This window comes from Manis javanica, chromosome 4 (genome assembly GCF_040802235.1).
Source record: "Manis javanica isolate MJ-LG chromosome 4, MJ_LKY, whole genome shotgun sequence".
In the NCBI taxonomy this organism is placed as follows: Eukaryota; Metazoa; Chordata; class Mammalia; order Pholidota; family Manidae; genus Manis; species Manis javanica.
Window position 1 is genome coordinate 85,013,070 of NC_133159.1, and position 235,872 is coordinate 85,248,941.

A 235,872-nucleotide genomic window follows, 5' to 3' on the forward strand; every position below is an offset into this window, starting at 1 on the left:
CTTTAAGATAAGAGCCCTTGGAAGATTCTGAGAAGAGGAAGGACAAGACCTGACTCACGTAAGCTCACTTGGGCTATTGTGTCATAAACACTGAAGGATGAGGGCAGAAGCCCAATGACAATCAGGAAGCTATTCTAGTAATCCAAGTGAGTGATGGTGGTTTAGACCAAAGGGAGGCAGGGAAGGTGGGGATGTGGTCGCATTCTGGGCATGGTTTGAAGTTGACAGGAGGGAGGAGAGAAAGAGATGAGTCACCAAAGACACCAAGTTCTCAACTGAGCATCTAAAAGAACAAAGAAGCCATTAACCAGGTGAGGACGTTTCAGGAGGAACAAGGTTGGAAGGAAGTACAAGGAGCCCTGCTTTGGACAGGGTAAATGTGAGGTACTGATTAGACATCTAAGTGAAGCTGCTAGGTCGGCAGCTGGGTATAACAAGCCCCTGTTTCCAGGAAAAATTGCACCTGCAAATATAAACTGGGTGTCAGTTACATAGACAGTATTTAAAGCCATTGATCTGGATGACACTGCCTCTTGGAAGAGAGAGTATGTTGAGAAGAAAAGAGGACTCAGCCCTGGGGCTCCTCCGTTGTTTAGAGATTGAGGAGACAAAACGGGACTAAGAACAAGTATCCAGTAAAGGAGAAACAGCTGGCAAGGGTGGCGTCCTGGGGGTGACGTGCTTCAAGGAAGAGTGATAACTCGCCATATAATGCTGATTTGTCCAATAAGACAAAGACAAAGGAATGGGATGACAAGTGGGTTTAGCCAATGCACATCACTGGTGAGGATGATGCATTTACTTTTATGTGAGGACATTTTTGCAACTTCATTCATTGTCTTTCAAAGCCAATAAAATAACGATCTATTTTGAGCTCCCCACAATGACATCAGGGAGCAGTGTTATGACCCCATACTGACAGGTGGGCTCAAGATCACAGTTCTGAAGAGGCTACACCAGACTCACAACTCCATGAGTCATGAGGGTCTTTCCACTTTGCCCAAGCACTCTGTGGACATTGAATCATAGCGGATGTTTCCTGAGTTGTCTTTCATCCTTCAAAAATGCACTATTTATCTCACAAGAATATATTTATCTAAGCCTTTCCACATTGCTAATTTGTCTTATATGACTTCAGATAGCAAACGCTGTTAATGTTTTGTCCACTTTGCCCTACGATGTGCCCTCTGTCTACCCCTTCCCAACTCTGAGGGTTGCCTCCAGTACAGACCTCGAGGATTGTTCAACAAGGAATTATACAGTCATCACATTCTTATTTGCTCCAATTACCATTGCTGTTAATCATGTCCCCTTTTTGACAGCTTTGATCCTGACTTTTGCCCATCTCTTAAGGAATCTGTTTTCCTAGTTTCTAAAATATGCACTTCTCTCAGTAGGTGCCAGACTCAGACAGTGACAGTGCTTCTTCTGGTGAAGATGCATAATTATTTTGTACATGCTATGATGTTCTCTGTGTTCTTTCTTCAGGGTGCAAGACTCTTCGGGGCTTCTTATATACAGGAAATACTCCAATACAAGAAATTTTAAAATTCATAATCTAGATTGTTTTGCCCTGAGTGCATTAAAAAATTAATGCAGTTTATGGACCATCTGAAGAAAATTGTTTGTAAGTAAAAAATGATCTTACCCCAAATTTAGATTTTACTCCCCACCCTCCATCCCCAGCTGATCTCCTCCCTTGGAAGTGTTCCCCGAAACTTTTTTCAGTTGTAAGTGTCAGAAACTAATCCAAACTTGCTAAAGCAAAAAAAAAAAAGATAATTTCTTGTCTCCTATGATGAAAATTCCAGGGCATGCAGAGAGTTTAGCTTTGGAATGCTGAATTTAGGAGCTTTAATAAAGTCATTGAAACCCCTACCTTGGCTCTACTTCTTCTATGGATTTCATGATCAGGCTCCTCAGGCAGAATAATCTCTCTTGGGCCCACACCATCCCTTCTGCTAACAGCTTTGGCCAAAAGACCAAATCCAGTCACCTGAACCAAATGCTGTGGCCAGAGGAACTAAGTATGGGATGCTCTTGGGCCTGGATCCATCACACGTGATAACAACAGGTGTGGGTTTACTTCCCCAAGGGAAAGTACAGTAACTGGAACCATAAATAGAGTAGAGCACTGTTCTAAAAAAAGAGACACAAGGGGGAAAATAGGAGTCAACTCCATTTGGCCACCAAATCAACAAAGAATTTCATTTATGAGTGGGTTTTTTGATAAAGGATGGTATATTTAGCTGACTGATGAGGGTAGCAGGAGGTAGCATTAGGCACAGCACTCCTGCCACTGAAAGAGGTAATTGAAGAAGGGTGATATTGGATGCAGCCAACATTAGATGCCCAACACAGGAAAGGTAGAAAGCTGGTTGTGAGAAGGAAGCAGCTGTACTGTCCTCAATTTCTTGCACACCATAAACCATGTTACACCCAGGAGACTGGGCCAAAAGACAAAAAATAAAACCATTCCCTTACCAAATTGAATGGAAGACCCTTTCATAATTGAAGGAGTTCACAGGAAATGGTATTATGTTTGGATATTTTTGTGTCACAAAAATATATGTCTGAAAAATAAAGTATTTCTGTCCATATCAACTCATGTTAGAATCATGTATGTAAAGGATACTATGGGTAAAATTGTAACATTTCCAGAATATCTTCCCTGGATTTGGTACATCTGCATATCAACAGGCATTCAGAGATGGAAAGAAGTATGGCTTTAGTGCATTTGCATCATTCCTCAGGGGTGGAGAGAAGTTCATCTCCAGATCAATGGGTAATTACCCAGGCAATGGAGGGCTTATCTGTACCTGAGAGTTGAGGGGAAGGGCCAGTTTTGCTGCTGCTGGAGCAGGAGAGAGAGATGGGCTGGACTGCAGTTTTGTAAGCAATAAACAGATTTTAAACTTTATTTCTCCCTTTGACTGATTTCTGTTTTTAGAGGTATTTTTGCCCCAGGATTTCCTCTCCCAGGACTAACACCTGGTGCAGTCAGCAGGATTCCTATGAACCCAAAATCTGTCATAAATGGGTGTGACCTTTGGGAGGGCTGCCCCAAGAAATGACAGGGAGAAGTGGCACTGGTGCTGAGGGACATGTGTCTACACTCGTGTGGTCATGGAGGCACCACCACTGCTGCTGGCTGCACCAACCCCAGCCCGTGGCCTGAGCCTAAGACTACTGCTTCTGCCACTGCTGCCGCTTCTGCTGCTGGCCAGAGCCTGGCCACAACTATGGAAGTTGTGTAGAGGTCCAGGTCACCTTGATAGAAAAGCAACTGGCTGCTGTGTACCATGCCTTGCTGGCTACAGAGTCCATCGCCAGAACAGCTCTGACCAAGGCAATAACCACCTATTCCATTGGGGGGTGAGTGCAAGACTGGACCCAAAGGCCATGTAGTGGTGTGGCACAGACACCTACTGTATATCATGTGACTGGCCATTTGCCTTTGGCATCCCAGGGAATGATGAAGCAGACACATTGGCCCAGGTGCACTGGCTAGAAGAAAAGCCTGCCTCTGATGTGGTCCAATGGCTACATCAGCATTTGTTGCATGTAGGGCAAAAGACAATGTGAGCTGTAGCCCATCAGTGGGGCTTGCTATTGACCATTGAAGAAGTCAGCCAAGCCCAGAAGTAGTTCCCTCCATGTTGTGCAGATCAGCAACCCACTAAGAGATGCCTAGAGTCTAGAGTGTCTCTTTGCAGCCTATGGCCAGTTGCCAGTGATTGAGAGCAATCAAGGCACCCACTTTATTGGACATGCATTGCAAGGATGGGTGCTGCAATTAGGAAGAAAATAGATGTGGCCCTGGACATTTCAACACATGGACTGGCAATGGCTAGCTCTTCTGGCACCTTGGGGAAAAGGCCTGGAAGCTGGCCTCCTGTGTATTCCTGGAATAACAGCAAATTGGCCCCACACAATCATGGTTATTTGCTTCTACAGTCCTTGTGGCCTGGATGCGCTCCCTGGCTGCAGCTGCCGCATGATGGCTGGAATGGATGAGCTTTGGACTTAATCTGCATGGGACGTTGAACCTAGCTGAATCCTCTGGCTTAAGAATTATGATTATGTTGCTGTTGTCAAGAAAAAAATGCTTAAAGAGAGGCTTGACTTTGTCTAATATTTGGTAAAAGTTTTGTGAGCAATCTAGCATGGTTGTTAGGAATGAGTAAACAAGTGTAGAAACATATTTTGTGCTTAGTGAGAGATTGTGCTGTAAAGCATATTTACTTAATCTGCATGGACTGAATCCTCTGATTTGAGGATTATCAAGATTTTATTGCTGTTGCTATTTATGTTATTAGATTGGTCGGAAGATGGGGAATGAGTAAATTGTAAGGTGAGATTTCTAGAGGAATGGCCTGTGGGTAAAATTGTAACATTTCAAGAATATCTCGCCTGGCTTTGGTACATCTGCATATCAATAGGCATTCGGAGGTGGAAAGAAGTATGGCTTCAGTGCATTTGCATCTTTCCTCAGGGGTGGAGAGAGGTTCATCTCCATATCAATGGGTAATTTCCTGGGCAAGGAGGGATTATGTGTACCTGAGAGGTGAGGGGCAGGGCCAGTTTTGCTGCTGCTGGAGCAGGAGAGAGAGAGAGGTGGGCCAGACTGCAGTTTTGTAAACAATAAACAGATTTTAAACTTTATTTCTTCCTTTGCCTGATTTCGGTTTTTAGAGGTATTTTTGCCCCAGGATTTCCTCTCTCTGGACTAACATATACAAAAGAGGGTGACAACTTAAAATTGAAATAATCATGTTGTTTTATGTCCTCCACCAGCTTCCTGGAAGTGTGCGTGCAGATGTGCACATGCGATAAAACAAGTCATAAGAAATACACATTTGGTAATTCAGATGACCTAATATTTGTTTCCCAGGTATATTTGGTCTTCATCCACAGTTCCTGAAAACACTACAGAGTCTTATAGATGAAATGGGTGTCTTGTCATGTGAATGAGAGACTTTTGGACCCACCCAAGGACAGGAACTGGAGGCTGAATCAGCCAATGGCCAATCACTTAGTCAATCATGACTATGCAATGAAGCCCTCACAAACAGTCCTGAGAAGAATTTATGGCTTTCTTAGATCCTGCTTCTTGGAGAAAGCTTCTGCTCTTGGGGAACCAGAAAGCTCCCACGTGCTACCAAGCCAGGCCCCAAGCTATATAAGGATAGAAGCTCCTTTATTTGGGACTTGCCCTATGTATCTCTTCATCCAGCTGTTAATTTGAATCCTTTATTAAACTGGTACACTTGTTTTCCTGAGTTCTGGGAGCCCCTCTAGCAAATTCATTGAACCTAAGGGGGAGGTCGTGGGAACCTCCAATCTGCAGCTGGGAGGTCAGAAGCACAGGTAACAGTCTTGGGCTTGTGACTGGCATCTGGGGTTGGGGGTGAAGGGCAGTCTTGGAGGACAGAGCTTTTAATCTGGGAATCTGGTGCTGTCTCCAGGCAGATAGCATCACATTGAATTCAGTTCTCAGACACCCTGCTGGTGTTTGAGAATTGCTTGGTGTTATGCATGGCAAGACCCCTCCCACACATACACACACATTGAGCTGGCTCTGGAAACCTAAATGGCATTATACTATTATTGTATTGTATAATATTATTACTGTTTTCATATATGAAAAAACATAACAGATTTGGTGTCAAAGGCATGGATTTTGGTAGGCCAGCCCAGGCTCCAAAAATATGTGGTTTTTGAAGAGAAAGCATGAAAGGGGAGGGGATGACATGCCTTTGATTCCTGGCTCACTACCCAGTCACCTATGATATGAAACAGCAGCTGCCATGCAATCAGGTACTAAAGGTAAAAGTTAGCAGTGGAATTTAGAAATGGCAGTGGACCCAGCTTCTGAGAAGTTGTTTTATTGAATGTGTAAGGAAATGCAAAGTAGTAAGAAGCAGGCTAAATATACCCTTCCCTTGTTATTGTTACCTGTAATAGCCAAATTGAAAATAAAAGAAAGACCTCTTGTCACTAAGAAGATAGTCAATGTAGGGGGAGGCAAAAAACCAGGAAGTGACTGAAACCAGGGCATATAATGTGAAGGAACTTGTTCTAATGTGTGGATCGGTATCACCGGCTTCCTGAAGAACCTTTACTAAAGTGGATTGTGAGAGTAACCAGTTTGGGGGCTGTGTCTTTGGTTTTGAAGGCTTCAGAGTGGAAGAGCACATTTGGGCTGATGCAAGACCCACAGCTCACTATTGAACAATAACAGATGGCTGTATGTGATCCACGCAAACAGATGTTATTTCTGAGGAATCAGCCAGCCTGGTGGACTTGCTAAAAGCCACTGTGAGGTCTGTTTATCCTAAGAAGGGGGACTCCCAAACTTCCCCTATACATGCCAAATGGAATACCCCAGATAAAGCAGCTGATACGCTTTGTAGGCAAGCTATGTGGAGCTGGTTTTATGATGACTGAGGTATTCACCCACTGAATATTCCTGTCAGATCGTAAAGGAATGCAGAACATCAAGAATCAGGATACAATTTAACTGCACCTTAGAACAAAACCACCCGGTTTACGTAGAAACTGCCTGAGGCTAACATTCCTGGACCCTGCCCCAAGTTAGATAACTAGGAGTGGGCAACCCCCTAGGGCCGAAACTCGTGATAAGTCACAAAGGAATAGGCAATCAGTGTGTTCCCCTTTCAATTTTATTGACTAAAGTATAGAATGTGTTCCAAATTCATTGGTTGTGGTAACGTGGGGGCTTCGGTGCAACAGCTGTGAAAACCCTATATAATCCATACCTAAAGTTGCTTGGGGGTCGGCAGCTCGGACTCTACCTGCGAGTCAGGAGAGGTGCTGTCGGCCCCAGCTAGCTGGCTGATTAAAGACTTTGCTTGAATTACATCTCCACATCTGTGTGGTTTGTTCTCTGGAGGAACCTTGGAGTCTCGGACCCTAACATTTTGGGGGCTCGTCTGGGATCCGAGCGACTTCCCTGAGAACAAGGGATGGCTGGAGGCAAGGTCTAATTGTCCGGATGGGGCAGTGTAATTCGAGGGTCGCCCTCTCGTGTCTGCATAAATCCAGTATAAAGTGGGAGTCGCCATCCCGTGTCTGGTCTCGGGTTAGTGATCCTGAGTAAGGAAGTCTGGGTTGGTAATCCCGGCCCCCAGGTTAGTGACCCTGGGTGAAGCCCAGGTAACCAATCCTGGCCCTAAGGTCTGAGTGACTCGGCCTTAGGAAGGCAAGTCTGATCGGCAGGAATCTGGCACCTGAGGAGGAAAAGGTCGAGCTTGTCACCCTGCGGCAGTCCGAGTGGACGCCTTTCGGGAGAGTTGCGAGAGTCTTTGAGGATCCTGAAAGTGGTGAGTGTGGTGCGCACCAGAGTGAGAGAAGGACCGGTCCAAGCGGGTGCAATCAAATGTGGTGTGTGTGTTTGGTGATATTGTTGATTGTTTTATTGTGTTTGGGTTTATATTTCTTTTTGCGCTTTTCGCTTTAAGTTTCTCTTACTCTGAGGCTCTCCTGTTCTTTCCATCCCTCCTTTCTGCCACTAAATCATTCCCCTGCAGGCACGGGTTGGGCAATTAAGAGCCATTAGGGCGCCCGCCACTAGAAGACTCCCGTGACAGGATAAGGGGGTCACAGCCACGAATCCCAGATAAATTCGCGTCCCCCGTAGAAGAAAAACTGTGCAACGATAGGCACCTGTTCACAAGCACATACACCAGTCATCTTGTTTGAAGTGGCACTTCTACATTTTGTCTTTGTCTTCCTTGTATTATTCACCATGGGCCAGACTCAGGCTAGCCAGACTCAGGCTACTCCTAAAGGTCTGATCCTTTCCCACTTTCTGAAGGTCAAGGAAAAGGCCCTAAACATGAGTCTTAGTATCAAGAAAAGTAAGCTTGATACCTTTTGCTCAGTCCAGTGGCCCTCCTTTGGAATAGGCTGGCCGACCCAGGGGTCTCTTTCCCTGGAACTTATTGACAAGGTCAAAGCCGTCATTTCTCGGCCAGACCCTGAGGGCCACCCTGACCAACTTCCCTACATTCTTGTCTGGGAGAATTTGGCCAAGAATCCCCCTTCCTGGCTGAGGCCCTTTTTGATGGGGAAATCTTACGCGGAACCACTTAAAACCTCCGTCTTAGTTGCCCAGGAAGAGTTAAAACCCTCTGATCACAGGGCCAAGAACCCTGTGCGCCCGAGTGCGCCACCTGTTCTCCCTGACAGTTCCCCCCTTACCCCTCTCTGCCAATTGAGCAGCCACCCCCATATGCAGGAGAAGGGGGTGAAGCTGCCAGAGGGGTAGAAAATGAGGTTGGGGAGCCCAGCAGGGACCAGGCAGCCACAGCTTCCCCAGACTCTTCAGCAGGAGAAGGCAGGAGGCCGGAAAGAGCTTCCTCATGCTCCCCCACCCTGGCCCCACGCTGGGCGCCAGGTAGAGCGGGAGGAATGCAGTTGAGGCCTCGAGGGGCAAGGGAGCAAGAAGGGGAGGCTCCCTCCTCCACCTCAGAGGAAGCAGTGCCGGTTCTGCCCGTACATGCCATCGGTGCAGGTGGTCCGGGCGGGGCCCAGAAATATCAGTATTGGCCCTTTTCATCTAGTGACCTTTATAATTGGAGGACTCAGAATCCTCCCTTCTCGGAGGACCCCAAGTGCCTTATAGGTTTGGTAGAGTCCATTATGTTCACCCATTGTCCCACTTGGGACGACTGCCAGCAGTTGCTCCGTACCCTCTTCACAACAGAAAAGCGAGAGCGCATCCTCAATGAAGCCAGAAAAAATGTCCTCAGAGAAAATGGAAGACCTACTACCCTCCAGCCCATCATCAATGATGCGTTTCCACTTACATGCCCAAACTGGGACTTTGGGACGGCAGAAGGTAGGGAGCATCTCCGGGTCTACCACCAGACTCTAATGACCGGTCTCCAGGCAGCCGCCAGATGGCCCACTAACCTGGCTAAGGTAAAAACTATTGTTCAGGGTGAAAAGGAAAGCCCGGCCGCGTATCTGGAGAGGCTTTTTGATGCTTACAGGCAATATACCCCCATAAATCCAGAGGCAGAGGAACATAGATCAGCTGTAGTCCTCTCATTTATCAACCAGGCAGCCCCCAATATCCAGAGGAAACTCCACAAGCGGGATGACTTAGGAGAGATCTCTATTAGAGAAATGCTGCAGCAGGCGGAGAAAGTCTTCAATGTTAGAGAGACTCCGGAGGATAGGGAAGAAAGGCTGAAGAAAGAGAAATGGGAAGTGCAGGAGAAAAATAGGAAAGAAGACAGAGAGTTTCAGAAGAGGGAGAACAAGAAGCAGAGAGAAGAAATGGCTAGGATATTCTTAGCCGGGGTAAAAGGGAGCCCTAGATCACCTCGAAAAAAGGGACCCCACCCATCTCAGCTAGGGCGAGATCAGTGCGCCCTGTATAAGGGATATGGGCACTGGAAGAGAGAGTGCCCCAAAAGGAAGGAACAAGGAGGAGGGAACCCCGTTGAGACCCTCCACTTAGGAGAGGAGAATTGACGGGGATGGGGCTCGGCACCCCTCCCCGAGTCCTGGGTAACCCTGTGCGTGGAGGGGACTCCCATTGGGTTCATGGTAGATACTGGGGCACAGTATTCAGTTCTCAACCAAGCCCACAGCCCCCTAAACCCAGGACACACAAGTATAGTCCAGGGAGCGACAGGGTCCAAGAAATGTGCCTGGACTACTAACAGAAGAGTGGACCTAGGAAAGCATCAGGTCTCCCACTCATTCCTGGTCGTACCTGAGAGCCCCTCACCGTTGCTGGGCAGAGACTTATTAACCAAAGTCGGGGCACGCATCCATTTTGAACCCGAAGGGATAAAGATCATGGACAAAGAAGGCAGCTCCTACAACCAGTGCATGTGCTAACCCTATCCCTAGCCGATGAGCATCGCCTGTTTCAGGCAGATCAAGAAAAGGGGGGCCAGGGAGAAATGGACTCTTGGTTGCAGAAGTTCCCTTCTGCATGGGCCAAAACTTGAGGAATTGGTCTCGCCAAACATCTGCCCCCAGTTGTTGCTCAGCTCAAAGCCGCAGCCCTGCCCATCCGAGTCCGGCAGTATCCAATACCAGAAGAGGCTAGGAAAGGGATAGCACCCCATATCCACTGACTGTTAGAAGCAGGAGTCCTTAAATCCTGCCAATCTGCATGGAATACGCCCCTGCTTCCAGTAAGGAAGCCTGGTGGCAGAGAATACTGACCGGTGCAAGACTTGCAAAAGGTTAATGAAAGGATCGAGGATATCCACCCCACAGTGCCCAACCCTTACACCCTGCTCAGCCACCTGCCACCCTCACATGTGTGGTATACTACTCTGGACCTGAAAGATGCCTTCTTCAGCATCCCCCTTTCCGAGGTTAGTCAGCCTTTGTTTGCCTTTGAGTGGCAAGAACCAGGGGGAGGAAGAAAAGGACAGCTTATCTGGACTAGGCTACCACAGGGTTTCAAGAATTTTCCCACCTTATTCAATGAAGCCCTAAGCCAGGACCTGGAGCCCTTTCACAGGAGCCACCCCCGTGTGACACTGCTGCAGTATGTGGATGACTTGTTGCTGGCCACTGAGACCTGTGAGGAGTGCGAAGAAGCCACAGGGAACTTGCTGGCTGAACTAGGCAAACTGGGATATCGAGCCAGTGCCAAGAAAGCCCACATCTGTCAAAGGTCAGTGATCTACCTGGGGTACAAAATATCTAATGGAGCCAGGTGGCTAACACAGGCCATGAAACGAACTATTCTGACTATCCCCATCCCTTCCTCACCCCGGGGAGTGAGGGAATTTCTTGGCTCAGCGGGGTTCTGCAGGCTCTGGATTCCAGGATACGCAGAAATAGCCCAACCGCTATACGAGGTGACCAAAGAAGGGCCGGGCTGGCAATGGACTCAGGAACAATAAGAGGCTTTTGACAGACTAAAAGAAGCTCTCCTCCGGGCCCCCGCCCTATCTTTACCAGACCCAGAAAAACTCTTCATCCTGTTTGTAGATGAAAAAAAGGAGTGGCTAAAGGAGTCTTGGCTCAGCAGCTAGGCCCATGGAAAAGACCTGTGGCCTATTTGTCCAAGCGACTAGACCCAGTGGCCTCCGGATGGCCACCTTGTCTGCGTATCCTAGCAGCTATTGCTCTACTGGTAAAAGAGGCAGACAAGCTCACCTTTGGCCAGAACCTGAGGGTAACAGCCCCACATACTGTAGAGGGGATCCTCAGGCATCCTCCAGGAAAATGGATGACAAATGCAAGACTCACCCACTACCAAGGGCTCCTACTAGATTCTCCACGAATTGCCTTCTCTGACCTGGTGATCCTAAATCCTGCCACCCTTCTGCCAGACCCATATCTGTCGACACCCATCCACGACTGTAGAGATATTCTTTCCGGAATTGTCCAGGTGAGAGCAGACTTAAAAGACGTGCCGTTACTGAACTGTGAACTAAATTGGTACACAGATGGGAGCAGCTTTGTGCAGGAGGGAGTCAGGAGAGCAGGGGCAGCAGTGGTGACCCATGAGGGAGAAGTAGTCTGGAGCACAGCCCTGCCCCCTGGCACCTCAGCACAGAAGGCGGAACTTATTGCTTTTGCTGAGGCCCTGGAGAGAGCAGAAGGCAAGTGGGCCAACATCTACACAGATAGCAGGTATGCCTTTGGCACTGTCCATGTCCATGGTGCCATCTACCGGGAAAGTGGATTCCGCTCCACGGAAGGAAAGGAACTGAGGAATCTACAAGAAGTCCAAAGATTACTAGCTGCCATCGAAAAACCGAAGGCGGTAGCAGTTATACATGTACCAGGCCACCAATCAAAGAAGACGCCTGAGTCCACCAGCAACAAACATGCTGATGCGGAAGCTAGGAAGGCGGCCCTCTCAGACTCCCTTGTGCTTGCAGCCCTAGAAATACCTATACCTGAACTGCCCGCCCTGCCACCCAAACCTGAGTATTCCCCTCAGGATCTTGAGTGGATTAGGAAACAAGTCTCGGGGAAAGTAGTTGGGGAGGGAAATTGGAGTAGGGACAAAGAAGGTAGATTGGTCCTGCCAGAAGCATTGGGACAGTACATGCTTGTTAATCTGCATAGTCCACCTATCTAGGCTGGAAAAAGCTGCTCAGCCTTTTCCAGTCTGCGCAGTTGGTGTTTCCCCACCAGAATGAGGCAGCTCGTCAGATCACGAGAGAATGCAGCAGCTGTACCATGCTAAAACCAGCCCCAAGAGGGCTGCACCCAGCAGGTACTTGGGAAAGGGGGAGGGCTCCAGGGAGGAGCTGGGAAATAGACTTTACCGAAGTAAAACCAGGGAGGTATGGGTATAAGTATTTGCTAGTTATAGTGGATAACTTCTCAGGGTGGGTGGAGGCTTTTCCAACCAAGTATGAGACCAGCCAGGTAGTAGCAAAAAGATTAATTGAAGAAATTATCACCCGATATGGGATCCCTGAGGCCATAGGCTCCGATAATGGCCCGGCTTTCATTAGCAAGATCCTGCAGGGACTGGCCCAGGCTTTGGGGGTAGATTGGAAGTTACATTGTGCATACAACCCACAAAGCTCTGGGCAGGTAGAGAGGATGAATCGGACCCTGAAGGAGACCCTTTCTAAATTGGTAGTGGAGACTGGCGGAGACTGGGTGACCCTCCTTCCCTTAGCCATCTTCCACGCTCGGAACTCCCCCTGTGTACATGGTTTAACTCCATTTGAGATAATGTATGGGGCCCCTCCACCCATAACTCAGCAAGTGCAGCTTCCCTGGGCAAAGGACCCGGCCCCTGACTATCTGAATGTGTTGCAAGCTCTCGTCAAAGTGCAGCAGGAAATCTGGCCCATAATTAGAGCATATTATGAGGGCGGGAAGATTCCAAGCCCAGAACATGGCATAGTCCCAGGAGATATGGTATGGGTCAAGAGACACCAAGTAAAGACTCTCGAACCCAGGTGGAAGGGACCTTATGTTGTGTTGTTTACCACCCCCACTGCTCACAAGGTTGATGGTATCGCTCCCTGGGTGCATCACACCCATGTTTGGAAGGCCCTGCCTCATAAAGATCCAGAAGCCCGAGGAGAAGAGTGGAAGGTGCGGCGACATCCTGTGAATCCCCTAAAACTACACTTAAGCTGAAGATGAAGGGGATTATGCTGATAAGTGCCTTAGTCACCATCCCCCAGCTCGAAGGCACCAACCCCCCTCAGCCATGGGACCTGACCTGGATGTTGGTAAATGGCGCAACTGGGGAGGTCATCGGTACCACGGAACACAGGGCGCCACTCAGAACCTGGTGGCCTGACCTGTTTTTCTGCCTTCAACGGATCAACCAAGGTTACCGGACCCTTTGGGGGCTGGGGCCCTACACCCCTCCGGATAGCGCCCAGGGATTTTATGCTTGCCCAAAAACAGGCAAAAGCAATGCATGTGGGTAGGATCCCTTCTGGTGTGCTAGCTTGGACTGTGTAACCTCGAACGATGGGGGTCAGAAATGGCCGGTTAAAAAAAGGGATGTTGTCAAATTTTCTTATGTCAATCAGGACGTCCCACGGCACGTGCCCAGGGACAAAGCTTGTGACCGGGACTGGGATTGGGTACGAATTCAATTCACCAAGATGAGCAAAAATACTGAGGTGTCGCATTGGATAAATGGGCTAACATGGGGGATAAAGTATTATAAATCTTGGGGACATGAGGAAGAAGGCTCAACCCTAACCATTAAATTAACTGTGTCAGCTCCCACACCGGCTCCCAACGCCGCCGTAGGTCCTATGCAGGTTACAACTCCCCAGATCCTTGTTCTGGGCCAAAAAGATAAGAAAATGTTGACTGAAACGCCGGCCCCAGAACCCGTAAGAGAACCGGGCCCATTGACCTCTGAGTTAGGAGCCCAGCACGCCCCCTCTGGGTTAGATAATCCCTTGTGGGAAATGGTACAGACAGCAGCAGAGACTTTGAACCGCACCACTCCCTCCCTCTCCAATCCCTGTTGGTTGTGCTACCTAGGTTCACCCCCCTTTTATGAGGTGATTGGGATAAATGGCTCCTACACTATCACTGATTCCTATCCCACTTATTGGGACAATGGACCACCAGGATCTCGATCACTCAGGTTTCAGCTGCTGGTACATGCGTAAGCACAGTCCCGATGATCCAGAGCCAGTTATGCTCTTCTTACACCTACACTACATGGGAGGAGCATAAGTGGATTATGCCCTCCTCGGGTTGGTGGCTTTGTTCAAAGACAGGCCTCGGTCTAGCCCTACCTACCTCTGTGCTCAACGCTAACAGTGAGTTTTGTGTGATGGTGGCCATTCTACCTCACCTAATATATCACTCTCATGAGTCTTTCCTTTCTGATTGGGAAGAAAGGCCAAGCCCCCACCGGAGCAAGAGGGAGGTTGTTACCACCCTGACCATTGGGACCTTCTTCTCCCTAGGGATAGCAGGGGCAGGCACTGGGGTCGCAGCCCTTGTAACTCGAGAAAAAGGGTGCACAGCCCTGAGGCTGGTTATCGACAGGGACCTAGAACAACTTCGACAGACAATATCAGACCTGGAGCAATCCCTCACCTCCTTGTCAGAGGTGGTCCTACAGAATCGAAGGGGCCTGGACCTCTTGTTCTTAAGAGAAGGTGGACTGTGTGCAGCCTTAAAGGAAGAATGTTGTTTCTATGTAGACAAGACAGGTGCAGTAAGAAATTCCCTAGCCAAACTAAAGAAAGATCTAGAGAAGAGGTGTAAAGAATATGAAAGTGGCGAGGGATGGTTTGAGTCTTGGTTCAAATACAAACCTTGGTTCGTTACCCTCCTCTCGGCCATTGCAGGGCCACTGGTCATCCTGCTGTTGTTGCTTATGATTGGCCCGTGCATAATTAACAGGCTTGTTAGGTTTGTGCGAGAAAGAATTGACACTCTCCAACTTTTGGTCCTTCGTCAAAGGTATCAGGCCCTAAATGCCGCTGTGTAAAATTCCTCAGTCCTATCAAGAAAAGGGGGGAAATGCAAAGGAATGCAGAACATCAAGAATCAGGATAAAATTTATCGACAGGGACCTAGAACAACTTCGACAGACAATATCAGACCTGGAGCAATCCCTTAGAATAAAACCACCCGGTTTACGTAGAAACTGCCTGAGGCTAACATTCCTGGACCCTGCCCCAAGTTAGATAACTAGGAGTGGGTGACCCCCTAGGGCCGAAACTCGTGATAAGTCACAAAGGAATAGGCAACCGGTGTGTTCTCCTTTCAGTTTTATTGGCTAAAGTATAGAATGTGTTCCAAATTCATTGGTTGTGGTAACGTGGGGGCTTCGGTGCAACAGCTGTGAAAACCCTATATAATCCATACCTCAAGTTGCTTGGGGGTCGGCAGCTCGGACTCTACCCGCGAGTCAGGAGAGGTGCTGTCGGCCCCAGCTAGCTGGCTGATTAAAGACTTTGCTTGAATTTACATCTTCGCATCCATGTGGTTTGTTCTCTGGAGGAACCTCAGAGTCTCGGACCCTAACAAGATTATGGTGAATGCTGTGATTAAGAGACCCACATTACATAGGCACTCCATGTAACACTACTGCTATGAAATCAACAACAGTTTGAGAGACCTTATCAGATTTGTTTTCTCAGCTTCCCTGCACAGGTCTTACTGATACCAATAGCATTAAAATAATTAAGAAAATGGGGAGGGACAAAGGAGAGAGTCAACGGACTTGACCCAACAGACTGGAAGTCTTCAGATGGTTATTGAGAAATGGAGTAAATAAAGTGAACATCGATAGGTTGAAATGAAAGTGTTAATGCAGAACTACCAGAGACTGGGTGGGCCAATGGGACCCCTTGTTATTCCCCCAACATTACAGAGGCCCAAACAAGTCCACTCTATTTACCCCAGTTTGGAGGAATTTAAAAAGCCTGAAGGTCAAGATTAAAATGAGAAACCTAACCAGGAGTCCCCTGGGGCTTTGGTGAGGTGGGTTAATCCAATTGAAGTGGACAAAAGGGCCAGGGTGTTCTGGCCATCCCCCTGCCAGGACCTGAGGCCATTTGCACATATCCTGGTATAAAATGGCAGGGGGAGAAGAAACCTTCCTGGAACTCATTGAAATGGGAGCCCAATGCACTGATTCCAAAACCTGCTGAAGTCTTATCAGGAGCTCAGGTTACATTGGGAGGATATGGAGATCAACATTTGATGGGATTAAGGTGAAAGTCTGAATGAAAATTGGGGTGTTTGAGCAGATTTTGTGTGAGGTAGTTGCATCTCCTTTACCTGAATGTGCTACTGGGATGGATGTTATGTCTGACTGGGGATTGCTTCCCCTACCTAATACCATAAAACAGAAGGCATGGAAGCCCCCCCTTCAGGCCAGTTTTAGTGGTGCATGCTAAATGGGAACCACTAGAACTTCCCAAGCCCACATAGGTGGTTAACTTGAGCAATATAGACTACCTGGTGGACAAAAAGAGATCACCACTTTAATTAGTGACATGCTAGAAGCTGAAGTGCTGGTGTCCTGTAGCTCTGAGATGGAGGGGCTTCCCAGCTCCAGGCAAGTTCACTCTGGATTTGGTGAGGCTGAGAAATGATAATGGAATGTTGGAGGTTAAAAGGGCTTGTACCAAGCTTTATTCTAGTGATGGCAAATTGAGCCCTAGAATCACGTCTGCCTCCAGCAAGCCTGCATGCGGCAAGCCTGTCTTCCTCTCTGCCTCTGCTCCATGTTCTGCCTATGCTCAGGCTCTGTCTCTGCTCCAGGGTCTGCCTTATCCTCCAGCCTGTTCTGCTCCAGGCTCTCTGCCATGCACTGTGTGGAGCTCTTTATATAGCAACACAGACAATAATAGCTTATTGCCAATGGGTGTATAAGCATTAGCATACTCAGCCAATTACATCATCAAATAGATTAGGGTCAGGTGAGGATCCTGGCCATAGAAACTTCCATTTTCCCTATATGCCCACAAATTCCCTGTACAATAGTCCTGTGTGATCTGCACAAAAGACAGATGGTGTGTGGAGACTATCCAAGGTTAAATAAAGTTGTATTGCCCATAGCCTCAGCAGTTCCAGACATGGTCTCAAACATACAGAAAATACAGTAATCTGAGGGAGGCTGGTACTCAGTGACTGACCTTACCAGTGCTTTCCTCTCTATCTTGATCTCTGAAAAGAGTCAACTACAGTTTGCCTCCTCATGGGAAGGATCCCAGTTTACTTTCACTGTGCTCACACAGGGTTATTTGAACTCACCAGCTTATTATTACAACTTGGTCAGATGAGATTTGGACTTGTTGCAGATCTTGAATGTAATCATACACTATATTGCTGACATTATTGAGGCAGGAGGTAACTGGTGGGGTAGGTAGAACAGGACACGTTGCTCTGGTGGAGATCAGCCAAGCAGGACGCTGACATCAGGCATTGCTGGCCAAGTGAGACGCATAAGAAACCACTCCCTGATATAGCCAGCCTAAGAAACAAGGGGGTTTTCTGATCTCCCAGTCGAGCCTTAGCAACAAGTCCTAGGCAAGCAGGTGGACCTCCTCATTTCCAGTGCTTATAATCCCCTAGACACTGCAGCCAAAACAGTCTCCTCCCTTGGAGTTCCTCCTGATTAGTAGGAGTCATTTTCTTTTCACTCCTCATTAAAACCTTTGCTGGTTGTTCGTTACTCTTGCCTATTGACTTCATTCTTTGTTGCCTCTGAGACATGATACTGGGAGAAACAGCATCTCAGCCAGTAACATTATGATAATATCAGAAACAGAAGAGCAGGCCAGGACTGATTTGAATGCACTAGTGACATACATGACCAACTAGGGCTGGTTAATAAATCCAGCAAAGGTCCAATGGCCTGCTCACACAGTGGGATTCTTAGGAATAATGTGAGCAGGAGCCACCTGGGACGTTCCATGAGCGACTAAGGATAAACTGCAGTCACTACCCACCCCTACTTTATCAAGGGTCTATTTGTTTACATTACAAACAAAAAGCCCAGTGTTTGGTTGATTTATTTTGATTTTGGAGGACACATATTCCACACCTTGGAATATTGCTAGCTTCCATCTGTAACACTACACAAAAATAAAGTCATATTTGAGTGGGGCCTGAACAAAAGTGAATTAAAAAAGGCGGTCATGCTCTCAGCACCTTTGGGCCCTCTTGACCTCCACTCAGATATGACTTTGAAAGTGTCCATGCAGACCGAAGCTTGTGACAAAAGCCCATGAACACCTCCCAGCAGCCACTGTTGGGATTTTTGGACCAGAAAATTCCAGTGCTACTGCCCATTTGAGAGACAGTGTGTTATTGGGCATTAATTGGGACTGCCTCAATGACTGAAGGATGTAAAATCTCGAAACCTGAGATACCCACAATGTCTTGGGTAAAGTCAGAGAAACACTCTAATGTCAGAGAACACCAAATCTGTTCTAATGTCAGAGAAACACTCTGCCTACAAGAATTCCAAAGTAAAATGAAAATGGTTCATACAGGAGCAGGCTGCCGGGGGAATGCACTGAGGCCCACACTGTATCCATGAGCAGGTAAACTCTTTTTCTCTAGGACCAACCCTGAAGCCCCCAGATGAGCTGCCAGAACTGATTGCTACATGTGCCCTGTGAGCAGCTCTCAGCTGAACAGCAAAGACCTACTTGGTCTACAGATAACTTTTACAAAATAAATGTACAATACCCTGTTTGTAAAGCTACTGTCTTAAGACCAGAGGATGGCAATACTCTCGTTGAGGAAAGTAAGAATAGATCATCTCAGTGGACTGAACTGCATGCTGTGTTCCTGGCAGTGATGGAAGAATTGAACAATAATAGAAGCTTCTCTGGATCTTTACTGACTGGTGTATTGTAGGCAATGGCATGGCTGTATGGTCAGGTAGATAGGCAATGGAAAACTGGGCTCTTAAAGGTATGCTTGTGTGGATGCAGCCCTATGGAAATCACTCTGAGAATTTAAGGGGTGCTTTAAAGTAGGACAGGTTGATGCCCAGGGAAAAAACCCCTTACAGGATCAGAAGGTGAGTAGAACCACTGAGTGGGCCTGTTGGTGTGTTCCCTTGAGGCGGCCACCGCCTCCATGAAATGAGTGGACACAGGGGAGCTGCAGCAGTGCAGACCTGGGCTGAATCTAGACATGTTCCTCTTACACCCTGTGAGGCATTGAAAACCAACAAGAACTGTTCCATCTGTCAACAGTGAAACGAAGAATGAAGCTGGTTATTCCCTTGGGGAAAGGCCCCACACATAGCTGTCAAGTGGATTACATTGGACCAATGCCAGTAGCCCCTGGGGGTTATAAAATGGGGCCCTACTGGAATAGACACTTATTCTGGACTATGCTTTGCATACCCAGTGGTAGATGAAAATGCTCAAAAAATGCCATTAAAGGATTAGAACAGAAGATACTTTACCAATTTGGACCACCAAGAGACATCCCAGCAGATGGACATACCATGCTACATATCATCCTCAGAGCAATGGGTTAATATAAAAACGGAATGGGCAGTTGAAACATTTGCTGTATAAAACAGGAGGATATAAAGGCATGAGGGGCTGGCTGGCTTACACACCTTCAAGAACATGTGCTCACACTTAACATGAAGGGAGCTAAGCGAGGGTTCCCACTGCATAGAGCCCTCCACTTTTCTGGAGGATCTGGGGAAAAGGTGCTGAGGGAAGATGACAATGTAACTATACAGTTCTTCCCCACATCACCACAACTTACTTTTTGCCTACCTGATGGAGTGGTCCCAGGACTGGGGCTGCAACTGTGGGTGCCAGAAGCAGGGAAGATTACCTGCAACTGTGGGTGCCAGAAGCAGGGAAGATTACCAAGTAAGAAACTTAAACCTTACCCTTAAACCTTAATGTCAGAACTCCCAATGGCCTGATTGAGTGGATTGGGCCAAGTTGGAGCTGACAGTGAGCTCAGCTGTGCTGCCTAGTAGCCTCTGCACCTGTGTAACCCTACCTTACGTGAGCAGGAGTGGACTGTGGCAGAGGCACTTACTAGACTAGTCTGGGCCACCACAGAAGCCAAACCTAATGTCCCTTCCACAGGGGAAAAAGTATGGGTAAAGATAAATGATAAATGAAGAGAAGGAGAAATTATAGTTGAGGGTAAAGGGATGAAAAAGTGGGATATGCAGTGAGTGAAATCCAACATTTTATTAAGCATACCAGTTTCCCTGAAGGGTGAAGCTACATGTTTGCCAAGACCACCTCTGTTTTTGGAACCTGACAAGGCTGAATGACAACCTGCAACCCAGAGTTACATCACTCCGGGAGGAACCCTGGTCATAAGATACACTGATGAACTAGACCAATATGAAAATGTTTGTGATGACTTTATAGGACACATGAGTTGTCTCTTTGAATCAGTCCCCACCCCACAGTGGCTCCCCCAAATGTTAGGCCTATTTACATTGGTACTATTCTTCTATCTGCCATACCAGATGTAAGTGCTGTGATAGGTATGATCCTTTCGCTGTGAGGAATCTGTTTGAAGACCAAGGGGGTGGCCTGTGATATAATGAGTCATAAGAAATATATATTTGGCCATTCAGTGTGTAACACAAAATGTTGTTCTATTCAAAGACACAGATCCTTCTTGCTTTGCTTCTCGGCTTAGGTGCTCAGAAAATACAGTCTCCCTCCATACTTTGAACTCCTTCTCAGTATTAAATAATTTCCAGGGGAACTGGGGCTAAAGAGAACATCTTAGATCTCATTAAGTATTATGCCACTTAGAGAAGATTTTTAATTTGTCTTTTTCTCCTTTTTGTTAGATAATCAATAACTGCTAACATATTTCTTCATGATGTAAGTCTTGGACAAGCCTAGAAAATAATGCTTGATTAACCCACCTTTGTGGGTTACATAGAATGTAGCATCTATGTTTACCAAGAGATGCTTTGCATCTCAGAGGAAGCAGAAAAGGAATACAAATATTTCCAAAGTAGCTCAGCCTTTTTAGCCACAGAAGGAAAATCCTGTGCCTAAATTCCAGAATTTTTTTCCTTGTCTTGATAATTTTCCAGCATATGTTTTTACTCTTCCAAATGCCACATCAGAGTCACAGATGGCAGCATGATCTGAGCAGGTTTGAGCTTCTCTGTTCTTTAATCCAAATCCTAAATTAGATAGAAGTTGGTATTAACCTTTCAGCCTTCCCCACCCGTCTTACCCTTCCTGCTTCTCGTTCTCATCTCAGTAAGCTTTCAGTTGTTTGATCCTTTTAATATTTTTATTAGCACAATTAAAGCACCAGTAATGTCAATACCATTTCCCAGCCCTTTGGGCACTTCTTTGTCTCAATTTATAATCTCAAATTTAAATTAATTGAGGTATCAGAAGAATGCTTCTGGGTGGCTAGTTTTGCCCATTTATAAAGGTTGATGTAATATTGATAGTAGGTTTTGACTTGGAGTTTAAAAATTAAAATATATATTCAGCTGTTTCTTTTAGTACAAAATAGTCTTCCAATATCCCAACATTTGACTTAGAATTTATCCATTTTTCACTTTTTACCCAGATGCTTGATATGGTTTAAATATGACCCTAAGTCTTAAAACTACAAATTGCATATACATTTCTTCTATTAAGATCTAAGCTAATGCAGCACATTTCAATGACAATGGAAATATTAATTCCCGCTCAAAGATATGAGGGTCATAGATGATTTTTAACTTTTCACTTCTTTTTAGAATTCAGTGAAAATGTATTAAATATCTACTATGAGAAAGACATTGACCTGGGAATTGGAAAGGCATTGGACTGAGATACAATGATAAGTATAAAAGGGTCTGCCCTCAGGTCAGTGTATGTAACTGACTCTTATTTAACTGCTTGACCCCAACATATTATAGTACACATTACTTTACCATAAAAAAATATCTCTGCTTACAGATGCTATTGATTCTACTTGTATTTTGCTACCTGTATCCATACATTTGTGTGCTATAACATGAAATTCTGGGCTTGGTTTAATGAATTAATTCATTTAACAAATACATGAGCACCTACTATGTTCTAAGCAATGTACATGGTACAAGAGATAGAAAGTTATCTCCCTACTCAAGGGATATGCACAATCCAGTTGACCAGGCCAGCCAGGTAGTACACAAGGATACTACAGTATGGAAGGGGCCACAGAGGTATGCATCTGGTGTTCTGAGAGCATGAATAGAGGCCTCTGTGCTCACATTTTTATGTTTCTCTCCACCAAGGTCCTTGATAACCCACCTCAATCTAACACAGGTCTCCTAATCTCTAAAAGACAGCCCCCTGGAAGAAGCACGTAGTTAGATAGACTTTTTAATCTGGCTCCACCACTGACAAGCTATGTGTCCTTGGACAAACTATTTTAACTTCTCTGAGTCTGAATTTATCCCTCTGTCACATGAAGATGTTAATACTTCTGCATATATTTGGTGTGAGAGTGGAGAGTGACAACTTATGTAAGGTGCTAGCAAAGCCCCTGAGCATAATAACTGTGAGTACTCTCACCCTCACAGCCACAGTTTAAATGACCTTATTGGTCATATCCCTTGTTAACTAGTCTAACTCAAACATCTAACATGCACGGAGTATGTTCAATGGATCAAGGCTCCTCAGTGTATTATTTCAGTTCATCCACACGCCACTCAGTGAGGAGGTGCAGCCCAGCCAAGTGACCTAACTTAGCTCCTGTGGTGAGTAGCACACTCTTCGTCCCAGACATCCCCATTCCTCCCTATGAAGAGCCTAGTGTCCCTGTTAGTCCCTAGCTTGAACAAGCTGTTGCATATTTGCAGTCTGACATACCCACGGTGCCTTGTCTGACTGTGCCTTACTACCCAGTATCCCCAGTTTGAAGCCTTTTGCTCTACGAGCCTTGTATGGGAAGGAAGTTTCCCAGTAGAAAGCCACAGGGAAGACCATATTTCTGGGAATAAAGATCTTCCTTCTCCATAGTCTTTTCCTGTTCCATTTTCAATATGTTCCCCAACCAAGTGCTTCCCAACTGTTGCAACCAGCCTTGTAATTAAATTTTGCTGCTGGCTGGGATAAACTATTAGAAACCTTTTAACTCATTCCTGTCTGCTATTTTCAGTTTACACTTATCATCTAGAAGGTAGAAAACTTGTCCTTTAACTATACTATAAGGTAGAGCACAATAAGTGTCATTAAGAAACATACAAGGTGTTTTAAGACAACAGACCTCACAGAATCTTAAGGCACCCATGCCTGGTTTCTCACAGTGTCTTTCCATGACCACTTGACAAAGAGATCCTGATAGCCTGCCAATAATCTCTTATTGATTATCCACTGCTTTGCTTCCTGGAAAATCTATTCTATTTTCCTTTCCTTCATGAAAAAGCTATGGTTCTGTGAACATGCAGTCTCCACCGTGATCTCCCACACAACAGAAAGGAAAGATGGTCTGGATTCTTCCATCTGTGGCAAGCTTTATGATGAAGTTATGCCAGAAGCCAAATGGCTGGCTTTGTAATGCCAGCCCTTAAAAGGCAGAGGGCACAGAGGGAGCAAACTTAGCAAGCACCACTTTCATTTCAATTCAAAGATGCAAAAACCTTTTTGACCAAAAACCACACATTCATTCAGTTCATCACTCCTGGAGGTGACACACTTGAAGGGGTCAGACTTGTGGAGATGTGCAGACTGAGCTGTCTTCATGATATGTAATGAAATGTCCACTGTTAATGATTTACAAGCCCAAGACATCTGAAATCAAGGGAGAACTTCATATCTTATGAGTTGATGTCCTTTAGTTTCAAGGTGTTGTGTTTGGCAGTTCAGAATGTGTCTTCCACCGGCCTCTTGTTGTCATTTGAAAATCTGAGGAAATTTTATTCATGCCACCATCTATCTTCGGTCTGTTTCTTGGTCAAGGTTGTTAACTTTGTCAGTAATTGCTCACATGTAGTTTAATTCCCTCTTAAATTTTATATTTTATGTGTCCAACAAAATGAAATCATCTACTTTTAATTTATCATCACTCATTACAATCACCTTTAATCTAATAATGAATTATTCTTATTAGTTTCAATAATGTAGTTGCTACAACATGCATATAAAAGCTTAGGTGTCTGCAAATCAGGTCAAACTTGTGCTAAGAATGAACCCTAAAATGTGTTTTTTAACTGGTGCTTCTTAATTCCATAATTTCACATCCTTTGTTTTGTTGCTCAGACCAGAAATGTAGGAAATTTTCTAACTCTTTACTCGTGTACTCATGCCCCTCACCTCAACATTAAATCATCAGGGTCTATTGACTAAATTTCCTAAAAATCTTTCTTATCAACTTTTCACCATCCTTCCTGCACCAAGCTAGTCCAACCAACTGTAATCATATATTAGTCCTCAAGATCCTCTTTGTCACTTTAATTTATTCTCCAACCTGTGGTCAAAGTTAATCTTAGAAAATTTCAAATCTTTTCTTTCACTCCCCTACTTAAAATCTTTCAGTGGATCTTCACTCTCTGATTATCATTGTTCAATACGGTCTGTCAGGCCCCACACAACCTGAGGCGCATGCCTCCTTTGTCCTCTGCACTGTCCATTCTGTCCTTTGCTCTCATGCATTGGCCACACTGGGGTATCCAAGCTCTGTTCCACCTCAGGATATTTCTGTATATTGTTCATTGCCTGCCACACCCTACAACCTTCAGCATCGCCTTAACCAAGCTAAATATTATTTATCCTAGAGATAACAGCTAAAATGTTCATGCAGAGATTACTTTCCTTCCCCACCCACCTTCCCCGGCACACTCCTAACTGAGCCCTCAGTTCCGTGTTTCCAAAGTACCCTGCATTCTTCCTTCACTGATCAGTTGATTCACAACAGTAATCGCTTGCTTAAATTTGTGTTCCCTGTTAGCATGATAACAGGTAAAAAGGCCTTAATCTATGAATCCAGATGTGCAAGAAATAGAGCATCGGTTTGTTTTATTTAAATCAACTTAAATCCAACCCTGTTTAATCAAATGAATTCCAAATCCCACCAATCTGTAGATAATTTAAATTCTATTACTTATTACTAGGGCTTGCCATCCTTTCCTTAACATCACACACAAATCTGAGTGGGGTGTGTTATTCTGTCCCAGGGCATTTCAGAGGCCCGTCCTGGTTTTAGTACACACTAGTTACTTACTGGGGAAAACCCCATTTTCCCTTCTCACATTGTCTCACATGGCCCCCGTCTGCTCTGTGCCATGCTTGACGCCTGAGAATCTTTCCTGGGAGTTTTTACTCAGGGACCATTCTTTCTTGGTGACACTGCAAGTCTTTCTCTCTCCCCCACTGTCCACTATTTGTGAGCATAATCTTTCAGAAAATCTTTAGAAGAGGTTGCTTTACCTCCTGCTATGTAAAGAGAAACCCTTGAAGAAACAAAAACCATCTACTTAAAAGAAGAAAGAAGAGAATAACAGAGGAGGAAAGAACACACACAGCAATGTGTGGAGACAATTCATAAGGGTGTTTCTTGCCATAGGATGTGCTCAGTATACATATTGATTGAAAGATGAATGGATTTTAATTATTAATTCATAATCCTACCATGTTTTAAATGTTTTAAGATTGTTGACAGACATGTTTCCATGTTTAGAGAGAGGGAAATGTGAGCTAATTTTTACGAGCAGGATGTAAGGCAGCCTTTCTGTCCACCATACTCCCCGTCATAGCATTACATCCGACTCCAGGTCCATGGCCAGCTGTGTACTTGCGGGCACCACCACAGTCACCTCGGTAAAATAAGAGAAAAGTGAATTAAATCAAGCAGCGCTAACCAGTCACATACTACAGTACTTAGATAACCTTCCTCTCAAATGGACAAAACATTTCCACTTCTCTCTCCCACAGCTGAGATAAATTTGAAAGGAGATTTATTACCCTCCTTTATAAAGGTTGCACACACAAACGCACATACACAGGCAGAATGAGAGAGAGATTGATTCTGACATAGGTCAGCAGGATTTCTTATTTTTCCAGAAGACATTAGGCAACTGGGCTATGCTAGCAGAAATTTCATTCAATTTCTAAGGTTACATATTGTCTAATACATGGTTGATGCTTAAGAATATCAAATAAAGAACCGGCATTTCCTGGGAATTGAGCTTTCCCTTAGCTATGAACATTTGGAGTTTGCAAAATGTGTTTGTTCCTCCAGTACTGAAGCCGATCTGGACTTTAACAAGGCACCTGTCCTACAGAACTAAATCTTTTAAGAACAAGCCCCTAGCTCCCAGAAGCACATTTGCTCAAATGTTAAGTAGGCTGCAGTTCAAGTAATTTGCTGCCTAACCACCTCGTGACAATCTTATTTCTGCGTATGTGTTCCTTCTCCAGCTCCCCTCCTGCTCGATACACCATTTCCTCTGCACTATCAGGAATCTAGCTTCATTTCCCGTTTCTGGCTTGCATTTCAGCGGCCCTTCTCATCCGCTACTTCCATAGACTGATAATCTTACTAAGACTCAACCATCTTGCAACAGATTTCATTATTTGGACCTCAAAAATAGCCACAACCAGTCAGTCTCATTTGAGGAGCCCCAGCTTCAACCCTAAACAGGCTGTCAGACTACCCTGTCTGAATCTTTATCAAAGAATTCTAATATTGATTTCTAGTTTTAAAAGAATCCCAGGATTTCAAGATACAGAAATACAAAATATGCATACCCTGGCCATCATTCATATCCAATTCATTTCAATTATTGGGAAAGCCAGCTTCTGAAACCAAGATACTCAGCTTCTTTAAGCAGACTCCTTCATAATCAAGCTAGTGCAGAATCTTTTGCAGCACACACTCTGAAGACCAGACAGGGAAAATGCTATTATCCTTTTAATCTAAGGACACAGGACACACTTCTCCACAGAGTGTTAGGAATTTAGTAAAACATATGAACCCAGAAGCACTGAATCCAGTGATAGTCAACAAGCAGAGGCACATGCCCATCCTCCTCACATAAGAAAGCACACTTTCTGATGTTTCGGAAGCTATTTCTTGACACAATTATGAAAGAGAAATGTACCATTTCACATTTACCAGGTGAATATCACATCACATATGTCATATGACAGATGAGGATAAAATCAAGTCACAGAGCATTACTGGAGAGAAATCACATCAAAGTATCCAACCATAAAATATAGCCCAGGCTGCCTCATAGGTCAGTGCCTCTAATGGAATAGTAAGTCTAGCGATTGTTGCTCATGTACCCGAGGGCCAGTATTCTATGAGACTCATGTTCACCCAGAAATGCTTTCTGTCAGTGCCTGCCTGATCCTCAGCCTCACCGTCCTTCTAGCCAACCCAGACCATCTGACCCACTCTTAACTTCAGCCCTGTTACATCATAAGCAACCAATCCAAGCCTTAACAATTTAAGAAATGCTAAGCCAATGTTTGAATATGACACTCACTCCAACCCTGACCTTGCTTCATGGAACACACATGCACAGTCATGTATAGGTACTTTTCTCCTGCTCTCTCAAATTCTACAAAAGCATGGTTTTTAAAACTAGATGGATATAAATTTTAATCCTATTTCCACTGAGAACATCTCAGTATCTGACTTCTTACCTAAAGAATGACAATAAATTATTTACTTACGGAATTGTTAAAAGCATTCACTGAGATGATAAACATAACATTGCCTAGCAAAGAATCTAGCACATGGTAGATGCTTAAGTAGTTGCTTTTTAAAATTGTTATACTACATTTCTTGTGTGTTTCCCTAGTTTTAGTCTGATATCTCATTTGTTGAAATTTTCAATATCTATTCTCAAAAATTTCAGTACTCTAATTAGGCATTTATTCTTCCAGGTCTAAACTGTCCAAATAAAGTAGCACTAGTCATAGGTGGCTATTTAAATAGAAATTTTAATTATTTATTTTAAATAAAATTAAATATACAGTTCCTCAGTTGTGCTAGCCACATTTCAAGTTCTCAATGGCCACATATAGCTAGGGACTATTGTTTTGGCCCCCAGAAATAGAAAACATCGCCATTATGGCAAAAAATTCTATTGGACAGCACTGGCATAGATAATAACTGAAGGATTTATTTATCTATTCCATTACTTAGCCTGAAGCATTTCATGACCTCTTCCTTTATGTGTCAACAAATAACAGATGGCCCAGAGGCCATCTGCTTCTATGATACTAGTTATTAAACTTGAAAATTATTCATGCTTAATTGTGGTCACATGAATACTAAAATTTTCAGTTTTGAGTCTTCTATTCCTAGTTCAGTATACCAGTGTACAGAAGAAATTAACCTGGAATTTAATTTACTTTTAGAAATGGAAACCACATTAAATATCCTTGAAAGATTTTGAAAGATTTTTCCTCAAAAATTTAAGAGCTGGATATTCACAAAAATTGAGTCACAGAGGAGTACTAATGTCTAATATTTTATGTCTGATTTAATAGCATCCATATTGACTCATGAGGAATCTCCATTCCAAATCCTTTAAATTATCTGATTCCTTGACAATTTGAAATGAAACAGACTAAACAAAGCACTCACAGAAGGACTCCCAGGCTTTACTGTTGGTATCTTTCTGCTGCTACTTTCTAAAAGGCCATAGATTACCCTTCAAGAAAAATCTCCCTTTTATTTCTCTGGGACCTCTTCCCCAAAGCAGTCACAGCTTAGAGTGAAAAACTACCTCATTTAATGGAGAAGATCATGTAGCATAAAATACAGTATGTGCCATTATTTACTATTCATTCATTCAGTCAGTAAATATTGTGTACCTGGTATATGTCAGATTGTTGAAATCCACTGTTGGAGATACAGTGATGAACAAAATAAATATGTCCCTTCTTCTATGGTGCTTATAGATGAATATTCTAATTCAGCCTGACTTGGAGTAATAAAATTATAAGAATTTTTAGTTGGTTTATTTTCTCACCTCAGACTAAATGATTGATTTTTCTGTCACCATCTGTACAGAGGAAGGACATTCTGTTCCACTAACATCTTTATATCATAGTCAAGTCAAAATCATATTCTCCAAAGCCACCAGCCCTGGTCTGACTTAACCAGCCCCCAATTTTGGTTAAGTGACCAAGATGTCAATATGTTTCACCTCATAAACAAACTGTAATTAGTGGGCATTGGTTTCTGATCTATTCTGAGGAGCTGTTCTGAGAAGGATACTGATAGATTTAGCGGTACTGAGGGAAATATTGTGGTCTACTAGCAATATCTTCCTTGGGTTCAAGAGATAAGAAAATATTAGATATGCCCAGTTATTTGCACCACCTGGGGAAAAAATGAGGGTGCTGGTTGGAGGAGGTGCTATTCCAGAGCAAGAAGCCAAGGAGAGCAGATCTAGAGGCATAGAAAGCATTGAGTCTAGCTGACTTGCCTCCCAACTGCCCATAGGTTCTCTGGTGGCTCCCAGTCTGAATTAAAGTCTCATTCTCTGTTACTAGTTTTTCTAAAAAAGTTCTCTCTCTTTTCCAAACTTCTCCCTAACCAATGCATCTGTTCACATATAAGTCATGTTGTTTTCACTGTCATTAAAGTTAACATTCTTAAAATTCAACTCTAAATTTGATGTGTTTTTCATTTACAGCAAACCAAATTTCAGAACAACAAATAAAAGTTAGTCATGTAATTAAATCATTAACATAAAATCCTACCCAACTGTTTAGGAGAACTATGTCAAGCTGGCTACATAGAGCTCATGATGTGTATTTGTTAATCAAAGTAAAGAAGATGAATATGTATTTAGTGCATGAAAGATAGAACAATAAAGCAAAGTATACTGTGAAATTCTGTTAGCAAAAAATGCTCAATTTCTTATTTCTGTGCCACTAATACATAAATATTCCCTAAATGATTTTTTTTTTAATTTATAAAATCTCCTCTTCCTCCAATCAGTATATATACATATGTGGGTATATGTGTATGGGGGGTGGGGTTTGGGGGTAAATATAAAACAGAAGAATAGAAACTAGCTATAAAATTACCAATGAACAATTTACTGCAATGTCTGGCATCTCATTCTTATCACTCTATAAAATTACTTAATGTACTGAAGAAACAAGTTATTTCATGCCTGCAATTTGTATAATGGAGGTCTGTTCATCTTTTAAAACATATACATTGTATGAAAGGGTAATAGTACATATAGATTTTTAAACTGAATGGCAAATGGAAAAAAAATCTCATACAAAAAATAATGGCCCAAATTTATTCTGTCAAAGAATAACATTCTCGTGATACAGAGTTTAGTCAAAAGAACTGAATATTTGTCTGTCTCTGCCCCCTTGTGGTGGTGATTACCTCTCAGGTAAGATAAGCACATTTTTACAGGCTTGAAACCCTCAGTTTTTAAAAACAGGGAGGAATGAAAGCAGAAAGGAATTATTATATTTAATAGATAATAGAATAATTTTATTTCCAACAACTATACTTAGAGTAATATCTGCTTAATTTTTAAGGGCTACTGTACAATAATAATTTTAAATGCAAAATCTAAATTAGTTTGAGACAGAAACAAATAGCAAAATTACAAGTTACTTTTTATTTTATGTTTTCAAATTCCTTTAATGGTAATTACACAGAGCTGCATATTACCCAGAAACTAAATAGGATTATATGATGTATATCATTCAACCACAATGGAGAATGATTGAAGATCTGCTACGTACCAGGTGCAGGATCTTATCTTGGGAAGTAAATGAGAAGCAATTATAAGCACAGTCTGCCCTCATGGAGTTTATGCCTTGTTAAGAAAAAAACAAGCAACAAATAATAATAATACCAAAGCATTACAGTCTCAGAGGAGTGTTTGGAGAACAGAATATGGTTCTGTGAGAGCCAAGAAAAAAAGAAATGTATCTAGTGAAAGGAGGCTAAAAAGAGTTTGAAAAAGGCAGCGGAGGCTGTGCCTTGAAGCAAGGACAAGGAGTTGATGAGAACACTGTACCTCCACTCAGTTTTACTGTGAACCTAAATCTAAAAAATAAAGTCTACTAAACAAAAAAAAAGGAAGAAATGTTTCATAGCAAAGGGCATTGGGGTAGGTGTTAGGAGGCAGGCACAAGAGGGTAGGCAAAGGTTCTGGCCTGGACAATGGCATGGAACATTCCAGGGTCTGGACAGGGCAGTGGCTGGAGCCCAAAGAAGGAGAGAGGTCTTTGGAAAGGTGTTCAGGGTCCAAAACTTGCATAGTCATGTGGGCCATGTTAGGAATTCTGGTCTTTAAGAGTAATAGGGAGCTATTAAAAAGTTTTAAACAGGAGAGTAATATAATCTGATTTTTATGTTAGCAATATATTTAAATCTTTTTTTAATCTTAAGAAAGCAGGATGAGAAACAAAAAAAATACACTACTTTTATTGAATTGTCACGTAGTGAGTGTTTAGTAGGTGTCAGACTCTGTTCTAAGCCTTTAAGAGTAAAAATGTAATCCTTACAACCCATAAGATAGGTAATAAATGATTATAGTAGTTTCAACAAGAGATGATGGAAGTTTGAACTAGAATGGTGACAACAGAAAGGACTGGTGAGAATACATATGGAAAATAAATGGACGAACCAGTGATAAGCCGAATTCAGAGACTGAGGAAGAAGAAGTAACGTCAATGACTCCTTGGCTTATGGCTTGTACCATCAGAGGGAAAGTGGGTGCCTAAACAGAGAACTCCAAGAAAGATCAAATTTGTAGAGTTGGTGTGGTGGAGAGGAGAGGAATATATATATTTACCTGTGATCTTGGCAACACTGAATCTGAGGAGTTTCTGAGACATCTAAGTGCACGTGTTGGGTATGCCCCAGAGACAGGGTTGAGTCCAGAGCCACAGACTGGCAAATTATCTCCTCACAGATCGTGCTGACGGTCAGGGAGAAGATGAAATTGCCTGGGGAAAGAACAGAGAAAAGAAAGGGTGCAGAGCTAAGCCTGGAGGAGGACAAATATCTATTGGCCAGATAGGAGAGGATGAGACTGGAAAAGAGGGTAAAACAAGACAAATCCTCTGACCAGAGGAGCTTGAGTTAGTTGTAAAAGAATTAACAGACGTCACTTAAGAAAGATGCCAGAAAACCGCAGGAGGAAGAGTCACTGAATTAGCACAAGAAAGGTGTGGAAATTGGAGAATGGGTTGTGAATGCAGCAAGTTCCACGCAACCAAGGAGGGACAAAATCACTTCGAATCTGTTCACTGAATGGCTGACTCCCTGACCCCCAACCCATCAAATGGACTGATTTGACAAAAGATATGCTTTTTAACATATGTTTTTATGTTTTAAAAGGACTATTCAATTTGATGACTGAATATGAAATAGTTGATATGCAGTAAGTAAACTTTTAGTTTTCTTAGAGGAATTCTCAATTTATACTGCATTTTACACTTCTTTTAAAACATCATTTTGTACTCAGCCACCCTTTTAGCATTTACCTGTTATAATTTACAGTATTTTTAATCAGTCTATTTTGTGCCATTCTTTAACACCTTGTAGCCATTTCTTTTCACTGTTTTTTGTGTTTCAGGAGTCATATTACAAATTGCTACCAACCAAGTCAAGATTCCCTAATTGTTCCTTGGCAGAAATTGCATTTTGATTTGCATGGAGATGTGATATTTTTACCCAATTCTGATTCTTTGGGATGAATTTACATTTTAATTCTAAATTTAAATTAATTTCAACCTTACATCTAATTAATTTTTAATGTAACTTAAAATTCTGACTTATTTTAGTGTCTGTCAGCTTCAATTTATAGTTTAGTCTTCACAAAAGTTTAATTTAAACTTTAATGCTAGATATATAAAAGGAAAGCTGGTATGCCATTTGAGGAAACGGCAAAAAAATTTTAAATGTTTAAGTTTACTGAGATAGAGAATGACATTCAAAGATAACTGAAAATATTTCAGAGGTAGGTAAGTGATCCTGTAACATATAAAATGGGGAAAAAAGAAGGTTAGTAAAGAGCTTTTCCTTTGAGAGTTTTTTAAAACTTAACACTGATACTTTTTTGCTAACCTTTAGCATGTATGGATTTTTTGCCCGGTTCTCAGGTGATATATCAACCTTAAAATGTTCATTTCCAGGAAGTCCTGTTTCATCATTGTTCCCAGCTTAAACATTCAAATAGCTTCAATTACTAAAACTGTTTGGAATTAACTGATAAATTTGGTGAAGCCAATCACTTGGCAAATGGCCATTCAGTGAACTCGTCTTTTAGCAAAGTATTTTAAAATTAGGAAATGTAACAAAATTTCCAATTCATGTAATGAAAACAAGTTTCCTCTTCTCAAGGATCTCACAATTTAGCAGGAGAGATAAATACTCTAATAGTTACAAAGTTTCTAATAAATATTTAGAAAAGAGAGGGGTGCAAAGTTCTGTGGTCGTACAGGAGGGAGGGTAGGTAAACAGCAGCCAACTTTGCCTCAGGAAAAAATTCACAGGGCTCACAAGAGTAATGACAAGACAGCTGATGACTGACAGATTTTTCCAAGTATAAAAGGGAGAAAAAGGTAAGTGCCTTTACAAAGTATGAAGGGCATGCTATCTTCTGAGAATGGCAAATAAAGTAGCTTCAGCATTCATTACTCAGGAGGCCTGGATAATGGAAAATCGTCAGAAATGATGAATGAAAAACACCAGTCAAGTTGATTTATATTTAGGAAATAGAATTTCTTGTTTATTGATAAGACTCAAACTTGATTGGGCATGGGGGATGACTGGAGGAGCAGATCCAAAAATGATCGGCAATTTCCGACTTGGACAAATGGGCAAGTGGTTGAGACAGGGAGGTTTAGAGGGAGAAATATTAAAAGGAAAGATATTTAGAGAGAGAGATTGTGAATTCAGTTTTAGAAATGCTGAGTTTTAGTTTCAGAAATGTGCAGTATCTGAATTGAGAAAGTCACATAGAAACTGATGAAATGTTTAGAGAATTCAAGAGTAGTATGTGTATTAGATAAAAGATACAAATGAGAGGCATATATTTTGTAACTGGAGCCATAGGAGTGAATGATATTCAGCAGAATATTTAGAGTTTGAAAAAAAAAAGAATTTTCTGGGGTAAACCCTGAGGAACACAAGTATCTAAGGAATAGTCACAGAAAAGAGAATCACCAAAGCTGGACTGAGAAAGAGTGCCTACAAAAGTAGTGTGGAGTGAAAAGGATACAACAGAAAGAGGAGTATGTTTCAGCAAAGGGAGACTAGTTAACAGAACTAAATATTTCAGGAAGGTTGAGTGATATAAGAACTAGGCAGTTTCCACTGGACGTGTTACTGGAAAATAGGCAAATCATGAGAGTGGTGAGGACACAAGCCAGGTGCTTGGAGAATAAGAGGTGAGGAAGTAGAGGAAACAAATAGAGATAATGAAGGAGAAGAATTCAGGCAGTGGTTTTTCTCAAGATCATAGGGATATGGGATATGAGCATGCTTAATAGAAAGCGAAAATAGAGTGAGAGAGTTTAATGATTATGGTGGTTCTACCACACTTGCTTTGTGGACAAGCTGCTCAATTTTTCTTATCCCAATTCTTTCATTTGCAAGATGGAGGTATAAAATAGCGCTTCTTGATGAGATCTAACAGTATCATTCATGCAGGGCTTCATATATTGTCTGGCACATACTAATCACTTAATAAATATGAGCCAATATTAAAAAGCAGAAGGAATAGGATGGAGACAGAAGGAAAGATGAGAAATGAGTATTTATATCCATGACCACGTGTAGATTTGGCAACAGAAAATTAACACATTCCAGTTTCGTAATCACTGTTTTCTTTGCCCAGTAGAAAGTAGAAAAAATGGTAAAGGAATCAAAGTTTTTAGAAGCGAGAAAAAGGATTGTATTCTTCCTACTTATGGAAGGATGGAATGAAGAGAAGAAACTAAAAATTGTCAGGTGTCTTCTATGAATCATGTATTAAAATAAATGCTTTGTTTATATTATCTCATTTAGTTCTCAAAATAAAGTACAGTTGACCCCTGAATAACACAGATTTGAGCTGCACAGGTCCACTTAGATGTGAATTTTTTCAGTACATACATTGGAAAACTTTTTGGAGATTTGCAACAATTTGAAAAAATTTTTCTTTTCTCTAGCTTACTTTATTGTAAGAATACAGGATATAATACACATAATATACAAAATGTGTGCCAATCCACTGTATGGATTTTGGTAAAGTTCGGCCAACAGTAAGCTATTAGCAGTTAAGTTTGGGGGGAGTCAAAATTAGACACAGATTTTCAACTGTGCAAGTGTTGATTGCACTCCTAAACTCCACATTGTTCAAGGGTCAACTATGGTTATTTGCATTTCCTAGGGGAGTAAACTGAAGTTTCTGTAATAGAGTATGCTGTGGTAACAATAGTCTCAACCAATGACTCAACATGGAATACATTCATTTCTTGTTTTCAAAACAGTCCAGGAGGGTGAAAGCGCTCTTTCCTCAGTCATTTAAGAATTCAGGCTGATAAAAGCTTTCGACAATATGGCTTTTAAGTTTTGCACAGTCATCTCCAGCCAAGTGGAAACTAGGAAGGAGGGGTTTTTGTCTGTTGTTGATTTGTTAGTTTGTTGGGGCCAAGAAGCTGGTATGGACCAAACTTAGGAGAGAAGGATACGTATAACTTCTGCTCACTTCCATCGACTAGAAATCAGCCACATGCCACAACCAGGAGCCTCTGTCACTTTCAGCTGTTTGAGGAGGCTTGAGAGAAGGGGAAAAGCTCATGAGTTTATTTTAGAAACACTGCATTTAAGATTAGTTTTTGTGTTCAAATAGAGGTTCACAAGTAGAGGTAGAGCTTAAGAGGGAATCTCAATGGAGTTTTGAGGAGAACTCTTTGAGATGTAAAGTAAGTGAAATCACCAAGCTTTGAAGCAATTAAGATTGCCCCCCCAAAAGATAATATGGTAGCCATAGAATCTTAATATTCTCATAGATAAAATAGCACTGAGAGATCCCTACCTACTAATTAAAAAGTTAGTAAAGATAAAATGAGAAAACAGGTCTCAAATTGCTAAGAATTCACTATTCCAGAATATATATATATAGAATTACTGCTCCAGAAACTACAGTAAAGAACTAAAAACATAACATTAGTTGATAATTTATAATACTGTGGTTCACTTTTTAACCTTCTCTTTTTTCTGTCAATAAAACATTTGCTATGCAGTTAAAAATTATGTAGCAAAGGTACAGTACTGGTCAAACATATGTGGGCTATTTAGGAACCAGAAATAGTTACTGTTGCTGCCTGGCAACTTGCTGATAAGCTATTTTTAGTGTTTTCTACTGTATTTGATTTGTTTTCCTGATATATTTCATGCTACATCCCTGGTAACTGTGTAAGCCAAGATTTAAACAAGCAAGTAAACAAACAAAAACTCACAATCTTAATGGGATTAATGCTCAACCTAGCAAAATCATATAACTTCCAGAGCAAATTCCTCCATGAACAGCAAGTATAGAAAAAGAGCAATAGACTTGGATTCTTGTTCTATTCAGTAATATCTACTTAAGTAATGTGGGAAAAGTCACTTTCATTTGCAGTGGAGGGGGTGCTCATCTTTTCCATCTGCAAAATGACACGTTAGAACTATATTAGATGCAGTTTAAGAAACATTTGTTGGTGTTCATTGTCAAAATCTATGTCAAGTACTGTGGCTATAAAAATGATTACAGTACAGTTGCTGTGCTAAACTATTCACCAGGTGTTCCTCTTTCTTTCCTGGGTTCACGAAAGACAAAGCTTCCTAGTCCCACTGTCCACAGACAGAACCCTATGGTTGGTCATGACCAATGGAAGATGAACAGCTCAAACCTTGATTAGCAGGCCTCTACTAAATTTCTAATCTTTCTCTTCTGCCATGCAAGTCAGAGAAAATCTCTTCTATTGAGGAAATGGAGCCTCACTGACTGGAATAGCAGACAGGTGCCTTTGGGAGTTGCCAAAATCTGCCGTATACACATGTATGAGTGAGACGTAAACTTTGTCTGATAAGCTAACAGAGCCTCATTTCCTCACAAAAAAAGACTATTTAGAAGGTAGACATAATGCAACATGCTAAGCATTTTACTGCCCTGGGCAGAGAAAGGGGAGAATTAGTTGCTTTTAAAGGAGTCTGGGAAGATTCATAAAGTAAGAATGAATGTGGCAGTCTAAAGAAATAACTGGAAATACAGCATTGAGACAGAAGAGATGACAGTAGAGGACGGGACTGTAGGGAACACTAACATTTAAGACTTAAAGACAAGTTAATAAAGAAAACCAAGAAGAGAAGATGGAAGAGAAAAAAGAAAACCAGAGGGGAGTGGTGAACTAGAAACCCAAAAAGGAGAATGTTCCAAGGCAATTCCGAAATTGTCAATAAAGTCACTTACTGGGAAGTCATGAAATATGATCTGAGAAGAAGCCATTGGATTTGAAATTCTAGAAGTCTTATTAAAGAAAAAATCCAGACTATAATCATTGGAGAGATGAAAAGGAAATTTTAAAAAAATGTTTATAATAAATATAGAACAGCATTTATCAACAGTTTTTGGAAACACTGCACAAAACGCTTCCCAAAAAGATGGACAGGTTTGTGATCAAATACATTTGAGACACACTGCATGCTCTGTACCTACAAGGAAATTATCTAAAGATCTGTTTGTGATTTTCTCAAGTTGGAAGATGAGAAAGGGGGTGAAAGAGAGTATAATTTGCTTACAAACTGACAATACCAGAGTAAGAAAGCAAAAATAACATCTTTGGACTGGGCCATAAGTATCAGCCAATAACATTTAGCTTCTGCTGTCACTAAATTTTGTGTCACTAAGCAAAACAGAACACTTGACTAGTGAAGAATTAGGAAAAATTTGTAAATGGATGTGTTTTGAAAGTAAAAAAACAGATAAAACATGTTTCACTTCTAATGTAATGAATCTGTAGAGAAGTCACATTGCCAGGGTGATCACAATTATGAGATGTGTGACTTTGGCCAATTTTCATAATTTCCCTTTTTCTGATCTGTAAAGTGGAAGTAAAAATAATACCTATTCCGTAGGGTTTTTTGAGGAGCCAGTGAGACAACACATGGATGTTAGAATATTGCCTGGCATACAAACAATGCTCAGTAAATATTAATACTGCTATTAACATATATTAATACTATGAAACTTTTCCTATCTCCTTCCACATCAAGCTGGCATATTGTAGAACTCAGATAATCTGGGCTCCTGGATGTAGTGATATTATTAACTCTGGAAAGTCAATTTAGCATTAAAGCATAATTATAGACTAATAATCAACAGTCAACAGAGGAACCATTATGTTTGATTTCTTCGATTTCAGGTAGGGGAATCTGTACTTGAAAAGGAACTGTCAATATAGCCATGATCCTTACAAGAGAGCTATACTTGTGGGATTTTCTCCTTTAATCCATCTGATTGCATGAAAATAGAATAATTTAATGCATATTCGTATCTGGCAGTCACACTTAAACACGCACATGTTCCTATCTGTGTGCATAGCGAGTCCCTCCTTTCCTGTCATGACTTTAACCATTGGATTCAATCATTGCTCAAAGAATCTGTTTTCTGAAAGGATAGTATAGGAAAATGTTTAGCCATTTTCATAATTAGAGAGCAATTCTTTACATCTCAATGTGAAAAACTTGAACATAAATTCTTACGCTCTGAGGAAAATGTGATTATATAGGTCGCTGCTGCCAAAGAATTCCCTCCCTGAGAATTTACACCTTTTGATCGTGTGGGTTGTGAACACGGTAAGAGCTTTCCTCTCAAATCTTCCGGACTAAGCTGCTGCCTCCCACACAGATATTTTTTTTAACATGGGATTTTAACTAATTTTTACTTTTAATTTCATACTTATTCAGAGGTGATTTAACAGAATCCAGCTTTAAGCTCAAAAAAAGTTGGTAAGTCACCTCTCCCCATATTACGATAAAAATAAATACCTGAAATTATCAGCGGCACTGTAGTCTTAGGTTGTGTAGATTTAAAATCCTTTCTCTGAGAGCAACACTGAATTCCCCTTAGGATGTCTTTGAAGACGGATTTTTTTTATATCTGCCATCTGGGTCTTTTGTATCTAGCAATCTTAGAAGTCGCGTCACGCATTCCCGGTCTGTCCAGAGGGAGGTCCCCGTTTGCCCATTATAATGGCGCCACCGTGAGGAGCGCAGTCTAAAAGTTCCCAGTTGCTGTCTTCTACCTCCGCTGAATCCATGCATTCGGCCTTCCCTCTTCGGGCACCTTCATAGCCAAAAAAAAAGGCAACCTATCCAACCACACATCTGTAATTCTACCTCACACCTCTGCTGATGGGCTTTGTCATATGGCAATCCAGTGCCCTATTTTATTGTGTGATGTTTCCAATTTCTATTACATTCCCTCCAGTCAGTCACACAAGAAATAGTCAGCTGCTGACTAACTCTGAAATTGCAAAACACTTGTAATGTAAAGACTAGAGTAAGATCAGTCGCACATACCCCGACTCTTCCCACCCTACCTTCACTTGGCCAAGTCCCACCTGTTCTTCAAGTCTCTTCATGTGTAAACTATGCGGTGGCACTTTCCCTCAGCCCTCCATTCCCTCCCAACATACACAGCAGTCTGGACTAGGTCCTTCTATACAATGTTCTGAAAAACAGCATAACTGTTCTTTGTGGCATTCAACATAATTATAATTACGGTATGATCCCTAATTCTGTTTTAGGGTTTCTCTCCCCCACTAGACTATTTCCTGCATGGTTACTGCTCAATGAATGTTTATTGGAGGGATGGGTCACTGAGGCTGACCCCTTTTTTTAAAGAAATAAGGCTGATGAGATTACAGCAGTGCTCAGATTTCAGTTATCAAACAGGCCTGATGAGGAAAAGAATAGGGACAAGCCACTGGGTCACTTTGAAATTTAGAAAAACGTCATTTTACCAGCTCAGCCCTTTAAATTTTAAATGCTGCAAATAAACACACATTGTTACTATCATATCCTTGGGAATTCTATTTCTCCCCCATTATTGTTTGCTATAGCTGACCCAGAACATAAAATGTGGTGTCTGCTCTTGTAGCCAATCATTTAGAGTACAAAGTACCGTTGCAAAATAGCCCTTTGAGGAGAATAAAAATTTACTGCCATCTTCTATTTGTTTCCCTGATCAATTGCCTCTAAAAGCCACTCTGTTCTCTGCTGTTGATGTCTTTCCTGCTGCCTCTTTCTCTGCTTGGCATCCTCTCTGTACTTTACCACAGGCATGTAATTCACTGGAGGGTTTTCCTGTGCAGATTTTCCACTGTGTGGAAGATTCAGAGCACACCATTAACCCCAGACTGGCCTACTGACATTTAAAGAACTGCCTGGTTGTGCCCCTCCCTTATCATCTGGTGTGTGCTCAGAAAATGCAAGCAATTATAATATCGTCCTGAGGTAAACATAATTAGGAAATCAAATATTTGGAGAAAAGATATCCACAATAATGCTTTCCAAAGCCAAATATAAGTGATTTATTAAAAATTGTCTATATTCATTTGTCAGGCTGATTTCCAGAATTTAAAATCTCATTTAACATTTCTTTCCTTACTATGGTGGTACTTAAAAGGTTATTGGAAATGCTGTTCATAAGTGTATACTCTCATGGAATTGCAGAAATCAAAATACCAAGAACAAATATATGCAAGGGAAGCAAAGCAGTTATAAATGTTTTTCTTCTAAATAGATTATCAAAATTTCTTTTTACTGAATAAACTCAACTATGTAGGTGGGTTCCTCTAGAAAATATTAATAAACCTACAAGAAAATCAATTCAATAAATACTTATTAGGTGCCTGGTGTGTATCTGGCATTGGTAAAATATAAGAATGAATAAATCATTAACTATCTCCATTCCTCAATATCTTCATCTGCAAAATGGTAGCAATAATAGTACTGAAAACAAGTATTTATTGCCATTACATGAATTAGAACATACGGCTTGTGTTCTAGAAAGGGCTTACGGCAGGGCCTGGCATCCAGGAAATGCTCAAGAATGATACTTATAATTATTTTTATTTACAATTATGAAAAGGATTCAGCCTAGTAGTCAAAACTTAAAGATAAGCACATACATGTCAACTTCACAATGGTGGTTCTGGCTGTTTCTAGTGTTTTCTTAAACCTAATTTGTCTTGTGGATACACCTATAGGAGTAACAAGTCTAGTAGTGTTCTGACCCCGTATTGGACACCTCAGAGACTTTAAACTAAACCAATAAAATAAGGTCTTATCTGACCTCTTTCTTCTCTCCCCTCAAATACTTCTTTCTGGAGGAGGCCCAGGTTTCCAGCTCAATCTATACTGGATCACTTTTTGACTGTCCTAAAGTGAACATAAATCGCAGGTTAACCCTGAATACAATTTGTTTATTTGTTCCTTTTTTTTTTTACAGTTGTAAAATGGGGATAATTATAAAAATAATGAACATCTATATAATCTTATGAGCCAGACACTGCTGTATGAACTTTCCATATATTCACTTATTTAATTCTCACAACAACATTATCTCCAATTTACTGAGGAAATTGAGGCCCAGAGAAGTTAAGCAACTTGCCCAAGGGCACAGAGTTAATTAGCCAGATTTAAAACTAGTCGATGCTGTTAACTACAATACTATACGGGTCCTTATCCCTCTGCATCCCCACCTAGATAATAAAGTCCACCTAGGCCAAAACTGGTGTTTCAAGACGGGAAGCCCCAGGAGCTCCTTAGAGAACAAAAAGCATTTGTTTAGTCCTGTTTGACAAGTTTAACTGTGCAGTTCCCATGACTAAAGTCACGGTACAGTTTGCCCAGGAAAACCCACATTTGCATCTGTTGCCCTGGTGACAGTTATTAATAGCACTCCCTTTCATTTTCAATGGCATCCTTCTGGATAATTTAAATTATATTTCTGATCTTCAACTTAATATGTTTGAAAATTGGCAATGATTCTGTCTTGAATTTGTCTTGCACATATTTCTGTCTTTAAAGCTAAATCAGAATATTCATCTGAGTCAGTCGCCCCCTGGCTAAAGGTCTTAAGGGGTATGAAGGAGTAAAGGGCCATTACACCTCTGACACAAAGTGTTGACAATAATTCCAATTAGAACTCAGTTCTTCTCCCTTGTTTTTTGTCTAGTCCATGAATTGTTGTTGAAGTTGTTTCGTAAAAGGTATTTGAATGTATCCCTGACCAAACACTCTTAGTCGGTTTGAATTTGTTTTTTAATCTCTAGGTTGACATATTCGCTTACCTGATCATTAAGTAAAAGAAGAGCTTCCTCTTCTGATTCATGAAGTTTCTGGGGTGGCCTTAAAGCTTTCAAGCATTTTTTCAGGTATATATAAAGTAACAGATTCCTGTTTCCCACACTGAATTTTCATTTCTCCTAGTTCTTGTTCAGTTGTCCTTGATACTGCTTTCTTTTATGACTTTCACTTGTCTTCTCTTAACCCCAAAATTAATAAAACTCACAATTATACGTCTTTTATAGTCCTACTGGATATCTTCCTGCCACTTACCATTGTTTTAAAAATGAACTGACTCTCCTGTTACAGATTAGAAGTAGATACCTGACTAGAACGCCCTTCTTGTCTTCTCCCTCTGGTGAAATGCTACCTATCCTCCTGAGCCCACATGGAATATCGTCTCTTCTGTGAACCCTCTAGACATAATTAATTGCTGCCCCATCTGTGATGCTGTAGTTTCGTTTCTCTTGTATGGTAAGTGTGCCCTCATCGGTCACCTCCCTTAGATGTCAGCTCGATCAGAGCAAGGACTACTACATCTTACTCACTTTTATAACCTCCCTTGGGCCTGGCACAAGGTCTGGAATATATGTACTTAAAAAAGTTTTGATAAATCATAAATGGCACTTTATAGTATACAAAGTTATTTCAAATATATGATCTCAGCTTAGGTCTATAATAGTCTTACATGGTATAAGTTATAAGTGTCTTCACTTAATAGATAAGATAACTGAGAAATACTGGAAGGTAAAAGGTATGGAGAGAGACTACAAGCCAGTCTATAGGTTTCCAACTAAATGTATACAAATTATACATGACAGTTTTCCAGGGCAATAAAGATCATTTTGATTTAAGAAGACCTATTTGTTTGGCTTTTTTTTCAATATCCGGAAAAGTCTTCTGAAATTTCTTTTGTTTTTTCTTTGTAAGAGCTGAGTTATCAGAGGTGCTATGATAACTTCACCCAACACAAAGTTTGCAATCACAACTATACTTCCAAAATGACACAAGTCAAGGAAGACAGGCCTATAGGGAAGGCCCTATATAAATATATATATATATATAAGGAAGACCTGTACTTCCCAAGGAGGTTCTCCATTACTTTTAGAATGGCCTCTAGAGTTGACAGGCCTCCCCAGAGCAGACCACAGCCAGTCTTCATGATGCCACACCCCAGAAAAATGTCCATGCAGCTAAAGACCACAGCTGAGGCAACATGGGTAAGACTGCTCTCAGACTGCTGGAAGTCTCTCCAAGCTCCCCGTGTATGTACTCACTTACTTTTTTTTTCTAAGGAGGTTAAGATACAAGAAAAACATAACATAAAATGTCATTTACAGCTGACCTCTTCACAAGAAGCAAAGTAAATTTACTAAATTTACTAAATTTCATTCAATAAATTTACCAGATATATAATAATAATATGTAAAATAATGTGACATATAGATTACATATAATTTTATACTATATATTATTATATATAATTATAATTAAGTATATGATCATATAATGTTAATACTATAAAATTAATTATATTATTATATATAAATAAATAAATATATTTGCCTTCTCCCTATATTACTAAAATCATTTTTAGTCCATGAACACAAAATAAATTAAATGTATAAGCAAAAGAAACAAGATCAGCAAATTCAGTCTAATTTGCAGTGTGCCATAAGGAGAAGAGTTGTAAAATCAGACAAGTCAGGGTGTTTGTTCTCTCAACTGGCATTTACTGAGCACCTGTTACATACTGGGCACTATGGTGTATGTTAGGTATTCAGAACTAGGTGAAAGAAAATGACCCTAACCTTACAAGAAAGACAGACTTTGAACATTTAAAGACAATAAAGTCTAAGTGCTAATGTTCAGAGGAGTCAAGAGAGATCTGATGAAGGGATATTTAAGCTCAGACAAACGTACAAACATGTTAGTTAGACAAAGGAGGGGAAGGAAGGCAGGAAAATTAAGAAAGTTGTCAAGTAGAGAGAGACAAGCAAACCAGTTAGAGAGACTAAGTATAATAACGAGAATATAATAACTAGAGAGTCAAAGTCCACAGAGGTAGAACACAAATCCTGAAGTACCTTATAAGTCACTTTAAGGAGTTAGGACTTTAGACCTTCAGCACGATAGTATGCCAGTGAAGTTTTAAGAGGAATATTGGCACGACAGACCATTCATTCACTGTTATATAAAAATGGAATTGGAGAGAGCAAGTGTGGTGGTAAGGAAACCATTAAGACACTACTATAGGATCTGTGGCATCTTGCTACATTGCTGGTCAGTGACTGCATTGGGGTATGTATGGCTGGGGACTTGATAATATGGGTACATGTAGTAACCACATTGTTTTTTCATGTGAAACCTTCATAAGAGTGTATGTCAATAATGCCTTAATAAAAAAAAAATTTTTTTAAAGACACTACTGTAAAGTTCCAGTGTGATAGATTGCAGAAATGGCTAAAAAATATTCCTCTCCCTCTATGCACAATCTTTGTTGTGGCAGTGTATTAACAGTGACTCAATGGCTGTGGATAACATTAATGAATATAATGGAAACAAAAGCCTGTAAAATACTTGTTTGACAGAGCTTGTTCTCTTTTATTGCACTTAGAATCCTGAAACTACCATGTGGATGAGCCCAAGCTAGCCTGCTGAAGAAAAAGGCCACATGTGGAAAAGAACCTCAACATCCTAGCCTACAGCCATCCAGCCATCAGCTGACAACCTGCCCACCACTAGACATGTGAGTTAGGCCATGGTAGATCATTAAGCCACCAGCCCACTCACCAGCAAATCACAGACACAAGAGAAAGCCCAGTAGAGATTGGCTAAACTTGTCAAGACCCAAAGCACTGCCAGGGTACCCACATAATTGTGAGTTAAGTAAAATTATTTCTATGTTAAGCCACTAGGTTATGGGGAAATTTGTGTTGTGCAGCAAATACTGATACAGCTGACAAGAGATGATGAACTAGCAGATTAGAAAGAAGGAGTAGCAGAAGGGCAGAGAATCAGGAGATATTTAGGTATTTCAATCAAAAGAACTCCATGACTTCTTGGCTTGGACCAATAAGTGGATGGTGGGGCCTACTGGTGGAGCTTGAGGATAGTAGAAGAGAAAAGGATAAGGGAAGAAGATGGCAAGTACTATTGAGAATATGTAGAACTTGAGGTGGCTGGGAAACATCTAGGCAAAGATGTCAAACAGGCCAATGGGCAGATGGCTGGAGAGCACCCAGGAGAGATGCTGGCTGCAGACACACATTTGAGGTTTGCTTATGCAGCAGGGTGATAGAAGTCATAGTAGATAAATTTCCCTAAGCATACTGGAGAGAGTGAGAGGTTAAAAGGCCCTGATAATTATTATATATGTCATTTTGGTAAGTTACTCAACATCTCTGCACCTGTTTTATTACCTTTAAAATAATGTAATATTAACTTGACTTACTGAGCTGTAATAAAGATTAAATAAAATTTATTTTGTTTCAATCATCTGACACATATTAAGGAATAAACAAACGTTAATTACATTCTCCACCACTTATAATCAAATTCCACAATAATATATTAAAGTAAGTTTTGCCCCTTGTTTTTTATTCTTGAATATTTGTGGGTTAGTAATGAGTTTTAATCATGGGCAATAAGAACCCTAGATTCTTCACTTTCCTTTTGAAATCTTAAACAGTGCTCTTAAATTACATACATCAAAATTGCCTATGGTGATTATTTAAAATGCAAATTCCTTAGCTCTACCCTTGACCTTCTGAGCCAGATAAGTCTAGAGGATGCAAACAGGATTCTGCATTTTTAATAAGACCTCAAGGTGATTCAATACACATATTCCAAATGTACAAAACACAAACCTTTGCCTCTGGCTTCTTAATAATAATATAAAAACAAGAAGAAGTTGTGGAATGTATTTGATAAATTCACATACTGCGAAATTCACAAACAAATGGCTACCTCTTAGTCCTCTCCCTCAGCTCCCTGTTGCACTGACTCCACAACCCCCTTCCCCCACAACCATCGCCAGGTAAAACTCTACACATATTCCTCCTGCCTGTGAATTTGACTGACCCTCCTGGAAATGGAAATTTTTGGTCTCCTTCCCAATCCTGGTTCACATTTTGTTATATTTCCAGAATAGAGTTTGAGCCATTCTATGACCTCAAAGCATCCCTCTCAGAACATCCTTGTTCTCCTCCTGTTGAAGTTCTGCCTCATCACTTAGACAGTTCTGCATGGCCTAATACCCAGTCTCATACATAACATGGCATTAGACTCATGAAATCAGTTGCTGATTAAGAATAAATATTGTCTCGCAGCTGTTAGGAAGGATCAAACACTTTAAACTGATTGCAGAAAGAAAATAGTCCAATCTGTCTGTTCTTCAAAATGTCAATCGAGACTATTAAGCACAAATTACAGGGTACAATAGAAACCAGGATGGCATGAATAGAAAGTCATATTTCAGGAGAATAAAGGCAGTGGCAAATCAGTGACCTGAACGTGCAGGTAGCTGCTTATCGTGGGCTTCTAAAGCTAAGTTCATGTGAAGACAGAGGGCTTCTCCTTATTCCAGACAGAGCTCTCTAAGCAAAGGGGCACTGTTCTAGGCTCATGTCTTTGTGAATTTGCTTGTTCAGAGCACTTAGGATAAAAATGCAAGATTCATAAATACACTGTATTCTTCTTTCCTAGAGCAATTTACCTATTTCTCAGCAGCTGGAGCAGAAAGGAGGCGATAAACCAGGGAGCCACACACATGTTCTAAAATAGCACTAAAGGCCTATGATTAAAATACCTTTAAATCTGTTCAATAATACCACATGCCAGCTCAAAGTGCCTCTCCCTCCCACCTCTCTCTGTTTCAACCCCCTCCTTCAGGGAGCCTGCACATTTGCTGAATCACCACTGTTGAATACAAAGCAAAGATAATCCTTCTCTGAATAAAATCATTGAGAGCATGAAAAAAATTCTCTATGCTCCTATTATAAAGTTGGGCTTTATGTTCCCACTGATGCATTGTGAAATATTTATTTTCAAATAGAACGTTAGCAGCAGGTTGTTGATGTATCCCTGTTTGAATACTATAGCTCCCTAAACCCACACTAAAACACATCCCGTGTCCTTTACATATTTCATTCCAAGTAATAATCACAAGTGAGAGGTGGTGCTCACCCCAAGAGCATTGTATGCCACTCTATTTCCACCTGGTGTGTAGAAAAATCTTTGATCTTTAAAGTATAATTTTTGGTAGAAGAAACCAGTGTACATGCATATTTTTCTCAATCAGGAAGGGACTGCTTAAAAAGAAAACATAGCACACACCTTACAGACAGATGGCTGTCCGTAAGATCTAATGTCATTGTCCCTAATGGCAAGTCCCTTTGTGCACAACTGCTGGCATCAGCTGACACTGGGCAGCCCAAAGAATCTATTGAGGGCCACAGTTCCAATCTCAAGAGACCTTTTGTAGATTGGGTGAGAAAAGGGGATGGCTTATGTAACTACTTTTGATAATTCCCTCCTCCCTCATGCCTAACTGACTCTAGCTGAAATTAGTTTTCAGGAGTCTCTGAAAGCTAAGGAGTTCATGATCTTAGGATTAAGAAAAAAATCATTCTTCAATCACTGCAAACTAAATTAAATTCAAAGCGGTTAAATTCAATTAACCCCCTCTCTGTTCAAGACACAGCTTGATGATGATGCAAATACAATATACATTCCAAGCCTTTTTTTATAAAAGTTTACTAGTAGTTGCTTTACCACAAAATGAAAATTATCAACCCATTTGAAATAACATAGAAATCTGAGGCTCAGAAAATTTAAGTAAAATTACATGCAATAAAGAAGCTAATAATATAAAATGATTCTGAGCCCAATATTTTTATTACTGTAAATATACCATGTTGCAGGAAAGACTAGTTCCAGGGCAAGGTCTTAGTCTACCTGGGCAACCATTATAAAATGCCACAGACTGGGTGGCTTAGAAGCAATGGAAATTTGTTTCTCAAAGTTCTGGAGGTTGGGACGTGCAAGATCATGGGACCAACAGATTCAGAGCCTGAATGCAATTTCTGATTCATTTCTGGTTTGTAGCACCTTTTAACCATAACTTCACAAGGAGGAAGGGCAAGGGATCTCTCTGGAGTTTCCTTTATAGCAGCACTAATACCATTCTTCGGGCTGTGGTCCCATAACCTAATCACCTCCTGAAGTCCCTGCCTTCTAATGTCATCATCTTGGAGGGTGAGGATTTTAAAAAGGGATTTTGAGGGCCATAAACATTCAGTCATTTCAGGCAAGATCTATAGATTAAATGAGATGCTTGACATTACAGCTAGAGGTGAATGTCCACTTGATTCTTATAAGGTAATGGGTATACTTAGAAATAATCTAAATGGAAAATTTCTAAGCCTTTGAACAACCATGATCTCTTTTTTCAACTGGAAGTTGAAACGATACCATTTCTTGACAACCTGAATTTTAATGATTTTAGTGCAAACTTATACTTGTCATTTCTATATTTTATACCTATTACACTAAGTACAGCAAATACATTTCATACCTATTACAGTACACACATGTGACCTGTCTACACGGGTCACAACCAGTTGAACCAGGATTCCCAGAACAAGAATTCACAGGTGCCCATTTCTGAGTGGACAGCAAAATAGCCAGGTCACAAGAAATGCTCTTGTGTCCTAGAACCATTGTTGGATTTTGGAAAATGTTCCAGTTTTCTATAGACCTGACTTCATTGTGAAATTTGGAAAAGAGTTTTCTGTGCCTCGTCATTTCTCCATGAATACTCCAAGTAAATCCCTGTCCTGAAGGGGACAATTCACCAGAGCCAAACAAGCAATATATTCATCAACATTACCATAATTTTTAATCACTAATAAGGAGAACTTTTTATTTGAATTTAAAGCCATGGCAGACACATGAAAAGATGCTCAACATCACTAATCATCAAAGAAGTGAGAATAAGAACAACAAGATACCACCTCACTCCTGTCAGAATGGCTGTTATCAAGAAGACAAGACTTAACAAGTGCCGACAAGGATGTGGAGAAAAAGCAGCCCCCCTACACCGTTGGTGGGAACGCAAAGTGGAAAGCCACTGTGAAAAACGGTGTAAATTTCCTCAAAAAACTAAAAATAGAATTAAAATACATTCCAACAAGTCTACTTCTGACTATTCCATGAAACCAAAAACATTAATCCAAAAAGACATATGTTTCCTTATGTTTATCACAGCATTATTTATAATAGCGAAGATATGGAAGCAACCTAAGTGTCCTTGGATAGATGAATGGATAAAGAAGATATAGATAGATAGATGATACAGATAGATAGATGATACAGATAGATAGATAGATAGATAGATTGATAGATAGATAGATAGATAGATGATAGATAGACAGATAGATAAATAGATAGACAGATATATAGATAGAATATTATCCAACCATAGAAAATAATGAAATCTTACCATTTGTGACAAGGTGGTGGGCCTAGAGGGTGTTACTCTAAGTCAAATAAGTCAGACAGAAAAACAAAATCTGTATGATTTTATTTGTGGAACCTAAAAAACAAAACAAAAGAGAAACAGACTTATAAATTCAGAGAACAAACTGACAGTTGCCAGAGGGGAGGGGGTTTGAGGCTATTTGAAACAGGTGAAGAGGATTAAGAAGTACAAACTTCCAATTATAAAATAACTAAGTCACAGGTATGAAAGTACAGCATAGGGTCAATAATATTGTTAATAACTTTGTGTGGCAGCAGAGGGTAACTAGACTTATTGAGGTAATCACTTCATAGTATATTTTGATTAAAAAAATGAAATTAAAGGAAGCTTTTTAAAAAAAATTTCTTAAAAATAGCTTAGCAACTTTATATGGTCTGTAAGTCTGCAATAAGTGATTAATAAATTAAATTTTTCCATAATATTGTAAAGTCCTCAGAGCAAGTGGGCTTTCACTCCGCTCACTGTGGTCTGAAACAGACACATCTAAGTTTAATTCTTGTTCTGCTCTTACTAGACATGTTCCCTCAGACAAGCTCCTTCATCAGTGTGATCCGATATGCTTTCACCCATAAAATAGGCATAAAATTGGTTCTTATCTCAGAGAATTATTGTGGAGTGAAAAGAGATAATACCTGTTAGGCACCAAAAACAATTCTTAGGACATAATTAATATGTTTTTTCTTCTCTTGTCCTTTTTAGTCTCTAGTCCTGACTGCTTTACCAACTACAACCATCATCATGACAAAGGTTCGCTGACTTATCTCACTGGAGTTTTCATTTTCAAGCACAAAAAAATTGGCCCTCTTTCCCTGAATTCTTCAATTTCACACCGAGGTCTCCACATTTCTAACATGCACTGCAGGACCAGCATCTGGGGAAGCATGAATGTAAAAGGTACAGTCTTAAGGGAAGGCCCTTCCTACCTCCACCAGATAGTGGCAAGGATTTATTTAGCCAACAAGTAAGACAACAAGAAGCAAGATTAGAATCAGCCCATTTCATCACAGGATCATTCAGGCAATTTCTGGATTAGGTGTCCTGGTCTCTACATGTACTCTATTTCCAGATCCACAACCACGATTCCTTTTAAAAGTGCACAAAGTGCCATAATAATAATTAAAAACTCAGCTTCTCCGGGCTGCCATTTCTACATAAGGGACATGGTCAGACATAGGTAATAAAACTCTGGCTGACAGGTTGTCAAAGGATCATTTATTTTCATTTTCTGCACATAAAAAAAAAGTTTATGAACCTATAAAACATGCCAATATCCCAATAGCTACATTAAAATAAAATCTTCTCTATTAGAAGTTTGACTTTCAAAGCAATGAAAAGAGCAGGTATCAAAATTAAGCAGGTGCAAAGAATCTCAAGACATCAACAGCTTATTTCTAGAAACTTCAAATGATTCAATAAAATAAAATATCCATATTTTATTCACTAAATGAAAAATATTCTTGACTTACCACATTCTTGATGACTGACAAGCCAGCTAACAGGTTAAGCCTGAGACTTTCAGAGGCAACTAAAATTACCTTGAGTTATAAGTGACATGAAATGAAAAAACACAATTTAGTCCTAAGAAGCACATAGGGGAAAACATTCAGCCAGTTCCTCAATGTACTGGAAACATCTTGGTTATGCATAAATAAGGAGCAGAGTGAGGAAATCTGTTGGGTAAATATTCTTTGGCCTATTAAATCATGATATAGTGATTTTGAAAAAGATTATCAATCTCATATCAGAGGAATGAAAGAATTCCCCACACATCCCCTCCCCTTAAAGAAAGCCTATTAGACCTTTTTGTTTATGGCTAAGGAGATAGTTAAACAGTTTTTTTTTTTTGGTTCTTAAAGGCCAAAAAATGTTGGTAGGAGATGGTTAGGGTAGAACTACTTTGAAGAGAGCACCTATGAAGGCGTTTATGTTAAAAGACCCAGTCCATTGATGTCATTCAAATGCCTATAAAAGCCAGGTCACTAATAATAAAACAATAATAATAGAAAATAATAACCCCTACAGGAACTTATTATGAGCTAGGTATGATTCTAAGTGCCATGCATACATTAACTCAGTAAATAGGTAAGTCTTTTGTTTAATTGCAATTTAAAGAGGGGGAAACAATTACAAAAAGGTTACATAACTTGACCACGCTGCACAGTTAGGGAGTAGTGGAGCTTAGATTCAGACTTGGACCATCTTGTTTTAGAGGTCGTGTTCTTAATTGCAAAAGTAAGAAAAATACCTGTGAAAGAACAATGACACAGATGCTCAGTTTTATTGCTGGGAACAAAAGGGAGTGGTACAGACTGTAGCAACTGGAGAACAAACCCATCTGTGACTCATATTCAATCCTTGCATCACTGGGTTGCCCTTTACACCTGGAGAAGATGATAAGGACTATGTTGTCCAAAGCAGGACAAGGTGGAATCTCTAGACTCGAGAACTGAGCAGGATAGTTGTTCAAAGCCTCAGAGTAGCTTGATTCCTAAAGGCTGGGAAGGTGGATGAAGGTGGGCTTTTGTGGAGTGGTGTACACTGGCCTATTTGTTCACAGCACCATAAAAGAGACAGGATCTAAGATATTGACAGATACTGAGCTTCTGTGGAAAAGGAGGCAGATAGAGTCTTGGCAAAGGTTCCTAGAGTAACATTTGGTTCTTGAGAAGAGATACTATCTGCAAAGCCACACAATCAAAAACTATCTTGCAGAAGCAGACAAAAAGCAATGGCAATGATGATGGCCATAGAGAGAGAGCCAGGGATTGCTCTTCTTTTTCCTGAGCGCTGTAAATCACAAGGTTAGAATAATCCAGAAGATAGGGCAAGACCTGTGAAAAATGAGTGGTGTTGGACTTCATCCTTGGAAAATGAGAGCTAAAAAAAGTTCTAAGAATGTAAGATTTTATTTGCCTTCTTTCCTGAGAATATCCCCAGCATTGAGTTTCTGTCTAGCATATAATAGTCATATAATGATTATTTATGGAATAAATAAACAAGATTTAATTTCATTTAGAAAAAAGGCTGCATGATATTCTTTCATCTCAGGTTTTGGAGCAATTCTTACTCTCTTGATTGCTGATTTATAAATTATTTTTAAAGTGAAAGGGACTCCTGCAATTATCCCTATACTTTATGGATGAGAAAATTGGGTGATCCAAGAATACAGCCTGTTCTTGGGAAAACTAAACTAAAGACTCACCCAATCTATCTCACTTTAGCAATATTACTACATATTTTCCTTCTCAGAAATTCTTATAGGATCAAAATAAAACTTCTAGTCTCAACATTTGAGACAATCACTATCCTTGTGCATTAGGGCATTTGAGATTTTCCACTCATGCATGCTATTGTATCATGTAAAAGTAACTTTACATCCTTTACATGTCCACTGTAGTCTCAACTGTAATGTTCACACTTGCCATCTACTTCTACGCAGAATGCTTTCCCATGCTACCCCTTTGTTGGAACAAGTCCAACTTGGAGATCAAACTTTTCTCCCAACAGACTCTTCCTTAACTAAAGCAATTTCTTCATTGAAAGTTTATCCATTTACCACTAGAAGCCACTATGTGGCCAATGGGACCTTCCACATTCAATGAGGCAATTAAGGCCATTTGCTTTAAATTGGGTTAAGTGAAAAAATGACTTTGTGTTTGATAATTTACTTGGTTGCCTTTATTTGTCCCTGATTCATTAAAGTGAATGTTTCAAAGCACAAGTCTCTTACCAATAATTTCTAGTGAGTCAGTGTTTTATTTTTAGCTCAACTTGGAGGGGCTAGAGTTTCCTTTCTTTATTACAGTTGTAAGATTTTATCCTTCTCTTTCTTGTATGAAAATATTTCCCCTCCAGTTGGTTCTGAAGGAAACTGCTGGAGACAGGAAGAAAACCACAGAAACAGGGGTGCTGGAATACAATATTATAGTCAGAAGTGACATCAACATCATGGCAGCACAAGATGTCCCTTGTTTTTTGTCCTCCACCTCCAACAACACATATTCAGTCTCCACCCATGGACAAAAGTTCTTTTGAGGGAGCTGTGGTATCCAGAACTATATGCCAAGGGCCCCAGAAGGAGACTCACCACCCACACATGCATGATGTGATCAGAGAGAATTTGATGCCAACCATGGACCTACTCCAGCCACTCGGGGACTGACATCAGGGAGCCCCTGGAGAACACTGACTCAGACAGTCATTCATGGATGAAAAGACATTTGCAAAAGCCCAGACTTTCAGAAGAGAAATTTCAGAACTCTGAACAAAAAAAAATACAGTTTGGGTACAGTGGGCTAAGAGCAATAGTTTGACTTTACCTGTGTCACTCATCTCCCAGGGTGATACAGCTTAGCATCAAGATAGATTTTCTGGCCCAGGATTTCTCAAGATGGTGGCATGAGTACGGTGGCATAAATCTCCTCCCAAAACCTTACATATTTTGAAAATACAGCAAATACAACTATTCCTGAAAGAGAGACCAGGTGATACACTACAACAGCCAGGCTACATCTACATCTGCAAGAACTCAGCATCTCACAAAAAGGGTAAGATACAAAGCCATGACCTGGCAGGACCCGAACACTCCCCCCAACCCCAGCTCACTGGCAGGAGGATAAGAATCAGAGTGGGGAGGAAGTGGAAGCCCAAGACTGCTAAATAACCAGCCCTAGTAATCTGCACCGGGAGCACAGACACACATTGCATGGTGTACTGGATATTAGAGAAATGGAAAAGTAAAATCCGAGACTGAGACTGTGAACAGCTCTCCATAGCCATCTCCCCTAGGACAAAAGAAAAGCAGGCACTTCAAAAGACTTAAAGGGAAAATGGCTTAACAGGTGGACAAAATTGTCCTGGGACACTCAGCCCAGCAGGCTGGGAATTTAAGGAACTTCAGGCACCGTAACTCCCTGGATAGCAACACAGCTCTGAAGTCCCTCACAGTGATAAGCAGCTTGCTGTTCATTCCCCCTCCGCTCCCCCCATTGGCACAGCAAGCAAACCAGCAGACCCACCATTGCTGCAGACAAGCTGGGGAGTAGCCCTGCCACAGCAACTATACAGAGTCTTCTTCCAGCACACAGCTAACTGGGCCAGACCTAGAGGCTTCCCCCTGCATGCAGCTACCCAACATAGGCAGAGAAAGCTGGCACAAAGTCCAGAGGCATGAAGGGGCACCATTCTCACAAGAAAACACACGCCACTGGTCTGCGACCCCTGCCAGTGCCCTACCCTATCCCAAAGACAGCCCTGCTGATGGCAGCTCAAGGGATTAACCCAGAGATTGCTCCCTGTGTCCAGTTAACCAGCATAGGCAGCAGAGAAGGGCAAGGTGACCAACAAGCAGGAAGGGACTGCTTCTCCCAGGTGACACATGCACCACTCAACCAGTAATCACTTAAATCACCATGAAAAGGCAGAAGAACCTGGTCCAGTCCAAATCACTCAAATGCCAGAGAGAGGACCTGGTGAGACAGATATAACCAATCTTCCTGAAAAAGAATTCAAAATAAAAGTCATAACCATGCTGATGGACCTGCAGAGAAATATGCAAGAGCTAAGGGACAAAGTCCAGAGGGAGATAAAAGAAATGAAACAAGCAATGGAAGGACTTAGGAGCAGACTGGATGAGGTGCAAGAGATTGTTAATGGAATAGAAATCAGAGAACAGGAATACAGAGAAGCTGAGGCAGAGAGATATAAAAGAATCTCTAGGAATAAGAGAATATTAAGAGAACTGTGTGACCAATCCAAAGGCAACAATATTGGCATAATGGGGTACCAAAAGAAGAAGAGAGAGAAAAAGGGATAGAAAGTGTCTTCGAAGAAATAATTCTTCCCCAAGCTGGGGAAGGAAACAGTCTCTTAGACTATGGAAGCCCACAGATTTCCCAACACAAGGGACCCAAGGAAGATAACACCAAGACATATAATAATTAAAATGGCAAAGACCAAAGACAAGGACAGAGTATTATAGGCAGCCAGGGAGAGAAAAAAGGTCACTTACAAAGGAAAACCCATCAGGCTATCATCAGACTTCTCAGCAGAAAACTTAAAGGCCAGAAGAGAATGGCATGATATATTTAATGCAATGAAACAGAAGGGCCTTGAACCAAGAATAGGGTATCCAGCAAGATTACCATTTAAATTTGAAGGAGGGATTAAACAACTTCCAGATAAGCAAAAGCTGAGAGAATTTACCTCCCACAAACCACCTCTACAGGGTATTTTAAAGGGAATGTTCAAGATGGAAGTACTCCTAAGGCTAAATAGATGTCACCAGAGAAAATAAAATCACAGCAAAGAAACCAGATCAATGAAACACTAACTAAAGGCAAAAAATAAAATCAGCTGTCCACAAAAGCAGTCAAGGGAAAGACAAAAGAGCACAGAATTAAACACCTAACATATAAAGAGTGGAGGAGGAAGAAGAAGAAGGAAGAGAAATAAAGGATTATCAGAATGTGTTTATCATAGCATAATAAGTGAGTTAAAGATAGACGGTTAGATAGTAAAAAAGCTACCCTTTGATAACCTTTGATAACCATGAATCCAAAGCCTGCAATGGCAATAAGCACATATCTATCGATAATAAACCTAAATGTAAATGGACTGAATGCACCAATCAAAAGACACAGAGTAATAGATTGGATAAAAGAGCAAGTCCCATCTATATGTTGCTTACAACAGACTCACCTCAAACCCAAAGACATACCCAGACTAAAAGTGAAGGGATGGAAAAAGATATTTCATGCAAACAGTTGGGAGAAAAAAGCAGGAGTTGCAGTACTTGTATCAGACAAAATAGACTTCAAAACAAAGACAATAACAAGAGATAAAGAAGGACATTACATAATGATAAAGGGATCAGTCCAATAAGAGGATATAACTATTATAAGAATATATGCACCCAACACAGGAGCACTGACATATCTGAAACAAATAGTAACAGAATTAAATGTAATGCATTCATTTTAGGAGACTTCAACACACCACTCACTCCAAAGGACAGATCCACAAGACAGAAAATAAGTTAAGGACACAGAGGCATTGAACAACACACTAGAACAGATGGATCTAACAGACATCTACAGAACTCTACACCCAAAAGCAGCAGGATTCACATTCTTCTCAAGTGCACATGGAACATCTTCAAGAATATACCACATACCAGGCCACAAAAAGAGCCTCAGTAAATTAAAAAAGATTGAAATTCTACCAACCAACTTCTCAGATCAAAGGTACAAAACTAGAAATAAATTGTACAAAGAAAACAAAAAGGCTCACAAACACATGGAGGCTTAACAACATGCCCTAAGTAATCAATGGGCCAATGACCAAATTAAATGAGATCAAGCAATATATGGAGACAAATGACAACAACAGCACAAAGCCCCAACTTCTGTGGGACACAGAGAAGACAGTTCTCAGAGTAAAGCATATAGCAATTCAGGCCTATTTAAAGAAGAAAGAACAATCCCAAATGAATAGTCTAAAGTTACAATGATTGAACCTGGAAAAAAAAGAACAGATGAGGCCCAAAGTCAGCAGAAGGAGAGACATAATAAAGATCAGAGAAGAAATAAATAAAATTGGGAAGAATAAAACAATTGAAAAATCAATGAAACCAAGAGCTGGTTCTTTGAGGAAATAAACAAAATAGAGAAACCCCTAGTCAGACTTATTAAGAAAAATAAGAATCTATACACATAAACAGAATCAGAAATGAGAAAGGAAAAATCACTATGGACACCACAGAAATATACAAAGAATTATTAGAGAATACTATGAAAATCTATATGCTGGCCAACTGGTAACCCAGAAGAAATGAACAACCTTCTAGAAAAATACAACCTTCCAAGACCAACCAAGGAAGAAACAGAAAATCTAAACAGACCAATTACCAGAAACAAAATTGAATCAGTAATCAAAAAACTAACCAAACAAAACTCCCGGGCCAGATGGATTCACCACTGAATTTTATCAGACATTTAGAGAGGACATAATACCCATTCTCCTTAAAGTTTTCCAAAAAATAGAAGAGGAGGGAATACATTCAAACTCATTCTATGAAGTCAGCATCACTCTGATACCAAAACCAGGCAAAGACCCCACATAAAACAAAATTACAGACCAATATCCCTAATGATCCCTGATAGATGCAAAAATACTCAACAAAATATTAGCAAACTGAACTCAAAAATACATCAAGAGGATCATACACCATGACCAAGTGGGATTCATCTCAGGGATGCAAGGATGGTACAACATTCGAAAATCCATCAACATCACCCACTACATCAACAAAAAGAAGGATAGATGCTGAAAAAGCATTTGACAAAATTCAACATCCATTCATGATAAAAATTCTCAACAAAATGGGTATAGAGGGCAAGTACCTCAACATAATAAAGGCCACATATGACAAACCCACAGCCAACATCATACATAACAGCGAGAAGCGATAGCTTTTCACCTAAGATCGTGAACAAGACAGGGATGCCCACTCCCCGATTGCTATTCAACATAGTACTGGAGGTCATAGCCATGGCATTCAGAAAAAACAAAGAAATAAAAGGCATCCAGATTGGTAAGGAAGAAGTCAAACTGTCCCTGTTTGCAGGTGACATGATATTGTACATAAAAAACCCTAATACATAAACCTAACTCTACAATGACTAGAACTAATATCTGAATTCAGCAAAGTTGCAGGATATAAAATTAATACACAGAAATCTGTTGCATTCCTATACACTAATGATGAACTAGCAGAAAGAGAAATCAGGAAAACAATTCCATTCACAATTGCATCAAAAAGAATAAAACACCTAGGAATAAACCTAAGGAAGTGAAAGACATATACCCTGAAAACTGCAAGACACTCATAAGAGAAATTAAAGAGGACACTAATAAATGGAAATTCATCACATGCTCTTGGGTAGGAAGAATTAATATTGTCAAAATGGCCATCCTGCCTAAAGCAATCTACAGATTCAATGCAATCCCTATCAAAATACTGACATTATTCTTCAACAAACTGCAACAAATAGTTGTAAAATTCATATGGAACTACAAAAGACCCCGAATAGCCAAAGGAATCCTGAGTAGGAAGAATAAAGCAGGGCGGATCTTGCTTCCCTACTTCAAGTTCTACTACAAAACCACAGTAATCAAGACAATGTAGTATCAGCACAAGAACAGACCTACAGACCAGTGGAACAGAATAGAGAGTCTAGATATTAATCCAAACATATATAGTCAATTAATATATGATAAAGGAGCCATAGATACACAGTGGGGAAATGACAGCCTCTTCAACAACTGGTGTTGGCAAAACTGGACAGCTATATGCAAGAGAATGAAACTGGATCATTGTCTAACCCCATACACAAAAGTAAACTCAAAATGGATCAAAGACCTGAATGTAAGTCATGAAACCATAAAACTCTTAGAAAAAAACATAGGCAAAAATCTCTTGGACATAAACATGAGTGACTTCTTCATAAACATATCTCCCTGGTCAAAGGTAACAAAAGCAAAAATGAACAAGTGGGACTACATCAAACTAAAAAGCTTCTGTACAGCAAAGGACACCATCAGTAGAACAAAAAGACATCCTACAGTATGGGAGAATATATTCATAAATGAGATATCTGATAAGGGGTTGACATCCAAATTATATAAAGAGCTTATGCACCTCAACAAACAAAAAACAAATAAGCCAATTAAAAAATGGGCAGAAGATCTGAATGAAGATTTCTCCAAAGAAGAAATTCAGATGGACAACAGGCACATGAAAAGATGCTCCACATCCCTAATCATTAGAGCAATGCAAATTAAAACCACAATGAGATATCACCTCACACCAGTTAGGATCGCCAACATCCAAAAGACAAACAACAACAAATGTTGGCGAGGATGTGGAGAAAGGGGAACCCTCTTACACTGCTGGTGGGAATGTAAATTAGTTCAAACATTGTGGAAGGCAGTATGGAGGTTCCTCAAAAAACTCAAAATAGAAATACCATTTGACCCAGGAATTCCATTCCTAGGAATTTACCCTAAGAATGCAGCATCCCAGTTTGAAAAAGACATATACACCCTCATGTTTATTGTAGTATTATTTACAATAGCCAAGAAATGGAAGCAACCTGTGTCCATCAGTAGATGAGTGGATAAAGAAGATGTGGTACATAATACCTAATGGAATATTATTCAGCTGTAAGAAGAAAACAAATCCTACCATTTGCAACAACATGGATGGAGTTAGAGGGTATTATGCTCAGTGAAATAAGCCAGGCAGAGAAAGACAAGTATCAGATGATTTCACTCATGTGTGGAGTATAAAATCAAGGAAAAACTGAAGGAACAAAACAGCAGCATACTGATAGAACCCAAGAATAGACTAACAGTTACCAAGGGGAAAGGGACTGGGGAGGATGGATGGGAAGGGAGGGATAAGGGTGAAAGGGGGCATTACGATTAGCACACATAATGTGGAAGGAGGGGGGCACGGGGAAGGCAGTATAACACAGAGAAGACAAGTAGTGATTGTATAGAGTCTTACTACGCTGATGGACAGTGACTGTAATGGAGTATGTGGTGGGGCCTTGATGATGGGGGGAATCTAGTAACCATAATGTTGCTCATGTGATTGTACATTAATGATACCAAAAGAAAAAAGGAAAAAGGGAAAATTTTCCTCAGTCTGTGATTTATCCTTCAAGGGAAGCGGAGTGTGTGGTGAGTGAGCACCCAACTTGCCAAGCTGTGCAGTAAGCAGTCAAAGGGGCTCATTTCTCTCTCACCCCATCTGCAGTACTCTGACTGAGGGGCTAAAAACTCTCTGCGAAACAGGCAGACAGGAGCTCAGGAGAGAAGTCCGTTATTATTCAGAGTGAAACTGAGAAGCTTTGGGCAGACTTTAAGCCTAGAAATGACATGACTCCTAAGAAGAAAACTAAGAGTGGGCAAGAGAACAATAACAGAGGACAGTTATGGAGCTATTACAATAATCCCCAGGCAACAGCTGTGTGTGGTTTGGTTTATAATGATAACAGTAGAGAGGGTAGAGGAGCCATAGAAAAATGGTCAGACTCTAGATATTTTCTGAAGTTTATGCTAAGAGGTAATGCTGAATGGCATATAACAGAAAGCAGTTTTAAATATGACTCCAAGGCTTTGGACTGTAGCAACGGGAATAATGGAGATATGAAGATAGCATTAATTGAGATCAGAAGACTATGGAAGAAGTCTTGGGCGCTCAAAAATCAGGTGCTCAGCTTCAGATATGTTACATTTAAAATCATTATTAGATCTTTAAATTAAAAGGTCAAGTAGGCAGTTAGAAATATTAGCCTGAATTTAGGGGAAATACCCAGGTTATACCTCTAAACTGTATAGTCATCACTGTATAGATATTATTTGTAAAACCATGAGACTTGTTAAGACCACCAGGGCAGATAGACAGGAAAGTTCAAGCGTGAGGTTCAGGGCCCTTCTATGTTAAGCATTCGGTAAGATGAGGAAGAAACAGCAAAGGAAACTGAGAAGGAAATGACACTGAGACAAGAAAGAAACCAGAAGAGCACAGTGGCCTGCAGGCCCAGAGAAAATAGAGCTTCAGGAAGGAGGGAGTGATCAACGGAACCAATGCTGCAGATATATTTATAAGATGAGAAGTGACTATTGTATTTATAAACCTAGAAATCGTTGACAGACTTTGAGCGGAATGATGGAGGCAAAAATCTAATTGGAGTGGTTTCGAGAAAGAATGGGAAGAGAGTAATCGAAGACATAATATACAGAATACTATTTTAAACTTTTTCCATAAAGGGAAAGCAGGACTTGGATAGTAGTTTGAGAGTGAAGGGGGTCAGGAGAAACCTTTTTCTAATCTGAGGAGTGAACTGCATGTGTATTAGTGAAAAGCATTGTATTAAGTTTATATAGAAATTAAAATTTTCCTTGAAAATTGAGTTGATTTTTATGTGATTCCTCTTGAATAGCTATGTTTAAAGTTGTCATATACTTTGTTAATAAGAAGCCAAAGTTGTAAAATCATACGATTCATTTTGTTGATGCAGAATAATATCAATATGATTCTAGTTGGATACAGTCCTCAATTCAATAGTTCCTTCAATATTTTGAGTGTGAAAACATTCTTATCAATGCTTTTGTTACAAATTACTGGATTTTTTTTAAACTCTTAGTACTGGAGTGGATGTAAACACCACCACTAAAATTGGGAAGACAAGCATAGAACAGAAGGTTAATTACATCTAACAGCATAAACATATACACTGAAACCGTTACAGAATTTACTAAGACCTGTTTATGTATTGCTTTCAGTAACTTCAATGTCTTTCATGTTAACTTTTATGAGGAATGATTCTGGGCTTGTATTAAAATGACTATGAGTTCATTTTAATTATATTGAGAAATATATTGAGGTGTGAAAATACAATGGCATGCAAAACCACTGTGGCGTGCAGGCTGCCCCAGGACATGAATGGTGTGCAACTCCATTTCTGAATTACCTTAGTAGAATAACTGGGATTCTCAATTTCAAATTTGACTGACTTCTGTGATTGTTTCTTATAAATGTGCATATCAGTGTGGTATGTGACAGCAAGAATGGTTGTTTGCTAAAATCACCCTCCCTTTTCCTTTTAGTGCTGGAAGACCCAAATTTTAGCTGGGCACACAGCAGCTCGGAGTGTAGATAATACACCTCCTTGCCCCTAAGTGTGATCATGTGACTGAGAGCAGGCCTATGAATGTGAAAGTGGTATAAGGAATTTTCCAGGAACTATTCTTGAGGAGAGGGTGCTTGCTCTGACCTATTCCTTTCTACTTTCTGACTAGAATGTAGCTTTTTTGGATCTTCTAGTAAACTTGGGAATGGACTATGCACAAGAAAAGTAGCAAGGAGATAAAAGCCTAGATTTTTCTCTGACATTGTGGAATACCATTTCAGCTTTATGTTGTTTCCTCCAAACTTCTCAAATGCAGGAGGGGAAAAAAATGTCTATATTGTTTAAATCATTATTAGTCGATGCTTCGCTCTTGACCCTGTTACATGGGATACTTACTATATGAAGGCCCAGAAAGTAAGAGCTTTGAATGGTATAAAGGAAAAATAGAAGTCAGAACTCCCAGGAAAAATGCTACTAGGCAATGACAGCTATTAGGAAGACCCTATAATAGAAGTATTCAAATGCACTAAAGAATATGCATAATGGTAACTATAATAACAACAAAAGCCAAAGCCAACTCAATTTCTGACTAGACTGACTCAATCTCCATGCAAAAAGTTGAGCAAGGTAAGAGATGCAACCATTTCCAGGCATCTATTCCCAGATTCTATTTACCTTTGTCTCCATGTTCTTACACAAAATTAAAGTCAAACACACCAAACCTATAAACATGAAAAAATAATTTAGAGAAAAAAACACTATCAAGTGTCCAAGCATGCAACCAAATCAGATTCAGGTATGCCCCATATATCTAAGTATCAGGGAATTTAAAGTAAATATACTGAAAATGCTAAAGGCTCTAATGGGAAAGGACAAAAACATGCATTAACACATTGTAATTTCAGCAGAGATAAAAATTATACAAAAATATTAAAGGAAATGCTGTAAATGAAAAATACAATAACAGATGAGGCATTCCTTCAGTAGGTTCATTGATAGATTCAACATGGCTGAGACAACAAGCAGTGAAGTTTAAGGTCAATAGAAATCTGCCAAACTGAATGAGGAGAAAAGGTGAATGAATAAAAGGTGAACAGAACATCCAAGAGCAGTGGGACAGAATTAATCTGACATACATGTAATTAGAATCCCAGAAAGAAGAGAAAATGAAGACAGGAGAAAAGGACTATTTGAAAAGATGAAGTTTGTGAATTTTCTAAAACAAATGAAATATCCACACAGAGACAGAGAGAGAAAGAAATATTATATTAAAACTACCAAAAACCAATTTTAAAGAGAAAATTTTGAGAAAATACAAAGAAGATATATCATATACAGAAAAATAAGAATTATGACAGACTTCATGTCCAAAGCAATGCAAGACAGAAAGCAATGGAATGGTTATGTTCAGTATTGAAAGAAGGAAAGAAAGATACCTGTCAACCTGGGACTCTATACCTAATTAAAATATGTTTCAAAGCTGAAGAAGAAATAAAGTCATTTTCAGAAAGAAAAGACATAAATCATTGATAGCAGACTAGTAGGCTATAATGAAATGTTAAAGAATGTTCTTCAGGAAAAATGAGTATGATGCCACACAAAAATAAGAAATTACACAAAGAAATGAAGAATACTGGAAATGGGATAAATTATGGTGAATATAAAATTGGTTTTTTATTCTTAATTTTTTAGCTCTAAAAGATAATTGGGTGCCTAAAGCAAAAGTAGTCACTGTGAATTGTGTGTTTACTGTATATATAAAATAAAATGTATGTCAACAATAGCAAAAACAATGACAGAAAGGACATGGAAATATATTGTTGCTATGTCCTTACACTGTTAAGCTATGTAATACAATTTGAAGGTATATATTGACTAAATATATTTAACTAAATATATATAGTAAACTGTATAATTGACTAAATATATATAGTAAACTCTATAATGAGCATTTTTTTAATGTTTAAAGAGCATGAATAATCTAACATTGGTGATAAAATAAAGTCAAAATATCTCCAAAGAAAAAAGTTGGTTAAAAGAAAGAACAGAAAAAAGAAATAGAAAACAATTAGCAAGATGACAAATTTAAATATAAGCATGCCGATAATTATATTAATTGCAAACAATCTAAATACACAAATTAAAGAAATTGTTTGATTGCATAAAGGAAGCAAGACCCATTTTACCTATAACATATGTATAGATAGGTTGAAAGTAAAAGAATGGAAAAGCTATACCTTGAAAACATTAATCAAAGGAAAGCTGGAGTGGCTATTATAGACAAGATAGATTTCATTTAGGAGACATTTTACCAGAAATAAAGAGGGAGATTATATAATAAATCATGGCTAATCCACCTAGAAGATATAAAAATATCAAATTTTTATACACCTAACAACAGAGCTTCAAAATAGATTAAGCAAAAACTCATGGAAATGGAGCGATCAACAGTTATAGTTGGAGAATTCAATACTCCTCTCTCAGTAACAAATTTTTAAAATACACAGAAAGTCAGTAAGTACAGAAAACCTAAACAAAACTATCAACCAACTTGATGTAACTGACAATATATAATATGTAATCTAACAAAAGCATAATTCTTATCCTTTTCAAAGATCAAAGCATATTCACCAATATAGACAACATTCTGGGCTATGAAACAAACCCAAAAAGACTAAAACAATTAAAATCTTGCAAAATATATTCTCTGACCATAATTAAGCTGGTAATCAATGAAAGATATCTGAAAAAAATCTTTATATACTTATCAAGAAATAACACACTCCTAAACCCATGATTGAAAGAGAAAGTCACAAAGGAAATTAAAGAAGATTTTAAATTGAATGGAAATTAAAATTGTACATATCAAAATTTGTGGGATGAACCTACAGTAGTACTTGAGGGAAATTCATAGCACTAAGCACTCGTATTAGAAAAGAAGAGAAATTTGAATCAGTGATCCAAACTTCCAATTTAAAAAACTAGAAAGGGAAAATAATCCCAAATCAAGTAAAGGAAAAGAAGAGAAATCAAAGAATCAACAACAGCAACAAAAGTAATAAATGAAACCAAAAGCAGTCAGCAGGATTCAAGAGCCAGCAGCTTTCCCTGACGCCTCCTTCTGTGGTTTTGTAGCAAAGTACCTGCAGTGAGACACCTTCTCATAAACAGCTCTCCCTTGAACCCTAGGTTCAGATTTCCAGGAAGTTCCACCTGTGCAGCCCCCCAGTAAGTTCTTTGCCATCTATTGACCCATAACTGTGTCGTCTCTAAAATCGCAGCATTGGGGTAAGGGCAGGAAGAGAAGGAGGGAACTCCTTGGTGCTCTGTCTCAGCCCCAGAGGTAGTGCTTCTCCTCACATCTGCTATTCTTATATTTTTTACAGTGCCCTTTACTTTATATTAATTGATCTCGTATTACTCCAATTCCCTGTTACAGTCAATAATTCTTTATATTTAACTTTCCCTGTTCAAATTACCACAAGCAAACCCTGTTTCATTGTGCTTAGCTTTATTTCACTTTGCAGATACTATGTTTTTTTACAAATTGAAGGTTTGTGGCAACTCTGCATTGGGCAGGTATATTGGCACTATTTTTCCAACAGCATTTGCTCAGCTCATGTCTCTTATCACATTTTGGTGGTTCTCACAATATTTCAAAATTCTTCATTGTTATATTTTTTATGGTGATCTGTGATCAGTAATTACAACTCACTGAAAGCTCTGCTGGTGGTTAGCATACTTTAGCAATAAAGTATATTTTAATTAAGTACATTGACTTTGAAAGGCATAATCCTAGTATACATATGCTTAATAGACTACAATATAGTACAAACCTAACTTATTATGTGCACTAGGAAAACAGAAAATTCATTTGATTCACTTTATTTCAGTGGTCTGGAACCAAACCCACAATAACTCCAAAGTATGCTTATAATATTATGTGGGTTCTGTTTCCTGGTTGGACACAGGCTGATACAATTTCATATCATTCTACCTCAGACTCAGTGGTTTGAATAATGTACAGAATGATTTGTAGTACCTTTCCTCTCAGGATCTTCAAGCCACCTCACTGCAGAGCCTACACACAACCACACTCTAAAAATGGAGAGGGGAGACTATTCCCTTTTTCTTGTCATAACAGAAATTGCCGACATGGCACCGACATATAATATATGAATCAGATACCCAAAGAAGCTTGCAATTTTCTTTTTACCCCTTGAATAGAAGACAGAGTAGACAGAGCACTTGTACCTCCCACAAAGCTCTTCATTAAATCCCTCTGCTGGTACCACCCACACTAGGGCAAAGAATTGTTTGATATATGAATAAATTTCCCATTGATAGGAAGACACAACAGGAGAGCCAATTATCTGAATCCTCATTTCACATGCCACCTAAGAATTCATTACAGGACTGCATCTCTATCTAAGCTTTAAAAAAAGAAAGTTAAATTCTGTGCATAGTTTTCCAAAATTTCATGTGATTTTTATATGCCTAATATTTAAATACCATATACTTTCCTACTTGGAGGCTTATTACTTCCATGTCCTTAACTAGCATAAGTTAAAAGGCAAGACCAGAGTCCACAATAATAATGAGAGTTGAAAAGAGAGAAAAAAATTTGCTTTTTGTATGTTGATTTATTTGAATTTAACATGTTTGAAAGTTCTGGCTAGCTAATCAACAAATGTAGGAAATGAAGTGGCAGAATCACAAAACTATAGATTACAGATAGGAAGAAGAACTCAAATTAATTTACTCACAATCATTCACTGACATTGAACACCCCATGGAATTCCCACTTATATGAATATCTCAGATCATGGGAGGCTCATTATCAACACAGCAGTCCATTGTATACATGGAAAACTGATTGTTAGAAAGTCCTCCTATTTATTTTGAGCTGAAGTCTATTACCATTGTTCCTACTCTTATAACTTGGGTTTATAGAGGGAAAGTTTCAGTTCTTTTTCACACAACAGTCTTTCAAATAACTACAGACTTGTGCCAAGTTCTCCCTTACCATACTTTCTTTATACCTTTGGTAATGATGAACTTTGGCTTTCTTCCAGAACAAGGTTCCGGAAACAACTAAGATTATAGTTCTGATCAATGAGGGAAAAAGACAAAGTTCTTCTCACCCTACCGCCGCAAACAATGAGACATCCAGCACCCAGGTCCAACATAACTAGAGTCTGAGAGAGGTGAAACCATGCCACCTGTCCAGAATTCCTCATGAGCAGGAACCACCTCAGCCCAGAAATGCTGCCTTTTTCCCAGAGCACCTCTGGGAGTCCCACAGTCTTTGAGATCCCTGCACTTTTGGAGGCAGAGCCTCTGATCCTATGATCCAGCTGAGCTTTTCACAAAGGACCTCACGGCATACAGCTATCTTGTTGAAAATGGGGATGTGAAGAGAGATATTTTATATTGACATTTTATGTTTTTTTAAAATGATCTTCTCAATTCATTTTAAGTAGCCTGTTATCTGATAGGTCCTGGTAAAAAAATTCCTGTATTGGAATGTTAAGGTAAACATTGACAGTATACTGTTTACAAAAGCTGATTAGGATATGGATGCAAGGTTAAGGCTCAAGTTCAAAGACCCAGTATTTTTTCATGCAATCCACACTGGGAGTGGACATCACATGTTAAAACTTGCATTAGTTTTTGTACCAGCAAAGACAAGATGAGAGGATTCCTCATATCACAGAAAATGACTGAAAAATAGCTTCAGTGGGATCTGGAATTTAGTGCTCATACACAGGATTTCCAAACTAATCTAGGTTCTAAGAAATAGGCCCCAATCACTTGCAGGTGGCATGGTTTCACATCACAATATAATCATATTTCTTCTTTCTTAATGTCAATGTCGACTGATATTACATTACATGCACTGTTTAAGGTAACACATACAGATGTCAGAGGAAGTTCAACACAAAAGATATCCATCAGCTATGTTTACTCTGTGCAGTAGAATAGCTGGAATTCTAAGCACAATTGTAAGCACCAAGTGTACAGATAATGTGAAAACCTGAAGCTAGTATAGATTATGGAAATAACTACAGATCCATGAATGAGCTCCTCCTTTACCCTGAGAGGGATGGGCAATATATTTCACCATAAGACAGCAGATGCTACATGCCAAAAGAGCTATATATACACCAGAAGGGAGAGATCCTCATGAGTGAGATCCAGCAGTTGGAGAAGGTTTCCCAGAAAATGTAGCCCTTATTCTGAACCCTTAAAGGAAAAGTAAGATCGAGATAAATGAAAGGGAGTGAACAAGGCATTTCAGGTGATGGGAACTAACTATATCATCAAAATGTGGAGGCAGGAGTTTCTCCGTTGAACAATTAGGCCAGTTGGACTGGAAAGAAGGATTCAGTGAGAGAAGTATAAAAGTATAAAAGGCAGACAGATTGAGGCCAAAGGGTAAAGGGTCTTAAAATGCTTGATTGATAATGAAAGCATCAATTTGTTAGGGACAAAGGAGTTTGCACAAAGGAAGAGTATTTTAGCCCTGGCACGATTAAGAATTGCTGCTGCATCATGATTGTTTAAAAGCAGACTGATTTTACCTGGTATTGGTGTTGTTTTTAAACTCTTGACAGACAACGCATCTCCTTTTTGCCTGTGTCTAGGAGTAAACTGCTCCAGTTGCCCCATGGTTGCTCACTGGGTTACAGTAAAGTACAGACACTTTCTTGTTATATTTGACATAATTCTCCCTCTCTCACTCCTTCTTTTTCTCTGCAAGTACTTAGAAATTTTACATACATTATCTCTTTTAATTGCCAAACAACCTTGTAACAATTACTACCCCTATTTTACAAATGAGAAACAAGATTAGCGAAGTTAATTGGCTTATTTTAATTGTCATCAATAATTAGCAGTTTTGCAACTATTTACAATATATTCGTATCATATGTTTATACCACTGTTGCGCTGCAAGAATTTTTCTCACACATTCTCTGCTGCCACCATCTGGCCTCTTGTAAAACTGTCAAGCTTTTCTTCTCATTTTCAACCTTATCAGTTTTTCCTTCCCTTGAAAAGGGGCTGAAATTTACGTAGACTGGATTTATAATACTTAAAAACTCCTAATCTTATCAATAAGCCCTCCCTTATTTCATTGCAATGTTAGGGTCATAAAGAGATTTAAATGGGTTTTAATTGGCCAATAAATACTACTGGCAGAGGAATTCATAGCAAATCAGCTACTGTGCCAAATGCTGCTAAGGGGAAACGTCAGTTTTGCACTCAAAGAGAAAAGTGTGTTTGAGGCCTTTTTCTGTTGGTTGACTGGGAGCCCTCAGTAAGTGAGGGAAGGTAGGCAAATGCCAGCAAATCAATAAGGCCATGAGAAGAGGTTCAAAGGGCAGGGAAAGAAGCAGCAGAGATTTAGTGCTCAAGTCATTGATTTATAAAAAGCTAATGGCCATGATCCTCTGATAAAAAAAACATGTTCACACTTATAAAGTGGGAAAAACAATAAAACCATTGCCAAGTCCTTAAAATTATCTGGTTTCTTCTGCCAATCCCTACCTGTACAAGACACTGATTGTATTAAATGCTGTTCTCCCTCAAATGGGAGGGAGGGGAGAGAAACGAAGGGTGTGTGATAGGACAACACGCTGATATGGAAAGAGTCCTCCCTTCCGTCTGGCCCCACCATCCTCGACCTGTTACTGAGCAGTTCAGTCGGCTGCCTCCACGTGCCTCCCTAGTTCTTCAGAACTTGATTCCTTCTGTCAGTGTATAACCTGAATGCCATTGTTGAAATTACAGGAATATTGAGGGTGGGAGAGAAGGCAATGGATGGTTAGTGCCTACCACTTTCCAGGCACTATCAGAGGTTCCTCAATCCCATTGCTTTATGTCATTAACTGTCACAACAACCCTCTGAAGGTTCTTACCCTCATTTTGCAGTTGAGGAAACTAAAGCTTCTGAGCTCAGAGGTCAGATAAGCTATCCAAAACCTTGCAAGCTGGTGGCTGAAGGAACGAGGATTCTGTTCAAGATTTATTTAAATGTACGAATGAATAAATGAATGAAGTCAAGAAAGGAGTGCATCTTCTCTTTTTTAGCAAAATAGATATTTTAACTTGTTATATATTTCATTTCTCAACAATCACTGGGACTAAAATTTTATTCCATTGGAAGCCACTTGTCAGTCAAATGCAAAAATACATAAAATAATATTTAATGTTTACCCAGCACTTACTGTGTGCCAGGCACTATTCTAAATACTCTAACCAATTAATTATCACAAAGACTTTCTGAGGTAGGCATGTCACTGAACTCATTTAACAGATAAGAGATCTGAAGACTTGAGAAGTTAGATAACTTGCCCAAAATCTCAGTTATTAAATGTGGAGCAGACACCATCAGGTTCGAGAGTCTGTGCTCTTCACCGGTACAATATAATACCTCTTCAGTACATATATGCATATACACACAGCCCTCACATACATGTACACACACACACATGTACACACAGTCTGACTTTTTTCTGACAAACACATGGAGCTATAGAGAGAAAAGATTTGGTGTTCAGATGCTCTGGGGCATATCAAATTCTCACCATCCATTGTAATGTCCCATCTCTATCTACCTGACAAGGAGTTAGAAGAAATAGAGAAACTAACCAATAAAGTTAACAACCACCAGGGCTGGAATTCATGAAACCTCTCAGAAAAGTAAAGATGGGTCTTAGAATTGCCATAGCAATAGCTTCATTATAGTAATTTACTAGGACTGCCCTAACAAAGTACCATAGGCCAGGTGGGTTAAACAACAGAAACATAAGGATATCACAGTTCTGGAAGCTAGACACAGCTTTCCCGACCTCTGGTGTCTTCTGAGGCCTCTCTCCTTGGCTTGTAGGTGTCTGTCTTCTCCCTCTGTCTTCACATGGTCTTTTCTCTGTGTATATTTGTGTCCTCATTTCTTCTTATAAGGACACCAGTCATACTGGATTAGGGCTCACCCTAAAGACCCCATTTTAATTTAATTATATCTTTAAAGACCCTATTTCCAAATACAGTCACATGATGAGGTACTGGGGGTTAAGACTTCAACATATGAATTTGCGGTGGGAAGGAGAGACACAAGTCAGCCCATAATATATACTAAATAAGGAACAACATTATAACAGTTCAGAAATTATTATGTTCAGAGGTAGATGCTTAACCCTCAGTGATGTCAATGTAAAGTGTCTAGGTCAAGCAAATATTGCTACCTCTCTTATTTAAAATTGTCCCTTTATCTATTATCTCTATAATAAAATTAAAGATAAATAACTGTAATACTTGAATAAACTAAGATACAGGAATTCTTAAATTTTAATTATGAGAAATCAATTTTTATTGAGAAGTTAAATAGTAATTTTGAGAACATTTCTCAGCTGGCTTACAGAAAAAAAAGCACAATATCTGATATGCACAGAAATAAAGTTCTGCTTCCTTCTATTATCATTCTCATCATAATTAATATCTAAAGTTTAAATTTTGCAATGAAAAACTTGCACTCAGTGACTTACAATTTAATATTAGTTCGATTGTGGAAGACATTACAATACAAGCTGATTCTAAATATTTTATTTCTTCTGGTAATCATGTTTGATTGTCCCCATAGTAAGAACAAGATATTTCAAGTAAAAACAGTATTATTATGTCTGGAATATCCTAGCAACAGACTGAGGAGATTCATGTTTCAGCATATATAAATGCTTGAAATAAATTCCTATATTTCAAAATAAATAGGAAACCTTCAGTATCTGTTTTTTAATTAATTAAATATCCATGTATATAATAATCAATTTTATACATTTAGTACAAATGAAATTATCTCAATATGAGAGAAATTGCTAGTAGGTAGTAATTTTAAGCCTACTCTACTGAGATTTTAAGTTTTCTTGACTAATACTAAAAGAATAATAAATAGACCCTCAAAAAGTAGATTTTACTGTAAGCATTGAAATAAAACAACATAAATATTTTCTTATTCCAGAGATGTACACAGGGCTGGTTGTGAATTTTAGAGTTTGTTTCATTTCATTTCATTACATGAAATCATAAAAATAATAACCACCTGAAAAAACTGCTGGGTGATTTGCTGGCTTGTATAGTCAAGCCCAACATCACTATGCAAAGTAGTTAAATACTTAAGTGCAACTGATAAGTAGCAAAGAAATCTTGGTTGTCTACAAAATTATGTCAAACCAGATTTAACTTGAAAACAAATGAAGTGAAAGCCAGAAAAAAAAAAGACTATTAAAAAGAATATAAACTGAAAAACATTTACAAGATACCTACTAAGTGTGTGGTGGGCACTGTGTCAGACACTGCATACTAAGCCAATGTGTCCTAAAGCCAAAAGTCTTAAGCCACCATCAGGCTAAGAATGACTTGTGGGGGAAATCAGGAGACTCAGTCAGGTAACATTTGAATCTGCTCTGATAAATAACTTAGTCTGCATCTCTAAGAGAAAGTAACTATTAATGCTCAGAGTTAACACTAGAACTAGTTAAAGGTCTTTTGAATTCAGAACTGAATAAATGTTGTGAAGATAAACAGGAGAAGAGTAATCAATAATTATACTCCAATTCTTCCATAACCAACTAAGTATTACTTACAACAAAATTGTAAAAAGGTTTTTTAATTCCTTTTAAAGATCAATTCATAGAGAAATAAATACAAGAAAAATTATAATTAAAAAAAAGCATTGTATCTCAAATACCAAAAATGTACAGTATCACCAATGTGTTCACTAAATCATAGAATTACATTACATATTATTTTAACCAAGCCTCATTTACACCATTTAGTGAATGAATTATTCAAATATTTTGTCCCACTAACTTGGCTTCCACTAACAATTCTTTGAGCAGGTCACAAACCACCATTATCAAAATTATAAGATAAATTTTTAATATGTCAAATGAAATCAGTTAGCAATTTACTAACCACGCTGATAAAATGTTTGCTTTTACTGGAAATTGAATCTTGTATAATGATAAGGCTTGAGGCTGATTATCGGTGGATGCTCATTATTAATTACATCACTATGATTAATACATTGAATTCATAGTTTCCTCTGTTTTTGAAGTACTATTTTTAAGCATCTACAAATGCCATAGGAGATCTTTGACCTCCACTCAAGTTTCCTTACTGGATCGCCCAAGACATTTATATATTTAATCTTAAAGTGTTCCACTCCATTATAATGCTTTTAAAATACTAAATGAGATTTTTGTTGTTGTTAAATTCTGTGGAATGAATCATCATAGCAAACTGTAGTGAAAACAATGGTTCAATCTAAAGTTTTTTGCAAAAGAAAAGCATCCCAATTCTCTTCCAAGTCAGCACCAGGTCCCAACTTAGCCCCCATTAGATGGTTATAGATAGAAAAACAGTTTGCAACTTCAGTCAGTGATACTTTCCTAGTTTAAGGATTGACATGAATACACTGTCTTATTTTTCTGGCCCACAGAGATATTCCTCTTTAGCAGCAGAAAAAGAGCTTTAAACCCTGATAAAATCAATACATATCTCCTACTTTATGAGAAAAGCAAAATCAACAAAATTCTGCTTGCTACTCCAGTACTATGTAGGTTTTCAGGAGTAGCAGTTGCTCCAATATTTCTTAGATCTGAATGACACAGTCAACTGACTTCCCAACAAGCTGGCTTCTTAATTTCATCTTGCTCTGAAAGTAGAAGAAAAATGAGCTCAGTGATGCTGAAGCCATCGTCCCAACCACCAAGAAGGAAACTTCAACACCCGTTCTGTCACTCACTGACTGACTTCAGGCCTAATGAATTTCTGCTACACAAAGCATTTGCTCCTATAGAGGAATAAGTAACTTGTGGCAACCTTGCCGAGAGAACAGATCCTTAGCAGCAGAACAATCAATTTATGAAAGAACATGTGTATCTTAGCTGTTTTTTCTTTTAAACTCTCCATGTAGAGAAAATGAAAAGATTGGGAGAGATGAAGTAACCATCCCATTGCTCTCCACTGTACTACCAATTTTCTAAAAGAACATTTACTTTTCTTTATTATTATTCTTGTAATCTGGCTTCTGGTCCTGACAACCAGGGTCTGAGAGTAATCAGACACTTTCTAATTTTCAAATCCAATGGTTTCTTCCTAGTTCTCATCTGCCTCAGCCTCTGACATGTCTGAGAGTGAAGACGCCCCCCTTTAAAACCCTTCTTTTCCATGGCTACCATCTCCGTGTTTGTTTGTTTGTTTCCCTTTTCCCTCATTCCTGCTCTCCTCTCATTCCCCAACTAGGTGTTAGCACACATGCTAACAATTTGGGATACAAAAATATTCTACTTTATGTAAAGCAGTAGACAGCATGGTATTTAAGAATCAGATTCTCAGGCAGACACACCGAACTTAATTCTCAACTGTACCACTTACTGTAGATACATACAATAATTTCCTAATTCTTTCTCTGAGCTTAGGTTTCCCACATCTGTAAATGCAGATCATAATAATAGTACCATTTTGTAGGCTTGAGAGGATTCAATTAAATAATGTTTGAAAAATATTTGTCAAATTCATAGTACGTGAGTTTTTCGATAAACAGTATTTCCTAATTTCAATAGTTTATGACAAATCAGGAATGGATTGGCACTAGAGTTCTTGATCAGAGGGTAAGTAAGTAACAGTTGGATTTTAATTTGCTTGACTAGACTTATAAAATTAGAGAGCTAGAAAAGATCACTGAGTCCAGGAGTCAGCAAGCTATTGCCCACAGGACAAATACAGCTCACCACCTGTTCTTGGAAATCAAGCGCTACAGGAACAAAGCCATGCTCATTCATTTATGTTTTGTCTATGGCTGCTTTGGGGCTTCAACAGCACCATTGAGTTATCGTGAAAGAGACTAGGGCCCACAAAGCCTAAAATACTTTACAGAAAAAGTTTGCTGACCCCCCAAATCTGTCCTAACCCCCATCATTTTCCTTAAAAGAAAATTAAATGCAATCAAATAATTCCAAAATTGTTGAGAAATGTCCTAATGTATCATGTTTGTTCGTTTAAAGGGCACCTTTATGTGTGCAAACTGTTTGCTGGTAGAAATAAAACCTGCTTCATTAGCATCTTTTGTGTTTCTGTGACACAATTATCGTTCCTGGGAGCCCCACAGAACAAGGGATTTTATTGTGATGCTTTATATCAAGCCTTTCACTGTGAAAAGGAAAGAAAAATCCCCATTAGACTGGAAAAACCTGAGGTTAAAAAAAAAGACAGCATAAGCCCATGCCAAAAAACTGAATTTTATTTAATATTAAGAAAGGTGGCAGCTTCCAACTTCAGCATAAAGTAGGAGAGTCAAATTGCTGCAGAAACTGTGGTCCTCCAGAGACTGGTGACCAGAATGACCCCAGAAGCAATTTTGTATTCCCATGAGAGAGCTTGCTTAGGTATTTCTGGGAAGGAACCGTGGGTGTTCAGAAAGGTCGTTATGTTGTCTATTTCCTGGTAACTGTTTGCAGAAGTAAGTAGGAGTTAATGAGACCAGATACAAAGCAGGATGGGGCCCTGGCATTTAATCAGTGAATGCAGAGGGTATCAGTGGACTGTCCAGGAAAAAAAGCACATTTCATCATCTAAGTTTTGATTTGTTTCCATTATGTTCATTATCACTCCATAACACAGTATGAATACCACACATAGGAGCCACTCCTGGGGGTCCCAATGGTAAAGCTTATCTTCAACCTAAAACTTTCAAGTGTTAAATACACACCTCTTCTAACGGTGGCATCAGGAAGGGAGAGGAAAAGAAAATAGCATTTCTTTTCTAGGGAAACCAACTCTATAGTTTTCTATGCCACCGGAAGTGGCATTAACCCTAAATTGCACGTGATGTTTAAGGGATGCAAAAATAACCTGTGCCTTTTGCTACCGGAAGCCTTTATATATGATCCCTATGGTTGCCCTACAATCACTTCCTTCAGAATTAACCATGTGTAGTTATTAAAAGTGCAGTTTTCTGATCCCTGTACCTGACATTGTAGATCAGCACATCTGTGTGTCACACCCAGATGTGTGCATTTTCAGCAAGATTCCCACATGATTTTACTGCAAATTAGAGTTTGGGGACCACTGTTTAAGAGGGAACTAGCACTAAATCTTTTAGCTCCACCACTGTCAAGCCTGTGACTTTAAGCAATTTACTTAAAATTAGTATAATATAATCTACTCTGCCAGCCAACAAGATTTATTAATTTTGAGAACTGAGAGGAAAGAGCCCACGGTGCCATGCCCATGCCAGGTATAAATTGCCTGGAAGAGCTTAGCACACTGAGCTAAAATGGCTAAAACGCTTGAAGGCAGGAGGTGCAGAACGTCCCATGTTGGACAACAGGGCTTTTTATTTTTAGTGTACTCAAGGGAAAGCATTCTAATTTGATAAGACGTTCACTTAGCTTTCCATATTTTGTCTCTTCTTTTTATCCCATAAATTGAATAGGGTAGACTACTATCTAAGATGTATTTTCATGAGAGTGAAGAAAATTTCAGAAATAAGCAATTTAGCAAAGATTTGTGTAGCCCTGCCTGTTCACTATATTCTGCACAATTAAAATGTCTGGGGGCAGAGCTTGAGCAACTCCAAATGAGAAACCATTTAAACATCTGAATGTTGTTACACACTAAACTAATGAATATTTTATTCCCACCAGCTGCTTCAGAATCCTTCTCCTGTCTAAAAGCCATGAGATTACAAAATTCAATTTCACCTTCTCTGGAGCTTTGTACCCCTGTATATACAATGGCCAAATCTCTCTGATGTTTTACTGACAAAACAAAAGGCAGCAAAAGCAGCTGTAATTGAATTCACTGGTACTAAATAAATCCTAAACCTGTTCATTGGCTCTTTTCTGCCACGATATGCAGTTGAAAACTGAGCCTGAACTACTGTCCTCTTGATGCCATAATAGCTCCTTGTACCAAAGGGCAAAGTAACCACTAAAATTAATGTAAGTATGCTGGGAAGTAACATCCCTCATGACCAGCTTTTTAAAAATGGTTCATTAAAAGGTACAACTGAACCCAAATAAAAATAATAATAACAATCATAAGTAATACATATTAATTACTCTATCAGATTGATCTTTCAATGCATCATCCCATTTAATCTTCACAACAAGTCTATGATGAAATAGATATTATCTCCATTTTACAGATGAGAAAAGAGAGCTAACAACTGTAATGAATACCACAGTATGTATACTAAAAATCTCATGAGGTAGTCAGCCCAGGTTTACTTGGCTCCAAATATCAAGATTATAACCATCACAACATGATAGAACTGATGGCTCTGATGTATCTATCTCTGTTAGCAAATTAATACTTGCTTGGATTGAATCGGAATTCTCTGCTAGTCATTATTATCAATTTTCCTTAAAATTAAGAAGTATCTCAATTTAAGAAACTGCCTCTTTAAGGCATACAGTAAGGTGCTCAGCAAATATTTGTTGAATGAATGTACCTCAGGATCTGCCTGGCATTTTAAAAACACCAAAGCCTTGGATTAAAGATGGCAGCATGAGAGGTGAGACAGAGGCCTCCTCTTAAAACTGCATATAATACAAAAATATAATGAATACAACCAATCCTGAAAGACCAACAGAAAAGAGGGCTGTGATAGACTGCATATACTTGGAGAAAAGTACAGACCTCACAGAACAGGGTAACATACCAAAGCCATGACCCGGCAGAACCCAAGCCCTTCCCCCACCCCACTTCACCAGCAGGAGGAAGAGAAACAGAGCAGAGAGGAAGTGGAGGCCTGGGACTGCTGAACACCTAGCTTCAGAGATCTGTTCTGGGAGCACAAACCTATATTTCATGGTGCTTGCATGGTACTCTCATGATTAGGGGGTTGAAAAGCTAAGACAGGCAGAATATCTGGAGAGACTGAGATTCCAGCTGCTTGTGGAAAACAGGGATCCATATCCAGCTACTCTGGGGCAAAAGAAAGGTGGGCAGTCTGAAAGAATTCCTAGCAGCAAGAGGACTGCAAAAGGGGCAAGGATTGCACAGAGCTTACTGCTCAGGAGAAAGAACAGATAGACAAAATTGTCCAGGCACACTCTGCCCAGCAGGTTGGGAACATTCACGATCTTCAGACACCCCAGCCCCCTGGCTGGCTACACAGCTCCAAGGTCCCCCTTTATGATATGCAGCCTGCTGTGCCTTCTTCCTAACCAGCCTGCACCTGGCTCACAAACCAGCAAATCCTGCTCTGACATGAGGCCAGCCAGAGGGAAGCCCCACCTACAGCAGCTGCAAACACAAAGCTTAGGGACTTATATCTGTGTGCTCGACCCACTGGTTCTGGCATTGGAGGCAGGCATAGCAGCCAGAAAGCAAGAAACAGCTCTTTCCTCCCCCCAGGCATCAACACTGCTCCCCTGAGACCACTGACATTGTTCTAGGGGTGGAGCAGCTCTAGAGAGTAGACCTTCTGGGAACTAGGGGGAATGTCACAGGAACCTGGTTCAAAGCAAAATCATACATACACCAGAGAAAGAGTCAAATAAAACTGATCTCATGAATCTTCCTGAAAGACATTTCAAAATAAAAACAATAATATGCTCATGGAGGTACAGAAAAATATTCAAGAATTCAGGGATGAATTTTGGTAGAACATTCAATCATTACAGAAGACAGTATCAAAAATGAAACATACAATGGAAGGTTTTAAAAGCAGATTAGATATGGTAGAGGAGACAATAAATAAAATAGAAATTAGAGAAGAGGAATACAAATAAGCTGAGGCACAGAGAGAAAAATGGATCTCTAAGAATGAAAGAATATTGAGAGAACTGTGTGACCAATCCAAACAGAACAATATTTGTATTATATGGGTACCAGAAGAAGAAGAAGAGAGAGTAAAAGGGATAGAAAGTGTTATTGAGGAGGTAATTGCTGGAAACTTCCCCTATCTAGGGAAAGAGATAGTCTCTCAAGCCATGGAGGTGCACAGATCTCCTAACACAAGGAAACCAAGGAAGACAATACTAAGACACATATTAATTAAAATGGCAAAGATCAAGGATAAAGACAGACTATTAAAAGCAGCCAGAGTGATAAATAAGATCACATACAAAGGAAATCCCATCAGGCTAACATCAGACTTCTCAGCAGAAACCTTACAGGCCAGAAGGGAGTGGCATGATATATTTAATGCAATGAACAGAAGGGCCTCAAACCAAGAATACTCTAACCAGCAAGATTATCATTTAAATTTGAAGGAGGGATCAAACAATTTCCAGACAAGCAAAAGCTGAGATAATTTACACCCCCATAAACCATCTCTACAGTGTATTTTAGAGGGACTGCTATAGATGGAAGTATTCCTAAGATTTAATAGCTGTCACCAGAGGTAATAAAAGCACAGTAAAGAAAATAGAACAGTTAATTACTAAGAAAATGCAAAACTAAATCAACTGCCCCAAAGTCAATCAAGGGATACACAAAGAGTACAGAATATGATACCTAATATATAAAGAATGAAGGAGAAAAAAAAAGGAGGAGAAAAAAAGAACCTTTAGATTGTGTTCTAATAGCATACTAAGTGAGGTAAACTAGACTCTTAGATAGTAAAGAAGTTACCCAAAATGTTTGGTAACCATGAATCTAAAGCCTGCAATGTCAATAAGTACATACCTGTCAATAATCACCCTAAATGTAAATGAACTGAATGCACCAATCAAAAGACACAGAGTCACTGAATGGATAAAAAGACAAGACCCAACTATACTGCCTACAAGAGACTCACTTTAAACCCAAAGACATATACAGACTAAAAGTGAAGGGATGAAAAAAGATATTTCATGCAACTAATAAGGAGAAAAAAGCAGGGGTTGCAATACTTGTATAAGACAAAATAGACTTCAAAACAAAGAAAGTCACAAGAGATAAAGAAGGACATTACATAATGATAAAGGGGTCAATCCAACAAGAGGATATAACTATTATAAATATCTATGAACCCAACACAGGAGCACCTACATATGTGAAACAAATACTAACAATTTAAAGGGGAAATAGAATGCAATGCATTCACTCTAGGAGACTTCAACACCCCACTCACCCCAAAAGACAGATCAACCAGACAGAAAATAAGTAAGGACACAGAGGCACTGAACAACACATTAAAACAGATGGACCTAACAGACATCTACAGAACTCCACACCAAAAAAGCAGCAGAATACACATTCTTCTTAAGTGCACATTGAACATTTTCAAGATTAGATCATATACTAGGCCACAAAAAGAGCCTCAGTAAATTCAAAAACACTGAAATTGTACCAACCAACTTCTCAGACCACAAAGGTATGAAACTAGAAATAAATTATGCAAAGAAAATGAAAAATCCCACAAACACATGGAGGCTTCATAACATGCTCCTAAATAACCAATGGATCAATGACCAAATAAAAAAAGAGATCAAGCAATATATGGAGACAAATGAGAATAATAATTCAACACCACAAAATCTGTGGGACACAGTGAAGGCCGTGCTAAGAGGAAAATATATTGTGATACACACCTCCCTCAGGCAAGAAGAATAATCCCATATGAAGAGTCTAAACTCACAATTAATGAAACTAGAAAAAAAAGAACAAATGAGGCTCAAAGTCAGTAGAAGGAGGGACATAATAAAGATTAGAGCAGAAATAAATAAAATCAAGAAGAATAAAACAATAGAAAGAATTGGTGAAAGCAGGAGCCAGTTCTTTGAGAAAATAAACAAAATAGATAAACCCCTAGCTAGACTTATCAAGAAAAAAAGAGAGTCTACACACATAAACAGAATCAGAAACGAGAAAGGAAAAATCACCATGGGCCATACAGAAATACAAAGAATTATTAGAGAATACTATGAAAAATTATATGCTAACAAAATGGACAACTTTCTAGAAAAATACAACCTTCCAAGGCTAACCCAGAAAGAAACAGAAAATCTGAACAGACCAATTACCAGCAAGGAAATTGAACTGGTAATCAAAAAACTACCTAAGAACAAAACCCCTGCACCAGATGGCTTCACCACTGAATTTTATCAAACATTTTATGAAGACCTAATACCCATCCTCCTTAAAGTTTTCCACAAAGTAGAAGAGGAGGGAATACTTCCAAACTCATTCTATGAAGCCAGCATCACTCTAATACCAAAACCAGGCAAAGACACCACAAAAATATAAAATTACAGACCAACATTCCTGAAGAACATAGATGCAAAAATCCTCAACAAAATATTAGTAAACTGAATTCAAAATATATATCAAAAAGATCATCTACCATGATTGAGTAAGATTTATTCCAGGGATGCAGGGATGGTACAGTATTAATAAATCCATCAACATCATCCACTACATCAACAAAAAGAAGGACAAAAACCACATGATCATCACCATAGATGCCAAAAAAGCATTTGACAAAATTCAACATCCATTCATGATAAAAACTCTCAACAAAATGGGTATAGAGGGCAAGTACCTCAACATAATAAAGGCCACATATGACAAACACAAAGCCAACATTATACTTAACAGTGAGAAGCTGAAAGTTTTTCCTCTAAGATCGGGAACAGGACAAGGATGCCCACTCTCTCCATTTTTATTCAACATAGTTCTGGAGTCCCTCATCATAGCAATTAGGCAACACACAAAGAAATAAAGGGCATGCAGATTGGTAAGGAAGAAGTTAAACTGACCCTGTTTGCAGGTGACATGATATTGTACATAAAAAACCCTAAAGAATCCACTCCAAAACTACTAGATCTATTATCTGAATTCAGCAAAGTTGCAGGATACAAAATTAATACACGGAAATCTGTTGCATTCCTATACAATAATGATGAACTAGCAGAAAGAGAAATCAGGAAAACAATTTCATTCACAATTGTATCAAAAGAATAAAATACTTAGGAATAACCCTAAAAAAGGAAGTCAAAGACCTATACTCTGAAAATGACAAGACACTCAGGAGAGAAATTAAGGAAGATACCAATAAATGGAAACACATCTCATGCTCATGGATAGGAAGAATTAATATTGTCAAAATAGCCATCCTGCCTAAAGCAATCTACAGATTCAATGCAATTCCTATCAAAATACCAACAGCATTCAACAAACTAGAGAAAATGTTCTAAAATTCATATGGAAACACAAAAGACCCCGAATAGCCAAAGCAATCCGAGAGGGAGGAATAAAGCTGGGGGGATTATGCTCACCAACTGTAAGCTCTACTACAAAGCCACAGTAGTCAAGACAATTTGGTTCTGGCACAAGAACAGAATAATAGACCAATGGAACAGACTAGAGAGCCCAGATATAAACCCGACTATATATGGTCAATTAATATACAATACAGGAGCTATGGACATACAGTGGGGAAATGACAGCCTCTTCAACAACTGGTGTTGGCAAAACTGGACAGCTACATGCAAGAAAATGAAACTGGATTATTGTTTAACACCACACACACAAAAGTAAACTCGAAATGGGTCAAAGATGAGAATGTAAGTCAGGAAACCATTAAACTCTTAGAAGACAACATAGGCAAAATTCTCATGAATACAGACATGAGCAACTTCATCCTGAACACATCTCTTCTAGCAAGGGAAACAAAAGCAAATATGAACACATGGGACAACATCAAACTAAAAAGCTTCTGTATGGCAAAGGACACCATCAACAGAATAAAAAGGCATCCTACAGTATGGGAGAATATATTTGTAAATGACATATCTGACAAGGAGCTAACATACAAAATATATAAAGAACTCACATGCCTCAACACCCAAAAAGCAAATAACCTGATTAAAAAATGGACGGAGTATATGAAGAGACAGTTCTCTAAAGAAGAAATTCAGATGGCCAACAGACACATGAAAAGATGCTCCACATCACTAATCATCAGGGAAATGCAAATTAAAACCACAGTGAGATATCACCTCACACCAGTAAGGATGGCCAGCATTGAAAAGACTAAGAACAACAAATGTTGGCAAGGATGCGGAGAAAGGGGAATCCTCCTACACTGGTGGTGGGAATGTGAGCTAGTTCAATCATTGTGGAAAGCAATATGGAGGTTCCTCAAAAGACTAAAAATAGAAATACCATTTGACCTGGGAAACCCGCTCCTTGGAATTTACCCAAAGAATACAACTTCTCAGATTCAAAAAGACATATGCACCCTGTGTTTATCACAGCACTATTTACAATAGCCAAGATATGGAAGCAACCTAAGTGTCCATCAGTAGATGAATGGGTTAAGAAATGGTGGCACATATACACAGTGGAATACTATTCAGCCATAAGAAAGAAACAAATCCTACCATTTGCAACAATAATGATGGAGCTGGAGAATATTATGCTAGTGAAGTAAGCCAGGCAGAGAAAGACAACTGCTAAATGACTTCCCTCATTTGTAGACTCTAACAATGAAGCAAAACTGAAAGAACAAAACAGCAGCAGACTCACAGACTCCAAGAAGGGATTAGCAGTTACGAAAGGGGAGGGGTGTGGGAGGGCAGATGGGGAGGGAGAGAAGAGGAGATTGAGGGGTATTATGTTTAGTACACATGGTGTGAGGGGTCATGGGGAATACAGTGTAGCACAGAGAAGGCAAATAGTGACTCTGTGACATCTTATTACACTGATGGACAGTGACTGCAATGCGGTTATAGGTGGGGAATTGATAACATAGGTAAATGTAGGAACCACATTGTTTTTTCATATGAAACCTTCATAAGAGTGTATATCAATAATACCTTAATAAAAAATAAAAACACCAAAGCCTCTTACTTATAATGAACAACCATTTTTCTCATGCCAATTTTCAAACTGGCAGTTCATCACAGGTCATGTGTCATTCATTATTAGTAATTATAGAAACAGTTTCTAAGTTATTCACATTTTTTATGAGTGAGAAGTTAGAGGGCAGTCCACCAGACCACCTCCATTCTGACACCAATTGCAAGTTCAAGACCACACTTGGTTTCAATAATTCACTAGAAAGACTCCCAGAACTCACTGGAAGCACTCATATTCACAATTACGATGTAAGATTACAGATCAGGTTAGGTTACAAGATACAGATTTAAAGTAGCCAAGAGAAGAGGCACATAGGGCAGCGTCCAGGAGAGCTCCAAGCACAGAGCTTCCATCTGCCCTCTCCCCGTGGAGCCACAGGCAGCACTCTTTTCCCAGCAGCAGTGCGTGACGGCACACATGGAGTACCGCCTACCGGGGAAGCTCGCGCAAGCCTTGATGTCCAGAGTCTTTATTCAGGCTCCATATTGACAGCCACCATGGCTGACCTCAATTTCCAGACACTCTGGAGGTCAAGCTAGTAATCATGTGACTTTAATTTGTATCACAAATAACATTGTTAGACTATATGTCATGGCTCATAGTCCCTTGTCAAACAAAGACACTCCTATCAGGCATGACATTGCAAGAGCTTAGAGATTATTTTCCAGAAGCTGAGGGCAGAGGGCAAACCTCTCTTGGGGTTTAATTCTTCACTACACAAAGGTTTTAAAGAAAATCCAAGGCTTTCTTTCAAGAATACTATTTTCACTTGCATTCTGTTTTATTTTCTGGTGTGAGAGATCTAGAGGCCCAGTTATAGCCATGGGGCCAGGATGGGAATGTGAACGTCATCCTCCAGCCATGTTGTTACTTCAGAAAGTATGGTTTAAAAAGAAAATAGGGCTGACTTAGAAAGCAGCCAAGAACTACAAGTGTAAGAATTTATTAGCATCAAACCACAATAAACAACTTTTAGCTATTTTATATGAGCAAATAAAGAATCTAAATATGGAAGCAGATTTTAGAGGGTATTTAGTTTAGGATCCAGTCCAATAACTAGACTCTGAAGTCAGGCCTCTCCTCCATGTTCTTTCCAAAAATCAGTCTTCCTTTTAATTCCACCATCTTTTCCTCCAGCCCATTCCAGACTCTTTGCTCTTCATCCTTTTGACTGCCAAGTTAACAGGTGGTTTGTCCATCTGGAACTCCAAGATCTGCTTCATACTGATCATTTCCAAATATGCTGAAGTCTCAAGGGCTTACTTCTTGTTCCAATTATTTCAATTATTAGGTCTTTGGGTTAAAAGCAACAGCAACTTAATTCCAATCAATTTGGGCAAACATTTTGGACACAGACACCACAGGGAGAGTGCCATGTGATTTCTATTGCTTAAACCACCCAGCATATATTACTTGGTTACAGATGCCCTAGAAAACTAATACAGTGACTAAATATGTATTTATGGTCATTTGAATGTCATGTTTTACAGTTATCTCATCTGACTGGCCAAAGTCCAGTACACTGCAAAAAAAGAAAAAAAGAATTTTTCTCTGTTGCATATTAAACTCTAGTTTCTTATATTGCATTGTCATTCATCAGCCTAACCTATTGGTTTCTCTATTCACATTACAGTTTTGCAGCAGATAAATGCAACGCCCATGAGAATCTAGACTAATTAGTTATATGTCCAGCATAAAGACCTTAACTTCAAATATACTTTGCAGACCCAAATCCCTATTGGATTATTTTAATGGATTCCAGTTTTCTGTTGAAATACTCCATCTTTTTATTCATTTTGACTGTCATTTCCTTTAACATATTAATAATGGCTGTTTTGAACTCCTTATTTACAATATTCCACATTTCTATCATCTTTAGTTCCTTCGCTTTCTCTGTTTTATTTCTTTGTTATTAGTCACTTTTCCTATTTATTTGCATGCCTAATGTTTTTTTATTATATGCTGGATGTTATAAGTGATACATAGTAATTGTTCTGGAATATGTTACCTTCTTCTAAAGAGTGTTAAGTTTTTATCTGGCAGGCAATTAAACTAACTAGAATATTACCCCAATCCTGCCACAACTTGATTTTAGTCTTTGTTAGGGTGGGAGAAAAAAACTGACTTAAATTCTCTTAGTTTCTTCTCTCTCTGTAAAAACAAAACATCAGTTTGCTGATCCCCGAGCATCCTTCCAGTCCAAGTTGAATACTGCGTCAGTGAGATGTACAATACCACTTGTGCTAATGAACTAATTTGCTCTTAATAAAATAGGTCAATACAACACCCAGGTGTGTCCAAACTGCTACGTCTGAAGCTTTGTCTTCAAGCCTTCAAACTTCTATCTGCATATGTCTCTGTTCATCTTCCTATTTGCAATCCTTTCAAGGCCATGGCACTTAGTCCCCTGTCTCTAAACTAGCAAAACAAGTTATCAGAAAAGGAGTCAATAAAGATGTCATTCTGAGAGGTAGCTGGCTAATTTGTGATACCTCTCCTAGATGTATTTTTATTTTAAGCAGAAACAAAGGTCCTTCTAGAAAAGGCCTTCATGATAACCATGAAAGAATAACACACCTGCAGTTACTCACTGTCTGTGGATAGACGAGCAAAGACTAGGATTCTTTCTACTGAGTTTGGATCTTTCCTCCACAATCCTAACCCTTCTGTAAATAAGAGGACCTGAAATCAGAGTATTTTCCCAGAAGAAAATTGAAGAACATCTGGTTGTGCCTGGCCAAAGTGTGCCTCTTTACGGGATATGAAAATGTGGAAAACAACATGTATTCTACTAGTCCCATACCTGTAACTTAACCTAAGAAATCTGCCTTGTGCCTCTGCTATGTGCTGTTTGAGGTATTTGTCTTTACCTCTTCCCTGGCTCTGTCTTTCCGTAAGATAGCATTTAAGGAAATAGGCAATTATGAAAACCATTTATAATACACATTTCTTCCATAAAGCCTCACAGAAGGTAAGAAGTCTAGATTGGCATTCCTACCGTTATGGTATTGTAGATTTTCTTCTCTATAGAAAGACTCAAAGCTCTTCTTGTAAACACAAGGAACACCTGTTTATGGTCACCTTGCTATTGCAGAAATTATGTGTAAAGCTTTTCATAATTACCAATCCATATTCCATATATGTAAACCAAAACCAAAATGAGTTTGCATGACTCATTTTCAGAAGACTTTGAAGCCTCTTGCTTAAGTCCTGACTGCTTGCTTCTCTTCCTTTCCCTCCCAGAGCAGATGTGTAATGAGAAGCGCCATGAGTCGCCACATGGGTTATTACAGGGACACTCTGAGAAGGAAACCTGGAGCCCAGCCCATCTCCACAGCACAGTCACCTGCTCTGAGCCACTCAGTCCGTGTCAGGCATTTTTATCCACAGCTCTTCCTGCCTCACAGATGTGTTATAAAAGAACTATACAATATGTAAGACACTCCAAGGGACTGTGAAGCAAGAAACTAAATGAATAAAGGAGGTTTATCTTGCCAAAAGGCAGCATCTCAAAAGCATCCAAAAGGAAGATGGCCAGCCACCTGCTAAGGTCAAGTAGTTTGTGATCTGGAGCAGACTGCCTCTATTCAGGACAAATGGTATAACATCCTCAGCTCCCCCAAAATCTTTAGTGTGGCCCATTTACATTCACCTGAAACATGTCTGCATATGTAAGCCTTCTCACCCTTGTTCATGTCTTTGCTCCACCAGCAAGATCTTCTACCTTTATTCTTCTGCCTTCATTTTTCTGTCCTATCTCTCCTGCTCCCTCCATTTCCCAATTCCCACCATGGAAATACAATCCATTATTCAAGCCCCAATTTAATTAACAGCAACTCCCATTGTTCAGCATTTACTGTGTACCAGCTGATTGCTTTACATGTGTTATTATTTTACCTAATTCTTCCAAAGCACCTACAAAGGAAGTTTTCTTAAGCCAGTTTAATAGAAAATAACCGAAGTTCAAAGAGGTAAAACAACTTGCTCATGATCACAAAACCAGAATTCAAACCCAGGCCTGCCTCTGTCTAGAGTTGATCACTATATTGTACTGTGTCTCTTACCAATGCTCCATGAAATTTCCTTAATGATGCCACACTCCAGCAGTTTCTCCCAATCTTAACTAAGCTTCCCTCCCGAATATACTGCTTTATACTGTCTTGATTACAGTTTGTTTTCTATTGTTATTTAATTTTGGATGATTATATTTTGTTTTTTCCCCAAGTATACTAAAGCTGTTAAAGCCACAAAACTGTTCAAAATGCCTAAATTAATGCACCTACATTCTCACTGGTCTTACTTTATAGTCATGAGTATATGTTTTTGTTACCCTTTTGTCACTTAGCATATTTTCAGACATTGCAGTCTAACTTACCCAATAAATTGTTCCCATGTGTTAAATGTGGGGGATTTAAATGACAAGGCATGTGGTTGAGAGGACCAGCAAAGGTGAATGCCTACTTCTGGGGCATTGGGTTATGACTTAAAGTTGATAAGAGCTACCATCAGAACTTAGTAAAGCATTCCTTTTTTGTAACATAGAGAATATTCTAAATATGCATGCCATCATATTTCCCAACCAGCGAATTGTTACTAGTGTCTTCTTTGTACAGACTGTTTTTCAATATGCTGTAGCAGAAAGGTGGAATTAAGCACAGACTAAACCAACATAGTATTTTGTATTTCAGGAATAATAAACACTAGCTCTATCCATACAAAGAAATTTGATGGGTTAAGAAAAATATTTAGAAAATTCAGAAGGAAAAATCACTCTAGGCAACAAACTTAGAAAACTGAGGGGAAACTTGTAAGAATTGAATGGAGTAAATAATCCTGTAAGAGGAAAGAGCAAATTATATAAATGAGTACTTGCTGATGAAATAAAACATGATACGGAGAGATAATAATAATTGGCACCCAGGAGATAGCTACCCACAGGGACTTCCTGTTCTAGCCACAGTACAGTTGTATTTTCCAAATGCAAGAGGAGTAAAGGTTACATGCTGTGGCTTCCTGATCAGGATGAAATTTCTCCAATGCTCATTTTTCTAATTCCAAAACTGTTGGCTAAGAATGCTCAAGTGCCTATTTGGGAACACAAAATGGCATATGAAAAGAAATAAGATAAAGTAGAGAAGAATGAATCTCAGTGAGCAGTGTATTTACTTACTTGACACAGTGTATTTGCAAAGAAGCCCTGAGAAACTCCTCAGTAACACACCTTGTCCACTCAATGTGTGTGAGGGTAAAGGGTCTTCTTCCTTATTTATAAGTTTGTTTCCCTTTGTGTAGACTGAGATAATATCCCTCAAGTCTCAGGGATGACTTGTGAAAAAAGTTCTTCAATTTAGCCAGTGTGTTACAATGTTTTGAACAATAATTTCCTTAAACCTACAAAAACTTTTATCTGCGTATACTACCTAGAACTCAGTTCACTTTTCCTATTTATTAACACCTGTGACACATTGAAAAATTAAAACTGTAGATTCCCACCATTTCCTGGCCTCACTACAGCTATAGATTTTCTTGCCACATGATCTTACAGGCAACTTAGTTTAATGAAAGTAACTCCAGAAATGGAATCAAATGACCCGTTCAAATTTCAGCTTTGCCTTTTGTTAGCCTTATGACCTTGATTAAACCAGCATCTTTCTGAGCCTCAGCACCTTCATTTATAAAAAGGGGAAATAATACCTTCCTGCCCTGACCCACAGGATTGTGGTGAGGTTCAAATTGAAATATATGCAAGAATGATGTGAAAATCACATCTCTGCAGGAGGATTGTAAGAGTTTTGTTATGTCTGTCATCCCTACCAACCAGCCAGCAATAACATACTGTTAAGATTTTCATTTATTTTCTTCCAGTTTTTTTCTAGAGTATGTGTATTTGTGTTTGTGTCTATGGGTAGATTTACTTTTTTAAATGTAGGTATTTTGTTAGGATACCATCTTGTATTATGATACTTGCATCTATTATGACATACATATGTATGTACCCCTGGGTTAATATGTTCTTCCAAAACATGGTTAATAACAGCTTGATATAATGTCTATCATATATAATATATACAATGAAGTATGATACATACATGTAAGCATTCTCATGTTATTTGTGTGTTATTAAAAATTATTTCTAAACATGGCTAATAATGGCTCATTAAAAATATGGTGTCTATTAATTAATTCTACCATATGAGTGAACCATAATTTATTTGACCATCTTTATTTTTAACTAATTAAGGATACTCATTTCCTATGTGTTTTTTTTGGGTTTTTTTGTTGTTGTTGATGTAACTGGATTACAGGTAACGTTGTGTAAGTTTAATTCAAGGTATACAACATATTAATTTGATATACCTTATATGTTGTAAAATGATCGCCACCATAGCATTAGCTAACACCTCCATCTTCTCACATAATCATCATTTCTTTTTTTGTGGTGAGAAGCTTTTTAGTTTGTTAAAATCACATTTACTACCTGGTTTCTTCCATTGCTTTCCTTTTTTATATACAGCAGGGAGAATCCCTACTATATCCATATGTCAATTGATTCTTTTAATTAAAACCAGCCCCAGTGTTCAAAGACTTAGCAATCTACAATAAAGTCAAGGTGTAATGATAGTGATTATTACTGTTCTGCTAGGAAACCAGTTTGAAATATATCAGCAAGGAGATTATTAAGTATTTCTGGTGCAGGAGGAATTGGCAACCACCCAGATGCAGCTCTATTTATAGACCACTCAGATGCCTCCTGAGCAGTGGCATTTAGCCAATGGTGAACATCCAGAAATTCTGACACTTGGAAAGCAGAAGGTCAGTTTTGGCACATCTGTAAGTCGGAGAGGTTCAGGCTCAGGGCTATGGACACCAGGGAGAGGATGGGATCAGGGAATAGACAATGCCAGAACCAGCTCTGCTAGACAAGAGTAGTGTGCAAGTGCCTGAGATGAGAAAGCCATAATTAAAAAGGTGACTAAAAGGTGTTCAATTTACCTCCCACATCTATGATGGTGTTGCACTGTTCTCTATTTGACTTTGTGCTGAGTAAGGGCAAGCCTCTTCCTTGCCTTCATTAACTTCTACACTTCTGTCTTTAGAAAGACCCCTGAGGAGGCACACTTGCCTTCTCAGAAGCATAAATATTAATCATGGCTAATAAAATTAATCATAATCAACATTAATTAGGCTCTTACTATGATCCAGACCCTGTTTTAAGCTGTTTATATTCATGGAACCCTTCAAAACACTTTGAACTGGTAGGAATATAATTTTCTCCATTTTGTAGTTGAAGAAACTGAGGCACAGAGAAGTTAAAAGACTTCTCCAAGGTCACACAGCCAGCATTAATAGGAGCCAGGACTGAAAAACAGACAGCCTGGTTCTAGAGTTGGCACCTTATGGTATTCTATGATGTTCTGTATTTATTAATGCAAGTTTTGAGAACAAATATTAATTTTAATTTGTATATGTAGAAATATGTATGCAGATATATGTATACATAGGGAAAGATATATTAATATTATTTCCTTGGATATCTATTCTTACTTACTATGGGAGGATTAGAAATTAAAGAATTCTTGGATGATCTAGGCTCTGATTTTCTCACTTTCCTGTGGTTCTCCAAGGAATAGAACAAAGGAAATACCCAAACATGATGATTTTCCTGTAGTTTGATGTTAGTTCTGCTGGGAATTGGCTTAAAAGGGAAACCAGGTGGAATAGAATGATGAAAATAAGATGAAGTTTATATAACCATCATCACTGGTGCTTCCCCAGGTACCGGTTTGTAGCAGGAGAGAGAATGGTGCAGGGTGTGTCTGGGTGAATCCCCAGTCACAGCACAAGTTTCCTGATCCTGAATGACAGCTGAGGGACTCTAATCCCTCACTTCCCACCGGGGCACCCACACAGACCCAGAGTCTTTCATGGCTGCTATCTCAGGATGACTCACGGCCGAAGACTGCATGAAGCCCCACACAGTAACTAGGAGAGGCCACCCACCATCATGGATTCTGTCTCTCCTCTCATTTCCTCACTCCATCCTCCACAGCACTGCTAGAGTGATAGTTTTAGTGTGAAAATTTAGTCAAATCCATCTCCTTAAAATCATTTTGTAGCAACCTCCTCCTATTGGATAAAACCTAACCTCCTCAACACCGTGTGCAGCCCATGACATCACTGCTGCCCCACCTGTTGGTCCCGCTGCTGCCTTCAACACCCCCAAGTTTGCATTGACCTATTTGAAAGTCTGCCAGTATGCTTTACTCTCTCACACGTACATCTTTGTATGTTCTATTTCTTCACCTGAAATATCCCCCATCTACCCCCCCAACCCACATCAACGTACACTTCCCTAATTATCATCCTTGGGTGTCATTTGATGTGCTGCCCCATATGTGAAGCCTCCCTGACTACTTCAGCCTCCCTGAAGTGGTTCATTGTATCAACTAATTGTGTTCCAACCTGCCTCCCATGTACTTTCATCCTTGCACATCTGTCTCCCATGCAGTCTATGAGCTCCTAACAGAAAGGGAGCTCATCTCTTCACCTCTGTGACGGGCATTCAATAAATACTGAATGGATGAATGAACTGGTTGATGAATGGATGGCTTGGTGAAAGAATGGGTGGCTCTATAACACATTCCTGCTGCAACCATTATGGGTTCTATTTTTCCAGAATAGATTCTATTTTAATGTATACAATCTTTATCATGCTTCCTGTCTATTTCTGTGTGAATCCTGATTAATTTTGTGAAGTTGGGTACTGAACATAGTATTATTGTCCCAAAGAAGACACACATTAGAAGGCCAAGGGTTTTGAGGTTTGTTTTTTTTTTTTGTTTTGCCCCATGGGGCCTGGAACTTATAATAATAGTTAAACCTTGTGTTTTCATAAATACGTCCTAATAAAATGACTAAAATAAACCAAGAGCATCCCCTAGAACAAAAAGAATGGCTTTCCATCCTAGTTGTACCACCAAACTGTTCTGAAATATTAAAAGGGCAGGTCCACGCCTTTGGATTTAGAAAGGGATAATGTCACTGTTAATGGAATTGGTGAGATTGGAGAGTGTTCATTATTTAATGACTGTAATGGAATCTAAAAGAACCACAAAATCCATGGGCTTTATAATGCCAAGATACCAAAATCATGGGGAAGGAAAAAATTTCTTTGGAAGTCATTCTTTCCATTAGTCGGCAAAAAAACAACTTTTGCATAATTGACCTCACATATATAGTTTCCAAAATTACATTAACTAATTTGAGTTTGTAGAGGTTTGTTAACCAAATCGCCTAGACTCACTTCAACTCAGTACCCTGTCTCCATGAAATAGACCAGAACCAGAACTGAGGTAAGGGAAATTACTCTCTTCAGAGGGCTTCATAAAATCCATCATTTTGCCAAAATCCATCTATAATAGTGTTTCTCAACCCATTTTTCATTGTCATCCCCTTAAAGAGCCTTTTTAGATCATTTTTTCTAATTACCCACACACATTTTTAATACCACAGATATGCTATATATCTGATAATTTATGGTATGTATATCTGTGCTTTATACATTAAAAAGAAGGAACTATTTTTTGCTCCCTTGGGAATAATATTGCCCCGTTGAGAACAAATGATCTTTAGGATGGGTATTTTCCTCTCCTATGTGCATCTACCTATTTTACACTGACACCATAATTTTCTGTTCTTTTCCTTCAACCATGCTCTTTTGCATTTTTTCATCTCTGAATCTTTGCTCACACTATGCCTTTTTTCTGGGGTAACCTTTCTAATTTTGTTGAGTCCAACAACTTTTCAAACCCTACTTGCTACAAGTAGAATTATTTTCCAAACACTAAATCAACCTTCTTCCCTTTAGAACATTTAAATTTAATAGAAGACATTTTCTTCACCATAATAAAATCTCAGTCTACTTTAGACTAAAGTCCTTTAAGTACAAGACCCCTCCCTCATAGATTATAAGCTGTTAGATGTAAAGAATATTAATCTTTGGATCTCCCACTGTTCAGAGAGAATGCTCAATAAATATTTGTTGTATTGAATTTATTCATTTGTGGCTCAATTTATTCCTGCTAGCACTTCATATTAAAAATAGACTTCAACTGCCAAAGCACACATGTTGTCATTTAGATGAATACATAGACATACACACACACACATACACATGTGCCACATAGCTGGGAGTGTGGGGGTGAATTCCTTCAGCCCTACATCCTCCATGCATCAAAAGTGGGGTTCCTTCTTGCAAAGTTCCCTGGATCAACAGTACCACTATTCTCCATATTGCACTTACTCAACATTTTAGAGGCTCTTTCATGCCTCTCTCTCCTTCATGTCCCATATCTACATAGTTGGTAGTTGCTTATACATACTGATTCCTCATTTTTCTTGAATCTTTGATTTTTGTTTTTCTTTGTGATCCCACTTGCATGTCCTCTTCTAACTCTGTAATACCTCATCTACAGTCAACTCTTCCATCTGTAGCTCATGTCTTTGTCTTTCTTATCACTAGTCATAACCATTCTTCAATCATTCTTACTCAGGTTTATCTTCTTGAAACATAGACTGTGATATTCTGTTGCTCAGCTGCTTAAGAAACTGCAGACACTTCAGAATAAATCCAACCAACTCAACATGACTGTGTGAACTGAATTGTTCCCCCAAAATGCATGTTTTGAAGCCTTAACCTGGAACTCCTGGGGGCTATTTAGGTTTTGATGAGGTTACGAGGATGGGTCTCCCATGGCAGAATCGATGCCCTCATGAGAGACCCCAGCGAACTTGCTGCCTCTCTCTTGTTCTGCTGTGAGGATAAAGCAAGGACGCATCATCTGTAAACCAGGAAGAGAGCTCTCACCAGAATCCACCCAGCTGGAACCCTGATCTTGGCCTTCCAGCCTGCAGAACTGTGATAAAATAAATTTCTGTTGTTTAAGTCACCCAGTCTATGATATCTTGTTATGGCATCCTTAACAGACTAATAACCTTCAGGATTCTCCTTCAGATGGCCTTACTAATCAACCCCAGCAACTAAGAATCCCCACAGGAATATTCAGATCTAAATGGGCAACATCCTTTCACACACACATGCTAGGATGAAATGATCTCTATTTAAATTTGTTAAAATGCTTCTCAAAATAATTGGTTACAACAAGGATATTTCTGTTTAGATACCTTTCCAAGGAATGATCTTGCTAAAGTGATCTACAAGGCTCAACAATTAGACAATGTATACATTGCATGTATACATTTATAGTCCTATCCGAACATTAAAGGCTATAGAATGTATAGTCTGCCCTGATGCTATGAGAAAAGTGCTTTTATTTTAATTCAAAATACCTCACTTCTTATACCAAAAATAATATTAAAAAGGAGAAATGTGACCACTGATATTCATGCATTTAACAAATACTGGTTTTCACTTATTTTAAGCCAAGCCATAAGTTAAATGTTATGATTATAACAGTCAAACTGGACAGTTCCTATCCTACTGGAACCTGCCATCTAGTTTGGTGAATGAATCCAGATCTTTTCTATAAATAAGCATGGAAAATCACTTCATTTTCCTGAGAATAGATCTTCATGCAGTTTCATACTGGAGACAGAGAGAAGCTGTCAAGTGGCTTGCTTGTTATGCCTCCTTTATTTCCATCTCTAACGCTGCCTTTCTCTCTCTTTTTTTCTCTTTCTCTCTTTCCCCCACTACCTTCTTATGTGTAGATGAATGGAAAGAGAGTTCTCCCCCTTTTTCCTGTTCAGCTACAGAAGGGATTGAAGAGACCACTCTCCGCTGTACCTTAAGAATCAGTGGGCTTCCGGGGAAACTCAGCAGGAAGCCATGACATGAGGCTATAGGAGATTTTATAGGCTACAGGAGATTCTCCTTTACTCCCCAGGAGCCTTTCAAAAAACTAAGTTAAATAGTAGAGATCTAAGAAATTAAGCATTGTCCCATGTTTTGGATAATTTTTCTCTTTGTAAAGTTAAAACCTGTGCCCTACAAAAGATTTTAATTTACAGAAATAGTTTTAAATTCAAATCTGTGGATTCCTTTACAGAGTTCCTATGACTCCGAACATATGTAATTGTACTTTATTTCCTTTTGTGAGAATGCTTTTGTATATTTTATGTGTCCTCCAATGTCACAAAGCATCATTCTATTCATTTTGATGATGTAATCTTCTACTTAGCCAATTTCTATCCAAAGATTAAAGGCTAAACTATGAGAAGCCTGCAGACAAACACAATTCCAAATAGACCTCAGTCCCTAAAACAGGCTCTTATTCATAGCTAACACAGGATTGCTTCATTCACTACCTTAGGATCTTCTAGGAGCTTAATTAAGGTCTGCCCCTGTGAGGCCCCCTCTCACATCCCATGCGGGCCGTGCCCAGTCTTTGTGGAGGCAATTATCCTTCATCTACATGCCTGTGGTTCCCCACAAGGAAGATACTTCACTTTGCAGCAACCCTGCCATTTTTAAGTCACAAACTAACTGTCAAGTACATGGATTTCACAGGTCTTTGGTGTTACGGAATTTCAGGTAAAAGAAAAAAAAAACTTCTGGGAGAAAAAAAAAATGCAAATGCTGAAAATTTGCTTTCTGTTGAGTATGCACCACAGCAAAGAGAACAAAGGGAAAAGAAATCTTGTTTATAAGTTATAATTTCTAAAATCTAAATTCTTAGGAAAACTTAATCAAGTCTTTGGAAGTTTTTTTCTTATTTCCTCTTCCTTAAAATAGAAATAATTAAAGTTTCTCATTCATAGATGTTTTACTAAGAGCAAAGCCTTGGACTTTTTTCAAAAGAAGATCAAGCTGCTTGATTATTTTCAATATATTGTACCTTAAAATATATCTTTATTTCAAAAAGTAATAGCAATAAATTATTGAATACTTGCTGAGCCCACACAGTTAGTTAAATTCTGTTTCCTCCTTCCTATGACCCTATTAGTGGATATTGCCATTATTCTTATTTTACAGGTTAAAAAATTAAAGCATAAAGAGGACACAAAGCTACTTATTATTGAAGCCATGATTTTAAGCAATGCTCTTCATGACTACACAATATTGCAATTCCACAATTTTCATTAGGAGCTTCATTACCATCACCAACCCTAGTTCTAGCCCCATCAACAACCCACTAGCTCTACCCTAGAAGCAGACAGAAGTTATTCAATACAAAAGGCAGAACCGAATAGATGAAGTTGTGTAGAATGTTGGTTAAGAATTAGACAGCCAGCTCCATCTACTCCTGTAGGATCCTGGGAAATTTATGTAGCTTTCTTGTGCTATGTTTTCTCCTCCATAAAATGTAAATGATGATGATATCTACTTGCAAGACTATTGTAAGTATTAAGTCAGATAATCCCCATAAAACAGTGTCTGTCACTTACATCAGTCATTTGTGTTAACACATGAAGACTTTATCTTTGTATTTAAGCTTTGTATTCTCACTCCTTACTTAATGTTTGACTTACGGCAGATTCTCAATAATTGTTCGATAAATTAATAAAAATAAGGTAGGCCAGGGTTCATCATTAAAGGAGTGTAAGCCTACCCTAAAACCATACTTTGTGGCAAATATAAAGTCAGAGTGATGACCTAAGTCAGATACTCAGTTACCCAAGGAGAGAGAGCAGATGTAAAAAGACTAAATATGACCACTGAATCTAAGAGCAAAGTTAAGGTTAAAGCTGACAGCAGCTAAAGGGAGAGAAGCAGGCATTGGAATATGGGTTTACTCATCAGATTATGAAAGGTGATTTGTCAACCTTTCTTCCTCCTTTCCTTTTGTAAACAAACATTTCCTAGGTACTGTTGATATATTTAGAATTGTACTAGGCTCTAAGATTATAATTAATAAAACCACTAGAATTTCTTATTTTGCTTCATACTTATTTGAACTGCAAAGAAAGTTGCTACTCAAGTATTAGAGGGGAATTTCTCCTGCCTTCATTTCAATGAAGGCACCAATATAATCTATATGAGATGCCAAACTGAGTGGGAGACAGATTGCCATATGCAAAATGTGTCCCTACCAAAAAGTCAGAGAAATGGTTTCCTAAGTCATGGATCCACCTCAGTCACTTTGACAATATAAAAAAATATAAATATATAAAAATGGAAAAGGAAAACAAAGATCAAAGGGGAGAAGGATTTGAGAAGATATTTCCTTGGAGAGAATTACACTTGAGTTTCTTCCCACTTCCCAGGACAGATGAGTGCTGGTATTGCTTCATTTCTCCCCAGCATAATGAATAGACTTTGACGGCACCATTTGAAGAACTAGGTTTTCCCTTGTGGTTGATGGACACAGAGGACTCAAGCCTGACTCAAGCCTGAGCTAGCCAGTGATCTGTGGTAGGCTGTTCAGGGGGGTGGCCCTGTTCATTTGAGCTGCCTTCCCAAATTTTTATTGGAACAATGATTTTATGAAAGTTCCTGGTGGATGAGATGCTAGTGCCTTAATAGGAGGAGTCAGAGCAAGCCCTGTGAGGTACGGCCGCCTGGAGGAGCAGAGGAATCTCAGAAACAGGAAGCTAGAAGGTACTTCACTCCTGAAGACTGCGAAAGGGAATCAAAGAGACCAGGAAGACTAAGAACGGATCTGACGGGGTCTACAACCCTTAAAGTGAGAGTGCCCAAGGGTGAGATCTCAAAAGAGCCCACGAGCCACCAGCGAGAGAATTCCCTTAGAGATGCAGCCCAGAAAAAACAATTTATGATCTTTCCTATCTCCTTACTTCTGCCCTTCCAAACCTTCACAGGGCCAGGAACAAGCTCAAAACTTGGATGAGGAGATCGCTAAGGAGGGAGAATGCACAAAGCATAGAAAGACAGAAGCTAACTGCACCACTCCCGTCATGTCCATCCACTAAAAGAAGGCCTGAGTTGGAAACAGGGAAAAGACCTTATATTGAATCAAATTCAATTTGTATTAACAAATTCAGTTTGTATTAACATCTTAAACTTGGCAACTCTAATTTATACACTGAAACTAGGTTTGTTTCTTAAAAGAGACAGTTGAATATGCCAATACCTAAGTGTGATTAGAAAAGTTATGGAACCTACCCAAGTTCTCATTCAGCGGCAATAGGTAATTACTGTCATTGAATGTCTGAAATAGGGCTGAGAGAGACAATATAGTTATGTTTTTATTATTTGTCATGAGTTGTTTTTCCTCAAAGTCCTGAATCTCATAACTAATCTGTCTTAATCTCTGTCTTTTCTCTCTCTCTCCCTCTCTGGCTCTCTCTCTCTGGTCTCTGTGTCTATCTGTCTCTATCTCTTTCTCAAAGATCTTTTGAATTATCATTTAGAGGAATTGAAAAGGACTGATACTATAACATAACAACATAGTCAATAACATTCTCAACAGAATCCAATTTACCCCTCTGTTAGTCAGTGCAGAGAGCAGAACTCATACATAAAGCACTTAATCCAAAAAGAGCCTTACACACAGTGAGGGCTCAATGAATAAAAGGTACTATTATTTTAAACATTACCTCTTGGGAATGACTGCAGGACAAATCATCTTGAGAATCACTCTTTTCCTTCTTAGATGAGTTTCTGCTCACTACTTACAAAGAAACATATTGTTATGCATTCTCTTTCAACTCATACCTTTTGTTTGCAGATATTAAACCTCTTTCCAGTCATTAGAAATAATAAATCACACTTGCACATTCCGAACTCTGAAGAAAGTAAAATATTTACAGAGTTCTGCATGGCAAATAAAGAGCAATTCATTGAAACAGGAACCTATAAGAATGATTCTTTATACATTTCTGGAAAACTCTATCATAAATTTGGCTTGAACTTTAAAGTAATAATTCATCTTACCTTTAATGGTATCATGGCTTTTAACTTCCTCAGAACCATGAAATAATAAAATGCACAAGATAAGCACAAACTGCTAGTAGACTAGTATCGTTCTATAGTATAAACTTTGGGGAGTGCCAATTGTAATCACCTAGAAGACACAGCAGGGTGAAGCAGAAATTTTTTCCATTTTCCTTCTGCCTTTCCCTGCTCCAAAGCCAAATTGTCAAGTGTTCAACTTTCCATCCACCCAATATTACCAGAAAGTTCTAAATTTTCTGGATTTTATGAAAACATATATCGACAAAAACAAACACCCAAATAATAATTTAAAATTTTATGAATTGTTGTGGTCTATGGAACACTTCCAGTATTCATCACTTTTGCAATGCTCTCCCTCGCTCATGAGTGATGCTTTATTATTACTAACCTATAGATTGGGAAACTAAAGTGCAAGACCAACTCAACTTGGTTGAGTTGCAACTCAACTATTAGAAAGTGCTGGGTTACAACTCACCTATTAGACTTCTGACCCCAAACTCCTTGTTCATTTCAGTATTTAATGCTTTCTCAGCCTCTTCAAAGAAAATACTTTCTGCTCTTTACTGGAAGTTGGTCATCTATAAAGAAGCAGGTGACACAACACTTAGAAGACATGAGGACAGAAGAAACCCAGATTCTTCTTTTACAGTGCGTGGATGACCTGGAGATGCAACAAATACTGTCTGGGTCTTGGTTTCCCGGTGAAGGAAACATCTTCACCCACCTTCCAGGGAAGGTAGTGAGAGTGGGAAGGGAGCAGATGAGGATGGGAAGTCATATCACATGGTAGCTGATAGTGAAAGAAAGTAGAGCTGGCTTCAGCTTTTGCAAGCATGTGGTTTAGCATAGACCTTGGCCTAAGGCATGAGCAAGTTCAGAGAGGCTATGAAGAAATGCTTAGGAGGGGCAAATCAGAACTTCTGAAAGCATCTCTTACTAGCTACAAACCCAGCATTAGGCAGGCTGGGCAGCTTCATATACTGAGTCTATCAGTCAACAACTCATTGAACTCCCACTGGTGGCCTGGTAGGTACAGATGCAATATGAAGATGTGGGCTTATATGGGAAGGTAAGGAATCAAAAGAAACAGATCATATGTCTAGAATGGGCTTTGGGCTCTTTAAAGGTAAACACTGCTATTCTGAGGTGCCATCAGCAGAGGCTGTTGTGGTACTAGAAGGGAGATGTTAACTGTGTATCATAAGTAAACTTATTTTGCTTACACCTACAAGAAAAATGACTGATAAACCTGATTCACCAGTGTATATTTCTCTGACACCCAAAGGAAATGGTTTTACCTATTAGCATTGTTTGTTCTCTTCTACACCACACCTTAAAGATTTGCTCACATGCATCAGCTAACTTGCAGATTTGTTTTTCCTTTTTTTCCAAATGCCTGAAATAAAGAGTTCTGCTTCCAGATACGGTCTTCCCTTTTTCTCCTATTACCTACCTCCTCACCTTTCTTTTACCTACTATCCCCTTCCCATTCACACTCACATCATTAAACACATAAGTCCAAAATTAAGAAAGTTTAAGAAATAGAAAACCATTGAACTTAAAAATATTGTAATCACAAGTCATGTCTCAAACATTTCTTTAATTTACAAAAGATTAACATACAGTCTTGTAAATTAATATTTCCCAAAGTGCATTCAAAATGCATCTAATGTGTTTTGAAAGCATATTACTAAGTATTTTTTCAATTGCATAAAATGAGGTTCATTTATATTATGTCCTTTTAGAAAACCATTGGATAAGTAAATAAATAGAATCAGAATTGATCCTCAATATTGTATTTGTCATGATCTTATATCGTGTTGCCTTCAGCAGTGCCATGAAATGGATACTACTCTATTAGCCAGAGGATTTCATGAAAGTTGTAGCTAAATTTTAATTTAAGCTTTACTACAAAATCATTTCAGGCCCAAATTACTTCTTGGCATGGGAAAATGAGCCTGGTAATCTATAAAATGGAGGGATTGGATCATTTGAATACTTCATAGTCTACACAAAGGCTATTCAACTCTGGTTATCCTCAAAATTATAAGCAAATCTTTGTAAAAAATATACTGGGAGAAAAACATACTTTGAACAGTTATTTCCTAAATCTTTTCACAGTATAGTGTCTTGCTTTTAGAACTCTTTCAACAGACAGACTAAAAGCTAATTTTAAATTTGTTGAAATCGCCTAAGCATGCCTCTTTTCCAAGCTCCATGCAGCCAATACAATAAATTGCTATTCTTGTACCACCAGTTTTAAAATTCCATCCATAGGAACAATGTAGGTAAGATCTATTTAAAAAGAGAATTAAATGCACGTTAGCTAATTTCTCTATTAAGTTAGAAAAGTATTTTTCTTCCTTACAAAACAAAAGCAAGAAAAAACTATTCATAATGCAGCCAGCTATAAAACCTCATTTTTCTTTCCTTAAAAGACTTTTAACAATCAAGGGTCCTCAAATAAATTGAGTGCCAGGCAAAGGTGAGGTCACTGTCTGTCAGGAAGGAGACACTGTGTAGCACTAGCATCAGTGAATCACCTTGTTAGGAAACTTATAAGGAAAAACCATGCCTTCTTCCAGGCTCCAGAGCTAATAGGTTTGTGGGATGACAAAGGTAAATAGATAGATAGAGATGATAGGTGATAGATAGATACATGATTGATAGATAGATAGATAGATAGATAGATAGATAGATAGATAGATAGATAGATATAGATGATAGATAGATGGATAGATAGATTAGATAGATAGATAGATAGATAGATAGATAGATAGATAGATAGATAGATAGATAGATAGATAAATGTAATGAACAAATCCCTTTTATCCTGCTGAAAAGCCACAAAATTGCATGTACATTCACAGAGCCCTAGCTGTACCCACATCATACATAAAGTTTACTTCCTTAACTTAAGAGAAAAGTGTACACTTTTTTGTAAGTCTATCAGAATACACTTTTTCCACTTCTACCTACTTCTACCCCAGTATTTGAACAGCATAAATTTATAATCATTTTTTTATTTGCTATTCCCAGACCTCTCCAAGGTGATTAAATATCAATGATACTCAATCTGTCTCCTTCAGATAGTCCAGAAAAAGCTTATTTGGAAGAAATCAAACGTCTTCTGTTTTGATCTTCTAAAATCTACCCAGTTAAAGGAAACTGTTACTACCAGCAGCTCACAGGTATGATGACTATCACCCTCTATAGTTGCAATCACAATATTTACTTCTTTTTGTCCACCCACTAATTCAACACAGCCTAACAAATACTTAGACTTAGGTCAAAATAACCTATATGCAAGAAAAATCTAATATTTCCACTTGTCTCTACTGCTCACATTTATCAACCTTTTATTTTTCTTCCATGACTTCCTTTAATGTTCAGATAACAATATACAAGACTTTCTGCAAGTGTGTTTCCTATTAGACTCCTATTCATCCTTTAGTAGTAAACGGGGTAATTGCTAGCATGAGGATGGTCAAGGGCAAGCAGGCAAACACAACTGTGTGCTGCCTGTTGGATCTGCTCTGCAATGATTTTCTTATGATGTGCCTTCTGGAAATACATGACAAGCCTCATGTCATTAAGATAGTTGGTCCTGAATTAGAAGAAAGACATGTATTTAAATTATTTTGGGGGAAATGCATCTCAGAAAATATCCTTCATTGAATCCTCATTCCTGTTGCAATGAAAACATGAAAAGGTTAATGAAAAGATCACTTAAAGATATTTCTTTCCAAGGAATGCTCTGAAAGGAATACCTTCAGTCCCTTCAGTCTTACCAATGTCCTGAGAAACACATAGCCTTAGTCCTGGACAGTGCTCTGCAGACATAAGACCGATGCTTTCATGACTGACTCCACAGAGTCTTGGAGGTTGCCCAGAGGTGCCTTGGTGTCATACAAAGGCAAAGGTGGGGCAAATCTAGCAGGGCACCTGCTCTAACACATCACATGCACACACATACACCCCTACAAACAATGTATTTATTTATTTATTTATTTATTTATTTTAAATTTGAATTTCTATGCAAAATCTCCTGTAAAAAAGGATTACACAGTTAGGAAAAATATATCATTTCCAGTTCAATCTCCCTATTTTATAAATCAGAAAACTAAGGTCTAAAGAGATTGGAAGACTTTCCAAAGCCACAAAAACAATAATTAACCAAGTAAGGACTTGAATCCAGGGCCTCTGAATCTATTAGCCTCTTTTTAGTACTTCTTTATTTTTCTTCATGCCAACCCATCAAAAGTTTACCAAATTTGAGAGAGATTAAAGATGGTAGCGTTAGAGGAGAGACAGAGGCTTCCTCCTAAAACTGGATACAATTAGAAAATATAGTTGGCCAACTAATCCTGAGAAAGCAACAGGGAAGAGGACGGCACCAGACTGCACACACCTGGAGAAAAGAACAGACCTCACCGCATGGGGTAACGTACCAGAGTTGTGGCTCCGTGGGACCTGAGCCCCTCCCCCACCCCAGCTCACTGGCAAGAGGAAGAGAAATGGAGCAGGGAGGGAGTGGAAGGCTTGGGACTGCTGAATACCTAGCTCCAGAGATCTGCTCTGGGAGCACAAACCTACATTTCATGCTGCTTTCATGAGACTCGCATGACTACCGGGTTGGTAAGTTAATACAGGCAGAGTTCCTGGGGAGACTGGGATTCCGGCTGCTTGTGGAAAGCAGGGATCCATATCCGGCTGCTCTGGGACAAAAACATACCTGTGTGACTGGCCCACTGGCTCATGCAGCGGAGAGAGGCACAGCAGCCAGGAGGGGGGGAACAGCTCTTTCCTACCCCCAGGCACCAGTACCGCTCCCCTGTGACCCCCAACATTGCTTCAGGGCTGAGCAGCTCCAGAATAGAGCTTCTGGACACTAGAGGGCGCCATATACAAACAGGAAACACCAAAGGGACCTTGTCCAGAGTAAAATTATTAATACAACTCCCAAGAAAGACTTAAATGATGTGGACCTCGGGACTCTTCCTGAAAGGGAGTTCAAAATAAAAATCATCAACATCCAAATGGAGGTACGGAAAGACATCCAAGAACTCAGAAACAAATTCAGGTCAGAGATCCAATCGTCAAAGAGCATGATGGAGGGTATTAAAAGCAGGTTGGACACGGTGGAGGAGACAATAAATGAAATAGAAACTAGAGAAGAGGAATATGAAGAAGCTGAGGCACAGAGAGAAAAAAGGATCTCTAAGAATGAAAGAATATTGAGAGAACTGTGTGATCAATCCAAGCGGAACAATATTCGCATTATAGGGATACCAGAAGAAGAAGAGAGAGAGGAAGGAATAGAAAGTGTCTTTGAGGAGGTAGTTGCACTTCCCAATCTGGGGAAGGACATAGTCTCTCAGGCCATGGAGATCCACAGATCTCCCAACACAAGGGACCCAAGGAAGACAACACCAAGACACATAGTAATTAAAATGGGAAAGATCAAGGATAAGGACAGACTGTTAAGAGCAGCTAGAGACAGAAATAAGATCACATACAAAGGAAAGCACATCAGGCTAACATCAGACTTCTCAGCAGAAACCTTACAGGCCAGAAGGAAGTGGCATGATGTATTTAATGCCATGAAGCAGAAGGGCCTGGAACCAAGATTACTTTATCTGGCAAGATTATCATTTAAATTTGAAGGAGTGATTGAACAATTTCGAGATAAGCAAAACCTGAGAGAATTTACCTCCCACAAACCATCTCTACAGTCTATTTTGGAGGGACGGCTATAGATGGAAGTGTTTCTAAGGTTGAATAGCTGTCACCAGAGGTAATAAAACCACAGAAAAGAAAGTAGAACAGCTAATTATGAAGCAAATGCAAAATTAAATTCACTATCCCCAAAGTCAACCAAGGGATAGACAAAAAGGACAGAATTTGATACCTAATACATAAAGAATGAAGGAGGAAGAAAAAGGAGGAGAAATAGAAAAGAACCTTTAGATTGTGTTTGTAACAGCATACTAAGTGAGTTAAGTTAGACTCTTAGATAGTAAGGAAAGTAACCTGGAACCTTTGGTAACCACGAATCTAAAGCCTGAAATGGCAATAAGTACATACCTATCGATAACCACCCTAAATGTAAATGGACTGAATGCACCAATCAAAAGACACAGAGTAATAGAATGGATAAAAAAATAAGACCCATCTATATGCTGCTTATAAGAGACTCATCTCAAACCCAAAGACATGCACAGACTAAAAGTCAAGGGATGGAAAAAGATATTTCATGCAAACAATAGGGAGAAAAAAGCAGGTGTTGCAGTACTAATATCAGATAAAATAAAGTTCAAAACAAAGAAAGTAACAAGAGATAAAGAAGGACATTACATAATGATAAAGGGCTCAGTCCAACAAGAGGATATAACCATTATAAATATATATGCACCCAATACAGGAGCACCAGCATATGATAAACAAATACTAACAGAACTAAAGGAGGAAATAGAATGCAATACATTCATTTTAGGAGATTTCAACACACCATTCACTCCAAAGGACAGATCCACCAGACAGAAAATAAGTAAGGACACAGAGGTACTGAACAACACACTAGAAGAGATGGACCTAATAGACATCGATAGAACTCTACACCTAAAAGCAACAGGATACACATTCTTCTCAAGTGCACATGGAACATTCTCCAGAATAGACCACATACTAGGCCACAAAAAGAGCCTCAGTAAATTCAAAAAGATTGAAATCCTACCAACCAACTTTTCAGACCACAAAGGTATAAAACTAGAAATAAATTGTACAAAGAAAGCAAAAAGGCTCACAAACACATGAGGCTTAACAACATGCTCCTAAATAGTCAATGGATCAATGACCAAATTAAAATGGAGATCCAGCAATATATGGAAATAAATGACAACAACAACACAAAGCCCCAACTTCAGTGGGACGCAGCGAAAGCAGTCTTAAGAGGAAAGTATATACCAATTCAGGCATATTTAAAGAAGAAAGAACAAACCCAAATGAATAGTCTAATGTCTCAATTATCAAAATTGGAAAAAGAAGAACAAATGAGACCTAAAATCAGCAGAAGGAGGGACATAATAAAGATCAGAGAAGAAATAAACAAAATTGAGAAAAATAAAACAATAGAAAAAATCAATGAAACCAAGAGCTGGTTCTTTGAGAAAATAAGCAAAATAGATAAGCCTCCAGTCAGACTTATTAAGAGAAAAAGAGAATCAACACACATCAACAGAATCAGAAATGAGAAAGGAAACGTCACGACGGACCCAACAGAAATACAAAGAATTATTAGAGACTACTATGAAAACCTATATGCTAAGAAGCTGGAAAACCTAGAAGAAATGGACAACTTCCTAGAAAAATACAACCTTCCTAGACTGACCAAGGAAGAAACACAAAATCTAAACAAACCAATTACCAGCTAAGAAATTGAAGCAGTAATCAAAAAACTACACAAGAACAAAACCCCCAGGCCAGATAGATTTACCTCGGAATTTTATCAGACATACGGAGAAGATATAATACCCATTCTCCTTAAAGTTTTCCAAAAAATAGAAGAGGAGGGAATACTCCCAAACTCATTCTATGAAGCCAACATCACCCTAATACCAAAACCAGGCAAAGACCCCACCAAAAAAGAAAACTACAGACCAATATCCCTGATGAACATAGATGGAAAAATACTCAACAAAATATTAGCAAACCAAATTCAAAAATACATCAAAAGGATCATACACCATGACCAAGTGGGATTCATCCCAGGGATGCAAGGGTGGTACAACATTCAAAAATCCATCAACATCATCCACCACATCAACAAAAAGAAGGACAAAAACCACATGATCATCTCCATAGATGCTGAAAAAGCATTCGACAAAATTCAACATCCATTCACGATAAAAACTCTCAACAAAATGGGTATAGAGGACAGGTATCTCAACATAATAAAGGCCATATATGATAAACCCACAGCCAACATCATACTGAACAGTGAGAAGCTGAAAGCTTTTCCTCTGCGATTGGGAACAAGACAGGGATGCCCACTCTCCCCACTGTTATTCAACATAGTACTGGAGGTCCTAGCCACGGCAATTAGACAAAACAAAGAAATACAAGGCATCCAAAATGGTAAAGAAGAAGTTAAACTGTCACTATTTGCAGATGACATGATATTGTACATAAAAAACCCCAAGGACTCCACTCCAAAACTACTAGAACTGATATCGAAATACAGCAAAGTTGCAGGATACAAAATTAACATACAGAAATCTGTGGCTTTCCTATACACTAACAATGAACTAATAGAAACAGAAATTAGGAAAACAACTCCATTCACAATTGCATCAAAAAGAATAAAATACTTAGGAATAAACCTTACCAAGGAAGTGAAAGACCTATACCCTGAAAACTATAAGACACTCTTAAGAGAAATTAAAGAGGACACTAACAAATGGAAACTCATCCCATGCTCCTGGCTAGGAAGAATTAATATCATCAAAATAGCTATCCTGCCCAAAGCAATATACAGATTTGATGCAATCCCTATCAAATTACCAAAAACATTCTTCAGTGAACTAGAACAAATAGTTCAAAAATTCATATGGAAACACCAAAGACCCAGAATACCTAAAGCAATCCTGAGAAGGAAGAATAAAGTAGGGGGGATCTCACTCCCCAACTTCAAGCTCTACTAAAAAGCCACAGTAATCAAGACAGTTTGGTACTGGCACAAGAACAGAACCACAGACCAGTGGAACAGAATAGAGATCCCAGATATTAACCCGAACATATACAGTCAATTGATATATGATAAAGGAGCCATGAACATACAATGAGGAAATGACAGTCTCTTCAACAGATGGTGCTGGCAAAACTGGACAGCTACATGTAAGAGAATGGAACTGGATCACTGTCTAACCCCATACACAAAAGTAAATTCAAAATGGATCAAAGACCTGAATGTAAGTCATGAAACCATAAAACTCTTAGAAAAAAACATAGGCAAAAATCTCTTGGACATAAACATGAGTGACTTCTTCATGAACACATCTCCCCGGGCAAGGAAAACAAAAGCAAAAATGAACAAGTGGGACTATATCAAGGTGAAAAGCTTCTGTACAGCAAAGGACACCATCAATAAAACAAAAAGGTATCCTACAGTATGGGAGAATATATTCATAAATGACAGATCTGGTAAAGGGTTGACATCCAAAATATATAAACAACTCATGTACTTCAACAAACAAAAAGCAAATAATCCAATTAAAAAATGGGCAGAGGAGCTGAACAGACACTTCTCCAAAGAAGAAATTCAGATGGCCAACAGACACATGAAAAGATGCTCCCCATCGCTTGTCATCAGAGAAATGCAAATTAGAACCACAATGAGATATCACCTCACACCAGTAAGGATCGCCACCATCCAAAAGACGAACAACAACAAATGTTGGTGAGGTTGGGGAGAAAGGGGAACCCTCCTACACTGCTGGTGGGAATGCAAATTAGTTCAACCATTGTGAAAAGCAGTATGGAGGCTCCTAAAAATGCTCAAAATAGAAATACCATTTGACCCAGGAATTCCACTTCTAGGAATATACCCTAAGAATGCAGCAGCCCAGTTTGAAAAAGACAGATGCACCCCTATGTTTATCACAGCACTATTTACAATAGCCAAGAAATGGAAGCAACCTAAGTGTCCATTAATAGATGAATGGATAAAGAAGATGTGGTACATATACACAATGGAATATTATTCAGCCATAAGAAGAAAACAAACCCTACCATTTGCAACAACATGGATGGAGCTAGAGGGTATTATGCTCAGTGAAATAAGCCAGGTGGAGAAAGACAAGTACGAAATGATTTCACTCATATGTGGAGTATAAGGACAAAGAAAAACTGAGGGAACAAAACAGCAGCAGAATCACAGAACCCAAGAATGGACTAACAGTTACCAAAGGGAAAGGGACTGGACAGGAGGGGTGGGAAGGGAGGGATAAGGGCAGGGAAAAAGAAAGGGGGCCTTACAATTAGCATGTATAATGTGGCACAGTGCACAGGGAGGGATGTGCAACACAGAGAAGACAAGCAGTGAGTCTACAGCATCTTACTACACTGATGGACAGTGACTGTAATGAGGCTTGTGGGGAGGGACTTGGTGAAGGGGGGAGTCTAGTAACCATAATGTTCTTCATGTAATTGTAGATTAATGATAATAAAATAAATTTTTAAAAATGGGCATAATCATTGAGACAGAAAAAATAAATAAATAAATAAATAAATAAATAAATAAATAAATAAATAAATAAAATCAGCTGATCGTTAAAAAAAAATGTTTACCAAATTTGTCCACTCTATGACCTACATCAGTTTATACTAATGAGTAAATTGACTATCAAGCTATTAATTTCACCAATCATAGACTGAATAAATAAAAATCAATAAAACTAAGCTTTCTTCTCTAACAATTTTTTTTAAATCCTTAGGCAAAATCTTCAAATCTTTATTCTGATAAATGTCAATAAGACAATGAAAAAGCCCTTGTAAAGGTTATATGGCTGCTGTGCATCTGTCAAGGCAATGCAATTATATGACCAAAGAATGACCCAGATCCAGAATGCATTTCAAAGTTTCATCAATACATTTCTGAAGAGTAAGTTCCTGAAGAGGCAGGTGGGGAAATGATATGACTAGTTCATCAACATTGTCTATAAATACAAACTAATCATGGAAAGAAAGGACAAATATACACACACACACACACACACACACACACACATTCACACACCCCTAGAGAGGTAGTACTGAATTCAGGGCCACTTTTTTTCTGAGACGTTTGCTTTTTTAAAAAAGAGGCTGAGATCCTGAGCAAAAGTTTTGAAAGCCTTGCAGGCTAGAGAAACAAACCTTTTCTGGTAAAATACCCATATTTTGAGCTATGACCCTAAAGGGCTGAGCCCTCAGAATAAGGATAAGCTAGAAATAGTTCAGCCTTTGCAGGAACTGAAGCACAGTTTCATATCATATTAATTTCTATAATTAGAATGAGATAATCTGGGATTGCTAATGTCCCTGGGCTCTTACTGAAAGAAAACATACAATTAATAAGGCCTGGAGGAACACCATCACATGCTTCAAGTTGATAGTTTTTCATTTTACATTGTTTAGCACAAACAAGTAACTAGACAATATACTTAAAAACCAAGGGAAGTAAGAGAAAATAGATTTAGAACTGCAGGAGATCCAGATGATGAAGGTTTTATACACAAACTTTAAGTCTTCATTAATACATCCAAAAGGACAAAAAACAACATTAAGAATTTTGCCCCAAAAAAAAGTGGAAACTCTAAAATAAAACCAAAGAGAAATTTTGGACATGAAAATATAACTGATATTAAAATCTCAGTGAAGTCTAAAATTAGATTATCCACAGCTGAGACAGAATTAGTGACCTAGAAGCAAAACTGGAATAAAATCATCAAAATGAATCATGGAGAGATAAAAGTGTGGAAAATGCAGAAAAGAGGATAAGAGATAAAGCGATACAGTGACAAAGTCTAACTAGTTGTAATCAAAGTCCCAGAAGGAGAACAGAGTGAACAGGGCAGAAAGAAGGAATTCCAAAGTTGCTGAGCAAGTCCCTTTCAAAACAGTTAAAATTAGCTAGCTTTAGCAGTATCTTCTGCAGCAAGCAGTGCTAGGGCAAAATGAAATGAGATAGTTCTCAGTCATGGCCCAAGAATTTTATAACCAGCCGAATTACCATTTGTCTAAATTCAGACACGAACTGTGGAAACTATTCTCCTTACTATACTATTTCAACTAAAAGAAGTGAGTGTATTTCTATTAATATTTTACTTTTTTAGTGATAAAAAGGTTTGAATGTATTTTCTATTTTTTGCTTTATTGCTTATAAACATGATGCTTGTTAGCCCTGAAAAATCCAAAGCAAAGCCTATCCTACAATTGCTTTAGATAAGCCTTCATATATAAGTTAAGTTTCAAGGAACAAGTATTTGGTACACTTCTCAGCTAAATGTTCTTATCAAACTAAATGTTACCACGAGGTAGCTGAACCCTTGGGAGTTTTTGCCCAGGGATGTGGTGCTGAGTAATCAATTAGGAATGACGTCCATCCTCTGGGGAAATTTGTAGTTGTAAAAGTGGAACTTCAATATTAAAATGTGATCAGATTTCACAAAGATTCTCTCTCAAAAGCTGCTGATAAAAATTTTGCAATTCAGTGGCACTAAAGAGTGAAGTCTCCTGTAAAAACCAATTAACCTAAGGCTAACTTGGATTCTATTTGACATCGCATAAAGTGAGCTTGGCTGGTTTCTAGCAGCATGTGCTTTTCATATTGAAAGAAATCTGATCATAAATTGCTTAACTCACTTAACAATGAATGTCTCTGGCATACCACTTGGTGCCAAAGTTACATGGAAGGAATTATTTCCTTCTAAAAGGTGAGCCATTCATAACCTACTCACTAGTCAGATGAGGTCAATATTAGTAAAACTTTTCCAGTTTTTTCTTAGTAACTTTCATTCCCCAGACCAAGAGGAAGGAAAACTGACTTGAGGAAGGAAAATCTACAACATTTCTGGATATTTGTGATTTATTTTAACAAGCTTGATGAATTAAGCTAAACAAAATAATACACAAATAAATTTCTTCACAATTCCAACACAGTGTAAAAGGTCACGGGATTCCACAGCTCTGTGGACTTAACCTGATGGCTATAAAGAGGGGGTCCTTTTATATCATGTGATAATGCCATTGTTGTACAGAAGATGAAATTTAATGCTGACATAATTACAGAGGCAACTCCATGATAACAGCGATTTCGAAAAGTATTCTGTTTGGGAAGTTGAAAAGTTTCTTAAAGGTCTGTCAGAGATCAAAGAGGAAAGAAAATATCTTTCTGAACAGAGAAAAAGCAAATATTAAACCTAGCGACCGAGCATGGGCCACGTCAGGGCCAGCAGACAGGAGGTCAATAACATTAGAACTAGAATCCAAAACAGGGTTCACAAGTCAGAACAAAAGTCAAGCTAAGAAAGGTAAGCAGCCCAGTTCAAATTCTTTCCACACACAAGCATGAAACTATTAGATGAACAAGGATATTGGGCAATCTGTTTCCCCTAGGAAAGGAGAACAGACCGCTGGCCTTGGCCTTTGGATGATGCCAATGTGAGTCAATAGGTCACTCTGCTCCCGTCAATCAAGGGGCCATATCAGGCGCTTACACATCAGCAGGACAAGGTTTCAGTGTTAGGTCTCTGATTCTAGGCGCAGAGGAATCTCTCCTTTAATTGCAAAGCCCTCTTAGTTGACAAAGGTAATCTAGTCAACATAAAAAACAGAAAATGCATGCCATTTGAAGCAGTGTTTCTTGGATTTCACTAAACAAACAGACTCACTAAGCATGTACCTAATGTATATTTCCTGCATAAAGGCTGGAAGAATAAAAAGTCCACTCACATTTCAGGTAATCACAACACAGAGACATTCAAGGCCAACAAATCGACCTCTCACCCATGGAAGGAATATTTTTCTACAATGTCCATGATTAATGGGCATGTGCCCTTGACCCAAACACTTCCAGGGAAGGAAACAGATAAATCCTTAAGATTGACAATTTTACTTTTTTTTTTTTTGTCTTTTAAAAAAATTTGGGTAAGTAATATACATTCACAGGAATCAAATATTTAGAATTATAAAATGATACTAGTAAAAAGCCCCCACAACCCATCTACCCAATTCTCCAGCCACACCATCAGCATCACTGTACCATGACACAAAAAAACATTGTTATAGATTTTCTGTTTATTTTTCCAGGGATATTGTACATGTAAAAGTAAATACAAATATATTTTTTCCATTCCCACTTTTAAAATGTTCCTATGATTCTAATTTGGCTTCCTTTTATTGAACAGAAAGTTACAGCAATCATGTACCTCGTGTATATGTCCAGAAACATTAAATAGTATTCAATCTGAATGTATATGAGTGTTTGTACACTACCCAAAATGCTCTACAGATGTTATGCTACATTGTCCTTACAAAAGTCCTGTCACGTAAGTATTATTATCACTGTAAAAGTAATAAACCCTTGACACAAAAAAATCAGCAAATGGTAATACAAGTTAGCAAAAATATCCTCTGGTGTCTTTTCTTCTTCATCACCCTGATGTTCACATCTACACTCACATGTTTTTCCTCTAAATTCTGCCATGACCACCTTAAGTGGGCTACCTGTCCAACACCTGCCCTCACAGTCCTTTAACCTAGCAGAGACTTTAGCACAGACTTTGGACACAGAGAGATTTGAATCAACATCACCATCACTAACTACGTGAACCTGGATTCTCTTATTGCTTCTGTGAAAGTAAGAAACTGGCAATGGAGAGATGTGAGTGTGAGGGAGCACAAAAGGGAAGAAAAGCTGGAGATGTTTGCAGACCAAGAACTGAAGACCCTCAGCCATAAGTGCACCTTCAGCTTTCTTTTATTTTGTCCCTGTTTTCATGTATTCCACAGTGATTAATCCAAACCATTGTCATTTTCTTTTTTTTCCTCATCTTTCATGTCTATCACCCTCATTATCAGCATACTAACTTCAAATAAAATCACATAAGCAAGTGTGACGTAAGAGGAAATGTATACTTGGTCTCTGCCTCTCGTTCCTGACACAGATTTCCTAAAATCCTTAATTTCCTGACAGATACAGATGCTAGGAGCATCTTCTCTTCTAATATTTGGGTTTTTGCTCCAGTTCGTGACACAAAGTTCGCCGCGCCTAGATCGTTTGAAATTTCCTGGGTGATAAGAGAATGGTGATAGCCATTATTTTAAAGTACGTCTGTTAATGACAATTTCGCCTGGTTTTCATTTATCTAAGAATGTCTTGATATTCCCTTCATTTCTTTTGTTCTAATGAGGCAACTCTCAGATGACTTCTGGACAGTTTCAGGAAGGGGTATAAGGCAAGCCATGATTAGGTCAGAAATTTCAGACCCTTCCCCTCATCCTCCAGAAAGGGGAAAGGGTTTGTAGATTGAGTTAATAATTGATCACATCTACTTAATGAAGCATCCACAAAAATCCCTAAACTACAGTATTCAGAGGGCATCCAGATTGTTGAATCCTTCCACATGCTGAGTGGGTGGTGCACCCCACCCTCAACGGGACAGAAGTTCTTGTGCTCAGGACCCTCCCAGTGCCCTTTGTGCCTTTTCATCTGGTTGTTAATTTGTGTAAAATAAATAAATGTTTCCCTGAGTTTTCTGAGCCATTCCAGCAAATTATCAAATACGAGGGGGGGTTGTGTGAAACTCCAATCATATCCAAGTTGGACAGAAGTATGGATACCCTGGAGACCTATTACTTGCCACTGGTGTCTGAAGTGAGGACCCACTGCGGGACTGAGCCCTTGAACCACTGAGAATGGAATTAAATTATAGGACATCCACCTGGTGTCTAGAAAGTTGGAAAATTTGGTGGTGGAGGGTAAAAAAATTCACACATTTGGTGTCAGATGGGCCAAAGGAAATTCCAACACATTTACAAGAACTGAAATCATAGACAGTATAGTCTCCAACTACATCAGATTATAAATTAATAAGAGAAATATAACAAGAAGATATCCAAACTTGGAAACTACACAATAATCCATAAATGAAACGTATATGAGTCCTGTCACATAGGTATTATTATCAAGGGAAATTTTTAAAAAATACATTGAACTGAGCTGAAAATGAAAATACAACATATCAAAATGTGTGAGATAGAGCTAAAGCAGTCCTAAGGGGAACTTTATAGCATGAAAAGCATACATTAGAAAAAAAGAAAAATTTTCTATCAAAAGAACCTAGAAAAAGAGAACAAACTGAAGCCAAAGCAAGCAAAAAGAAAGAAATAATACAGATAGCGGACATCATTGAAATTAAAAACAGAAAAGCAATACAAAAAAATCAATGAAACAAAGAGCTATTTTTTCCAAGTTCAATAAAATTGACAAACCCCTAGCAAGACCAACAAAGTAAAAAGAGAAAAGAAACAAATTACCAATACAGGTAATGAAACAGAGGCTACACTACAGACCCTGCAGACACCAAAAGAGAAAAAAGGGAATACTATGAACAATTCTACATACATAAATTTGGCAAACTAGATGAAATGGACCAATTCCTCAAGATACCACAACTAAATTAATATGAAATAGTTTAAATAACCCTATAACTATTAAGAAAATTGAATTCACAATTTTAAAACTCCCCAAAAAAGAAATCTCAAGGTCCATATCCTTTCAATGGAGATGTCTACCAACTTAATAAAATACCACCAATTCTGCACAATCTCATTCAAAAAATAGGAAGGAAGCTAATATTTTGTAAAGTTAATATTATCTCACACAGATATGAGAAAAAAAGAAAACTATCAATAACCCCCATGAACACAGATACACAAATCCTTAGCAAAATACTACCCAATTGAATTCAATAACATATAAAAAGAATTATACACTATGACCAAGTGAGATTCATTCTAGGGATGCAGGGCTGGTGCAATATTAAAAAATCAATCAATATAGACTACCGCATTAACAAGGTAATGTAAAGACATCATTTGATCATATCAATTGATGCAGAAAAAATGTTTGAAAAAAACAATATCCATTCATAATAAAAACTCTCAGAAAACTAGGAATGGAGGAGGAGAACTTCCTCAATTTGATAAAGAACATCTACAAAAAACCTACAGCCAATGATGAAAGACTGAATACACCCCTACCCCGCCCCCCACCACCACCACCTACATTTAAATGGAAAGGCAAGGAAACTGCAATAGTTAAACAACTTAGAAAAAATAAAATAACAAAGTGGAATGAATCAGTCTACCTGAATTCAAGACTTAAAGAATATCTATAGGAAGCAAGATTGTGTAGTTGTTGGAGGAATAAGCACATAGGTCAGTGCATCAGAATAGAGAACACAAAGTAGACACTCACAGAATACCTGACAGATTTCTCACAAAAGTACAAAAACAATTCAATAGAGGAAAGATCACCTTTTCAATAAATTATGCTGGAGCAACTGAACATGCATTAGCAAAAAAAAGAAAAGATAAAGTCCTAAACCTCACTTTATACAAAAACTAATATAAAATGGATCACTGACTTAAGTGGAAAACATAAATAAAACATATTTTCTTGTTCATATGAGAAAACCTTCAGAACCTAGGACTAGGCACAGTTCTTAGACTTGATACCAAATGATAAATTGATAAATTAGAGTTTATCAAAATTAAAACTTTCACTATGTGAAAGACCTTGTTAAGGACAAGCTACAGATAGGAGAAAATATTTGCAAACAAAATGTCTAACAAAGGACTGCTATCTAGAAACTAGTATATAAAAAGAATTCTCAAAATTCAACAGGAAAAATACATGAAGAGATGTTTCACCAAAGAGAATATACAGATAGCAAATAAGCACATGAAAAGATGCTGCACATCACCAGCCATTAGAGAAATGCAAACTAAAACCACAAAGACATACGACTACACACCTATCAGGATGACTAAAGCAAAAAATTGTGACAACATCAAATGCTGGTGAGGATACAGAGACACTAGGGGATGACTCACACTTTCTAACTAGGACTGCAAAACGATACAATGACTCTAGGAAACACTCTACCAGTTTTTTCAAAAACTAAACACAACTACTACACAACCAGACAGCAGTTGCACTCAGGCATTTATCCCAGAGAAACAAAGACATGTTCATGCAAAAACTTGTGTTTGAATGTTTATAGCAGTTTTATTCATCAGAGCCTAAAACTAGAAATAACACAGAGCATGCTGTGTACACTTGGAACATTTTAGTTATGTGCTTCTGTGTCCTCCTCAACTGAAAAGTGACATGTTTGAGGTCAGAGGTTTTATCTACCTGTAAGATGTAGTACAGAATGTTAAAGGATGACAACTCTGGCACCAGGCATAGGTCAGGCCCTGTGTGGTAGCTGTCTGGACTTCAACAAGTTGATTTCTCTGTGTTTTCATTTCTTCATCTATAATCATGATAATAATAAGGCACCTACTAGGAACAGTTCCTTGCACATAGAAAGCTCAGACCACATGCACCTGGATTCTGGCACTGAGCCCAGAGTGTGGCAAAGAGTAAGTGCTTTAATAAGTATTTGCTGAATGAATGAATAAGTGAGTGAATGAATGAACAAAGGTTCTGAAATATTTTCCCTACAACTGTTTAAACTGCTGCTGCTCTCCAACCCTATAACTATAAATCTAATCAAGTCCCTTATCACATATCTTGTTATACTAGCATTATAAACTCTGACCTAATAAATGAGATAATGTTTAACATACTTAGCCCAATACCCAACACAAAATAAATACTGAACAGTTATAGCTATGGTTAGATTACTACAGTCTTGTGAAATCCTTCACAGTTTTATCACAGGAAATCATTCACCACTTGCCCTAATAATAAAAGATAAAGTATAAATCTCTAAGCATAACATTTAAGGCATTGCAATCTGACATTAGCCTAGTTTTATGTATAAAGTGCTCAATAAATAATAACTATTTATATTTACTGCCATTCTCACTAAATCCTTTACTATATCCTATGTTCAAACCCACCAAATTACTTACTATTTCCTGAAGAAGTAATGGCTCTACCTGAAATGTTCATCTCTTCTTCACTGACAAATATTTTCTCTTTAATAAAGCCTCCATGCCATCACCTATCTCTCCCCAACTGTCCACCTCTCCATCTAAAGCATTCTTCAGCATTCATTTATTATCTTTTTAACCCACACTCCACCCATCCATCTCTTCATCCAAGTCATTCCTTTTATTATCTATCTTTTTATCCCCAGGGGCCAGCACAGTGTCTGTCCACCATTAATGTTTGTTAATTAGTAAAGCTACCAGTTTTCAAAACTCTTGAAACCTGTACTGGTTTCTTCAAATTGCAATTATTCTACTTGAGTGCCATATGCAATAATTGGTGATGTGTTTGAGTTTCTAAGAAGTAGGACACTTACTTTTAAGATGTTATAAAAAGTTGCCACATGCATCTCCCAGGAAATCCTGGGTGTGTCTCTAAAGCGTGTATCTAAGCTGGGTGTTGAGGGAGGCCCTCCCACTCTGGCCCCCTCTCCCTCATTCTCGGCCCCCCAGGCACTCCTTCCAGTCGCCTCAGCTTCGTGCTGCCCGAAGCTCCCAAGCACGCCTCAGGGTCCACATTCCCACTATGTCCCTTCCGTCTCCTTCAGCAAACTCCATTCTCCTTCCCATCAAAACTTCCAGTTCCCGGCATCTACTTTAAATGATACTCTCTAAATGATAGCAGTACTTGATGACTGACACAACCAACGGTTTTCCTTCTGCACATATCCCTGTCACATCACTTGAGCACTTGAGCAGTTTGGAGTCATTCTTGGTCGGGCTTCATAAATCCCAGCCTGGAATTTTACTTCATCCTTCAAATTACTGCTACCAGAAAGAGAGTGCCAATGATGAGAATACAGGCTTTACGGAACACTGAACCCAACTTTATAAACCTTACTGTTTGAAAATTTTAAACATCTACTTTTAAAAAAGAATAAGTTTATATGTATTATATAATTGAATCAAATAATTCATAAGCAAAGATACTACTATCAAGGTACATGAATCTACTCAACACTTTAATTAATTTTCTGTGTGGCAAAGAGTTCTTGACAGATTTTTCTAAATAGATTTTTCTATCGGAACTTTTCCCACCTATGTAATGAGCCAGTTCTTTTTCATTATTAATTTATTCCCTGACCAAACTGATCTACACAGGATAGGATATCCTTTCCTTGGCTGGTTTTAACTTTTAATTACTGTTTCACATTAACCCCCTGATTCAGTAAATCTTCATCTCTCCACCACTCAGGGAATAGAAATAGAATAAAATTTAAAAATCTATGCCCTTGTGTTCTCTTTCTTTATATATGTGATATCAAGTCTAGTCATATAAACACATTTTCCAACTATAATCTGAGCAGATTTCACAGGTCTCCCACCTCTTAACATAGACCTCCCGGCCTCAGACAAATCCCACACTCCTAAAATCCTGCCCAGCCAAGGCCAGTGAGCTATAGATAGCCAGGGCCTCTGAGGCGATCTGTGGAGTGACAGGGATAAGGCGTCTCTCCCACTGGAGTGAATCTCTAGTTAGGAATCCTCAGAGGTACTTCTCAAACTTCACTGTTTATATTTTTAATGAAATGATTTTTCTCTTTTCATTTATTCTCTTTCCTGGTCAAAAGATAAACACTATACTTCCATATTCCAAATCATTTTTCCTCACAATGTCTCAAGTTTCATGGCTCAGCAGTGCATGGGATCTGGCTATTTTTGCTTCTCAGATGAAGTTTCCACAGAGAGTGCTCAGCCTCTACAAACAGTCCCATGAGCTGCCTCAGCATCACACCAGAGACACCCAGTGTGCCTCAGCCCACTAATTCAATATAACAAAAATTAGTTATATTAAAGCCTCTTGCAGATTCTTCCATGTCAAAAGAGAACACTTGCAAATGGAAATACCTTAACCCAAAGAAATAATTGCCTAGGAACAAAACTTCCAAGGAGGGTGAGGAAATATTTTTAGAGATTTTCTAACAAATCATTCAAAACAGGATCACAGAGGTGGCCTCCTCAAAAAAAATCCAGGCCTTTCCAACTCACACACAGAATAGTTCTTGATGAGCATTACGAGCCAATCAGACAACCTCAAGGGCTGGGTCCAAAGCACCCCAGGAGGTATCATTTCCTCTCTTAGGACACTTAAATCTCTATACTCAGGGGCTGGCCAGCAGCCACCCACAGAGAGAACCTTCACATAAGTTTATTGTGGTAATTTTAGGATCCAAAAACAACCTGACATTTCAGTTTTGCCACTAATTACTCAAACAATCAAACCACTGTTTTTCAGTACCACCTCGAGTTCCTTTCATTTCCATCCAAGCATTCTTTTTGAAATGAAAGTCATTTCCCACCTGACAGCTTTTGTTTTCTATCTGTGCAGATTGGTAAAATATTTCCTCCAGATTTATTTTATTTTTAAGGCCAACTAAGGCTGCTTTCTATTCTTTCTTTAGAAGGCTTATTTTTGAAGTATACAGATAGTGGTTGATCATGCAGTTGTGATCACTCTACATTCTGGGGAAAGGAGAAGTGGGATCATTGACTAGAGAGCATTATTCTGGGCTCTTTACACAGATGTGAAAGCCTCACAACTTCCTGCAAGGATGAATAGCATTGCCTTCATTTCACAGATGGAAGAACAGAGAAACCAAGAGGTGAAATAATATGCTCAAGGCCATACAGCTGTTAAGGCACAGAAACTGAGTTTGAGCCCAGGTCTCTCAAACTCCAAGTCTCATTCCCTTTCCATGTACCAAAAGCCTTCCATCAGTCAGAGAGTCCCAGAGATAGTTCTCACCACACCAAGCAGGGCCCTGATTTTAAGTCTAGCAATTCATTTCCCAACATACCTCTTCATGGATATTCCCGTATTCACTGTGTTAGAAGAATATTCAGCTTGTCTCCACATAGATGTCACCACTATTTCATCTCATGTGTGTATTTTTTGTAACGCAGAGGTGCACAGTTTTAAAATTAATCCATACTTTCTTAAAAAGACCTAGCCTATAAACATACTTTCTCTCTCCTGGTCATTACTCCTTTGGATAAAATTGTTTGGGAATGTTTAGCCAAATTACAGCTAATATTGAGGTATGAAATCGGGCAGATAGATTTAAATCTGCAATCTCAAAAGACCTTGCTTCTGTATGGTAGGGTTAATTGTTTCTTTCTTCAGATAATTGGAAAAGGTCCTTGATAAGATGGTTTGGGTACAATTTATTGAGAAAAAAAATAAGCCTTAAGGCTTATAACATGTTGATAAGCTGCAATGAAGCAGAAAATTAATGTTAACATAAATTGATAAATACCATTCAGACATATTAGGTGAAAATTACATAGAGTCAAATATTTGTAAAGAACATGTCTGGGATTCCAGGTATTTTAACTTTACTATGTAAACTTTCCTGATTTTGATTTGTGTGGGCAGCTTTGCTGAAGAATTCTACAAAGGAATAATTAACTAATGAGGTCAGCTTAGCTAAGTATCTGTGAACAAAAAATGAAATGTGTATATAAGAATATAAATCATTGAGTCAACACCACCTAGAGAAAACACAGAGGTCTGTACAAATGCAACCACAGAATTTCAAAATTCTAATTTGCAGAACATATTATCTGGAAACAATATCCTATAATAGCATCTTGCATATAAAGGAAAAAGTGGCTGAGGTCTTGATTTGGGCAAAATTTATGTCACCTGCTTTAAGTTGATCCCCATTTAAACAATGAGTTCCATAGCAAATAAAATGACTTTTACTTAATTTTTAAAATATTTTCTCTCGTTTCCTTATGTTGGGAGCAGGTCTGTGGTACATCATCATACCCATTCTCAGTAAAAACACTCCCCAATTTTCTCAAAGTTCCCTTTGTCTAGAAAATGTTCTATCATTGTCATGGCACAAAATACCATCTCCTCCTCCACTTCTTACATCTCATGTTGTATTATTATTTTTCATAACTGATTATTTATTTCTTATATGTATGCAATTTGTACACTTATACTAGATCGTATAGTCCTAGAAACAGAAGTTGACTATCAATTTCTATAGTGTCCCCAATGTATAACATGAAGCTGTATATGTAGTGTATAATTTGCCTAGCACTGGCTTTTTGAATTTTAAAAATCAAAAAAAAATCAATCAACATGAAATATTTTCACTAAAATATTCCAATCATGTGGAAAGTTGAGTCAAATCAGAATTTTTTTAGTCCAAATACAGATATCTTTATTGAAACTGAAATGGATGTATGTCTGGTGCTGGGACAATCACTAATGAATATTACACAAACTCTAAACATAATATACAAGAATTCTAAAAGTAAAATGCCAGGCCTTGAGAGACTGTCAAGTGATCATTCTGCCTCAGCATTCAATGATCCTTTAACTGCTTGTTTCAAAAATAATATAAATGCTATAAAATGTCTGAAATTACTTTTTTACCATGATTTTAATGTATTATATATGTTATTCATTAATAATTTCAGTATATTACTTCAACTGGAATGTTTTAGTACATATTTACTACTTTATTGTTGCCAGATAATACTACAGTATAAATCTTTTTAAAGCTTGAATAGTCTGGGCACTGGTTCATTTGCTGCCTTGGTAGATCTAACAGACTTTCTCTAATTTTATTGTTTCATTTTCTTTTCAATGATCCAATGCCTTTTATATTCTTCATTTTGATGTTTTGATAGAGAAATTCAACTGACATTCAGCATGTACTTAATTCTAACCTTGAATAACCCATAGGGCAAGTACATGATGAGATTGACAAGAATCTCTGGTCTCTAACATGAATTCTGACTTTCTTCAGAAGGCAGAGAAGAAGTATATATATCTTAACAGTACAAGAAAACCATGACAAGAGAACTGGTGAAAAAAACAATTTTTGAAATTTTTTAATGTATTAACATTTAACAACCTAAGATTATAATAAACTTTGAGTAATAACTGAAAGCCTTCCTATACCTGTGTCCATTATAAACTCAGACTATATCTAATCCATGGGCCGTCACCCTATGTTAACTAAAACCTAATTAGCCAATTGTAGCACTAACGTGGCAGACTTGTAATTATAAACAAGAAATCTGCCATTCAACCTGGTGTTCAAACCCGTGCCCTATTCTCTAATATTCATTAATCTTGAGTCCATACGCCATTACTGAGAGAAACTTATGAAACTTCTGCCTCACTGGAACATTTTGAGGTAAGCCAGAACTGGGAAGAACTTGATCATTTGTGATAGAACTTCACAGACAATTCTGAAGAAGGAAATCTGATTTCACAATTGAGCTCTCAAACCCTGGAGGAACTGAGACAAGTGACAGCTGTAACAGAGAAAATATCCCAAGAGAAAGTCCCACTGAGGAGAGGAGGGTAGCAGGGAAAGGGAAGCAGGAAGAAAGTGTAAAAGGGAAAGGAACTAGAGAAGAGAAAAGAGAGGAGACCAAGCCAAATCTGAGAAGTCCGTAGGAGTTATGGGGCCAGGTAATCCTGTTCTCCTGCTTTCTGAAATCCACCTCCCGCTCTAACTCTCACACACACACATGCACACAAACACACACCGCACACTCTAAGGTTAGATTTCAATAACCCACATTGAGACGCTCAGGTAAGGAAAAGACAAGAGGCAAGAGAATAGTCCTTGGACTGCCCAGTAAGGCGGGAGGGCTGGTGAAGGTGGGGAGAGCGGGACCAAAGAGCTGAGTCTGAAGGGAGCTGGAAACAGACCAGAACGCCTGCCCTTCAGCGTCTTCTGACCTAGCGTCTGCCTCCCTGACACATCAGAATGGTCCCAGGGCACAGTGTGTTTGCTTAGTAGTGACTCACCGCGAGCGTGGGAGGGAAAGCTGTTCCCTGGCTGAAGACATCTCCTTGAGGGGCTGCCCCCGTCCCACCCAGACTTAGCTTAAGAGAGGTAGACTCAGACTTTTCTTTTGGACAAATCTACCAAAGACTTTATTGTTGCTACTTACTGTAACATAAAATCTAGAACTCAGATATTCCCTGTTCAACTTAAATGATTAAATTTTTATATTTTAGCACCCTTCTCTCTGAGGAAAAAAATGATGGCTAAGTTATAGTGGTATTAACCACCACCACCACCCCCAAAAAAATTCAGATTTTTATTTGAATTAGGGGAAAACTTTAGAGAACAAGATCAAATAGAAAATAGATCGCCATTAGTGAGACGGAGGTTTTCAGAGGCAGAATCTGGACCCTACCCGATGATTAAAGGTGATTCATGAATCACACAGTTCAGTGAAATCAAATGTGTGTGTGTGTATGTGTGTGCGTGTGTGTGTGTGTACAAAAAGAGAAATAAGCATAGCAAAGAGTTCAACATTATTGGACCAAGGTGGAAAAATACATGGGTGTTTATTATTCTTTCATCTTTTCTGTATGTTTGCAAAATGTTATAATAAAATGTTGACGATTAAAAAAACCTCTGCAAACTTATTATGTGCATAACCTGAGCATTCCCAGTCAAATTATTACATTAAATTGTTTTGTGCTCCTTTTCACCAAATGCATCAGGGATACTTCTCCATATGAATAAATTTATGCTTACCTTATCGCATTAAAAATAGTCCATTGTATGACTTTGCTTTAACTTTTTAAAACTAATTCTTGTTAGTGTGTGAGATACTTAGGTAGTTTCGATTTGAATTGTACCAAAAAAGCAGCAATGAGCATCTCACATACATTTCTTTGCTTGTGTGTGATTATATCCTTAATCCCTAAAAGTAGCAAAACAGGATCAAAGTGTGCGCATATTGTATATTTGGAAATAATGGTTGCAGGGTCATTTTTCCTACAATTTGTACTCCTGCATATTCACTCCTGCAGTGTATGAGGGCCCGATTTCTCACAGCCTTGCTGACCATTGGTTATTATCAATTTTCAAAATATTTTCCATAGGTAAGTTTCCTTTCATTTGAATCTATTTCATCATTGGTGAGTTCCAACTTTATTTCATATGTTAATTGGCCATTAAATTTTTTCTTTTGTTTCTTTCCTGGAGTGTCCACTCTTTCTTATTGATTTTGTATAGCTCTTTTATAATACCTCTCATAGAATAAGGCTTTGTACTTTTTGTTTGTCTTTCAAATTTGCTGATAGTGTTTTCTACCATGGAAATATGCAACTAACGTGAATTTTTCTTTGGATTTTAGCTTTAGATGTCATTTTTAGGAAGTCCTTCTCTATCCCTAGATTATGAAAATCTTTAGTTTTCTTTCACTATCCTTAATGCTTTTCTTTTTTACAATAAAATTGTCATCTATTTGGAATGTAACATAAATGGCCAGAACTTTTGTTTTGTTCTGGTTTTCTTCAGACCCAGTAGAATATGTCTTTTTCTTTCATGGTTCCCTGTCTTTCCCAAATGTCATGCAGGATTAATTCCACATCCTAATTCAGTTTGCTCTCTACTCCCAAACTGACTTAACTCTCTAGTCCTGAATTGCTGGCTAATATGGGCATTTTAATTCAGAACTACTCCTGACACAAATATTCATTCAGTGATATTTCAGGACACTCATATACATTTCTGAAGTTCTGAAAAATCATTTCAAAACCACCCAAGTGCCTCTGAAGTATCAGCTCTCCTGACACCCCACTGGCAGGAAATGGGCTAAATGCCTCTGCTTATTTAAGAAATGAGTTAAGTAAAAGGTAACATGTCTAGCAGTCTGAGAGTTTATCAAAGTCTCCTGCTCACAGAAATGGACTGAATTTTCTCCCATGCCGCTGTCGCTTCCCTTCATCTACACGTGTGACAAGTCAGGCATAGCATTTTCCTTAAAAAGACTTTTCAGGTGTCCCCTGATCAGAGACCTGACATTAGAAAGACAGGGCAACCTAAGCCAATGGTAAAGAAAAAGAGCCTGTCCCACTGTACTATCAAAAACTGGTCTCCCTTTTTCATTCAGGTTTATCTATAGAGATTTCCTCATCACTCAGTGGTGGCTGAGTCTGGAGTCTCTGTGTATGTTTGGCAGAACTAAGTTGAGAGAAAGCTTATTTTTGTTCCTACAGAATAATAAAGGTTATGGCCCTTTCCATTTTTTTTTCACAAGATGGTTAATAAAGTACTGTGAAAAATAGATATTCATGAATCAGGCAGACTAAACATGTTCATTATTTTCAAATCACAACAGCTCCATTTTCTCTCCCATCTGAAAGCCAATAATCTCAGTGTTTCACATCAATGAATTTGTTTTCTTTTGAGCCAGCTCCTTGAGGCCTGAGGTTAAAATTGCTTTGCAAGTGTTAATCACTATTTTATTTCATATCTTCCAACTAGGTCATAACCTGTTCCTTCAACAATACCAATCCCACCCCTTCCCCACCAAGTCCTTCAGGGAAACAGGCGTCATTCTTGCATTTGTTAGTCTTTTGTTGTATTTTTTCTCCCAGTCACTGGAAGAAGGATGAAGTCATCTGGTTAAACAAGTTTATATCTTCCCCATCAAGAAAAACAGACCAGCCCCTTCCACAGAATAGCCTCTGTAAGCTGTCGTCACTTACAGATCCATTCGTGAGTATGTGACCTATGAAACTGGCCCAGATGCACTGGAGGTGTTACCAATTTCTGCTCACTTGTGCAGTGATGTAAGCAAATATGAAGAGTAGGAAATTTAAGTGCTTAACTTTGAAGTCTAGTTGCATTCTTGGAGATCACCATTTGAACTAGGATCCACTGATAGGAGAGAGAGCCGAAAGTAGGATACCTTATGATATGTTTGTTGAAGTGTCAGCTATAAGCCAAACCACTACTCTCTGTGCACCTGACCTGTTTCTCCCACTTTGGTCTCTGCCTAAACAGTATCAGTCCAGGTTGCACTGAAAGATTGGCAGTGATGCAAAAGATAGAAGGTACTACACCTTTTGAAAAGCTCTGCTTTAGCCATGTAGAATCCACGGTCTCTCAGATAGGGAGCTTGCAAGCTTTGGCACATCTTCTTGTGCTGGTCTGCCAGCCTCCACACATTATGTTTTGAAAGCACTTCCTGCAACTGACGCTGAATTGGCAGGGTGGACCTCCTGTTGATCAGTTTTTCCATTCTCTCAGCCCTGCTTAAGCACGGTGTTCTGCTGTCTGTCAACTTTCTATTCTAGACCAGGCCCTGTCCTTGGCCTGCTGAGAAACCTGGAAGCTGTTGGAAAGGAGAGAATCCATTAACAGTGTGTATTATACAGTCAGGCATCTGAGCCACCCTGCCTCTCCAGCCACTGGCTTTGCACCAGCAATAAGCAGTGGCAGAGCAGAGAGTATATGATAATTTGGTTTATTTAAAGCAGACTCTTCCACTGAATGTTAACTGATCTCACATATCCTGTGCACATGCGATGCATAGCCAGAATCCCTTTTGGTCCTCATGAAGCACAGGGATCTTCTCCGTAGACCCAGCCCAGAGCTATCAGTGACATCTCATGAGCTGTCCTTTTAATCCATTCCAGGGGAGGAATAACACCATCTCCTTGCCCAGGACCATCTAGAATACTCAAGATGGTATGAATGAACCTTGTCCTCAAGGTAGTTAAAATTCTAAGGAGGCACAACCACACCTAGAGCCATGTGAGAAAAACAAGTAGTGATAAATTAAATAGTGTGGTGTAGGTCTTAGTAATATGACTGATAGGAATGTCAAGAAAGAAAAGATATGGATGAGGTGGAAATGTCAGGGAACACTTCATGAAAAAGGTTGAACTCAAATGATGAATTGATAATATTTTGTTTTGTAGACAAAGTCAGGAAGTAGGAAAACTGAATGCATCACAATGAAAGGCTTTGATATTTTCAAGGGACAATTGAATAGGAAGTGTCTTTTGCCAAAGAATACATTTATAATAATAGTAAGAGTTACCATTTAATAAGAGCTTACCATGTGTCAGGTACATAGTATAATGACATTTAATCTACACAATAAACCCAGATACTATTATTAGCCTCACTTAGAAGATAACGAAAATAAGGTTTAGAATGCCTAAGTGGTTTGCTCAACATCAAAGTAAGCTGCAAGGCTAAGATTCAAACACAGGCTTATTGGACCCCAGAACCAAGACCATGACCAGCTTCATCCAGACCCCAAGCTGTGTGATCACTCACACAAGGACAATGCTTGCCCTCCTGTTGGTTGCAAAATTCCAGTGAGGACTCATGTTGCTCCAAATGCCTACAACTCCATCCATAAATGATGTCAGCTGGAGAACCAAAGCCTGTCTGAGGAAAGCACAGACCCATCTAGTCATGTGATTTTCATGGTAAACAGACTGTAGTACCCGTCGGCAAAGAATGTGGATGATGCTGGGGCCTGTAGGGGTAGAGTGCTTCTCAGCATAGTCCAGAGTAGTCCTAGAGTTTATGTTATTGGCTATCAAGAAAATACCTTCAGTGGTTTAGGAACAAAACCTATGTAAGTCCCCACCAAGACCTTACAAATGCCTCGGTGGGCCTTAGAACAGATGCAGGAACTGCAGGACCACCTCCTTGTAATCAGGCCGTCTAGATCCCTCACACTTCTACCGTGGGAAGAGCTCCTGGACCACCACCACTTAGTCCATCTTTGACAGAAACCTAGGCAAAGCCCACCATGGATCCATGTGAGTCTGCTTAATGCTCTGGCCACAGTCAGTGATTTATTCATTTATTCAACAAATACTTTCTGAGTGCCCACTATGCACTAGTTCCAGTACTGCCACACAAGCAGAATCAGGAAAATATTCTTTATTCTTTCTTTCCCCTGTGTTTCTCCCATATCCAACCCTACTGGGGAGCGGGATACATTGCATAACTGAATAACATTAAAGTCATGCTAGGAAAGGGGATCCGGATCACTCAGAGAGGATTGTTGGCTGGAGGAAAGTGCAGTCTAGTGACTAGAAGGCCATTCTTGGTTTTCCTAGAAGAGAACCAAAAATGATCCCACTGACCTTGGATATATCTTGATGGGGGCAGAAGGAGCCAGGAATGATGTCAGAGGGGTCAAAGGATGCCTCTAGTTAGCTATTATTTTTGTTATCCATTGTTTTAGTTATCACCTGTTTTGTTATCTATTGCTACATAAAAATTTATCCCCAAAACTTTGTCCTTACACCAACAATAGCCATTTATTATCTCTCAGTGTTTCTGTGGATAAGGAAGCCACAGGGCACAGTGCGGAATGGCTTGTCTCTGCTCACTGTGTCTGGGATTCAGCTGGGAAGCTGAAAGGTAAGAGAGGAGAGAGAGAGAGAGAGAGAAGGGTAGGCATCTGCTCCTCTCCTTGGGAGTGGGTTGTCCCTACTTGCCTTTCCACATGCTGTAGGATACATTATTGTGCTGGATCATTCTGTTATCAGCATCACTAAGCTATAAACCGAGGTCCCCAGAATCCTCCCCCATATACGATCCCAGGCTAAAGTTGGCCAAAAGAGAACCTTGTGTGAGATTTGGTAGGCACTACCCTCTGGAAGTCATTGTAGTGAGATGTGATGAGGAACAGTTGCCCAGCAGGTCTTTGCTCTCCCCCACGATGTGTCCAGCTCTTCTTCCTCTGAGTACGCTGCTGAGCGATGGAGGCCTCATGCCCACCACCAGGTGCTTGGCTGTGGACCTGCAGAGGCAGTCATGGTACAAATCAGCAGCACTCCATAGACATTAGACAAGTTCCTGTTCCCATGCCTGTTTCCATGGCTGGGTGTGCCTAGCTTCTCAGTTTTTCCCTACAACGTGTGTAAGTGCCTTAAGAGGAAGAATTACTCTTTTCTCATCTTCTAACTCCTCCTTTTTGAAATGCACTCTCTAAGTTCCTCTCACGGTTTTATATAGTGATTCCTATATAAATCCCTGACTCTCTAACACTCACAGTGGCTCTGCTTCTCTGGCTAGACCCTGACTATTAGAGTTCCATAGGCAAAATTCTTGGGAGCATGTGGATCAGTGATACCGGCAGATATATTTCCTGCCTGTTAAGACAATGTGAACAGTGGGGCACTGAAAGGGCTTTTTTGTACAACTGTGTGTGTCTATATTATATAAAGGTCTGTGGAAGTATCTGCTGTTTGTCTTAGCCTTGAAGATAAGCCATAGGAGGAAAGTATTTAAGCACAAAGGTTGCAAATAAGGATGTATTAAAACTATGTTTCTTATGTGTTTTTGCCCCCCTAAGTTAAGTACTTATATTAACATCATAAAATGGGAAAATGATGGAGAGATTGAGAAGACTTGTATGCATGATTCCTCCTTTTCTTTTTAACAATAAATTAATTCAACCAATATCTACTAGAAGCCTCTTTGCCCAGCTCTGGCTAAACCTTATCACAGTGGGGCAAGTGGGATGCAGGATAGAACCCTGTTCTTAAGATTTCATAATCTGGTAAACAAGATTCTAAAATACAAACAACCCTGATGAAAGATGGAAAATTTTTTAAATGCTATGAGAGAAGTTCAAATGTAGTAAACAAGCATTAGAACAAAAGATTGCTTCTGATATTTTACTGGGATCAAGGAGTGCTTTCCTTACTATTTGAGTGAAACCATGGAAATTTGGTAATATTTCATTTATTCAGCAAGCTTTACTTTTTAAATGTTTTATTTAAAGTCCTTTAACACCAATACATAATTATATTTTCTATAAATGCATAAACATTATTATAGTGCCACACCTGAAGCTGTGACTTGGAAATCAGGACCTTTATTTTGAGGAAAAGATATTAGAAAACTGGATAAGTGAAAGCAAGGTGACATTGAGCCTAATACATAATCCTCCTGAGAGGCCATTAAGGTGCAACCCCTCCAAGCTTCATGACAGCCACAGGTGGAGAGAGGTAATTCTCTCTCTCTCTCTCTCTCTCTCTCTTTTGTTTAAAATGCCTACAGTGTCCAGCTTAAGACCCTATAAAGCTAAAAAAACAGAGGATCATGAGCAGAGGAAGTCTTTCTTGGCAACAGACCCCTCTACAACACCACTACTCATCATAAGGTCACAGAGCCACACCTTAGCTCACACAGGGACTAATACCCAAGAGGAACAACACACTCCAGGCCTTGAGGGAAGGACTCGCCTAACAAAACAAGGGCAACACTGAGTGTCTGTCCAAGCTTCCTCTTTAAGACCAAGAGAACAGAAACAGAGAGGCTTCTGTTCCAAGGCCAGACCCCGCAGTGAGAGGACACGCTCACCTTTGTTTGCCTTCCTTTCCGATCTGGCTCTGCATCTTCTGGCTGAACCTCTTTGATCCCTGCCAGCAGGCATCAGCAAGAGCCACAGCTTTCCAGGCATCCCCTGAGCACTCTGTATCATGGTCCCCGTCTGTGGTGACACAGCAAGTGCCTGCCACTCCCTCAGACCTCTGACCAGGACCCTGGGACCCAATGCCTTAGTCCTATTCCCATAGGAGCAGAACTGCTCTTTGGGCAAAGAAAATTCTCAACATGTCAAAATCAAGCTTCAGTCTTAGATCTCCTCAAGGAACAAGTGGAGTCCCCAGGAAAGGGCAAGATTAGTGATAACCGAGTTATTTTTCTAGTCTCCCCAGAGCTGTCAGGGGAAGCAAGGAGCCTTCTACACAACAAACAACCTCAGCCTCCATTCCTTTTCCCCCAAAGCCCTAGCTTGACAGCATTGTCCTATCAACAATGGGCTGGGTGGCATTTATTAAATGAAACTATTCTTGAAAGTGATATTATAACTTAGAGGAAGTCCTGTCAATGGGATTAGAACAAGAAAAGGTCAAGGACAAATCACAAGTGCCCAAGTCCCCTATAGTTTATGTGTTTTGATGCCCTCCAGAACATTCTTCTACATTATATATGCTCTGAAGCAACTAACATCCAATCAGACAGTATCATCTAGACAGCCTTGTTAACTGAATGTATTGGAAATCCAGTGCTGTAACAACATATACTCTAAAAAAATAAATGAAAAATCAGTGTAAATTTTCCTTATGTATGTAAAGAATCAAATACTGATGTCAGCAGTTCTCAACTGGGGACAATTTGTCCCCAGGGTGTCTTTGGCAGAAATCTTAAGGAATTTTGGTCACTGCAACTAGTGGGCTGAAGAGATTGCTACAGGCATCTGTGTAATAGAAGCTGAGAATGCCGCTAAACATCCTACAGAGCACAAGACGGGCCCCAGCCCCCTAACAATTACGTGGCCCCAAATGCCTGTAGCTCTCAGTTGGACAAATCCTGGGCTAGAGCCACCAAAAATTAACTTATATTCTTTTCAGTAACCATGAATTTTAAAATATAGTTTAACCATTCTCATTTAAGTTCATACCTTGAGACTCCCCCACACCAAACTCTATCCACCCTATGCCCTTTTTCTAACCACAGTGTTGATAGATAATACATGGAAAGAGAACATCAAAAACACAAAACTATGCTTACAAACAAGATAAATATCTTTGTGAAACAGAAACAGACAGCAATGTGAAATTGGAGAGCTTTCCAGACTCTGTGAACAGGTGTGGGCAGTGACAGCCAGGACTTTGGTCCCTGTACACAATGTAGAAGGTGAGGAATGGAGCAGGTGTCACTGTATAAAAGTAGGTTATCAAAATAAAGGAGAAAAGTTGTTACATGCAGCTTTCTGAGGCAATGGCTTGCCAGAGCTGGATGCCAGGGAGGTAAAAGAAGCATACTTTGACCAGGATCTGAGAATCTATGATATCCTTAAAATTACCATGGGACAGGAACCCAAACCACCGATGTAAGACCTGGTTCTGAATTTGTGGCAAAGGGGCCACTGACAGTGACTGGAAGAAGCCTAGACTACAGAGTGTGAGAGAGTAAATTTTGCACATCAAATTCCAACACGCATGAAGAAAATTAACACTAAGAAAGTAAGTTTTAAAAAATAAATCAACAGAGCATAAATACACTCTAGATCAGTAGTTCTCAACTGGTAATGATTTTGGCAACAAGGAGTCATTTGGAAATGACTGGAGACATTTTTGGTTGTCTCACCTGATAGGGGTAGGTGTGCTGTTGGCACATAGCAGATAGGAGCCAGGGATGCTGCTGAACAATGTTAGAGCTCACAGGACAGCCCCCCAGAACAAAAACCACCTGGCCAAAATGCCAACTGCAGAAACAAACATAATGGAAATGTCTGAAGGACTCAAAGAGGTAATCAAAGCAAAAACATCCATCTTTAAAAATGGTAAATTTTGAAACAAGTTCATAGAAATGAAAAAATGAATGTATTAAGATCTTAGAAATGAAAAAGATCAATATCTAAAAAGTCAAACTTGATAAAATCTACAAAGCATAAAAATCAGTAAATTAGTGTACAATTCTGAAAATTTCACCAAAATTCAGAATAGCATAATGAAAAGATTTTTTAAAACATGAAGTAGTCAAAAGAAATAATGAACAAACAAAGACTCTCCAACAGTTAATAGCAGTTCCAGGAAGGATGTTGCAGGGAATAGTGCTCATGAAATAGTCAAAGATAGAGTGGATTAATATGGTTTCAAATATGAAGAAGGCTGTGAGTACTCAATGAAAGAAAACTCTAAGGATAAGCAGGATAAATTAAGACAAATTTTGCATCTAAGTACATTGGAGCAAATCAGCAGAATATCAACATGTAAAAAGAAGACTTTTAAGAACTAGCAAAGGAAGAGAAGGAATATCTAAATAGCAATGACTATCAACATTTCACTTAATATTTTCATTGTCAGTAGATTTCTCATCTGTAGCAACAGGAGCCAGAACATAATGTAATGATATCTTCTAAAACCTTAGGGAGAATAATGCACAATCTAAAATTCTATATTCAGCAAAAATATCTTTCAAGAGTATGAGCAAAAAACACTAAATGAAAAAAAAGAGTTGAGCAAAATAAAAATATTTTCAGACATAACAAGAATACCCATAGACTCTATATAGACAAGAATCTCTGTGAGTATACAGAGACAAGTATGTGTATCAAATATATATATATATATATATATATATATATACACACACACATATTATTTATCTATATATCTCCTTGCACATACAATTGTATGTAATTATGTATGCCTGTATAACACATATATATGCATGTGCATGTGTATATAAATACATGTATATGTAATTTTCATATACATTTGTTATTTTAGCTTCTAAACCAAGAAAGGAACAAGAGGGAAGGGGACTCTATCACTTCAAAAGAAAGAAAGAGAAGGAAAAAGAAGGGGAAAGAATGAAGGGAAAAGATGATAACTAGAAAATACAAATAAGATGGCAGAAAACAGTCCAAATGTACCAATAATCATGATAAATGTAAATAGATTAAACCACCTGTTAAATGACAGACATTATAAACACTTTTTTTCAGCTTACAAGAAGCACATTAAAAGTACATATGAAGTTTGGAAATTATGAGATAGATATATCATGAAAATATTAATCAAAATAAGCTCATGTTCCAAGCAAGAAAATGGGAGGAAAATAATAAGGAAAAAGATGTGTACTAAATTATAAAGAACATTCTGTAATATACATATGTATATTGTATAATGTATATAATACATAAAACATACATAACAAATACTAATCCCTGCTACAACAATATACATGTATGCATAAAATAATTTTGGCCTCAAGTTTATAAAGCTAAAACAAACAAAATTATAAGGAAATCTAGACAAAACAATGATAGTGGCAGATTTTAAAACACGTCTATCAGAAACAGATTAAGCAGGGGAAAAAAATTGAGATATACAAAAGTAAAACATAATTTACAAACATAATGTAGTAGACATAAATAGACTCCTGCACCTCATAAATAGGTCATTTTTTTGTGCGTGCACAGAGCATTTGCAGAACAAATTCCACAGAATGTCTTATTAATCTAAAGAAATACATGCTAAAAATGTTATATTCCAACCACCATCTGGAAAGAAGAATTCTTGAGAAAAGGTAGTTAGGGGGAAGACAGACGTGAAAAAATACATGTTAAAGTTTATTTATTAGAAAAATACTTGAGCATCTGTTACGTTCCATGTTCCAAATTGGTTAAAGAAACAAGAAAAACCTTCCAAAGTGCTTGTCCCTTACCACCCCACCCACCCGACCCCATTGCCTATTCATTCTCCTGGATGCTTCTCAGTGTCCTTCCCCAAACAAGAAGAAGAGATCACTTTTAAAGGGTTATCTCCTGATAAATAGGTATATCATTCTTTTAAGTGCATTTTGGTTATTGTTACTTTAAACTATAGAAAACTTGTAAGGGCCAACCTCATTAAAGGTTTGGTTGATTTATTCAGCCTATTCAGCTAATAACCGTGAGTGTTTTGGTGTTTGGTTTAATTGCAATAACGCAGATTGGGGACACACTCTTTTAAATCCTTTTTCACATCTCAAAATCCCCAAAACTGTGAATCTGCTCAAAAATGTCCATGGGGCTGAAGGACAGGGGAAAATAGAGGTAAGTTGCTCCCATCTCTCAAAGACAGTGGCAATGTAAAGGAGCAATTATAACATGAATCTGACTCCATTTCTTTGCAGTATGCAACATCTAATGAGTTCTTTACCTCTCTGAGCTTTACTTTCTTGCCCTGTAAAATAGAGATAATAATGAATCATGATGTTGATGCCGGGGTTCCTGTTATGAAGCTGAAGAATGAGCTTCACAAACACTCAAGGTAAGAGAGCAAGGTACAGGCTTTTATTTAGAAATAAAGTGAGAGGAAAGAGCTCCTGGCTCATACCAGGAGGGGACAAGAGCCCGGGGTGGTGCATTATCTAGGGGATTTATTGGGATTTTTGGGAACTGAGGGCTTAGGGTGTGGACTTATACCACCTGCCTGCCCTCAAGGTGGGCTGGGTTGTTGTCTGTTTGCTAGGGCTGTTTACAGTGAAGTCACGGGTTATGCTGAGATACCCTTGCAGGACACTCAAACATTCCAGGCCAAGTTGCTCCTGGCCTTTTGACCTTTAACTGATGTCAATGAAGATGTCTATATTCCTAGTCTGGTATCTTTACCTTAGAGAATTAGTGTGACCTTGACTTTGCATAATGCTGAACACAGAGTTTTGATAGGGACTTTATGTTGTTACATTGCTTTGATTGTAAATATCTTGCCTTGCTTTTTCTGAAGGCCCTCACCCTACTCTGACTATACCCATGGTCCCTGTCTCAATGCTAGTCTCCCAAGATTATTGTGAAGATTAAATGACCTAGTGTTCAAATGTGTAGCACAGGCATAATACATAATAAATACTCAGTGTCCGTGGATCTAATTCTCTCATCCTAAAACAGTATGCTGAAGGCTCCATCCAAATCAGCTAAAGACTATTCCTCCCCATATAGACAGACACCCTCTCCTGTGAGTCAGCCCCACCCTTTCCTGAGTTGGTGACCTTGGCTTCCTGATTACTTCATTATTTCCATACTGAGAAACTGGCAGCTTAGATTCAGCAGTAAAGAGTCTGTATTAAGTATTAATGCCTACCAGGGTAAGGATTCAGGGAATTTCATAGGTGCATTAGGAAGATATAGAGACTAAAATCAGAATTCCATAAGTCCTGAGATTCCAGAGAGAAAGATGTCTTCTTTATGTCCCATTCTCATCAGTATTTACCATTACTTGGAGATGCATATACTAGAAGAAACAGCTTCCATGACTGAAAGAAGATCTAAGGAGAGGTCTGATTGTACTATTATTTAGAAAATGGGGTAAGATCCTAAAATCCTGCCAGATGAAAACATGTAAAATGTAAAATGTTATTTTAGCTTTTAGAATTTTCAAACAGCAGCACTTTAAATTCTGAACAGTCATTTACAATGTAAGCTAAGTATTTCAGTTTATAAATCTTCAGCAAAATGCTCCTATAATAATAACATTCAGCTACATTTGGAAAGGCAAACAGTAACCACAAGTATTAGGCAGAATTTGGTTTTGACTTTATATGATTTTAAAGCTACACCTACTTAGATATAGAAGGTATAGGCTTTCTGATAGCTTTTTCTATTTGTTTGTTTGTTTTTCTTTCTTGTGAAAGTTTCTAAACCAGATGTTTTCTTTCACTATCACGTCTAGCAAGAAAATACTTTCCAGCACCTTCTTCCAACCACTCTGAACCAACATTCTTCCAAATCCCAAAGCTAGCGTGCAGGGAAGCTTTGGCTCCTACACTGAACTTACATGTGAATTTTAGCAAAATGCCCTCTGCCCCAGCTTCCTTTTGCTGCAACAAGGGGAAAAGACTATTTCCCTCCTAGGAACTGGGAAAAGTGTCAATAAAAACCAAAGGCAATCTTTCAATGGAAGGAAAATGAAAAACATCACACTTGTATTATTTTCTCTCTTGCTAGACCATAAACTCCATGAAGACAGAAACCATGGTAAACAGGTAATAAAGTTCTGTTACAAACAACAGAAAGCACTCTGGCTGGTAAAAGAACAAATGAATTTATTAACAGGTATCAAAAGCTTATAAAATGATTGGAAGTCAGCAAAATATAGACTTCTAGGAAGTACCTAGACCCTCAGAATCATTTTTCCTCTGCAGGAAGCTGCTGACCCAGGACCACATTGCCTTGGTGTCTTGGTCACAGAAACAGAGCTGCCAGGAATGATACAGAATATGGGATCTATTGTGATTTGACCTTAAACAATTATGTGAGTGGTTCAACAATTTGTGTATGTTGCTCCTGCACCTGGTGCTGAAGCCTGACTTCTTCAGGTCAGCAGGACAGGCAGATGGGAAGGAGAGATGGATGTGAAGGAGAAGAGAGCAAGTGTAACCTGGAACCTGCAAGGATTATCTGGAGCCCACAAGAAAAATTGAAACCCACATTGGTCTCTTCCTACTTCTAAGCCTCCAACTTCAATAATGGGGTGCCCTGTAGGAGAAACTGGCATCCTTTTGCACACAAGCCTGGCACAGGAGTTGGATAAGCTGATGAAGGGGATCTAGCAGGAGCTAGCAGAGCTGTGGGCTCAGCTACTGACCCACACCAAAGAACTAAACCTGCAGATAGTGACCACACATACTTCCCCAGTGCAACTGTGCCTGGGCTCCTGCGCAGACCTTCTGAGAATAGAATATGTAAGAAGAATATGGCCATTGCTTCATTTTCACATTCCAAATCTCATGCAAGGTCACGTAAGTCATGCTAACCCAGAATTATACAGGGAAGGGAATTCTGAAAAACTCAGTTCATGTTTAGCTAAGTTAACAGAGTACAAATCCACTACACTCTGCCATGAAATGGATGCCCTGTACCTTCAATTTAAAGTCAAGCCTCAAAAAAATGCATCTGATAGAAAGACTCTAAATCATATATGTAACCTAGTGCAAGGAAGTCTGTGTAATGCAGTTCTTCCAGCTTTAGAGAGAGGCATGCTTGGAGATTGGAAGAGATGTTGATCCAGCCAACACATATAATCTGCTAGAGTAGTCAACATTTATTTATTATCTTCAGTATGTGCTATGTGCTGTGCTTAGTATTTTACATTTACTATTATAATTGATTATAGGGAATAAGGCTTATATGATTGTGGAAGCTGAGAAGATTCATAATCTACCTGCAAGTTGGAGACACAGGAAAGTCCGTGGTGTAGTTTGAAGGCCTGAGAACCAGAGAGCTGATGGTGTAGATTCCAGCCTGAATCTGAAGGCCTGAGAATCAGAAGTACCAAGGGCAGAAGGTTGATGTCACACCTCAACCTCAGGCAGAGAGTAAATTCTCAAACCTCCCTTCACCTTTTTGTTCTATTCAGGATCTCAACAGATTGGATCATGCCCACCTACTTTGGGGAAGGCCATCTGCTTTACTCAGTTCAAATGCTAATCTCTTCCAGAAACAACTTCACAGACACTCCTAGATGTAATATTTAATCAGATGCTGGGAATCCCATGGCCCAATTTGGCACATAAAATTAAATACCACAGAACCTAATTTAATAAGTTCCAATTAGAAAACCCAGACCACCCTACCTTCCCACTTTTTGTAATTATTCACTTCCCTATCTCTTCCAAAGCCCCTCTTATCCCCCCTTCTTATTCCCTTTTTCTCCCTTTAAAACACCCACTTGTCACTTTACTTATCAAAGTCACTTCAGTTCATGCTGGACTCTTCTCCCTATTGCAATAGTACATTATTGATTAAAATCTGTCTTCACCACTTTCACTGGTATCCAGCTTTGTTTGTCTTTGACAATACTTAAATATTAAAATAAAATGACTTTTGAAATGGTCAACTTAAGAAATAGAATTATATCCCACCTTTTAAGCACTATGCAATAAAATCTATGATGAAGGAAGGAAAAAAAAAGGAAAAGGAGGAGAAAAAGAAAAGCCATACTGCTTATTTTAATACTAAATTGATTGACTAACATCAACACCACTAAATTTAAGATGCAAGTTTTGATGCTAATGGGTGTAATCTTTTTTAATTCCTCTGGAATGGAGAATACTAACATTGCCTCAGAAGTGAATACATAGACTACTGAATTCTTCCTTCTTTCATCTATTCGTTTGTGGGGTAAATGGCAGGATTTCCAGAATCTCCCACCTAGCCTTAGTTCATTTACATATCAGTGGGCGCTTACCACTGCAGAGCCTCCTGACGATCTGGGAAAAAGGGTGAAGAGAAAACAGCCGTTATCTTCTCCCCTCTGTTCCTGGTATGTAATCGGTATGGCACTTGCCAGTTACCAAGGACCCTCCCATGGAGTTACTGCCAGAAGGGGGACACAGAGGAGGGGGAGTGTGAGCTGCAGCCAGGTGGGTGGAGCTGGGCCTGGTTAGCAACTGTGTGAAATAAAAGCCTTTCTCCCAATCTATCCTTTCTCTTGACTTATTTCAGTTTCACCAGTTTCATAGCTGGGGATGAGGTGGGGTGGGGGGGAACTTGCCCTGGGCCAGGAACACCCTTCCCCCTAGAACTACACTGTTCAACAAATTTTAAAGTGTATCTAGTATGTCAAGAAGCAAGTAAGCGGACAATAACCTGGTGGCCAAAAGCAGTATAGAAATCAGAACTCAAGCCTAATGAAAGGAAAGAAAAACAATAACAGGCCAGGCATAATTAATATTTATTATTACTTTATCTTATTAACATTTACTGAGAACCTGCTAAGTACCAGCACTGTGCTAAGTACATACATATATTAGGCAAAGACACACCCATCCCCAGATAATTTCAGCAAATGAAATTATTTCAGCTTCTGACCACTCACTTCCTGTATTTCTTCACATAGCTTCATTCTCTGTTTCTCTCTTAGCAACAAGAAAAAGAACATGGCTTGTTAGATGATTCCTCTTACTATATATCAACTTTGAAACCATTCTGATAAAACCTTGGATTAACCCAAACTCACCTGACCTGGGAAAGTCCACAAGTATTGTCATCAAATTTGAAGGGGCTAGACTCCATCTGGATCATAACTTATTCAGTCACACCTGAATTGTGTGCCCCTCCCAAACCCACACCCAACTACCACTTATCAGCATGCTCAGTCTTACCAGTGGGTAACATTTTACATAGACTGTAGAATATGGTTTGGACTGAGATGCCTACACGGTCCCAGGCTGCTAGTAGAATAGTGTGAAAGAACTGAGCCCACTTGCATATCATTAGGTGTAGATACCTTGGTTCACTCCCAATGAGGATCAAATGAGATAGTCCACATGAATAGACTTTTTAAACAATCCCATACAAATGTTCAACCTTATAAGACACTCCCCTACCAAATTACCATGGCTCAGGACTAAAATGGTCCTCAGCTTTTATTGAGTTGAATGATGCTTTGACCTCAGTTACTATTCTATGTTTCTCTATTAGACTCCAAGTGATGGAAAGTTGAGGGACTGGTAAAGTTCATGATTATGGCCTACACTGTAAAAGTAAAATTTTTTGACCAAATCCAATTCAGTACAAATAAAAGTTATTTAAAGTTGCCAATAATTGTTATAGAAATGAAGAGATTTTCTACAGGCCCCACAGCCAGTAAGTTTTTCAGAGCAGTAGCTAGAATCAGTCCATTGCATTTCAGTAACATTTACTGATGGGTGCTCAAGAAAGGAAGATAAATGACATAAGCCCTCTATCCTCCAAAGCTAGCTTTCTTCGGGCTACAAAATCTGCATCCTTCTTGGCTGGATCACACTCATAGGAATGACACCATTGCTATCAGTTTCCTAGAATGATCAGCTGCCCAAACCTATCAAATGCCAGGCAGCTGCACCATTCTCCTGTGATTTCTGACATCAGAGGGTCTCAATAGGCCGTGGCCAGGCTCTGCCACACAGGATCCTCCACTCCCAAGACTGCATTTCTGGCTGCAACTCTAAGCAGCAGCAATTCCCTATTTCTGGTTCAACTTTTCTGGCTGGCTTCATGACTCTCTCTCCCCAGTTCCTTTGCTTTGTGTTAGTTGAAAAGCATTGTTTTGAAATACAAAACGGAGAAGCCCCTTTCTCAAAAGAAACTAAGCTTTTCTCCACAGAGAAAGCATGCAGTTTTTTGGAGAGGCCTAAAACTTCAATAAGGAAAAGGTTATTATTATTGTTTACACTTTCCTATTACAGCAGCCTAGCTGGAAAGTGATGGAGTCAGCTAGAAAAACACAATGCAGCCTTCTGTTCTAGGGGAAGTGGGAACAAAAAAGAGGTCCAAGGTTGCCTCCTTCTTACCCACTCTTGAGGCACATTTTTATCCAGTGTTGGACTGTGCAGTTTTCTTCTGGTTGCCATGGCATCAGAGAGACAATACCTGGCTTCCATTTTAAAGCTGAATTCCCTTACAAACAAAATTGTTTCCATTTGAGGATATTTTCACCCTCACACTCCATTAGAACCCTTTCAAAAGAATACTCTTTAAAATATGGGCAAAATTCATTGCATTCTTCTGATTATAGAAAGAACACATTTTTCATTTTAAAGAATTAGAAAATGCAGAAAAATATTTTGTAAATGAAATGGAACTGCCCTATGTGCTTTCAACCACAGATGACCTATGGTTCACATTTTGGCATATTTTAAGTCTTTCTTTTATGTACATATATTTTTTTATTATACATTGCAAAACTGCAGCCTTTAATACATACACAATGTTGCATGCTCTTTTTTCCTTATTTATAGCCCATAGATGCATTCTTCCTAAGCAGGCTATGAAACCCAGAGATGATCCTTACAAAGCTGTAGCATTTTTCCCATTTGCATCTTATATATTCTTATCAAAAGAATTTAATAAGACAGCAGTCTGGCCTCAATGTTCCCATGAATCTAAAAGTTTAAAAGAAGTTAACAGCAAGGAAGGATCATGTTAGGAAATGCTTGCAATGGCCATTTGCTTTCCATTCATTCATGCTATTAAAGAGAGATTACAGGTAAGAGTCCTATATTAATCCTGAGCTTGAACAAAAGAAATCTTAGAAGGTAACTATAAAATGTCATGATTTTTCTTTTTGATAATCACATGTCCTCTGCAGGTACCAGAATATTTTATAATTAGTAATTTATTAGTCCATTCATTTTTGCAAAACAGATCAAGATTATAGGCTAGTCCCATAAACCAGAAAACCGGACTATGAAGTGTATAAAAACACCAATAAAGGCAGGGTGCTGTAGTGGAAATTGCATCAGTTTTGCATCAAACAAAAGTGATTTCAAATCTAAACACTGCAACTTAGTAGATGTATGACACTGAACATGTTATTAAAATCCCCAAGTCTCAATTTCCTTATCTCTAATAATTTGTACTGAAAAAGCTACTCAGCCTCAGGATAGCACTAAGAATTGAATGAGATGAAATATGCACAGGGAATGCCTTATATATATAATGTCTGACACATACTAGGTGCTTAGCAAATGTTGATACACTTCTTTCCATGGTGACCTAAGTTAAACTTAAAGTCTACCAGATTTTCATCATTTCTGTAACCAGAGGTGTTTACATTGTTCATTCTATAAGTGATTAATGATTCTGTTCTCAGTTCCACATTACCAAACATTCTTGGTGAACCCTGCCTCCATTCTCCTCTGTAAGTAAAAGTTGTGTAATATAAAAAATTTTCTGATGATACTTCACAGTCAGAAAGAACAGGAATGTTCACATTTCCAACAGGTTCCTTTTTCTGAATTCCCAGCTCACTAGAGGAAATGAGTTTAATTTGTGTACCATCAAAACCAAAAGAGAAAAAGATGTCCCCTGTTCACTGTTAACAAATCTCCTTAACTATCCCGCCAGGGCTTCCAGAATCAAGATATAAAGAAGAGGGGAAAATATATTTCCACAGTTTCATATCAATAGAAGGATGTTGAAATTGTTCTGGTAAACAGAGTGAGGAAGCAAAAGCCTCATTAGAACCTAATTTTTTTATAATTAACCATACTGGAAGTAGATGCCATCAGGGGTTGCTGGAGAGATGTCTGAAGATTAGGAGATTAAGTTAAGCCAATTATTTGCTAAACCTCCTGAAAATAAATAGCAGGCACCAAAAAAACATTCCAATTTTTTAATATTGCCAGGACTGGCCTAAATTCTAATGAATAGTAGAAGTGTGATTTTTTATTTTGGATATTAATTTATTTATTTAGCATGTATTAATCAAAGTAACTAATACCAAAACCACTGTTATAGATAAATCAATGTAACACTGGAAATTGGAACAATTCACACCCCACATTTATATCCACCCTAAATATGAACTACTACTGTTACTAGGAGATTGATAGATGATAGATAGATACATAGATAGATAGATGATAGATAGATAGATAGATAGATAGATAGATAGATAGATAGATAGATGATAGAAAAATGCTACTTTTGAACTATTTAAAAATTTATTTAGGTATATATCTGCCCTAGGCTATTGACATTATCTATAAATTCCTATATGTCAATGTCATTTTACAAATGAAGAAAACAATACCCAGAAAAATTTTGTGATTTACCTAATGATCTAAAAACTTGAAAAATAAAATCAAAGAGTTTGAATTTTCCTCCTGGGACAATGATGAGTCATTGACGTTTTTGATTATGAAGTTTATATTGCTACTAAGATGTCTCAGGGAAGTAGTTTATAGAATAAATTGTGACAGGGAGAAATTGGTGACAAGAAGGCAAAATAGAAGACTAATGAAATAATCCAGCAAAGGGGTAATTTTAAAGGAGTGCTATATGACAGGTTTATTTCCACAAAAATCTGTTTGGGTTTGGGTTTTGTTTTGATTTGGTTTTTGTTTCCCTGACCCCAGTAGAAATACCTTTTCTATTGTCTCTTTTGCTTTACAGGAAATCTGGCCACTGTCCTGCCCTCTTCCTTCCGCAAAGCACTCTGGGAAGCTCCTGTCTTGTGATAAACCATTCTTGCTTCAGATGCCTGCCTCCTCTTCTGAAACTTCTCTGTCTTTGTCAAGACCAACCACAACGTTTTGTGCTCACCCCTCCAGCCCCTCCTCTCAAAGTACAGACAAGTTTGGTCAGCCTCAGAGAAGCAGCCTCCATGAGCATCGTAGACTATAAATCCTTTGTGAGATTACTTCTTAGCAAGAGAGAACAGAGTGTCTATCATCCAGCATTCTCAAATAAGTCTTAACTTTTAACCCCATAAGCTCTTTCAAACTGAGATGAATTTGCTTGTGGTGAGAAATTGAAAATCCACAAAAAGTATTTCCTTTTAAAATAACCACTCCCGAGGTTTATGAGACCTAGCTAGGCTGATGGGCTTGGCAAGTGTAGTTTGTGATTTAGTAGGCTGCATTTCAGGACCCAGCCTTCTTCTAAAGGCAACAAGTTCTCTCATTCTTTTGAGGTATCCTCCAGCCTTTGGGAATAGATGTTGCTTTTTTTCCTTTTTCACTGTGAGAATATTTTCCTTCCTTGAGACACATTTTTCTACTTGAAATAAACTGAAGAAAGAGGAATCCTGACGAAGAAAGGAAAATATGATGTTTATTTTTATGTAGTCCATAAGTAAATCTTCACTGGTCTAATAAACAGCCAAAAATGCCACATGTTTTACAAAGTTGACTGGCTTTGAAATTGAAAGATAATTTAGAGAGTATTAACTCTACATCTTCATTTTGTATTTGAAAAAGGGAGACAGTTCTCCACTTGGTAAGAGAATAATTCTTTGGTGAACAAAGTACAGTAACCTAAAGAATATCCCAAGTTTCTGTGACAAAAATCTAAAAAAGTTACCTGACAAATCATTCAGAGTCTAGGAAATATCTTATACGAAAAATATTCAATAGGAATATTATTTCTGGACAAATGAGTTTTCTATGTTCCAGATTCTAGTTAACATATCATATTTATTAACTTCACTATAGGAGAAAAAAGTTATTTTTTTAAATCTCTGGCACTTCGCAAAATGCTTATCAAATTGTTTTGAACCACCCCGTTGTTTTTATCCACCACTAAACTGTAAGACCTGGGAGAACAGGAATGGCATCCGGCTTGTTCATCATTATTATATCAGTTGACTAGAGATTGTAAATTTCAGTAGCTGTTTGTTGAATACATTAACTAAACAACTAACTGATCAATTAAGATTTAACATCAGGACTGTTTTTTAAATAAACTTTGTTCTACAATAATTTTAGGTTGATGCAAAAGTTGTGAAGACAACATAGAGGGTCCTGGTATCTCCCTTACCCAGTTTCTCCCAATATTATCAGCTTACCGTGGTAATTTTCCCAAAACTAAGAAGCCAACATCAGTACATTACTGTCAGTACATTACTGTGAAGTGAACTCCAGAGTTTTTTCAGATTTCAATCAGTTTTCCCATTGGTGCTCTTCTCTTCCAGAAGCCCCCCCAGATAGTGCCTTGTATATAAATTGTCATGTCACCTTAGTGTCCTCTAGTACATGACAGTTTCTCAGTCTGTCCTTATTTTCATGACCTTGAGTTTTAAGGAGTATTGGTCATGTATTTTTTAGACTGTCTTTTCAGTTGGTTTTGCCCAATATTTTCCTCATGATTAGACTGGGATTATGGGTTTGGGGAAGGAATATCATAGAGGTGAGCTGCTCTTCTCATTATGTCATATCAAGGGTACATGAAATGTACATGAAAATATTGGTGATATTAACCTTGGTCAAGTGGTTAAGGTTGTGTTTGCTAGGTTTCTCCACCATAAAGTTACTATTTTTCTCATTCCCTATTCTATCCTTGGGAAGTGAGTCATTAAGTCCAACCACATTCAAAAAGGGAAGGTGAAGTATGTATATAAATTATTTGGAATTCTTTTGTTACTAAGATTGTCTTTTCTCCCTCATCTACTTTTTTAAACTCTATTATTTATGTGTATTAGTAAATGTATGTATATTTACTTTATATGTCATTTTATAATCCTATATTATACCATTTATTTTGCTGCTCAGATTATTCTAGTTTGGACAATGGGCATACCTTCAGCTTAGTTCCTATACTTTTGACATGTTACACCTTTTAATTTTTTGAGCATATCCTTACTTTTTCACACTACAGGATGCTCCAGGCTCATTTTGTATTTTCCCTGCTCAGCCCTAGAAGCAACTATTTCTCCAAAGACCCCTAGATGTATTTAATAGCAAAAAAATATTTAGAAACCAAGATCTGTGCACTGGGAGTGTTTGTCTCCTGGAATGTTACTGTTTCTAGACTCTTAGTGGACAGAATGAAATTTAAATATATACACATATATACATATATAAATACACATATCTAAAAAATTTTTCTGAATTAAGCCATCTGTGTACATATTAAGCCATACATGGTTACATACTGATGTTTTCAACTCTAATCCAGTACCACACGTTTCATTCTAGCCTCCCCCTCTTGTAACCTCCCACTCCAAACATGGCAATCACCACCCATCATGCATTTACTTATTTGTTCAATCCCAGTGTAAATGTAAAGCAGTTCCGTAATTGTTAACTCATACTTCCACAAGAAACAAATTTATAAACTAGAATGTAGTGTTGGTATATACTTCTTTTTATCTTCACCCTTACAGTCTCTAAAACATTTTCCAAATTAGATCAGCTTTTTCCCCCACACCCTTTAGTGCAGCTATATTGTACATTTATACCATAGTTAGAATCAGCAGCCAAAGTCTACATTTGGAGTGCCTGATAACCTCATTGACTTTTTTATAGTTTGCATATATTACAGTTCATTCTATGTGATGTGCATTTTGATAGATTTTGAGAAATGCATAGTTATATATCTACCACCTCAATGCCATACAGAGAAATTCAATTACTCTAAAATTTTCCTGTATATCCTCTTTGTAGTCACCCTCCATCTACCACCCCCTGGAAACCCTTATCTGTTTTCTGTCTCTGTAGTTTTGCCTTTTCCAGAATGTCATGTGAGTGGAATGAACCAATAGGTAGCCTTTGGGATTTTGTTTCTTTCATTTAGTAGAATGCATTAAGATTCACTTACTGTTAAGTAAATCAATTGTTTATTCCTTTTTCTTGCTGAAATGTGTATCACTGAATAGATATACCACCATTTATCCATTTTCTTGCTGAAAGGCATCTTGATTGCTTCCAGTTTTTAGTGATGATGAATAAAGTTTCTATAAACTTAGTTTGTGCTTGAATGTAAGTTTCAATTCAGTTGGGATATATCTAGGAGTGTGATTTCTGGGTCATATTGTAAATCTATGTTTAACTTTGTGAGAAACTGCCAAACTGTCTTTTAGGGACCTTTTAAAATGTTATAATATAGGCTGCAGAATTAAAATCATTCTTAATCCAAGTTCAGCTATAAAATTAGATTGTAACATTAATAGTTTATTACAATTGTAAAAACTATTCTAGTTAAAAGCTGCTCTAAAAATGTCTACCACGACTGGTGACTACAGGACCTCAAGCATACAGCCAATATCATCTGTGAATAGAGTCACATTACTTACATAGAAAAATCACCATGTTAAAGTAGTGTTTGTCTTGAGAATATTTGTAGCCAACATAGCTAATTCATAAAGACAGACTAATTTCAGCTGAAGAATGTGATAATTCTCTGCAAAGCACATTAAAAATTCTGCAAATATTTATGAGCAACTTGTTTGTCCTACTTTGAAGCATCATGCCTTTCAAATATGAGGGCACTAGACTATGAATTTTAAGAAAAATGAAATGATGGTCTCTTGAATTATTAGTGAAGCCCTTCTTTGGCTTAATATAACTTAGATGGCACTTTTTCCATTGATCTCTAGATTGAGGTAGGTTATACCTGGGATACTTGGAAGTTATTGTTGCATCATTCTCAATCTTCTTCAAGTTCAGTCATACACTCTCTAACATATTTTCTTAGTCTGTTTGCTGAAATGTAAGCTAAATTGTCAGTTCTTTGAAAGGAAAGACTGTTTCTTTCATATCTTTACTTTTTCCTATAGCTCCAGAAAAGTCAGAAAATTGTTAAGTAGGCATTTTAAACTATTTAACTGTGCAATTATGTGCAACCTACCTTTGGTCCTCTCCCTCAAAGAGAGAAGATGGAAAAAAATGGCAGATTATCAATATGAATAAAATGCGCTTTCACGTTCCTAATACCTCCTTCTGTCCATGAAGTCATATGCAGTTTCTGAACAGCAGAGCTACTTATCAACTCTAATTCTCCTTCATTTATTAAAATACAATTTCTTCCACTCTTACCTTTGTCCACCTCCAAAAGGACAAAATTATAGGCTTAACCATTCTAAAGCCTGTCTGTGCCTGTAAATATCATGCAGGTTAAAATTTTTTTAATGTAATGTGACCTTTACTCTTCACTCCGTAACCCTATTAATAGGGATAACCTATCAATCTTTATATCAAGCTGTCTTCAATATAGATCAATAAAAAGAACTGGGAGAGGTAATATCTTCTGAGTTCAGGATCCAGAACCAACTTCTCAAATGTGTAAACTGTGTGCAGCCGCTCAGGTTTCCATACTTTCAAAGGCCCAATATTTGGCTTAATGCTCTGCTGTCTTGAAATGCTTAATAATTTGTGAACAAGAATGCCTTCCTTTTTATTTTGTACCGACCCTTGAAAATTATGTACCCAGTGCCTATCAAGATCATATTTTAATCACTAATCAAGACACTGTAAGGGTACTCTGTAGAATTATACATACTTTTTCCTTCTAACAGACTCTATTTTTAGAGCCTCCTGAATCAGCCCACTTGTTCTGCAAAGACTACAATTCTATAAATTCCTCTTTCCTTATTTGTCAGGGATGAGGGCAGGGCAGGGGAAAAGTGGAGAGGGGTGTTATAGTCAAAAAGCTTCCTTGTAGTTTTTATATTTAGAATGGACCTTTCTAATAAGCCAGATTAATGAAGAAACTTCTGACTTAAGGGGCTACATCTAGTAATCCCACCCTGTTCCTGGACCTGGAGTGAGAGTGATCAAGGTATGTTGGAAGACGTTTGGCACTAGCAGATCTGGTTGCGAATCCCATTTTTCACTTCTGACGAGGTTTTTGATCTTGGACAAACTAAACACTGAGGCTGTTTTTGTTTTTGTTTTTTAATTTAAATAGTAGAGATAATGATACTTCTCTGAAAATTTTTGTAAAGTCATAAGAAAATACACGAGAATATATTATATACTCAATATTATTTTGGAACTCTTCCCTCCATAAAAATACACACCCTTGAGTGATTAAGGCTTTAGAGACTCCTTAAGGCTCCTTGCCTGGACTTTCTCATTTAAGGGGTCTTTTCTACTTTGCCATGTTGCCATAAAAATTCATCACATGTATTTACATCCTAGCTATAAAACACAGAGAGATTGAGACTAGGTTCCAGCACATAGGTTCTTACACCTGGCAGACCCCTATTAAATTGTGTAAAATGAATAAAAGGAGATGGGGGAAGTGTATCAAAAACAACCTTTATTGACAATTTTTCAATAGTCAATAGCTAAGTGAGGCCTCACTGTCTCATTAAACCTATAACCTATACCTCTACCTCTTGGACTGATGGCTCTGGGTTTCTCCCTCAGCTCATTACTTATGACAGTAGAAGTAAGAAGAGAGCTTTTTAATCTAAGTTTTGCTTAGAAATATTTTACTTCTTCTAGGGAAAAAAAATTATCTACTTTTGAATTTATCATTTCTGAAAACACTCACAAATATGGCTTATTCCATTTAAAATCAAAATTTTCAATGTCTTTTAACTGAAAAGAAAATAAGATTAAAAAATTGTTTCATGCTGGTATCATCACCAAATGATGTAACTAAATTCCAGAAAGATGCCTTCACAGAAGATATTCAATGTCAAATTTGTTCAGAGCTATTTATAGTTGAGTTTCAGTTGATGGTCATAAGTAAACAATTTAGATGCTTTATCAAATTCCACCACCACATCTTACCCTGCCACAGTCACTTACACATTGAAACTTTGACTCAATGGCTTTCTTTGTGTGAGCCTGATTGTTGACATTGGCCGTTGAGAAGAAATAACGTTAAACAAGAGGCCAGTATGCCAAGGTGCACAGCCATAGAGCCGGCCCTCTTAACCTTCCGGAAAAAGTTCAATTTACTTAAAGACAGTTAAAAGATTAGTTTGTTCTGTAAGACTCTGATCAAAGTTCTGAAGCTACTATCAGTTATTTCAGTGTATTTTGCAAATTTCTTCATTTTAATATGGTTCTGTATTATTACTTCCCAGAATGAAGATACCAATCCTGTTATTTAATGACCCTGTTTTCTCATTAAAATTGTCATGGAATTTTAGACTTAATACCTTTGGAACTATCTCATCTATTCCCTTTATTCTGCAGAAAACTGAGACCAGATCATTTAAGTGACTTGCTCAAATCTTGAAGCATTTGTTCTAGAGCTAGAACTTGTCTCCTGACTCTGGCTCTAGTATTCTTTGCATTAGGAAGTGAAGCCACTCTATGCTTGTTACATCTGTCTGTGTCCTTTGCTCAAAACTGCCCCTTGCTCAATTGTATCAGAATTACTTACTATGTCAGTGAAGCAAGAGACTCAAATATGGATGAGAATCAAGGATACAATAAGAATAAATATTCTTGGCCACATTTTAGTAAATATTAGGAAAATATTTCTTTAAAGTATGAAAATTTCTCCCACGTATTTCCAGCACTTATAGGACACCACGTGTCTAAACCTCAAGAGAATGTAAAGCCAGGGGGTTGATATCACTTGCCACAAACATGAAACAGCTGAATAGCAAAGTAATTTCCAGATGGCTACACCAAATTGGCAAGATTTGTTCTTCTTTTCCTCATGTCTTCACCATCTCATCAGGGTCTGGACATATACTCATTCAAGTATGTCTTGTCTTGGATTTTTGCTAAAACCAATACACATGGAACAGTTTTGAGATCTTTCTAGAAACCCATAGAGCTAACCCTAGCTGCAGCAGGGTATGTGACAGCAGGGCCAGGGGAGCCATCCAAATGTCTAAAACACAGGGTCTCTTCCCCAAACCCCACTACTACCATAGTACCATGCTCAGTCCATATTGGTTCGGTTTCTATGCCCCATTCCTTCAACATTGAAGACCTTTGCAATCTAGCATCACATGAGAACTTACTAGAAGTACATTTTGTGTTCTACACAAGCCTACTGAGTCAGAAACACTGGGGGTGGGACTCAGCAATCTCTGTCTTATAAGGCCTCTATCTGAGTCTCAATCACAGTAAGGTTTGAGAACCCCCATGCTAGCCTGGTAATCAGAGAGAGAAGGATGAGTCAATAAGGGTTTGATAAGACTAGAGAACGTCTAAAACAGCTGCTGTAAAGAATTCAGTGAGGATTAAATAGGAGTTGAACAAGTGGGGGGGGGGATGCCCTATAATAATAAAGATTCCATTGAATTTAGTTCATCCAATCTGCAAAAAAAAGAAAAAGTTGCATTTCATCTTGTGACCCTTGCAGTCAAGAAGAAATAAGGAATGTACAGGGTGGAGAAAAGACAAGGCATAGGCAAGGGTGGTGGATTTACATTACGTCAGCTTAGCTAAATTTCCCAGAATTCCTTTCCCTACACAGGACTGGGTGACTTCGGCACACAAGACTCATTTGCATGACATTTGGCATGTGAAAGAGAAGGAGCAGTCACCTTTTCTTGCTGAGAAGACAAGGGCCAGTCTTAAGGCACTGCGGCAGCTCGTGGACATTGTGTTTCTGTTTGCTTCCCTGCCTGATACAGGGCAGCAATGAAGCACTTTCCAGCTCCTGCTAGAATTTAACTTCTGCAAATCCTGCGCCAGGTGCACATTTAGTTCTGTGACAAAGGTGCATGCTTAGTTCTTTAACAAAGATTCTTTTTCCCCATCACCCAAGTTAAAAGTTACAGTCAGAAGAAGACTGATTCAGGCCAGCCTGTCTTCAAAACCATTTCATACTTCCTTCCCTTCCCACTGTCCTGTGAACTTCGGGCTCCATATCAGAAAAAGAAACAAAAGCCTCATTTAAACTGTGCAATCAGCTCCCACAGCTGTATAAGGTCAAATCCCTAATATGAATTGTTTTATAGCATGTGTCTGTGCATGTGTGTGCTGATTTTTTTATATACTAAGGGATACAGAGGTAGACAGAGATGATTAACATGATGGATAGATGATCTAGATATAAGGATAGATTAGACAGATAGATATGAATAATGATTCTCTGATCAAACCCTAACTGATACAAATTTAGGCACCTGAAGTGGGATGCTACTGTTGTAACAAAAACTTAAAACATGAGGAGAGGGTTGAGATGGGGTGACAAGCAGAAACGGGAAGGACTTTGAGAAGAGTATTAGTGAGAGCCTAAAAGACTTCAGAGAATGATAATGAAAGCTTGATGTAGTTCAAGGAGCCTTTCAGTGAGGGTTTCATAGAAAGTGAGTGAATGGACAAATAAATTGTAGTAGATCTAGACAATTAAATATTTTCCATGCTAAAAAGAAATGAGCTATCAAGCTGTGAAAAGACAGGAAGGAAACTTAAATGCATATTACTAACTGAAAGATGTCAATCTGAAAAGGCTACACACTGCGATTCCAAGTGTATGACATTCTGGAAATAGCAAAACTATGGAGACAGTAAAAAGAACAGTGGTTGACAAAGAAGGGAAGAAGAGACAGAGCACAGAGGATTTTCAGGTCAGTGAAACTCTTCTGTATGATACAAAAATGGTGGATACATGTCCCATGTGTGTGTATATATATATATATATGTCAGGACCTATAGAATACACAACACCAAAAGTGAACCCTAGTGTGAACAATAAACTGGGCAATAATATGTCAATGTAGGTTCATCAATTGTACCAAATGTAGCACCATGGTGAGGGATGTTGATAGTGAGGAGGCTGTGCCTGTGTGGGGAGAGGCTACAGAATTCTCTGTATTTCCACACAATTTTGCTGTGAACTTAAAACCTCAAGAAAATAGGGTTTTCTATTTTAGGGGGAAAAAATGAAAAGAAAGTGTGGAAAATGTTACTGAAAGCTGGAAGAAAGAGTGTCCTTGTTTTGCAGTGGCAGAGGATTAATTGTATGGTTGCTTGCAATAATAAGCAAAGTACAAAATGGATCTAATGAACCAGATGATCAAACTAAGGAGATTTCCAGCCAGGTTGCTAAAAGGGCCAACTGGCTTCTTTTTTCTCCTTGTTGTAAAATGTGAGAGGAGAAATAAGCTTAAGAAAAACATTTAAATATAAAGATGCCAAGATGTGCTGAGTTCTGAAAAAGAAATTTTCACATTCTCAGCCCTTCCAAGGTTCTCAAATTAAGACAGCCTTCAGAAAAAAGATCAAATCCAGTGGAGAACTATAAAAACCTTTCTTAAGACCTTAGAGAGATCTAAGGCAGTACCTGGGAAAACTATTCAAACAAAAGGCCCTCTGAGGTCCAAGACTAAACCTCATAAATTTGCACCTTTAAATAAAATCCCCCCTAAGACTCTTAAGGGCCTTGTCTCTCAGCAGCCTTGTAGGAAAATCAAGGTGAAGAGGAATCTATCTTGAAAACATGTGTTTTATGAAGTATTTGTCTAACAAGGTGGATTAAAAATTGATTCATATATATATATATATATATATATATATATATATATACACACACCCATATCTTAGATGATTCAGTTTTGGACTTTGAGCTAATACTGTAATGGCATGAGATTAAAGGGTTTTGTGGAAAGGATCAGTATATTTAAATGGGAGGGACAAGAATCTGAAGGGGTTCAGTACAAGCCTCCCCAAAACGTGCCATTTTGTCATGTAGACTATTTTGAGCTGAAGGCAATCAAGACCCAGAGGGCTCAAGAGAAGCTTTTGCCCCCACTTTAACTACCTATAAGAATATAAATTTTTTTTTTTTTTACCAAAATGAAAGTTTTTACCAGAGAAATTATATCCAAGTGATTCATCTGTATGACAGGGCAAACATTTAATTACTAAACATCTGTTCTTCTTATTGCCCTGTGTATTACCCTTCTCCTGTTTGAAGCCCCAGGCTCCTAAACCATTCCTCAGCTCCAAATGACATTGTAAACCTTAAAAATAAAATAGGTATTTTACCAGCAAAACTGGATTTATTTAGGAATAGCAAAGAATTGCAATTCAAGATAAGCAAGCTATGGCAAAACCATAAGATGTCCAGAGAACAAAAGAGAGGAATGTTCTTTTATGGAGGAAAGAATTGAGTCAGGAGGACTATTCGAAACAAAAAGCCTACTGGAGGAAGCTGGGAGTCCCATGCCTCATGCCTCCTCATTGGCCGAATTGCGATGGTATCATTGGCTTGGCTATTGCTTCCTCCTGCTGAGGGTTAAAGTAGCTAAAACAGTATGGACTTGAAAGGTGTCCCTCTTCTGGCAGGGTCTGCAAAGGAGGAGGAATGATGGGATGCCAGGGCCTCCCTTGCTGGCCTCCCAGTACCACGTCAGTGAGGTTTTTCTCTTTATTAATTCTCACAGCATTTATACCTCATTTTACCTTTCTGTCTTTGAACCTCTCACGTATGCGGGGTTCCCATAATACAAAAGTAAATTTTATTTTCTCCTACTAATATTTCTCATATCAATTTGATTCTTGACCAGCAAGAACCTTGAGGGTGGAGGAAAATTTTCCTCCCCAATAAACTGAGGTAGGGCAGGGACATGGGACAAGCATCAGGATCAATTTTTCCTGCCTATGATGAAAATGCCAAGATATAGGAGGAACTCCCACTGAAGGCTAGAATTCCATTTTAAAATCCAGGGAGTTAGGAGGTGAGATTCCTAACATAATTTATGGTAACCAGCAAATAACTTACCCTATCTTAAAGCAGGGCAAGCAGTCCTAAATTATATATCCCTACTGCCTGAGGATAATCACTATCTTGGAGAAGAACAGAATCAAGAAATTCCTTGTGTTAAGTTTATCTTACAGAATATCTAGGGAGCAAACTATGGATGGTGACATAATGTCTCTCACTGGAGATAGATATCATGAGAACACGTCAAGCCTATGCACTGCTGCCCCCCAACCTTCGCCCATTCTTGAAAGCTTTAAAAGACAGAATCTTAAGCCCTTAAGCATGCCTCCTCTCTGAGTTTGCCCATACTCCCATCTGAGTGTGTACTGTCTTATATCAAATAAACTTTCTTGTTGCATAAGCCGATTGCACTTGTCTCTGAACTCTTTTCCACAATAAAGACAAGAATTCTCTAACCTCTACCTACGGTGGTAAATGTCTTTGTCATTTTGCTATTTCATTCAGCTTTCTAGACTTTAGCACAAGTCTTCACTCTCTCTGGTCTTCTTCAGACAAGTAGGGAAGGGCTATTGAGACCTCTGATTTTGAGCTTTCAAGTTCCTATCACCTTGTTAGGAAGAAAGACACGAGCAGGATGGAAAGAGAGTAAAGCCCACTAAGAATGACTCCTAAGGTTAATCAGATAAAGCCAGAGAGCCAAAAATGACTCAGAGAGTTAATCAGATGAAACCACAAGGACCAGGAGTGACTCAGGGAATGTCCAGGGACTCCCCAGATAAGAAGTATCAGAGCACAGACACAGCCTCAGACAAAGAAACCTGAGAGAGCAGGTGCAGCTAGCATCAGAGCACAGGCGCAGCCCAGCCCATGTGCTCATTTCACCAATCAGATCAGACCTCAAGGGCCAAGAACTGTCAATCAAAGAGTTCTCTGCCCTGCCAAAAATGTCATAAAAGCAGCCTCACAATAGATACTCAGAGCCTCAGATATTAGGGCAGGGCCTGCTCTGTTACAGAGTGTAATAAATTTGCTTGCTTGCTGTGGGTAAAATTGCAGTATTTCCAGAATCTCTTGCCTGGCCTTAGTTCATCTCCATAACAATAGGTGTTTCCAAGGGGTGGAGATAAGTAGTCATTTCCATATCAATAGGTAATTACAGGGGCAAGGAAGGTCATATATGGAGAGGTTGGGTGGAGCTGTTTCTTCTGCAGCCACGTTGTGGGAGACACAGGAGAGCAGAACTGGACAATGGCTTGTAAGAAATAAACGGGTTTCTCCCACTTTATTTCTCCCTTTCAGTGATTTCGGTTTCAAAGGTTTTTTCAAAGCCCAGGGATTTTCACCCAGAGTTACACTTGCTTTCTTAACTTTGGTTTCACTCTATCTGGCTTCCCTGTGACTGAACCAAACTCCTTCTCATCAGCCTAGGTGACCTGGACAGGACTGCAGCTGTAGGATCATGCTCTTTGGTAGCCTGAAATCTCCTTTCTTTGCTTTGGTAAATTCTCAGAACATAATCTCACTCCACCCAGTGCTCTAAGGCTCCCCCTGGGGTGGTAGGGGCTTAGTTCACATTCCATGCAGGTTCAGGCAGACACGGGACACCAGAGGAACCTGGCTTCAGGAGCTAGCAAGAGATCTGCCTTGTACCAACCAGAAGTTCAATGAACTTCCCTTTTCCTCCCTCTGTTCTTGCTCTCTGCTGCCTGCACGGCTGCTGCCATTCTCTGCTACTCGCTTTAATGAATTCCTTCCTTACCTACACTTGATCAGCCTGTTCGAGAATTCTTTCTCCATCAGTCAAGAACCCTCCCATGTCCAGGATGAGGTTTCCCCTGTGCATAGGGACGGACCTCCCTAGGCGCTGCCCAGCAACAAAACCAATGAGGATCAGAAGGTGGATGATGGTGATCAGTTTTAAAGATGGCCTCCAACAATGCTCATCTCTACGTGTTCCTGCCTCACATGATCCCCTTTATAATGAGCCAGGTCTGTCCCTGTGAGACCTGTACAATAGGGCAGAAGTGACAGTGTGTGACTTCTAAAACTAGGTCATAAAAAGCATTTCAACTTCTGCCCTGGTCTCTCTGCCCATTCACTCTGGGGGAAGCCAGCTGTCATAACTGTAGGAGACTAGAGTATGCCACCCCAAAATATGACTGTGGGAGACAGAATATGCCACCAGAAAAAATAAGCCTATTGGCATAAGGGTTATTTTGAGAAACAGCAGAGACAGGAGAAGCTCTGAAAACAGCATGAAAGTTAACCTTTCATTAGGAATTTACAAAGGAAATCTCCATTTGTTAAAATGTCTCCCTATTTGTGCCAGGAAGAGAAGGATCACTCTAAATCACAAAAGACTTATCAATGGAGAAGACATGTAAATCTGCATAACAAACATTACCCTTGATCACCTTCCCTCAATTCACCTCCTTTTACACCCTTAATCTTTTGTTGTAACTGAAGATGTTATTTAACACAAATTCTAGCCACCTCCTTGAAGTACTCATCCCGATTTCTCCCATGTGTAGATGAGATATACACATTAATAAACTTCTGTTTTTCTCTTGTTACCCTTTGTTTTGTTACAGGAGCTCCTCCCTAGATAGAACCTGGAAGGGTAGAAGGAAAAAAAGATTTTTTCTGCCCTACAATACCCCAAGGAAACTCAAACAGCTCCATGGAGGGTCCAGTGGGGAGAAGACTGTGGTGCTGGGCCAACAGCTATAAGAGCAGGCCACTTTGGAAATGGATCTTCAAGCCCCTGTTAAACCTCCAGATGTCAGGAGACACAGCTAGTATATGACTGCAATAACATGAGATGCTTCTAAATTCTTGACCCATAAACAATGATTATTACTACTTTAAACCACTAAGTTTTGGAGTGATTTGTTATCCAGCAATTGATAACAAACAGCAAATTTGAAAATGTAGATCAGTAGGGGAAAAGGCTTGAATATGATGGACAGTACATCTCTGAAATAATTAACAGGGTCCAGGGGCCAATGAATAGGATAGCAAATGATGCTCAGAAGGAAGGTCATGGTTTTAACAGAGAAGTTAAAAATGCAGTCTTAAGTATTCTGATAGTCTGGCATCCCTAATAAAGGAACCAAATGGCATAAATTCCTGTGGTTAAGAAAGTACGGTTGTGGTGACAGTCATTTACTGGGAAAAGATCGTATGAACAAATATTCTTAATGATTTACATGTGTTTGGCTCTTGTGCACTTACTTTCACATACCTTAATGTGGTTTATTTTCGCAGTAAATCTGTGAGACAGCTATCATTAATTCTACTTTAAGGATGAAGAAGCTGAGGCTTGATAAGGTCACCTAAGGGCCAAATTAGAAAATGACAGAACCAGGATTGAAATTCAGGTCTGATCAATACACAGCCTTCCTTCCTTTGATCAAAGTTGCCCTGTGCAAAACACAAAAGAAATGGTAAATTCTGCAATCCTATCCTCTTAGATAGGATAAGCTTTAGATCTTCTTAAGGCTTTGTTAAGGAGAAAAGATATACATATACAGAATAGGTAATTAACAATAACTAGCATTTTATTCTCAAGGAAACAAAAGGACAATGTAGATAGCAAATGCAACAAAAATTTAGAGAAGAAGAGATGAGTTTGCACTAAAGACAAGTTTCAAGAAGGGCATGGGGGTTTTAGTGGAGGAAGAGTACAGTTTGGACAGTGGAAGGGGAGGAGTTGTCCCTTTCAAAGGCCACCAAATAACTCAAGAGTAAAGCTACCAGGTGGAAAACACAGCATATTTAGGGAACAGAAATGAGCCTACTTGGATCCAACAGAACATCTGTATTATATCCTGAAAGAACTAGAAGTGAAGTACCTTGGTAGTTGGCATGAGGAATTTAAACTTGATACCATATACAGTGGGAAGTCATTGGAGATTTCTGGACAATGTAGTGACCTCTAGAAGCAAATATTCATGACCCCAACAAACATATCAAAAATTCTTCCAGCTTCTAGCATCAATTCAATCATACCTCCTTTTCCTTTCCAACTTGCTAAGCATCTGCCCTCACAGGAAGTCTAGCACCTCTCTCCTAAAAACGGCATCCCATCCTAACCCTGAATTGTCCAAGAATTCTGGGGGCTTTCACAATTAATTCAGGGTCCTTTATTCTTCCAATTGTTAAGAGAGGAAAGAAAGGAAAGTCCATCAGTCCAGGAGGGCCATAGCTCGGTTCATCATCATAGAGTTCCTGCACTGTCTAAAAGACAACTATCCACTGCTAAGGTGACGTCCACACTGGGCCAGATCAGTCATGGTCACAGTGCTTTCCCACACTTGCAACGCAAACTAATTTTTCAATTCTCACATGCTTAGCCATTGTCCCCAGAACACAACCTTGTGCCATGGCAGTTGAATCTAAAAGGCATCTATCCCATCGTGTTCAGAAGTAATCTTCCCTCCTTGCACTCTTGGTCCATGTATTAAACCCCGATCGCTAACCATTCAGCCCTTCCTTTGCAGAGATGCTAATAGGACTTACCCCCCTGCGTTGTTCTGAAAATTAATGTGTCAGCAAATGTAAAGAATTTACACTATCTGGTGCATAGCAAGTTCTCACTAGAGGTTGTTATTACTATCATTTTACATTCGATAATGTATACCAAGTGGTGGAAAAGTTCTCGGAGTTACAAGCTAAGCATATTATTATTTTCAAAATAACTTTTGGCCTTTAACAATGCCTTAGAAATAAAATGTGGTCACAATTCCTTTCCCATAGCAAAGACTGAGCCCTGTCAAGAGGTGAATATTCAATCTAGGTAGTTATTAAAAGTGAGAATGGATGAGTCAGGGTTTCCAATTCAAACTAAGCTCTATGTGTTAAAAGTAGACTTTTTATAATATAGGGAGCAAGTCAGGGCAAAGCAATGTTAGTGAAGAAAAAAAAGAGAAATGGTTGTAAAAAATTTTAAGAAGTTCTAGTGTTGTAGAATGAGGGATGGAATCACTTTATAGAATATAATTAATATTAGATAATTACAGAGCCAGGGTATAAGACACTTCCTTTGTTGTCTAGTCTTCCATGTTTACTCAAGTTCTCCGCATCAGTATACATCAGTGAAACTCTGAAAGAGGATCACAGTATGCCAAGTACCTCTGCTGTGAGAACCATGAAACAGGCTCGGGGTGGGTAAATTCCCTCAAAGACGTCTTGGTGGGAGCGCTCAGGGCCGCAGTGCTGTCCTGCACACACTGCCTGTGAAACAGGCGTACTCATTTTTTTATAGCCATCTCATGCAACAGTGATGACCTCTGTAAAATACCTACAAAGGGTATTTCCTGAGGATTAACCATTTGGAGGCAGGGAGGGTTTTAGGAACTATGAGTTCCATGTCCTCCTCAGGGAACACCAGGCCTTTTGACAGCTCTTACTTAAGTGGGTACTGCCAAAGGCATTTCATTTCTAATTAACCTCAGCTCCCCACTTTCATCCACATGCTCAAACCATAGTTTAGCTAAAGCAGTATACCAAATTCCCCCCTTTGCTTCCCAACTCTGTTGCGTATGAAGAAACAGCAGTATTTAGTGTTGAGAAACCTTAATCTAAATCATCACTTCTCTTTCATTAAGAATGCATTCTCCTTCATTGGAGCCCTTTACTGACACAGCATGACAGTTTTCTTTGTATTTCACTGGATTTCAGTAATAAAGCCACCTTGGTAATAAAGAAAGTAATACTATAACCAAGTGTGACTCTGAGTGTCCGCCAGTCATTCAGAAACAAAGGAGAGAGCTCTGGGAAAGAACCTGAAGCGGAATGTTTGCTCTGTGGGCAGGGCGTCTCTTTCCCCGCCCCCTCCTGTGAGGGCCGTGTCCTGCCTGCGCCCCGGCCGGCCGTCAGCACCTTTTCTTCCCTCTGCCCCTGTGGCTCCAACAGGGCTCGCTGCAGATCCCCGTGTCTGAGGTTGTCTGTCTTCCCACACGCCGGCTGCAGAGACCAACCAGCTACGGAGCAGGGATGACTGACAAAGAATGGAAGCCCCCACGTTTCAGAAGGCATTTTAAATTCCAGAGAAATATCTGTGAGCTGTAAAGGAAATCCTGGGGGCCAGCACCCGATGAGCAGCTGATCATGCTCTCCATGTCGGCATTATGGCGTGTCATCTAAGTGACAGGATTGGGACAGCTAGACTTCCTGGAACCAGAAGGTCAGATCTGGGCAAAATTAGCTCAGCTTTTCATCACGGTAATGACTCCGATCTTTTGCCTAGAGTGCTTCATAGTCAAGGATCCTAGGGGGAGTTTGCCAACAATCAACCTCAGCGGAGGCCTGTGCGTTTCAGGATGGACAATAACATATATCTTTCTAGTCCACTGTGGGCTTTCACATGGAGCTGCCTGCAAGGACTGCATCTATCAGACCAATCTGTTGCCAATAGTATTATCATAAATATTTAATAAACAATACTATCCAGGATTTAGTGGTTCATGCTGAGTCTAACATTGGAAAAGCGCGTGGCAGAGCTGGCTATAAAACAACACCTTTACTGAGTATGGGAAATACGATGGCATCTTGCACAAAACTGCCCATCAGCCCCCGATACAGGCTTGAAATGCAACAGCCGAAACTAGGTCTGAGACACCTGTCTTCTATGAAATGTGCTATAAGCAGAATACTATTTAAGGCTAAAATAATACTTCTGAGAATACAAAGAGAGAGAGAGAAAGATCAACAAAACTGAAAGGATAATTCCACAAATATGGTGAAAATGGCACAGTTTTCTTAGAAAAGTGTATGATCAGTAGTTTTGATTTTGTCCAGAAAAGAGACAGAATCATAGAATCACAAGATCTTAGAGCAGGAAGGGATCTTGGATATCATCTATGACAATTTCCTTATTTTACAAAAGAAAAAGTGTAGACTAACATTTTTTTCCCCAACCATCAACCAGTTAGGAACAAGTTTCCACTGAAAGGGAGGGAGCCAGGTAGAGCCAGGGTATAAGACACTTCCTAAGGAGGGCAGAGCTCTGTGGAATTCCCCATGGCCAAATGGGACATGAGGATCAAGATGTTAACAGGGGAAATAAGAAAGCTGGAAGGATTGATAGAAGGTGTGGGTAAAATTGCAATGTTTCCAGAATCTGTCGCCTGGCTTTAGTACATCTCCATATCAATAGGTGTTTCCAAGGAATGGAGAGTATCCATCTCTGTATCAGTAGGTAATTACAAGGGCCTGCGAGGGACGGGGGAGGCAGGGAAGAGTTTCTTGCTCTGCTGCAGCAGCTGGGTCGTGCTTGTAAGCAGTAAATGAATTTCTTAAATTTTATTTCTCCCTTTGACTGATTTTCATTTCAAAGGCATTTTGCCCCAGGATTTTCCCCCCAGAGTTACAGAAGGAAACCAAAACTAACACCACTTCACTTGCCAGATTCTACTCAACTATCCTGAACCTGTCCTGGAAGTCTATAAACAAAAATGAGGATCCCAGATCTAAAATGAATTCAACAAGTTGTAATCCAATAGTAAATAAAATTGCCACATGCATTTCTGGGACATTCAAAGGTATTCCTATAAAACGTGGCAATTAAGTACATGTCTTTGGCTAAATATAAAACTTTGCTTTATATTCCCTCATAATAATATTAAATAAGATGTGAATGAATAGAGAGAATTAATGAAACAGAGTAGGGACTTACAAGCTTTCCACTTCAATTTAGGATAGTAAAATATATAATAAAAACATGTACTATTTGGCAATTAAAGAGTGCCAGTCTCAAACTCTGACAATGCTATAGTCTCAAACTGTTTCTAAAAATTCCTTTCACAGTTGCCACTATAGAAGTTTACGTTTGGCACTATTCTTAGCTCTCAACTAGATCTCCAGCAGTTGGAGAATTCCAGGGAGTCCTCAACGCCAAATTCCAGGACATGAAGCTAATACCACTGCTTCAAACTTCTCTTTTTAAAATAAATGCATGATTTTAAGCTTTAGTTTATCAAAAGAATGTTGTTTTTAAATATAAGGTAGGCTAAAACAAATATTATTCTGTAGCAAACTCTTAAAATAATATTTGATCAATGAGTTAATCTGAGAAATTGGGAAATGCATTCAGTATTGCCTATTAAATTTACCAATCAAATTGTTCAACTATGTGAAATACAAATTTTCTTGGAAAATTTGGGACTGGAAACATATTAAGTCTGATGCTTATTATTAAAAAATGTATATAAACATACTTATGAACCCTATTGCCGCCTTTGTCATAAGCTTTCATTGTAATGGTTACTGAGCACCTATGAGGGGCCAGCAATAATGCCTACAAATAAAACAGACTAAAACCCCAGACTTCACAGAGCTTACATTCTAGTGGAAAGAGAGAGAGAGACAATAAAAATTAACATTAAAAAAATAGAGAAATTATGCAGTGTCCTAGATGGTGGCAAACACTATATGAAAACAGCACAGGGTGAGAAAATCAGGGTGGAGATGCTATACAGTTTTAAATAGTGTGGCCTGGGTGTGCCTCATTGAGAAGGTGATGTTTAACCACCAGGGAAGCTGATCACGTGGTTACACAGGCAGAGGGAATTATGGGCAGAGGCCTATGCAAAAGCCCTGAGATGGAGCCCATCAGTTTGAGTGAGTAGGAGGGAAGAGCAATAGAAGGTGAGGTCAGAAGTTAACAGGGGCCCAGTCAATGAAGGATTTTGTAAGCCATTGTTAGTGTTTTGGCTTTTACACTATGGGACTTATGCAGAGAAGTGACATGATCTGACTTCTGCTTTACAAGGATCAGTCCTTGTTGGAACAAATGGTAAGGAACAGGAATGGAAGCAGGAAGACCAAGAGGTGAGAGATGGGCTTGTCCCAGGGTGCTGATAGTGGAGATGATGAAAATTGACCAGCTAACATACACAGTTTAAAGGTCAGGCAAATGAGATTTTCTAACTGATTAGATATGGGGCAAGAGAGAAAGGGGAGATGAGGAGTAACTCTAGGGAGATGGCTCTGAGCAATTAAAAGGGTGGCATTGCCATCAACTGAGATGGAGACAAATGGAGCAATATTGCAGGGGTATTGATCAGAGGTTCCATTTTGAATATATTTTTTGAGATATTGATGAGTTCTTCTAGTAGAGATTTTAGGAAGGCAGAAGATAGAGGCAACTGGGTCAGAAGAGTTTTGCTGCAAAGGAAAGCGAAGAAATGGAGTGGTAAATGGCAGGGATGGTGCAGTCAGCAGAAAGCTTTGATTTCCATTGTTTGTTTTAAGGTGGGAAATACTATAGCATATCTGTATGTTGAAAATAATGTTCCATGAAAGTGGAAAAATTGATGAAGCAGGAGAGAGAGGGGAGAATTGTTGGGACAATGACCATTAGCAGGTAAGAAAAGATGGGATCTAGCACACAAATGGAAGGATTGGCCCCCTAAGGAGAAACACAGAAACAAGCACAGATGGTAGAGAAATGGACACAGATGCTGGTAAATATGCTGGCTGGAGGTGGGGAATTCTCATCAGTTGTGAATGAAGATGATGAAGGAGGTTTTAAAGTGAAAAAAAAATTAACTAGAAACGTGGGAGAGTCAAGAGAATAGGGAAACAATTTGCAGACAGCACTAAAGATGAAATACATATAAAGCATCAGAGATCTACCTAAAGTAGAATATCACTAATTTACAGCAGGACAAATCTGTACAAATTATACAGTGAGGCAAGTTTTTCTGTTTTTCTCTAGTCCTGTTCAGATGCATTATTATAGTTGTGTAGTAGACAGAGAGATGGATTTAGTGGCTTCAGCAAGGAAAGACACTGAAACCAAAACACACAAGGAATTGAGGAGACAGGGAAAGGTAGGACTATACTGATTGCAACTGGGATTTAAGGTTGATCAAGGGGGAAGAAAAGGCATCAAGAGGGTGACAGTGAAAAGGTAGTAGGATCAATGGACTGAAGATCGAGGTGGGATCAACTTGATGGAATAATGGTTCAGGAAGGAGTGAGCTAGAAGATATGAAGCAGTGTTCATAGAGTGGGAAGATAATGGAGATATTGCAATCAGGGTAATGACAAAATCCAGAATAACTATCTTTTTATTTATCCAGGAAAAGGTACTATAAAGGGGAAAAATAGAATGTAGCTAGAAGAAAATGAGAAAAGACTAAACACAGTACTGTTGAAAAGACTGGTAGTTTTCAGAAATTAATGCTAAATTGCTTCATTGGGAATTTTGTGGATATGGAGAAAACAGTGAGAGGTGGCAGCCAATACAAGAAAAGGGCACTAGAAAGACTTCATTTCTCAAAAAGAAAAACCATATTTATAATTATTGCACCAATTTGAAGTTTATTTGTGTTATAACACTCCTCTTTTCAAATGTATTTAACAATCAGTCATCTACACCTCAGTATGAATTACAATAATTAGACTCTTCTAAGGCTCTCCTATCTCTAAACTTAGATACGAGGAAGTGGAAGTTGTAGAAGATGGCATGATAAACCTCAGGTGATGTTCACATCAGCATCATTCATAAGTGGACAGAGAAGGCACTGCAGACCCCTGGGGAAGGATGATATTCCATCTGTTATGCTAGGATCACTGATTATCCAACTCCTTCCTTCTAGCAAAGGCCAGTCCCTCTATCTGCACGCAGAAGCCCACTCATATCTTCACTAGCTATCCTTTCTTTCTTTTACAAAATCAATGGCTCACCCTCTATTGGATCATTCCGATTGGCTTAGATATCTTTGGCAACTTCTTTTGATCAGAAAGCCATCAAAAAGACATACCTCCTATACCAACAGCACTGGGATAGGTTTAAATATATAGAATTATTAAAAGCAAAATTACTTTTCATTGTGGAAAAAATTTTATTATCTCTCAGACAACTATGGTCATAGCTAAAGTCTGACTATTAAATCATTAGGTCGTTTTTTTTTTTAATAAGTATCACCCATTACCTGGAGGCAGTTTTCCCTAATTGTGAAATATTTACTGTGATTCTTAAAAGGAAACAAACTCTCCCCTATGCTCAGTTTGCAAGCTTATTAAATGTTTATGTGGCAACAGCCAAAAGGTTTGGCTAGTCTGGAAAGAAAAAATAAAAACCAAATAAGTATTTAGCTACATTTCGAAGGCCGAGAATTATGAAAAGAGGAATCGAATTCAAAAGGATCTCTGAATGTTTACCTTGGGACAATTCAAATATTATCTCCTAAAGAGACCTTCCTTGCCTGCTTTAAATTAGCTAAACACCCCACCACACTGCCATCCCCACCCAGGAACTCTATAGAAAGCCCTACTTTGTTTTCTCTGCAGCACTTACCACCTCCTAAAACTGTGCCTATGTGTTTGCTTTTCTCATGTCTGCTTTTCACCACCAAATCTAAGGCCCAAGAGAACAGACAGTGTCCATGCCCCTCAGAACCCGATCGTCAACCTAAATCATGGTATATGCACAACAAATACTGGTTGACTGTATGAATTCAACCGTGCCACAACAATCATTTCTTCTACGTGTAGGGCATTGAAAATATTCATATTGTGAACAGTTTTAGATCTCAGGAGACCTTCACTTATCATCTGATTCCCAGCAACATGTTTGAAATTAAGATTTTATTTTTCACTCCAAATGATTCATCCTTTCCAACCAACCACACTGGTACCAACACACACCAGCTGACATGCAGGTGATATGTAGACATTAATTCCCACAACAGACCTACTGATGCAAGCTGGTTCCTCAGGGAAAGGATCACCTCTTTTCACACATGAGTTGGCCACTCAGTAAAGCATGAACGCTTAAGCTCACATTCCATTTAGACTATGGGAATTGTTTTCATTACTAAATACATCATTCAGATCAACCTGAGAATTTTGAGGGGTGGTAGACTAGGAAACATACCTTAGAGTCATTTAACAATGTTCTACCTAAGGATAATAATTTCATGGTTAAAGGAAGGAATAGGAAATGGGAGGGACAAGACAGACTTTGTTTATGTAGTGAGGATGCAGATAATTACCAAGGGTTCTGTGCACATTTGGATGAGAGAAAGAAAATAAAACTGGTCATGATATGGGATTAATTATGCATGCTGCCTGAGTCAGAATGTTGGCTACAAGCCCCAAATGTGCTCCTTGGTCTGGCAGAAAGAACCAAGAGCTATTGACAGAGAGGAATAAAAGCTGCAATAATGTTGCATGGGAAACAAAGACTCCCAGCTATTATTCTATTACGTTATCAAAGTGACTTGAGAAAAATCTCATTTCTTTTTCAAAAATCATTTCTCTGTAGAGTGTTGAGCTTACATTTTGATATTGGAATAGCCATTGTATGTTGAAAGATCTTCCCCAGGCCACTCCAGTCCTAGAGATCCAGGGAAACCATCAAGGGTATAGTAACCATTGCAATTATCTTGGACTCTTGAGCCCCCAGCCGTGGAGGGCAATCCACTCCTAAATGTCCAAATTCTTTCCCATTCCCTTTGGTCCCAGGGGTTCCCACATGCTCCTAATCTTTTGTTCCTAGAATGCTCTGCTCTTCCTCTGGTGGCAGCTTCTATAGCAGCTCCTCATTCAGTCGTGCTGGTCCCCTCCTATTGGGCCTCCTTCTTTGCCCTCGTGCTCAGAGCTCACAAACTGAGGGCTAGGTCCTCTTTTCCATGGTCTTTGGAGTTGATCATTATAGCTCCTACTCAGGATCTGAGGTCAGATTCCTTCAGGTTGAATTCAGAGGCAGTGTGGGTCATACACATGACCTTGACCAGTAATAATGGATCCGTCTCCCAAACTGAGGCACATGTCTTTTCAACAGTGTGTGCCCTGTTGAAGGTGAGTGTTCTGGGCATTTCTACCAGTTTCTGGACCCCCAGAGTGAAAGAATCAGTTCCTCGGTGTCCAGCTGTTTACCCTAGGAGCCCATGTGCAAAATGCCCTGATATTACAGCATTGCCAATGGGTATGGATAGGCAGATTAGGCTTCTTCCTACCCTGCATCCCACCATTCTTCTCTTGTGAAGGTCAAGCTCTAATGTAGTGTGAACTTTGTGCCTTTGAAGCAAATGGAAGTGAGAAAGTTAAAAGCTCAGCTTAGCAGCCAAAAGCTCTTTCTTGTTTATTGCAGAATCTTACCTGAAGTAGAGAGACACCAACTGGAAAAAGAAAGAGGGAGGGAAGGAAGGAAGGAAGGAAAGAAGGGAGGGAGGGAGGGAGGGAGGAAGGGAGGGAGGGAGGGAGGGAGGAAGGAAGGAAGGAAGGAAGGAAGGAAGGAAGGAAGGAAGGAAGGAAGGAAGGAAGGAAGGAAGGAAGGAAGGAAGGAAGGAAAAAAAAGAAGGGAGAGGGAGTGAGGGAGGGAGAAATGAAGGAAGGAAGGGAGGGAGGGAGGGAAAGAGGGAGGGAGGAAGGAAGAAAGGTGAGAGAAAGAAAAAAGTTAAAATCAGTGGTATGGACTATAGTAAATAGAGGGAAAAAAAATACTGACAATGAATCAGCTAACATTTAGGACTTCTCTGTAGCAGTTGAATATTTATCCCTAGAGAGGTCAGTGGACTGCCATGTAGTATCTATTCAATCAGCTAGAACATTTTGCACTTTAGTATACTGAAGTTTGTAAATAAAGCTAAGCTCTGAGTTGGCTCCCAAGGGGGAGATTATGCAGCTTGTTTTGGTGGAATGTCTAGATGTAAGAGAAAAAATGGTCATCAATAAACAAATGCACAGAACTGAATCATTACATTCTTTTTTGAGAACAGACCCTTCTCTATTTGAGCCCTCTGTTAGGAAGTTACTGCTTTGCCTCTTTATAAATAATTTTGGGGGCTACCATTTGTACTGGCCTCTAAGCCATCTCTGTACATTTCACCCATTGTGTATCCACTGCATACCATTTGTTTGCACACTAGATGTCAGAATATGTGCATTTGTCCTTGGTAGATTTGTGGGAAGGGGGAGAAGACCCAGCAGTCACACAAAGCTCAACACAAAACTCACAGTATTTACATTGCTCTGTTGGAAGAGATCTGACTACCTTCAATAGCTCCAGGAAAAATAATACTTACTCCAATAGGCCATCATAAAATGCATTTTCTTGCTTCCTCACACACTTTGAACTGGTAAATTCAAAGAAAGGAAAATGGATCTGCCCAACACCCTAAAAGGATGTGATTTTTATTTCATTCATATCCATTTCCAAAAGAGAGATGTAAGTAAAGGAGGTGCATAAGACTATAGCTTGATGGAAATCAAATGTCAAGCAGGCAAACCATAGCAAATTACTAAAGCCTTGGACAAAATTAACCAGAGATAGTCATCTGGCTCGACCTTTCTTTCCCAACTGAATTAGGCTCCTTCCCCTATTCAAGGTCTGCCTTTGAGGGCTAGTTACTATTGTGGTACCATAATGGCTTAGGATTTCATTTTTCAGAATTCCAAGGTCTACAAGGAACACAGTAGACTGCTGTTTGGAATTTCACTTAGGACATTTTCATTTAAATTGTTTTTAAATTTCTCTTCTAAAAAATTTCTTCCATTACAAGATAAAAATTAGATACATACAAAGGGATGTTTTATTGATGAGATTAAAAAATAAGTGGTTAATGGGCAACTAATGTGGGTATAAAGTGGCAGCCATTTCTGTTACTATTTGGACTATACTTTAGTCCTTCAAATTTCATAAGGACTCTAATTAACATCCAGCTCTAAGTGAGTTCCTGCAGCTCTGTTTGTGGCAACTGTATTTCTCGGAACTTAGTGTTCTTTTGAATTCTCACTCCACCCACACCACTGCATGGCTGCTTAATGCAATTCTTTCAGTCTTTGCCCTCTGCGCACATTAAGCGATCTAACTCCTACAGTTAAAATCGCATCAAAAGAGAGGAGAGATGGAGGGAAGAGAGGAGAAGGGGAGGAAGGAGAGGATCTAATGATGAAAAAGCAATTTTCCAGAGTATAGAAAATAGAGCAAATAGAGAAAAACTTCTGAATAAACATGTTTGGGGTTTTCTGTTTTGTTTTATTTGTTTAGGCTCCTTTTTAAAGGCCTACCTGAGACAGGCAATAATCATCGGCCCTTACAAAGCATCCATCTCCCCAAAGAGGGACCCGTTGAATATTTCAGAAGTAAACTTTCAATTGGCATCTTTCAAAACACTTCTTTCCAAAAATCTTCAGGCTAGAATTACAATTGTCTGGAATCCAATCTGTCAGTAAGCAAAACCTCAGAGCCTTCACTCTTAATGGTGAAATGGACTGAAGGGCAGACACACTGACAGCTGGCTCATTTCTTGCTTTGCCATGTAAATCCACTTTAACATAACTGGCTTGCACTCCAGCTTCCAGACTGATGGCTCTGCCTAGAAGCCAATCTAATTGGATAAGCTTATAGCATATTTCCATAATATCAAAGAATCAGACCAAACCTTCCAAGATTTCCATAATCAGTCTAATGGAAAGACTACTGGACAGAGAATGTTACCATTTTAATGAATTGGCTCCCTGCTCAATCAGTCCGCCCATCTATGCTCCAGTTCCCCCATGTTAGAAATGAACATATTTGATAGTTTCTTCATTTATAGAGAAAGATGAAACTCTGGTCTTTCTCCTGAACAAGTCAATTACAGAGCTGGGTTATATGTGTAGAAAAATGCATTCAACAAATGTGAAAGCATTGAAAGAAAATATAATGTGTCTACAAGAGCTAATTGACCTGAGAACTTGTCTTATACAATAATAACAATAATCATAAAAATAAAAGTTGCTATTTATTAAGTTACTGTCATGCTCCATGACCACCTTTATTTAAATATTCATTTAACCTTAATCAAAAAATTTTATGAGAACTCTTATTACTATAAGTTTACCCTGAAGAAACAAACTGTCAGAGATATTAAGTGGTTTTTCCAAACTCTCACCCATCTAGTAAGTGGGAAAGTTAGAAAATAAGCCCATGTCTCTCTGATTTCAAAACTACATAGATTTATGAACTTTCTACTGTCAGAGAATCAAGATTTTGGTGTATGCAAATTAGCTAAGGACCATTCATAAATACATATGGACAAATATATTTAAAATATGTGTGTGTATATGTATACATATGTATGGTCTTCGAACACCACCTACCTTAGATAGCAAACTGGGGATATAAGCCTGTACATGAACAATTTGGTGGGTCTGTCATTTCATCGTCTGCTAAGGAATCTGTACTGGGGGGATCATGCAGTCTGTCTATGATGACCTAGAAAATCAGGGCGTCTGCTAAGGAATCTGTACTGGGGGGATCATGCAGTCTGTCTATGATGACCTAGAAAATCAGGGGCTGGCCCCCAACTCATTCTCTTGGTAAATTCACCCAATTTGTCCAAATCTAAAAGGCTCAAAAATTCAGCTCAGCTGTCATCTCTGCAAGGATGACTTTACTGAACTCTGGCCTTCCCACTGCTGAGTCTGACTGTGGTGACCTAGCACTTTTTACACAGTGTTTATTTGTCTTCTGTTTACCTCCTGTCTTTTCCAATAAAAGGAGTTCATTGTCTTATTCATCTCTGTCTCTAGCACATAACACGATATCAGTTACATAGTCAGTAGATGTTTAACCCATGTGTGATGTATGGAGAGGTGAATGAACGAACAGTCAGAACTCAGAGTAGTTGGGCTTCCTTTAAGTAGTGACACTCCTTTCCAACTCCATATCCATTGCATTCTTGTGGAAGCCAGACTGTTCTTTGAATCTTCTTAAGGAATGCAAGTTTTTGAGATCTAAATATTAGAACCAGGAGTCCCCATCTCTAAACTCTGGAGTCTACTAAAACTATGGAATCAATGACATCTTTATGGGGAGGATAGATCCTCAACGATCAGTTTCAATTTCTCTGTTGTATTTATTATCCTGGTACAGATTTAGGGTATTTCTTAAGCTATATCAACAGAAACTGGGATTCAAACTTAAGGAGAAAAGAAAAAGGGAATGTAAAAATTCCATGAACTGAAAGGACCCCATGCAATATTTCTTTGTGCAAATCTCAGGCAAAACTTCCAACTACTCAAATGTGAAAACTTGTATTCAGTTACTCTTTAAAATGACAAACTTGAAAAGACAAAGAAGAAATAATTTTTCAAAACAAAAGCAAAGGAAGCTCAAGCTTTTCAAGCAGCTAAGTACACCAGAAGCAAGTTAAAACAATTTAAACATCCAATTAGTATGTTCCATCACATCTTGCGAGCACCATTCAAAATACTTTTGACTTCAGGAACATTCTTTGGCCTAAACATTTTAAATGTTATTTTGAATTGACTGGCTACAAATGAAACTGTCCAGTGAAGATATCATAGTGGAACAACATTTTTTGAAACACCCAAGCCCACAAACAATGCTGAGGGAAGGGCAGCTTCCTCACTCTGCTAACAAAGGAGAGGAAGTGAATAAGGCAAAGGTCCTCACTAAATGCTCTGACTCAAAACACATACATTTTAAGTTCAGTCTAGACAGCTCCTTTGATCCCTTCGGTGGTGCGCACCATACCAGGGTATGCCCTCCACAGCGTGTAGGTATGTGTATGGTAAACTGATAGAGGAGAATGCATTGTGCTGAGGCACCTACAGTCCTTCATCTTGGTGGAATGATAGTTACAGTGGATCCTTCAACAACATGGGTTTGAGTTTCATGGGTCCACTTCCATGTGGATTTTTTTCAATAAATACATTAGAAAAATTTTCAGAGTTTGCATCAATTAACATTTTCTCTAACTTACTCTATTGTAAGAATACGGTCTATAACATATGTAACACACACAATATGTGTTAATCGACTATTTATCATATCAGTAAGGCTTCCAGTCAATAGGCTGTAAGTAGTTAAGTTTTTAGACAGTCAAAAGTTATATGCAGATTTTCAACCGCACGGGGGTCAGCACTCTAAAACTGCAGTTACCCAAGAGTCAACTGTACAGACTCTTGCTTTCCTGTGGTTTAAAGCAATGTTAATTCTTTTTATGATGCTGACTGTTTTCATTTTGTTTGATGGGTGATGGGTGGGGGTTATTTTGCTGTGGATGTTTGATTTGTTAGTAGGTTATTTTTTTTATCTGTGGCTATTTTCAATAGGCTATTGAATAGTAACTGAGGCTGTGTTCAGAAAACAGCTGCTTTCTTTATCTCCAAAAAAGTCCAACAGTTGGTTTGGTTAAATATTCTTTCCACTAGGTTGAGCTGCTGTTAGAATTCTGGAAGACTCAGCCTGAAAAAACTGTATGCTGTTGGAAAAGAAAGCCAAATGCTTAACCATACACAATTTTCTACTGTCTGCTAATACTATTTTTTTTAGTACTTCTATACCTCTGGAATACTTTGCTTAAAGAAAAGTTATAGTCTAATCTTTAAACAAATTCCTAAGGAAAAATGGTTATAGATTTCATCAAGTCTTAAAAAATCAATTCCACAAATCATCAAATTGGCTTGTCATACATAATATACATTCTAGGCATACAGTGATATATGTAGCTAAATCTCATGCTATGGTGTCTCATTACAACTAAGAAAAAATAATGGTAGGATGATCTAGTGGACTGAGATGGAGCTTTGGGACCAGGCAATCCTAGATTTAAATCCTGGTTACACTGCTTACTGGATATGTAACCTTGACAGTTTATTTCATCTTTTTGACTGCTGACTTCCAAATCCATTAAGCAGGCTATGAAACATCTGACAGATACTGGACAGTCAAACAGGTCATAATAATAATCATTCAACAATTATTTATTGAGTGTCCAGTAGGTATCAGAACTGTTCTAAGCACTTAGAAGACAGACAAAACCCTTCACTATGTGGAAGTTGTACTCTAGTGACAGAAGACAGATCATAAACAAACAGAGTGCATTATGTAGTACTGTAGAAGATGGTAAGGACTACGACAAAAAATAGAGCAAGGTGAGGGAGATTGAGAGAATCAGAGAGAGAGGTTTATAGTTTTCTATAGTGTAGTTGACCTCATGGAGGTCAAAGACCTGAAAAACAGTGAGGGAAGGAGTCATACAGATATCCAGGGAGATGAATTCCAGGCAGAGGTAACAGCTCCAGACGCTCGGACAGCAGAGTAGCCTAAACTGAAGATACTCTGGAGTCTTGGCATATAAATGGCATTTGTAGGTTGACACTAAGTGAGATCCCTAGGGAATGAGTAGAGAAAAACGGAAAAGAAGGGTAAGAAAGAAAAACCAGTGAGGTAGGAGTAAAATCAAACGAGTGTGCTGGAGGCAGATGAAGAAGGAAGGAAGGATTAATGCTGCCCAGTTCAGGTATCATTCATGTAAATGAGCACCTTCACTGTAAGGGACTGTTTTGAAGCCAATGCATTTTGCCCACTTAAAGCTGAAATTACCTAACAAAGATATGGGTATATTGTCAACCCAAATATACAGAGCACAATAGAAAGAAAAACAGTACCGGGATCTCTTGTAATTCATGTGGTCATCCCGTTCACATACCCGTTAGTTACTTGCATGCAGAAATTAAATGTCATCCAGGGGTCAACAGCAGAAGGAAAGGACATGAAAAAATCTCACATCACTCAGTGATGTAGCAGTAGGAGCCAAGGGTAAGACTAGAGGTGGAGTGGCTAGCACAAAATAAATCTGAAGGTCAGGATTTTCTCTATGATTCTTTCAGAGAGATAGTGTGAGAAGGAAATTCTTTGTCCTTAGGCTGACACCGCTGTAGCTTCCAGAAGTCAGAGAAGCCATAAAGAAAGAAGGAATGAGAGAAAGACTGCAGAGAGAGAGAGAGGAGTCCGTAGGAGAGTGAGCAAAGACTTGTTCAACAGGAGCTGGTTTCAAAAGGCTCTAGAACAGTCTTTTCACTTAAACATCCTAGAAATATTTATTTCCTGCCTTTGGTTTCCTTCAGTTTTCTTCCTGCCATTATTTTATCTGGATTTTAATTCTCTGTGGCTTTCAACCCAAAAAAATCTCTAAGCTTCTATTTGGTGCTTAATTTGGAATTTATCAAATTCTCATCTTTCTCTCCAATTTAACCCTCTTATTGAAATGTTTTTTGGATTTCTCCCTTATAAGTCATTCATATTGCCATCACCCTTGGGTTTTAAAATATTTATATTAGCATCTCAGCTACTACTCCACTTATTTTGTCCTACTCAGTCACCTACTTCTTGGCCTCTGGATTCAGACCTTCTGAAAGATAGGAAGAGGCCTGGGGATCTTTCCTTTTACAGATTATAGGCAATTTTTTAGACTCTTTCCACAGGGACTTACATTTCATATTTCCTACCTTCTTAAAAGATCCACCTACCTAATCTTTCCAAACTCTTCCTATACGGTCTGAAGAGTTGACAGTTTCATTATCTTGAAATATGAATTCGATCTTACATCTCCCACTCCCCTAGTTCATTTTCCCTGAACATCAAATTCTATGGATGGATGTATATTTCTATCAATCTTTCTATTTAATTTCTCCTTTCTGCCCCAGGTAGGACAACCTCCTTTCTGGTCTTCCAACACACTATGTTTCCCTCCCATTCACACTTAGAAATGATTTTTCTGCTTTTAGGTTCTGCTTTCTTTGTGTTGCAGTTTTCCTGCAACTTACATTAATCTTCATCTTCTTCAACTCATCTTGCACTTACTACTGTCACATACTGTTATTCACTAGGCTACAGTCTCAAACAGTGCAATAGTTAGCCCTTTAACAGAATATAATGACAGTTGATTTACTATTTCTTTGTTTTCTAATTGTTTCAAGCATGTCTTACCTCTCCAACCAGATAGCAAATTCATTCTTAAAAAGAGCACTATCTCAGAATCTCTTATATCCCTGAACTCCTAACATAAGGTCCGGTAAATTGATTGTAACTTTTAATTCTTGCCATTCTCATTTACATGGAAGGTCAAAAAACAAAGTATTTAGCAAAATTAGTTTAATAAGATAATTGAAAGCAGATAGAGTTCTATTGAATATCTATTTGACAAAGATGATAAATTCAGCAGAAATTTCTAAATTCCAAACCCATATATCCAATCGTGTGTTCAATATCCCATGTGATAACTGATTTGTCCAAACCTGAGTTCTTGGAACCTACCCTCTCCCTCAAAAGAAAACCACTCCACCAACTTTCCTGTTTCAATTGACAGCAGCTCCCATTTCCTCAGTCCAAGAGTTTTAGAGCTATCATGAATCCACTCTTTCACTCAAACCCCATATTCAATCTTAAGAAATCCTGTTGGTTCTATTTTAAAATATGTCCACAGTTTGACCAATTCCCCCTACTCTCATTGCTACCACCTTGGCTCAAGCTACCATCATTTCTCAACTGGACTGCCGCAACAGTGCCCTACCTAGTCTCCCTGCTTCCATCCTTGCAAAATATGTGAGGTCATGTCACTTCTCTGCTCCAAACGTCTCAGTGGCTTCTCACCCCACAGAGAATACAGTGGCCTTACCTGCAAGACCCTGCGTGGATTGAGACCTGTTATATTTCCAGCCCATCTCCTCTTACCCTTTCCCCTCAAGTCCCCCTTTCTAACCACAGGGGTTTTGTTCCTATAATATACCAGATATTGTCCATACTTGGGACTTTGTGTAGCCTTTTCCTGATATGTTCTTCTCATAGGCATCATCAAGGTTAAGTCCCACCCCCTGTTCAAGGCCTTGTTCAAACGCTCCCTTCTCATTGAGGCTGCCTTAAAGGCCGAATTCTAAATTGTGACTTCTCTACCTGTTGGCAATCTTTATTCTCCTCTTTTGCTCTGTTTTCTTTCCACAGCGTTTATCACTTTGGCTGTCATGAAAATATGCCTCTCAGGCATTTAACTACAAGAGCACAATTAGCCAAGGGTCCTGGCTGCTGCACCCTGAAATCCATCCCTGTATTTGCAGCCAAGGTCACGCCTCTCGGGGGTCACTCCCAGCCAATGATTGAGTATGGCAGGAATGCTGAAACAGTCTTGTTCCTGGGAAACAGAGGACCTCTCTGGTAGCTGACCTTGGCTCCAGAACGCTCTCTGATGGCTTTGCAATCTTCCTTGGCCTATACTGCAACTAGGCTGTTTCCACCTGATTTTTCCTCTCTCTCTCTCCTTGACTCAAGTCAGACTCACCACAATCAGATCACTCTCCCAGACTTTCCTAGCTCCAGCCTTATCTGCCTACCTCTCCATTTTCCCTCATACGGTCATTCTGCTAATAAAACCCAACACATTAACCCATCTTGGCAATTGTTTCTTAGAGGACTCAGATTAACATAATCATCTTCTCACCTACAATATTTTGCTTGCTTATTATGTTTATCTTTCATTGCCTACTGGAATATAAATTCCAAGAGAGCAGGAATTTTGTTCATTTCCATTTCCCAAATATCTAGCACAATGCCCAACACATAGTAGGTGCTCAATAAACTAGTGCAGACTGAATAAATAAAACATACTTTAAAAACATTAGCAATTACTAGTATTATCAAGTAAAGAATAAACACAGGATGATATCAATCAGGTGTCACAACTCTGCTCCCTCCTAAATTCCCTGATCTTATTTTATCTTGTCCTCCCCTACACTGAAAACCCTTGGGATTTCCCCATAGCAGAAATGAGATTTGAAAGGTAAATCGTTTTCAGGAAGAGATCCAGACTAAAAACTGGATGACTGCCCATCCATTCTGGGCAGCAAATATGCAAGTATGACTGAGATATTTATCACTGCTGCTCTCTTGTCTTTAATTTCAGCCTAGATCTGCAGATAAACAAAATCAAAAGTTTTGAAGATTCGATTCATTTTAAAACTTAAATATCCATCCAGTAGTAGCCAAACTTGGTCCATGTGAAATTATTCTCCTCTTCTCTAGTCTCCCTAAACATCTCTTTTGAGGATGAATGAGCCAGAACAAACTTCTCTCAAGTGTGATTTTAGACTCTTGAAACTGGAGGGTTCACCTGGAGTTCTTGGTTGGGTGGCTGCAAATGACAATATGGGGAAATCTTTTCTCCATACGGCCACCTAGTTTCCCCAGAGGAGATTCCCAAAGGGTTCCACCTGAGAGGTTTACTCCTAGCTGTAAGTGTCCTGGGAGCTGGGTGGTGGAGGAGGTGGGGGTCCAATTCTTTCTCATAAAGACTGATTTAACCTTCAGCCTGTGTCTCACCCTGCCTGTTTCCTTGGGCAGGCTTGATGGATAATGGCTATTATAAAGTCAGACAGGCCAGGTTATGGCCCTGGCTTTGATGCTTATTAGCTATATGGCAAATCACTTCTCTGAGCCTTAGTTCCCTCACATTTAAAATCAGGATAATAGCACCTATCTTTTAGCACTTTGCAAGATAAATGATATATAAAGCATTTGTCTACAGAGAGTACTCGACAAGTATTAGTTATTATTACTGATATCAATAGTACAAAGGAAATTAAACCATATGTTCAATGTTTGGCTTGTCTTTTAACCTATTCAGTTGCATGTTGCTATGAAGGGGCCTGATAGAATCCAAATACACAGCAATGAGGTAGATGGTAATTAGAGTTTACTACATCAAAATTTAATTAGAGAAATGGTAGGGAAAAGAAAACAAAGTCAGTTGTAAAACGTCCAGCTTCTGCTTTGACCTAAGAGTTACACTGGGCTTGACTTTCTTTATCTAAAGAGCAAGAGCATACCCACTCGATGTCGGACTGCATGAGTTCGAGTATGTCTCTCACACTTTTCGATGCTCCCTTCTTTCTCTTGCATAACTGGTGAGGTCAAAATAGCCACCTTCCTGAAAGGCAAGAGTGTCATTTCTGAGCAAGGTCCAAAAGAACTGCATTCCATGGAAATCTAAGGCAAGAAGGAGCGGAAGGTGGTACTCAGCACTTAAACCACACTGATCAGTACTGGTGGGCCAAGCTCTTAATGGAGACACGTTAACACCCATGATTTTGCCATGACTTGAAGATTCCTAAGTTTGTAACAAACTGCTGAAATCGGAGCAGGAGATAGAGGAAAAGACCAGATGTAAATTTACCACTATATTAAGTTCTAAAGTAACTACAGCATTTTTTATTATTATCTAAAGCCAATGAGAGGAAGAAAGACAAGAAGGTGACTTGGCCCAGTCAAGGTGAGGCTCTCTGTCTTTGAAAACCCTGGAGGAAAGTGCAGCTAAACTAAGTTTGTACAAACACACAGACTCACACATGCAGAAATGGTCATGTGTTGCTTGAGCAGAGGCTGATTACAAGCTCAAAGCATGTGCTCTCTGTGTCACTCCTGTAAAGTAATGAATTGGGTAAGGAATGGTTAATAAGAAAATGTGCCTTGCTAACTGCGCACATTACAACAAAGAGCTGGCAGCCCTTGAAGGAAAAGGGCTTGTGCCGCTGCCGTTCAAACTTGTCAGTCAACTAGTGCCAGCAGCCTCAGCGTCTGCCTCCCCAGCACACCCTCATTACATGTGCCTGTCTAGCCTGATCTGTACATCTGCTCAGAGACACTCCTGCCGAGTCGGGGATTTCTGCCTTTCACCACTGCTGTAAAGAGCTTCTCCTTGCTCACCCCCGCTCCTCTCCCCAAGGAGGCTCCTGCTTTATGGTAGAATTGGACTTCCTTCGCCGTCTGCCTGCCCTTGACTTCTAGAATGGAAGAAGCTGAGCTGGTGAAGGAGAGACTTCAGGCCATCACAGTAAGTCTGCATAATAGTTATAACTCATGAAGGTGGTTGCTTAGAGGAACAGCAGAAACAGTGTTAGGTGCCCCTGCCGCTGAGCCCCGTTAAGTGGAAAAACAGAACTGTCATCCTACGTGGACATGTCTCTGCCACTTTCTTAACCCTTGTGACCCTCTGTACCTCTTGGGTTTGAGCAACGAGCAAATAAATGCTCTTTATTTTTCACAAAACTGTGCCAACATTTTAAACAGCAATCAGAAGCTTTTGAGGCAGTGTTTGCTAACTGCTTTAACTGTCGTTCACCTTCTATGTACCTTAAAAATGCAGCTTTTCCTTAACTTTATATTTGACAGACATTAGATCAAAAAATAGATCTCCAACTTGGAAACTTTTTAAAACATTGAATAGCCAAAAAGTTAAAATCTTTTAAGAGAGGGAGAGAAAAATTAATGAAACAGACAACTTGAAACTTTTTATTTGCAATGTGGTAGTATGTCCCAGAAAATGGAACAAAATTAGGAGTGTTTTTGTACTTCAGCTAAGCTGTTAAACAAGAGAAAAGTAGGTAAAAGCATGTATCAGATTAATTGTATGGTATCAGCTTCCAGCAGAGTGACAAACTGAGCAAGATCTTGATAAAGGAACGCACTGCATGTAATGCAATGGATTTGGAAAATATTTTATTAATACTGGGAAGGAAAATTGTCCATTTTTAAAATTTGTCCTGGTAAAGAGACAAAGCAAGAAATGAATTACTTTCCTTAAATGATCCAGCTTTTAAAAAATTTTTACAAAATCATGTATTTGGCAGTAACCTGGAAATCTGTGGCACAATCATTTATCATTAGCTGCAATTTGTGATATAATTTTTTTTTAATTTTGAAATCAACATCCCAACTTCTCAGCATTTTCTACCACTGAAATTAGCTGTCAGGAAAAAATGAGCACTTTTTAAAACCTGATGCTAAATCAGGGTGGGTAGGAGAATATCAGAATTTGCTCTTCAAATTGCCCTAGTAATAATGCTAATCCCAATATAGAATTTATATTAAGAGGATACAGTGTTTCAGTTTCACCCAGAAAGGATTCAGTAAGTTGAAATATTTCCTCAGCCAATGGTAAGAAACCAGAAGTCCATGGATAAGGTTGGCACTTTTCCATAAAACAATGCTTTTGAAATGTCTAACTTCTAATCAGTACACTTTCCTTTCCTGAGAAAACTTTGGTTTGGATTGTTGTTTGTTTTGTTTTAATCTTTTTTGTTGTTGAACTCGCCACCATTTCAGCTGTCCTGCTTTAAGGGGCAGGAACTGAGCCCCACTGTTGTTTTTGGCACAGGCCTTTTGCATTACAGCTGTCGTCTAAAGGTTACTTTATTAGACTGTGTGAGTTGTGTGGGTGCAAGCTTCACTTTTTCTGATGCTTCTACCACCTAATTAACTGAACTAAATCGTGTATCCAACAAAACACACAAGTAGCCCCTTTAAGAATTGCAGCACACTCGTGCTGAAGCCCTCATTACCTGCTGTGCGCCTGATAGCTCGCCCTGAAGCCACATGTTCTAAAGGAATAACTGCATCCTGTTATTCAGGGAGACGAGGAGTTTTCACTGAAGTTTCAAATGCAAATAGAGATAGAACAAGACTCACAGTGCCTTTCAAGCAGACAGGAGAGTAACTAGGTTCCTCAATATTGTAGCATACACTCTGATGATTTTAAAAAACTGCTTTTTGAATTCTTCAGTTAGCCTAAACATATACCATTAGAGAGAACTAAGCAAATTCCAAAGGAAGATCACACAGTAATTCTCTCTTGGAAGTGATATGTATGTTGAAAGGTTGTAAGGAAAACCTTAGAAAAAGTTTATGGGAACAAATTTCCACTAGCCTATACCTCACCAGGCTAAGTCCAATTACATTTGTCACCACCTACAGGGAAAACCGGGCAGTGGGGTGTCCATGGAAACAACACAGCCGCTCATTCTCCTCCCAGACACCTGGGCAAGGCAGGCTTCCGCACCCTGGCCTTACTCAGGACCTGCCCCAGCTGCTCCCCGCTCCCTGGGACAAGGGACACACACAGCAGCCAGAGAGTCTGCCGACGTTATTTCTCTTCTGGAAATACTTAAAAATCTTCAAACCCTCGCACCTGGACTAAAACCCAGAGCCCGTCTTCTTATTTTAACTGTTTTTCTCCTATTTCCCTGCACTGAAATGATTCTGCATCAGAAGACAATTGTCCAGTGTACCCAAAACACAGCAATTCACAGACTTCACTTTGTTACGGGGAAAAAAAACAGAACTTTTACACTCTAAGATCGATTTGATCTTTATCTAGAAATTTGTTCCTCCAATTCCGGTCTATGAAATGAAATCATCTTCACAGTTGTATTTATTCCATCTGGTTTCTAGGGCCCAAAAAGTCGTTATATCCACTGCAAGGAATTGAAAAAACAAATATTTATGACTATAGCTTGACAGAACCAAGTGCCAGTTTTCTTGTTGCTCTTTTTAAAGAAAAAGATTAAATACAGAAAGGGGATGGAATGTGGTACTTCAGCTATCAAATTGAAAACTAAATTACTCTGATGGTGCCATTCATTTCTCGTATCACTAAATTGAATGTTTGGTAAGTCAGAAGTCTTCTCAAAAACTTAAAGAGAATAAAGAAAAAAATTATGAAAGTACACAGAAATGATGGTTTCAAGGGAGGAATAGTTTAGGCGTACCAAACATGGATTCTATTTTGCATACTTATGCTCGTGTTCCTCCTCCATTATTTTATCCATGCGCCAACTCTTCCCTTACTGAATTAATGGCCAAGTATCCCTTAGCGAAGGAGTTCAGTTTTCAACTATAACTCAAAAACAGGGCTGCTTCAAACAAACTGATTAAAAATTACTTTAATTTAAAAGTCTCTTGAGGCTCTTTCCAAGTTAATACATATTTTAACAAACAGCTGAGTTTCATACAAAAGGAGAGCTTTTGGAGGAGACTAATCATTTGAAATCTACTTTTAACACTCCTGGAACTGATGGCCACGCTTGTCTCCAGCATAGAGAGTTTCTGTCCGGGAGTAAACAGGGCCCACACTAACTACCAGTGAAAAGGCCCAGGTGGATCCCCTCAGAAATAGAAAGATAACCTTAGGATGAATAATATACCATATGCAGTTGACATCCTCTTCACAAGGAAGGTATCTTATCTCCATTCCTACTGTGATGTTAGGAAATACTGTTACTAAATAATATGGGATATCCGGACTGGAAAACTAGATTTTACAGTGGCTAGACATTGTAGACTTGAAGAAAGAGCACCATTTTGGGGGGTGACTCAGAAGAATTCTGAGAACTAGAATCAATTTTCAGAGAACAGACCCAGCTGGGGAGAAAAGAGGAGAGCATAAAGCTGGCATTTTATTCTCATGAAGGCTTACTTACCTTCAGCTGTTAGGAACATGTGTTACCAACTCATTCTCATTCCTTTACCCAATGAAGTTCCCAAGCACCTACTACGCCCCAAGCCTTATGCATTTAAATGAAAAGAAGTCCAACTAGAGGAATCAGGAGTGTCGGACGGGGTGGGGGTGGGTTGCAATTTGCAGCAGAGTGGCAGGGATGATGGCCCTCCCAGAGAGGGTGACATTTGAGCTTGGCTGTGAAGGTTGTGACCTCTGTCAAACTTAAACAAAAATAATAATCACCAGAACAAGCACCTGCCTATGACTGACTCCATTTGGAAAGGAGCCAAATAAAGTCCTGACCCTGGAATTTGAGCAACAGAGCCAGATTTGCTGGCCAAAGCTGCTCAGGATGCAAAATAATAAGGAGCTCTCACATTTCCCCCATTCCATTCCCTGTTTCTCTCCACTCCCAAAGGATTTTTTTCTAGACTTGTAAACATGAGGATTTAGGAGGCAAAAAATTCTTTACATAAGACAGAAATCTACCCAATACAGAGACCAATATGACAACAGTAACAGACACATGCAAACTCACATTATTTCTTGAGCACGTACTGAGTATCACTGGACGCTGCGCCTCCTCTTCTCTTTTTTTCAGCATTTGGTACCTTCTAACATTTAATGACCTTAGCACTGGGCCTGCTACCTAATTATTGGAGTCCAGGACACAGTGAAAATATGGGACCCTGTTCAAAAAGTATTCTGCATTTCAAGACAGTAACAGCAGAGCACTAAACCAAGTGCCGGTCACTTCAGAATGTGGCACTGGGGAGGACTTCCCAGGTCACATGCCCAAGAAATCAGCCCTACTTCTCTTTCTAAGCTGGCCGTATGCATCATCTCCCTGTTCATTCTGCCTATACAGAGGAAAGTGAAAATGAGAATAAGCCCACCTGGGTCTTTGCTAAAGTTATACCTCAAAGTATGTTTGGATTGTTGTACTATTTAGAGTTCTAAGGACTTCTTACAGTATTAATAGCTAAAAGAATGCATACTGCACCTTGTTCCAAAGTACTTTCTGGTTAAGACACAGTTAAAGGAAGAGCTCCTAATTTGTTGTGAGCTCCCAAAGACATTCACGCAATGATGGTGCATGGGTGCAGGAATCTCCTAAATACAAAAGTCCAGTGCCAGAATATTCAAACGATAAAGCCTCTGCACTATTTTCCACAGTGCTGTACTGAGATTACATGTTTCCTTCAGAGAGGGAAAGGCTTCTTCAAACAAAGGTGCTGTACCACATTTCTTTGCCAAACATAATAGCCCACCCACAAAGGAGACCATGTGACGAGGTAGAATGATTTTGATAGCTCATTAAGGAAACTGCTTTTTGATAACAGGGAAAGGTTTTTCCAGGGTGCCACAGAATGATAATGTTACTCTGCAAAGCCCTCTACTTATAAGGATCCCCATGAACTTTCTGAACATTACCAGATTATCAACAGAAAAGCTGCTTTTTTAGAAAACTGTGATTGAAATAAATCAGTCTAAGCACCAAAGTTTGCCTAGAGTCTAAACAAGTGCAAGATAGTTCAGGCTAAGCCTGAAACTGGATTTCTCCTTCTAATCTCCAGCTTGAAACCAACTAGCTTCTCTTAAAAATAATAATAATATTCTAATTTAAGTGGCAGTGGTGTCATTTTGGTAAGAGACTTCTTGAAAATGTATTGTCTCAAGAAGTTCCCTCACTAGGAAACTTGTGAAGTGTCTGCTTTCCTAAGACACCATAGACACCGTAGGAGCAGTTTGGATGAGATCTGTACTTAGTTAGGGCTTCTATGTAAAAGTCCCATTGACTGAGTGGATTCAGTCAAGCCACTTAAGACATGGAACCAGGTTATTCCCTGAACTCTGAATGGAAATCGAAACTGGCTCCGGTTCTGATAACCAAGTTTTCAGTGTGTAACTGCATCAGCGAGGCAACATATTAAACAGAGCTACAACAGCTATTCAAAATCAAGCTATGCTAACAGATCTAGAACATAAAGTACATCTCAGAAGCAAAAGAATTCTGAGAGTAATAGCAATAAGAACAGCACCATGCCTACACAACATTTACACTTTTAAAAATTTGTTTTAAACTTTCATATCCATGTCTCATTGGCCCAAATAGTCCTATAAGTATTTTCAGAAGCAGATATCACCCTTAATTTATAGATGGAAAAACCTAAGACCAAGAAAAGTTAAGGGATTAGTGAAGTAGTACAACCTGCATTCATTCTTTGCTTGTCAGATTCTCTGACCACAATATCACAATAAATTCTAATAAGCACCAGAGGCACAAACCTCACCCCCAGTCAGAACTTTCTCTGCGGTTCACTCCTAATAGAGTTTGAAGTGCAGGAAGGAGAAGATTCTATGGAGATTCTGCTTCACTGAAGCATATTTTCTCACCCGAAGCAGTCCCTCAGCCCTTGTAGTCTGCCCCTCCTTACCCAGGCCACCAGGAGTATACGTGCAGAAGGAAAGATTATGAAGCTATTTCAGAAGCATTTGTTATTGCATTAATAGGGCTGCCACAGAATCATTTTTTAGAGCATCCTAAGCCCTTGTGACCTTTTCCCCATCCCACTTCTATCCCACAGTCTATTTCCTCCGTCCAGGGTTTCTTGAGGCCAAGACATCACTGTGTCTGTAACAGCACCCCCGCACTGAGTCAGGGCGAGCTGGAGCACACAGAAAAATCAAGAACGATTAAATAAATGAATACTATCAAGCTGAAAGGAGGAGAAAGTTAATGATTGGTCTACTAACAGATTTTTTTTTTCACTGAAGACATGGACAAGTTTACCATCACCCCTTTATTATTTAGGGACTTGTTTCGTGTTTACTGTTTATCTTTGTGTTTAGTTTTGTTTTGTCACTATTCATTAGAACAAACAATGATAGACAAAGGAATAAAAGAGTAGTATACGAACTAGATGCTAAAGATTTGTCAGAATTTGTTGTAAGGCTGGGAAAGAAGACTAAAGTTACTGAATAAAGTGAGGTTTGGAAAATGTGTTCTTATTAATTCACCCCATAAGAAGTAGTTACAACCACATCCAGTTCCCATTGCTAACTTAAGAATTAGGGTATTTCTATTCTTAACTTTTTGAGGAACCTTCATATTGCTTTCCGCAATGGTTGAACTAGCTTACATTCCCACCAGCAGTGTAGGAGAGTTCCCCTTTCTCTGCATCCTCACCCGCATTTGTTGTTCTTAGTCTTTTCGATGCTGACCATCCTAACTAGTGTGAGGTGATATCTCATTGTGGTTTTTATTTGCATTTCCCTGATAATTAGTAATGTGGAGCATCTTTTCATGTGCCTGTTGGCCAAGACAATTTGGAGAATTGTCTGTTCATATCCTCTGCCCATTTTTTAATGGGGTTATTTGCATTTTGGTTGTTGAGGCATGTGAGTTCTTTATATATTTTGGACGCTAACCCCTTGTCGGATACGTCATTTACAAATATATTCTCCCATACTGTAGGATGCCTTTTAGTTCTATTCCAAAGCTAGATGCAGAAATAATCATAGCACTGGAAGAAAACAAAAATTTCTTTGTTCACATTCCCATCCTGGTTACAACATTCTCAAGAGATGTTCACCCAGCTTCTCCTTGAATAATTTCAGTATCAGTGGATCAATACCTCCCAAATACCTTATTCCATTTGAGAATAGCTCTTTGTGTTAAGAGCTCTGATATAATGTGCCAGAATCTAGTTCTCTTTATTTTCCACCCAATCATCATGACTCTAGTCACTGAAGTTATACAACTTTGTTTACTTTATTTCATATTCCTCATATCACAGGTGTATTCTGGACACTCTTCAAAAAGTCAGTGTTGCTCTTAATATTTGGTGCTCAGAGTTAAACAGAAGAACACTGACCCACAGACAGCCCTTGGTGCTATAGCATCCCTTGTTTGGGGAATTGCGTTTATACTGACATATCTGGGAAGTGATAAAGTCATATAAAAATCACCTTTGGAAAGTTATAGAAAATTAGATTCAACACCATTTCCAACATTGGGCCAACCACATGACTTGAGAAAGTGAATAAACTCTCTAGCCCTTAATCCAATGTCTCTAAAGTTAAATAACTTGAAAGTTCAGTAATCAGATACACAATGAATATATAAATACCAAGGCTTTCTGAAAAACAATTATTCAAAAGAGGTATGAAAACATCCATAATAACTACAAAATTTTTTTAAACTGTTAAAACATAAAAATAATCCTACTTAGGAAATATGCAGAATTTGTATGAAGAAAATAAATTTTATACCTACTGTGGATATGTGCAAAATTTATATACAAAAACTTGACTAAATGGTATGTGTGTCTGGAGGCACACCACTCCTTGAAGTGAAATTTGAATATAAAAAGCTGTCATGTATTTCCATATTTATTCTAAGTTTAATGCAACTCCAATCAAAATCTCCAAGGAGGTATTTTTCTTAATTGAAATATAGGTGACATAGAATATTATATTGGATTCAGGTATATAACATATTGATTCAACAATTATATAATGAAATGCTCACCACAATAAGTGTAGTTACTGTCACCATACAAAGTTATTACAGTATTGACTATATTCCCTATGCTGTACTTTCATTCCCATGACTTATTTATTTTGTAATTGGAAGTTTATTATCTTCCAAGTCGGGGGGTGGGGAGGAAGCTCTTTATCCCCTACACCTGTTTTGCCCATCCCCCTACACCCCCTATGGCAACCACCAGGACGTTTATGTTTATTTCTTTACTGACTTAGTATTTAGGTTTTCTATCTCTTCTTGCAGGGCGTTGGTTTAAAAATATGTTAAGACAATTGCTTTCAAATATATTTTACTTTCTTCTCACCTTTACACAAAATTCTAAAAGAATAAAATAAAAAACTTTGTCAACAGCCATGCTAAAACCAAGATATACTGAATTCCCATGATCAACGTATCTCCTTTCCTCAGTTTCTTCACCTACATAGTGAGGATAAATGTGGTCCCTTAAGTGCTTTAAGTAGTTCCTGACACATAAAAAGTTCTCAGTATGTTAGCTATTGTTACAACCATCATAATCTTCATCATTTCCAGATCTTGAAAAATTAAGCAAAAGAAATATAGTTTTAAATGTTTTGCTTTTATAATCGAATACTATCTGAGACATTCTTTGTCTAAATACAACACTGTTTAATAATTCATTCTACAGCTTTGCCAGGGATTAACCAGTAAGTTCACCAGTCTTTAAATATTCATAATTCACCTTTTCCTGTCCTCCCAAAATTGAGGTGTTTGCCACATTCAGTCATCTGATACTTCTTCACTTCACCCAAGATTCCGTGATTACTAGACAATATTTTTCTGTCCTGTCTATAAATGTTTCTTCTCCCTGAAATGAGTCTGAGGAGCTCTTTGGTGCTTTATTTCCTCTTGGGCTTCGATTTTCCTTTGAGCGTATTTGTGTCAGCCTTTCTAGGATCAAGATTGTTCTCCTTAATCAAAAATATAGAAGCAAAATAGGAGTGGAATAGTTCTAGAGTATGTCTGTCATGTTGCTATTATACTACGTAGCTCAGCAAAAGTCTGATAACTGCCTTTATCTTTTTGCTCTCAACATATCTTAAATACATACACACATACACAAGTGTGTGTGTATATATTATATACGTTATATATATATTATATATATGTATGTATTTATACACCCACATTTTTTGTGCCTTCAGTGTTTTTCACATCTTCACATCACCTTAGATTTTTACCTTGCTTACACTACTGCAAATACATATCACCTACTTATCTTCTTTCTTGATTTCATGAACTCATTGGGGAGCTCCTAGTGATATTAAATTATTTGTTTTGTTTTGGTTACAGTATTTCCCTTTTCTCCTTACCTGAAATCATTATGTATCCATGTTTCCATCTGTAAATTGCCCATTCTTCATGCTCTTGGAATATTTGTCCCTTTTTCCAAAAAAAAAGAAGAAATTTTTCTAAAAATTTTTTCAATAATTTTTAAAATCTATTTTCACTGAAATCTAGTAAACCTCTAACTATGCTCAGGATTCTTTTCTAGGACTATTGTGTTAGTGCACAAACCTCTTTCAAGGTTACCATTATTTGTACATCACCAGGAAGTTCTGCATTCTTGGTAATTTAAATTCAAATAAACATTTTTTCTTATTGTTCTTTTGAGACCTTAAGGAATGAGAATGTCAGCAAGGTATAGTCATGAAGTTATAAGGCACTTGGCTTCTAGCAGAATGAATCTGAAACCATTTGACTAATTGGATCATTTGGCACAATTCACCAAGTTTTATTATAAATAATACGTTTGATTCCAAATCAACTTCCATATGGATTCCCTTCCTCCTATGCCCCCTAAATGTAGGTGCTTCTAAGGATCTGTCGTTAGCACTCCTTTTCCTTTCCTAAACATGTCCCCTGTCATCCTCTAACCTTGTCTCCTAACCACAACTAAACCTTACAAAATTCCTGTATCTTTATATCTAGTTCTGACACCTCTTCTGATCATTCTCCAACCAATGTGTCAACTACTTACCAGATCATTCAACCTAGTTGTCACAAAGACACTTAAGCTTAGTGTGAATCCACCATCTTCCCTCCCAAACTCTCCTTTCCTCTGAAATTCCTATTTCTATTAGGCATTCTGCTCTCCTTCAGTTCCCTAAGCATAAAAGCCTTGTACCACTTCCATTTGACCTCTTCCTCTCCTGCATCCACATATCATCAGTTGCCAAGTCCTGCCAATTTTAACTCCATGGTATCTCTGGCATCCACACCCCTGCTACTTCTCATTCAAGCTCTCATAGTCTCATATATGAGTTGTAGCCTCATTGATTATCCCCTTCAAGTTCTCCTGTCAGTATCTACTCCACAGTTGGGCTACATTAAACTTCTTAAAACACAGTTATAACTATCATTCCTCTCCCTCTGAAAACCCTTCATTGCCCCATCTCAATACAGACATAAATTCCAAAGCCCTTGTTCTGACATTCAATATTCTCTATTGAGGATTTATCCTAATCCTATTATCCATTTCTTATTACCCTCTCCTTCCTTACAGAAACTTAGATTCCATACTTGCTGTTCCAAATAATGTCCCAATTTTCTACTTCCAGGCATTGCTCACATTGAGCCCTTGACATGAATACCCTTTCTCCCCACACCCCAACTACCCAGCAACTACCCCACATACTCAGCTTGGAAGCTACTTCAAAGCCTGTCCCTCCCATTTCAGCTAGAAGCAAATGCTCCCTGTCAACCCCCAACTCTCATAATACCTTACTTGTGCCTTAGTAATGACATTGGTAACTTATTTCTTAGACTGTAGCTACTTGCACAAAAGATTTTCTTTCTTTATGAGAATGTGAGTTCCTTGGTGAAAGTATCTACTTCAGAATAATTTTTAAACATTGCACAACTAATGTCACCTTGAACACAGCATTTGTGCATCAGTACTTAAGTGTTGGAAAAATTAATCATTAAATAACTCAGGGTTTATTAATGCCTTTATGGATTCAGGCATTTTAGAATATTAGCTAATTATTAATCAATAATATTTCTAAAATACACTCTTAATATTGTGCTTACTTTCAAGTATGTGATTGAGATATCATTAAATCATAGATGGTCACAAGAGCTTTATGGTTGCATAAGGGAAACAAATTTATTTTCAAAATAATTGAGGTAGCCTTTTACAGAACAGAAATTTGTGGGTCTCAATCACTAATATATTCTAAGTCAGACAGCTAAAAGTCTAGACAGTTGTTCATTAAACAAATACCTTTGTTGAACATTGAAGAGGCAAACAGCAGCAAAAGTTATTCATAATACTTAATATTAATAAATACCTGATATGCCAGGTTACAGTTGGTATCTATAGAAGTGCTCAAGCTTCTGCAGAAATTTTGGGAAGCGGATGGCATTTCATATCTGTTCCATGATAATTCAGGAAAGAATTAAATGGCTATGATAACTGAGTACATGAGCAATGGAGCTAGATATAAAACTAAGGTTGACTTACAGTTTACCCTGACATTGTGAAACTGAACTATTGCCATATTATTTCTCAATAAGGCTTACAGATCCCTATGAAATTTGGCAAAAAGATAATAACTTGCTATTGATGAATATCTTATGAGGAAAAAGTACTCCTATCTTAAAATAGAATCATGCCTGTAACATTACAAAATTACCTTCCTAACCACCTCCACTGATATGAGAGAAGCATCACATTACCCCTGAGAGACAGAACATTGGTATTCCTTAGCAACCCCTCCATAAACCCTGTGTTGCCAAAGCACTTCAGACGCCCTGCTGATACCCACAGATTTCGTTACCTCATTACTAACACCAAGATGAAGCCAGCCCAAACCGGCTATCAGCAGGGGTGGGGAAGCACTGCTGGGTTCAGCAGGCATTGCCGCAGGGACAGACCAAGTGCTCTTCCTCACAGGCTATCTGTGGAGAGGAGGATTGCAGACCACCACTCAGGAAGTAAAACCGTGTTCCCTTCCGGTGAGAGGCCCCCTCCTGCAGCGGGCTGTGCTCCTTAATGATGGACTGGGAGGGCAGTTCTGAGAAGGTAGACTCATTTCCCACTTAGAGAAATGGTGTGGTGAATTGACTGAGAGTGTGGTGTCTTAACTCAAATTGCCTGGGTTCAAATCCTGGTTCTTCCACTTAGTTGTGAGAGCTTGGATTAGTTAATCTCCCTAAATTTGCATTTCCTATTCTGTAAAATGGAAATTATTACAATATCTCTTTGTTATTATGACTACTGAGTGAAATAGCACCTGTAAAATACTTACCAAAGTGTTTCACACAACACATTTTAAATATTACTAATATTTGCTCACTTGCAGCCTCGAGACAGAGAATTGACTCACAGATTTTCAGAGGGTTTTTTCTTTCTAATGAAAATGACCAGATTTTTTCCTAAGAAAATAAGTGATTCTATAGACCCATGCTTGTTGCTTTTTTTTCCCAAAAAGAGTGACTAAAGAAATTTTTTAAGTAATGCTGATGAAGCCTTATATTCTTCTTATACACAAAGAGGACCATGACATCTAGTTGGAATGCAACGTGTTATTTTTCTTCAACAAATGTACCTGAACTTATACATCAAAAAAGAGTGTTTATCATCAAAGGGCTCACATCAGGAAGCCATGCACAATGCTGCCAGATATTTTTGGAACCCTTCTTTCTAAATTACCTCTGAGCTTGCTTCAGATCCTTTCAGATGTCTTCATTGGCAACAACTGTTTATCCTTTGGGAGTTTTCAATTTGAAAGCAGATTTAAAACCAAATCTTATACACAAGGTAGAGGATAATGTCACCTCTGCCAAAAATAAAAATATAAGGGCCTTTTTGCATAGTTTATAAAATGTCCCAACCAATTCCAGAGAAAGAATTTCTAAACTATTCCTGACTATTGGAGGCATTTTCAGAATTAGTGGGTTAGTTTCTGTGTGACTAACAGGTTATGTGTTTATTTACTTAATTTTATTAAACAAATACATGAAGAGCACTATGGTCAAGCACTGTTCTGGAACTTCTACATCTATTAACCATTTAATGCTCATATCTAATGAGATAGCTACTCTTATTATCCCCATTTTACAGGTAATTGAAGCACAGAGAAGTTAAGGATTTTGTCCAAGGACACAGAGCTAGTAAAAGGCAGAGTCAGAAATCGAACCCAGGCTATTTAATATTCCTGTCATATTTTCAAAAAAGTACAACCTCTGTGCATTAATAGTTACACTTTCTGGGTTTTGTGAGGTACTGCAATTGAAGCTTGGTGAAAGATACTGTATGTCCCCATGAATTTGTAACCTTAGTTTAGCAAGCAGTATCTGAATCCTTTTCTCTCTATCTTCCCAAAGCAAGTTACACAAGAAGGAAACGGTCCCACGTTCTAGCTTCCTAGTTTTCTAATGCTCTGTAGGTTTTCCTATTTTCCCACAGAAGCAGATCTTTCACCCAGAATTTTCTTCAGGAAATCTCTCTCCTCACAATGTGTCCCCCTGCCTACTTCAAAACCCTCTCCTTCAAATTCACTTTTTCCATTGCATCACTCAGCAACTCAGTCTTTCTGGACTAATGCAGAAGATAGAAAAGGGACACAGGGAAAGAAAAACATTAAAATATTTTAAAATTCTCCTTGGAAAAGCACCTTATATCATTTTCCATCAGCAAAATGCATGGAATGTTCCACTTTGCTCTCCTTTACTTTGAAATATGAGATTCCACATCAACTTCGTACCAATGCCAAGGGCATAGCGCTGGCCAGCCATTCAAGGGCAGCGACCCTGAGGAAACATATTTAAGCAAATTGAAAAACAAAAATGATCATGCTGGAAATTTTTTATTTCAGCATAAAAGAAAAATACAGGAAGAAATCTCACAGAAGCGTCTGAAGATAGAGGAAGAAAAATTAACACACCAGCATTTGAAGGTACTATGATTTTAATTTCATTTCAATGATTTGTATTCAAATGTCCTAATGGCACTCAAACTTCAATAGTAAAGATGCTTTAGGAAGGAAAAAATTCCAAGATAGTTTTACTAACACCCTAATAACCATAGGGGAGGCCAAGAAGCTAGTAACATATGTATATGAGATTAATACCTTCGGGTAAACATATGGGAAAGGAAAACATGGCTTTATTATTTTTATCCTTTATTACTGAATTTCCTCATTCTCTTGGGTAACCTTGAGAACTCAGCCTTGATAACTTGGCCCTGAACACAGTCTTGCCTAACATCCCTAGGGAGTGGATCCAGCTAGAAGTCCCTTTTGAAATTAATGAAAGGCTAGCATTTCCCCAGCGGGTGCAGAGCAGTCCCTGTCTGGCCTGGTCAACGATGCTTTATTTAAAAACTCTATGCAGTGAATCCAGTGTTTGTGTATAGTTGGGATTTGGTTTTGTTTTGTTTTGTTCTGTTTTGGCAGAACATGAGATCATAACCAGAAATAAACCTCCATTTTTAAAATCAGACTTGACTTCTTTCATGGGTGTAGTCACTTTGTAATTAAAGCACATTGAGTTTCAACGTTTTATTATGCAGCTTAGTCACAGGATGCAACCAAATGACAAATAGGAGCTCCTTGTGAACAGGCCCAAGCAGGAAACTATTTATCTGGCCAGGCTGCTATCAATAGATTTAATGAATCCCTCAATGAAACAATGCTGCAAGCTCGTGGGATCTACAAACTTAAGGTAAACTTGCCAAATTCAGCCAAATCCACCTTTCTGATGGATCAAGTAACCACCTCTGAGAAGAAACATAATTTAAGATTCCATTTAGTGTCAGTTCTCTTGATTCTGTTTGCTGCTTTGCTCTTATATAAACTGACATTTCCAATGTCTGATGGATAATTTCAAGTTAGCCTGCTCTCCTTACAGTATGTCACACTGAATTTACATGAGTAGTAGACAAAACCAAGAAAGGCAGTGTGTACTCCAGAGATATCAGTGAAATGAAAGCAAATTTTTCCAAGTTATTTCAGTACACCTCTAATGAAGACAAAAGTCAAATCTTCAGTTTTTGAGATAGACCATTTCTAACTCCATAATCAGTGCTGGGACTCTCCCGCCCTCTCCTTCTCGCACATATGCACACACAAACATAATGAACCAATTCCAGTTTCTGAGGAAATCAATAGCTTTCTAGCATTTGGCAGTTGCTCTTCTTGCCAAATGGGTAGTGAAACAGTAGAGCTCACTGTAAGAGAAAAGGCTTAAATATCCCCTTGGTTCATTCTAGGAAGTAAGTTTCACATAGGAAAACTGACTCACTGAAAGGTCCGTTTCTGAGGTGGCACTCTTTTCAAAACTTGCCAAAAAGAGTCTAAAAAGTAATACATGATCTTCCCTATAGGTTTGCTTTCTGGAACCCAGGAGACCTCTTCTAATCTGAGCCAATCAGGATGTGTATCACGCTTTGGACTGCTGTACACAGTTGCACAGATTGTGCACTGCACAAAGATCCCTGAGAGTGGAGGGCTAAAATCCTGCCCACTTTCCCTTGGAACCATGTACCTGGCTCAGGGCTATTTCTGTCTGGAGAATGAAGTGTGGTTTTTTTTTTTGTTCTGGGCAAAGCTGCTATCCACCTTCTCAAGTTGTGCACTGACCTGAAGGGTAGGAGTGGGAAATGGTACTTTTCCTAATTTGCATACTAATTCCATAGAGACTATCAATGACCCTGGAGGGCTGTAGCCCTTCTGCCTGCATTCTAGTGGGAAATTCAAGATTAAATAAATAATTAGAACAAGTTAAGTGATGATTATTTTAATATAAATAAGAGTATAAATAGTAATTCTTTAATTTGGGATGGGCAAAGAAGGTTCTATTATAGGTGTGGGATTTAAACTGAGTCTTAATAGAATTTATATAGGTGTACATAGGGCTTTTCAGTCAATAAACACTTATTAAGTACCTATTATGTACAAGGTACTAAGGTAGACATTAAGAATAGAAAATAATGTTTGACTTGAGCCCTCAGAATGGTAACTGACATGTAAACTTAAAATGGCATTTATTTGCATAAACTGCAAAGGGAACCTGGAAGAGAGAGTGGCTGTCTCAATAGAGTAACATTCTTCCAAGTTTTACAGAAAATGTTTGGCTATAACAAATAGCAGCTAGGCATAATTCCAAAAAAAGTTTCAAAAAATGTAGAGAAGTATTTTAGAAATTGACTCTTAAATATGTTCACCAAGTCAAGAAAGCTCTATTGGCCTCTACAGTTACCATTTTTTTGTTTTCTTTTTCATCCATTTGTCTCTCTTCCAGTGACTACCGTCACTACTTCCTCAACTGTGAATTGTTTCACTACACTTCAAAGATTACTTTAAAAAACACAAACGTAAATATGTACAAAGTGTTCTTTCTGTATCAGTAGTACCCACTTTTCAAAACAGTTGTAGTAACTCACTCTGATATTCTTTAGCTCTGGAACCTGACAATCATACCAATGGCATGCTGAAAAGGGAATTTCCAGGCACATTATTAGAATTATAATCGAAAATCCCTAAGATTTGTGCATGACTGCCTTTTATTATAAGAAACACATAATACACTCAACCTAGAAAACTCTTCTTTTCTGGAAGTCCATTTAATTCATGGTATGAAAAGTAATTTATTCCTAATGTCTACTGTAGCTGCTATGTAGAATATAGAAATGCTTCAGGAAAACTTTTCCCTGAAAGACTGCTAAAAGATATATTACTTGCACATTACTTATATTTTCATTTAGTTAATACGGCTTTTGGTTCTGAATGTCATTTTTGTGAAGCAGATTTTATTCATCAGTTTTATAGGGTAAAGCACAAGTTTAAACTGTGACATAAAAGCAAAATAATTGTTTTGGTTTTTATAATATGTGATTATACCATATCTTTTGACTGTACATCCAAGTTATATAGTCTATATTTAGATGTGAACAGTTCTTTGCCAGAGGTAAATAACAATTCATGAATCATGAACAAAGTTTTATAAGGCTAAAATTAAAATGATTCCTATTCCTAATCAGACTAATAACCAAGAATGAAGCCCCAAGTTAACATAATCATGTCAAAAGAATTGTTTTCTGCCCTCTACAACTCAGTGTCATAAGACCATCCCATCTGAGTGTTTCTCATAGTCATATGGATAAAAATGACTGAAACTGTGCTAGGAGGTGATTTGCAAGCACTGTAATTTACTTTGATAGGTGTCAGCTCTTTTCACTATGCACTAGCTATCATCACATTCCATCAAATAAAAATAAATTAATATTAAGGTGAAATCTTAAAATGCTGACACACTAGGATTTTTCTTGACATCTTTGACCTCAGGAGGTAAATCTTGACCTTTGTTAATAATATTTATTGCATCTGTGGGAAAACATCTTAAAAACCACCAAAAAACTATAATTAAGGGTTAAGATAATACTGGGGGAAAAAATCTCTGGCTACAACCTGGATTAATCCAAGCTGCTCTTACGGGCATATTGCTTACATGCAACTGTTTGAAACTCTGAAAAGACCAACACAAAATATGATGATCCAGGATCAGGTTGTCATTCAGTCTAGTAGCTTTCAAACTATGTTTTGGGAATCCATATGTTTCCAGGACCTTCATTGCTTCAACTCAAACAGTCCAGATTTTATCTATTCTACAGATTATAGTTCCATTTAATGTTTATTTGTAATCAGTATAATATTTTTTTAATGATTTGAAAACCACTGCCTTACTTAAAATAAGATTTTATCTATTCTACAAATAAAAATTCCATGTAATGTTTATTCATAATCATTGTAATATTTTTTAATGCTTTGAGAACCAATGCCTTACTTAAAATAATCATCCTTTGGTAATTACCTAGAACAATCAACTTTATTTCAAAAAATTTTGTATTCAGAGATGCTTACAACACAGTGGTATTAATTCTAGCATCCTTTTTAAAAGACAAAAATTCCTCTATTTGTTCTCATTTTAATCGTGGTGTAAGAGAAAGATGTCTCAGAAAATAAAGTCCCCATTCTTCTCTCCTCACCCGTTGAGACACAGTGAATCCCCAATATTAATTATTAAACAAATTGTTTACAAAAGTAGATTAGGTATATAGTGACAGCACTTTTCTTCAGGAAGAAAAGGAGAAGCTCAAACTTTCAAAATAATATACAACAGTTTCTACTTGAGACATGGATGGGATGTAGCTAAAACCCCTCCAAAATTTACAGGTCTCCTTCATTTGCTGTAAGTATTCTTAGGCACAGGTCCAGGAAAGTAATTCTTTCACAGAAATGCAAGGGGATTTCCATGGAATGTTAAAGCTGACACAAATTTAACTCATCAGTATTTAGATAGACAGGTGAATTTAGTGCATGATATTACTGGAAAAAGCAAGGAGCTGAACTTAGCTCTCTAGATCAGGGATGTTCTCAGAAGAAAGAAGTTGTAACATACAAAGAATTGAATTGTATGATACAATAGCAATCTTACCACCATTCCAATTAATCCCACAGACCATTTTTTTGGAACAATCATTGTATACTGTCACTGACACAAATATCCAAAGGCTTTTTACTTTAAGGACAGAAGACACAATAACAGTAAGGTATCACATGATGAGGTCCCTATGTGACCACTAAAACATGCATGTGGACACACAGTGCCACGTGATCCTGAAGAGTCTCTGAGGATGACTATGGGTCTGTGGGGGGTGTGAGGGAAGGACAGATGTTTACAGAGAGGAGGGACCTGAACTGCAACTTGTAGGATAAATAGGATTTAGATTCACAAAAACTAGCTTTGAATAGGGGTCTGAAAGGGGGTCAAAAAGTGTACAAAGAAGGAAAATAACAGATTTATTCAGGCAAGGCAGTGAAGGAAAATAATTTCTCTATAATTTGTCCACTATTGAAATTCATAAGATTTGAAAGCATTCAAAGGTATTGGACATTGTTGACTGATAGGAAAACATCTTTATGTTTCCTGATATCAGAAAAAGGCCTTGAGGGAGAAATGGCTTCTAGATGGAATCAGCAGTGGAAAAGAGCAGGAGGAGATGAAGAAGCAAAATCTACAAGACCAACACCAGATCCAGGTCCTAGAACAGAGCATCCTCAGGTATGGCCCTCACTAAGATACTCCACAACTACTTTTGAGTTGGTCTCACATTGCATGTGAAAGAGCCATTCTCATTTTCAGGGACACAATCAGACCTTGCATTTGGATTTCTGATAAAGACCAAGGAAATACACCAGGAGGCAATTTTACTGTAAATGTCACCTACACATAGCAACGCAAGACTTATTTTTAAAATACAAATTGTTGATGACCCACACATCACAACTTACCTGAGCCTATTTCCTCATCTCCAAAATGGTAGTAACTATGCCTATCTTTTAGAGTTGTTGAGCAGATTAACAAAATATGTGCTAAGTGACTAGCACCTACCTGGCAGACACCAGGTGATCATAAACAGTCCTTCTTCACAGGCCCAACTGCCCTGTCACCTTAGGACAGGTGACAGTTCTACAGGTATGTTTACATTGTCCCCTGTCACACCTCTCACAGGCCCTCCTCAGTCACATCCAGAGAAGACATAATAGGAATAATTCACTAACATTTTCTCTCTTCTAATTCCCTGATTCTTTGGTGACAGGTGTTGACCTCAGTTCTCAACATCTTTCTCTGCCTGTCACATACAATCAGTAGAATCAGCAACTTCTGATATAAGTAAAGTTTTAAAATTGCCTTGGCTTACAATGAGATGATAGAAAAGAAAAAATTGGAAAGCTCAAATAGGAGGTGGGATTATTATTATTATCACAAAATATAGATAGCATGGAAGAAAGAGATATGGGAAATGTCAGAATGATTTTCTAACCTACACATGGAAAACAGATGGAATTTCTTGTGGTATAATAATGACAATAATTTAAAGCCTACAGATCTTTGAAAAGAGATAACTTTCAAAACCTCTCTCATTGCAAATTTGTCTTTAGTGAGGACTACAGGAAAGACCTGGATATAAAAACATCCAGTAGCTGTGCAATCACATTTAGTCCATATCAGATCGCATTAGCCCTGAAATTGACAACATGGAAAAAGCTTCCCTTTTCAACTGATCATCATTTTACTTGCTTAATTTCATATTCTTGTATATTTAGTAGCTAAAATCATTGACTACTCATTCTTACTTAGATTTTTTTTTAGTGAACAATTTTTTAAAGTTACATTTTATACCTGAGATTTTTACATTTATACATCCCTCAGTTGTTTGCTCAAAGATATGAAATGCTTCTGAATGGTAGATAAGAAATACATAAAAATAACTCAGTAAACAACTCCACAGTTTGTAAAACTTGATTGTTTCTAAGGCATCTCTTAGAGAGAGCTTCTTACCAAAGTCTAGTTTAGCTGCTGATTACTTTCCTCATTCTTCAACACAGAACACTTATCTCTGAAGGAGTCCTGAATTTAATCTCCATACACCCTTCGTTGTACACAGACACCTCCTTGCTTCCCTTCAGAGCCCCCTCTTTAGAGTCTTTCCACATACTGAACACCTACAGCTTTCCCTGCACTTGATGATAATTGAAGTGGCTACATATACTCAAACTCCATTAACAAGTTTGGGCAGCATCTTGAGTAATCCCAGAGAATTTACTGACTCTACTGATTGCTTTCAGACCTTGCCTGAATGTTCTGAAAAGCACAGAACTTCTAGTAGCATAGATAGTGACTTGCCAAGTTAGAGTCCTATCAGACAGAAAAAAAGAAGAGGAAAGAGGAAGAGGAGGAGAAAAATATTTACTAGCCTTATTACCTCCGAGGCATTTTACATATCATCCCATTTAATCTTTATAACCCTGTGAGGTAGGTGTTATTACCTTCACTTTTTGCAGAAAGATTAAAGAATTCACACAATTAGGAAGTGGCAGATCAGAGACTAGCTCATTTGACTACCCTATGCTACCTGTCAAACGACAGCATGCAGCAACCTCTGTGGACTGAAAGGTAGAAGTCTCCAATGCATGGTGTGTCTCTCAGCTCTCCGGTCTCCAAACAGCATGTTTCACATTCAGGAATCTTCTTCCATGACCTTCTAATGTCTTTGTTAAATTACCAATTACATTTCTGGCATCTCACTACGACTTTATTTTAAGTCTTCATGATGTCATTAACCATTTGGATCCCTTTATTAGCACAAATTATTTTAATCCCCAAATACAAATAATAATAACAGGCATGGTTCATTTTTAAATGGCCTTGTGCAATTAACAAAGCAGTTGCACTTACATAAGTCACTTAATACTCACTGCAATCCTAGAAGAAAACATTGACTCCTCCATTTCATAGATGAAGAAATAGGCTCAGGGAGGATAAGGGACTGATTTAAGAACACGGAGCCAGTAAAGGGTAAACTTGAGCCTCAAAACAAGTCAACTTCAGTGCTCTCCTGCTGTACAAGTGTAAGAGAGCTGTAGGCTTAAATGCTCTGGAAATAGTAAAACACCTAAGGCCTAATAGCAAACTGCTTTGTTTAAGGAATGGTCCTAAAGAGATATATTTGCAGAGTTACTAAAGAATTTGCATCATATGACCCATAAAGACATGTTTATCTCATTGAAAATGTGCAGAGAACAGAATGTTCTGAAACAATATACGGAGACAAAAAAGGTTCTGTGCCTCCTGTGTATGAAGCAGCCTCCGCGACTGCCCGGCGTTGTGGAAATCACGTTGCCAAAGCAGCCTTACCTGACAACTGAACATTTTCTTCTCAGATATTTCTAAGGCTGCTAAATAATCAGGTTCATGTTTTTAAATTCAATCTTTCTCAGAAACAACTACCCACAGTACTTCAGAAGCTTCTATCGCCAGCTAAATACAGTACATTTTCCTGTTAGCTCAGAGGAGCAACAGAGCGAAAGGATGAAGCTGAGCTGGTCAGAGCCGTCCTCCCGCCCTAAGCACGGAAATCGGCCCACACCCCGAATGTGATTTGTCACTTGACTTAGGTGCCTGCTCAAGGGTGACATTTGCCATCTGCCAGGCCTCTCAACAAGAGGATAAGATTTTAATAGGAAAGCATCAAAACAGCCGTGTTGCTGTTACCTCAGAGTCTGTAGCAGGGCCAGATTTTGCCCGTGAAATTTTCATTCCTCCGACTTGCACTTTGTGAGATGAAGTGAAAGAGCGTGGCCTTTAGCCTTCAAATTCCTGTTCTGCCTGCCACAGTGCATAAGCCTGGCCACGCTCTCATCTCTTTGGGCCTCGGTTTCCTTTTCTGTAATAGAGGCCAACCACAGCCACTTCATGGGACTTTGTGAGTGAAGCAGATTCAGGAGAGCCCACACATGGTAGGTATTCAAAAAATATTAATACTTCTCCTTATTAGAGGTCAAAAATTTTTAAAAGAAGGACTGCCTAGAGCTTCATCCAGGGATTTTTATGTTTTGGCCAAGATCTCTCATTTCTTTATGCTAGAACAAAGGAACTTTTTCTTTGAGTCAGCTGACATTACCACCCCATGAGGATTCTTTCCATTTGGAAATGATTGACAAGTTTTCTTTAAAGCTTGCAGACTAAAGCGCTAATAATAGGGGTTAATTTTTACAGAGTGTTTGTTAGAGACTAGGCCCTGTGCTAAGAACTTCATAAAGATTGTGTCATTAAATTCTCACAAAGACCTTATGAGGTAGATAACATTTACAGATGAGAAATTATCTGACATTTGTAGATGTTAACTTGCCCCCAAGTCACACAGCTAAAAAAATTAAAAGCCAGGATTTAAATCTAATTAAAAGTTCTAATCACAAAAAGAATTGTGCCTCGGATCCTGTGAGAAAATTTTACAGAAGTAAAGTACTGCAAATGCTATTCTTTTACAGATTTTTTTCATTTCCAACCCATGCTATGATTTCACTTTTATATGCATTATTTTACATAGACATTCATGTGACTCTCTACCATTTTAAAAACACCAGAGGTTCCCTGACTCACACATAACCTTTAAGTAAAGCACATCTGCTTATTCATTCTCTCACCTTTTCTTTCAAAAAGAGGCAACATTTCAGCAAGTAAGTGGGCTGCCATAGATTTGTCTCTGAGTCACATTCTTAGCTTTGGAATAATATTAGTGAGTATTTTGCCTGGTGCCCTAATATCTCAGGAAGGAATATTCCCAGGAGAAAAACTATATTGAACATCTCCTTCTGAATCACTTTGCTTTAATAGAGTTTCTATTTGCCTCTCAAATGAGCCCTGCTCTTACTGTGACCACTGAGCCATTTACTTCCTGATTGTCGGCACAGGTGAAATCCAACACTGACTTCTCAGTCCAAACAACCGTGTTTACAAGTCTATAGGCTGGCTTACAAATCCTCTTCTGACACATCCATTGCTCTCCTCCATCCAATAGCCTGAACCCAAAATGCTACCCCGAGTGCCCCACCTAAGTGTCCAAAGACCTGTGAGCTATGTCGTCCACATCCTCGGTCCCTCTTCCCCCTCCATCTGCCCTGTAGTTCACCATGACTCCCTCTGCCAAGCTGCTTTCCATCATGCATGCTCCCCTCCAGACACTTGCTACTTCTTGAACTGTGTCCAAAGACCTCTGTCTTTAATTGTAGCACACAGAGTGCCAGACAGAAATGTCATAGGCATAAAATGCAAAAGGTTAACTGCCAAGGAGAATGATGCAAATACACTGCCTTCCCTTTGAGAAGGATTATCTACTTATGATTAAATGTTCTCTAGTAGGGATTTTTTAATATTCCAAAGTACCCTTCTGACCCTCTGCCTTCCTTTAATGAACTTTAATTTGTCTCCAAATAGTTAGAAACAGACTTCAGCATATGGTACTAATGGAAAGGTGCATGTGAAGCACTGGATCTCTATGTGATTTGTGTCATGAGAAAGCTGAGGAGTGGCCCGTTACAGCCGCTATAGCCATCCTACATGACGTGAGGGAAATTTCTCCAGAAATGGAGAGGATGAGCACCAGAAAAAGCATTTACTCAGTGACCTATAAAGCATGATCTACTAAATTAACTTAAAAGTTAAGGCAAGATTCAATTTCAAAAAAGAACTCAAAGCATTGACTTAGAAATATAAAGGTTAAATGACTTTGTTAGTGGTTATGATTTATCAAAGGTTAGCTCATTAAGATTTCTATCCAGTTTAACCCCTACCTAATGCTCTTGTCTACCTGTTAGGCTAATTGTACTTTAATGAAATGAATGTCTCATCAAATACAGCAAAGAAAACTGCCTGAAAAAATATTACATACTAAATGTTTCTGCCTCTTGCTCTGAACCAATCAGCCAATATCTAACATCACATTGCCATGAGATAGATACAAGCTGCTCTTTTGTGACAATGTAAGAGAGAAGAGAAAGGAAAGAAAGGAGGAAAAACCTCCACCATTTGTTTCTTCTTAAATTTTCTGTTGCCTAGAAACACTCAAGAAATTATTCTGAGTCAATTATAGGAGTCAGAACCATTCCAAGCATGTTTTTCACTCTCTGTATTTGACTAATTGGTTTACCAGATTTGCAATAGTTCATCTGTTGTTTTTAATTTCCCAGATATTCTGATTATTTTTAACTCAGGGGATTTTAAAATTAAACAGGAAGAGCTAAGTAAAAAGGAAGAAATCTACCACTGCCACCAAAATGCCATTACCTTGCCTACCATGAACAGGAACCTACCTCTGACCACAAAGCTAACAAGAGAATAAATGAAAAGAAAATGGATGATGACTTGAAAACACCACCTATTTAAAGGCACTAACTGAAGACTAGACAAAGATGTAACATTAATGAACTAAAAAAAGGAAAGCCTTGAAAATCTTTTTGAAAATTAAATAAATAAATAAGCGTCTGAATCTCCTGAGTCAAGGATAAAGTTACACAGCAGTGCCCCTGGTTTTCAAGACAATTGTTAACCGCATGTTGTAGCATCTCCCCAAAGCTTTACTTTCTCACCTTGTCCCTCCTTCATATGCTCTTTTATTTCCCCAGCATTCTACCTTGCTCATACCTGCCAGTCTCACTGATACATTGGTAGCAATAAGGGTTAAATGGTACCCAGAATAAACACCCCTTCACACCATGGCAGGCTAAAAGGTAGATTAGGATAACCTGTCAGTTCTCCCTCTACCTCACTGCAATTCAATAATAACAGCTATCCTTTATAGAGCATGTACTATATGCTAAGTAGGTATTAGTAACATACTATTGTTCTGAGAATGACAATCCTCTGAAGGATGTCTAGTTAGCCTTGTTTTATCCATAAAGACACTGAAGCATAGACAGCTATAAATCTAGTAACGGTCAAGCCATGAGTCATACATATACCTTTCTGAATCCAGACGCTTTCTACCACACCTCAGCCCACTTATTCTTGATTCAGTTCAATGAACATTTAAAGAGAATCAGACACATATAAGCCTTTGGTCATCTAGAGGCTATTTGAGAATCACAAGCTCCTCAAAGCAAATTGTTTACCTCTTTTCAGATCCTTTAACTTTTCCAAGTGCCTTTTATCTTAATTATCTCATTCAAAACAATATTCAGTAATCTGAAACACAGACTTAAGACCATGTCATAGATTTTTGGCAGTATTGACATGAGTAAAGAAGGAACAAAGGAATAATGGAACAATCCAGAAAATGGGATGGGAATTAGTTTCAGTGATCCATCCTCCAGGTCCTTGTCACAAAGCATGTTCAAGGGGAGAAACTCATTGCATTAGACAAAAGTTCTGGGCTACCACAGGACGAGGCTTCCCCATTTCCAAGGAGAGAACCCCTATGGCTAAATTTACAAGCTCTGAGAACTTCCACAGGGCCCCTTTGTAATGCATCTTTTGTCTGCCCTAAGGCAGTGTCTCTTAGTCCATTTAGACCACCTACGGCTAACTGGTCCTTATTGGTTATCCTGTTATAGGAAGGCTGGAATGTATATTCATTGGTCTTCAAAGAATAGAGTCCTGTTCTTCGTATCAAAAATGAACAATTAACACTAAAAGCAAAGCAAAATGAAGTGGACAAAAATAGAAAATATAGTGGCTCTTCTATAAAACAGTTAGAGATAAGTGTTAGAGGTTACAAGGCACAAAGCCAGTAATTATCCCTGAATGAAGACAGTCAATGGCTATATGCATTGTTGAATGTGTTGTGCCATTTAATAATATGGTTACAAGTAGTTGAGTCACTAAAAATATTTTTCCCTACAACTTTAAGAAAGAAAGCTTCCCCAAATCATGGGTAAGTTCATCTACAACTAACTTGCCCTGTCCTGGCTACAATAGTATTTGAAGGTCACTTGGTAAACTTTCATCACCTCTGTGGAGGTCAGTTTGAATTATTATTGCAATTATTTTGCTTTTATTAAGTATTTGGCATGTACTACAAGGTTCTCTACAGGCCATAATTAAAAACCACACACCCAGCTTCTGTCCTGCCAGAACATTTGAGAAGCCCATAACTCACCAATTCACCATACCACACCAACCTCCAGGGCATGCATTTATTTGCATTCATTTAAAAATACATTTGTAACTTGCACATGAAAGTGGCTGATTCTCTAGAAACCAGTTTGGTTTCTTATTTTTCATGGCAGATGAAACCCTTCATTTACAAAATATTATTCTGATTAAGAGGGTTTTCTTGCCTATTGAATCATTCTCTTTTGACATTACCTGCCTACACGGCAGTTTTAAATCATGATAGTGTCATCTGCCATAAGATAATTATTCATATATACAGAGTTATATTAGGAGGTGAGATTCACCCAGGCAAAAGCTGCTCACATGTAAGTACAAATTATTCAGCTTTTCTAAACATCCGCCCTGTTCCCAATTATCTGAGCAGACTGACATTTGTTTCAGCGTCACTGTTGGGCTGGCTCTCTGCTTCTAGTTATCTTGGAGCTGCTGTGTTGATTGCTTGTCCTGTTCTTGAATGCTTGGGATTAGAGGCAACAGATCTGGCTGGGGGCAAACAGTGTCTGCTGGATGCCAAATGTCTAATTCTCTGGCATGCTTACCCATGGCCTGTGATTGTTTGCCCTGCTGGGCTAGGTCTTCCTTAGTGTACCTGTGTCTGTTGCCAAGGACTGATTATAATTCTTGTCCTATGTCTGTGCATTAAAGCATTCTCCATCTTTTTTGATACACTTATTTCTGTTTGTGAATAAGGATGTGCCTGACATGTAACAAGTGCTTCATAAAAGTTTGTTAAATGTTAGATGAAATTTATCAGACCCAAACTTTAAAAACTAAAACAAAACATCCCACCTTCTACTAAACTACATCTTCTCAACTTCAATGAGAAAATATAGTTTGGCATTACCATTGGCCAAATTATCTATAAAGATAAAATATCTTTAAAGAAATCCTCCCATCTGCAACAACATGGATGGAGCTAGAGGGTATTATGTTCAGTGATATAAGTCAGGCAGAGAAAGACAAGTACCAAATGATTTCCCTCATTTGTGGAGTATAATAACAAAGCAAAACAGAAGGACCAAAACAGCAGTAGACTCTTACCAAGAAGGGACTAGTGGTTACCAAAGCGGAGGGGTTGGGGGGAGAGGAAGGGGAAAGGGGATTAAGGGGCACAATAGTTCACAATCACAATATGTGTTGGTCACGGGGATGATAGAAAAGCACAGAGAATACAGTTAATGATTCTGTAACATCTTCCTACGTTGATGGATGGACAGTGACCACACTGGAGCAGGTGAGGACTTGATAATACAGGTAAATGTTGAACCACACTGAGTTGTGTATTTAAAACCAACATAAGATTGTATATCAATGATACTTTAATAAAAAAGATGAAATATCTTTAACCTCTAACCAATTAGTAAATAACTTATCCACCTGCTGCAAATGACCAACACACTTCAGTCAAGATTGCCTGATTAAACTCATCTTCATTTTTTTTATTATCATAGAAAATAAGAAATTCTTTTATGCTGAGCAAAATGATTGTTGTGTTTAAGTTCATAAGACTCTGTTTTTAAAAGTTTTGCTCCTAATTAGAAAGGAATTAAAAGCTCAGACCCTTGAGTCCCTGTTGGCAGACACTTGGTCCCCACTTCCATTCTGCAGCCTCTGGGCCAGTTGCCTTTACAGGTCCCAGGTTTTGCTCGTCTGTCAAGTGGAACTGACACTTGTAGGGTTGTCATAGGACTGACTTTGTCAGTGCGTGCTAAGTGTTCAATACATTTTAAATGTTGTTATAAAGGCTGACAAATGAAATGTGGTCAGGTAGGACATACATTTATTTTTTATTTTTTCTCCTGAGTTCCAGTCTGTTTGGCCCCTGATGGCAAACTCCATCAGGGTGTTAGTGCTTGTTAACTCCACCAAAAACTGAAAAAGATAAATGGACCCTTAGCAGCAGAAAAATTGCCTTCTGAAATGACCCTTTCTTGGAGCATCCAGCATTTATGTACTGTCCTTTTTCTAAGACAAAAAAATTGCATGTTGGAATTGGATTGGGACATTATCTCTTGATGATTAAGGGAGGTTATTACTGGAACAGTGCATGAAATGAAAGTACCCTCTTTCACCTAGGGAGTTCTCGAAAATAACCCTCTTCTTCCCCGGCAAATAGGCAAGAGAAGAAAGATCCAATAATGGATAGCATTACAAATCCTTTTTCATGTACTCTGCTTATCTAAATTGGCACTTGATGCCTGCCTACCGTCTCTCAGAAGTTGTGAGAGGTACTAATTCACCCATCAGGCCCTGCCTACCGCCCAGGAGGCACCAAGAAGGATCGTTCTCTTGCTCTGCTGCCTGTTTCTCACCAAACTGAATCAGCATTTCTGGGAGCTCAGTTCCCATTCAGAAAGGTGACACCTGCTAGTGATGGCATGGCAGCACTTAGGGAAATTCTAACCGTCAGCTTTGAGATAAGCAGGTGAAGGTTAGTGTGTTATCCCCCAGTGACCTCCCCAAAAGCTTTCCATGTAGAAAAGAAAATTGTTCTACATATATGTAAATGTATATTTATATAGGGCTTGTACAGCTGAAATTTTATATATATGCATATATATATATATGTGTTGCGTATATATGGGCATGTCCACATAGAAGATATATACAGATATACATATACATACACATATCTATCTCCCCAATACTTCACTTACACCTGCTAAATTTTTCTAACTACCCAAACTTTTGGAAAGGGATTGGATATGAGTCCCAAATTTAAGCTCTGAATTTTTTGAGCTTTAAATCAATCAGGGTTGAGTGTCCTCTTAACAATGAATTGTTACTGAGCCAGGGAAAATAAATAAATACACACACACACACACACACACACACACACACACACACATATTCATGTGGATAGATATTTACATAGATATATATACAGATATATATATATATAGAGAGAGAGAGAGAGACTTAAACATAAATAGAGATAGTGTGAGAAACTTGCAAAGGAAGTTAACCCAAATGGTAATTTTAAATAAAAATAGGCATGATCAAATTCTATTCAACTAAAAGTTTGGATTACAAATTATGGCTAAATGGAAGAAAGAAATAATGAGGAAAAAGTAAAAACACCAGAGACATGGATATTTTTTAGATCCCTGGTAAAGCCTGTATCCAGCATCTGTACTCCACCAGGCACTGCTTCAGAATTTCTCAGCCTCAGCACCCCTGACGTTTTGGACCAGATAAGTCTTTGCTGTGGGGACTGTTCTGTGCATGGTAGGAAATCTAGCAGCACCCTTGGCCTCTACCCAGTAGATGTCAGTAGCACTCCTCAAGTTGTGATGACTGAAATGTCTCCAGTAATGCCACACATCCTCGGGAGAAAACCACATCTGAGACATACTATGCTAGTTATTCAAAAATAATGCCTGCTACCAAACGCAACTTCCGTTTTATGTTTCTTAAGAACAGTCAGTCCTCAAAAACGTGGTGCCTCATCTGGTGGGGTGGTTGTCAGACCTCCTCATCTTCCATGTGGGCTACCATAGAGCCTCCCCTTGGAGTTCGGCCCCTGGGGGTGGTGGCTCTGGGGGAGAAGCTAGTTCCATGCTCTCGGTTACTATCTTCCAGGTTTCCCATCATTTCACTGGCGTTCTGATCTTTTGGAAAACTTTTTTTAGGACAACAAATCTCTCTTAATGATATTTATATTGTCCATAAATAATATACGGAAGTATCAAATCTACATACAAAAATAAGATACTGAGTTTCACATGGAAGTGGGAATTTTAAGAAATGCTCTGTATCTGTAAGAATATCCTTCAGGGGGTTATGATTTTAAGTCATTAGCACCAAGATGCTTCCTTATTATCCTGCTTACCCTGGAGTTGGTGATAACTAAGTGATGAAGAACAGAAAGGGAGTGTTTGTTTCTATTTTGTTTTCATAAACATGTCATGATGTGTCATCTGACTGCAGCCCCATATTAATGCAAGTTTTACCTGGTGACTTGAAAACCTTGGAAAACATCATTAGCAGATGCTTTGATGAGGTTAGCGGGCTTTCAACCTCGTGTTTTTACTATATTAGTCTAAAGACAGTTATGAGAATCATGTAGCATTACATTACCCATGGGCCTCTCTACAAAGGAAAATAATTACAAATACCCCCTTGTGCATTTCCTAATTCCCTAAGATGCAATTGCCCAGGCAGACCCAGAGCTTTCTCCCTGTGCCCCAGGACTAGAAAGAGGCAGAGACAGGAGGAAACTAGCACTTGCTGAGTGCTATTTCATTTACTCCTTATTAAACTCTGAGAAGTAGTTAACATTACCCAGACCTCTAAATGTATAATTGCCCCAAGATTTAGTCCTTCAAATGCCTGACTTCCTAGGAAGTCTTCTTGACTCCTATGTCTATAAATACTAACTTCCAAATTTACTTCTTCAAACCCAGACTTCTCTGAGTTCCCAACTTTTATATCTAGATGTCTTCCTACCACCACTTGACAGCCTCGAATGTATCACATCTCCCACGAATATTTCTTCTTTCTCCCAGGTTTCTATTCAACCAAATGCATTCACATTTTTTGAATTATTCAGGTCAGAAACACTGGATTCACCATTGACATCTCCCTCTCTCTCACACCCCACATGTCATCTGTCAACAAATCCTGGCAGTTCTTCCTTTGAAATATTTGCAGAATCCAAACACTTCTCACCCTTCCACCACCAACCACCCTGGATTAAGTCCTCTTCATCTGGATTAGTAGAACAACTGACCTCCACGTTTGCCCACAACTGTGAGTTCTCAACACAGCAGCCAAAGTAACTGTTTAAATTACAAGTTACTGCATGACTCCTCTGTTCAGAACGCCCAGTGGATCCTTGAAAGCCTTTTCATACATAAGGCCCATATGATCTAGTTGCCAGCCGTCTCTCTGACTTCATTTCTCACCATTCACCTACTTATTTGTCTGCTCTTACTTCAAATTTTTATAGTTACTCTTCCCTCCCTCTGAGGCACACTCCCCTGAAACCTTCCTGTGTCCCTCCCTCATCTCCTTTGTGTCTCTGTTCAACTGACACCTTATCAAAGAGCCTGTCCCTGACCGCACTACATAAAATATTGTCCCCTCCCCAGCCAGCATCTGTATATATATATATATATATACACACACACACACACACACACACACACACACACACACACACACACACAGATCTGTTTCATGTGTGTGTGTGTGTGTGTGTGTGTAAATAATGTATTTAAATACATTTGCAAGAGTTGGCAAAACTATGCCCCCCAGGACCAAGTCCAGCCCTGGACTATTTTTGTATAGCCACAAGCTAGGAATGGTTTTTTATATCATTAAAGGGTTGTAAAAAGAAGTGAAAAAAAGATGAAACTCTTTTCTGTGTTTCTATGAAAACATACAGAAACTATGTGTGGCTTGCAAAGCCTAAAATATTTACTATCTGGTCCTTTTAAAAAAGATTGCCAGCCCCTCTGTTAGTGTGTTGTCTGTGTCCTCCCACTAGAACGTAAAGTCCTTGAGGAAAAGGATTGTGTTTTCTTCACTGTCATATCCACAGCACATAGAATTAGTGCTCGGCACAGAGTAGCTGCTAAACAAATATTTTTAAATGAATGAATGAAGAGAAATGAGGTTTAGTGAGGTCTGGTGACTTGCCTAACTTCACCAGGAAATTGGCAGATGAACCAGTTTTCAAACCCAGGTCAACCTGGTTCCACAGCTGAATCCTGCTTGCAACAATGATTTCAACCTCCTTGTTTTCTAGCCGAAGGTTCCCATTAGACTGTCTCTAACATTGCTACCAAGTAAAGGATCCTGTGAGAAAGGCCATGGAAGGAGAAAAAGACAATGTATTGTAGAAAACCTTTAATAATTATACCAGAATAACATTTACATCTGATATTAACCACATTCAATGTCCTTTCACACACAGCATCTCTTCTTAGTTTCACCAAGTTTCTGTATAAAGTAAGATGTACTATATTCTCATTGTACAAGTTACAAAGCTGAGTTTCAGGGAGGTTAAGGGAGTTGGCTCTCACAAGTAGTGAGTAGCAGAAATGGAATAATCTAGATCTATCACTTTTAATATAGAACTTTCCATTCTACCAACCAATATATGTCCCCACAACTCTTCTGACAGGCAAATGTGCTACTATAGATGTGGAAGGATTTTTAATAGAATAGAAGTCACAACTCAGTAATTTCTGAGAAACCAGAGATACTACATTTTATTTAGGATTCGACAAAACACCAAGAAAACCTCCTCAGCTGTAAATGGTCAACTACCAGCAGCTGGAGACAGCAGGACAGAAAGACCTTGGAAACGAACAATGCGCAGGAGAACAGTGAAGTCGACCATATTTTGGGATTTTATTGGTGTGACGGTAGCTGGGATTTGGAGCTGCCAGATCTACAACCATCTTAAAGAAGAAAGCCAAGAAAACTGACCATTATCGCAGCTCACACTAATGTCTACAGCTGCCATCTCCTGGACTAGCTGTTGTATCTAATAAGCCCTGCTCTGAGGCAGCTGACTTTAGGACTTAGAGTATTTGGCTGAGAAACCATGTATGCTTCATGGTGGCGGAAGGCCAGCCTTACTAACTGTGTGCATGCCAGCAGGTGTAGGTTATATGCAGGATAAAGGTCATGCTGCCACACTGTGGAGTTGACTTGAATCTGATGTGCGGCTGTCCACTGGTCAAGATACACCAGCTCAGAATGTTTGCAACAGTCCAACTTCAAATGTCTCTTTGTCCCTACAAGTCCGCTTATACCTTGTCAGGTCTTTGGTGCTCTTTTTATTTCCCTAGAAAATATGGTTTCTATACATCATAGCAACAGCTGAGGCCACTGTGCTAGATTTTGTCCATTTTTCATCTCTTCACTCATCACAGTAATAGGGCACAATTCTTAGGAAACTGAAATTACAATGAAGTGTCATTTCAATATTAGAATATGCAGGGTTTTTAAGTGTTAAATAGCTGTGATTATTAAATTCAGTTTAATAATTATAATGCTATAAAGGCTTGTTTTGTCAATGAGTTTCAGCCCCAGGCAAATTCAAGATGGATTCAATGTGACCAAAGAAATGACAGTAGAACATTCTTGGGGTGAAAGGGTTATACCCAACCTTATTTCCACGGTGGCAGGTCAGTCACTAGAATTGTGTTCACTTAGAGAGAGTCTGCATGCAGCAAGCTGGTCTCTGCCTCTGGTCCTCTCTACCCACACAGCCAACCCAGTCTCTATCCTCTGCACCACCACCACTCCAGCCTCTGCTCTGCTCTCCTGCAGCCTTACAGCCGTGCCACCATGTCACCCAGAGCACTGGGCAGGGCTCTCTATATAGAGTCAATAACGATGCATTGCCCACAAGTGTATAGTGAGCAAGCCAACCAGGTGTAAAGGGGTGGAGGACTGGGGTCCACCCCAAGAGAAAGAAAATTTGTTGCTGACTGAAATGGAACCCCACAGGAACCTTCGTTTTATCCACATTCCATCCCTCCCTCCAGGATTCTCACCTCTCAGTCTGTGTGCCCTCAATCCTCTGCAATGGTAACTGTGCCAGAAAGCTGGAACATTGTAACCAAATTACATAATCTACAACAATATACAAATAACAAAAATTACAACAAATTATAATAACCCTCAAGCCTGAGGAGATCCATTACCACCAAGTGGTCATCCTGGCTGTATTCAACCAGTTCTACTCAAAGGAGTTAACCAAAAAGACCATGGGTGGGTCTCACAATACCCACCTTCTCCAGCAAAATGTCTGGCAGACACATGGGCTGATCTTGTTGCTTTATCTCTGCCTTCTGCTTCATTCTCAGCAGCCGGAATTGCTGCTCTGGTCTCAGTTGTTGCCATAGCCCCAGTCCAATTTCTCTCTGTCTCCTCCTGCCTTTTCAAACCAACCCACATCTGGGTCCTTGTGACCTTCACAGGGCCCTTTAAATTCTTCCTTAGAGAAGCAGACCATATTTCCTTTTGTGCTTGAGCCTGAGGACAGAAGCAGAGCATGGAGTGCTCCATGACCTGAGGAGGGGGCTGCACCTCTCCTGGAAGAACCCGTGGTTGCCGAGTCCTTCAGGCTCTCCACCTGCTTTCAACCAGGTGGGGTCTCAACCGAGGAGGGGCAGATGCCTCTGGCACCAACAGGGCTTCCACCCCCACCTGTTCATTAAACCTCTGCTCCTCCATTTCTGGAGCTGACGGCTCCACTACATCCTTCACCTGCCCCATGGCACCTGGCAGCCTGCACTCTTGTGCTGCTTCTTCTCATGCTACCACAACATCCTTTACTATTTCCACATCACTTCATAGTGATGCCATTTCAGTCAGCAACAAATTTTCTTTCTCTTGGGGTGGACCCCAGTCCTCCACCCCTTTACAGTACCACATGTCTACTGGGGGACACTCGAATGTCTCCCCATCCATAGGTGCAGCCTGCTGAAACACTCCTTACATGAGGGACTTTTCCTTAGTCAACAATGAATCCTGCCAACTATGCCAATTGTCTTGCCAATGGGTTTCAGCTCCAAGCAAGTTCACTATGGATTCAATGTGACCAAAGAAATGACAGTAGAATGTTCTTGGGGTGAAAGGGTTATACCCAACTTTATTTCCACAGTGGTAGGTCAATCACCAGAACTCCATCCACTCAGAGCAAGTCTGCATGTAGCAAGCTGGTCTCTGCCTCTGGGCCTCTCCAACCTGCGCCATTTCATTCTCTGTCCTCAGCGCTGCCACCACTCCAGCCTCTGCTCTGCTCTCCTGCAGCGTTGCAGCCATGAGCACTGGGCAGGGCTCTCTATATAGAGTCAATAATGACACATTGCCCACACGTGTGCAGTAAGCTAGCCAACCAGGGCCAGGTGAGAATCCTGGCCACAGGAACCTGTATTTTTTATCCACAAGGTTTGATTGGCTAGAAAAAAATAATTGTAATGTTTTCTCTAAATAATTTATATGCAGACTTGGGTAAGAAAAATTATTGAACTACATAATATCTATAGATATACCATCTTTTCAGTTCAACTTTAAACTTGAGTCTTTTTATAAAAGGAAATTCTCTATTTTTTTTAAATAACATTAGTAATCACAGTGGAGAAAGTGAGGTGAGAGTCAAATAGTTTACCTAAGAGTTCACTTTGTCAAAAAATAAACACAAATTTTAAACTTGAATTGAAAAGTGTTATATCAAAGTCAGACATTAGGTACCTTCTATGTACTAAATATGAGGTTCCAGTGATGCTACATTCTTAGAAGTTATCTGTATGCTTCCATGCAATATTCCAAGGAAACTTTACCTATGGGAGATATATTTGAGTACTCACATTTGCACTGTCCTTGGCAGTAAAACATATATTTTTTTGCTGTCAGACTTGAGAAAGAGATCCAAGATCTTGAAAAGGCTGAGCTGCAAATCTCAACCAATGAAGAGGCAATTTTAAAGAAACTAAAATCAATTGAGAGAACAACAGAAGATATAATAAGGGTGAGCATTAACCAATTTTTTAGAGCTCTCAGCCCCTCCCAAAATCAGTCCCCAAATAGTATATAATTCTTCAAACTATATCCACACTTAGAATTTATTTTAAACTGTACTAATCATGGCAATTTTTTTTCTTATAGTCTGTGAAAGTGGAAAAGGAAGAAACATCAGGAGGTATGTTTTTGAGCAGTCTGTTGAATCTCTAAGATATGTCTTAATAAACTCACTGAATTTTTTCCCATCATTGTAAATATATTCTAAATGTATTTTGAATTACTATTAATTTTACAGAGTCAATTGAAGACATCTATGCTAATATCCCTGACCTTCCAAAATCCTATGTACCTTCCAGACTAAGGAAGGAAAGAAATGAAGGAATAGAAGATGATGAACAAAATAGAAAAGGTATATGAGAAATTTGCTTCCAAGGCAGGTTCTCAAATGCAGATTTTATAATGTCAAATATTAACAACTTGCTATGACAACCTATGCTTCAGGTTAAGCAATGGTCCATTTTACAAAGTCGTATGAGTTGTGCAAGCCACTTGATTAGGTAGGAATAATGGGGTTACAGTGTTTATTCTATGCATTTTATGCCCTAGTAAATCAGGTAGAAACAAAGAAGATAAAGGCCTGAAGAAGATAAAAAGCTCTTAAAAGTACAGCTCCCCTGATCAAAAATATCTCTCCCAAAACATTCCACCTAGAAGACACCCTCTTGGGTTACTAAAATCCCTTATAAAAATGAAAATACTACCCTTGGGAAGGTTAGGCATTATTTACACCCATATGGGAATGATTTTCATAAAACTAATACTCCAAAGCCTCTGGAAAAATGAAGACATGCATGGGGCAGAGAGGAAACCTTTTGATATTAGACTTAGAAAGAGAAGGTTCTCTCTATGTGCAGGTAGCAATTGTTTGTTTAAATACTCCACAAATATTTAGTGAGCACATACTATATGCCATGCTCAGTTCTTGCACTAAGAATACAGTATTGAATAAAATAACAAAAATCTCTGTCCTCGTGGAGCTGACCTTCTAAGACAGAAAAAAAGACCAAAAAAAAAAACAGGTAAATAGATAAAACATTTGATGTTAGGATGTGAAAATGCTAAAAAGAAGAAAAAAACAGGGAAAAGAAATAGGGAAGAGTGTGCCTAGGGGGGTTGCAGTTTTAGCCACATGGCCAGGGAAGGCAAAGGACCATCAGGCAACAGAGAGGGTATGAAATGCAAGCAGGGCTCAAAAAGGAGGGTGGGAGGCCACCACAAAGCAAGCACTGCCATATGGTAATTTTGCCCAGAATTCTGGTACCTCCACTACGCCAGTTAAAATTCCAGCCTTAAGGATCTTGCCTGGACCATGAAGCTGATCTCAGCTTTGCCCAAATCAACCAGCTCTCTCCAGCCCAGTTTCACTACAGCTGATATTGCTCAATGTTTAGCCCTTCTTCCACTTGAAAATTTAAGTAAAAATTAAAAGAAAAAAAGGCAAAAGGAGAAACATGTGATTTTAGCCTCCACCCTCCTTCTTCAATATCAGTTCTACATTTAAACAACCACCTGTTACAAAAACTTCAGAACATTCCTCTACAATTGCAACAGGTTGCTGGCCCTGTGTTGCAAGGTTGTAACTGAATAATATACACTGTGCCAGGTCTTCTACTACTGCCCAGTGTGACATGGTCTTCCTAACCAGAGAAGGTCTGATTCCTCCCCTGAGGAATGTAAAGGAGTGTAAATCTGTCTTGTTGGATTTCTTAATTAAAAAGGGAATATCTCTTGACTTCTCAGTGAAAATCCTTACTATTTGGAACCATCAGCTTCTCTTCTCCAATCAGCCTTTCTTCCATCCCATTTATCAGCCATTCCATACATCCTTACATAAAAATCCATATCATTATCATGTTGGTCATTATATAATTAATGAACAAAATAAGAAATTTCTTAAAAGGTAGACAATATGTCAGGTTTTAAAAAAAATTAAAGGGTATAGTTAGTATAAAAATAAACACTGGAAAACCAGCTAATTTACAACAGGAAAAGTTGTGTAAATCAAAGATCAAATTTGTCTCTCAACAGCTTTGTATGCCATGGAAATTAAAGTTGAAAAAGACTTGAAGACTGGAGAAAGTACTGTCCTGTCTTCAATACCTCTCCCATCAGACGATTTTAAAGGTACAGGAATAAAAGTTTATGATGATGGGCAAAAGTCGGTCTACGCAGTAAGCTCTAATCACAGCACAGCATACAATGGCACGGATGGCCTGGCACCTGTTGAGGTAGAAGAACTTTTAAGACAAGCTTCGGAGAGAAACTCTAAATCCCCAACGGAGTATCATGAGCCTGTATTTGCCAATCCATTTTGCAGGCCTACAACCCCACAGAGAGAGAAGGTAACCCCTGGACCAAACTTTCAAGAAAGGATAAAGATGAAGGCTAACGGACTGGGTAATGATATGAATGGATCCATACACTGCATGAACAATGGACTTCCAGAGCGGGGCAACAGCTTCAATCACATCAGTCCCGTTCGGCCAAAACCTCATCCCCGGTCAGTGATTCAACAAGCCGGGGAGACAGCCCACACCATGCAAAAGAGGCAGATGGCTCCTTGGGAAGAATCAGGTATGACGCAGGATCACTATGCACCCTTTCCAAAGGCAAGACTGAGTCCCAGTGAAGCACCGGCCAGGAAGTCGGAGCACCAGGGCTCTCCTGCTTGCCGGGAGGATGAGGAAGACGTTAGATACAACATCATGCATTCCCTGCCTTCTGACGTGGCCGATGCAGAGCCTGTGACAATGATTTTCATGGGCTATCAGCAGGCAGAAGACAATGAAGAAGAAAAAACACTTCTGACAGCGTATGACGGGATCATCCACGCGGAGCTGGTTGTGATCGACAAGGAGGGGGAGGAAGGAGACGGAACGGCGGAGAAACCATCCTACCACCCCGCGGCTCCCCACAGTCAGGTGTACCTGCCTGCCAAGCCCACGCCGCTTCCCAGGAAGAGACCAGAAGGGAATCCCCATGAAAATGCCAACCACAGATCGCCCCACAAAAACTCCATGTCCCTGAGGGAGCAAGAAGAACGCTTAGGCGGCCGTGCCCACCACTCTCCGTTCGATGTTCAGGTAGCTGGAGATGGGACTGAGGATCCATCCTTAACAGGTAATAAAAGTGGCAAGTCTTGCCGCTGCTGTCTAGTCACGTGACAGTCTTTGTGTTGTTAACAAGCCCTCTTGCTTTCAGCTTTCTTGACCACCTTACAGACTAATACATGCTAATAATATTTTTTTATTAATGCTGATCTGCATTCGTATCACCATAAGAAAAGTAAGTCACTTCAAAAGACAAAGAAAATGGAAAAAAAATTGTTGCCTTATTCGGATATTGCATTAATTGACCTAACTCGAAATTCATCTTCTGTCACGGTGTGTCACTCCCTGTGAAGGTATTGGGTCACTACTATGCTGGGCCATCTGTATCATATCTTTTCCCACCAGAATCTAATGCCAGCTACTTGTTTGTGCCTCTCTGCAATCCAAACATAAGTTAACAAATTGCCTTACTTTTGCATGAAAAAACAAGAAACAAATTTTATTTTTAGTGTAATATTTTATTGCTTTGCTGTATCTTGTTTCTCTATACTTTTATAGTTGTATTAGCTTCATTTCATTAATTTTTCTACATTTTAAAATAGAATGTGAGTTTATCTTACATTATAATATTGGACATCCCATAGTCTTCTCTAGCTTAGCAAAATTTTTTTCTGTTACCTATGTATTCATACTTCTCATTCTCTATAAAATTTTATACCTACCTAGCTTTTCCAGGACAGAATGAAAAATAACACTTTTTCTACAAAAATGGTAGCTCATCCATTTTAAGTTCCTCACTGTAACTTAAATACTGTGTTCTACTTATCGCTTATAAAGAATAAACAAGAACCTGACAAAATCAATTATAATAGCTGTACTTACCTTGGTTAAAAAGATAATTTAAATTACCCAGATATATAGGTTCTGCATGTATGAATGGGACAGTAATTTTCAATGTCTTTAATGAAAGAATTCTCATTAAAAAGTAATAAATGTTGTGTCCCAACTAATGCAGTGAGCAGAACCTGATAATTCTACAGAAGTATGGGAGTCCCTGAACAATTCAAGGATGGTTCTTCCTCTACAACCCATACCCCAATCTTGGGTTGCCAGTAATATAAAATGAACCTCTTCCATTCTCCTTTTAAGTAGTAAAACCAGTCATACCAATTGAAATTTTAATTATCTGAAGAATTTCCAACCTCTTGATAAGTGTACACTTACCTTGCTAATTCAGAATTCAGTGTAGTGTCTCCACAATGGAAACCCGCTAAAACTAAAAGTTCCTTTCTGTTTTGAGGATGAGTTTTGTTTGCTGATCACACCTTGTATCTTAAATTCATTTTTAAAACAGCAACCCAGAAGACTTAGAAAAGAGGAACATGTTGTTTAATGGTCAAGAGCAGTAACATTAACTGCTGCAAAAACCTCCCATTTTTGAACTTGGATGTTAGCCAGCTCCTCCTGAACACCCTTATTCCTTCTCCTCTATCCAGGTCAACACATTTACCCCATAGAAAAAGACAGGAAGTGACTAATGTTTCCAGACAACACTAATCATGCCACTGAGCTAAAATAATGAAAACAGGAAGACATTTTCCAGACCAAGTAACAATACAAAGTTCTGTACTATCAATCAAAGCATCTTATAAACAGAATGCTCCAAATTCCTTGCCTTCCATCATGATATTGTTTTACATTCCTGTTTTCTAATTCAGCACATGAATTACAGAGTTGATATTTTTTTTAGTGGGTTCTAAAAATAAGTATATCATATTGACATATGCCTTAGGGGGCATCCATATACATAGTATATACAGTACCCTATGCATTCCAATTTCATGAGCACCAGGTAGGTTGGGCTTCTCCCTCTACCCACCCCCCCCAAATGCATATTGATACTTGAAAATCTACTGTTTTAATCAATTTCTTTATTTATGATATAGTCCCCTGATAAATATTAATATTCCTGGTAAGCATATAATAGTTAAGAATTGTTAGTCTCTTTTCTCTTAGTGTAGTTGTAATCAAAACCTTATATAAGAGTAATTTTTAACTTGGAAAGGGCAATAATGTGGGAAGAAAATGGAGAAAGTGGAGGTGGAGCCAGAGATCCTAAAGATCAGATTTTTTTAGTCAAAACTTTAAACAGGATAAAACATGATAAGAAAATTTAGACAAAGTTATGTCTATCTGTAAATATAATAGAGTAATGTTCTAAGGTATAACTCAATGCCAGACACTTCCCCCAGTGAGCAGCCCCAGCAAGCTTCTGGTGGGACCCTACTACTATTCCCAACCAGGCAGGTGGCTTTTTTTCCAACCTATTCTTGTACTTCTAGTTCTATTCTCCCCTCTTGGAGATGCCAGTGACATTTCACAATGAAGGTGTGGCAAACCTCTGCTCTTAGAGATTCACATGTTCTCAGCGCCAATTGCCAACCTGTGGCAACCATTAAGAGCAAAGAAAGTAAGGAGAAAAGCTCTCTTCCACCTAATTCAACCACCGGTGTCTGAACTGATACGGAGAGAGGAGGTAGAGATCAGAAAGTCGCAGAAAGAAGTTAGCCACTACACCTACCAACCTTCCCCTTGCCAACATGCTCTGGCCCTACACATCTACTTGGAACTCACACCATCTACCTGTCCTAGGCCTAAAGAAAGAACTAGCAGACTAACAATCTAGAACATTTTTCCCCATTAGGAAATGAGACAGGAAACTGCGAATCACCCTACTCCTGAGGACGTGCACATCCAGGATGTCCTTGAATGTTTCAGACACAGTGCATGCTCCCAAGAAGGACTTTGTCTCTGCCTTAAAAAGAGACCTTTTAAAAAGTCCCTTAAAATGGACTTTGGCCCTGCTCTCTTTCTTAGTATGGGCAAAGTAGGGGTCCATAAAATCCAAGAGTAGAAACTATAAAGCCTTGCCTTCTGCCTTCAGTTCACCTCATGCTGTGAAAATCCAGTCCTCTCCTCAGGTTTCACTACCTAACATCTCCCAGTAATAGAAATCATCCTCTTGGCTACAGACAGAAAATTCTCTCAGTTGATCCTAAATTCAACTAAATATTCTTGACCCTCCCACTAGAAATCATCGTTCTCTGTAAAGTTCCAAGGGAAATAATGTCCTTTGATTTCATTCAAATGAAAATGTTCCACACAGGTAAAGTAACAATAAAAATGATCATGGTCTTGTTATAGTATTGGGTCCCATCCCTTCTCATATTTGTGAAAAAGAGCTTCTTAGACACAGGGTCATTTCAAATGTTAGGCAATTAACATATGGCTGAAAAATTTTTTTCATTGAACAAAATTTTGCAATCAGTTAAATAGCTGGATCTTGGGCTATATTACACATGATTGTAATGATCAGTGCCTTGAAAGCATCTCTCAACTTTTGGAACATGACTAAGATAGCTATACTCTGAAGTCCTCAATATTAAAGGCATGTTACCAGAACATCAGAGGAGTGTCATGAATTCTAAGCTACATTTTTAAAATGGTTTCTACATCTAGCCTATCATTAGTGGTGGAATATGCTCAAAAGATATATTTGCCATTTCAAGGTATATTTATAACATGTCTTGACAAAAACAGTTTATAATCAGTTCAGCTCTTAATTACTGGTTCGTATTGTTTCATTCAAAAAGAAATTTGTTTTTGTCATTCTATATTCAAGGATGGAGCCCCTTGGGACAACCAAGTTTTATGAGTTAAGAGATATCCCAACCATGAATTAGAGTTTGTGTCAATGCCTTTTTTTTTTTTTAGAAATCCATAGCTCAGAAATATGCACAAAACACAGTCACTGACCTATAGGAATTTATCTATGGCTAATAGTGAAGTGGTGCACTAATCCTATACTTACCAGAAGATTCGTAACTTATGCTGTGTTTGCTCTACTAATTTTTCTAATCTTAATAGAAATAGGTTCCTTCTAGTTCTGAATCTGCTTCAGCCCTAAGTTAACCATAGCTTATTATTTCTACTGTCTTTTTGTGCTACTAAAACAATGCTCACATTGTTGGATAAAATCATCTGAGGTATGTTTCAAACTTTCCTGCATTCTATGAAATGGTCATTTAGACTGAAAATTAAGGCTGATTTTTTATAATTCTCTATTTCTTCTTTTCTTTAATTTGCAGCTTTAAGGATGAGAATGGCAAAGCTGGGGAAAAAAGTTATCTGAGAGGTGTATCATCTACATAAACATCCTTTGGAGAAGAAACTAAGAAATGTAAAAATTTCTTTTCTGGATATTTTGTTTCTTTTTCCTGAGATCCAAAAAAATATAATTGTACCCATATTAAGTCACATGAATAAGCATCAGTCATTATTTACAAAAAAATTCCAAAGAAAGCTGGGGAGAACAAATGCTTAACTTTTCCAGTTACTTGACACAACTCAGTGGGGAGAAAACCAGCATATTTTTATTGTATTGATACCAAAGCATTTCTAATGAGACCTGGTTAAATTTAAGAATAAAGTTATTTAAAATAGCCTGACTATAGTCTATTAACTGACATTGTAGTTTTGCTAATACAAAGACTGAAAGATCACAGGAAGTCATTGCACCTCATCTTCAACTCTGACAAGTAAACATGCATCCCAGACTGACAAGGTTTTATGACAACTATGTCCTCTTGCTAAGGATCAACTCAGTTGATTGGTAGAGACTTCAAACTCCTTGTGTACACCCAAAAGGTGCATGCAGTAATTATCCTCCAAAAATTTTGGGACTGGATTTGGATCATCTTGATAGTATCCATGCCAGCTAACACATTCATTCTTGAAATATCATTCTTTTTTCATATCAATGTGAAGCCCATAGTGCAATGACTGATTATGAACTAAGGCTGTTGGATGGAGATATTCCCATATTCTCAAAGAACACACATCTGGTCAGTTTGACCAATCATTATAAATAGATTAGAATCGTAATACTAAAACAATTAGATTGTATACAGCATGTCATTCCTAAATATTCTTGCCAGAATGTTAAGTCCTGATTTGAAAGAGAATACTCCCATGCCAATTCTCTCTTTACATTATTGTACCGCCCTCCACCCAACACCCTCAAAATCCCACACGTCTGCCCCAGGATCATGCCAGTGCATATTACTAGGCCCTGCAAGTCTTTGGTGAACAGTCTGTTTCCCTCAGGGCAGAACCTGAATTTCCCTGGTGTGGCTCTGATGAGACTCTATCATAGTTACTGGTCTGGAGTCAATGAGAGAAAAAAGAAATATATCTTCAAGAGGACAAGCTTTAACCTGCAAAGCACCAACCTCAGATGAGTAGTTTGCAAGGGGCAGTTGTTCTCTAAGAAGGGAGAGCTCCTCTGCCAGCCTAGAATGTTCTGGGAAATATGGATGGTCAAATTTCAGGGGTGCTTTCGCACCAACACTCCCATCCCAGGTCCAAAGGTCTCATTCATTCCCTTTCATGGCTTTAACTTTAGCATAAGCAACTTATCAGACCTACATGTTCACAGCTCTGTCATTCTTGTGAATAAAGTATTGGTTTGCACTTTTGTTTTTTTGTACACTAGTTTATTAGAACACTCCCTGGCACCTATAAGCGATTAATAAAGGAATAAATTAATGGGTCACAAGAGAGAAGATGTAAATAGTCTGCAAGGGGAGGCTTTGTGACACCAGCTGGCCTCAGGCAACCTGAGCCCGAATCTGGCTGGCAGATCATCTGGTCCCTTGCCAGAGGGTGTGGGCCATGGCAAGTGCGTAGAAGTAGCCCACCACGGCCAGGTGTGGGAAGTTAAAGCTGGTCTTGTCTTTTGCCTGGAGGTGAGGCTGGAGCTGCTGCGAAGCAGCTGCTTGGTGGGCAGAGGGGAGCCTGAGTGCAAAGCTGGAGCTGGCCAGCAAGGGTGAGACTACTGAGGTGAAACTGGACCATCCACACACCAATCCACTAGCCCCTGCACTCAATGAAAAGGAAAGCGAGCCAGAAAATGAAAATGAGGTGCCTCCTGGCCTCTAACGCCTCGCAGCATCCTTGAGCACCCTCTATTGGCAAAGACTCGCATTGCCTCAGCAGGCAAAGATGTTTACAGGGTCAGGACCACAGAACAGGGCAAAGAAGGGTGATTTGGAGATGAAGCATTAAATGATGAATATAAAGATAAAATATTAAACAGTCCACCCCTTTTTCTACTCAGCTTCCATATTTATCCTTGTACATACATTTGAATTCGAGCAACTAAAAACAACTCTATGTTTCCATCTAACAATATGCTGCTCTCCTATATACAAAGATATCATCCTCTCCCCAAAGTGAGACACATATTCCCAAGAGTCATTGTATCCACAGTCATTGATTACCACATACTACACATTATTTTTAATAGCTGTCTTAGATTAACAGAAAAATTGGGAATACAAAATTCCCATATGCCCTACACCCAGGTTTCCACCTGATTAACTTTACATTAATTGGTATGGGCCACTTGTTATAATTAATGCACTAATAATTATACATTATTGTCTCCTGGTTTATTCAGATTTCCTTAGTTTTCCTATTATTCTGTTCCTGTTCCAGAATCCCATACAAAAAACCACATTAACTGTCATGTCTCCTAAGGCTCCTCACAGATGTGACAGATTTTCCTTGTTTTTGATACTTTTGACAGTTTTGAAAATTATTAGTCAGGTATTTGCAGGACATCCCTCTATTGAAAATTGTCTGATGTTTCTCTCATGATTGGACTGAGGTCCTGAGTTTGGAGGAGGAAGACCACAGAGATAAAGAAAGCCACAAATGGTAAAGGTAAGTCATTTTTCATCGTTCATATCAAAGGTACATATTTTCAACGTGATTTATCCTTATATTCTTCTGCACAGATTTGTCTATTGTCCCCAGGTATTTACTTATCAATCATTAATTTAAATCAGCATGGACTGATGGATGTTTACTTTTACACTTAAGTTACAATCCAACACAACTTGTTGCTCACATTGTGCCAGCTTTATCCATTGAGAGCTCTTTCACTTGGCCCCTGTGCACTATTGACATATACCCATTAATATTTTGAACATGAGATATATTTCCATTTCATTAGATCTTTAGTTTCTTTCAACAATGTATTGTTTTCATGTACCACTCTTGCATTTCCTTATATTCCTATTTTATTATTTTGTGGTGCTATTGTGAATGGAATTGTCCTTAATTTCACGTTCAGATTCTTCATTTCTAGTGTTTAGAAATGCAGTTGATTTTTTTGTATATTGGTTTTGTATGCTGAAACCTTGAACTCATTTATTACTTCCAACAGTTGTTGTGACTAGATTCATTATGATTTTCTAGATATAAGATTATGTCATTTGTGAAAACGATAGCTTGATTTCTTCCTTTACAGTCTGGATGCCTTTTAATTCTTTTTCTTGTCTAATTGCCCTTGCTAAGGCCTCCTATACAATTTGAGGCAAAGTGGTGAAAACAGACAGCCTGTCTTGTTCATGATCTTTAGGGGAAAGTATTCAGTTGCATGCCATCGAGTACGATGTTAGCTGCATGTTTTCCTAGATGCCTTGATCAGATTGAAGAGATACCTGTCTGCATACATTAGAAACCCCACAAAACAATGTTGACTTGTTTGTGTTTTAAACATGTTTATTATAAAGAACTTAAGTTGAAAAGTCCAAAAGGTTTATTTTTACCAATTACTTACCATATTGAGGGCTCTCCTTCCTTTCGGAGGATCCACGTTCCCATTTAGGAGCACTTCTCTTCCGCCTGAAGAACTTCCTTCTGCATCTCTGGTAGTGCATATGTGTCGACCACAAATTTTCTTAAATACCTTTTATCTAAAAATGTCTTCATTTTTGTCCCCATTCTTGACAGACATTTTTCCCACAGATAGAATTCCATTGACTTTTTTTCCCTGCCAGCACTTTAAAGATATTATCCTCCCTCTCCAGTCTCCATAAAGGCAGATGATAACCAAATCATTATTCCCATGTATGGAGTACTTCTTTTCTCTTTCTCCTTTTAAGATTTAGTGTTTTTGTGTGTTTTGTTTTGTTGGTTTTTCACTTTCAAGAGTTTGACTATGGTTTGCATAAGCATAACTGTCTTCCATATTTCCCTGCTTGAGTTATTTTCCTGAATCATCAATCAATAAAGTTAAGCTTTTTGGCAAATTTGTGGCTTTTCCAGTCATTATTTCCTCAGACTCTTCTTTCTTCTAATACCAAAAGATGCTATCTATCATTTAACAGGTCCACAATACTCTGTTCAGTTCTTTTACAAAGTTTTCCCTTTCTTCTCTTCAGACATTAGGTAATTTCCACCAATCTATTTTCAAGATAACTTTTTCTTGTCACCTTCATTCTGATGTTCTTTCTCTCCAGTGAATTTTTCCAAATACTTTATTTCTCCAAATTTTTAAAAATGTTTTCAGCTCTCCAATTTCTATATGCTCCTTTTGTAATGTTTTTATCTTTATGCATCTTTATTTATAGCAAGCTTATTTTCTCATATCATCGAGAATAGTTATAATAAATGCTTTAAAATCCTTACCTCCTGAATCTAATCATCTAAGATATCTCAAAGGTTGGTCTCCTCTGACTGTTCTTTCTTTAGAGTGGGGTTGACAAACTGTAGCTTCCTAGCCAAATCCAGACCCCTGCTTGTTTTTGTGTGGCCCACAAGCCAAGAATGGTTCCTCGCATTTTTGAAAGGTCAGAAAAAAAAAATTCTACTATGTCGCGTGCCCCGTCCTCGCCGGCAAGAACAGCACGCAACAACAGCAGGATTCTTCTGCAGAAAGCTTTATTCTTCAGCTCTTTGTGAAACAAATGAGTTGGGCAGGACCCAGAGGGGAAGGAGAGGCTTGCTTATATAGTTCTCATGCTCTGACCTGGTTGGTGCGGCTCCATATGCCTTATTAGCATAACAATTTGGTGGATCTCATTGGTCCTCATGCCAAGGCGCAATTAGCATGTAGTTTAGTGGTGTGGGATGATTTGTCATTAGGAAGTTCGGGGCCTTCCGGCTGCCCTGCATTGGGCGCTATTTTCTGAGCGCGGCTGCCAACATCTCCCCCTTTTTTGTCTAACAGAAGCTCAAGGCGGAACTTGCCAGCAGAGGCGGAGACAGAGGCCTGACCTCCATCATACTTCCTGATGCCCCCTTTTTGGAGAGGGGTTCTGGGCATCTACCCCTATGCAGTCAGGCATGCCTCTCAGAGGGGTCCAAGACCTCTTGCAGTGCTTTGCCTCGCATCCTCTGGCTGGCGTTGGGACCGCTTGGTACAAAGGGTTTGGACCTTTTTTCTCAACCCTCTTGCACCATGAGCTTCTTAAAGAAAGCTGTGATTAAGCATTGAGGTACTCGGGCCTGGTGCAGTGCCACATGGGCTCAGGGTGCAAGAGCTACCTCAAGCTAAAGCCGAGCTTCCTTCTTAAGCATGTTGAGCCACACTTGGGGAGAGGCGCCAACGTCTATCGCCATTAGGGTATGAGCAAGGATCACCTTGTCCTGCTTATGTTGGTTGCAGAGTCTGCATAACAACCAGAGTAAGAGCATGAGACCTCCAAGCAGGAACACGCCCATCCCAGCCATGCCCGCCCACTCCTTGACGTGGGAGAGAGCTCTGAGGAACCAGGAAGAGAGTCCTTCCGCTACGGAGATATCTAGACGGGTGGAGTTGATGTGGATAATTTCTCGCCGCAGCTCTTCTAGTGTCCCATCGAAGTCTTGGGACCAGTTTCCTGAAAGATACTGGGACAGGTCTCGTGACAGATTAGCTGCCCGTGTAAAATTTTTATATTGAATGCTAGTGATGCAGAGGGCACGATATTTCCGCTCACATCCCAATTGGGCCATTTGCCAGAGCACCTCCATTTGTTCCTCCACGAGATCTATGCGTTGATTGAGGATCATTATTCCTCCTTTCAGTTTGCCATCAAGTGTGGACTGTTGGTCCAGGGCAGAAGCTACTGAGGCTGCAAGGTTATTGAGCTCTGTAGCCGATTTGATGGAGGTGTCTAAAGCTATACCAGCGGCGGTGGCTGCGACCGCGGTCGCGGAGATCAGGAGCACTATGGCGGCTGTAACGCCGAAATCGCGCCTTTCTCGAAACAGAGTCATGGTGTTAGGGGCGTCTACGGGAACAGGGACCCAACGGGGGATGCGGACTACCAAAGCATTGGTAAAGTTACGCGCATCCCAACACTGAGACAGAAAGCAGGTTTCATTGGAGCAGGAGTCAAAGCTACTATTGGATAAGATAAACAGAAATGGGGGGTATACGCATACTGGAGAAGGTGGAAAAAGGGAATTAGGTGACTCTGGACCTGATTTTGCTGAACACGTGTAGTTCTCGTTGTTATGGGTCATGGTCATGTTCCAGTGTGCGCGCGTGTGGTTGTTCTCGCACCAAAAGGTGATATTTTTTACACCGATTCCCCACCCTGGAGGGCGGAAAAGGGGGAGAGGTCGGTACACGAGCCATTGACTCCACACAGCATCCATTTATGGAAGGGGTTCATGCTCAGCTGCTGACGAAACTCGCCTTCGAGCACCTTTACTGGCCACCAAGCCTCATTGGCTGGCCGTCCCTCCATATCTGGGGAGATGGTAAACTCCTGCCTCTCAGTTGCCCACGTTACTACAGTTGACTGACAGTCAGTCCAGGGCCACCAGGTTGCAGAGATAATACTTTTATCTGCTCCAGTGTCTAGGATTCCCTCAAAGCTCTTTCCCTCTATTTGAAGAGTTAGTTTTGGTCTGTCTGCTAAATCTAATACTATGAAGGCTGAATCCCAGTCAGAGGAGCCGAAGCCCCTTTCTCCCCTCTCTGTGTTGGTAGCAGGATAATTGGCGTGGAGACTAGGTAAAACTAAGAGCTGGGCTATGCGGTCTCCCGGAGATATAGGGTAGATTCCTCTAGGGGCCGAACACATGATTTTTACCTGTCCTTCATAATCTTGATCTATGACTCCGGGATGAACTACCAGGCCTTTCAATGCAGCAGAAGAGCGCCCTAGGAGTAACCCAATGGTATTTGGTGGTAGGGGGCCTTTAAAGTCTGAAGGGATAGGCTGAACTCCCATCTGTGGAGTCAACACTATTCTGGTGGTGGCACGGATGTCCAATCCCGCGGAACCTGAAGTGGCTTTCCTTGGGGGGCCTGGTTGTTCCCGAATGACACTTGCGTGCTGGTTGCCCCATATATTTGCGGGCCCTGGTGACGGGGGCCCCTCTGGGCGTTTTTTGGCAGTTCTAAGGGTTTCCCTTCTATATCTTTAATAGACCGGCACTCATTGGCCCAATGCCTGCCTTTCTTACACTTAGGGCACAACCCAGGGGTCTTTTGGGTTGTTTGCTCTGAAACTGGGCTCTTGCATTCTCTCTTTATATGCCCTAATTTCCCGCATTGAAAGCACTTTATACTTCTGTTAGCGATCCTGGCTTGTTTGTGGCTCTGCAATATGGCTGCGGCTAGACCCGCATTGGTGAGTGGTCCTCCTATCTCTCTACAGGCTTTTAGCCATGCACTCATTCCTTTTTGTTTCCAGGGTGTAATCGCCTGTCTACACTCTTTGGTACATTGTTCAAATACTAATTGCTCTACCAGGGGCATCGCTTGTTCCTGATCTCCAAATATTCTGCCTGCGGCCTCCATCATACGAGCGACAAAGTCAGAAAATGGCTCGCTCGGCCCCTGAATAATTTTTGTCAAATTGCCTGATACTTCTCCTTTGTTGGTGAGGGCTTTCCATGCCTTGGCGGCGCACGTGTTTATTTGTGCGTATACCTGTAAGGGGAAGGCGGTCTGGTTGGCTACCCACTGTCCTTGGCCCATCAGCATATCATATGACCATGCAGGCTGTCCTTCGGCCGCGTTTGCGCGTGCCTGGGTCATACTGATATCATGCCACAATGCCTTCCATTCTATGTATTGCCCCATACTAGAAAGGCATGCCTTAGTTACATATTGCCAGTCTGCGGGTGTCATGGCTGTCTCTGTTAATCTCTCAACTTGTGCTATGGTATAGTTGGCACTGACCCCATACGCTCGGACGGATTCCGCTAAGTCTTTAACTTGTTTATGACTCAGGGGTTGGTGAGAGCGTACACCGTTATCCTCAAATACAGGAAACATTTGTCTAATTGCCTTTAGAGTATCTGGGTGGCAAAAGGAGAGTGCGCCACTCATGTAAGGTGGCGGGGCAACGGGCGTCGGGGGACACCCTGCTTTCATTTTTTCCTTGGTCCGCTTTTCAACTTTGCTGGTTCCCTTACTTCTGCACTCTGCGGTTTTATTTTCTTCCCCTTCCTCTGCGGACGTTAATTCCTCCTCAGATTCCCTATTGGAGAGTTGGAGGTCCCTCAACTCTTTCCAGGGGTATTTACTATTTTCTCCGAGGCGATCGTCACTCGCTTCTCGGGGCTCTTTCGCTTTTGCCCTAGGCGGGCTTTCTCCCTCACTCTGGGGTTTCTTTACTTTCGTTTTTGTGGCCTTTTTTCGGCCGCGCGCGCTCTCTGTTTCCCGTTCCGTTTCTGACATGCTCTCTTGGATATCTGTCAATGCTCTCTGACCTTCTTTTATTACCTTTTCACATCTCTCATCTTGCAGACAAGCTCTAATCAGTTTCCAGAGGGGCCTGGTGCCTCCCCTCAGGCTACCCTCCTCCTCCTCTCTATCAAGATCTTTCCCCAGTTTGTCCCAGCTCGGGATTGAGAGGGACCCTGAACAAATGAACCAGGGGGCCACACGGTCTATCTCCTTCACAAAAGAACCTAAGACTTTGCTGGAGACCTTCAAGTTTCGCTCTTTGAGAGCTGTCTGCAGCGCCGTGACTAATGACAGTGCATTCCCCATGGTGCCTCCTTATTTACAGAGAACCATCAACCATCATCCTAAAAAGCAGGGGCCTCTCGGAACTTACCCCTCCGGGCTTTCTTCTGACCTGCAGTTCTGAATCCTCTCCAGATGTCTGAAGGGTCCTCCCTGTGCCGGTGATGTTCTGGTCCCCGGGTTTCAGCACCACTTGTCGCGTGCCCCGTCCTCGCCGGCAAGAACAGCACGCAACAACAGCAGGATTCTTCTGCAGAAAGCTTTATTCTTCAGCTCTTTGTGAAACAAATGAGTTGGGCAGGACCCAGAGGGGAAGGAGAGGCTTGCTTATATAGTTCTCATGCTCTGACCTGGTTGGTGCGGCTCCATATGCCTTATTAGCATAACAATTTGGTGGGTCTCATTGGTCCTTATGCCAAGGCGCAATTAGCATGTAGTTTAGTGGTGTGGGATGATTTGTCATTAGGAAGTTCGGGGCCTTCCGGCTGCCCTGCATTGGGCGCTATTTTCTGAGCGCGGCTGCCAACACTACTATAGACCCTATGTGATCCACAATGCTTAAGATATTTCCTATCAGCCCTTTTATAATAAAAGTTAGCCAACCCATGCTTTGGAGAAAGAATCAGTTTCTTGGTTCTTACATCAGATAGGCTGGGACTGTGATCTGAATATCACAACATATTTTTATTAAAATACTAGATTCTCTTTTTTTTTTTGCAATGAATGTTGCTTCTTTTGTTTTAGCAGGCTGTGAGCTAGGCTGGACTGTGAACTCTGATTCTCGTGTTACAGGTGCAGTCTCAGGCCAGTGTGTTTGCTCACTCTAACTGCTTTGTGTCTGCTGCATGGATGTGAACACACTCAGGGCTCAACCAGAGCTGTTGAGAAACTGGGCAAACAGGAACTGGGATCCCCTCTCTAGGGTTTTCCTTTCCAGGTTCACCTTCCCTCCCCCAGTCCCTGACAGTTACAGTTGGTCCAGCCATCAGCCCTGTGGTTTCCGACGGCCAAAACACGGCAGTTCCCCTGCCACCCAGCGCCACACACAAACACACGGCTGAGCCTTCACAGTGAAAACAAGGAACTCCAAACAACTTCCCTCCGGTGAATACTGACTCCTCACCAGAACCTTCCTACTTCTGTTCATTTGCTGGAGCCTTTAGGCAGCTGCTTTTTGAAGGTTACCCTAGTAACCTCCTGGAGGAGAATTGGCTTGGCAGGATCCTACTCAGCTAGTACTGATGGTGGAAGGCACATATTTGGAATGTTTGAGTTCAGAAAATTCTTATCCCAAGAGTTTGATTACCACATACCAGTGTCTGATTGGGAACCAAAAATTTTGTTTTGGTCCTTATAGAAAACCCACAGTACAATACAATTTCCTTTACATGTTCATATGAAGAAGATATTTTTAGAGATAATGCTCTAGGAGCTTTCCCTCCCCTGAAACAGAGGTATATGACCAGGCAAAATATAAAATTACATTAACTTCTTAACAACAAAACAATAAATTAAGCTGATACCAAGCTTAGGGTGGGCACAACCACCAGATCTTTCCACCCAAAGGTATAAGCCAAGAGCAGTAATAAGACAAATACTTGTTTTACTGAGGTGAAATTCATATAACATGAAACAACCATTTTTAAGTGGCCAGTTGAGGGGCATTTCTTATATTCACAATGTTGTACAACTATCACCTATATCTCCAAAATATTTTCCTCACAGCAAGATAAAATCTTATACCCTCTACTGCCCATTCCTTCCTCTCCCATTCCTAACTGCTGGCAACCACCACTCTGCTCTGTGGATTTATTTATTCTGGATATTTCATATAAATGGAAAATGTGACCTTTGTGTTTGGCTTTTTACACTTAGCATAATTTTTTGAAAGTTCATCCACATTATACCATGTATCAGTACTTCATTCCTTTATACGGTTGAATAATATTTCATTGTACGTATGTACCACGATCTGTTTATCCATTCATCTGTTAATGCACATGTGGGCTATTACCATTGTTTGGCTATTGTAAATGGTGCTGCAATGAGTATCAAAATTTTTAATTTTTTTTATTGTGGCAAAATACACATAACACAAAATTTACCATTTTAACACTTTAAAGTATACAATTCAGTGCATTAAGTACATTCAGTGTTGTGCAAGTATCACTGCTATCCCTCTCCAGAAGTATTTCATTATCCCAAATAGAAGTACTGCGCCCATTAAAACATAACTTCCCATTCCTCCCAACCCCCAGTGCCTGGTAATCACCATTTTACTTTCTACCTCCATGAATTTAACTAGTCAAATACTTCAAATAAGTAAAAACCAGACAACAGATGTCCTTTCGTGTCTGGCTATTTCAGTTAGCATAATGTTTCTAAGGTGGACATCAAATTTTTTATAAAATAAAAAATACACATTTACATGTAAAAACTATGAAAGTTTAATCAAACAGCAATTGTAATCAAACACCATAATCAAACAGCAACCATATCATCAACAACATGCACAAAGCACATTTTGCTGACATCACTTTATTCATTCCTCACAACTGCCCCACAAGATGGACTTTACCAGTGAAGGAGTAAGGCTCACAGAAGGTAACTGGCTTGCCCAAGGACATGCAGCATATAAATCCAACATGCATAGTCAGGTCTTCCAACTCCATTCCCTGCACTCTGACATACACCACCACATTTATGAGGATGGGCAGGGTGGGGAGAGAGCAGAAGGGAGAGTCAGATAAGGCTCCAAGGACAAGAACCTAACAAACTAGCTTTTGGCAGGAACAAAGGCACAGAAAGGGCATTCTAGGCAGACAACAATCAGTTACCTGGGTGCAGAGATGAACTTGGTGGATACTAGGCAAGGAGAAAAGAAGCAAGATATGGGTAGGGACAGCATGTATCCTAACCAGTTTTACAAAGAACTTAGAACACTTTCTTTCATTTCCATCTATAATGAACTATCTTAAACAAGGACCTTTGTTCTTTTTTTTTGCCCTGTTTAACCAGAGTACACAGATAAAACGAATTCAACCAAAAGCTACATGTTCCCCTAGACCCTCCCAGCTGGCATCTGCTGCATCTGTCTTTCGCCACTGCATCCTGGATGGGAGCAGGATGTGGAAGGGACAACTATCACTTAAAAAACATTACAGCCAAAATCCTGATAAAAATCAAGTAAGCACTAAAGTGAATTTGGTTCATTTATCTGATAATTTATGCCATAGGCTACCTGTGAATTTAAGATT

At 39.0% G+C, this 235,872-nt stretch overlaps 1 protein-coding gene and 2 long non-coding RNA genes across 10 annotated transcripts; 2 read left to right on the top strand and 1 right to left on the bottom strand.

Moving 5' to 3' along the window:
- Positions 1-20,173: 20,173 nt before the first annotated feature.
- On the bottom strand, positions 20,174-194,552 carry LOC108392021 (uncharacterized). Of its 6 annotated transcripts, none has more exons than XR_012130249.1 (9): positions 192,520-194,552; positions 192,031-192,112; positions 190,051-190,120; positions 169,211-169,230; positions 100,704-100,806; positions 99,871-99,941; positions 49,754-49,846; positions 31,718-31,871; positions 20,174-25,735 (listed from the first exon to the last, which is right to left on the bottom strand). It is a non-coding gene; the product is annotated as an uncharacterized lncRNA (long non-coding RNA). The 6 variants fall into 6 exon arrangements; XR_012130247.1 differs by adding an exon at positions 30,660-30,733 and having other exon boundaries at positions 192,031-194,552; XR_012130245.1 differs by having other exon boundaries at positions 192,031-194,552.
- On the top strand, positions 33,384-51,251 carry LOC108387642 (uncharacterized). Of its 2 annotated transcripts, XR_012130244.1 has the most exons (5): positions 33,384-33,491; positions 42,237-42,338; positions 42,559-42,723; positions 44,867-44,998; positions 50,492-51,251. It is a non-coding gene; the product is annotated as an uncharacterized lncRNA (long non-coding RNA). The 2 variants fall into 2 exon arrangements; XR_001850866.3 differs by lacking the exon at positions 50,492-51,251 and having other exon boundaries at positions 33,385-33,491; positions 44,867-45,761.
- On the top strand, positions 180,402-224,294 carry PALMD (palmdelphin). 2 transcript variants are annotated; one of them, XM_017651966.3, is made up of 8 exons: positions 180,402-180,726; positions 194,560-194,640; positions 199,680-199,804; positions 216,575-216,689; positions 216,827-216,860; positions 216,978-217,091; positions 218,771-219,862; positions 223,941-224,294. In XM_017651966.3, exons 1-8 carry the CDS (start codon positions 180,682-180,684, stop codon positions 223,982-223,984), a joined length of 1,650 nt encoding a protein of 549 aa, XP_017507455.3. In that variant the 5' UTR covers positions 180,402-180,681; the 3' UTR covers positions 223,985-224,294. The 2 variants fall into 2 exon arrangements, with proteins under 2 accessions (XP_017507455.3, XP_036880423.2); XM_037024528.2 differs by lacking the exon at positions 180,402-180,726 and adding an exon at positions 195,255-195,406 and having other exon boundaries at positions 194,561-194,640.
- The last annotated feature ends 11,578 nt before the right edge of the window (positions 224,295-235,872 follow it).

What these genes read in the sequence shown, in the direction of transcription:
- PALMD (XM_017651966.3), top strand. Translation starts at nt 180,682, where the DNA reads ATGGAAGAAGCTGAGCTGGTGAAGGAGAGACTTCAGGCCATCACA. An exon ending in TAACACACCAGCATTTGAAG is followed by an intron (nt 194,641 to 199,679) that starts GTACTATGATTT and finishes TCCTGATATCAG; the next exon opens with AAAAAGGCCTTGAGGGAGAA. An exon ending in TGATGAACAAAATAGAAAAG is followed by an intron (nt 217,092 to 218,770) that starts GTATATGAGAAA and finishes GTCTCTCAACAG; the next exon opens with CTTTGTATGCCATGGAAATT.